This window comes from Ascidiella aspersa, chromosome 6, assembly GCF_963924565.1.
Source record: "Ascidiella aspersa chromosome 6, kaAscAspe10.2, whole genome shotgun sequence".
In the NCBI taxonomy this organism is placed as follows: Eukaryota; Metazoa; Chordata; class Ascidiacea; order Phlebobranchia; family Ascidiidae; genus Ascidiella; species Ascidiella aspersa.
In genome coordinates, this window is record NC_139452.1 from 5,511,064 (window position 1) to 5,764,394 (window position 253,331).

Sequence of the window (253,331 nt, forward strand, 5' to 3'; positions counted from 1 at the left end):
CGAAAATGACGATTATTTTTTTATGTGGAAGGCGTTTAAAGGCTTGTGCTTTAAATTACTTATTATATTTCCTTGTAGCTTTGAGCGACCGAACGCTATAGGATGTTTAATATTTAGGAATGGTTACGTCACACGAAGCACGGCGTTACAAAAGTTAAACTTGACCGAGAACAACGCGAGTTCGTATTTTATGGTTTCAGCGCTTTGGTTTGTTTATTTGTTGGCGCGAACGAACATTTGCGGTGATGCTACTTCGCCAACGCTGTCATTCGTGAAAGCTTTTAACACTGTCAGTGAACCTAAATTGCTCTTTTGTCAGCATATATTGCGCTATATTATTATAGTTTTCTTAGTAGTTGAATTTGCACACCAATTGCGCGTGCAAATTGGTCAAATTCAAGAGCGTTTTGCACACCCACGTTCGGCGCCTATGCACATTGTAGTCAGCAGCACATTTGGACGTGAATAAGTCGGCTACATTCTCTTGCTTAAAACGTCCAAATAATTGTGTTTCGTTCACTTTACCCTTACAAAAAGTTCAGTTTAGGACAGGGGTTCTTAAACTGGGGTCCATGGACCCCTTAGGGGAAGTTTAAGAACCCCTGGTTTAGGAGAATTGAGCCGCCAAAGGTTCGGTGTTATTCTTGAGACTCAATTTGCGTCGGCGAAAAAACGTTTAGAAAGACTACTCTAGAGTGTAGACGTACAAACTTAGCATTGTTAGAAGTTTTTTTTTGGTTACGGTGCGTTATTTAATTGTAAAAGGGCCTTTAACAAATGAACGCCATGTGACTTGAATGTTCGTCAGCAGTAAAAATTTAAGTGAAAATCACAACTAGGTTAATGGTCAAAATAATTTGCGTCACTTACCGTTGTCCACGTAGGTGTACACGAACAGGTGAACCCCCATTACCGCGAACACAGTGACGTAGGCAAACATGATGAGAAGAAATTGAAGAAACTTTGGAGTGACGGCCAGCATCACAAGGCCAGTGCTGCAAAGTCACGAACACGATATTACAAGAGTGAGTTTATTTTTGACCCTAACTTGGTGTGATAAAGTATTAAATACAAAAAAAAGTTGCAGAATTTCGCTTCCTGGACAAGCTGCCAAAAAGTTAATACTGAAAATAAGTTGTTTTGGTCTTCATCTGTTTAATTATTATCCAAAATTTCGGCTACCTATTTAGTATTTAAGCTTCAAAGGATTTTTAGGCTGTAAAGAGCAACATTGCAAAGCTAGACAAAATATTTCGTTTTCGATAAATATTTAATATTATTTGAGTTACGTTAAAATATGATAAAAAATAAGACAGACGCTCAATGGTTTATGAATTCGAAAAATAAACTTTTATATAAAACTGTTTACGCCGCCTTATACCAGTTACATTTCTTCAAACAGTCAACCGGCTAACAAATTATAGAGCACAAACCGTTTTCTGTTCACGTTGTAATTCACCTATTTTACTGGTCTAAGCATATTAATGGTGCCATTTGGTGGATTAGACAGCTGCACTTTTTGCCCAAAATTGTGGGTATTAGTATAAACTACAAAATAAGAATCGGACATCACTTATAGTGATGAATAACCGTGTCCCGATAACACTAGAGTGGCGGGCCGAAAAACAAACGACAAAGAAAAGACAGAAATTGTAGAGACTGAATTTTGACGCTTACTTCCTTAAAGCTTGTATCCGAAAGATAAGGATAAATGACCGGAGTCCTCTGAAGATCATTCTTCCGCAGGAAGCCATGAGGATGTAGTCGGAAGTCACGAGAAAGATGGAAATAGCGTACCTGGGTCAAAACAGACAAAACGTTTATGCTGCTACGTAACACTGGTAAACGGTTTATATCAAATTTTTAGCCCAAAATACATGGATGTAGTGAAAAAGGCGCAGCAAGAAACAACTTTATGCACGTGTGTATGTGTGTGCGTGAGTGTATGTGCGTGTATGCGTGCGTGCAGGTTTTCTAACAATTGGCTTTGCTGAATGGTAAGAACATTTTAAGGGTCCCATAAGACATTTTTATGTTGTATTTACATACGCAGGTTATATTTTGATAAATTGTAAATTTAAGAGACTTTTTCGGTCCTTTAAAACACCCAAAAAAACTGCGTGTGTGCATGTATGCGAGTTACATGAGATTGTTTAACCACAAAATATAACTACATACGTACCTGTTACCATTAATTTAAAAAAAATCATTGAGAACTGTTTTTTTGAAAAAAGATTCAAATTTTGGTGTAAAGACCGACTTAAATGAGAAGTAGAATAAAGATGTGGCAGCAACTGTTATTCAGAAACACCAGAAACTCACAATTTGTTATGGGTGAAAGTGAAGTACAACTTGGGTCTACAATACACGAGACTGAGCAGTACATCGATGATGTAGGTGAAACAGCAGGCGATGCCCCCCCAGAAGGACATATTGTTCATTATGGGGGAGGGGTGCCTCACCATCTGAGAACACAAAATGCGTTTTAAAAACTGACAGTAGTGCAACTAGCTAAATAAATATTGGTATAAAAAAGTTAAATGCAGGCTTTTCGATATTTTAAGAAACCTTTAAACCTTTTTGTGTTGAAGTATTTTAGATTCCTTTAAAGCAGTGGTTCTCAACCGTTTTGGCTTGCGGCGCCCTACAGAAATTATAAATAGTTCGCGGCACCCGTTTTTGCCGAGTGGTTAACTGTAACGTTACAATAAACGCAATGGAAACAGCACATTGCCTGTGCAATAGGTTAAAAAAAACTTTTTAATATTTTGCACTTTTATCGCAAACAAAATTTTTTGTCAAGAAGCTTACCAATAGAGCAAAAATTGAAATCGCAAAGAATGTGAAATATCTCTCGGCACCCTTGAGCGTTAAAAATGGCACCGTAGCGTGCCGCGGCACCCCGGTCGAGAACCACTGGTTTAAAGACTTTAGTGTAAATAAATTCTCAACAAAATTGGGCCATCAGTAACAAAATAAATGACGTCCGCTTTTGAGTAGAAGGATTTTGCGAAAAATGCACGTCAAGTCAACTATGAGGTTTTCGACATATTCGGATATCGGCTACAAAAAGGTATAGTATGGGATAATATCCGATCCTAGAGTGATATTATTCCCGATACGATACCTAGTTTATATCGATATTCCAGTCATGGTTTGTGATCCTACACGGCATTTTTTTCTAGTCGAGTTAATTAGTCACACAAAAACAAGTTGCCAAACGAAGGTAGCAAGGGTAACGGCGAAACACACAATAAGACCTAAAAAGCAACAATACCTAAAGCATAAAAATCTATAAAACTATAGTATTAAAACCAATGACATAATAAAGCCAAATACGCAGTTATATCTAAGGCAGAATAAGATCTAAATCGTCTGAAAAGACATGAAAATGTCGGAATAGGTTCTAAATTGATTATAATAAGGCCTCAACGGTTAAAATAACGCCTGGAACTACACGGAGGGGAAATATGACGATCAGGGGCCGTTTGTCAGGCGTCGGTCGTTTTGATGTCGAAGTTTGGGCGCCCTAGTTTGAACGGCGCCGTTAAAGCACTGGTGTTTCGGCTACAGAAATATTCACTACAAAATAAGACCTTAATCGTTTGAATAATTCCTAAACCAGTCGGAATACGTCCTAAATTCTTCCGATTAAGGCCTAAATAGCCAAAATCAAGTCTAAAACTGCAGGTAGAAGTTATGGGTTCGGCATCGACCGTTTTAAAGACGACGTTTGGACGCCCTAGTTTGACCAGCGCCATTAGGGCGCCGCTGTTTTGGCACCGGATTTTGGTCCTGTTTGGGGCTATTGGTGGGGTTAGAAAATGGGTTAGGTTGAAATTATTAGGGGAGTTGATGATGTACTTAGGGGTTGGGTTTGGGGTTAGGTAAAGTGTTGTTTAGGCCTGTTTCTGACTATATAGGTCTTATTCCGGCGGATTTAAGACTTATACCGATTTAGATGGTACCACGACCACATAAGTGCTAGCTATTTACTCAAGTCAATGAACAACAATACATTCTAGTATATTACGATAAAGAGGCACAAACCTGCACCGGCTCCTGTGAGGACAAAAAGCAGTGAAACCCAACGACCAGAAACAGAAACGTCAAATACATGGGATGCGACGTTAGATGAAGGCACCTGTTTGAACACAATGCATTATTAAGGCTTACGCAACATAACCACATCACACAAAATAAAGATTTGGTTTCATTTGCGTAAGGATCCTAAATGCTGTAAAAGCTTTTGTGCGCTGTCGGTTTCGTTGGAATGCCAATTAAAGGCTTTAACAGCTAAATATTAGTTTAGTTTACATGACAACCTTTCAGCGTGAAAATGTCATGAATATGCCGCACATAATTGCTTTTAAAATGTCATTTTAGTGGCGCTTGTACAAAACTTTACATGGTAAATAAAAAACGCTTTTCGAATTTGTTTATGCAAAAATTGTGGAGTAATTGACTTTTGAATGTGCTTAATATTAAAAAGCGCAGCATTTTGTCCTTACGGTTGGACGAGCAGTCGTACTTTTTATGCTGGTTCTAAAAGTAGCAAACGCTCTGAAGCAGCCGGCTGCATTTTCAACTCAGTTTTGGTTCAGACTGAATATTATTAATGACAGAAGCGTTTAACTTAACGTTCGAAGTTAATGTACTGTATGTAGAGCACACCAGGATATACGATCACAGCTACAAATCCCTAAGTTAAGTGGTGGGAGTCGGTTAGAGATTTTCGGATTTTAAAATTCTTCAAAAAAATCATCATTTATACTGTATTTCTTTTGCATAGCTTAAAAACTTTTTTTTGTGAAGGATTTGAAACGGGCCCCATCTTAAAGTTTCGCATGTATACCCCCCAACCGCATTTTCCCCTCGAAATATTCCTGAAATCGACGAATCACGTCCGAAACAGGCCGAAAATTAAGACACAGGCTTTGACCAGCGTGAAATTCCAGCAAACATCCTGGGATGATTTTAATCTGACTATAAGCTAACTATGCACTTACCAAACGGCCACAGTTCGTCCAGTGGCTAGGTTTTGCGCCAATCCAGAGTTGTAGAGTCTCCCGGCCAACGCGTCTTCCACGTAAGCAGCGCTCAGTTCATAGTTTGTTCTGTTCAACAAAAGCTTTACATTTAGTCGCGAAACGTAAAGTGTTATTAGGGTTGTCCTAAATTATCGGACCGGAAACGATACTAAGTAATAATGTCGAGTATGGAAGCATATTAATAAAAATTAGTTTTTTTATCGTAAACTTTTGACTAAAGATTGGAAATTTTTCACACGTGGCTTTTTCATTAAAAAAAAACGGTCATAAAAATTCCAATGAAATAAATCGATAAATATAACGTCATATCATCCCCCAGTAGTCGTTAAGTGATTGCGAAATAATCGTTAGCCGGCCAGGTCAAGTTTTTGAGAAAATTATATCATCCTAAGAACTAACGACGACCCATGGTTTTAACCTTATAGTTATTCAGACAAAACCTGACCCTATAAATCGTTTGTCATTGGGATCACAGCCGACTAAACCCTACAATGAAAATTTATAAATAACAAAGTCACAGGTGCCAATAAAGGCTCAAAATCCTCTAAATCAGTGGTTCTGAACCGGGCAGCGGTTTCTAACGCTTAAGGGCCCCGAGAGATGTTTGAAACCCTTCTGGATTTAAATTTTTGCTCTATTGGCTAGCTTTCTTGATACTTTTTGTTACATTTTTTCTGTATGCTTGTAGCGTACCAATTATAGAATGTTTTTTTTTGCCGCGTACACAGTTTGTGTGTATAGTTTCAAGTTGGTTTATGTGACATGACAGTTAACCGCTTGGCGAAAATGCTAGAAAGGGTGCCGAAGTTATTATAATTTGCCGTATGACCCTAAAGGTTGGGAACCACTGCTCTAAATATTGGCAGTAACTCTACAAAAAGCGATACCTTCTATAGAAACAGTATAGGCATACAGAGGTAAAAACAATTCTCGCAAGGTACAATCTGCAAATCTATAAACAGTACATACGAAAAGGTCGCTATAAATCGGAGCAATGGATGAATAATTTTGAATAGCATTAGCAGCCCTAATTCATACTTTAAATACGGTGAAAATTTCACCTTTCTAGCTGGCTTCATAATGATATGGTGTCGCAGCCAAAGTGTGGGTTTCAAGATTATAAGCTTGACATTCTCACACATTTCTCCAAAAATAGGATTTTCACGCTGCATTTGTTTATCAAATTCACGCTGCATTTGTTTAGTTAAGCTCTTCTACTTGGTATTTTATTCCGATAGCCAATATTTTTGGTGAAAAACTACTGTGATGTCATTACTATAACGAAACAACTTTTTCCGTATAAGCGACTAAACAAAATGCTGTTTTTTCAGGAAATTCTTTCAATTTCGTTTAGCTTTGTAGTAAAACCAAATCACTTTTATCGTATTGTATGAGTATACATTATCGCTGTGTTTATAGAGTAAAATGATAAGTGGAAAGGTCTAATAAAATAAACACAATATAAAAGAATAAGCAATACACCTCACATGCAATTATATCACATTTTTTCTTTAACAGTCGCTTAAAGTTTTTCATTCGTGCACAGAACTCACATTAGTAAATTTACAACTTCCAGAAGTAAATGTACAAAGCAAAGCACAAACAACACTGGAAATCTCACCTGACGTCACTTTCTGATGACGTAACAGAGGAATCGTTGATTTTCCTTCTCCTTCGCTTGAAGGGAAGCATCAGGGGGCCGAAGGCACGCTTTGGCATTTTCTTGAACGTGCTCATAAATGTTGAAAGAATTCCAAGTTGTAAACCTTTTACCGCCAACTATACAAGAACGTTTGTGTTAAAAGTTTTAATAAAATCAATGAACACATATCGGCCGCTACAATTTGCAGTGTTGTAAGTGCAATTAAGTGAGTTTTTTGAACAATTTATTTGGGAGTTGGACTTCAGTTGTTTCGCAAATGACTTGAATGAAACACTGTCCTGTATAACTGCCAAATGAAAAGTTTAAATTAACTAAAAAAATAAACATGTAAAACATTTTAAAATACGCTAGAGCGCAATACAGAGTTAAACCTTTTTTTTTTTATATATTGTGCCTTTGCCATTCCTAATTTACAGCAAACAACCAAATAAAATGCTGGAAACTAAGTCACTTTGCGCGTATTGAACCAAGTGTTTTGTGGTTTTTGGTAAAAAAAGGTGCAATTTTGAGTGACCTATATTTTTATAATTTAAATTATATTTCCTGATTAGGTATGAACTTACGAATATAATAAAACTGGACATTCGAGCGTAGAATTAGTAGTACTATAATATTACTTGTTATACAAAATACTAACCAAAAGTCGTCGATGGTAAAGTAATAAGTATATATATGCATCTAATACATTTCAGAAAGTTCAATTTAAAAAAGAAAACGCTACCTGAACTGGTCTTATAACTTATTTCGAATTTAATCCATCTTGATTTGTGCCGATCCAGTTTCAAATGCGCAAATTCAAAGCGGAGTAGAAATTCACTGAAAAAGGTCTTCTTCAAAAATGTGCGGCACCTGAGCTAAGACTGCAACTGCAAGTTGTAATGAGCTGCAAAAGTTGAAATGCACTTATATTTCCAACGAATACGACAAAGCACTGCCTCTCCCGAATGAGCGATCACAAGGAAAATTATATTTCGGTCCCACTTGAGAAGCGCGTTGCTAAAGGCGCTAAAAAAAGATGAAAAAAGATAAAAATGGTAAAAAAGTGGGTTGAGCGTACCCGGCGCATATTTACAGACGATAATCGCAATTACCTGGCGATTCACAGAATACATTCGTCAGAAAGCGAAAAATCGATTTTAATTTTCTTGGTAAACACCGGCAAAGCGTTTCGGCACACTAAGCAATGCTCGTAAATTAACAAAAAAGGAGAAAGCGTTCAAATTACGACGATTTGCCGGTTTTCGCTGTTGGGTAGGTCAAGTAAAAAGAGAAAAATATTACAAAGTTAACGATTTTCTGGAGTGATCTACGAAAGATTTGAATTTACTCAAAGGAAGGCTTTTGCATTGGCAAGGCGAGTAAAACTTAGCGTTTTACCAATTCCAACTTAGCTGACAGCAATTTGTTAATGTTTACAGGTAAAAAATGTATTTTTATCACGATGCAAATTATAAATAAACAATAAAACTTAAAGTTTAAAAACCAGAGTGAAATCAGGATCAGACATTAAAAAAAAAGCAATATATATTTCGCCTATACTGGCATTGTCAGTTCCTATAAGTAAAGTAAAATACATATTCATAGCAAAATAATAATAAAATTAATAAAAATTATAAATATTAACGTTTTAAAGGGAATTCATTTCTAATTTTATCGGATTCATTCAATCCCCTTTAAAGTAAAGGCATGATTAAAATCTAGAAACATTTTAAAAAGCTTAACAAAGATTTGTTATGATTTACCTTTCGAATACATTAACTTTAAGGATTGCTGTATTTTCCATCTCTGAATAAAAACCTAAAAAGTAAAAAAAAATTAGGCAGCGTATTATAGTGGTTAAGGGCAATGAATGGAAGTAATTTATTAGAGGTGTTCTGTGCAAATAATGTCGCGCAAATTGAAAATCGATGGAACCATCGTCCCGCAGATGTATTGTATGCTGAAGGAAATCGTCGTTTTTGGAAAAATAAGCAAACGAATTAGAACATTAAAGAAAATATATTGTTTATTTAAAGTGAACTGATAAATGTAATAACCCACCGCCCGTCTTTCAGTTTTATCAGCAATTTTTTGTAAGAACGTAAATGTAAAATTTTAAAAGTTCGTTTTGGTCGAATACACTATAAAATAGCTATGTTAGGCTAATTTAAAAAACAAAACAAAAAAACAATTAATAAAAACGCTATAAAAGAACAAATTTCCCTTTTTTGCATCAAACAAAACTTAACATTACAAAAATAAATCATTATTCAAAAGCCTTTTTATAGCAGATACAAGGTCTTGTTTACCTAAAACGGTTAATTGCAAAACAGAACGTCTTTCTTTACATTGATTTATTTCCAGCTTAGTAAAGGTTAAACGTCATGGCAGCACACGTCATCAAACACATGGTGACGTCACAAAAGGTCTATACAGGCGACGAGAAAACAAAAGGGTGGCCGTGATGTGGTTCGTGAAGAAAAAAACAACCAATTCCTGTACAATTTAAAAAGAAGGAGTAACGAAATCGCTGTAGCGACTTGCGAACGATGATGAAAACTTGGTCAAACCAAGCTTAAGTACAGTTTGAGCATGGCTTGAATAACTGGAGTAGGCGCACATCTGTATTGCGATAAAAGGAACAAAATTTCGCCATCCATTAGTCATATCTCGACAATTAATCTACAATTTTAATCGCTTCGAGTTACTAGTTAAACCTAATACGTTATAGAAGTTGGTCTCAACCGGGGTGCCGTTTCTAATGCTTAATTTTTCTATACTGGTAAGCTTCATGATACGATAGTCTGTGTAGGAATAGCGTGCAATAAAGTACAAAATATTGCCCTACACAGTAAATGTTTCTGTTTAGATTAATGTGATATTACAGTAAACTGAAAAATCTTGAAAGGGTGTCGCAATCTTTTTTTTTTCTGTAGGGCACCTACGGCCAAAAGGGGTTGGAAACCACTGCGTTACAGCTGTGTTCACAATTAGTTTTCGTCTTTTTAAAATAATTCCAGTTTCATTGCGACCAAAATGTTTTCTTTCACACGGCAACGGTCAGTATTATATAGGGATGATTTGACTGGCGACTGAAGCTAGTTATTTGATAACACGGTAAAAGCGAACGCCATAGTTAGGTAAACAGAAAAGTAAAAAAATAAGTGAAAACAAAAGTCGTTTGTACAGTAACCTTTGTACAGCGCGAACCATTTCGATAGCACCAAAAGAAAATGGTAAGATACTATGATGTGAAATAATGGTAATATAAAAGCAACTAAGTGTAAAGCACGTTTGTACAGGCAAAATAATAACGCGAAGCAAGCTGGAGCGAAACGAAATGCAAAATGTTGTCAACGTAACTTGTAAAAACAAACTTTTGACGCCGCCGTTAAAAAATAATATTTACTGTTATCACAAAGGGATCACGATTTTAATCGGATACCAATAGCCGATATTTTAGCCAAAATTATCAGGATCCGACACGACACGAATGACGTTATTATTAAGCTAAAACACACTAAATATATTAAATTAAATTGCTCAAGGATAAATTTCTCAGGTTGTAAGGCCAAATTTCGCTTTAGCGTGAAGAAGTTCAAGTACCACCAGCTGTTAACCTAACATTTCTTGATAAATTTACCTTTAAAGGTAGAAATTGCTGCATTAGGTGGAAAATCATGGCGAAAATACCTATTTTAATCGGTATCGGATCAGCACCGATACCACCCTGGTATCGGACGAATACCGATACTACCAATCAGCATCGGGTATCGGGTATCGGCTCCGATCCATTTTTATCGGACACCCCTATTCATGGTATTAACGTAACGTTAGTAATCGAAAGTATAACGGGCAGAAACACTTGAAATAAAAAAGTAGTCAGCAAAAGTAAAAATAAAAACAAAATCTAGCACCGCGGCGAAATAAAAATAAAACACAATTTGTTACAAGAGAGCACACGATGTCCCAACGAAAATACGAGTCAAGAAACAGCAAAAGAGACAAAAAATGGCGTCAAAACATTTTAGGCGACGACAAAGAGTTTAACCGTTAGTTTTTGTATGCAGTAGAATCATGAACAACTTAAAAGCAAACAGTCAGTTACTTTAATAATAAGATGTTAACAAGGATTTAAATGTTCTGTATATATTTTAAACCCTAGAAGTGTTACTAAGCATCAGTGAGCTAACTATAAGAAATCATGGAAATAGTTTATGGCGGAAAAGTAACTAAAGAAACAAAAAATAGGCAAAACCTAGTAAAACTTAAAAGTAAAAACAAAGGGTTGTTCAAGTACAACAAGAGTAACAAGTAACATACATTTGGCCAGAAATTATCCCGCAAACTTTCCCAGTAAACATTTAGGGGTTATTTTTTGGTGTATTTGCTGCTTGTTTAAACAATTCACAACCAACTCCCCACAAACCGTGGTTGAGAGATTCAAAATACACAATTCAGAAGTTTTGTAAATGTTAGTTCTTAATGCTCGTCGGCTTTTGCTGTCAAGTAATATAAGCCCTTGCGCAGTGGATTTCCGGCGCAACAAAGCGCAGTGTTCGAAACAAACAAAAAACGAAACATAAAAAGCGGCAACCGAGTGGCATGATTGTGACGTTATAATGTATGGCAGCGCGATTTTGTACAGCGAGCGTTCGAGCTACAGAAAAAAGGGGCAACAGAAAGAAAAAGAAAACGAAAAAAAATTTTTTTTTGGCGAGCATTTTCGACAAAAAACGCGGCGAAATAAAATCATGCATAAAACGCAAGAAAAAAAACAACTTAAAATAATCTTTTTGAACTTTACAACCGTATATTTGTACTGTGGGTGGCCGGGTGGATGCAAGACCCCTTCACATTTCGGCCCGCGGCCCAGTGGCGACAATGATGTCACGATCTGGCAATGGGTGACGTCACACGCTGGTGACGATGTCCTCGTCGATGAGCACTTCGATGCCACGCTCGCGGTGCCCGGTGTAATCGCTCATGAATATCTCGCCGTTGGTGTGCGAGATGTCGCCGCCTCCGTTGCCCGAAAGCCGGGAAAGGTGAGGGGTGAAGGCGTTGCGGAATCTCTGTAAAAATAGGAATAAAAAAACTAATTTAAAAACTGGAAAATAGGGGGAAAGTTGTTGCAAAATTACTGTTTAAAATAGAATTTAGAATACAAAAAAATGGGAAAGGCGAGGGGTGAAGGCATTGCGGAATCTCTGTTAAAAATAGGAAAAAAAATAATTTTAAAACTGGAGAAACAAGGGTAAGGTGTTGGAAAATCGCTGTTCAAAATAGGGTCTAGAACACAAAATTGAAATTGTTTAAAAGTTGGGGTGAAGGCATTTCGGAATCTATGTAAAAATTAGGAATAAAAAAGTAAATAAATTTTGAAACTGGGGGAAGGTGTAGGAAAATCGCTGGTCAAAACAGGTTTTAGACTAAAAAAATATAAAACTGTGAAAAAGTGGCGGTGAAGGCGTTGCGGAATCTCTTTAAAAATAGGAATAAAATGCTAAATCACATAAATGTTCACAAGTGGTGGCCTTGCGTGATAAGGCAACAGATAAATACCATTGTAACTCTATAGCATGCTTGTCTGAAAGCCTATTTATAATCCGAATAAAACTACATAAGCATATTTAAGAATCACTGGTGTAGGTGTGCGATATCTATGTTGAAAAACAGTTATGTAAAAAGGGGTAAAAAGGGGCATGTCTGTGGAAAACTATTTAAATCTTGTAGCTGGAAAAAAACCGGAGTGTTGCAAAATCGCTGTTCAAACTGGATTTTGAATAAAACAATATAAAGGTGTGAAAAGGTGGGGGGTGAAGGCGTTGCGGAATCTCTGTAAAAATAGGAATGAAAAACAACTAAAAAACTGGGAAAATGTGCTGCAAAATTAAAGTTAAAAATAGGATTTTAAATAAAAAAATATAAACTGTGAAAAAGGGGGGATAAAAGCTTTGCGAAATCTCTGTTCAAATAAATGAAAATATGAAATCAATTTTGAAACTAAACAATATGTCGGAGGTAAATGCGTTGAGAAGTCTTTCTTAAAAGGATTACAAATGCAAAGAGTGTGTATGTGTATGTGGGCGACGAATTGGGAAATCCCCAAAAGGCGTTGCTCTTAGTAATCCATAAGGTTGGTCGGAACTAAAAACACCACGTAGCTTTGCGGAAAGTTTTGGGAAGGTACGAAGCGCAAAGTTTGCTGAGTTGGGTTTGGCGTGTGTTGGACGCCACTATACTAGAAGCGCGAACATGTTCGTCTGTTAACGTTTGAACGTGGAGAAGAGACGAGACACAACAAACATTTTTCGAATGTTGGGAGTTTCTGAGCGTTTGCGCCTGTATACGTTTCTCACTGATAGACTTAGTTGAGTCAATGTACAGCAATATATTTAGCCATCAAAAATGTTTTCCCTGTATACGTTTCTCACTGATAGACTTATTCGAGTCAATGCACAGCAATATATTACAATTTTGTTTATCCTTTCCATAACAAATTATATTTTGCCTAACGTCATGTGAAACACATGTAGGTAAAACCTTTTAGGTATGCTTTTTACTGACCACTTCAAAACGCACTGGATAATGATAACGGCTCCGTATTGCACTCACCCCGCAAAAACAAAGTCAATAATACAGACTGATACATTCTTAACATAGTGCCGAATCGTACAAACCATAGTTCCCCAGAATTAAGCCATATGTGCGAATCTAATGGTTTTAGCCTAAGGATAGTCCATATGGTTACAGGCCACGGCAAAATATGATAAGCAAACGCAAGTACACAACTAAGTAAAGCCTTAATAGGCGGATAAAAAACAAACACTGTATTTGAACCCTACGGTTGTTTGTGTTGGACGCCTAGCATTTTAAGTCCCAAAGGTCGAGCCAGTAAATCAGACGAGTAGCGCATGAGTAAGCAATGTTAACAAGGCAGTCGATGTGTATTTCGACCGGGCGACAATAATTGGTTTGACATGGCTGGAGGGGACGACTTGTGATGTGATACGGGAACAGACAACCGCTGCCAGTTACGATCAAAACAAAGACCGACATCGATGGCAATCTGGCACATCGAATAAGACACAGTTTCAGTTGTGTGGGAAGTGACCTCCAAAGCAATTTTTTCGTAAAGTGATTTGACCGAAACAGCCAATTAGAAAAAAAATCATTATTGAAATATTACATAAATTTGTTTGGTAGAGGGCGCGCGCCAAGCATTATTTAATTAATCTGCCCTATCTCGATTGTAAGTAAACGAGTAATGCTATGACAAAACATACACGATCCAGACGGTCGAACGGGCATCGTACATTATTTAATTAATCGGCCCTATCTCGCACGAGTATTGCTGTGACATACATCAGTTGTTCTCAACAACCGGTCCGCGTCAAATTTTTTGCCGGTTCGCCAATTATATTACAATTTTGTATCTCAATGGCAAAATGCAGGATGTTAAAGGCTTGTCTATTAAATTTAGATTTTCGCCAGTTCCCCAATTTGCAGCAATGTGAAGTAACATTGAGTTCAGTTAATTGTGTACTTTGGACTTAATCGTACGTCACAATGCTGCAAGTGTTTTGCCCAACTGTTTAAAAATAGGCTACAACTCGTTTAAGTCTTAAACTTTAACACCAGTTGTATATGAAAAACTTCAATAGAGCCACGTATAACACGTATGATATCAAAAAGAGAGCTGCAAATTGCTCATTAATAAAGTTTCCATACTTTGCTTTTAAGTTGCATAGTTTTGTCGTAACTAAATTTTGGGTGGATTTCGATTTTAAAGGTCCACCGGTCCGCAAAATTTGTTTTGAAATTTTACCGGTCCGTAAGCTGAAAAGGTTGAAAACCACTGTAAAGTTTATATCACAGTGTATGGCACGTCCTTTTCGTAATGAAACGTGAGAGGGGCTTTTCTATCGGATCTTTTCCTTAAATACCCCTGACACACGACCTCGAGCTCACCTCTGCACATGTTCCGCTCGACTTGCAGACGCTGATGAGTGCGATGAGTACAAGGGTGAGGAACACCAACCCCACCAGCACAGCCCCACTCAACATCGTCACCCACTGACCCAGTTGGTCCGGGGGCAGGTTGGGTGAAAGGCTGATCGAACCGTCGCGGACGATACCCACTATCGAGTAAACTAGCACGGCCTGTAGGAAAGAAAATAATAAGTTACTTCAATAAACAAAAGATGCCTTCGGAGAGTCTTACCAAAATCAGTCAGCCTAACCAGGATCGTAGTGCAAGCAATTAAAAGGCCAGGCTAGAAAAAACAACTGGCCTGCGGTTGGATTCGAACTTACGACCCCGGCCATACCGTGTACTATATATTATGTGCCATTATCGTTGGCCAGTATGACTCCAGAAGGGATTGATCACAGAATACACATTATATATGTGCGTGTTTAAGTTGAATAAATAAATTAAAGTTTTTATAGTTTGATACAGCACAAAATACTGTAACGGGGCTATTCCATGTCACAGTCAAGAAATTCAACCTCTCTAATGTTTCTTAAATTTTACACAACTTTTCACTGAAAATACGGGCTGTTTGTCCAGGTTGTAAGTACGAACAAGGTGGCAACAGGCGATGGTACTGTGGCTGTTTCTCGACTTGCTCCTTTCTGAGCCTGTGTAGCTCAGTTGGTAGAGCGACGGTCCCGGTATGACTTGACGTCGTTGATTCGAATCTCATGGCTGGCTGGTTGTTTTTAGCCTAGCCTTGCTTGCACTACAATCTTAATCAGTCTGGCGGATTTCGCTGAGCCTTTTCAAATGCATATTGTGTACTATGTCAATATATTGGTGCCGTTATCGTTGGCCGGTAGGACTCCGATTTGATCACAGAATACACATACGTATGTGCATGTTTAAGTTGAGTAAATAAATGTACCTTTTTAAAGTTTCATAACGGCGCAAAATACTAAGGCGACACAATTTATGTGAATTCTTGTTTTTTTTTAAAACTTAGTTCATACAAGCTTAGTAAAGGAATCGGTAAAAAAATAAACGAATATTATCAACGAAATTTTAAGTGTTTTCAAGATGAATAACGGCGCCACAGATTGCATCGCAATTTACAACCACAAAAAAACAGTTAAGATTATTATCACCAACTGGTTTAATTTATTTTTTATTTTTGAAAATAATAGATGTGTATTTGGGTTTAAGGTCCGGGTTACTAATGTTGTATCAAGCAATTTATTCAGAACCTTAGCATGGATACTGCGACAGAAGTGTAGTAAAATAAACTCGTTAAGGCATAAAAGGTGAATTTATATTTAAACGGTTGCCTGGTGGTAAACGAAAAAAGGCGGTTAAGTACTGTTAAACTAAACCCTGGATGTTTTAAAAGTCACATATAAGTAGCCACTATTATATTTAATAAATCGCTGGACCTGGTCTTCACATAGTTCTGGAAACGACCCACACAACAATTTGGTTCGATTTTATAGTGGATGTGTTTTACATTAGTTTTTTTTTTTTTTAAGATAAGCTACTACTCGCATAGAGAAAAGCTACCTATAGCAAAACAAACTCATGTTAAGGCAATATAAAGCTACCATTTACATTTGAATGGTTTTCAAAGGATAAATGGGAATATGAGGGGTTAAGTACCCTTGAATTAAACCCTAAATGTTGTAAAACTCACACATACGTAGCCGTTATTATAATTAATAAATCACTAGACCTGTTTTTTTACACAGTGGTGGAAATAACCCAATCACAAACTCTAATTTGATTGTTTTACTAGCTGTATAGAAAATAGGAAAACTAACTATTTAAAATTTTAGACGGATATTTGGAGGAGCAGGGCACAGCCTTTTGCAGATGTTATCAAAATCTTCACAACCACACCTACTTGATTTTATCGAGTGTCTAGATTCTAGATGCCAACAAAAATGAGTCATCGTGGCAGCTACAGCCAAGTTATAACAAGCCATTAATTCATGAAGAAAGTGGATTTGATTTTAAAATGTCACAACAACGGTGAGATAATTTATGAGATAGTGGATTTCGACAATATCACGTACAGGGTTTTTTTAAGGTTTGGTTTGGGTGACCGCTAAGTAGTTTTAAGATACCGCAAGTGTTTCATTTAAATACAAAAAAAGTTGCAAGTCCAAAATTTGGGAAACCGCTGGAGAAATTTTGGGGACCGTTTCGGTCCCCCAAAACACCTTAAAAAAACACTGATCACGTATATGGGATTTTAGATTCTACCAGCTACGCAAAAATAAAATTGTCCATGTGAAAGCAATACTACTAAAAAACTAACGAAACTAGATATTTAATTAAATTAAAAAAAAAACATTAAAAAACTATGCAAAAAAAAGGCGCAAGGCCCACTTTAAATACAAACCAGTTCCCTAAATAATTGTCAAAAAATGCTGCTAGCATTGAGAGCGCAGACACTCTTTACAAGGTTGCCAGAACACGCGCCAACATCAAGCTAATTAAATTGCTACAAGTCAAGTCCTGCACTCACGAGCACCACAAGTGGACTGACGCCTCCCCACATCACCGACCAGAAGTGGCTCTTTAAACACGAGTTGCTCGTCATCGCTTTCGTGTTGGTGCCAAGCAGGGAGAAGCCTGTTAAATTACAGGTAAATTGTTGTATCACAACTGTCACTACTCTAAAGTCTATAGTTTGCAAATATGTGATTAGAAAAGGAATTTCAGGGTTTCCCAATTACACACTATACAAATTGATTGCCTCTGTGTTGGTGCCAAGCAGAGAAAATCCTGTTAAATTACAGGTAAATTGTTGTATCACAACTGTCACTATCTCACTACTCAGTTATAATTTGCACAATACACATACATGAATTGAATAAAGAATTTCAGGGTTTCTCAATTTCACTTCATACGCATTAATGTTATGACCAAAAGTATTTTTAACCGAAATAATTGTAACCCTTTGGAGCACAATGGTTGGAACTTGTAGGTTGTAGTTAGTCATTGCAAGATTATCAGAACCCATACAAAAGTAGGTTGCATTTTGAACGTTTACAATATCTATTTATTCATTTTTTAAATCATTAGACCGTAAACAGTATTCAACCATAGAGGAGTCTTTTAAAATATGATAGCTAACAAATGACATCCAATAAATAAGACAAGTGAAATATTATGTCAGCGGCCTTATTACAGTAATTTAACAGACTACCTTTTTAAGTCACTTTTTACAATAAATATTCTTATCAACAATAAAATTTGTATTGCAAATCAATACATAAACAGGATACAAACTTTTGGAGCAACAACCAATAGAGGACACACGGATAAGATGGGATAAAAATAAGCGAAACTTACCAAACGAGTAGGAGAGCATGAGAAGTTCAACGAGGGCCAGAATAAAGAAACAGAACGGGAGCGAAAACGAGTCGAAGAAGTCGATGATTTGAAGTCCACTTCCCTGTTAGGATAAATCATAAGAATTAAACATACCACATACAAAGTAGGAATTTTAAAAGTCCTTTTCTTTGAAACTTTCGAATAAATCTTTGTTCACCTTTCAACATTAAAATGTGCACAAAAATTTTACCCACTTCTATTAGGGCTTCCAAATTCTACTAAGTCTCGCTGAAACCTCCAATCATTATGCCCCAAGCCCAAAGTAACACATACAATGAAAACAAATATAATTTTTTTATGTTTATAAATTGGGACTTAATATGTAAACTGTTTCAATTTAGGCCCATGCTAAAATTAGCAAAAAATTAACTAAATTTAATAATTATGCACTTGTTGGTAACAAACAATACATACATGAAATTTAGACTTTAAATTGTAATATACATCAGATATTGTTAAACGTAGAGGGGCTAACAAAGACCAAGTCAAACGGTGAAAATATTTAATTTATGACAAAAATATAAATAAAATAAATTTGATTACTTTGTGTCGCTTTTTTAAAAATTGTGAGACTTTATCTATCCCACAAAAGGTCTTTATCAAGAATCGAATTGATGTCAGAGAACTTTTTAAAGTAACTTTTTAAAAGAAAAAAAGAACTCAACCAACCGGCAATACACACGGAATCCCATAGTAGGCAGCCACCGAGGCAAGAAGGAGAAATACCACTGCAACGTTACGCAGGATCAAACCACGAAATGTGGTCACCGAGTCTGACAGACAAGATAGCACACACTCCAGTCCTGGCAACTGTTGGTGGAAAAGGTTACAGTAAAATTTTTCTAATGTTTAACTTTACTGCAATTTTGTTAGCAAGGATTTAGAAAAAAACAACAGCTTTTGCAGCTTGAAAAAAAATAAATGAAAAAAGGGTTGCCACATATTTTTATGAAATAAATTTAAAAATAGTTTTTCAGAAAATATAGATTTTGAAAGACATAAAATTGGATCACTAGATGTTTTGAGCATAATTTCAAAACAAAACAGAATAAATGCTTTTGTAGACACAATAACAAATAATTTAATTTTAAATAATTAATTTACTAATGCACTTTTAAAACACATAACTTAATCTGGACATGAGTAAATTCAAAGACTTAAAAAAAAAGTTTTTAAAGACTTTAATATGCAAATTTATTCAATCAAAGACATTTAAAGATTTAAAAACTTAATGGCAACCCTGGTAAACTTTTAACATAAACTTAGCTCAATTTTCGCAATCATACTTACGATAGCTGTTGTTGAACTGAAAAAGAGGGTGACAAAAACTACAATACTCCACGGCAGACTGCTCCCCCACATGTGGGACAGCGCTTCCGTGTAAGCCACCAGGGGGGCAAAGGGACCGATTGCCCCCCTCATGGCACTCGCAGGGTCGACGCCGGATGCCGTTGCCAAGTAGCCGACCACGGAAAACATGGAAACAGATGAGAGGATGGAAAGTGTTGGAATCACTGGGATGAGGACGGCTGCGTCGATGTGGTATTTGTTGTAGAAGCGATTGTACGACGACCAAGTGACCAGGCCTCCCCATGATATGAGACAGCTGAAGAAAACTTGGCTAAGGGCGTCCTTCCAAATCTGACAAAAAAACAACAATGGTTTAACACAGTGGTTCTTAAACTTTTTGAGACACGCCCCCTTTTACAATTTTAACAAAACTCGCGCCCACCCCAGGTTAGTTGCATTAATGCGAAGGATTTAACTGTTTTTTTTATACCAAATGTTTAATTTGAGGATTAGTAGCAGGGAAATATCACTTCACCTTAAAGTTTAGTCATAATTCATACAGAGTTTGTCAATTTCTCGCGCCCCCCTTGTGAACCTCACACGCTTCCCAGTTTAAGATCCACTGGTTTAACATAAGCCTAATAGTAGACAAGCATTGGTGTAATGGTTGGTATGATTTTTTTTTAAGTTTTTGTTACATGTTTATACTTGACATCCATAATTTAGGTGTTGTTAAGGCCTAGACAACTGGTTCAAAACCTCTAAATTATATTCTAACAATATTTATGTTGATGGGACCATTGTAACACGTATACAATGCAGTATAAATTTAACATATATCTCATAAGAAAAAAGTATAAAAGACTCATTTGCCGAGTGTTACTACAAACAGCCTACTGTTGAGGCCATGCAATTTACCAGCAAGCCTGCATTCATTTAAAATCTGACGAATAAGTTAAAAAATGTTACTATTATGTCGTTTGCAATTATAAGGCATATGCTTTGCAGACCTGGCGTAGACCATGGTTTAGAAACCCTAATAGGTTGGTTTTATTCAATGCCCTTGAAAAGAAGGTAAAAAAGCTAACTATAAATACATTAAATTACAACAAAATTTAAATTACTGGGAATTACATCCATAGAGATATACTATCTTAGTAGGTATACTGCAGTATAATGCTATCGTTCTAAGCCAAAACTATCCTGGGATCTTTTTTAATAGCAAGTTCTACTAAATATAAACAGTAATATATTTTTGACATAAAGTAATAGGTTTATAAAACGCAAAAAGTCAAACATAATTTATTTGTTTAGAGTTGTCTACTGACCACAGTGGAGAAATCCCAGTGCAACCACATAACACATACGAAGACAAATCAGATGGATTATATGGAAAGCCAGCGCCAAGTTGTGAAGATTAAAAGATTTAATCAGTTGCCTCCAGCTAGCATTTGGATTAGTTCTATCACATAATAGACGGTGGGAGGTATATTCCACATAGTGGTGCAATATAAAGGTGTATGTTGGTGATACAAGATAGGTGTAATAACACATATCAAGCACAAAATTATGGCGAATAATTTTTTAAATGTGGACAAACCATAGTGCGCATTTTTACTTGAGCATTGAAAAGGAAACTCAAAATAAATTATTTTAATATTGAGATAATTAAATAAAAGAGAACAACAATTAGCTACACTATGTATGGATCTGTAATGTAGCTTCAAAATGAATGCCAAGGCCTTTTTTTTGAGCATATTAAAACCCTTTTAGAGAACAATAATGTTTTCTTAAAACTATTATATATATATTATAAGTACATAAAGCAGAAGGAACCTACATAAATTGCCCTAATTGTTTGCATGACGAATTTGAGGACATTGCAAAAGGTCCTTTCTGGGATAAGGGTAGAAAATCCTAATAAGGGGGTGCAGACCACATACTCTACATTGTGTATGTTGTCAGTCATGGTCTATTGCTGCTGCACTATGGAGCTGCGTTGCAAGTGGTAGTCTGGTTGGAAATTGATCCACATACCACTCAGGCAACCACACATCTTGTATGTCTATTGTCGGCTTAATGTGCAAGGTACGGGGAAGAAATTGTGCGTGAAAATTCTACTTGGAACTTCCTCTTAACTGACAAAACGTTAGACGCTTTGTTATCAATATAATCCTTACATACAACTGTACTTTGAAGCATATTTTGCTGAAATGCAGTGTTGTAATGACTTAGGTCAATAACATGGCTTAAGTGCACTTAAGTGACCATTTTCAGATGACTTCACTTAACTTAAGTCATTGAGTCAAATGACTTTAGTTAAAATTAGACAAATTAACAATGTTAAAATTGAGCTTTTTTTGCACGTAAAGGATTAGATTTCTACATGTTTTTTTTGTTTTTTTTAATTAAATTATTATTGCTCATAATCAGACGAATTTACCAATTTTAATAGTATATTATTTTATTTTTAAAATATCATTTGGAGATTACTTGCTCTAACACCGACTTGTCTTGGCCAACTAAATACTTTGGACTGGGACTTGTTAATTTTTGAAAAAAATAGACTTAAACTTTGACTTGAGGGTAACTTAAGACATTTCAAAATCCTCTTAATAAATGTTTATTAAGTGGTTGTTTCTAAAAATTAGTTTTCTGCAAGTACAAGCCTTTTTTCTTGGGTAAATATCAGTTTAAAATTCAATCAAAAGACAGTTCAATTACTGCGTAAAACCGTGTGAATTCAATAGCACTGGGTGACATGATTCACTGGCACAGTATTTTGTGATTTCTTGCGGTGAATTTAATTCTTCCTGAAGACACCTCAAGCGTTCATGGCTCTTAGTGTAGGATGAATAATGCATGTAATAGCTCGCTGGCTTCGCTGTGTGCATTAAGTTACTTGGAAGGTCAAAACACTTGTTTTAGTGGGATAGGTGTTAAGGATTAACGCTTATTATAAAATAAAGACAATTACAATTACATTGGTGCAACTTTTTTTCAGAAATTTGACCATTGACAAAAACCAAAAAATGTGTAGTTTATGCCAAATTGTAAAAGTGTTTAAACTAAAAAGTCCCTAAAGTTAAAATATATATATATGTAAAGACTAATAACAAATCAACTAAAATACACATACATATTACATGCCTATTACTAAGTTAACCCCGTCAATTGTTTAAGTATATATATAATATATACCATCATTAAAAATAGCTTTAAAAAGGTGACCTAATCAGCAAGCCAATTATCAAGGGAGCAAAGCCAATCTAAATTCCCCTCTGCATCTCACATCAGCTGTTAACTGTCCAAGATTCATTTTAAACAAGCTCCCCAGGGGTTAAACATGACTTGATGGAATGTAGCTTTGTGCCACCATGTGTCCTGAACAGTGTAAATAAATTATGTGAATGCTATCTTCTGGGACTTGTGTGTGGCGCCATGTGCTGTGCAGTTGATCAATATCAAGACAGGTGGTTCGGACTCAATTTGATACATTTCGACTTTGCAATAAAGACATGCTTGATCAATATCGTGTCTTGGGTAGGATTTTTATATATACTCAAACTGCTAATTTTTACAAGACATTAAAACATAAACAAGACAGATTTTAACCTATTTGATTTTAAAAGTAAGTAATGGGTAATTTGACTATGCAATAACAGAGCAACTACAGATAACCTAGCACGTATAAAAAGTGCACACAGGGCTTATTGGAGAAAGAAACACATATCAAAACAAAGAAAACTACTTTAGTCATATTACTTATTTTCAAAAATCATACCAATGTGTTTTTGACTTAAAACAGGGAAACATCCATGATTAATTTTATAAAGCCAACCACGTGATTAACTGTACTATAGTTTATACATCACTTTACAATAGAAAAAATCAATGAAATAAAAAATACAGACTCTTTAACAAGCTAAATAGAACAACATTAAATCAACTTTAAGATAAGTTGCACCACTGGCACTATTTTAAAGCATTAAATCAACAGGACCAAACCAAACCAGAAAAATAAAAAAATATGTACATTCATATCTGGACCTTTGCTACAACTAATTGACTAGCCCTGGTAAAAGTGTTTATGGCGACAAAGCAAACCAACATAATGAATAAATTTGACACAACATGCTTGGAAATATAAGAATACAGCAGCTAAATGTAGTAGCTTATTGAGACAAAACAAAGACAATACACTCTACAAAATTTTTTAAACAAGAAGTTTATGATTCCCTTTGTCTCCTTCAACATCCAAAAATAACACCAGACAAAATGAAGAAAAGAAAAAGAAAACAAGCTAACACCATCTCACCCAAACATATGGTAAGTTAAACTTTAGACAAGAAGTTTATAATTTCCTTAGCCTCCTTAAACGTTTCTAAAAATCACACCAAACAAAATGAAGAAAAAATAAAATAAGCTAAAATCAATTCATCCAAACATAATGGAAGATCTATAGACACAGGTAGCCTACCTTAGGTGTGATAAACTGGTTGATGTCACTTGGTACGAAGAGATAAACAAGACCTTTGGTAGACCCAGGAAGGGTGATGGAACGTACCAACATGACGAGGATTTCGGCGAATGGAATTGTGCTGAGCAGGTAAGCGATCTGGAAACAAAAACGCTCATAAGTTTACTAAATATCAAATTGGGTTGGTTTGCGACATTTAGTATCATTTTTACTGGCATTTATTGTTTTAACATGTCAAATAAAAGTAAGTCTCTGTGGAGAACTATTAGAGTCAGGCTTCTATAATGACAGAGCAGTTATATTCAAAAGATGTAATGGATTTTAAATGATTGGTACCGTGATTTATACCAGTGGTTCCCAAACTTATTTGACTTGCGGCACACTAAAAATATCTGAAATATTCGAGGCACACTTTTAACAGAATAACAATAGAGTAATATTACAATCGCCCTTTACACACAACAAACTATATGTTAATGTCTCAATATGAATAATTTGTTAAGGGTAGGTAGTGCGTATTTAAGTCTAAAATGCTTGCCTGTATGTATGTCTATTGGCAATACAAATACTCTTTTTTAGGAAATTACAAAAAGTTTCACGAAGTCTCAGCACACAGTTTGGGAATCACTGATTTATACCAACGCCGCTAAGGTTTAGTTTTTATTGTTTAAGGGTGCAAATAAATTATAATTTTCAAAAAATGTTCATGTACAATTGGAGAGCAATATGTTTACAGTAGAGCTTTTTAAATTGCACTCAATATGACATTAAAGTCAACTACTTAGAAAAGAGACGATAGTAAAGGTCTATTGTCAAAAAAGAAACTCAGGATTAGAAGAAAAAAAATATTAAAATAAAAATACACTTCTCTGCATCAACAGAAACTAAAAATAAAACATGCTTCAAAATAGGGTAAATAAATAGTTGTTCTTACCTTTCCAGTGAAGCGTACATGTTTTGAAAGGGCAATTATAGCGACCAAAAATCGGGCCCCGACAAAGCAAGCCAGGATGATTATGGGGGCAACTAGAATGTTGGCTGTACCGTTGCCGTAAAAAAGTTCATCTAGACTGGAAAACTGGCGACAAACTGCATCGTTTTGCACCAAATTCTGCCTGTAATGTGCATACATGTTTGAGGAATAGATTTTAATGCATCTGTTTGGCAAAAAATAAAACAGGACTTTCTACAATAAAAATATTGTACGAGTAATTGCATGTCACGCTCATAAACAAATTGCCCAAGTCATTTTTTATGATTTTTAGAGTTTTTGCCTAGAAAAATTAATACCATCTCCATCTATAGAAAAAGTGGCCAAGTCAGTTTTTGCACAAGCGTATGGGAAATGACCAAAAAATAACTTAAGCACTTTTTCTATGGATGGGAATGGTAACAAGGAGTGACTGAAGCAAAACCTCTTAAAATCATAAAAAAATGACTCAGGCAATTTGGTTATGAGCGTTATATAAAAATTGTATTACTAATTGCTATGGAATATGCATTATATTAAAATTGACAATAAAATTGTTTAATTTAGAACCGAGTCTTTGACATACGTCCAATACTCCACGCTTGGTGATGTTTGGGAACCGTTTGATGTGTAGTTACAAACTTTCACTTTATCAAATGTCCCGTTATTATCGATACCATATCCAACACCATCACGATATTCCAGACTCTCGGAATCGGAAGCAAAACACATCGTGTCTAAAATAGAAGAAAAACAAACAATGATTTTTCCGTAATTACAAAGCACATACATACTGGTTTAAATGAAATTTAGGTAGTAGTGTTTTAAGTACTTGCAACTCAGTTACATTTAAAACTAAAACCAATAGCTCATTTTTAGGAGACAACTGACTCTGAGCGTATGGTATTTCGCTGTCTCCTAGGACTGTCATTTTGTCAAGTATTGCAAAATATTTTGATTTTGACGATTTTCGATATTTTTTATGTTTCAAATAAAATCATATATCTATATCATTTTCAAAACAAACTGAAATGGGTCTATCTTTTTACTATTTATGATCAATATTCAGTAATTTTTTAATATTTTTTTTTACCGAGATCGGTCTTGCAGTTGTTAGTATTCCAGGGATTGCCGCAGGTTGTCCAAGGTAATGGGTTGGCAAATGAGGAGGAAAGATAAAGGAGGATGTAGTAAGATGCCACTCCAAAGTAGATGATCACGCCACATGATAGGATCAACATACACACTCCGATTCCTTAAAATAAGAAAAAAATGTCACTATTATATTTTATAAAGTTTTGATTCGAAAGGGATATAGGCCTAGACATTTCAATTCCAGGCAACAAACTAAAAAAAATGCAGGAAGTCCAGGATTTAACAAAATCGATGATAAAACCATCAAATAGCTTAGAAACATATTCTATATACAACAAAAATTTAAACATAATTTGTAAAACTTTTTAATTTAAAAGTTTCAAATATAAAAAAGCCAACAAATTAGAAAGTTCAATTTAGTGTAGAGTTTTTTTGAAGATTTACCCTAGAAGGAAGCTGAAAAAATTATTCTAGTGCTGCAATATAATTTGAGTTGGCAAAATTGCGAATTTCTGTTAAACATTTCTGTAAAAGCGGAATTTAACATATCAATTAATAAATCTAAAAAAAACTATAATTGTTTTATTTTTTCTACAAGACCAAATAAATTGGGAAATCGATCATGTCTTATTTGAAAATAGGCTGCCAGACACCAGACCATATAAAAAGAAAATGGGGAAAGCCATAAACAAAATCATTTCCTTTTTAAAGGCCTATTACAGTTGAACTACTTCCTGATAGAGAGAGGCCCACTGACAGACAGTTGGGGCCCTTGCAGAGTGCAAAGTAGGAGATAAGTTGTCAATGATTTATGGCTTAGCTGCAACTTAATATTCTACTCTGCCCTCTGGACATGAACAGAAGTTACCTTCCAGTGCCAATAGACAATAGAGAAATGCTTTTCTGTTAAACAATTTGTGGTAATTTTCATTGAGGCTTAAGATCTCAAACGTTTGAAATTGACTTGACATTAAAAATGAACTATTTACTAATTAACCAATTTAGAATAAAGTTCTAATGTTGGACATCTGTGTTCAAATGAGTCAATCCACAAATTTTGAATATCTGTTTTCCACATAAGTCAAATACAGAAAACAACTTCTTGCCATTTTTGCCAATCAAACTAGTAATTTAAATACTTTTTGTAAATGCAAATAAAATAATTAAGTTAACAACTTTAAAACTGAAAAGAATGTAAAAGTTTTTACTCTTTTTCATACAAAAGATAGAAAGAAAATTGTGACCTAAAAAATAGTTTGATTTTTAACATGTTTTAACTCTTTTAAGCCAATCTATATTAACACTCTTAGGCCTTAGCTATTCTATATAGCAAAAAGTAATGCATGATAAGGTAGAAAATAGAAATGGAAAATAATTTCCCGCAATAAATAGTATTTATACATTTATATATATTATGTAAGTAGGTATGAAATGTATGTCACATTTGTACTATATAAATTGTCGCAATTTAATAACCTTGCATTGCTGGTGTGATCTTGAAAGCCTGCAAAGGTGCTAGGTTGCTGTACTGGCCCCAAGCCATCTCGAGAAAGATAAGGGGGATTCCGACCAAAATGTACAGGAACAGGAAAATATAGACGAACGGGGCTGACAAATAAATCAAAATTTTTAAAATGTACTGCAGAATTGTTTTTGAAATTTTTAATTTTGTTTGTTTATGTACTGTGTAACATACAAGTAGGAAAAAATCTAAGGTAATATTATCACTACTAAAGTTCAATGGAGCATGTACAGTTATGTCATTATTGCAAAAACAAGCACATAAATAAAAATATGACTTAACGAAAAACATGATTTTTCTTACAAAGTCTTTCATTTGACTCTACATGGAACACTTTATGCTGGACAATTACAAAACATTTGAACTTTTTTTAAGATATGTAAATTGTGGCAGGTTGTTTTTTAGTTACAAAATTGTTGCATGGCAACTTCACTTTATAGGCGTTGGCTGAGACAAGACACCATGCCATACAAAACATTATCACAAACCAGCCACAAGAATTTGTGTTTCTTTTCTCCTTCCAAATTCAAGCTATATTATACAACTTGAAAAATCGAAACAATACCACTGTAATTATTATAAAAAATACATATGAAGTGCTGTCAATTTCTATTCAAACATTACCAAAAAGTTGTCAAACAGGTAAACCAGAAATAACCATGTCTAAACGAGGTACTGATTTAATATATTTAACATTTAGAATAACAAGCAATGCTTTATTTCTGGTTTAAAAAGAATGTATTATATAAATAGGCAAAGAAAAAATGACATAAAACCTTTAAATAAAACAAAGTGGGCTTAATGGTTTTGGCACGGCTTCTAGATCGATAGCAAACGTAGTCAAAAATCTACAGGCTTCGTTTAAACTTTGGCTTGAAGCAAGTCGTGGATGGTGATTCATTGGTTTATGGTTGAGCAACTTAATGAGTGAATTATGGTTTGAACAGAGCGAGCAAAAATGTGGTACTACTCTTAAACAGATGAAGCTTTTGACTGCTGACTGAAGTGCTTAAGTGGGCCTCTCTACTCTCACTATACAAACAAAAACGGGATTAATTGGCAGAATGTGCCCCACATTTTGATACAGCCAACTCTGCACTCTAAGAATGGTATCTCATGTAGTTAAGATTAAAAAAAAATCTATTTACTTTGAAAGATAATTTTGCTCTCTTAAATTGGGTAGACAAGTTATTCATGCCATAGCTAGCTTTTAATTCACATCATGTTTTTTTGGTAAACCACAAATATGCAGCGTGTGTAGAATTGCTTCCAACAATGAAAACCTTCAAACTATACCCTAATGTTTTATAGTCTAATATTTCGACAAATAGATGTTACTTTAAAATATGTGAATTGATTTGGAAGACAACAACGTTGTTAACTTTAAAGATGTTTCGTATTGATTGAGTGAAATAAAAGCAAAAGTTTTTACATTTTAAAGAACATACATACCTCCACCATTTTCATAGGCCAAATATGGAAATCTCCAGAAGGTGCATAGGCCAAGAATGTAGCTGACCAGACAGAGCTGGTATTCCATTTTGTTTGGCCAGGTTGACCTTTCCCTTTCATGGGGATCTCCGTATGAAGACATCGTTTATACACTTTACAAATTACTATGTTTTAACACAATGCTGAAAACATTCTAAAAAGGGAACATAATTTATGCATTTCATGCATATTTGTATATGAGTTTTATCATCTGTCTCAAACACTATATTTTTAAATAAAAAAATTATATATATATTTATGTAAAAAGGTAAACTTTTTGATACTGTTAACAAACATATAACATAACAAGCCAAATTAACTTTTATCTTGTTTTTTTGGAAAAACTAATATTATATCCAAAAGTGGATTAATATACAATATAACAATTAAAGTATATATATACTTTTAATCGGTTATAATCCAGTTGGTAATATAAAAAATACAGCAAAGAAACTTATATCAGTATATATAATTTTAGCCTAATATCTAGATATATTAATCGGCGAGAAATTATTTGCTGACTAGCTTTTGGTTATCTGGACCAATGGTTCTCAACCTTTTTGTCATGATGGATACTATTGATGCCTTTAGAGCAGGGCTGTGGAGCTGGAGCCCGGAGCTAAGCATTTTCTCTGGAGCCAGAGCCATTTTTATTATTTTTGTGGAGCCGGAGCCAGAGCCATTTTTATTATTTTTGTGGAGCTTGAGCCGGAGCCATTTTTATTATTTTTGTGGAGCTGGAGCCGGAGCCGGAGCCATTTTTATTGTGGTACTAAAGCTATGAAATTATACTTTGTTTCATCTCCAATGTTAGTTAGCCAAAAGCAACTTTTAAAACTGGCCTTGGTTTGAAAAAAAGCCAGTATACTGTAAACTGATATATAGCCAGGGGCGAAAGCAGCTTCTAAAAAATGTATGCCTATGGATCTGAATCCATTGGGTAACTGCCTGGTGGCTCCGGAGCTGGAGCCGGAGTCATTGGGTGTGTGTTTGATGGCTCTGGAGCTGGAGGATATAAGTTTGACAACTCCGGAGCTGGAGTCATTGGATAAGTGTCTCATTGGCTCGGGAGCTGGAGCCGGAGCCAATGCTATTTTACGGTGGCTCCTCAGCCCTGCTTTAAAGTGAACACACAGAGCACCCCCACAAGCCTTTCACTGTTTTTTGTTTATAAAGTAGGGTAAAAATTCATTGAAACTACCAATATTCGAACTTACTACACAAATAACGCACAAATGTTTTATAATGTTTTTATAGTTTTATAACTGTCTTATTTGAGCAATTATGCTGCAAATTTAAAAACTTTTATAAAATTACAAAATGAAAGAATAAATATAATATTATATTACAAACCCAAAGCCAAATGCTAAGCTGTACCTTAACCCCTGTAACATGCATTGTTTTAGTAATTATGTGAACGCTGCGCTGGACATTAAGTCTTACCTGTCTACCAAAGTAATTTATATTAATGTCCGAAAAATCATTGAAATTATGCAAAACTCACAAAATTCAATGTAAAACTCAAATCAATAAACAATCCTGTATTAATACAAGCTTAAAAGAGCTATCAGGTCAAATAGCAACTTCCTTATAGCATTTCTGACATTATTTGAGTTAGCGTTTGGGGACCGTTGGGTCGGGTAACTAAACCTCTCAACGCTAACCAAATTTTGGCTTAAAAACTAAAAAAAAATATTTAAACGTTTAATTTCATCTAATTGTTTCTTTGCACATAATGACGCCATTTAACATGGAATCGCGATTATCTTTCTCCAAAATATCGGATATAGGATTAAAATGTTATCTGACATAATAAAATTACGAATGAGATATTTTAGTTGTTTGGTTCAAACCAGAGTACTCAGTCATGTATATTTAACTTTGGCATTCGGCAATTGCGCAACAACACTTAACAACAGAGGATTTTATTGTTAATCTAGCTGATTAAGCAACTTTCTGTTTGTACATCGTAAAATACGAAATAGGTAATTAGCAACTTACAAGATAACAAAAAACAATAATACGACAACTTAGTTGGTGCTTTTCTCAAATCTACAAAACACTGCGTTACTCGTATGGGACCGTAGTACATCCCATGAGACTAAAGATACAGTGTTGTCGCATTGAATTTATACCACTTTTTAAAGTTGACTATTTTGAATATAAAACACTATTTACATCATGCATTTCCCGCCAATTAAAATGCCGAACCACGGTTTATTTGTCGAACGCTAGCCTTTATTTCTTGGTTTTTGTAAACGGTTTTTTACCTCGTGTAATCTTAGTAAAAATAGTAAAGAAAGATGCCATTTTAGATAGAGTAAAAAACATGAATTCACTCCATCGAATAATGATTTTCTAGGAATGTAGGGGCACGAATAGTCTGTTTAGTAGTTTTATAGCCCCTTTAAATAGAACATGTTAATCGCACAGTCAATTGGCAACCTTTATATCTTTAAATCTATTAAGAATAACGGCGCTAATTCTGTTTGATAGGTTGTCGTTTGAAATCGCTTCATAACCTGCCTTGGCAACTCTTGTTTTTGTAGTATGGCAGTTATTTAACGTGCATGGCTGAGTTTTTTCCCTAATGAGATTAGGAAAACACTCCGACTAGCTTTAGTTTAACAGCACTTCAGTAATGGCGAATCTGGTCGATGTGAAATGCGTTTGGCTTGTCCAATCCGCATAAACATAGTTGGACCGTGGGCTGCTCCGAAATTGCGAATAAACTTATTTTGCGTGGAATTACCCACTGTTTAAAGGTTCACAAACAAGCACTGAAAGTTATTTCAGGTTGTTCAACAAAATGTTACGTCTGGTTTAGTTACTCGTAATTAGATATCTTGGTTGTTCGTCGTAGAACCGAATTAGTATTGTAGTCTGCTGTTTGACTAACCATCGTTTATCTACAGTTACAACCAAGTTGGCTACAACCGCTCGAAGAAACCTTTCTGAAATATATACATTTTCAATCAAATCATTGTTAACAACTAATTTTATTTAGAAAGTATCTGTTGTGTAGTAAACAAAACAGGTTCGCCTAATTCTCAATTAAACATTTTATCTTAAACCTACTAAGTAGTAGTATGTTATGATAACTCTCATCAGTTTTTAAAACCCCATAGCGCTTATTTTCAGTTTTCGAAAAGCCCATAGCGGTGATCATCTAAGTCAGTGGTCGGCAAACTGTGGGCCGCACAGCCATTTTTAGTGGGCCGCAAGCTACTTTTTAATAGTTTAATTTTATCATGTAGTTGTGGGCCGCGTGAATGCTGAACATATATTATTGTATTTTAAAAGCTGGTAAGAAATTTTATATTGTCTCAGCGTGTGGCCCACGTGCTAAATGTGGCCCTGTGAGCAGGGGTGCCCGCAGAAAATTTTCCAGGGGGGGGCAATCAGGGGCGTAACCAGAAAATCAAAAAGGGGGTCCTGAATTTTCAACTTAAGGAATTCCCCTATATTTCGTCTGACGTTAATGAATAATGACGTCATAAAACAGTGACAGTATGGCGTCATAGAATGGTGATTGCAAGATGTGATAAAAAAACTAATCAGAAACAGACAAATACGTCCACCAAAAGCGAGCACGTGCGTCGTCGACAATCCTGTCAGGCGCCAGCTGCGAAGTCACGGTGTGCAATCGTTAACTTCAGGCAAAAAAACAAACCAAAACCGTGAAATATGTGTGTTTAATTGTGGTAGAATCACACATAATTCGACTATCAGCAGCGCAGTTTTAAAGTTCCATATACGAAACGAGCGTTCAATTACAAGCACGTCTTTCATCACCTGCAATACTAAACGAAGATCGTTTTTTCCGGGTGTTATTATGCCACGATTAGCACAACATCTGCGCCGAGCTGTGTGTGTGCCAAGTCACCTAAATTACAAGCTGCGGTTGAGGGGTAATAAGTTGTGTCCATTGCACACTTAGCCCATGGTCTTAGAGTATACTTAAAGAGCATAATTTTGCGTTAATCATCATTACTTAAAAATGGAGACTTGAAACGCGCACGACAGTCACCATTATACCTTCTTTTACGAAACTGCTTCAGTTAAACAAATGTCGATGTTACACCAACATCGGATATTAGTGTAGAGACCGAACAGCAAGGAACATACTGCGTATAACTCGACGTTTTTTAGCGAGAAAAAAAGAAAGAAGGTTTGGCTTAGCGTTGTCAATTGTCGAATACACACTTGCTAATCAGTCAACCTAAGTCCTAAACAAATAACAAAAGAGAAAAACTTCCAGCGTTTACGGTCGACCAAACAAAAGACCAAAAACGGCGTTATGCACTCGAATTTGGTTTCGCATTAGATTAAGAAGCGTCACCCAATTACTTAAAAAGCACCCCGCTTCGAACAGTTTGTTAAACCATGACAAAAAACGAACAAAAAACGATTATATCCATCACAAAAAGGGGGTAAGAACTCCCGCCCCCTGGATACGCCACTGGGGCAATGGATAATGTATAATATTTTTAACATATTACACTCATAAATAATACTAATAATCGCATTTTTTTAGATTTTAGATTCATATTTGCGCACGAGTTCGTTCGAGGATAACTAAGAACAATTGTTTTATGGCGTACCTTTGTGACGCTAATCTAATGCCTCAAACTCAAAACAAATATTCTGGATCCGGCCTTTTTTTCCTAGTGATTTTACGTATTGGGCCTTCGAAAGCTCTGAAAAGAGTTATTTGGGCCGCGACAAAAAAAGTTTGCCGACCACTGATCTAAGTCAAAAAACACCAAACAAATTTAATGTGTCGTACGAACACAGGAAACATTTGGCTGCTATTATTCGTTACTTGTTTTAAAGCAGCTATTGTAAACAGGCGATTTTACTCGCAAAGCCAAATGCTAAATCACAAATAATTATAGCTACAAATCCATTAACGTTGATAGGCTCGGAAAACCATTAAAATAGCGTTTTTTCTAATAAAGCTGGGTCAGTTCTAGATTTGTACACAAAAACGCCCGTGAATTTCAGCACACCATAATTGCGCATTTTTAACAGTATTGCCTTTATGCTATTGTCAATTAACTACCGACAAATTAAACCAAAACAATATTATAATATAGTGTTTAAAATTAAGAATATCGGTCTTTACCAGTTAAGTTAAACATGCGTCAAACGGGCCGCTTGACTCCTTTTTCACATTGACACGCACAAACACTAAGTCAGTTACTTTGCAAAGTTTTACTACATTGTGGGTTCGTGGCGTTTTGCGGTGCTTGAAAACATTACACTTTATACGGACTCTAATGCCACTGTAGCCTACTGCTTTGAATGTTGCTAAATCGTCTGCATGCATATCTACACTGTCAATTATAATAGGCATTGTGCAGACACGATAAATATATTTGATTAGAACAGTTTTTGTTGTTTAGTTTTGTTTTTGCGGCCCGCTGAAGTACCGGTCCTCAAATTATATCATGCAGCCCTTAGTAAGCCTTGAGTTTGATACTTCTGGTCTAAATTACCTTGGTTTAGGCTTGATTTCATCACAATAACGCGTCGCGTCAGTTCCTAAAAACTGAAAATGTTGTTGCGAGTACAAAAAGGGAAGACGGGGAGCAATGATATCAGGCAATCTAGTAAAAAAGCATTTATAGAAAGCATTTGTGACAAACCGTAAAAACAAAAAGTCTGAGTAAACGATGAAACGATTTTGAATTTCTTTGCCTATAGAGTCGCGGTCTAGTGATTTCCTTACAACTTAGGTTCGTTTAGCGAAAAGTGAAAAGATCGCGCTTACGCTCTACTGGAGTCACTACGCCATGTTTCAGCTCACTTGGTTGTTTGCTATCGCGGCTCCAGACGAGTGGGCGAAACTAAGGTTACACCGATTGTGGGAGTTTCTAAGATTTCCCGTCTTCATGGGCAAGTAGTTAAACATTAGCCACTTTTAAGGACACACCTTGGAAAGCTGCCTCAAGCAACTAGAGTATGTAGATGAGTAGTTCCCAAATCTGTTTTCTGAACACGTGCAGCTGCTAAAGCAACTTAGTTTCAGACAATGACCTTTGTTATGCCAGATATTGATAAATGAAGGATGAAAGCTTTCAGTAGCTTGTCGCAGGTGTATGCTTACAGTTATTTTGGCAAAACAAATCACTGATTGTATAAAAAGACATTGAATTTGAAATAACTCTGTTGCCCTTGAAAATGTCTGGTGGTCTAGATTTTGTGAAACAGTGCTGTAGAATGCTGTGACAAAACTTAGGACAATCAGTTTGCTGTTGCTGTTTTTGTTTCATTAGCGCTTCTGACAGGACGTTTAACGTAAAGCCAAATCACTATAGTCGCTTAATACTTTACTTATAAACATTGAAGCTTATATACCAGGACTGTATGACATGACAGGCTTGCTTCAAGTACAACCACAAAGGCTGTGGAAAGTATGCTTGTTTGTGTTTTAGGAAGTTTGTGTTTTAGGCAGAATACAAAAAGAGCCTCCAAAGCGATTATTCGTCCCGTTTATGACTTTGTCTGATCAAATCTGGACAGATGAGAGGTGGCATATATGATTTTTAACCTAATGCAAAAACCTTTAGAATGCCTTACACAGCGAAAAGTATTGCAATTCAGTTTTAGTGCATTTTCATTTCGGAGGGCTAATCTTGGCCGACTTAGCTTTGAAAAGTTTTGCTATTTTGCTCTTAACAGGTGGTATATATTTCTTAAATGTAAAAAGTAATTTTATGTTTTGTTGAAATCGGAAACTTTAAAAAGCAACGCTTTGATCAATTTAGAAAAACTGTTCAAAAGCGGCGATGATCACGGAAAAGAAAAGGAGAAACTTTGCAAGGCTGATAAATACCCAGGAAACCTTTTGGCTAAACTAAACAAGTAAGGCTTGCCTAATATGATGGTAGTATTTAAGATACTGGTACCAAACGCTGTTGTCGTTGAACTATTGTAAACAGTGACATCGTTTGCTTATAAAGGCGTTTGCTTAAAAAGGTAGTCACCTTAGTTGACATAAATATCAAGGCAGTGTTTGCTTAAATATTTTAAATTAAGGCTCCATTTCAGGTTTTTTAATTGGTTACAGCAGGGCTTTTAAAATTTGTCTTAAAACAATCGCGCGACACGAACAAAAGCGACTTAAAATTAATTCAGCACACCTTAATTTTTGACTTGATAAAGCGCCGTGTAAGCACAACGCCATTTGGCTAAACTGTTTTCGTTTATGCGGATTAAAAAATCAAAACAAGATTTGCTTTTTATCGGAGATACCTAATTTATACAGACATGGCAATGGATCCGCCGCGCCTGAAATAATATTTTTTAGTTTTGACATTTACATACTGAATACCAGAAAAATAAAATTATATATAGATGTCACACATTATGTAAAGTTAATAGATACTAAGTCGCGACCCCACGTTTGAGAAGTCATTGCTTTCAGGAATTTGTTTGTTTGCAGACAAAGATCGGACAATGCGTATTGTGACATCACTTTAAAAGTCAACTATACATTATTTTCCTGCCATCGCTGCGTTCTAGCGTCATCTAGCGAATATTTTAAGACGATGTTCAATTCAGAGGTAAGTTATTCATACCAGGACAGCATCGAATTAATACGTAAGCAACTATTACGATTTACAATGTTCGGCCTCACTATTCTTTAAGTTAATTCATCACATTGGACCATCTTACTTACAATCATACATACCTAAATTTATAAAAGATATTGTTAGCTTCGAGTTTCGCTACCCATTAACAAAGCCCGTAGTCCGCTCGAAAACCCAAATGATGCATAACTCGTTTGTTTGCAAGTCAATTCGACTCTGGAATAGTCTGCCAGCGAAATTGTGGGCTGTATCATCAGTTTAAATATTTAAAAAAAATATTAAACGTCATTTTTTCTATAAATTGACCAAAACACACCACCTTTACGGAAAGAATCCTAAACTTACTGCTGTTCTTTGTATGTTGAGATTAGGTCACAGTCCACTGAATATAACATATACGTTTCGTAGGCCTACTTGTTTTTGTGTAGCTTCTGAAACTCCAATACATTTGTTTTTTGAGTGTCCACTTTTAACCACCGAAAGGTCCGTTTTATTGAGCGCAATTTGTTCTCTGTTTGTCGATAATTCAGTAATGTCAGAGATTACGTTGTATTTTTTGTCTAATGCTACTTTGTTGAATTACATTCTGTTCGGACATCCTGATTTAATTTGCTCTGAATCTCTCATTTTGTTTAACGCTGTATCGCGACAAAAGATTTTCTTCAGTCGTAAGGCGTCCACCTGATTGTCGTTAAATCAATATTAAAAAAAATGTTCGGCCTCATCGGTTCTGAATTTTCTTGAGCAAACGTCAGACGACTTGAGTAGTCTTGAGTATAGTTCCGAGTCCGACTCGAGTTCAATAAACCGACTCCGGCGAGTACCGAGTCCCGCGTCCGACTCATTATGTCATTGGCAAACTAACTTACTCCTAAGTCACGTCATTTTTACCAATAAATAGTCCTCAAGTAAGCACTTACCCAAGTAAAGTTAAAACAAAGTTAGTTGCATTAATCAATATATATTTTATGGTTAAAAAATCAATAATCCTTATACACTGAATCAGCAAAACTGTTTGACCCAAAAAATAGACAAACTCCGTTTTGAAACATTCTGAAATAATTTAGGACAACTTAAGGCATATGACTAAATAAATTACGTCACGTTGTGCACTTAAGTCAATACAGCACTAGCGATATAAAATACCAAAATCACATATGTGAGTATATACGGCGTCTAAGGCGATGTTGTACTGCTTTTTTCGCATGTTGTTTCTCTCCATAGATGAAGGAAAAGTATCAAAAAACTGTTGAACTGTTTTCACTGAGCACCGAAGCCTTCTGCAGATACCTGAACTTCCTCTACACAGCTGAAATTCATTTGTCACCTGCTGTCCTGACTGACGTGTTGGAAGTGGCAAATCTTACTCTGACAAAAGGTTAGCGTCGTTTGTATTATTTTCTAAGGGCGTCTGATTGTTTGGCAAAATTCTGTAGTTCGTTCTGGAACAAATGTGCCAATAATACCTTGATTTTTAGCAGTAGATAATACGTTTATTACTCATGGTGTTGTTATGGAATTACTTCATTTGGCAAACCAATGGAATTTTACGTTACTCCCACCGTTTCAGATCAGGTACTTGCCGACTCGGTTACCCGGTGAGAAAAGGCTTTTAGATAAGGTGTCAAATAGGCAATTTATTGCCTATAACCGAATAAATAACTTCTTTTTATCCATTTTTTCTACCCAATTCCAAGTGGCTCTCTTTGAGAACCACTGGTCTAACCTCTTTAAACTGCATATTGTGCAGACCTGATGGACGTGCTATCGGACTACATGGTCGGAGTGCTGGAATCAAAGAACGCTTTGTGGTTCCGCGATATCAGCCTTAAGTACTCACTGCCTGACGTGGGAAACAAAGTTGATGAATACCTCCGTGAGAACTTCAGCGACATCACCACACTGGACGGCTTCACGTTGCTGGAGGAAAGTTGCTTGGCGCAGATTCTCGCGGGAGATGAGATTAACGTAAGATATATGTTTCGTGTTTTAACTGATGGTGGTGATATTTATTAAAAAAAATTGACCTCGACCTAATTAACATGCGGCGTTACCAATTTTAGGCATTTTTCTAGTGAACGTATTCCACTATTTCTCAACTCATGGGTCGCCGTTTGATTTGGTTGGGTCACAGACTGCAGTAGTTCACATAATGCTTATATGCATTAAATCCCTATTTATTTATTCTTATGTCTTCTTTGTGTTTTGTTTGCCCACAAAACGTGAAATTTGTCTCGCCAAAGTTTATCTGTTAAACTCATGCTTAATATATTTAAAACGGCGAAAACTCGAGTCCGACGAACGCATGCGCAGTTCAAAATTTCCGTAAAACTATCAAATTGTAAAGGTGGAACAGCATAATATGGTTCACATTTTCCCAACCATGTATGGTCGGTGGATGAGTTGTATGACACCTCTATGAGTAGATTGCGAAATATTAATCTTATTTTAGTTACGCAAACTGGTTAAGTAGGATGTTGAGAAATATCGCAGTCGGATTTTGGACCTACATTTTGCCGAAGCCATGGTAGACCCAAAAAATAGATGGTAGAGTAGACCCAAAAAGCCTGCAGCCATGGTATTTATGTTTACCTTTAGCATGTCAGACCTGGTAGAAATCTTGCTTTTAAACCTTTTCTCTAGTTGGGTATTTTGTATTCAGGTCTGTGAGGAAGAAGTCGTTTACGAGGCTTTGATGAAATGGGTTGAGTTTGACGTTTCCACACGAAGAGCCTCGTTCCCAACTCTATTCAAGCACATACGACTGCAGAACATCCCGTACGATTACATTACAGACAACATACGCAAACAGGCAAGTTGTTTGGGTATTGGGTACACTATATGTACGGATCTGTCATGAAGCTTGATAATGAATTATACCAAGGCCGAGTAGCTCGACATCATGATGTGATAAGTAATTTGGTATCGGATTGTAACCGTCGATACTTTTGCCGAAATATCGGCTATCGGTATCGGAATAACATACAAAGTTTCGCACATCCCTACAGTAAGTTATTCATTGCTGCTTTTAGGCTCTTGTGAGGGAAAACGTAGAATGTCGAAATCTGGTTGAGGAAGCAATGGACTCCCACTTTCGACCAAGAAAGCATGAACTACAGCCTTTACGATGGGGTGGATTGTTTTGCCAAGGTTAGACTCATCAATTGTGCAACTAAACCTTCGTGCTTTGGTTTAGATTTCGTAGGTATGTCCAGTACTTTGAATTTTATTTTGGCCTTTTTTTGACACCCGATACTAAGAACAAGAATATCGCGGTTCTATCAAATTAAATTATTACAATTGTACAATAGGCAAAAGTTATCAGAAATAAACTTTAACTTTTATTTGTATTTTTTCGAGGTATAACGTCAAAACTAGCTTTGGCGTTGGAAGCTTATTTCAATTGTTAAATTGGTTATTTCAGATATTAATTTGCTATTTTCTGATAAATAAAACTTTCAAAAAAAAAATTGCTGAATAAAATTGTAACATATGGTCAAAAAGCAGTGTCAGTTTGGTATTGGGTCAGCAGCGATCAACCTAGTGTTGGACGAGTATCACTTGTCATCATCGGGTATCGGCTCCGATCCGACATCCCTAACAATTTCTGCGTATTTTTATTTGCCTTCAATCTCTCTTATTATACGGGCTCTTTTTTCAGAATTCACAGCTTTAGCTCTAATGTACTCCAACGGAAATAATGTATCGATGGTGACCTCGCCCAAAGTCAAAAACAGCAAGTGGGAAAATTTACAGGTCAGTATTTTAAACGGCCAGAGATTAGATAGTGTTACATGCTCATTGTTTTAACTATGCTGTTGACTTTATCTTTTTAACTACAGTATGCTGTTGACTTTACCTATATTACTATACAGTGTTGTAATTTATGTTTCAGTTGGATAATGACCGAGGACTTGCAGGCAGCGTAGTTTTACCGTTAAGTGACGGTTTCTACTTTTGCGGGGGAGTGGACCCACACTACGGAGTAATACACGGCGATGTCGCGAACCTTGTCGACAACAAATGGACTGACATGGCGCCCATGATTGCACCACGCTGTGGAGCCAGTGCTGCCTACTTATTCGGTACAAATTTGCGCCCAAGTTTAGAATTAGAACTTGCTCCACCAGGCAACGTAACAATAGATAGGGATCGCTCTTATAAACCGACGTTTCGGAGGCAGATAGCAGCTGACTCCATCAGGGTTAAACATTAAAACGAGAATGCGTTGGCCGGCTTATATACTGAAAAAGCATAAAATCAAACGACTGTAGATTTACAATAAATATAGAGGTACCTAAAGTTTATATCTTGCAACTTAACTCAAAATGTTTTAACAATATAAAATTCCTTATCCTCTTTACATGTATTGCATATCAAAGTTGTACCAAATAGTATCACGAGTTATGATTGGAATATGTTGGATAGCTACAGTAAAACTATTATTTTTGAATTACGGCATAATTACACACGCTTATGTAGACTATAGGGGTCACTAAACTTGTTTTATAAAATATCGCAAGCCATGACATGCCCAACATGTTTTCAACTTGAAGTGTTGAACATTTTTAGAGCTCTTTTTTTTAAAGACGCTATATATTGCACGGCTCATTGGCCCGCTTAATAAGGCAACGAGGTTTTGCAGAATACCAACTATGTCTATCCACAACAGCCATCAAAAAGAGTTTAACGCAAACTTCATGGGATACAGGCAACATCTTGGTTGTGTTCAGGTAGGATATTTGTCTTCGGCGGTTACCAGTTGTCTTGTGGCCAGCGGCGTAAGAAGCCGGCAGTTGGCGCCGCAAAAAGCTTACAAGACCGGGGTCCGGACTTTGTCGAGATGTACAACTTCTGGTCGGAAAGCTGGACAAACGTTGGTGCGATGACCACACCGAGGTACAACATGTCGCTGGCTACCGACGGAGGTTAGAAACGAGGGGGGCATGACAATTCATAGTTACATCACAACGCGAAGTCCAAGAGTTACGTCATACCGTGACTTAAACGTGACGTCATAAATGGGTAACCCTATACACAACATGTTTGCTTTTACTTATTTATAATAGGCAGAAAAACAGTTTCTGGGGAGCCTGACCAAGACCACTCCCCCTGAATCTGCACCTAGATCTGTCGTAATTTTGCAAAAACTATGGGTCACTATTTTAAATTATAATTATCAACCAGTTAACTTAAATTTGCAGTTTCTAGTTTGACCTCATATAATAGTCAACTCTGTGACGCTACTTGAAACCTTTTTTCTGCAATATTCTTCAACATTTGACAGTTTAACGTCCTTTCAAAGATCTTACAATAAATTATATTTTCCATAGTGGCTAACTTTTCATAGTAGCTAATGTAAGGCTTTGATTGACAGATTTCGCTTACTTGATTGGCGGCGTGAAAGGATCCAAGATCAATACTTCAAACTCAGGAAATGGATGGCAACGTAGCTATTTCGATTCATAATTTGCATTATTTTAAATACAAATTTTAAACTATGATAGCTGGAGAACGAATGTCAAAGCCGAGATGGTCGAGTACATCATCATCTTGATAAAAACGCTTGATGTCGATTTTCTCCACCCTCTTGGCTTTAACAGTCATACTCAAGCTACACATCAACACCAGTGCTTAGAGTACCTATGGATAAATATATTTTAAAAAGGAATTAAACTGTAAGGATTTGAAACAATGGAGTATAGTGGTTGGAGGTTATGGTAAGACGTAGTAGGAATATTAAAGCCAAGAAGTAGGCAGTTTTGAACGTTTCGAATAACTCTTTATTCATTTTCAACACATTTTGCAACATTGAATAAAGAGTTATTTAAAACGTTCAAAATGATACCAACTTCTGCATGGGCTTTGATATTATTAATGCAATTTGAAACAAACAAAGAAATACTGTATTAGACATTCGGTCGATCCATTCAGTTGAATGTATGTTCAGAACCGTTGATACACCTCTATTTATTAATTCGTGTTGTTTTATCAGCAAGGAACGGATATTGTGGTCAGCCGTGCTCCACTGTAGAGCATTTCGATGCAAAGCAGCTCACGTGGACAACTTGCAATGACATGACTACGCCAAGACAGTGCTTCGCGTCTGCATTGCACAACAACGCACTTTTCGTTTTCGGTGAGGTGCCAAGTAGTGCTTATGTAGTGTGTATAGGAACGGAGCCGATACCAAATGCCAAGTGGTAGTATCGGCACTTTCCCAATACTACGGTGGTATAGGTATACCGATCATTTTAAAATGATATAGGAATTTAAGCTATGGTTTGTAATTTGACACAGCGATTCTAGTTTAAAAGTCAAATTTATTAAAAACGTAGGTTAACAACTAGAGTCTACTATGCTTCTTTACTCTATCTAAATCATCTTGCCAAATGCCTTTGAATATTTCAATTTTTGCATGTTTAAGCGAAGCCTTCGGTCCGAAATATCAGGCATTAGTATCGATATAAAACGTCAAGTATCGTACACCCGTAAGTACCTTTACTGTTATGCATGTAAACTTCTGTGTTGAGGTAAACTAAAAAAGGTTACAAACTATAAGCATACTAATCGCCCAATTGTTTCGCAACTTTTTAGGTAACTTAACTATACCATATTTAAACTGTTGCTACCAGGCATAGCAATACTAATCAAAAACAGCTCCTCTGGAAATTGTAATTCTTAACCAACATTTCGGTAACCTCTTTGTGGGTTTTCGGTGTCATTTCACTAACGAAGGCGACTTGCATAGGTTGCCGAAACGTTGGTTAAGAATTACAATTACCAGAAGAGCTGTTTTTGATTAGTTTTACAATAACATGTTTATACAGCGGCCAACAAACTTATTATGTACATGCGTATAGGAGGTCTTGATCCTTACAACTCGCAACCTCAGACCCAGTACCTGGTCGAAATGATGAATATTGTCGACGGAACGTGGACAAATATTAAGACCAAAGTACCCCCTGCCCTAAGACAAGGCGGAACCATCTATGCCTCTGCAGCTACTGTCCAGAAATACATCTGGGTTGCTTTCAGGTAAAAAGTGAAATAAAATCAGGGCGATAGTCAACGCTTGACCTCAGTATCAGTTTACATCGATCGGTGAATCTAATCACAATCCTAGATTTGAGTTCAGTTGTCAAAATATAGCCCTTCAATCATCAGTGACCGACACAATTTTTATATTAACAGAGCAGCAGGTACTCCACGCCCAACTGCTAAATCAATAAAAGGTCTTTTTTAACACGTCAACGATTCTAATAAACACACAAATGTCATCATAATAATTCGATCAAATATACATACCTCTGGAGCATAATAGTTAAATGTTGTAGTAAGACGTCATAAGAGTATCAAAGCTCCTACAGACGTAGGTTTCATGTTTGGAAATACTGTATCATATCATATTGATACCTACTTTTGCATGGGCTTTGATATTCTTATTACGTCTTATACAACCTCGTTGTTAAAAAGCGTTTAGAGGTAGCTCATCCAAGAAAAGTTGGTTTTGTATAAATTACTTAGAAAATTTGTATATTGTGTTACAATAGACGTAGTTGGAGTTACCACAGGAATAGCCTGTTTTTGATCGTAGCAAATCTATTCGCCTGCACGAAAGAAACATTTAACAAAGTGGATTAGGCCTATTTGCATATATATATGTACTGCTGTAGACGACAAGACAGCTTAGCTTTGTAATTGGTTATTTTTCAACAAACTTTACATTACTCTTCGTAAAGTCATTTTTCCATGCGCTATAGTTTTATCTCGTAATCGCAATTTTGTTTAGTAAATGTGTTGAAAAATATTTTATATTCATGTTTCTTATGGGAAAGTGCGCAGTTAAATTTAAACTCGTAAAGCCACCAATGAAACCAAAAAAGGCTAAACTTTATAGAGTTTAAATAGCCCTGTGATTCTCATTAGCAGGAGTTTAAATTATATGGAGACGTTTTCAGACAAATGTTCTATACTGTTTTCAGCAACTGCAATCTCTTATATCTCTTCAACGGAAACACAGGCGAGTGGACAGAAGGCCCGACTCATAATTTCTCAACCAATCAACCACTTTTGCTGCTTCCATGGCGTCTAGAGGACGAAGTTGAATAAACTCAAAATAATCGGACCTTTCACCCTTTAAGTTTCGCGTGTTAGTGTCAGATGATTTGGTTTGCAGAGATTGTAACTTGTGACTGATTGAAGCGTGTGACTGCGAAGATTGTAACTTGAGACTGTTCTAAAACCGCTAAATGTCGAATATTTTGGGACCATGTATATTTTTTTTGCTTTTTGAATTTGATCACTGCCATTGATGTGTTTACAGTCCCAATAGTGACGCATTGTAGCGATAATCACTTAAACTAACTATTCTAAAGCAAATGGCGAATCAAAGTTTTCACCATTTTAGATTCCTTTCTCTGTATGGTGCCTCTTTTATTTTTTCGTTACTTCGCCTTTATAAGCACTTTCTTTTATGTTTTGAAATTAAATTGTTGAAAAGCAAGTTATCCTAATATTTTTGAAACATTTTTTTGTGAAATATTTTTTTTAAATATGCTACTTAAAAATTTTCGGCAAACCTCGTTATTTTTTGCAAGAATATCAACAATACGCAACAACAATTTCTAACCAAAAACGAATACGCCAATACAATACAGCCGGTGAATCTTTCACACACAAAAAAAGTAGAAAATCTAATGTGTACGAAAGGTATACACTTCACAAAGAGGAACGAAAAGCACCCTTGGATTTCGCGACTTGAACACCAGGACCTAACCAACCGAAAACAGCGGATTGGTGTCGCAGTGTAAGTCATCATACAATATTAAAAGATAATTGACTTCCATGTACAAGTGTACACAACAATAGATTAAAATCAAAACAATTGTTAAACTTTTATGTTTGGCTTTTCCAGGTTGGTGAAAAAAAGAGAAAATATATTCGTCACACGATGAAGTAGTTTGTAATCGCCAAACGAACATTAATTCAGATTACCATGCAGCATTATATTTACTTCATCGTATTATATGAATTGTTGTGCACAGCTTTAATTAGCAAAGTTTAAACTTTTTCCCGCAAAAACTCGTATAAAATGTTACAGGCGGGCGTAACGTTTGAAGTCATGTCATGAAAACGACATAAACGAACACACGACAGTGATTTGAAGGAAACGATATTCGTAACTAAGTTACAAATTAAAATGACATTCGCCGTACGTGACTATGCACTACGAGATCTCTTACACTGAATAACGTTGCAGAACTTTTGTGATGTCGGAAAATGTTGCTAAATTGAATGTTTCTAAATATTTTTGGAAGTTTTTTTTTAGCAAGTGGGAAAATTTACAGGTCAGTATTTTAAACGGCCAGAGATTAGATAGTGTTAGATGCTCATTGTTTTAACTATGCTGTTGACTTTATCTTTTTAACTACAGTATGCTGTTGACTTTACCTATATGACTATACAGTGTTGTAATTTATGTTTCAGTTGGATAATGACCGAGGACTTGCAGGCAGCGCAGTTGTAGTGTTGATTAACGGTTTCTACTTTTGCGGGGGCGTGGACCCACAGAACGGAATAATACACGGCGATGTGGCAAACCTGGTCGACAAGAAATGGACTGACATGGCGCCCATGATTGCACCACGCTGTGGAGCCAGTGCTGCCTACTTATTCGGTACAAATTTGCGCTCAAGTTTAGAATTAGAACTTGCTCCACCAGGCAACGTAACAATAGATAGAGATCGCTCTTATAAACCGACGTTTCGGAGGCAGATAGCAGCTGACTCCATCAGGGTTAAACATTAAAACGAGAATGCGTTGGCCGGCTTATATACTGAAAAAGCATAAAATCAAACGACTGTAGATTTACAATAAATATAGAGGTACGTAAAGTTTATATCTTGCAACTTAACTCAAAATGTTTTAACAATATAAAATTCCTTATCCTCTTTACATGTATTGCATATCAAAGTTGTACCAAATAGTATCACGAGTTATGATTGGAATATGTTGGATAGCTACAGTAAAACTATTATTTTTGAATTACGGCATAATTACACACGCTTATGTAGACTATAGGGGTCACTAAACTTGTTTTATAAAATATCGCAAGCCATGACATGCCCAACATGTTTTCAACTTGAAGTCTTGAACATTTTTAGAGCTCTTTTTTTTAAAGACGCTATATATTGCACGGCTCATTGGCCCGCTTAATAAGGCAACGAGGTTTTGCAGAATACAAACTATGTCTATCCACAACAGCCATCAAAAAGAGTTTAACGAAAACTTTATAGGATACAGGCAACATCTTGGTTGTGTTCAGGTAGGATATTTGTCTTCGGCGGTTACCAGTTGTCTTGTGGCCAGCGGCGTAAGAAGCCGGCAGTTGGCGCCGCAAAAAGCTTACAAGACCGGGGTCCGGACTTTGTCGAGATGTACAACTTCTGGTCGAAAAGCTGGACAAACGTTGGCGCGATGACCACACCGAGGTACAACATGTCGCTGGCTACCGACGGAGGTTAGAAACGAGGGGGGCATGACAATTCATAGTTACATCACAACGCGAAGTCCAAGAGTTACGTCATACCGTGACTTAAACGTGACGTCTTAAATGGGTAACCCTATACACAACATGTTTGCTTTTACTTATTTATAATAGGCAGAAAAACAGTTTCTGGGGAGCCTGGCCAAGACCACTCCCCCTGAATCTGCACCTAGATCTGTCGTAATTTTGCAAAAACTATGGGTCACTATTTTAAATTATAATTATCAACTAGTTAACTTAAATTTGCAGTTTCTAGTTTGACCTCATATAATAGTCAACTCTGTGACGCTACTTGAAACCTTTTTTCTGCAATATTCTTCAACATTTGACAGTTTAACGTCCTTTCAAAGATCTTACAATAAATTATATTTGCCATAGTGGCCAACTTTTCATAGTAGCTAATGTAAGGCTTTGATTGATAGATTTCGCTTACTTGATTGGCGGCGTGAAAGGATCCAAGATCAATACTTCAAACTCAGGAAATGGATGGCAACGTAAAAGCTATTTCGATTCATAATTTGCATTATTTTAAATACAAATTTTAAACTATGATAGCTGGAGATTGAATGTCAAAGCCAAGATGGTCGAGTACATCATCATCTTGATAAAGACGCTTGATGTCGATTTTCTCCACCCTCTTGGCTTTAACAGTCATACTCAAGCTACACATCAACACCAGTGCTTAGAGTACCTATGGATAAATATATTTTAAAAAGGAATTAAACTGTAAGGATTTGAAACAATGGAGTATAGTGGTTGGAGGTTATGGTAAGACGTAGTAGGAATATTAAAGCCAAGAAGTAGACAGTTTTGAACGTTTCGAATAACTCTTTATTCATTTTCAACACATTTTTCAACATTGAATAAAGAGTTATTTAAAACGTTCAAAATGATACCTACTTCTGCATGGGCTTTGATATTATTAATGCAACTTGAAACAAACAAAGAAATACTGTATTAGACATTCGGTCGATCCATTCAGTTGAATGGATGTTCAGAACCGTTGATACACCTCTATTTATTAATTCGTGTTGTTTTATCAGCAAGGAACGGATATTGTGGTCAGCCGTGCTCCACTGTAGAGTATTTCGATGCGAAGCAGCTCACGTGGACAACTTGCAATGACATGAACACCCCAAGACATTGCTTCGCCTCTGCATTGCACAACAACGCACTTTTCGTTTTCGGTGAGGTGCCAAGTAGTGCTTATGTAGTGTGTATAGGAACGGAGCCGACACCAAATGCCAAGTGGTAGTATCGGCACTTTCCCAATACTACGGTGGTATAGGTATACCGATCATTTTAAAATGATATAGAAATTTAAGCTATGGTTTGTAATTTGACGCAGCGATTCTAGTTTAAAAGTCAAATTTATTAAAAACGTAGGTTAACAACTAAAGTCTACTATGCTTCTTTACTCTATCTAAATCATCTTGCCAAATGCCTTTGAATATTTCAATTTTTGCATGTTTAAGCAAAGCCTTCGGTCCGAAATATCAGGCATTAGTAGCGATATAAAACGTCAAGTATAGTACACCCTTAAGTACCTTTACTGTTATGCATGTAAACTTCTGTGTTGAGGTAAACTAAAAAAGGTTACAAACTATAAGCATACTAATCGCCCAATTGTTTCGCAACTTTTTAGGTAACTTTACTATACTATATATAAACTGTTGCTACCAGGCATAGCAATACTAATCAAAAACAGCTCCTCTGGAAATTGTAATTCTTGACCAACATTTCGGTAACCTCTTTGTGGGCTTTCGGTGTCATTCACCCTAACGAAGGCAACTTGCATAGGTTGCCGAAACGTTGGTTAAGAATTACAATTACCAGAAGAGCTGTTTTTGATTAGTTTTACAATAACATGTTTATACAGCGGCCAACAAACTTCTTATATGCATGCGTATAGGAGGTCTAGCTCCTTACAACTCACAACCTCAGACCCAGTACCTGGTCGAAATGATGAATATTGTCGACGGAACGTGGACCAATATTAAGACCAAGGTGCCCCCTGCCCTAAGACAAGGCGGAACCATCTATGCCTCTGCAGCTACTGTCCAGAAATACATCTGGGTTGCTTTCAGGTAAAAAGTGAAATAAAATCAGGGCGATAGTCAACGCTTGACCTCAGTATCAGTTTACATCGATCGGTGAATCTAATCACAATCCTAGATTTGAATTCAGTTGTCAAAATATAGCCCATTGGGTAACTGCTCCGGAGCTGGAGCCGGAGTCATTGGTGTGTGTTTGATGGCTCTGGAGCTGGAGGATATAAGTTTGACAACTCCGGAGCCGGAGCCATTGGATAAGTGTCTCATTGGCTCGGGAGCTGGAGCCGGAGCCAATGCTATTTTACGGTGGCTCCTCAGCCCTGCTTTAAAGTGAACACACAGAGCAACCCCACAAGCCTTTCACTGTTTTTTGTTTTTTATAAAGTAGTGTAAAAATTCATTGAAACTACCAATATTCGAACTTACTACACAAATAACGCACAAATGTTTTATAACTGTCTTATTTGAGCAATTATGCTGCAAATTTAAAAACTTTTATAAAATTACAAAATGAAAGAGTAAATATAATATTATATTACAAACCCAAAGCCAAATGCTAAGCTGTACCTTAACCCCTGTAACATGCATTGTTTTAGTAATTATTTGAACGCTGCGCTGGACATTAAGTCTTACCTGTCTACCAAAGTAATTTATATTGATGTCCGAAAAATCATTGAAATTATGCAAAACTCACAAAATTAAATGTAAAACTCAAATCAATAAACAATCCTGTATTAATACAAGCTTAAAAGAGCTATCAGGTCAAATAGCAACTTCCTTATAGCATTTCTGACATTATTTGAGTTAGCGTTTGGGGACCGTTGGGTCGGGTAACTAAACCTCTCAACGCTAACCAAATTTTGGCTTAAAAACTAAAAAAAAATATTTAAACGTTTAATTTCATCTAATTGTTTCTTTGCACATAATGACGCCATTTAACATGGAATCGCGATTATCTTTCTCCAAAATATCGGATATAGGATTAAAATGTTATCTGACATAATAAAATTACGAATGAGATATTTTAGTTGTTTGGTTCAAACCAGAGTACTCAGTCATGTATATTTAACTTTGGCATTCGGCAATTGCGCAACAACACTTAACAACAGAGGATTTTATGGCGCTGGTCTAGAATCCTACCACAGTTCTAAAATCAACGCAAAAAATTTGAGTTAGGATGCGGGTTAGCGTTTGGGTGTTGGTGGGTCAAGTATTATTATATTCTTTATTTAATAATAATACTTGACCCACCTTAACCCAAACGCTAACCTGTACCCTAACCCAAATGGTGTTTCGTTGTGGTAGGATTCTAGACCAGCGCCGATTTTATTGTTAATCTAGCTGATTAAGCAACTTTCTGTTTGTAAATCGTAAAATACGAAATAGGTAATTAGCAAGTTACAAGATAACAAAAAACATTAATACGACAACTTAGTTGGTGCTTTTCTCAAATCTACAAAACACTGCGTTACTCGTATGGGACCGTAGTACATCCCATGAGACAAAAGATACAGTGTTGTCGCATTGAATTTATACCACTTTTTAAAGTTGACTATTTTGAATATAAAACACTATTTACATCATGCATTTCCCGCCAATTAAAATGCCGAACCACGGTTTATTTGTCGAACGCTAGCCTTTATTTCTTGGTTTTTGTAAACGGTTATGTAATCTTAGTAAAAATAGTAAAGAAAGATGCCATTTTAGATAGAGTAAAAAACATGAATTCACTCCATCGAATAATGATTTTCTAGGAATGTAGGGGCACGAATAGTCTGTTTAGTAGTTTTATAGCCCCTTTAAATAGAACATGTAATCGCACAGTCAATTGGCAACCTTTATATCTTTAAATCTATTAAGAATAACGGCGCTAATTCTGTTTGATAGGTTGTCGTTTGAAATCGCTTCATAACCTGCCTTGGCAACTCTTGTTTTTGTAGTATGGCAGTTATTTAACGTGCATGGCTGAGTTTTTTCCCTAATGAGAATAGGAAAACACTCCCTCACACCTGGAGAAGGGACTAGCTTTAGTTTAACAGCACTTCAGTAATGGCGAATCTGGTCGATGTGAAATGCGTTTGGCTTGTCCAATCCGCATAAACATAGTTGGACCGTGGGCTGCTCCGAAATTGCGAATAAAATTATTTTGCGTGGAATTACCCACTGTTTAAAGGTTCACAAACAAGCACTGAAAGTTATTTCAGGTTGTTCAACAAAATGTTACGTCTGGTTCAGTTACTCGTAATTAGATATCTTGGTTGTTCGTCGTAGAACCGAATTAGTATTGTAGTCTGCTGTTTGACTAACCATCGTTTATCTACAGTTACAACCAAGTTGGCTACACCCGCTCGAAGAAACCTTTCTGAAATATATACATTTTCTAATTTTATTTAGAAAGTATCTGTTGTGTAGTAAACAAAACAGGTTCGCCTAATTCTCAATTAAACATTTTATCTTAAACCTACTAAGTAGTAGCATATTATGATAACTCTCATCAGTTTTTAAAACCCCATAGCGCTGATTTTCAGTTTTCGAAAAGCCCATAGCGGTGATCATCTAAGTCAGTGGTCGGCAAACTGTGGGCCGCACAGCCATTTTTAGTGGGCCGCAAGCTACTTTTTAATAGTTTAATTTTATCATGTAGTTGTGGGCCGCGTGAATGCTGAACATATATTATTGTATTTTAAAAGCTAGTAAGAAATTTTATATTGTCTCAGCGTGTGGCCCACGTGCTAAATGTGGCCCTGTGAGCAGGGGTGCCCGCAGAAAATTTTCCAGGGGGGGGCAATCAGGGGCGTAACCAGAAAATCAAAAAGGGGGTCCTGAATTTTCAACTTAAGGAATTCCCCTATATTTCGTCTGACGTTAATGAATAATGACGTCATAAAACAGTGACAGTATGGCGTCATAGAATGGTGATTGCAAGATGTGATAAAAAAACTAATCAGAAACAGACAAATACGTCCACCAAAAGCGAGCACGTGCGTCGTCGACAATCCTGTCAGGCGCCAGCTGCGAAGTCACGGTGTGCAATCGTTAACTTCAGGCAAAAAAACAAACCAAAACCGTGAAATATGTGTGTTTAATTATGGTAGAATCACACATAATTCGACTATCAGCAGCGCAGTTTTCAAGTTCCATATACGAAACGAGCGCTAAATTACAAGCACGTCTTTCATCACCTGCAATACTAAACGAAGATCGTTTTTTCCGGGTGTTATTATGCCACGATTAGCACAACATCTGCGCCGAGCTGTGTGTGTGCCAAGTCACCTAAATTACAAGCTGCGGTTGAGGGTTAATAAGTTGTGTCCATTGCACACTTAGCCCATGGTCTTAGAGTATACTTAAAGAGCATAATTTTGCGTTAATCATCATTACTTAAAAATGGAGACTTGAAACGCGCACGACAGTCACCATTATACCTCCTTTTAAGAAACTGCTTCAGTTAAACAAATGTCGATGTTACACCAACATCGGATATTAGTGTAGAGACCGAACAGCAAGGAACATACTGCGTATAACTCGACGTTTTTTAGCGAGAAAAAAAGAAAGAAGGTTTGGCTTAGCGTTGTCAATTGTCGAATACACACTTGCTAATCAGTCAACCTAAGTCCTAAACAAATAACAAAAGAGAAAAACTTCCAGCGTTTACGGTCGACCAAACAAAAGACCAAAAACGGCGTTATGCACTCGAATTTGGTTTCGCATTAGATTAAGAAGCGTGACCCAATTACTTAAAAAGCACCCCGCTTCGAACAGTTTGTTAAACCATGACAAAAAACGAACAAAAAACGATTATATCCATCACAAAAAGGGGGTAAGAACTCCCGCCCCCTGGATACGCCACTGGGGCAATGGATAATGTATAATATTTTTAACATATTACACTCATAAATAATACTAATAATCGCATTTTTTTAGATTTTAGATTCATATTTGCGCACGAGTTCGTTCGAGGATAACTAAGAACAATTGTTTTATGGCGTACCTTTGTGACGCCAATCTAATGCCTCAAACTCAAAACAAATATCCTGGATCCGGCCTTTTTTTCGTAGTGATTTTACGTATGGGCCTTCGAAAGCTCTGAAAAGAGTTATTTGGGCCGCGACAAAAAAAGTTTGCCGACCACTGATCTAAGTCAAAAAACACCAAACAAATTTAACGTGTCGTACGAACACAGGAAACATTTGGCTGTTATTATTCGTTACTTGTTTTAAAGCAGCTATTGTAAACAGGCGATTTTACTCGCAAAGCCAAATGCTAAATCACAAATAATTATAGCTACAAATCCATTAACGTTGATAGGCTCGGAAAACCATTAAAATAGCGTTTTTTCTAATAAAGCTGGGTCAGTTCTAGATTTGTACACAAAAACGCCCGTGAATTTCAGCACACCATAATTGCGCATTTTTAACAGTATTGCCTTTATGCTATTGTCAATTAACTACCGACAAATTAAACCAAAACAATATTATAATATAGTGTTTAAAATTAAGAATATCGGTCTTTACCAGTTAAGTTAAACATGCGTCAAACGGGCCGCTTGCCTCCTTTTTCACATTGACACGCACAAACACTAAGTCAGTTACTTTGCAAAGTTTTACTACATTGTGGGTTCGTGGCGTTTTGCGGTGCTTGAAAACATTACACTTTATACGGACTCTAATGCCACTGTAGCCTGCTGCTTTGAATGTTGCTAAATCGTCTGCATGCATATCTACACTGTCAATTATAATAGGCATTGTGCAGACACGATAAATATATTTGATTAGAACAGTTTTTGTTGTTTAGTTTTGTTTTTGCGGCCCGCTGAAGTACCGGTCCTCAAATTATGTCATGCAGCCCTTAGTAAGCCTTAAGTTTGATACTTCTGGTCTAAATTACCTTGGTTTAGGCTTGATTTCACCACAATAACGCGTCGCGTCAGTTCCTAAAAACTGAAAATGTTGTTGCGAGTACAAAAAGGGAAGACGGGAAGCAATGATATCAGGCAATCCAGTAAAAAAGCATTTATAGAAAGCATTTGTGACAAACCGTAAAAACAAAAAGTCTGAGTAAACGATGAAACGATTTTGAATTTCTTTGCCTATAGAGTCGCGGTCTAGTGATTTCCTTACAACTTAGGTTCGTTTAGCGAAAAGTGAAAAGATCGCGCTTACGCTCTACTGGAGTCACTACGCCATGTTTCAGCTCACTTGGTTGTTTGCTATCGCGGCTCCAGACGAGTGGGCGAAACTAAGGTTACACCGATTGTGGGAGTTTCTAAGATTTCCCGTCTTCATGGGCAAGTAGTTAAACATTAGCCACTTTTAAGGACACACCTTGGAAAGCTGCCTCAAGCAACTAGAGTATGTAGATGAGTAGTTCCCAAATCTGTTTTCTGAACACGTGCAGCTGCTAAAGCAACTTAGTTTCAGACAATGACCTTTGTTATGCCAGATATTGATAAATGAAGGATGAAAGCTTTCAGTAGCTTGTCGCAGGTGTATGCTTACAGTTATTTTGGCAAAACAAATCACTGATTGTATAAAAAGACATTGAATTTGAAATAACTCTGTTGCCCTTGAAAATGTCTGGTGGTCTAGATTTTGTGAAACAGTGCTGTAGAATGCTGTGACAAAACTTAGGACAATCAGTTTGCTGTTGCTGTTTTTGTTTCATTAGCGCTTCTGACAGGACGTTTAACGTAAAGCCAAATCACTATAGTCGCTTAATACTTTACTTATAAACATTGAAGCTTATATACCAGGACTGTATGACATGACAGGCTTGCTTCAAGTACAACCACAAAGGCTGTGGAAAGTATGCTTGTTTGTGTTTTAGGAAGTTTGTGTTTTAGGCAGAATACAAGAAGAGCCTCCAAAGCGATTATTCGTCCCGTTTATGACTTTGTCTGATCAAATCTGGACAGATGAGAGGTGGCATATATGATTTTTAACCTAATGCAAAAACCTTTAGAATGCCTTACACAGCGAAAAGTATTGCAATTCAGTTTTAGTGCATTTTCATTTCGGAGGGCTAATCTTGGCCGACTTAGCTTTGAAAAGTTTTGCTATTTTGCTCTTAACAGGTGGTATATATTTCTTAAATGTAAAAAGTAATTTTATGTTTTGTTGAAATCGGAAACTTTAAAAAGCAACGCTATGATCAATTTAGAAAAACTGTTCAAAAGCGGCGATGATCACGGAAAAGAAAAGGAGAAACTTTGCAAGGCTGATAAATACCCAGGAAACCTTTTGGCTAAACTAAACAAGTAAGGCTTGCCTAATATGATGGTAGTATTTAAGATACTGGTACCAAACGCTGTTGTCGTTGAACTATTGTAAACAGTGACATCGTTTGCTTATAAAGGCGTTTGCTTAAAAAGGTAGTCACCTTAGTTGACATAAATATCAAGGCAGTGTTTGCTTAAATATTTTAAATTAAGGCTCCATTTCAGGTTTTTTAATTGGTTACAGCAGGGCTTTTAAAATTTGTCTTAAAACAATCGCGCGACACGAACAAAAGCGACTTAAAATTAATTCAGCACACCTTAATTTTTGACTTGATAAAGCGCCGTGTAAGCACAACGCCATTTGGCTAAACTGTTTTCGTTTATGCGGATTAAAAAATCAAAACAAGATTTGCTTTTTATCGGAGATACCTAATTTATACAGACATGGCAATGGATCCGCCGCGCCTGAAATAATATTTTTTAGTTTTGACATTTACATACTGAATACCAGAAAAATAAAATTATATATAGATGTCACACATTATGTAAAGTTAATAGATACTAAGTCGCGACCCCACGTTTGAGAAGTCATTGCTTTCAGGAATTTGTTTGTTTGCAGACAAAGATCGGACAATGCATATTGTGACATCACTTTAAAAGTCAACTATACATTATTTTCCTGCCATCGCTGCGTTCTAGCGTCATCTAGCGAATATTTTAAGACGATGTTCAATTCAGAGGTAAGTTATTCATACCAGGACAGCATCGAATTAATACGTAAGCAACTATTACGATTTACAATGTTCGGCCTCACTATTCTTTAAGTTAATTCATCACATTGGACCATCTTACTTACAATCATACATACCTAAATTTATAAAAGATATTGTTAGCTTCGAGTTTCGCTACCCATTAACAAAGCCCGTAGTCCGCTCGAAAACCCAAATGATACATAACTCGTTTGTTTGCAAGTCAATTCGACTCTGGAATAGTCTGCCAGCGAAATTGTGGGCTGTATCATCAGTTTAAATATTTAAAAAAAATATTAAACGTCATTTTTTCTATAAATTGACCAAAACACACCACCTTTACGGAAAGAATCCTAAACTTACTGCTGTTCTTTGTATGTTGAGATTAGGTCACAGTCCACTGAATATAACATATACGTTTCGTACTTGTTTTTGTGTAGCTTCTGAAACTCCAATACATTTGTTTTTTGAGTGTCCACTTTTAACCACCGAAAGGTCCGTTTTATTGAGCGCAATTTGTTCTCTGTTTGTCGATAATTCAGTAATGTCAGAGATTACGTTGTATTTTTTGTCTAATGCTACTTTGTTGAATTACATTCTGTTCGGACATCCTGATTTAATTTGCTCTGAATCTCTCATTTTGTTTAACGCTGTATCGCGACAAAAGATTTTCTTCAGTCGTAAGGCGTCCACCTGATTGTCGTTAAATCAATATTAAAAAAAAATGTTCGGCCTCATCGGTTCTGAATTTTCTTGAGCAAACGTCAGACGACTTGAGTAGTCTTGAGTATAGTTCCGAGTCCGACTCCAGTTTAATAAACCGACTCCGGCGAGTACCGAGTCCCGCGTCCGACTCATTATGTCATTGGCAAACTAACTTACTCCTAAGTCACGTCATTTTTACCAATAAATAGTCCTCAAGTAAACACTTACCCAAGTAAAGTTAAAACAAAGTTAGTTGCATTAATCAATATATATTTTATGGTTAAAAAATCAATAATCCTTATACACTGAATCAGCAAAACTGTTTGACCCAAAAAATAGACAAACTCCGTTTTGAAACATTCTGAAATAATTTAGGACAACTTAAGGCATATGACTAAATAAATTACGTCACGTTGTGCACTTAAGTCAATGCAGCACTAGCGATATAAAATACCAAAATCACATATGTGAGTATATACGGCGTCTAAGGCGATGTTGTACTTCTTTTTTCGCATGTTTTTTCTCTCCATAGATGAAGGAAAAGTATCAAAAAACCGTTGAACTGTTTTCACTGAGCACCGAAGCCTTCTGCAGATACCTGAACTTCCTCTACACAGCTGAAATTCATTTGTCACCTGCTGTCCTGACTGATATTCTGGAAGTGGCAAATCTTACTCTGACAAAAGGTTAGCGTCGTTTGTATTATTTTCTAAGGGCGTCTGATTGTTTGGCAAAAATTCTGTAGTTCGTTCTGGAACAAATGTGCTAATAATACCTTGATTTTTAGCAGTAGATAATACGTTTATTACTCATGGTGTTGTTATGGAATTACTTCATTTGGCAAACCAATGGAATTTTACGTCACTCCCACAGTTTCAGATCAGGTACTTGCCGACTCGGTTACCCGGTGAGAAAAGGCTTTTAGATAAGGCGTTAAATAAGCAATTTATTGCCTATAACCGAATAAATAACTTCTTTTTTATCCATTTTTTCTACCCAATTCCAAGTGGCTCTCTTTGAGAACCACTGGTCTAACCTCTTTGAACTGCATATTGTGCAGACCTGATGGACGTGCTATCGGACTACATGGTCGGAGTGCTGGAACCAAAGAACGCTTTGTGGTTCCGCGATATCAGCCTTAAGTACTCACTGCCTGACGTGGGAAACAAAGTTGATGAATGCCTCCGTGGGAACTTCAGCGACATCACAATACTGGACGGCTTCACGTTGCTGGAGGAAAGTTACTTGGCGCAGTTGCTCGCGGGAGATGAGATTAACGTAAGATATATGTTTCCTGTTTTAACTGATGGTGGTGATATTTATTAAAAAAAATTGACCTCGACCTAATTAACATGCGGCGTTACCAATTTTAGGCATTTTTCTAGTGAACGTATTCCACTATTTCTCAACTCATGGGTCGCCGTTTGATTTGGTTGGGTCGCCGACTGCAGTAGTTCGTATAATGCTTATATTCATTAAATCCCTATTTATTTATTCTTATGTCTTCTTTGTGTTTTGTTTGCCCACAAAACGTGAAATTTGTCTCGCCAAAGTTTATCTGTTAAACTCATGCTTAATATATTTAAAACGGCGAAAACTCGAGTCCGACGAACGCATGCGCAGTTCAAAATTTCCGTAAAACTATCAAATTGTAAAGGTGGAACAGCATAATATGGTTCACATTTTCCCAACCATGTATGGTCGGTGGATGAGTTGTATGACACCTCTATGAGTAGATTGCGAAATATTAATCTTATTTTAGTTACGCAAACTGGTTAAGTAGGATGTTGAGAAATATCGCAGTCGGATTTTGGACCTACATTTTGCCGAAGCCATGGTAGACCCAAAAAATAGATGGTAGAGTAGACCCAAAAAGCCTGCAGCCATGGTATTTATGTTTACCTTTAGCATGTCAGACCTGGTAGAAATCTTGCTTTTAAACCTTTTCTCTAGTTGGGTATTTTGTATTCAGGTCTGTGAGGAAGAAGTCGTTTACGAGGCTTTGCTGAAATGGGTTGAGTTTGACATTTCCACCCGAAGAGCCTCGTTCCCAACTCTATTCAAGCACATACGGCTTCAGAACATCCCGTACGATTACATTACAGACAACATACGCAAACAGGTAAGTTGTTTGGTTACACTATGCGCGGATCTGTCATGAACCTTGATAATGAATTATACCAGGCCAAAAAGGCCGAGTAGCTCGACATCATGATGTGATAAGTAATTTGATATTGGATCGTAATCGTCGATACTTTTGCCGAAATATCGGCTATCGGTATCGGAATAACATACAAAGTTTTGCACATCCCTACTCCAAGTTATATATTGTCGCTTTTTTTCATTATAATTTCACCAATTTAAAATTAAATATAAAGCTACATTTCTCCAATTATTCTAACTTGCTATTTCACTACTCCAGTAATATTTGTTTTTTGGCGTTATTATTTGATATAGTTGATTTCCTGGTATATATGCATTTGTTGTTTTCGACTGCTTCATTTATTGGTGTCGGGATGATCTTTTCAGAGTCTTACTAATAAATAATTTAAAAACTTATAATAATTTAAATAATTAGTATTAATACGTTTAAATAATTCTTGTGTTTGCTAATATATATTGTGAAAGGGGAACCTTGACTGGTAAACCTGTTGGTTGTATCGGTGCCTCCTGGCATATTAAATATTCGTATTGCTTTTGTTGTTGTATCAACGTTATGTGCCAAAATAATAAAATTGAATTGAATTGAATTTTAGGCTCTTGTGAGGGAAAACGTAGAATGTCGAAATCTGGTTGAGGAGGCAATGGACTCCCACTTTCGACCAAGAAAGCATGAACTACAGCCTTTACGATGGGGTGGATTGTTTTACGAAGGTTAGACTCATCAATTGTGCAACTAAACCTTCGTGTTTTGGTTTAGATTTCGTAGGTATGTCCAGTACTTTGAATTTTATTTTGGCCTTTTTTTGACACCCGATACTAAGAACAAGAATACCGCGGTTCTATCAAATTAAATTATTACAATTGTACAATAGGCAAAAGTTATCAGAAATAAACTTTAACTTTTATTTGTATATTTTCGAGGTATAACGTCAAAACTAGCTTTGGCGTTGGAAGCTTAGTTCAATTGTTAAATTGGTTATTTCAGATATTAATTTGCTATTTTCTGATAAATAAAACTTTCAAAAAAAAAAAAATTGCTGAATAAGATTGTAACATATGGCCAAAAAGCAGTGTCAGTTTGGTATTGGGTCAGCAGCGATCAACCTAGTGTTGGACGAGTATCACTTGTCATCATCGGGTGTCGGCTCCGATCCGACATCCCTAACAATTTATGTGTATTTTGTTAGCTTACAATCTCTCTTATTACGGGCCCTTTTTTCAGAATTCACTGCCTTAGCGCTAATGTACTCCAACGGAAATAATGTATCGATGGTGACCTCGCCCAAAGTCAAAAACAACAAGTGGGAAAATTTACAGGTCAGTATTTTAAACGGCCAGAGATTAGATAGTGTTTCAGGGGTGGGCAATTATTTTTAACCGCGGGCCGCATGAGAAACCTAAAATGTTGTGGCGGGCCAAATCAAAAATAGGATCTCAAATTCACGCAATATGACGTCATAAAACAAATAGGTTAGCAAATTTGTTATTACGTTTGGAGTTGTAAGAAAATGTGCTATTTAAGTGGAATTTGGGGAAGGCCACAGGACGTCGCGCGAAGCGCGAAAAAATTACGACTATGTTTGTTTTAAAATGCAAACTTTATTTGAGATTTTGAGGGGGGAGCATTGAGCACAGACAAAAAATGTAAATTGCTTGATGTATTGGCGTTTATCAAGTTGTGGGGCGCGCTGAACCAAAAGTTAAGATTAAAATATGTAAAAATTTCGTACAAAAAACATTTTTTAGGCTTCAAGTTACCGATGTGTTACTTGCGGCACAGCGGCCATATTACAAAGACGATAAAAATCGGGAAAAACACACAACATGGAATTAACTAAATTACGTTTACAGGATGTGAATCGGTATATTTCAGAGTTTAGAAAAGGGTAGAGATTCCGTTTATATTTTAAAGACAGATTACTTTCGACGCGCAAAAAATCTTTAAATATTAGGCTAAGTTTGTTAAACTTTCTTTGAAGAGAGTGCCACAGTGCATTGGACGCTATTTGTCTGTAAAGTTTCCCAAAAATTGCACGGAAGATACGAGAAAGACAAAATAGATTCGCGTGAAGCGCGAAAACAATTTCCGTTTTTGTATTTCAAACAAGCTAAAAATCGAATTTGGCGGGGTCATGACTAGATCCGTCCCTGAAAAGAGTGTTTACGATACAACCAAACATGTAGAAACTCACTCTGGTTTTCGCTTAGTATGTACTTTAAGGAAAACAAACCGCGGGCCGGATTAAACTGCTTGGCGGGCCGCGGGCCGTATGTTGCCCAGGTCTGTGTTAGATGCTAATTGTTTTAACTATGCTGTTGACTTTATCTTTTTAACTACAGTATGCTGTTGACTTTACCTATATATGACTATACAGTGTTGTAATTTATGTTTCAGTTGGATAATGACCGAGGACTTGCAGGCAGCGCAGTTGTAGTGTTGATTAACGGTTTCTGCTTTTGCGGGGGCGTGGACCCACAGAACGGAATAATACACGGCGATGTGGCAAACCTGGTCGACAAGAAATGGACTGACATGGCGCCCATGATTGCACCACGCTGTGGAGCCAGTGCTGCCTACTTATTCGGTACAAATTTGCGCTCAAGTTTAGAATAAGAACTTGCTCCACCAGGCAACGTAACAATAGATAGAGATCGCTCTTAAAAACCGACGTTTCGGAGGCAGATGACTCGATCAGGGTTAAAAATTAAAACGAGAATGCGTTGGCCGGCTTATTCACTGAAAAAGTATAAAGTAAAAAGACTATAGATAAACAATAAATATGGAGGTACCTAAAGTTTAGGCTTATGTTGTTGCTAGCAAGAGTTTCACTGCGGAGTTACAGATTTTTGTTTAACTTTACTTGGTTTCACAATATAAGGAGAAAGTGGTAAACTTTCTTATCTTCTTTACATGTGTTGCATATCAAAGCTGTACCAAAATTATATCACGAGTTATTATTGAAATATGTTAGATAACTTCAGAATAACTTTATTATCTTTGAATTAAGGCATAATTATACACGCTTATGTAGACTATAAGGGTCACTAAACTTGTTTCATAAAATATCGCAAGCCATGGGATGCCCGGGCTGTTTTCAACTTAGACATTTTTTTAGGCTCTTTTGTAAAGACGCTATATTATACACGGCTTAATAGTTCGCCTTATAAAGCAACGTGATCTTGTAGAATACAAACTATGTCTATCTACAACAGCCATCAAAATTTTTCAAGCTAAAAAGGTTATTCTGAGTTTAACAAAAACTTCATAGGAAGCAGGCAACATCTTGGTTATGTCAAGGTCGGATATTTGTCTTCGGCGGTTACCAGTTATCTTGTGGCCAGCGGCGTAAGAAGCCGGCAGTTGGCGCCGCAAAAAGCTTACAAGACCGGGGTCCGGACTTTGTCGAAATGTATAACTTCTGGTCGGAAAGCTGGACAAACGTTGGCGAGATGACCACACCGAGGTACAACATGTCGCTGGCTACCGACGGAGGTTAGAAACGAGGGAGGCATGACAATTTATAATTACCTCACAACGTGAAGTCCCATAGTTACGTCATCCGTGACGTCACAAAGTTATATTTGACGTCATAAATGGGTAACCTTATACACAACATGTTTGCTTTTACTTATTTATAATAGGCAAAAAAAAAACAGTTTTGGGGGAGCATGGCCAAGACCCCTCTGAATCTGCACCTAGATCTGTCGTAATTTTGCAAAAACTATGGGTCACTATTTAAAATGATCAACCGCAGTTTAACTTAAATTTGTAGTTTCTAGTTTGACCTCATATAATAGTCAACTCTTTGGCGCTACTTGAAATCTTTTTTTTTGTACAATATTCTTCATCATTCGAAAGTTTAACGTCCTTTTAAAGATCTTACAATAAAATATGTTTTCCATATTGGCTAACTTTTAATAGTAGCTGATTTAAGGCTTTGATTGACAGATATCGCTTACTTGATTGGCGGCGTGAAAGGATCCAAGATCAATACTTCAAACTCAGGAAATGGATGGCAACGTAAAAGCTATTTCGATTCATAATTTGCATTATTTTAAATACAAATTTTAAACTATGATAGCTGGAGAACGAATGTCAAAACCAAGATGGTCGAGTACATCATCATCTTGATAAAGACGCTTGATGTCGATTTTCTCCACCCTCTTGGCTTTAACAGTCATACTCAAGCTACACATCAACACCAGTGCTTAGAGTACCTATGGATAAATATATTTTAAAAAGGAATTAAACTGTAAGGATTTGAAACAATGGAGTATAGTGGTTGGAGGTTATGGTAAGACGTAGTAGGAATATTAAAGCCAAGAAGTAGGCAGTTTTGAACGTTTCGAATAACTCTTTATTCATTTTCAACACATTTTGCAACATTGAATAAAGAGTTATTTAAAACGTTCAAAATGATACCTACTTCTGCATGGGCTTTGATATTATTAATGCAACTTGAAACAAACAAAGAAATACTGTGTTAGACATTCGGTCGATCCATTCAGTTGAATGGATGTTCAGAACCGTTGATATACCTCTATTTATTAATTCGTGTTGTTTTATCAGCAAGGAACGGATATTCTGGTCAGCCGTGCTCCACTGTAGAGTATTTCGATGCAAAGCAGCTCACGTGGACAACTTGCAATGACATGAACACCCCAAGACAGTGCTTCGCCTCTGCATTGCACAACAACGCACTTTTCGTTTTCGGTGAGGTGCCAAGTAGTGGTTATGTAGTGTGTATAGGAACGGAGCCGATACCAAATGCCAAGTGGTAGTATCGGTACTTTCCCAATACTACGGTGGTATTGGTACCGATCATTTTAAAATGATATAGAAATTTAAGCTATGGTTTGTAATTTGACGCAGCGATTCTAGTTTAAAAGTCAAATTTATTAAAAACGTAGGTTAACAACTAGAGTCTACTATGCTTCTTTACTCTATCTAAATCATCTTGCCAAATGCCTTTGAATATTTCAATTTTTGCATGTTTAAGCGAAGCCATCGGTCCGAAATATCAGGCATTAGTAGCGATATAAAACGTCAAGTATAGTACACCCGTAAGTACCTTTACTGTTATGCATGTAAACTTCTGTGTTGAGGTAAACTAAAAAATGTTACAAACTATAAGCATACTAATCGCCCAATTGTTTCGCAACTTTTTAGGTAACTTTACTATACCATATATAAACTGTTGCTACCAGGCATAGCAATACTAATCAAAAACAGCTCCTCTGGAAATTGTAATTCTTGACCAACATTTCGGCAACCTCTTTGTGGGCTTTCGGTGTCATTCACCCTAACGAAGGCAACTTGCATAGGTTGCCGAAACGTTGGTTAAGAATTACAATTACCAGAAGAGCTGTTTTTGATTAGTTTTACAATAACATGTTTATACAGCGGCCAACAAACTTCTTATGTACATGCGTATAGGAGGTCTTGATCCTTACAACTCGCAACCTCAGACCCAGTACCTGGTCGAAATGATGAATATTGTCGACGGAACGTGGACCAATATTAAGACCAAAGTACCCCCTGCCCTAAGACAAGGCGGAACCATCTATGCCTCTGCAGCTACTGTCCAGAAATACATCTGGGTTGCTTTCAGGTAAAAAGTGAAATAAAATCAGGGCGATAGTCAACGCTTGACCTCAGTATCAGTTTACATCGATCGGTGAATCTAATCACAATCCTAGATTTGAGTTCAGTTGTCAAAATATAGCCCGTCAATCATCAGTGACCGACACAATTTTTATATTAACAGAGCATGCAGCAGGTACTCGACGCCCAACTGCTAAATCAATAAAAGGTCTTTTTTAACACGTGAACGATTCTGAGAAACACACAAATGTTATCATAATAATTCGATCAAATATACATACCTCTGGATCATAATAGTTAAATGTTGTAGTAAGACATCATAAGAGTATCAAAGCTCCTACAGACGTAGGTTTCATGTTTGGAAATACTGTATCATATCATATTGATACCTACTTTTGCATGGGCTTTGATATTCTTATTACGTCTTATACAACCTCGTTGTTAAAAAACGTTTCGAGGTAGCTTATCCAATCATCAGTGTAAAATGATTTAATGAAGAAAAGTTGGTTTTGCATAAATTACTTAGAAAATTTGTATATTGTGTTACAATACACGTATTTAGAGTTACCACAGCAATAGCCTGTTTTTGATCGTAGCAAATCTATTCGTCTGCACGAAAGAAACATTTAACAAAGTGGATTAAGCCTATTTGCATATATATATGTACTGCTGTAGACGACAAGACAGCTTAGCTTTGTAATTGGTTATTTTTTAATATTTGAATTATAGCTGGTATTATTCCGCTGAAACCAATATACATTACTCTTCGTAAAGTCATTTTTCCATGCGTAATAGTTTTATCTCGTAATCGCAATTTTGTTTAAGAAATGTGTTGAAAAAGATTTTATATTCATGTTTCTTATGGGAAAGTGCGCAGTTAAATTTAAACTCCTAAAGCCACCAATGAAACCCAAATAAGGCTAAACTTTATAGAGTTTAAATAGCCCTGTGATTCTCATTAGCAGGAGTTTAAATTATATCAAGACGTTTTCAGACAAATGATCTATACTGTTTTCAGCAACTGCAATCTCTTATATCTCTTCAACGGAAACACAGGCGAGTGGACAGAAGGCCCGACTCATAACTTCTCAACCAATCAACCACTTTTGCTGCTTCCATGGCGTCTAGAGGACGGAGTTGAATAAACTCAAAATAATCGGACCTTTCACCTTTCAAGTTTCGCGTGTTGGTGTCAGATGATTTGGTTTGCAGAGATTGTAACTTGTGACTGATTGAAGCGTGTGACTGCGAAGATTGTAACTTGAGACTGTTCTAAAACCGCTAAATGTCGAATATTTTTGAACCATGTATATTATTTTTGCTTTTTGAATTTGATCACTGCCATTGATGTGTTTACAGTCCCAATAGTGACGCATAGTAGCGATAATCACTTAAACTAACTATTGTAAAGCAAATGGCGAATCAAAGTTTTCACCATTTTAGATTCCTTTCTCCGTATGGTGCCTCTTTTATTTTTTCGTTACTTCGCCTTTAGAAGCACTTTCTTTTATGTTTTGAAATTAAATTGTTGAAAAGCAAGTTATCCTAAAATGTTTGAAACATTTTTTTGTGAAATATTTTTTTTTAAATATGCTACTTAAAACTTTTCGGCAGACCTCGTTATTTTTTGCAAGAATATCAACAATACGCAACAACAATTTCCAACCAAAAACGAATACGTCGCAGTATAAGTCATCATACAATATTAAAAGATAATTGACTTTCATGTACAAGTGTACACAACAATAGATTAAAATCAAAACAATTGTTAAACTTTTATGTTTGGCTTTTCCGGGTTGGTGAAAAAAAGAGAAAATATATTCGTCACACGATGAAGTAGTTTGTAATAGCCAAACGAACATTAATTCAGATTACCATGCAGCATTATATTTACTTCATGGCATTATATGAATTGTTGTGCACAGATTTAATTAGCAAAGTTTAAACTTTTTGCCGCAAAAACTCGTATAAAATGTTACAGGCGGGCGTAACGTTTAAAGACATGTCATGAGAACGACATAAACGAACACGCGACAGTGATATGACGGAAACGATATTCGTAACAAAGTTACAAATTAAAATGACATTCGCCGTACGTGACTATACACTACGAGATCTCTTACACTGAATAACGTTGCAGAACTTTTGTGAAGCCGGAAACTGTGGCTAAATTGAATGTTTCTAAATATTTTTGGAAGTTTTTTTTGTGAAAAAAATAGTCCAGAATCACAAAACGCGATTTTTGTGTCCAATTTGCTTTTTTTGTAACATTTACTAACGCTAATGGCCAGACCCTACTTAAAGCAAATAACCAGAACAGTTACTTCATTTGCCAGTATCACGCCATGGAGTTTGCACACGGAATTGTAATATTCAAAGTATTGTCTTTCGATAATTAATGAAGTCAAAGAGGTGGGTCGATGAATATGTTGATAAATGATAATTAATGCAAGTTATCGCATAAACACACGGCTTCGATAGATGAATTATGAAGTAATTTGTAGTTTGCAGTGCAGCGCAGCTTGCGAACAACTTAAATTTTATATTTTCACCATCTTTACCAAGCATATCTAAATTGTTTAGGTGCCTTCGGCGGAAATTCAAGTCAGTTTATTTGCGAAGTTTTCCTACATCGTGGTGTTTTCGGTGATTGAAAACATTAAACTTTATGCGGGCTACAATGCCACTATACTACTTTGAACTTTGCTAAAACGTATGTATGCATATCTACACTGTCAATTATATAAGGAATTGTACAGATACAATAAATATATTTGATAACAACAGTTTTTGTTGTGACTCTGGTTTAGGCTCGATTCCCCCACAATTACGCGTCGCGTCAGTTCGTGATTTCATGATTTCAGGCAATCCAACAGAAAAAGCATTTGTGGCAAACCGTGAAAAAACGAAATACCAGAGTAAACGACAAAACGATTTTGAATTTGTTTGCCTTATGAGCCGCGGTCTAGTACTTGCCCGTTTGACCAAAAAACGCGACGCTTGACGCGAAACGCAGTATGTGTGCAGAGCCCTGCACAACTTCAGGTTCGTTTAGTGAAAAAGTAAAAAGATTGCGCTTAAAAACATTTTATCACGATTTTCAAGTAATTCTGTTGTAAAAAATGTTCTGTTTATATATTAATTCAGTCTAATTTTTCTGATCAGATGAAATTTTACATGGTATTAAAAAGTTTTTCAAAATATCTGTGATTTTTTTTCATATTTATAAAAAATCAATCTGATTGTTTAAAACCATAATGACACGTTTTAAAAGTAATCGCTCTTTTTTTTCTTTTTCTCTCAACTGGAGTCCATGCCATGTTTTAACTCAATTGTTTGCTGTTGACGTTTCGAGGCTCCAGACGCGTGGGCGAAACTAACGTTTTTTGGGAGTTTCCAAGATTTCCCGCCTTCACTGACAAGTAGTTAAACATTAGCCAAATTTAAGAACACACCTTGGGAAGGAAGGCTGTCTCACGCAATTAGAGTTAGTAGAAGAGTAGTTCCCAAATCTGTTTTCTGAACACGTGCAGCTGCTAACACCGCTTTAATTTGACCCGAAAATTTTGTTCTGAACAGGTGTGATATATTTCCTAAATGTAAAAGGTAGTTTTATATTTTGTTGAAATCAGAAACTTCAAAAAAGCAACGCTATGATCAATTTGGAAAAACTGTTCAAAAGCGGCGATAATCAGGGACAAGAAATGGAGGAACTCTGCAAGACTGATAAATACCCAGGAAACCTTTTGGCTGAACTAAACAAGTAAGGCTTTCCAATTATGATGTTGTAGTATTAATATATAGGCAGAACCCTCTGGTTCCGTTTAACGTCCTATTCTGACATGTGTGTTTGTGAATCAATTGCACACATGCTCATAGTTTGCTTGAAAAGGCGGGACTGAATCTTATAGTTGCTACAGTTGATATAAATGTCAAGGAAGTGTTTGTTTGAATATTTATATATAGGCTACATTACAGGTTTTTGAATCGGTTACATCAGGGCTTTTGATTTTTTTATGTCTGCGACCACATTTCATTTATTAATTTAAATAAAAATATTATACCCTTTCGATGACAGATAAAACCTTTCGCTATGTCTGTTTCTAAACGCATTTGCTAGATTGGGTAAGGCCACGATAATATTCGGAGATTACGTCGCAAAATACGCCGTAACGTGCCGTCATAAAACAAGGAACCTTACACCTACTGTGCCCGATAAACCTCGTGCCCAAATGATTTTGTGCACATTCTATATACAAGTAGATGAAGTTCACAAAAAATGTTTATCTGGTAGAATACGGCAATGTTTTTATTTGCTTAAAAGGAAACGTGATGCATGGAATACAAAAATGAATGGCATTTAGCAAAATTGTTTTGGAAAAACGGAAGATGGCCTTTGACCCCACAGGTAGGCCTATATGGCTGCATGGTAGTCGCACAGTTTATTTTGTTAGGCCAGATAACTTTTAAAGTTCTAGAGGTATTACTTAAAAACAATGACTATGTTGTAAAGAAGGTAAAAGTTTGCGAAGAGCGCAAAGAAAACGTTTTAACTAGATTAAGTTTGCAGAGTTTAAATTACGGGATAAGTCGAAGTCAACATGCCATTAGTTATCTTTTGACCACATGGAAAAAGTGCAACAAATATATATTACTGGAAAACGGGATTAATTTTATCGTTCATCTAGTGTAGCGTACTACGGCGAAAAATATAACTTTATTTGGTTGTTATACCCCTAATGTTCTGTTCGTATTTTAAAGACGAAAAACAACTGCGTTTTAAAAAAAGGCATTTTTAGACTAGGTTGGCTTACCTTACATTTTAGACCAGGGGTTCTTAACCTTTTTTCTATGTTTTACCCTTTTAACAAAGATGAAAATCATATTTACCCCCAATATAAAAAATGGAGCTCATTTATTAAAAAACGAAAGTCAAAGATCCATCTGTTGTATTCAGTGCGACGGCTACCCTGGTAAAGTAGTAGATAAAGCATAACGAATATCAGATGCAACATGTTAAGTCGGTTTCGTGCTTTATATTTGATATGCAGAGAATAGGTTAGTTGAAAATAACGGAACCAGAATATTCAGAGCTTGAATACATAATCTTGGATTTACCCCCTAAAACGAGGTAAATTTACCCCAGGTTAAGAAAGGCTGTTTAGACGGAAAGCGCCGTGTAAGCACAATGGCATTTGACTGAACTGTTTTCGTTCATGTGGACTTAAAAAAATCAAAATGAGGTTTGCTTGAAGAAATTATGTTTTTACGTAAGACGTTCGAAAATATATATAGTTTAGTTAGGAATGTCCGGTACTTGACATTTTATTCCGATTTGTGATAAAAACTATTGCGATCTAATCCGATACCAAGAGACATCTATCTATGCTCAAACAAGCCACAAAGATGGAAGTAAAACATTTAAAAGTACTTTTCTAGATTATTATACCCAATTTTGCTTCAGCGTTGAGATGTTTAGTTACTTTAAGTCAGTGGTTCTTAACCAGGGTGCCGCGGCGCCCTGGTGTGCCATTTCTAATGCTCAAGGGTGCCGATAGGTGTTTGAGACTCTTTAAGAATCTGATTTTTCTCAATTGGTAAACTTCTTGATACAACTATTTGTGTACGATTTTTGTGTGATTGGGGACCATTATATTAAATTCTATTTTCCCACATATTTTAGTTTGATTGTCTCACTTCCATTTATAGTGACATTTCTGTAAAATACTCAACGAAAATCCCCCAAATTTATAAATATTTTACTTTTAATAATTCAGCATTGTTATTTGTGTTCATTAAGTTAATACAATGGCAAAAACTAAACAAAAAAGTTAAAACTTTTTGCCCCCCCCCCAAAATTTTCGGCGGGCTACGCCACTGGAGTCGCGACCCTGGGGAAACCATTACTTACAGGAATTTGTTTGTTTGCAGACAAAGATCGGACTCTGCTTATTGTGACGTCACTTTAAAAGTCAACTACACATTATTTTCCTGCCATCGCTGCGTTCTAGCGTCATCTAGCGAATATTTCAAGACAATGTTTAATTCAGAGGTAAGTTATTCATACCAGGACAGCATCGAAAAAATGCGTAAGCAACTATTACGATTTATAATGTTTGGCATCATCGGTAAATTTTTTTGACAAAACGTCGGACCTACGACTTAAGTAGTCTTGAGTATATTCTTACTCGAGTCCTGAGTCCAACTCCAGTTCAATAAACCGACTCCGCCGAGTACCGGGTCCCGAGTCCGACTCATCAGCCCATGTCATTGGCAAACTAACTTACTCCCAAGTCAAGTCATTTTTTACCAATAACTATTCAAGTATCAGTCCTTAAGTAAACACTTACCCAATTAAAAGTTAAAATAAAGTTAATTGCATTAATAAATGAATATTTTATGGTTAAAAATTAATAATCTTATTACATTGAATCAACGATCTGTTTGACGCAAAAGGATAGACAAACTTTTTTATTTTTTTTTAATAACATAGGACAACTTAAACCAATAAACCACGTCACGTCAAGTAATTTGAAAACAAAGATTTAAGTGCACTTAAGTCAATACAGCATTAGCGATATAACTTACCAAAATCGCATATGTGAGTATATACGGCGTCTAACGGACAATGTTCTAAATTTTTCGCATGTTTTTTATTTTGGTAGATGAAGGAGAAGTATCAAAAAACTGTTGAACTGTTTTCACTGAGCACCGAAGACTTTCGCAGATACCTGAACTTCCTCTACACAGCTGAAATATATTTGTCACCTGCTGTCCTGACTGACGTGTTGGAAGTGGCAAATCTTACTCTGACAAAAGGTTAGCGTCGTTTGTATTATTTTCTAAGGGCGTCTGATTGTTTGGCAAAATTCTGTTCTTCGTTCTGGAACAAATGTGCAAATATTAACTTGAGTTTTAGCAGTAGATGACGCGTTTATTGCTCATGGTGTTGTTATGGAATTACTTCATTTGGCAAACCAATGGAATTTTACGTAACCCCGACCGTTTCAAATCGGCTACCCGCCGACTCGGTGTCCCTGGGAGATAAGGGATTTAGATAAGGCGTCAAATAAGCAATTTATTGCCTATAACCGAATAAATAACTTCTTTTTATCCATTTTTCCTACCCAATTCCTCCTTTGAACAAATTTCCTTCCCATATTTTAAAATGCCTCCCTAATAGAGCCAAGTGGCTGCCTTTGAGAACCACTGGTCTAACCTCTTTAAACTGCATATTGTGCAGACCTGATGGACGTGCTATCGGATTACATGGTCGGAGTGCTGGAACCAAAGAACGCTTTGCGGTTCCGCGATATCAGCCTTAAGTACTCACTGCCTGACTTGGGCAACAAAGTTGACGAATGCATCAGGTCGAACTTCAGCGACATCACAACACTGGACGGCTTCTCTTTGCTGGAGGAAAGTTACTTGGCGCAGATGCTCGCGGGATATGAGATTAACGTAAGATATATGTTTCCTGTTTTAAGAGATGGATAGTGATATTTATTTAAAAAAATCGACCTCGACCTAATTAACATGCGGCGTTACCAATTTTAGGCATTTTCCAGTGTACGTATTCCACTATTTCTCAACTCATGGGTCGCCGTTTGATTTGGTTGGGTCGCCGACTGCAGTAGTTCGTATAATGCTTATATTCATTAAATCCCTATTTATTTATTCTTATGTCTTCTTTGTGTTTTGTTTACCCACAAAACGTGAAATTTGTCTCGCCAAAGTTTATCTGTTAAACTCATGCTTAATATATTTAAAACGGCGAAAACTCGAGTCCGACGAACGCATGCGCAGTTCAAGAATTCCGCAAAACTGTCAAATTGTAAAGGTGGAACAGCATAATATGGTTCACATTTTCCTAACCATGTATGGTCGGTGGATGACTTGTATGACACCTCTATGAGTAGATTGCGAAATATTAATCTTATTTTAGTTACGCAAACTGGTTAAGTAGGATGTTGAGAAATATCGCAGTCGGATTTTGGACCTACATTTTGCCGAAGCCATGGTAGACCCAAAAAATAGATGGTAGAGTAGACACAAAAAGCCTGCAGCCATGGTATTTATGTTTACCTTTAGCATGTCAGACCTGGTAGAAATCTTGCTTTTAAACCTTTTCTCTAGTTGGGTATTTTGTATTCAGGTCTGTGAGGAAGAAGTCGTTTACGAGGCTTTGCTGAAATGGGTTGAGTTTGACGTTTCCACCCGAAGAGCCTCGTTCCCAACTCTATTCAAGCACATACGACTTCAGAACATCCCGTACGATTACATCACAGACAACATACGCAAACAGGTAAGTTGTTTGGGTACACTATATGTACGGATCTGTAATGTAGCTTGATAATGAATTATACCAGGCCAAAAAGGTCGAGTAGCTCGACATCATGATGTGATAAGTAATTTGATATCGGATCGTAATCGTCGATACTTTTGCCGAAATATCGTATATCGGTATCGGAATAACATACAAAGTTTCGCACATCCCTACTCCAAGTTATTCATTGCTGGTTTAAGGCTCTTGTGAGGGAAAACGTAGAATGTCGAAATCTGGTTGAGGAGGCAATGGACTCCCACTTTCGACCAAGAAAGCATGAACTACAGCCTTTACGATGGGGTGGATTGTTTTATGAAGGTTAGACTCATCAATTGTGCAACTAAACCTTCGTGCTTTGGTTTAGATTTCGTAGGTATGTCCAGTACTTTGAATTTTATTTTGGCCTTTTTTTGACACCCGATACTAAGAACAAGAATACCGCGGTTCTATCAAATTAAATTATTACAATTTTACAATAGGCAAAAGTTATCAGAAATAAACTTTAACTTTTATTTGTATTTTTTCGAGGTATAACGTCAAAACTAGCTTTGGCGTTGGAAGCTTAGTTCAATTGTTAAATTGGTTATTTCAGATGTTAATTTGCTATTTTCTAATAAATAAAACTTTCAAAAAAAAAATTGCTGAATAAGATGGCCAAAAAGCAGTGTCAGTTTGGTATTGGGTCAGCAGCGATCAACCTAGTATTGGACGAGTATCACTTGTCATCATCGGGTGTCGGCTCCGATCCGACATCCCTAACAATTTATGTGTAATTTGTTAGCTTACAATCTCTCTTATTACAGGCTCTTTTTTCAGAATTCACCGCTCTAGCGCTAATGTACTCAAACGGAAATAATGTATCGATGGTGACCTCGCCCAAAGTCAAAAACAGCAAGTGGGAAAATTTACAGGTCAGTATTTTAAACGGCCAGAGATTAGATAGTGTTAGATGCTCATTGTTTTAACTATGCTGTTGACTTTATCTTTTTAACTACAGTATGCTGTTGACTTTACCTATATATGACTATTCAGTGTTGTAATTTATGTTTCAGTTGGATAATGACCGAGGACTTGCAGGCAGCGCAGTTGTAGTGTTGAGTAACGGTTTCTACTTTTGCGGGGGAGTGGACCCACACTACGGAGTAATACACGGCGATGTGGCAAACCTGGTCGACAAGAAATGGACTGACATGGCGCCCATGATTGCACCACGCTGTGGAGCCAGTGCTGCCTACTTATTCGGTACAAATTTGCGCTCAAGTTTAGAATTAGAACTTGCTCCACCAGGCAACGTAACAAAAGATAGAGATCGCTCTTAAAAACCGACGTTTCGGAGGCAGATGACTCGATCAGGGTTAAAAATTCAAACGAGAATGCGTTGGCCGGCTTATTCACTGAAAAAGTATAAAGTAAAAAGACTATAGATAAACAATAAATATGGAGGTACTTAAAGTTTAGGCTTATGTTGTTGCTAGCAAGAGTTTCACTGGGGAGTTACAGAGTTTTGTTTAACTTTACTTGGTTTCACAATATAAGGAGAAAGTGGTAAACTTTCTTATCTTCTTTACATGTGTTGCATATCAAAGCTGTACCAAAATTATATCACGAGTTATTATTGAAATATGTTAGATAACTTCAGAATAACTTTATTATCTTTGAATTAAGGCATAATTATACACGCTTATGTAGACTATAAGGGTCACTAAACTTGTTTCATAAAATATCGCAAGCCATGACATGCCCGACATGTTTTCAACTTGAAGTCTTGAACATTTTTAGAGCTCTTTTTTTTAAAGACGCTATATATTGCACGGCTCATTGGCCCGCTTAATAAGGCAACGAGGTTTTGCAGAATACCAACTATGTCTATCCACAACAGCCATCAAAAAGAGTTTAACGAAAACTTCATAGGATACAGGCAACATCTTGGTTATGTCAAGGTCGGATATTTGTCTTCGGCGGTTACCAGTTGTCTTGTGGCCAGCGGCGTAAGAAGCCGGCAGTTGGCGCCGCAAAAAGCTTACAAGACCGGGGTCCGGACTTTGTCGAGATGTACAACTTCTGGTTGGAAAGCTGGACAAACGTTGGTGCGATGACCACACCGAGGTACAACATGTCGCTGGCTACCGACGGAGGTTAGAAACGAGGGGGGCATGACAATTCATAGTTACATCACAACGCGAAGTCCAAGAGTTACGTCATACCGTGACTTAAACGTGACGTCATAAATGGGTAACCCTATACACAACATGTTTGCTTTTACTTATTTATAATAGGCAGAAAAACAGTTTCTGGGTAGCCTGACCAAGACCACTCCCCCTGAATCTGCACCTAGATCTGTCGTAATTTTGCAAAAACTATGGGTCACTATTTTAAATTATAATTATCAACCAGTTAACTTAAATTTGCAGTTTCTAGTTTGACCTCATATAATAGTCAACTCTGTGACTCTACTTGAAACCTTTTTTTCTGCAATATTCTTCATCATTCGAAAGTTTAACGTCCTTTCAAAGATCTTACAATAAATTATATTTTCCATAGTGGCCAACTTTTCATAGTAGCTAATGTAAGGCTTTGATTGACAAATTTCGCTTACTTGATTGGCGGCGTGAAAGGATCCAAGATCAATACTTCAAACTCAGGGAATGGATGGCAACGTAGCTATTTCGATTCATAATTTGCATTATTTTAAATACAAATTTTAAACTATGATAGCTTGAGATTGAATGTCAAAGCCAAGATGGTCGAGTACATCATCATCTTGATAAAGACGCTTGATGTCGATTTACTCCACCCTCTTGGCTTTAACAGTCATACTCAAGCTACACATCAACACCAGTGCTTAGAGTACCTATGGATAAATATATTTTAAAAAGGAATTAAACTGTAAGGATTTGAAACAATGGAGTATAGTGGTTGGAGGTTATGGTAAGACGTAGTAGGAATATTAAAGCCAAGAAGTAGGCAGTTTTGAACGTTTCGAATAACTCTTTATTCATTTTCAACACATTTTTCAACATTGGATAAAGAGTTATTTAAAACGTTCAAAATGATACCTGCTTCTGCATGGGCTTTGATATTATTAATGCAATTTGAAACAAACAAAGAAATACTGTATTAGACATTCGGTCGATCCATTCAGTTGAATGGATGTTCAGAACCGTTGATATACCTCTATTTATTAATTCGTGTTGTTTTATCAGCAAGGAACGGATATTGATATCGGTACTTTTCCAATACTACGGTGGTATAGGTACCGATCATTTTAAAATGATATAGAAATTTAAGCTATGGTTTGTAATTTGACACAGCGATTCTAGTTTAAAAGTCAAATTTATTAAAAACGTAGGTTAACAACTAGAGTCTACTATGCTTCTTTACTCTATCTAAATCATCTTGCTAAATGCCTTTGAATATTTCAATTTTTGCATGTTTAAGCGAAGCCTTCGGTCCGAAATATCAGGCATTAGTATCGATATAAAACGTCAAGTATAGTACACCCGTAAGTACCTTTACTGTTATGCATGTAAACTTCTGTGTTGAGGTAAACTAAAAAAGGTTACAAACTATAAGCATACTAATCGCCCAATTGTTTCGCAACTTTTTAGGTAACTTTACTATACTATATATAAACTGTTGCTACCAGGCATAGCAATACTAATCAAAAACAGCTCCTCTGGAAATTGTAATTCATAACCAACAATTCGGTAACCTCTTTGTGGGCTTTCGGTGTCATTCACCCTAACGAAGGCAACTTGCATAGGTTGCCGAAACGTTGGTTAAGAATTACAATTAACAGAAGAGCTGTTTTTGATTAGTTTTACAATAACATGTTTATACAGCAGCCAATAAACTTCTTATGTACATGCGTATAGGAGGTCTAGCTCCTTACAACTCGCAACCTCAGACCCAGTACCTGGTCGAAATGATGAATATTGTCGACGGAACGTGGACCAATATTAAGACCAAAGTACCCCCTGCCCTAAGACAAGGCGGAACCATCTATGCCTCTGCAGCTACTGTCCAGAAATACATCTGGGTTGCTTTCAGGTAAAAAGTGAAATAAAATCAGGGCGATAGTCAACGCTTGACCTCAGTATCAGTTTACATCGATCGGTGAATCTAATCACAATCCTAGATTTGAATTCAGTTGTCAAAATATAGCCCATTGGGTAACTGCTCCGGAGCTGGAGCCGGAGTCATTGGTGTGTGTTTGATGGCTCTGGAGCTGGAGGATATAAGTTTGACAACTCCGGAGCTGGAGCCATTGGATAAGTGTCTCATTGGCTCGGGAGCTGGAGCCGGAGCCAATGCTATTTTACGGTGCCCCTCAGCCCTGCTTTAAAGTGAACACACAGAGCAACCCCACAAGCCTTTCACTGTTTTTTGTTTTTTATAAAGTAGTGTAAAAATTCATTGAAACTACCAATATTCGAACTTACTACACAAATAACGCACAAATGTTTTATAACTGTCTTATTTGAGCAATTATGCTGCAAATTTAAAAACTTTTATAAAATTACAAAATGAAAGAGTAAATATAATATTATATTACAAACCCAAAGCCAAATGCTAAGCTGTACCTTAACCCCTGTAACATGCATTGTTTTAGTAATTATTTGAACGCTGCGCTGGACATTAAGTCTTACCTGTCTACCAAAGTAATTTATATTGATGTCCGAAAAATCATTGAAATTATGCAAAACTCACAAAATTAAATGTAAAACTCAAATCAATAAACAATCCTGTATTAATACAAGCTTAAAAGAGCTATCAGGTCAAATAGCAACTTCCTTATAGCATTTCTGACATTATTTGAGTTAGCGTTTGGGGACCGTTGGGTCGGGTAACTAAACCTCTCAACGCTAACCAAATTTTGGCTTAAAAACTAAAAAAAAATATTTAAACGTTTAATTTCATCTAATTGTTTCTTTGCACATAATGACGCCATTTAACATGGAATCGCGATTATCTTTCTCCAAAATATCGGATATAGGATTAAAATGTTATCTGACATAATAAAATTACGAATGAGATATTTTAGTTGTTTGGTTCAAACCAGAGTACTCAGTCATGTATATTTAACTTTGGCATTCGGCAATTGCGCAACAACACTTAACAACAGAGGATTTTATGGCGCTGGTCTAGAATCCTACCACAGTTCTAAAATCAACGCAAAAAATTTGAGTTAGGATGCGGGTTAGCGTTTGGGTGTTGGTGGGTCAAGTATTATTATATTCTTTATTTAATAATAATACTTGACCCACCTTAACCCAAACGCTAACCTGTACCCTAACCCAAATGGTGTTTCGTTGTGGTAGGATTCTAGACCAGCGCCGATTTTATTGTTAATCTAGCTGATTAAGCAACTTTCTGTTTGTAAATCGTAAAATACGAAATAAGTAATTAGCAAGTTACAAGATAACAAAAAACAATAATACGACAACTTAGTTGGTGCTTTTCTCAAATCTACAAAACACTGCGTTACTCGTATGGGACCGTAGTACATCCCATGAGACAAAAGATACAGTGTTGTCGCATTGAATTTATACCACTTTTTAAAGTTGATTATTTTGAATATAAAACACTATTTACATCATGCATTTCCCGCCAATTAAAATGCCGAACCATGGTTTATTTGTCGAACGGTAGCCTTTATTTCTTGGTTTTTGTAAACGGTTATGTAATCTTAGTAAAAATAGTAAAGAAAGATGCCATTTTAGATAGAGTAAAAAACATGAATTCACTCCATCGAATAATGATTTTCTAGGAATGTAGGGGCACGAATAGTCTGTTTAGTAGTTTTATAGCCCCTTTAAATAGAACATGTTAATCGCACAGTCAATTGGCAACCTTTATATCTTTAAATCTATTAAGAATAACGGCGCTAATTCTGTTTGATAGGTTGTCGTTTGAAATCGCTTCATAACCTGCCTTGCCAAGTCTTGTTTTTGTAGTATGGCAGTTATTTAACGTGCATGGCTGAGTTTTTTCCCTAATGAGAATAGGAAAACACTCCCTCACACCTGGAGAAGGGACTAGCTTTAGTTTAACAGCACTTCAGTAATGGCGAATCTGGTCGATGTGAAATGCGTTTGGCTTGCCCAATCCGCATAAACATAGTTGGACCGTGGGCTGCTCCGAAATTACGAATAAAATTATTTTGCGTGGAATTACCCACTGTTTAAAGGTTCACAAACAAGCACTGAAAGTTATTTCAGGTTGTTCAACAAAATGTTACGTCTGGTTTAGTTACTCGTAATTAGATATCTTGGTTGTTCGTCGTAGAACCGAATTAGTATTGAAGTCTGCTGTTTGACTAACCATCGTTTATCTACAGTTACAACCAAGTTGGCTACACCCGCTCGAATAAACCTTTCTGAAATATATACATTTTCTAATTTTATTTAGAAAGTATCTGTTGTGTAGTAAACAAAACAGGTTCGCCTAATTCTCAATTAAACATTTTATCTTAAACCTACTAAGTAGTAGCATATTATGATAACTCTCATCAGTTTTTAAAACCCCATAGCGCTGATTTTCAGTTTTCGAAAAGCCCATAGCGGTGATCATCTAAGTCAGTGGTAGGCAAACTGTGGGCCGCACAGCCATTTTTAGTGGGCCGCAAGCTACTTTTTAATAGTTTAATTTTATCATGTAGTTGTGGGCCGCGTGAATGCTGAACATATATTATTGTATTTTAAAAGCTGGTAAGAAATTTTATATTGTCTCAGCGTGTGGCCCACGTGCTAAATGTGGCCCTGTGAGCAGGGGTGCCCGCAGAAAATTTTCCAGGGGGGGGCAATCAGGGGCGTAACCAGAAAATCAAAAAGGGGGTCCTGAATTTTCAACTTAAGGAATTCCCCTATATTTCGTCTGACGTTAATGAATAATGACGTCATAAAACAGTGACAGTATGGCGTCATAGAATGGTGATTGCAAGATGTGATAAAAAAACTAATCAGAAACAGACAAATACGTCCACCAAAAGCGAGCACGTGCGTCGTCGACAATCCTGTCAGGCGCCAGCTGCGAAGTCACGGTGTGCAATCGTTAACTTCAGGCAAAAAAACAAACCAAAACCGTGAAATATGTGTGTTTATTGTGGTAGAATCACACATAATTCGACTATCAGCAGCGCAGTTTTAAAGTTCCATATACGAAACGAGCGCTAAATTACAAGCACGTCTTTCATCACCTGCAATACTAAACGAAGATCGTTTTTTCCGGGTGGTATTATGCCACGATTAGCACAACATCTGCGTCGAGCTGTGTATGTGCCAAGTCACCTAAATTACAAGCTGAGGTTGAGGGGAAATAAGTTGTGTCCATTGCACACTTAGCCCATGGTCTTAGAGTATACTTAAAGAGCATAATTTTGCGTTAATCATCATTATTTAAAAATGGAGACTTTGAAACGCGCACGACAGTCACCATTATACCTCCTTTTAAGAAACTGCTTCAGTTAAACAAATGTCGATGTTACACCAACATCGGATATTAGTGTAGAGACCGAACAGCAAGGAACATACTGCGTATAACTCGACGTTTTTTAGCGAGAAAAAAAGAAAGAAGGTTTGGCTTAGCGTTGTCAATTGTCGAATACACACTTGATAATCAGTCAACCTAAGTCCTAAACAAATAACAAAAGAGAAAAACTTCCAGCGTTTACGGTCGACCAAACAAAAGACCAAAAACGGCGTTATGCACTCGAATTTGGTTTCGCATTAGATTAAGAAGCGTGACCCAATTACTTAAAAAGCACCCCGCTTCGAACAGTTTGTTAAACCATGACAAAAAACGAACAAAAAACGATTATATCCATCACAAAAGAGGGTAAGAACTCCCGCCCCCTGGATACGCCACTGGGGCAATGGATAATGTATAATATTTTTAACATATTACACTCATAAATAATACTAATAATCGCATTTTTTTAGATTTTAGATTCATATTTGCGCACGAGTTCGTTCGAGGATAACTAAGAACAATTGTTTTTTGGCGTACCTTTGTGACGCTAATCTAATGCCTCAAACTCAAAACAAATATCCTGGTCCGGCCTTTTTTTCGTAGTGATTTTACGTATGGGCCTTCGAAAGCTCTGAAAAGAGTTATTTGGGCCGGGACAAAAAAAGTTTGCCGACCACTGATCTAAGTCAAAAAACACCAAACAAATTTAATGTGTCGTACGAACACAGGAAACATTTGGCTGTTATTATTCGTTACTTCAGTTTTAAAGCAGCTATTGTAAACAGGCGATTTTACTCGCAAAGCCAAATGCTAAATCACAAATAATTATAGCTACAAATCCATTACCGTTGATAAACCATTAAAATAGCGTTTTTCTAATAAAGCTGGGTCAGTTCTAGATTTGTACACAAAAACGCCCGTGAATTTTCAGCACACCATAATTGCGTATTTTTAACAGTATTGCCTTTATGCTATTGTCAATTAACTACCGACAAATTAAACCAAAACAATATTATTATATAGTGTTTAAAATTAAGAATATCGGTCTTTACCAGTTAAGTTAAACATGCGTCAAACGGGCCGCTTGCCTCCTTTTTCACATTGACACGCACAAACACTAAGTCAGTTACTTTGCAAAGTTTTACTACATTGTGGGTTCGTGGCGTTTTGCGGTGCTTGAAAAAATTACACTTTATACGGACTCTAATGCCAATGTAGCCTACTGCTTTGAATGTTGCTAAATCGTCCGTATGCATATCTACACTGTGAATTATAATAGGCATTGTGCAGACACGATAAATATATTTGATTAGAACAGTTTTGGTTGTTTAGTTTTGTTTTTGCGGCCCGCTGAAGTACCGGTCCTCAAATTATGTCATGCAGCCCTTAATAAGCCTTGAGTTTGATACTTCTGGTCTAAATTACCTTGGTTTAGGCTTGATTTCACCACAATAACGCGTCGCGTTAGTTCCTAAAAACTGAAAATGTTGTTGCGAGTACAAAAAGGGAAGGCGGGAAGCAATGATATCAGGCAATCTAGTAAAAAAGCATTTATAGAAAGCATTAACGATTTTGAATTTCTTTGCCTATAGAGTCGCGGTCTAGTGATTTCCTTACAACTTCAGGTTCGTTTAGCGAAAAGTAAAAAGATCGCGCTTACGCTCGACTGGAGTCACTACGCCATGTTTCAGCTCACTTGGTTGTTTGCTATCGTGGCTCCAGACGAGTGGATAACACCGATTGTGGGAGTTTCCAAGATTTCCCGTCTTCATGGGCAAGTAGTTAAACATTAGCCAATTTTAAGGACACACCTTGGAAAGGCTGCCTCAAGCAACTAGAGTTTGTAGATGAGTAGTTCCCAAATCTGTTTTCTGAACACGTGCAGCTGCTAAAGCAACTTAGTTTCAGACAATGACCTTTGTTATGCCAGATATTGATAAATGAAGGTTGAAAGCTTTCAGTAGTTTGTCGCAGGTGTATGCTTACAGTTATTTTGGCAAAACAAATCACTGATTGTATAAAAAGACATTGAATTTGAAATAACTCTGTTGCCCTTGAAAATGTCTGGTGGACTAGATTTTGTGAAACAGTGCTGTAGAATGCTGTGACAAAACTTAGGACAATCAGTTTGCTGTTGCTGTTTTTGTTTCATTAGCGCTTCTGACAGGACGTTTAACGTAAAGCCAAATCACTATAGTCGCTTAATACTTTACTTATAAACATTGAAGCTTATATACCAGCACTGTATGATATGACAGGCTTGCTTCAAGTACAACCACAAAGGCTGTGGGAAGTATGCTTGTTTGTGGTTTAGAAAGTTTGTGTTTTAGGCAGAATACAAGAAGAACCTCCAAAGCGATTATTCGTCCCGTTTATGACTTTGTCTGGTCAAATCTGGACAGTAGAGAGGTGGCAAATATGATTTTTAACCTAATGCAAAAACCTTTAGATTGCCTTACACAGCAAAAAGTATTGCAATGCAGTTTTAGTGCATTTTCATTTCGGAGGGCTAATCTTGGCCGACTTAGCATTGAAACGTATTGCTATTTTGCTCTTAACAGGTGGTATATATTTCTTAAATGTAAAAAGTAATTTTATGTTTTGTTGAAATCGGAAACTTCAAAAAGCAACGCTATGATCAATTTAGAAAAACTGTGCAAAAGCGGCGATAATCAGGGAGAAGAAATGGAGGAACTCTGCAAGACTGATAAATACCCAGGAAACCTATTGGCTGAACTAAACAAGTAAGGCTTGCCTAATATGGTGGTAGTATTTAAGATACTGGTACCAAACGCTGTTGTCGTTGAACTATTGTAAACAGTGACATTGTTGCTTATAAGGGCGTTTGCTTAAAAAGGCAGTCACCTTAGTTGACATAAATATCAAGGCAGTGTTTGCTTAAATATTTTAAATTAAGGCTCCATTTCAGGTTTTTTAATTGGTTACAGCAGGGCTTTTAAAATTTGTCTTAAAACAATCGCGCGACACGAACAAAGCGACTTAAAATTAATTCAGCATACCTTAATTTTTGACTTGATAAAGCGCCGTGTAAGCACAGCGCCATTTGGCTAAACTGTTTTCGTTTATGCGGATTAAAAAATCAAAATAAGATTTGTTTTTTATCGGAGATCCCTAATTTCAAAGACATGGCAATGGATCCGCCGTGGCTGAAATAACATTTTTTTAGTTTTAACATTTACATACTGACAGTCAGAAAAAGAAATTATATATAGATGTCACACATTATGTAAGTTAATAGAGACTTAGTCGCGACCCCCCGTTTGAGAAGTCATTGCTTTCAGGAATTTGTTTGTTTGCAGACAAAGATCGGACTCTGCTTATTGTGACGTCACTTTAAAAGTCAACTATACATTATTTTCCTGCCATCGCTGCGTTCTAGCGTCATCTAGCGAATATTTTAAGACGATGTTCAATAGAGAGGTAAGTTATTCATACTAGGACAGCATCGAATTAATACGTAAGCAACTATTACGATTTACAATGTTCGGCCTCACTATTTAATTCATCACATTGGACCATCTTACTTTCAATCATACATACCTAAATTTATAAAAGATATTGTTAGCTTCGAGTTTCGCTACCCATTAACAAAGCCCGTAGTCCGCTCGAAAACCCAAATGATGCATAACTCGTTTGCTTGCAAGTCAATTCGACTCTGGAATAGTCTCCCGGCGAAATTGTGGGCTGTATCATCAGTTTAAATATTAAAAAAAAATATTAAACGTAATTTTTTCTATAAATTGACCAATTCACACCACCTTTACGGAAAGAATCCTAAACTTACTGCTGTTCTTTGTATGTTGAGATTAGGTCACAGTCCACTGAATATAACATATACGTTTCGTACTTGTTTTTGTGTAGCTTCTGAAACTCCAATACATTTGTTTTTTGAGTGTCCACTTTTAACCACCGAAAGGTCCGTTTTATTGAGCGCAATTTGTTCTCTGTTTGTCGATAATTCAGTAATGTCAGAGATTACGTTGTATTTTTTGTCTAATGGTACTTTGTTGAATTACATTCTGTTCGGACATCCTGATTTAATTTGCTCTGAATCTCTCATTTTGTTTAACGCTGTATCGCGACAAAAGATTTTCTTCAGTCGTAAGGCGTCCACCTGATTGTCGTTAAATCAATATTAAAAAAATATATTCGGCCTCATCGGTTCTGAATTTTCTTGAGCAAACGTCAGACGACTTGAGTAGTCTTGAGTATAGTTCCGAGTCCGACTCGAGTTCAATAAACCGACTCCGGCGAGTACCGAGTCCCGCGTCCGACTCATTATGTCATTGGCAAACTAACTTACTCCTAAGTCACGTCATTTTTACCAATAAATAGTCCTCAAGTAAACACTTACCCAAGTAAAGTTAAAACAAAGTTAGTTGCATTAATCAATATATATTTTATGGTTAAAAAATCAATAATCCTTATACACTGAATCAGCAAAACTGTTTGACCCAAAAAATAGACAAACTCCGTTTTGAAACATTCTGAAATAATTTAGGACAAATTAAGGCATATGACTAAATAAATTACGTCACGTTGTGCACTTAAGTCAATGCAGCACTAGCGATATAAAATACCAAAATCGCATATGTGAGTATATACGGCGTCTAAGGCGATGTTGTACTTCTTTTTTCGCATGTTTTTTCTCTCCATAGATGAAGGAAAAGTATCAAAAAACTGTTGAACTGTTTTCACTGAGCACCGAAGCCTTTCGCAGATACCTGAACTTCCTCTACACAGCTGAAATTCATTTGTCACCTGCTGTCCTGACTGATGTTCTGGAAGTGGCAAATCTTACTCTGACAAAAGGTTAGCGTCGTTTGTATTATTTTCTAAGGGCGTCTGATTGTTTGGCAAAAATTCTGTAGTTCGTTCTGGAACAAATGTGCCAATAATACCTTGATTTTTAGCAGTAGATAATACGTTTATTACTCATGGTGTTGTTATGGAATTACTTCATTTGGCAAACCAATGGAATTTTACGTCACTCCCACCGTTTCAGATCAGGTACTTGCCGACTCGGTTACCCGGTGAAAAAAGGCTTTTAGATAAGGTGTCAAATAGGCAATTTATTGCCTATAACCGAATAAATAACTTCTTTTTTATCCATTTTTTCTACCCAATTCCAAGTGGCTCTCTTTGAGAACCACTGGTCTAACCTCTTTAAACTGCATAATGTGCAGACCTGATGGACGTGCTATCGGACTACATGGTCGGAGTGCTGGAACCAAAGAACGCTTTGTGGTTGCGCGATATCAGCCTTAAGTACTCACTGCCTGACGTGGGCAACAAAGTTGATGAATGCCTCCGTGAGAACTTCAGCGACATCACAATACTGGACGGCTTCTCTTTGCTGGAGGAAAGTTACTTGGCGCAGTTGCTCGCGGGAGATGAGATTAACGTAAGATATATGTTTCCTGTTTTAACTGATGGTGGTGATATTTATTAAAAAAAATTGACCTCGACCTAATTAACATGCGGCGTTACCAATTTTAGGCATTTTTCTAGTGAACGTATTCCACTATTTCTCAACTCATGGGTCGCCGTTTGATTTGGTTGGGTCACAGACTGCAGTAGTTCACATAATGCTTATATGCATTAAATCCCTATTTATTTATTCTTATGTCTTCTTTGTGTTTTGTTTGCCCACAAAACGTGAAATTTGTCTCGCCAAAGTTTATCTGTTAAACTCATGCTTAATATATTTAAAACGGCGAAAACTCGAGTCCGACGAACGCATGCGCAGTTCAAAATTTCCGTAAAACTATCAAATTGTAAAGGTGGAACAGCATAATATGGTTCACATTTTCCCAACCATGTATGGTCGGTGGATGAGTTGTATGACACCTCTATGAGTAGATTGCGAAATATTAATCTTATTTTAGTTACGCAAACTGGTTAAGTAGGATGTTGAGAAATATCGCAGTCGGATTTTGGACCTACATTTTGCCGAAGCCATGGTAGACCCAAAAAATAGATGGTAGAGTAGACCCAAAAAGCCTGCAGCCATGGTATTTATGTTTATCTTTAGCATGTCAGACCTGGTAGAAATCTTGCTTTTAAACCTTTTCTCTAGTTGGGTATTTTGTATTCAGGTCTGTGAGGAAGAAGTCGTTTACGAGGCTTTGCTGAAATGGGTTGAGTTTAACATTTCCACCCGAAGAGCCTCGTTCCCAACTCTATTCAAGCACATACGGCTTCAGAACATCCCGTACGATTACATTACAGACAACATACGCAAACAGGTAAGTTGTTTGGTTACACTATGCGCGGATCTGTCATGAACCTTGATAATGAATTATACCAGGCCAAAAAGGCCGAGTAGCTCGACATCATGATGTGATAAGTAATTTGATATCGGATCGTAATCGTCGATACTTTTGCCGAAATATCGGCTATCGGTATCGGAATAACATACAAAGTTTTGCACATCCCTACTCCAAGTTATATATTGTCGCTTTTTTTCATTATAATTTCACCAATTTAAAATTAAATACAAAGCTACATTGCTCCAATTATTCTAACTTGCTATTTCACTACTCCAGTAATATTTGTTTTTCTTTAGCATTATTATTTGATATAGTTTATTTCCTGGTATATATGCATTTGTTGTTTTCGACTGCTTCATTTATTGGTGTCGGGATGATCTTTTCAGAGTTTTACTGGTAAATAATTTAAAAACTTATAATGATTTAAATAATTAGTATTAATACGTTTAAATAATTCTTGTGTTTGCTAATATATATTGTGAAAGGGGAACCTTGACTTGTAAACCTGTTGGTTGTATCGGTGCCTCCTGGCATATTAAATATTCGTATTGCTTTTGTTGTTGTATCAACGTTATGTGCCAAAATAATAAAAATTGAATTGAATTGAATTTTAGGCTTTTGTGAGGGAAAACGTAGAATGTCGAAATCTGGTTGAGGAAGCAATGGACTTTCACTTCCGACCAAGAAAGCATGAACTACAGCCTTTACGATTGGGTGAAATGTTTTGCCAAGGTTAGACTCATCAATTGTGCAACTAAACCTTCGTGTTTTGGTTTACGTTTTTTTACACTAGTAGCTTCTACAAATATGGGAATTCATAGGGATGTCTGATCTTTTGAAGCGTGTTCTGATTTTGACACTCGATACTAAGAACACAAATACCTCGGTTTATCAAATTACCATTACGATTGTTTAATAGGCAAAATAACTAAACTTTCAATTGAATTTTTTTGAGGTATGAGGTCAAAATTCACTTTGGCGTTGGAAGCTTAGTTCAATTGTTTAATTGGTTGTTATTTTCAGTTGTTAATTTGTTAAAAAAATTAAACTTTCCCAGAAAAAAATCGCTAAATTAAATTATACCATATGGCCAAAAATACAGTGTCAGTTTGGTATCGGGTCAGTCGCGATTAAGCTAGTATCGGACGAGTTTCAATCGGCTTCGGGTATCGGCTCTGATGCAACAACCCTAATAACTTGTGTGCATTTTTGTTAGCTTTCAATCTCTCTTATTCTACGGGCCCTTTTTTCAGATTTCACTGCTCTAGCGCTAATGTACTCCAACGGGAATAATGTATTGATGGTGACCTCGCCTGAAGTCAAAAACAGCAAGTGGGAAAATATACAGGTCAGTATTTTAAACGGCCAGATATTAGATAGTGTTACATGCTCATTGTTTTCACGATGGTGGGTTTATGTTTTTATAGTGCGCAAAACAAGGCGGTTTTAAATGACTTAATTCAAAAAAAGTATTTTGAAAAACTTGGGGCAAACTCGAGCAATTTTCAACAAGTCCTAGTTTTGGTCATTTTAATAATAATTTGACTTAAAAACTCAATTTTACTGAAAAATTCCAACAAAACATTCAAATATAAGTCAAGTCATGTGCGTATTATAATCCAAGTCAAGCCATTTATTGAAAGTCACGTCACCGACTTAAGTCATTACAACATTGATTTGTTGTGTGGAAAGAGTGAAAAAATAGGCAGCACGTGTCATCAAAGTAAAACTATTTTTTTTACTTTTTTCGGTGTTTCAGTTGGAAAGAGAGCGAGGACTTGCCGGCAGCGCAGTTTTAGTGTTGAGTAACGGTTTTTACTTTGGCGGGGGCGTGGACCCACAGAACGGAATAATACACGGCGATGTGGCAAACCTGGTCGACAACAAATGGACTGACATGGCGCCCATGATTGCACCACGCTGTGGAGCCAGTGCTGCCTACTTATTCGGTACAAAGTTATGGGACGAGTTACCTTAATAACTGAGGTGTACACCAAGGTTCTGAGTACAACTTATTAGCGTTATAATGTCACTGACTTGATTATGACAGTGTTTCAAAATAACTAGACCAGTGGTTCTCAAGCTTTTTTCTTTCGTGGCCCACTTACGTTGCAAAAAATTCTGTGGCCCAATAATTTTTTATGAAAGAAAAAAATGTAAAATAGGTTTAGAACAAAACAGAGCAGAACATATTTCAAAACAGGCTATTTATTCAATCGTGCATTAGTGAGATGCTTGCGGCTGAACAAGAAATGTACATTCCTTTTTATTTCCTCTCCAAGCCATTATTCCTGTAAAATGGAATATAGTGACACAAATAAAACTAAATCTAGCTGTGGCCCACCTCAAATGTTTTTATGGCCCACCAGTGAGCCATGGCCCACTGGTTGAGAACCGCTAAACTAGACTTTTACTTTTTTTAATCTTTTGAACAAATGACTTGACTTTGACTGAGATCATTGAGTCAAATGACTTGAGTTGAAATTAAGTGTTCCGTTTGTCATTTGTTTTATAAAATGGGTTTATTAATCTCAATTTTGTCGCGTAAAACAATAATCTTACTATATTTTAGGTTTTTGTTATTTCCTGATAAAAGTATTGCTCATTTTCGGACAGGTTTACCTTCTTGAATAGGGCTTGACTGGGACCCGACTTAGGCAACTGTTGACTTGAAATGGGGCTTGACTTGTTATTTTACAAATGAGTTGTATGAGGCTAAAGCCATTTCAAAATGACTTGTTTACAATACTAAAACTTGATGAGTATATTTGTTAACAGGGATTGACCACTTCGGATGCCTTACTTGCAATCTTATCCTTATCGTACGACTGATTTCGGTTAGCCAACGAAACTATACGTTATAACGTTTTTGCGGTGTCCTATTGCAAACTAAACCCTAAAGCTTCAATTTCACTTCCTATTTTGAAAGGTTTTGTGTTTTGCGTTTTTAAAACAAACATTTTCTGATATGTTAAAGTCTAGGATTGTCCGATTAGGAGTCGGTACCGGTAGGTGGTAATATTAGTACTCATACGATACTAGGGTGGTATTGCGTAGGCCGTAGATGCGATACTAAATTCATTTGTGTAGTTTAACCTTGATAAATTTCTCAAAATCCCTAAACAAAAATCAAAGGTAACTACACTTTCAACGCTAAACCAAATTTAATTTTATAACTTGAAAAACTTTCTTAACTTGGGCCATGGCAATGACGTCATTTGGTATTGTATCGGAAGGGTGCGGTTCAGGGCTAAAATATGTGGTATCTGTATCGGAACAAAATTACATCTCTACTAAGGTCGGATATTTGTCTTCGGCGGTTACCAGCTGTTATGCAGCCGGGGGCGAAAGAGGCCAGTTGGCGCCGCGGAAAACTTACAAGACGGGGGTCCGGACTTTGTCGAAATGTACAAATTCTCGTCGGAAAGCTGGACAAACGTTGGCGAGATGACCACACCGAGGTACAACATGTCGCTCGCAACCAATGGAGGTTAGCAAACGATGGCGTGTATATCTGGGGCAGGGTTTCTCAACCTCACTTAGGGATCACGGGGCCTTCTTTAGGGGGCCACAAGCCGAAAACTTTACGAAGTAGTTCTGTTGTGACATTGCATAACTTAACTTTCAAGTTATAAGTTAAATTCCTATGCAAATCGCCTTCTGCAGTTTGCAAGGTGAATTCACCCTATTATTATGTCTGGTAGAAACAGTTTATATATTGCAGTTTTTCTTTTGACCTCATAAAATAGACAATGTTGTGTCCTTGCTAATTACATATTTTTATCATAACATCCTTAACATTCGACAGTTTAACGTGCTTGCAATTTACTGATTACGCCGACTAAAGGCAAATGGACTGTGAATTTTTTGTTCTTCGAATGTGATTGCATTTATTCTTTATCATTCGTGTTTTTACTTTAACCAATGGCGAAATGAATTTTTCTTTGTAGTGGACACCATAGGTTTATGAAAGCCGATTGACTGGTGCCAAAAAACATACAAGGCAGAAAACAACTAGCATGTGAGCTTTATGGGGGTTGTTATTAATTGAATGATTTGCAGGTGCAGCAATATAAAATATCAGTATTATGTTGCTTACCGTATGTTACCTTAGGATTACGCTACGGTAGGTGATTTGCGTTGCTTCGCTTGAGACGGGTAAACTTAACTGCCGATTAGTAATATGTGGTAAGATTTGGACAGTAGTTAACGTAATACTTTGATTGGCAGACTTCGCCTATCTTCTTGGTGGCGTAAAAGGATCCCGAATGGATACTTCAAACTCCGGTGGCTATGATTGGCACGGTAACAGCTGTTTTAATACATCATTATAGCAATATGTAAAGTCTACAATACATAGCAGCTTGAATCTCCTTCAAAACTAGTTTACCAGTCGTCCGCTTTAAGAAAGAAATAATATTTTGGTCTTCTTCGAAGTCTCTTTATTTCTATACGCATAAGTCCTAACCTCTTAACGTATAAGTTGAAATATATCTTTGATTGTCTCAACGTGAACTTAGATTGTTATTACTGTAAAACGTTCAAATGTTGGAAAATCTTAAAAGTTTCCAACGTTTAACTTGAAAGATCGCGAAAGTTTCCAAAGTTAAAGTTGGAATATCGTGAAGGTTTTTAACGTTTAAGTTACAATATTGTTGAAATATCCAAAGTTTAAGGTGGAATTTCGTAAAAGTTTTCAACGTTTAAATGTGATATCGTAAAAGTTGTTAACGTTTAAGTTGAAATACCATAAAATGTTTTAAGGTTAAAGTTAAAATATCATAAAATTTACCAACGTTTAAGTTGATATCAAATAAAAGTTTTCAACCTTTAAATGGATGAAAAGTAACAGTTCCAGACGTTCAATTTGAAATATTTTTGAAGTTTCGAACGTTAAAATTGGAATATCGTTAAAATATTGAAAGGTGGTTAAGGCGGAATGTCGTTGCAACGGTAAAGTTGTTTGTTGGCTATGCAAAACCGCTCAGCACTTAGCTCTGACAATGGTGTGCCTTAGTTCGGCGTATTTTCGCATAAGGGAAACAACGTCGGGTCTATATAGACCTTTGTCATCAATAAATATGCTGTTGCTACCAGGCATAGTATATTTAAAATAGGTTCTTCTAACATATATTTCTATATGCCAAAATATATGCCAGAAGAACCTACTTAATATACTATGCCTGGTAGAAACAGCATATTTACTTAGCATTGACGCTTGTTTTTTGTCATTTATCAGCAAGGTACGCATACCACGGTCAGCCGTGTACCACTGTTGAGTGTTTCAATGCAAAGAAGCTCTCGTGGAGATCCTGCAACGACATGAATTCGCCAAGACAGTACTTCGCTTCTAAAGCGTACAAGAACAAACTTTTTGTTTTCGGTGAGGGATAAGTATTGTTTTTGTATTTCCAACGATAAATCAATTAACGTCTTCCTCTCTTTCACTTCACATTCAAGCGTTTGGTATAATTAAGTATATCATTTTAAACCGGATTCGTTACATATTGAATGAATCTCATTATTTCTGTGTTTGCATTATTAGATTAATAATGTTTTCCTGCCAAACCAGAAAAGGCCCCTCGGGTAACTTTACTGTTATATCTGTAACCAGTGTTGTAATAATGAATTGACTTGCCCTAAGTGAACTCAAGTTTCTGTTTACAAGTGACTTAACCTAAAGCATTTTAAGCGAAATGACTTAACTCTCGGGATTAAGGTATTTAGGCAATTACGTTTTTTTATTTTTTTTTAAGTTACGTGTATAAAATAAAAAAACACTTTTCGTAGTTATTTATCTTAATTTTTGACGTAAAAAAGTTCGCTTTTTGTTTCGTTTGTGGTGTTTTCTCTGCAAAACATTCCTTGGAATGGAATAAATTTACTAATTTTAATAGTTTAACATTTATTTGTGATGCCAATGACATGACTTATTCTTTACTAAAAAATGAATTGACTTGAACTTAGGCATTTGCAGATGACTTGACTGGGAGTTGTCATTTTAAAATGGCTAGTTCACAACACTGTCTGCAACATTATTTGTTAACTAAAAATTATACAAACTATTCGGCCGCCGAAGGAATCGTTCAAATGTTTCGCCACTCTTTCAGAGATTAATTACTTTATTATATTGACTTTATTATACCGCAGCCAACAAACTGCCCATTTGCATGCGTAGGAGGTCTAGCTCCTTACAACTCGCAACCTCAGACCCAGTACCTGGTCGAAATGATGAATATTGTCGACGGAACGTGGACCAATATTAAGACCAATGTACCCCCTGCCATAAGACAAGGCGGAACCATCTATGCCTCTGCAGCTACTGTCAAGAAAAATATCTGCGTCGCTTTCAGGTGAAAAGTGAAATAAAATGTACTTAACTGTTACCCTTTTTAAATCTGTGGTTCTAAACGTGATTTTATTTTTACTGCTTAAAAATCTACCTGAGCAAGTTTAGCTTTTGAAGCATTAGTGCAAGTTTAACAAGCAACTATTTGTTATTAATAAAGTAGTGTTTAAAGCTCCAAAAAAGTCCTTCACCTACAAATGATAAACGGTTAAATCAATAAAGATCGTTGTGCAAACCTAAACAAAACTAGCTTTTTAGAATTATCACGAAATCTTTATAGAATTATCACTCTTTTATTGCTTCTGGCGAAATTATTTGTCTCTTGAATATAGAAATTTCAATCTACTAAGGTAGATTAACCTAATGCAAATATTTGTTGCTTTAAACACTCAAGTTTTAAGTGTAGAGTTGATAGGATTGCAATAAATTTTGTTCTTTAGCTATTTCAATGCAATATAGCTGATACAATTTTACTTAACATCAAACGGTATAACTCCTTTGCAATGTTTACGCTTTTGAATAATAGTACCTTTGCAAATAGGTTAGTTAAAGAAGGCTTTCTCAACAGCCGCCCCCGCCTTTTCCCAAACGTCATTCGTTTTTAGGTCTGGAGAATTTCTTTGGGACACTTTAAAAACAAACCGAAATACTTCGGTTTGTTTTTAAAGTTGATAACGAGAAGAACAAACTGTTAAGACCAAATAAAAGGTGGGGGACTAACAAAGAAATTAAACCACTAGACTTTTGAAATAGCCTGCTGACGTTTTACTGACTACTATCAGCTGTTTGATCACCACAAATACGTTCTTCAATTTAAAGCCCACATTGTATTTCAGCAACAGCAAACGCTTATATTTCTTCGACCGGCATACCCATGCATGGATAGAAGGTCACGCTCACAATATCATCACTGGGCAGCAAATAAAGCTACTTCCATGGCGCCAAGATAAGGGAGCTGGAGTAAACTAAAAATGAGTAGCAGTCAGCAGAGTTTCAATTGCGGTATATGCTCAGGATTGTTGTTGCACGGAAATGGACACCTATAATTGCTCTTTTACCAAACTTCTAAATGTGCTTAATTTGTTGACACCGACGTCCCAGTCTGCGTAATAAGCGGTGCCCTTTTTTTAGGTTTTGTGTTTGCCTTTCGTGGAAGGGTGGCAGGCAAATCGTGACACTTCATCGAGTTTCATGCGGCTCTTATGTTCATGTCATATTTGTGTTTTTTCCCTATATACTGTGTATTTCGTTCGCTTGAAGAACGAATTATTAACAGTTCCGACTTGGACCGTATCGCTTTTTCAGAGTTTATGTCAATACATATAATTAGCGTCAAAAACATAATGACTTTTATATATCTAATTCCTCATTATAATTAGCGTTACTGCATCCTACTAAATGCTGTTCATGTTCAACATTGATTTTTTTAGCTGAAAAAAGGTATCTGAGTAAGTAAGTAAGGAATAAACGGCTGATGTTTTTTCTGGGGTTGATAAAAAAATCGCACATTCATCAATATGATGGTATAGTATTCAAAATAGTTTGAAAAACGATTTTTGAGGGTCATTTTTAAAAAACGTAACTCTTTTTAAAATAATAAATCTTTTTCAAGTTTATAGATGTTTTTTTTATTTTAACTGAACTTACCAGAGCTGTGGAGTCGATTAAAAAACAGCAGAGTCCGACTCCAGGCAACAAAATTAATTAAGTCAAGTCCCGAATCCGACTCGGGCAAGTGTGCCGATTCCGTTCAGTCCGGCTCCCATTCTAACGCCTGTGTATATTTCAACAGGGGGGAATAACCAACGTGCTATCTGACTCCACTAAAACATACTGTCGTTGCATTTCAAAGTGCATGGTGTCAGGTCGCTTATAGATTTGTAGTCAAAGCATTCAGTATAGCTCTCTATTAATAAAATAGCTTACAGCGCAGTAAAAACTCGTCTCGCCAGTAAGGCGTACATTTGTTGGTTGGTTTGCAGTACACTTCGGTAACGACTAACGTTACGAAAAGCGAATGCGTTAGGGGTTAACTGGTCAGTTAATGAGCAAGAAGCCCGAGAAAGGAAATATGCCAGAACGTTTTCACACGAAAAACGAACTTTCAGCACACGCAAAACAAACGCGTTAAACAGCAAAAACAGATACATTTACGTAGTAACAATAGGTTGAATATGCAGCAATTCACTCGTATGTGTTATCTAAGTATACCATCTGCCTTATCAGCTTCTAAGTCTTAGTGTTTCTCGAGTCCGACAGCTTCCCATATAACAACGATTTTATTGCTTATAAAAATCAATCTCCAAAGCAGTCTTAAATGACCAATGTATCATTTACATTACAGTTGGACATTTATAACTTCGTCACACATGTCAAAAGAAAGTGGCTCTTTTAATCCTGATTATGTTTCGATACGTTTTTATACATGCGTTACCGAGTTTTCGGAGTCTACAAATGTGCCAGATGGTAAAAAGGTTAAGAAACACTGGTCTAAAAACTATGCCAACATTTAGAATATCAGGAAATCATGCTCAACAGGAATACAAAATTTGTGTAACGTTTGTAGAAATTAATTACCTTTTTTGATTAGTCGCTTTTAATTACTCAAGGACAGACTAAGTTGAATGGCAATTTTTTTAAATAAATTTAAAACATTTCTTATGAGATAATTTTTTAAATTTTTACCTTAACTTTCTGGGAGACCCTTTTGTATTTTTTGCAACAATATCAACAATTCACAACAACAAATGCCAACGTAAAACGAATAGAATCTCGACACAAAAACATATTAATCCCAACAAGAAAGAAAACCAAACACGGAAGGCAAAAGATCGATATACTTGCTCTCTACGAAGACTAATCACAAATAACACCGTGTGAATGCCACGATTTTAGCTATTTACAGCACATATTCACCCACTCTAGTAATCTGAACTGCAAGTAAACCGTAATAAGCCATCTCCCAGTTTTTTTAGGCATATGCTTGTATAAGTAATGTTTTTTTCTGGAATCCGGTTGGGAAGCTATTTTTTTAGAAAGTGATTGGGTAAACACCCCTTGGTAGTTTGTTCATTTAGATGGGTCGGTTTTGGGATAGTATTAGAATGGGACGCTCTTTTGAAAGCCTAAAACCCTAATTTTGTCTCCAATTGTTTACAATGAAATTGCTTATATAAATATACAAGTTATAGGCGAATATTGTCTCGTTGCTGCATTCACACATGTTGCATGTGTCATCTAACGACGATCAAAAAAGAAAAACATTTGTTCACGGAACCCCTGGAGGTAAATCATTTTTACACGAGGTTTGAATTTCGCGACTGGAAAATCAGGACCTTAAAAACTCAAAACGGAGGACTGGTGTTGCATTGTACGTCATGATACAATTTTGTGGGATAATATACAATATTCGACCAAAAAGTGTTTTTAAAGTGTTGTGTTTGTCAAACGCCCTAACAGTTTTATAAAAATAAAGAAAACATTCACCAGCCGGTGATGTAGTTTGTAATCGCCAATCGAACGCAAACTCAGATTTACATCCATCATATCACAGAAATCATATTCACTTAAAGTTTTTATAGGAATTAATGTGCAGAAGTTATACCAGCAATTTTGTTTTTTAATAATTTCAAAAATCATTGGACATTTTGCGGCGAAACTCGTATAGAATGCTAATTGCGTGCGCAAATGAAGACATATCAAGGAAACAACTATAACGAACACACGACAGTGATTTAAAAATGAAGTACGCCGTGAATATATGAGATCTCTTACATCTAATAACGTAGAACTATTGTGATGTCGGAGAATGTCGCTAAATCGAATTATATTTTTCCGAACGTTTTGTTTTGTTAAAAAAATAATAGCCCAGAATTACAAAACGCGTTATTTGTACCCAATAAGCTTGTACCCAAATAAGTCATGAAGTATACACACGGAATTGGAAATATTAAAAATATTGTCTTTCGATGATAAATAAAGTCAAAGAGGGGTCGATGAATATGTTGATCAATGATAATTAATGAAAGTTATCGCATAACCTCACGGCTTTAATAGACGAATTATAAAGTAATTTGTACAGATTAGGGATGTCCGATGCTTGACATTTTACTCCGATACCCGATATTTTAGGAAAAAAGTATCGCGGCCAGATGCGATACAAAATGACGTCATACACATACTTGAAAAACTAAAATAAACAAAGTAAAACGTTCAGAGGAAATTTTTCAGGTTATTTCGCCTAAGTTTGCTTCAGCATTAAGTATAGATTGGTTACCTCGAAGTTTTTAAACTTTTATTATTTATTAAATTTAAGTTGCAAGAAAGAAACTGTTTGTGTAGGGTTGCAAATCATGCATGAATTTCTAGAAGATAGGTTCCGAAACAGCCCTAATATCGGACGAGTAACGATACTAACACTTAGCATCAGGTAGATATAATGTTATCAGACATCCCTATTAAAAACAAACTTGTTTTGTGATTTATCACAGCAATCAACATTTTTGCGAATTATTACACCACGGTCGGTGAACAAAGTAGCACAAAATTCAGGAATTATAGGCAAAAGCTGACTGCTTTTTACTATTTGTCGTGGTCGCTTTTTCTACAAAACCTTTGCGTTGAATTAGAGGTATTTGCAAGTACGATTGTTGTCAATGTTTGGATGTCGGGGTCAGAGGAAAATGAAGTTGTTTGGTTGTCTTCACAAATGTTTTATTTCGTGCGAAAAATTCCTTGCGGTTAGGCAACTGCGTGACCAATAAAACGGGGCTTGAAGCAATTGAAATACATTCGACAGATCATGCATTTCACTGAAATAAACAACATGGTGGTTAGAACAAAGACAATGAACCAGTTAGAATAAAGAAAATAATAAAGACAATAACCATATGTTGCTTCTATATTTAAAAAAAATATGCTTCGGTTCAAATTATTTTAAATTTTCGATAGGACAACTCAAAAAATGATTTTTTGGCAAACTTTAGGACAACTACTTTTACGAGCTACATTCTTGTTTTAAGGAAAACAACTATTTTTATAGGTTTTACAGGATTATTTAGTGGTGACCTCGAACTTTGCTCCGTCGCCAAATAAGTTATAAACGTTTTTGGAGATTTGTTCAGAAAATCAGTTCATACGTGAAGTGGAAGGTGTATACTGCATCTTTGTAAAACGATAATTATTTAATTAATTTTATGGGAATTACAATTTTCTTGTATAAAATAAATCAACTTTTACGCAAATTGTTAGATTTTGGATGTGGTTTATCTCAGATTTCAGCGCTCGAGACTGAGCAAGATATAACTGCGCTTAATTAACAGCCATTCTTATTATCTTCTGGTGAATTTTCCGAGTTAAAACTAGTTTAAAAATGAATGTCAAAGAATGTCACGCCAAAAAAGGCCATTGTCAATTTACTCGGCCTAAAGCTGGTTTATTTGCCACAGTGTTAAATTTCTACAAAGAACAACGAGCAGGTTTTAAGTAGGCCTAAATAGTTTGGCCCAAAATTGATTATTTTTGCGAATACCCAGAACGATTGATTAAACCGTAAATGTCAGCTATTTTTTAAAGCCAACTTACTTATTTGTTTGTTTTGATCGCACGGTAAATCCCTCTCCGATCCGAAACAGGTCACATAGCAACTTGCCCGCCTCCGCCTCTGCAATTCCAAAACAGTTTTGCCAAAATTTTGTCAACAAACAGTATTGTCAGTCAGTGTTGTACTTAAGTCATTTCGAATTGACTTAAGTCCCATTCAAGTCGTTTACAAAACCCTTTAGGTCAGGGATGTCCAACCTGCGGCCCGCCTGATATTTACGTGCGGCCCACCACTTATTCTTAGTAGCATTTATTAAAAACAATTGTTCCGACTATCATCCAAAACGTATAAAATGCGTAGTATTTGATATAGGCCTAATCTTGTATTTTTCTGAGACTATAATCGAGTCCAATGTTGCATTTTAACATCCATCGAACACTTTATGCACCCATCATTGCTAAGCAAGATGTGTTTTTCTAAATGTGTGTGTTTTGCGGACCGTTTTAAGGAAATGTATCAGCCCAAACATGTAAACTCAATTTTTCGCACTTCGCCATAATAAAAAAAAAATAAGGCGAGATTACTTTCATATTTGCGCACGAGTTTACTCTAGAGGAGCGGGTGTTTATAAGTTAAGTTGTTGTATGACGTCATGATATGACGTAAATTATGACGTCACCCCTTTAATTTAAGAGGTTTTGCAGCATCGAAATTTTTAAAGTTGCAATGCGGCCCATTCTGCTAAAAGGTTGGACATCCCTGCTTTTGGTAATTTACAAAAGATAGAATGACAAGTTTAAGTTCAAGTTAGATTGGGATAGGCCTACTTGTTATCTAAAATATCGGTTATCGGTGTCTGAACAAAATGTCAAGTATCGGTCATCCTTTAATGTACACATCAAAGCGGAGCCCAATATCCTCATACAAGTATATGGTATGATCTAGGTGTGTCCGATACTTTACATTGTATTGCGATACCCCAATATTATCTTCAAAACAACGTATCGCAATTCGATTCAATAACAAATGGCTTCATTTTTCTTAGTCGGAAAGAAAGTGCTTGAAAAAAAACATTTAAAACAGTCAATGTTTAGCTCCAGCAAAAATCGGTTGTCCAACTGACGTCAGCCATCAATAGCGGGTCCAGGATTTTGTTTGGCGTGGAGGGCTTGAAGAAATTTTCTGTGACGCCATAAGTTAGGTCAAAACGTGACGTCACAAGGTAGTTTAAAACGTGACGTCACAAGGTAGGTTAAAACGTGACGTCACAAGGTAGGTTAAACGTGACGTCAAAAGTTAGGTCAAAACGTGACGTCACAAGGTAGGTTAAAACGTAATGTCACAAGTTAGGTCAAAACGTAAGAACAAAAAGCACAAAAGATAAAATTGAACTCTTCAAGGTATATTTTCCAGTTAATTTGGCTATAATTTGCTTTAAAGTTAAGAAGTATACCGCTCTCCATTTGTTAACCTACTATATTGCAAACCTGCCCGAATTTCTATATCACTCTGTTATCGGATCGGCACCGATACTACCGTATCGGCTCCGATCAAAGAGTATCGGAATTGCTAGGATTTACAATGGTACATACGTAAGTAGAAGCAATACGTATACATATAATAGATTAACAATTCTCTTAACTTGTTTACCCGCTGAAGTATTTTCCATTGGTCAATTGTCATAGTTGTCGTTGGTTTTGTTGTATTTGTCTTAGTCGTTGGTGCTTTTGATGCTTTGGCCGAAACGTTTATTGTGGTCTTATTAGCTGCGTCTAAATTAAACAATTAAAATTAATATATTTGCAAAGTAAAATTTTGTTTTACAAAACTGCACGTTTCTCAGTGTTATAATGACTTAAGTCAATGACTTGACATAATGTACTTAAGTCACTGTTTTTAAATAACTTGACTTGACTTAAGTCTGTTGGGCACTGAAGTTTCCGAAAGTCTTTTAGACGATTGACTTGGGTAAAAATAAAGTGTTTTTTATTAAGCAATTTTTATTCAATTGGGTTTTTATCTTATTTATTGCACACAAAACAATTTGCTTGCTATATGTTGCGTTTATGTTATTTTTTAGACGAGGTATTGCTCATAAATCGGACGAGTTTACCAGTTAGTACACTGAAAGCCATTGCAGACTCACCGAATCTGTCGATTGATCGACTAATAATATGTAAGCCGTAATCGTTGGTCAAAAAGCACTTGGGCAACCAATGACTCGGACTGGAACTTGTTATTTATTCGAAAAGACTTGACTTGGACTTAAGTTGTTTCACGAATGACTTGACTTGACTAGACTTATCTGGTTTGATTGCAACACTGAAGTTTCCAGCCTCATTTTGTGCTAATACGAAAACATTTGGTGCTAATACGAATCATTTTGTGCTAATATGAAAACATTTGGTGCTAATACGAAAACATTTTGTGCTAATACGAAAACAATTTGTGCTATTTCGAAAGTCGTGTGCAATGAAGAGTTTCGATCTTGGAAATTCTCTCTAAGAAGTCGCGTGGGTAGTTTGAGTTTCTACACCGGTACTGAACTTTCGTACGTGGAAATAGAAGGTTTCTGTCGCCCAAAACATGAATGCAAATGACCTATGGGTTCGCCATCAGAAAAGTCACGTATTTTAACGTGACGGAGAAATGCCACGACCGCTAGTACGTGGTATTAACGGCCGACTTATTTTCATACACTTCCTCTTTCAACTTCCTCTTTCAAGAGTAATTTAACTTTATATAATATCTTAACCAATTATTATGGAATATTTATTTGCAGTGGATTGAAATGAGGTTCAAACCTGATTGAAAATGTTCAAATCGGATTTAAAATAACCTGAGTCCTACTCCGGCTAAATGAGCTACTCTACAGCCAGCATTTCACCCACTTACGTTAATAAAATAACGTGGATATAAAGCAATCCACTCATAGGGGTGTCATATAATTGATCCACCCACAATAAATGGTGAAAAAAATAATCCAACAATTTTTCAGGGAGTGCATATAAGGTGGTCGTAAGATTTTAACCGACCAAATCATGCTTACAGCAAGGGCAGCGTTGCAATTACTTAAGTCAATGACTTGACTCAAGTGCACTTTAGTCAGTGTTTTCAAATCAATTTACTGATGTATTTTAGGCAAAATGACTTGACTTGAGTTGAAGTCTTTTGGATAGATGACTCAACTTCACCTATAGGTGTTTTGAACAAATGACTTGTGCTGAATGTTTTCATTAAGCATTTTTTAATAAAATTGCGTTATTGCATTTTTTAAGGCCTTGACTAGGAATTGACTTGTTATTTATTCAAAAAAACTTCAGTTGGATTTGAGTTTTTTTACAAATGACTTAACAGAGACTTTAGTCATTTTAAAATGACTTGTTAAAAATGACTTTACAACACTTTCAAGTGGAATGGCCCACATCATAGTTTGAACGCAGATTTTAGCAAATCCTCTTAAAGTGGCGGATCATAGCTTTGATTTGGGGTCGGCCCAAAAGAACGTGTCGAATTTTTACTTGACTTCCTTGTGCTCGTAATTGCCTCTTCGCTGAACCTCGATTGCGATTGTTATCGTTAAAGTGTAAAGCTCATGACCAAAAAGGCGGCAATGCCAGTCCAGAGAATTTCTTTAAAGTTACGGTTTTGATACGCAAAATAGCTTTAGCTAAATTTCACGTTACAAAATAGGGAACGTTAAGCATTTAACACAGGGGTTCTTCAACTTTTTTTTACCGCGGACGCCTAATTTTTTTTTTGCTTTGCATGGACCCCGGTAGACAGAAAATGCTCCAAAATGACGTCATAAATTGACGTCACAAAACAAATAGACTTCATGGCTCTGTTATTTCGATCCGAAAAATGTAAAAGTAAAATGGAGTCTAACTATACATTCATTCCAAAACCGTTTAATTTTAAATTAAATTGCTTTAAATATACACTAGTTTTTTAACTAGGCCTTCATGGACCCCCTAAAACTAGTTCACGGACCCCCAGGGGGTCCATGGACCCCAGTTTAAGAACCCCTGATTTAACACAATTGAGCGTAAACCCTTCCTTTGCACATATCCTTGGTGTCTCTTTTGTGTATAATTTTACCAAAGCAAAGTTTTTCTTGATTTGAGAAATAGTTTCCAATTCTTAAGTGCCATATCAGCGAACGCAAAACTATCATTGAAGTCGAAACTTAAGGTATGATTCGAAACTTATTTAAATCCTAATACCGTGGTTGATGCAAAGGAAATAAAACGTTTTCGTGAAGAAGTCGCATGAAACAATCTGAAAAAACGAGAAACGTGCAGTCTGGATTATAATAATGGTAAGGAATGGTGGAGCACGTGCACTGAGTTAAACTTGCGGTGGTTTTTAAACGTGCATTTTTTGAAATTCGTTCGAAAAATTGCAAATTGTTATGTCACATGCACGTTTCAGACTTTGCCAAATTCGAATCAAGTTTGCTTCGCTTTTGCGGAAAATTAATTGCACGTAACCGGCAGCGTTTTTGTGAAAGATTTGTCATAAGTCGTGTATCGTGATCTTTTAAAGTAACTTCAACATGACTTTTTGTTTCAGGAGCTTTTCAAAAAATAATCACAAGAAAGCCCTTAACAGCTTTTTGTGTTTTGTTTTCGTGTTTTTTGTAATCGGAAAGCTTATACTTAACGCTAGCAATAAACTAGGTAAAGATATAAAACATTCATACTATCATAGTCTTCATTATTTTATTATGTCTAAAAGGGTACGCAACCTTTTTCTAGTCGCGAGCCAAAACCAAACTAGATTTTTTTTTTGGAGTATACCGGCATTTCTTTTCAAAATGTTTTGCACTTGCGTAGTAAAAATAGTCAAAAAGTATGCGAAATGGACTCGTGTCTAATTTGTCAAAGAGGCGGCGGGCCGGATGAATTACATCGGCGGATCAGGCCCGCGGGCCGTAGGTTGCCGACCCCTGTTCTAAATTCAAGACGTTTCACTACTTTTAGCAACACATAAATTAAGTAGAAAATAAAATAAAAAATAAGACTTTTTGCCTGACTTTATAAGTATTTTTATCTGTTTTTCACGAATTATAATTACACATAGGTTGAATTCGAAACGTCGCGAAGGTAAAGCTTTCGGAGTGTTTAAGGCAGTAAACTCTCAACTGAGATTTCACATTCGTAAAATTGCACCCACAGCTGTGCACAGCATAAGTGTCTAATTTTATCCAATGTTTGAGCTATGTTATTCGATTTTTATTATCTAAATAATATTGTCAGAACGATGTCGGCGACAATGTATAGGCCTACCAATTTTAATGAAATTAACAGAAGAATCTTTTAACAACTTAATTTCACCAAAGGGAAATACGCAACTCGAAAATTCATCGTGTAATATTTCCGAAAGCAAATCTCCCAGAAACTTTTACACATTACTCAAAGCAATCTAACTTAGCCAGCAGTCAGACATTTATCAAAAGAACTATAAAACGAAGACTTTCAGTCAAATTTCTTGACTGGTGAACGCAAAATACCGTTGTCAACCGTAAGGATAGTCAAAATATAGGCAATTCCTTTAAAATTGACCAATGCCGCACTATACATTTTTGTTGTAATAGTTTAAATTCGTCAGTAAGTTTAAAACGAACTCCAAAATACCTGCTGCAAAACTGGCACTTGCAAAAACAGCAATCAAAACGAGAGCTACCGCAAGAATAAATTCCGTCTTCATGTTGACACGGATTCCGTGAAAAAAATCAAAAACAATTTCAACCAGCTGCTACTGCGTCGGGAATTCAATGAACACTAAATACAGACGTCGACCATATGTGGGAGATATTGGCGGGCCAAACCTTCTTCTACAAACGTGCCACACAAGGCCTATTTACATGGCTAGTTGGAACGGCCCAGGCCTTCTTTATTTAACGTGTTCTAATGACTATTTGTCCATGTTTGTTTTAACAGGGCCGTTGCTCGATTTGGCCAGCTTACTTGGCTGCATTCTTAAATGCACCAGGCACCTCTGTTCCAAGGAATTGAAAATGAGTCAATTGTTTAAAGTGGCAACGGCCAAAAAATGCTCGAACCGCGCTTGCCCAAGAAACGTGTCCAAGTTAAAGGTAGCCTACTAGCCTTTGTGTTGAATGAAAGAAAACTGAAGTGTTCCGCATTATTTAAAGTGGCACACTTGCGTTGCGGGCATTTTTTGCATAAGTAGTGCGTTTGACCGTTGAAACCAGGCCATTACAAGATTGAAAAGGAAGATAAATACTCATCTCTTTAATGGTATAAGTTTGATTGGCAAAGCGAGCTTTTGTATTTCAACTGTGCTGTTAAAAATGAGCTTACAGAGGTATTTATAAATGCTTGAAATCACACGAAAAAAACATTGTCAATTCTAAAAACTAAATGCGCGTTAAACTATTGCGGGGAAGTTATTTTATGTTTGTTTTTCTGATGTTTAAAAGGTTTGCTGTGACTTACAGTTAAGGGGAATGACGTCGCGTAAATGCTGTGTATCCTTATCATCCACTGTATCGCACATGCCTTACTTAATATAGCCGAAAGCGTTGATTGGTCAGACAGATAACGTATATATATTTCGCGCTTTTCGATTATATGCAAATGAGCTCTTATTTGCCGTCCAAAGTAAGTCTCGCCATACCATTGTCAAAATTACCTTTTCAGTTACAAAAAACCCATATTTTTTGATAAAATCGATGTTTTAGACGTTTTGGCAATAGCTCATGCCAGCAATGTAAAAACAAAGTGAACAAACACCCATAAAAAACACAAAAAGGAAAAAGGTTCATTCGAATTAAGATATACTGACGATGCCTTGTAGGCGAAATATAGCCTATATATATATGTCTTTTAAGGTCTGTTAATTGTGTCTGACCTGAATTGCTGGCTTTGAGTATTTTGCTGTTACTGATCAGGAATTAAGGTCGACATTTATCCTGCAAGGGTCAAGGTGATTGCTTTTATCACATATTCAGTGGAACAAGGAAAATGTGATAGCAATTAACATAAAACGTCCCATCAAAATAGGCTATTTAAAATAACCTATTAAGGAATAGTTATAAAAAAGAATTAGAACCACTGATGTAAACAAACAATACCGATAGTTTCCCAAAGCACATGAAGAGGCGGGACCTTACACTACAAACTTTAAACCTCAAATGAATACATGTTTCGCCAAGAGGCATCCTCAGTCCCTGTAAAATTGAAAACATCAAGGGCTAGGCCATCGGCAAACATTATGTACGAGGTTGAGGTACATGCTGTGACTAGACCAACTTCATGTATCACACGGAATGTTTAGTAAACCCGGCTAACCTTTTGAGGCGTGACGTATACTTTACAGGTTTCAAAACACAATTTGCAGCAAATTCTCAGGCATAGAAATATCACAGCCCGTACAAGTAGGTAGCATATTTTGAATGTTTTGAGTATAACTTTATTCATTTTTAACATCTTTTGTATGGGCTTCGACATTTGTTTCACGTCTAACTACAACCTCCAGCCATTAAATTTATGCTTCCAACATTCTAAGGGTTTAACTAAATTCCAAAACAAACGCTTATGAAGGTTTAAACTGGATGAAACAATTTTTTTGTATTTTGTAAAAAAAACTCTCAATAATTTTTGGCTTAAAACAAACAAAAAAAAAATATTTACTTCAACCACATTTGAAATTCGCATTGCCTAGTTCACCTTATGTGGCCTAAATGTTTTTGAAAATAGCAGTTTTGGACAGTATACTGCTTTGTAAAAGTATGTTTTTTGTCAAATCAGAGTACTCCCGTCAGACGTCCATGGAAAATAAACTAAAACGATTTGAATTTAAGTCACAGATAAGTAGGCTAAAGAACTTAATTTGTCTCTTCCACGAATGGACACGAAGCTGATTACAGCGAAACGAAACTAAAGACAGCTAAATGTATCGCATCGACAACAGGAAGTAATACCTTGATATGAGCACCTGTAATACATGCTTTGAGTTCGACACTTGTGTACATGTTTGGGAAACCAGGAGATTTACAAGTTAAAATATTCCTTTTGGCCGTGGCATACACTGACAAGTATAGGTCCTGACTCGAAACAAAATGTCATATAGGAGCTATTTTAGCATAAAACCCCTCTCATGTTATCATTGTTGCGGCCAGGAGTTGTACGGTAACTAATTTCAATAAGCTTTGAATAAATTGCAGCGGCAAAGCAGTATTTAACACAGCTCTGGAAATTATTTTAATAAAAATTGGTTTAACAAAGTTTTGTGTATTAAGCATTGCACGAAAATATCTGCAGACCGTATGGAAGTTGAAATCTGCTTAACACAATAAAATTTTGTCAAAACAAAGAGCGTTTAATTATTTCCAGTAGTATTTCAACTAAAAAAAACGCTTCCTTATTGAAATCACAACTATATGAACAATAATTAAGTCTACTAGCCCCAAAACATAAAATCTATGGCAGTCAAGGAGTTTATGCACAATTTTACGTACACCAAGCAAACAGTTCATTATAATGACCAATTCGAAACACAGCTCGATCCGTTTCAATGAGGGGAAGGCCCGAATACGAAGTAGGAAAAATATGGAGCCGGCTACATTAAGAACGGGCCATATTAATCTGCCCAAAATAACCTCATTAGCGTTTATCCGAGCTGCAGCGGGGAATGGTCTGCACGAATTCCGGGGAGATAACCGAATTCCTAGTAGTGTCGTGGCGCTATGCGATTAGGAAAGGCGCAAAAAATAAACTGGAAAAGTCTCGTTTAAGAGCTTGAAAGGCTTGTATGCAGTCTTGTTGAAACAAGTGAATTTGTAGTGTGCCAATTTGTTGCATCGGGCGGGGTACACAGCAAAGTATTTTTAATCAACCAGGCAATTACACCCATAAATGCTAACCACAAAACATGTTATTTGTACATGCAATTTCTATGGTATATTCTTAGTTAATAAGTAAAGAGGTTTTGGTCTTGATGTTGCAACCATGCAGGCTTGGATTATTCTACTACACAATTATTTAAAAGAACCTATTTCCAGACATATAAACAACGTAGGCCTACCTGGAAAAATCATTTAATAGGGTTTCAAAGGAAGAAGTTATCTGCGAGACTGAATTTCCTGACACACCTCAAATAGTTTAATATCGGATTAGCAACTAACAACTAGTCGAAAAACGTACAGGCGCTGTCTACGAAAAAGCGGGCGTTTGCTTTTTTAATTGCTCAACGCTGAGGTATTTACAACTCCTTCAGAAGCAAAGGCCTGAAGCTACCCGTTTTCAAAAACTGTTACGTCACTGCTATGAAAGTAGAGTGGTACCAGATCACCGCGCCCGCAATTAATCCTAATTAAAATAACTCCCAACGGTCGCCTTCTAGCTACCACGATAGGAAATTTATCGCACCATGTGACGAAATATTAACTTACTTTTTTAACTTTACGGACTGAGCTGCAAATATTTAACAAATTACAACATTAATTTCCATAATTTTGCCAAAGACGCTTGGCGAAACGATATGTGCTATCAAGAATATCCGAGTTTTCCGGTCTGTTATAGTTTCACGATATAATTAGCCCCAATTTTGCTTTGGCACCTTTATACAGTTTACAATTTTCGATCTTTACATGAATCGGTTTCACACCTCTGTTGTATCTTCGGCAATCCAAGATCGACTTGTTATGGATTTTGCAATTGATTAGTGCTGTGGTTCTCAACCGGGGTGCCGCGTACCCCTGGTGAGCCATTTCTAATGCTCAAGATGTCGATAGGTATTGGAGGATTTTTAAGAATCTGATTTTTGCTTAATTGGTAAGCTCCTTTGATACAACTACTCATGTACGATTATAGACGATTAAATCAAATGACGTTTCCTACACGTTTAAAGTTGATTGTATTGTTACAGTTCCATTTTAGTAAAATAATCAACGAAAATTCCAGTTGTGGTGCCGAAAATATATTTATTATTTTTGAGAGGTGCCGTAAGCCCTAAAAGGTTAAGAATCTAAGGCTATTTACCAGTTTACCAGGGAAGGGTCTAATTTTGCAAACGAAGCTACAAAAAAATAAGAAAAACTGAAATTATTTACTGCAAAGTAACACAAACATAATATAAAACATGTAATAAATGTATAATTAAGTGTCTTAGACTCATAGTGTAGGGAAGATGTTAATCACAAAGATAAAAAAAAAAAAAAAAAAAACCCACAAAGATCCAAAGAATAACTAACAATCTCTATAAATTGACGTAGTAAGCAAGTAGTGGGGGATTGTGGCAGAATGTGGCCGCGGGCCACATTATCATGTAACACCAGAAACTGTTTGCGGGCCGCTCAAAGTCTCGTCTGCTTTAGAATGAATCGTTACTGCACTAGTGTACTATAGTAGTTTTGGAAACCTCTGTTCCAGAGATATCACCACGGAGTAATCAGACCGAGTTAAGAGCAATATCAACGTTAGAATGGAAAACAGTTAAGACCAAAATAAGATTAATACCTAACAGTCGTATATAAGTCCGAAATCCGTCAGAATAAGACCTATAAACAACACTTTATCAACCCCAAACCCCAACCCTAAGTACATCACTAACTCCCCTAATAATCCTAAACTATTTTATAATCCCCAAAATTCAAACCAAAACGGCGTCCAAACCAAAACGGCCCATGCCTGACCGACGGCCACAGGTCGCCCCCTACCCTCTACCTACAGTTCCGGGAACTATTTTAGACATTTAGGCCTTATTCGGATTAATTTAGGGCGTATTCCGATAGATTTATGCTTATTCAGACGATTTTGATCTTATTCTTTACTGTATATTACTGCTTATTTGACTTGCAGTAGAAAAATGACTTTCAGTAAGGCGACAAATTTCCTTCAGGGTCTAATACTTTTGTTCAGACAATGGAGTTGCGATATCACGAACTTGATGAAAGAGGTACAATTTTAAGTGGCTGTCATCACTGAAAAAATTTTACGAAATAACCTTGCTTTAGTATTATCCAGATGATCTGGAAATCACTGCCTGGAAAGTTGATTAATTTTGATGCACTGCAAAAATAACGCCATTTTAACGACGAAAGTAGCAAAGGAGCTCTAATGTTTAAAATTATTAATGGAAATAAGTTCATGTTTGCGTTTTCTAACGTATCTGTTGTATTAAGGATGCATCTTTGCCTGATGATTACTTCTAATTGTCCAGGCGAACGCTCAATGTCAGTCTTCAAAAGAGTACTGAGCCAAATGCGTTTCATCTATGGACCAAAATAGGTTGCATTCCTTAGCGTTACTCTAGATTTTAGAAAAAAATAGACAGCTAGAAAGTTTTCAACAGCTTTGCTTTATCTAAACTAAAGCTAGAACACATGTTAAATGAATCTGTTTGTTAAGTGAATCAAGAATCTTGTTTTATATTAATTCTGGTTGGCACAATAAACATAATAAAAACGACCAATAGGCCTCTATATGCCCTGCAGCCCCAGGTCCATGAAAACCTTAATCCGGTCCAGAGCTTACGCATAGGGTGGTTCACACTACACGCGTTTTGCTTTTAGCGTTCTGGTGCAAAACGCTAGAGTCGTCCAGTTCACATATAACGCATTGCCAGCGTTAACGGCAAATTTCCTCGCTCCTAACCGAAAGCGTCGAAGTTGAACTGTTTCAACTTCCGCAACAGAAATTTAAAAAAACGTTTTATGTTAACGCCCAACGCGTCTAGCGTTAACCTTACGAATAATGTCATCGACATTCAAACCTCTAACAACATCGTCACTATCTTTGCTCTAAAGGGACTTCTGCCATAAGACGGAAATAAGAACAACATCAACGTCGCAATAAAACACACTTCTGAATTAGACCAAATTAGGACCAATACCTAATAGCGGTATAGGCTACCGTATAAATTGAAATAAGTCTAAAACCCGTCAGAATAAGACCTATATAGCCAGAATCAGGCATAAGCAACACTTTACCTAGCCTCAAACCTCAACCATAAGTACATCACTAACTCCCTTAATAATTTTAATCCTAACCCATTTTCTAACCCCGCCCATTACCCACCAATAACCCCAAACAGGGCCAAAAACCCAATGCAAAAACAGCGGCGCCAGTCAAACTAAGGCGTCTAAACGTCGACACCAAAACGGCCCAGGCCAGACCTAACAGAGCTCCTGACCTATCCATACCCTCTCTATACAGTTTCAGGCGTTAATGAATTTCGGATTTTGGCAGATTTAGGTCTTATTCAGAGGATTTTGATCTTATTCTTTACTGGGCAGTAGTAATCTGCGTATTTGGCATTATTTTTATGGGTTTATCGATTTTACTGCTTTAGGTATTCGTTTCCTCGTTTCCAGTATAAATGAAGCGGTTCATTTATCTACTCACACACAAGGGACATATTGACTCGACTCAGTCATTCGTTTTTAAGCAAAAACTGAAGGCCCACTGGTACTGGATCTGCTTCACTACCAGCCTTACGAAAGTTTAACCTTCAAAAATTAAGGGGCGAATTTTTTCAGGGCCTAAGGCTATAGCCTTATTAGCCTATTGGTTAATCCGGTCCCGTGTGTATAATAGGTATAGATGGGCGTTAGCTTTCAGTTTAAAATAATATGGAAGTTTCGTTAGTTCAAATATTGTGTTTTTCCGTCACTTACTTTAAATTATGCTGTACAGCTAGTTGGTGCCACACTGAAACGTTTTATATCTTGGGTAGGTATAAATTTTGTGAACTGGTAGAATCAGGGCTGCGGAATCGGACTAGGGACTCGAAGGAGTCGGTTTGTTTTGCCGGAGTCGGACTCGAGTAAGACCACCTAAAACTACCAGAGTCTGACGTGCGAATGTGCCGTTTTAAATTTTAATCGGATATGGCCGCGAACTAAAAATTTTGAAGGCGGAATAGCATATGGTGGATATTTTCCAACCGTGTATTGTGAGTAAATTAATTATATGACACCCCTATAAGTGAATTGCTGAATATCAACCTTATTTCGTTACATAAGTTGGGGGAATACAGGCTGTAGAGTCTGAGCCGGACTTGGGACTCGACGAAATCATACATTTTGCCGGAGTCGGATTCGGGAGTCGGAATCGGGTTATTTTTAACCGACTCCGCAGTCCTGGGTAAAAATCATACCCAACTTTTTAACATAGCGTTATAAAACCGTGTTACGCCTTGTCATAATTTATTACGAATATCTCACGAAAAGAGTTTCAATTGATGTCGAAACTTTGACACATTTTACCAAGACACAACTTCTTAATATATACACATCACGATCGTGGCGTAACGATGACGTCACAGGATAATTATGACGTAGTTTTAACATGTTAGCGTCACTGTAAACTAATGACGTAGCAATAATAAAAAAAGAATTGTTCGTAATATCATTGGGGGTTCATTTTCAATAGTACTTTTTTTCCATAATTTAGCGAAAAGTTACGTCACATCCGGGCGATGACGTCAAACACCTGTGACGATACAGCAAATCCCGACAAATGACGTCATAATAAACCTCGCTGAGAATTCAGTGGTATAGCACGATGCGTTGTTCAGCAACGTAGAGTCAAACGCAACGATGCAAAAGGGGGAGTGGGTTGCAGGAGGTGGAACGGCAGCGGCTGCGGCGAGCGGCTGTTCCGCTTCACTCCTTCCTGCGTTTGCTTTTGTCGTGATCCGACTTGGATTTGCTGCTGGAATCGCTTGGACGCTTGTGCGGCTACAGAGGCATGTGGGTCGGTTATTTGTGAGGAACGAGACAAATAGGTTGTGTATTTCGAACAATTACTGTAGTAGTGGAGTCACAGCGTTATAACACAAATCCAGTATTGTACAAGCAAGATTTTCTTTTGCAAGCCTTAAAATTATGTTTTTACTGAAATACACGAAAACGTCCATGAGAGGCGTGGTAAACGATCAACAGTAGAAACAGATGCGGTTGTGAAATCGGTAAAAGCGCTGTATAATGAAAATACAGTTTCATTTTTGTTTTTTATTGATATTTATTGATTTCGCCCTAAAGATGCTATTTTCATGTTTGTTTTTTCTCAAAACATCGGGTAGCGAATATAAAACGAAGTAACGGAAAACCATCGACCTGAACCGACCTGTTTGGATGGCATGAGCTTATGCCTAATTACAGTTGGAAATGTTTTTTTTTTAACATTTTAACAAAAAGTAATTTAATCATTTTTTTAACCAAGTTATAGTTTGGCTTTATAGTAACGACTAGGGTTCCAATAATATGAGATTTGAACCGATAATAATAATCGACACGCACCAAGTGTCAGTGTCGGTAGTCGCCCGATACTAAAGGTCGTATCGGTGCTGATTTGATCCCAATTATTAAATATTTAGCTGTGATTTGACATAATATGCAGCAATTCATACCTTGAAAGATAAATTTATTAAAAACTAATACGGTAACGACTGGAGGTAACTAAACTGGTTGCCGGTAAAGCAAATTTTGCCTAATAACCTAAAAATACCCATAAACCAGCGGTTCTCAACATCAACTTTCCTGCCGGTCCGCCAAATATATTACAATTTTATATCTCAATTGCAAAATGCAAGATGTTGAAGGCTTCTCTATAAAACAGTTTCGTAATTTGCAGAATGGTGACATAACATAGAGTTGATGGTCTACTTTAGACTTTATCAAACGTCACAATGCTGCACGTGTAGTGCCCAACTGTTTAAAAGTGGGTTGCAGCTCATTGAAGTCTAAAATTGAAAACCAGTTGTATGTAAAAACTGAAAATCTTTTAGTTAAATACTTATGCCGTTAATATATTTTGGTCCACCGGTCCGCAAAATTTGTTTTGAAATTTTACCGGTCCGTAAGCTAAAAATGTTGAAAACCACTGCTATAAACGTTTTAATTTTTACTTTTTTTCTATTTTTTTTTTATTGTTTTCAAATTTTTTTATTTGACCACAGTAAGACGTCATTTTGAATTCGATAGGATCGCAAAAATTTTTGTCCAAAATATCGGCTATCGAAATGGGAATAAAATGTCAAGTATCGGACATCTTTATAGTTACGACGTAGCACAATCGAAGACAATTCGAATGGCCTCCACGTTAAACTGACGTTTATCGTTAAAAAGGAGTTTGAGTGTTTCTCTAAGATTCGGGTGAAGGAAGTAAATAACGAAGTACTTCAAGTGCGGTGACAGTTAAACCGACCTGTTTCGATTGCTTGGCTTGTTCCATGAACTTGTTGAGTCCGAACAGATCTTCGTCCTTCTCGAATTGAACGGGACCCTCACGCTGACGACCCGGGTCTGCCCCCTTGAACCCTTTGTCGGGAACGAACCTGACAAATTTTGGGGGTGAAATTAGGGGGCGAGTTGGTTATCCACCACAAACTTTAATTTTTTTTATCAGAGGACTTTCTAATTTTTAAAGCGGCGCGATTCTGTAATATTGTGGGGACTGCAAGCTGCTTATAACAAAACCAAATATTTTGTGGTAGTGGTACTGCGAAGCAGGGTATAACATACCAAAACTTTTCACTGTAAATAACAACATATATATATATATTTGCGGGCATAAAGTTCTATCGCAGATTTTTTTTATTGCAGACTTTGCGTTCGTTTTGTGACTACGTAGGTGTATAGCACATTCTAGCGGCTGAACGCTTTTCCACAATAATAAGTGTCCTGGTGGCCATGTGTGTCCCTGATGAAGGCTTGCCGTATAGTAAGCCGAAACGTTGTTTTTTGACAAATACATACCAGAAGAACTTATTTTTATTATGTAATCATCTTATTCGCGGCAATTTTTTTAAACTGTAGCTTTCAATATGGAAAACTCCCTCGTTCAGAGCCGAGTTAGCCCAAAAAAGCGCCTTAATTGATTACTTTTCATAATCATTGCACAATGCTGTGATCATCTGAACCATGATTCGTGTGCTATTTTCTAAACCATATATAATATGTTTTTCCGAACGACTTTAACATTTTTTTTATCTTAAATAACGCTTAAAAAATTGTAAAGGTTCCGGACTTGTATTTGCATATTTGGCAAGAGTTTAGCTAGTCCTGACTGTCAGTGAGTAAGGTAAATAATAACGGTTCAAATATTATTGGATAAAAAATCAAATAGACCTGGTGTTTAAATTTGCGAAGGAAATCTGAAGACCAGCCAACTAAAGTTCGCGTCTAGAATTTCGTCTTTTTAGGGTTTTTTTGCAATCGTCTTCTGGTGATCCATCAGAAACCATCCATAAAGTTTGAACCATCCACAGTAAGTAGTGTCTCACCTGTTGCTTTTAATAAGCTTATCGATGTCGTCGTCTCCGTACATTTCCTTGTCCTTATCCTTGGTGGGTCTGTAGATGCTGCTTCCCACTTGGGTTTCAGAGCGCCAAGGCTTGTCGTAAACGTTGTAACCGTCGTCGTTGCCCCCGTCGAACCCGCTGTCCATGCCCTGGGTAATTTAAGGGGTTAACACACAGGTTCTTAAACTGTGCGTGTATTTAGTTTGGCAAGGGCGTGTTACAATAATTCCGTTGCGTATAGAAACTCCATCGCGATATGGATTTGCTTACAGATATTGTTATCTCCTGACATATTGTAAAGTTGAACTTAATGTTACGAAAAAATAAAGCAATTGGTTTTTTAATCTTTCGAAAATGAATGAATTAATATTGGTATAAAATTTATAAAAAATTGTGAAATCCCTATGGCTTGGTGCGTCTCAAGTGCAAGCAAAAAATACCTCTGGATTTGATCTTTGATGATTTGTGCGAAAATAGCGTCTTTACTTTAATTGTTCGCGGTAAAGAAAAAGAGGCCAACCGGCCCGTTGGAATCGGTTAGATTCTTGTATAATAAATTGCGGTAAGTTTCTAAAACTGGGATATTTTCTCGCAAAAAGTGGACGTTTATATTGCCCGCTGGAAACGTTAGAATCTTTATTTTTTTGCGCGAAAAGTTTTGTCAGTCGGCGCCATTTTTGCTGTTTTTAGTTGTGGCTGACAGCCGGCTGATTTAGCTGTGTAATCTGGCTTGGTGAGAAGAGTTTGAATTAGCTTTTCCATGACCCTTTTAAAATCACTCTAATAAACTTTATTTTCGTGAGCCTTGTCCAACAGATAAATAGTAGTAGGTCGTGTTTTAGAGTTCTCATTCAGTAAAATATAACTATCTGCTGCTAATAGAATGGCAAGTAGTTTTGTTTACACACAAAAACTACATCTCAGCTGCGATTTTCACAGCTTTTTTACCCTGCTTCTGTTGAACAAGCGTTGGTCGAACTGTGTTTCTTGTGCTGTCCTTGTATTGGGAAGACCGAGGGCAATCTTTTCACTGATGTCTCGCTCTTCACGAAGGCGACTCCTGTGCAAAACAAAAAGTTCAACATTTAGAAATCACAAACACTACTTTTTAACTTTTTAACGTTTTAACTGTCACCTTGCGCCGTGTCTCGCGACATGACAACATTATGCTGCATAATTGACAAATTTTTATTTTTGGGAATCGCAACAGCTAGAGCGCAGTACAAAGTTTACAAAGAAATTCATAGTTTTTTGTTCCAGGATGCAGGAAAAGACCGTAAGGTACAACGAGTCAACTGCACCCTAAAAAGATTAGTATAATTTATAAACGATTTCTGCGTTAAGTATAAAGTTAATTAATAACGAAATTACAAACACCGCATTCAAGCAAAGTCCACTAACAGGTTTTGGAAACGCATTCTCCGTTTGTTTCGTTTCACATCAGCTGTTTTTTATTCAGGTTTAAATATAAGATCGTAAAGCAGCAAAACGTATTCACCGTTTTTCACTTGCAATACCGTAACCGTATAGTTGTAGTTACACTACTGATTGACTGTATAGTTGCAATAAAATTTACACTGAAAAATGTCACCCGAATAGGTGGTCGGAACGTTGGTACTACTTTACAATTGAAACAATGCCTGGCAGCAACAGTATTATTTATTCACCGTTTTTCAGGGGCAGCCCTCGCGATGTTCCTCTCCCTGGCACGATCACGATGCCGTTCTTGTCGGATCTCATCACGCTCTTTAACCTCCTTGTCGTCTAATCAGGAAAAAATTATTAAAATCTTTGTTTTAAATTTATGTTTTTTAAAAATATTTTTAAGTTGACGGTTCGGCAAAAATTCGTAGGATACGCAAACAAATAAAAATCCAATTCTGCATAAAATATTTGAATCAACATTTAAGATAGAAAATTCTATAGCCTACAGTAATGTTGGAACTCAGTCCATATTTGGATGGTCCCTCTACAGATCGAGCTATGCAGGCTCTAAGGAGATCAAGTGTCAAGCAAGTCATAGTTTTGTATATTATCACATTTTACTTGGGAGAAAAGATACTCGTGTTTAAATATCGTGTAGAGGTGTTTGAGTTAATAGTCAATCCGGTTTATTTAGAGCTGTAAAAGTATATAATCTTATCATAGTTGAGAAAATACCAGGTTATACTTATGAACAACATACGCATTCTTACCACTATTTGGTCAAAAACGGGAGTTATAGTTAAAGTAAAGATAACAACTGGGAAAGCAACTGGAGTTTGAGGACTAAAACAGCCCAAACCTTTATCATCCTTCTTGATACCAGCCCTCTTGTTTCGAGCTTCTTCAGCGAGTTGTCGAAGTTGTCGTTCCTTGGCTTCCTTTTCCTTGGAAGCGACCTTCCTTTCCACTTGAGCGCGCATCTCAACCGCTTCACGAGCCTAAGGAGGAAAATAAATCAGTTAGGAGTGCACTAAACACTTTTATCTGTAGGTATATATTTGTTTTTTTAGCTTATTTAAAGTTGTTCATTGAGGGTTAGGTCTAATTTTAATGTTTCAAAATAAACTTGGGTATTTGCATAAACTGTTATCTTCTTCCACTTAAAAAGGCATTAGAAAACTGTTTTTAATTAATTACTAGTTAATTGCCTGGTCATTTAATGCGTTCTTAACTTCTGTAAATAAAAAGGGACCAAAAATACAAAACGCATTTTTATTTGTTAAATTTTGATGCGCCAGTTACTTGAGATATACTAAAGATTTGTTTCAACCCAACAATATTGTATTACCTTTCTGTCAGCAATGTAGAGCGCTTCGGCCAGTTTTGCAAAGTTTTCGTTGATGTGAACACTCTGTAAACCTCGTCCATCTGCAGCAAGACGTTTGTCCAATGGAATGGTGTGACCCTTGGTTGCAAATAATAGACATTAAGAGTAAATTCAATAGACTTAATCTTTAAACTACATTAATGTAATTGGTGTGCTTCAAATGAGACCTAATAATTGTAAATCTTAATATTGAAACACTTAATTGCAAAATACTAAAAAAATATAGAAGATCAAGAATGCTTTGTGGTATATTGCGTTTTTTGAGGGAATTTAACGATTTTATTTTATTCCTTTTGCCAAGCGGTAAAATTAACTGTCGGATGGGCAAACAATATGCTGATTTTTTTATTGTACTAATGTGCCTTTTTACCATTAAAAAACTAGCTTTAAATGTTGCGTTTTTGAAAGGAATTTAATATTTTCAAGACAATTAAAAACAACCAGCTGTCCAACTGAAAACCCTGTAAATCCGCTCTGTAAAGTAACGTTACCTTTGCATTCTTCCAGTTCGATATACAGGGGGGGACTTTCCAATCCTGCTGCTCTTTCACCGACAACTTTCGGTTTGGTGAATGCATAACTGGGGCTGGTGGGCTCGGGGGACCCTGGGGTAACTTTTTGTTTGTTCTGCGCAAAACAACAACAATTTTCCATATATTTGTAACCAGGCTTGGGGAGCTAAAGTTAAACAGCATAAGCCCTGAAGTCTGAATCTAGGTGAGGAGCCATCAAAACCTATTTAATGGCTCCAGAGCCACTAAACACATATCCAAGGCTCAGCAAAATGGCTTGAGCTCTGGCTCCAGCAAAAATGCTTGAGTTCAGAGCTATGGAATCCAGCTTCTCAGCCCTGTTTGTAACTAGTGGTAAGTAGAAGTATATTGAAAGGGCTTGCATTGTGGTCATTTTAATAGGAAAAAATATGTTAAAAAATTAATTCTTCAGATTAATGTGCATTGTTAATTTTTATTTTTTGTATATATTTTAAACATAAATATTTTTTATACATATATAATAAACTAATGGTTTTAATTCAATAAATTTTTTAGTTTTCTTGTTTTCTTCGTTAATAAATGTCAACTTGCCAAATAAAAATACATTACTCACTTGAACTTAGGAGGCTCCATTGGATCTTTCTGCATTTCAACCATACGGATCACTCGCTGTTTGGCTCCAGAGTTAAAAGCAACTCCTTGTTGTGAAGGAGTATATCTGACAAAAAAAGATCAAAAAGTTAAAAAATGTAATTATAAGTTATAAATGCATCCTTGATATGAGTAAAACAGGGCTTGGGATGCTTTTTTAAACAGATTTCATTTAATGTACATTCTTGTATGCTGCTTGTAGTACAATTAGGTCCCATTCAACAAGCATTTGCACATTTTTTGTTTGTAATAGTAGTTATTGAAGGTATATCTGCACTATACACATATAAAGAAAAGCCTTTAAACAAAATGAAAGTAATTTCTGCAAATCTATACCTGATATATTGAGCAGGTGCACGCTGTTCTGCCCTCTTGACTGGCATTGCTGCTGACACTTTGTCATTCGTTAATTTCTCCAGTGCCAATCTGGTTGATTCTGTTTGCTGTTAAGGTAAAGCATAACAATTACATCAAAATTTGCTTTTTCAGGTTGCAAGCACTTTATTTCTATCTAGTAGTTTTTAAACCAACAAAGGTGATCATTTCAATCAGACTATTTTGCGACAGTTATTACTAAGCTTTTCGAAATGCCAATGAGCTTAACATTTTGCCTAGCACTGTAAGGCCTTACTTCAGTACAGGGCAGTAAATTGATTATGTAACGATATCTTCTTTTAAGTACTTTTACGTTTTACCAAAGCTCTAGTTTAGTGATGGCAAAAAAAATCCTCCTAATAAGTAATATTTGCAAGGATGTTAGGAATGAAATTTGTATAATTACTAAACAAAATTGCCCATAATTGTACAAACATATGTATAAAAGTTGCCTAATTTCTACCAATTGTTTAAAATGATCATTTTGCTTTTATGAAGACCATATGAAATTGCAACATTTGTGAATCCTTACCTCTCTAATTGCATCCTCATCAGGTCTTTGTAGATCTGGGTCATCTTCGTCAAGAATTTCTTTCGGAACAAGTTGTGAGAATTTGCTGTGCACGACTCTGTCCTTGCTGTGGCCTTGGCGGGCGATCATGTCATAACGAATCTTTCCTTCAGAGTCGAGTTGTACTGCTAGGGCCTCTTTTTTCTTCTTACTTTTTCCCATGCCCTACAAATTTAAGATAAAATCAAACTGCTGTCTTTAAATTGTCATTGATAATTACTGGCTCTGTTTGGTCTTAGTGTGATGCATATTTCAATGTGATTTATCACAAAAAGATGATATCATCCCAATTTACTCATAAAAATTCCAGTTTGTTGGTTTTGTGGTAGCTCTGTAATAATAACGCTTGATCAGCCCCTTTTCTCTAGCAGGAAGCAATTAGTTTAAAAAAGTTTTTTTTAGTGGAGAATGACAGTATGTTTTGAAATAAAATTACTTATGGGGTTTTTGTTATATTACAATATGGTAACATTTTATTAAAATAAGTAAGACACTTGACCTGTATGAAATGAAAAATTTGTTATTTATATTTTATTTATGGAAGAGGCTATTTAACCGAATCGCTTTTTACATTTGTACTATTACAGAATTATTTATTGATTTGGGTTAGGGTTAGCGTTTGGGTGGTTGTAGTATTACTTATATTAAAGTTTTTTTTTGTTTTGCATAATTTCAATGATTTTTTTTTTTTGGTGGGAAACCGATTTAAATTACTTGTTAGCCTGGTAATAGTGCAAAAAATTGCCTATAGGCTATTTGACCGGAATGCTCTTTAAACCGGGCATCCATTAGTAATTAAATGTCTATTTGAACTAGTTTAATGTCCGGGTGCAGAACTTTAGCATATAATTTTAGGCAAAAAAATGCCTACTGGTCTGGAATCCTACCACACTTTCATCCGGGTTTTGATTGCTAACATTTTTTGGGTTAGGATACTAGTTAGCGTTTGGGTTAGGTTGAGGCAAGTATTACTATGATATTTATTCTTCCATATTTCTTCCTGGCAATTTTATTTTAACAACTCATTTTGCTGCTGTAAAAAAAGTGGTAGGATTCTAGATTAGAACAGAACCAAAAAATGTACTCATTATTTTTGTCGACTAAGTTATAAAATGCAGACACCAGATAGCCAGACTGCATTCAATAATTTGTGGCCACCAAAGATTCATGCCAAATTGTTTTTGGGCTGAAATCCCATGCCAAAATAAGATGACATATATACGCCAAAAACGACAATCGTTTTTGGTAAATTTACTAGGTTGGCAATATTTACACTTGACGCCACTGACATGAGTTTGGGCAAGCATTCAATGTCAAGAATCTCTGATGGCCAGGTTGGAAATAAGGCTTGGGCAGGGGATTTAATCTCAACCGCGGTCAGAGCCGCGCATTTCATGTAAATACAACATAAAAGGAGTTAGCCACGAAAAAACAAATGCGCAAAACTTTTGTTGCGCTTACATTTTAGTATAACTTACTACATTTTCAGCCATATGAAAATTTTACAAATCATGTTATTACAGCTGCGCAAATTTGGCTGGAAATGTTACTATAGCCGCGCAATTTCCAGCTGCAAAATGATCTTCCCCGTGCAAAATCCAAAGTTTCCAATCTGGATTGAGGGGAAGACACTAAAATGCAATTGGGCCAGACAGGTCGGAGATCCACTTTACAAATTACTAACCAGAGGAAACTGAACAACAGGAATCTCTGGGAATGCTCCTCCATCTCCGAAATCACGATCCGCTCTCGGAATAAAACCTTTGCGGTGGCCATACGGCGGTGGTTCATATCTCATAGATATTACAGCTTTCGATGTGGTTTGTAGTGGTTCCAACTGGTCGTAAGTGACCTGCGTTGGCTCAGGCAACAAGCTAAAACAGCAAAGAGTACATGTAAATTTGCTTACGGTAATAGATTTCTTGGCGCTGGTCCAGAATCTCTCCACATTTTTGACCGTGGATTCATATAGCTAACAATATTTGGGACAGGGAGAGAGTTAACGTTTGAGTTTATCAAAACTTAAAGTATTATAATTATATTTATTTGTACATATTTATACCTTCTATGCAATTTCAACTTTTGACAACTCGTTTTGTTAGTGTTAAAATAAATGTGGTAAGGTTCTAGACCAGCGCCGATTTCTTTAAACTTTTTCCTTGTAATGTATCATGTAAAGTTTCAAAACAACAAAATTGATTCAAAAAAGTAGCGAGAATAAACGTTTTTCAAAAATGAGAAACCTTGTACGTTATTTTAAGTCTTACCTCGAAAGTGTGGCCATGATTTTCTCACTGTTTCATGAAAGTAATCGCTGTAACACAAAATTGAACCGCAAAACTAAAACACAAAAAGCAAGCGCGAATAAAATCCCTTCACACTTTTCTTGACTTCTTACGCTGGATGAGCGAAGCGTGCTCTTTTTAATAAAAAGTATTGCATCAAAATATTAATGCGCTCGTCTATTTCGATTAAATGTTGTTTCATAAATTCATACAACAGAGTTAACTTAACCTAGACTTTGTTGTTTATAACCTTCGTTGCTAAATTTCCAAATATTCGCATTTATCTAGCTCACTCAAGTTTGTATCTTCCTATTGACGATTTTTTCTTTTTTCTTTTTGTTATTCTGCTTTTTTTTCTTTTTCATAAATTTCCCTTCATTCCGATTTTGCAACTGTGCTGCGCGTTACACGTGTACTGTGTATGGCAAATCGTATTTTTTGTTATTGCCGGTTGCGTGCAATTTAGAACAATGGGAAAACGATATTACTGCGAATATTGTGAACGGGCATTCCAGGATAACCTCACAGCTCGCAAAAAACACTTAATTAGTGGTGCACATTTACGAAACAAGCAGTCTTGGTACGCTAAATTCAGAGGTATGTTTCTATGTTATGTTGTGCAAACTTGTTTAAAATTAATAGTTGTTTCGTGGTTACCAGACAAAAAACAAATATTGGAGGACAACATTAACAAGAAACCGTGTCATAAATTTATGTCCACCGGCGAATGCCCGTTTGGAAACAATTGCAAATACCGTCATCTCACTGATACAGAAATTCAGCAAATTCAAGGTAAAAATGATATAACCTAGCTGGTTAACTATATACTAGTTAAAAAAGTCTGGTATTAAAAAGTAAGTATTTATCAACTGTTTTTTTTTTAATCTAATGTTTTGTAGCTTTCATGGAAAAACTAATAGTTTTATCTTATAGGGTAAAATAAATTTTAGTTAACATAAATGAAATAGATCTCTGCCTAATTAATATCTTTGATTCAATGGAGAATGAAGACAAATCCATTCTTGTGATTGAGCCTTTTTATGGTGGATCCCACAAGCAGTTGGTAGATTTAATAGTTGATTTCGTCAACACAAAAAGTAGTTGCACTGCACTTGATTTGTTTCACTTGCCCGCCAAGAAATGGCAATGGAAAGCACGCACCTCTGCCCTGTATTTTGCTCAGAAAATTGACTTGTCAAAAAACTACAAAGTCCTATTCTGTAGCTCTGTATTAAACCTTTGTGAATTGCTGGGGCTTTGTCCAAGCCTTGCATCGGCCAAAAAGATTGTGTACTTTCATGAAAACCAGTTAGTTTACCCGGTCAGAAACCGCCAAGATGGTGATTTCCAGTACGGATACAACCAGATTCTCACGGCAATGTCAGCGGACTGTGTTTACTTTAATTCTCATTTCAACATGGAATCCTTTCTTTCTAATATAAATGGGTTCCTAAAGTTGATTCCTGACCACCGGCCTTCAGATTTGGCAGGGTGTTTGAAACACAAATGTCAAGTCCTCTATTTTCCAATTGCAAATGTGCCAAAATTGGTACTTGAAAGTGAAAAGTTTGAAGATCTGCAAATTGTTTGGGCTCACAGGTGGGAACATGATAAGGATCCGGAAACATTTTTCAAAGTGTTACTTGAACTAAAAGAAAACGGATTCAAATTCAAAGTTTCCATTTTGGGAGAACAGTTTGCGCAAGTCCCAGACATTTTTACACATGCAAAATCGAATCTAGGTGAATCATATATATGGCATTGGGGCTATTTGAACAACAAAGATGATTACTTTAGAATTTTGCAAACAAGTGACGTTTCAGTTTCAACTGCAAAGCATGAGTTTTTTGGTGTATCAATGATGGAATCAGTGATGTGTGGATGCTTTCCGCTATGTCCAAATCGCCTTTCCTATCCAGGACTGTTCCCAAAGTGCTGTTTGTACAACACAGAACGGCAACTGTACAAAAAGCTGAGGGACTACTGCAAAAATAAATCACTGTGCAAGACGCACTATAAGGATGCTAACTTTGACTTGGATAAATTTTCTTGGTCAAAATTGGAGTCACAATATAAAAGCGCACTTATATTTTAGAATCAAACGTTTAAATAAAATTTCTGCTATTTGAAGGCCATATTTTATTAATAAATTTTACAATGTTGTTTACAATAGATTTCTGTGTTGTTGTTTTTTTTGTTTTTTTTTTACATAATTTGCAATCTACCTTCTATAACTTATGTTTTTGTAACTGTTTTTTTTTTTTTTTTTTTTTTTTATCATAAATAAAACATAAAATCAAATATTGACAAACAAATGATAAAAATATTGTGACTGGCAAATTATCTGCATCTGTGTTACATAGAAATGAATGTAATTTTCTCAGAAGATGTATTTACCGTTAAAATCTTCAGGGAAGTGTTTACTTTAATATATTTTGCAATATTGATATTCCAATTGTTTTTATTTGCAGAAGAAAACTCGAGCGGTGCCCTTCCACCCACCGACACACTTTTAAAGAGCTGGTCCGCCAAAGTGCAAAAACGGCATACAAAAGCTAAAGAAGACAACAAAGCTTCTTCTGCAGAATCCTCATCAGAAGAAGAACCTGAGGTGGAATACAATCTTCCTCCAGGAGTAGATCTTCCTCCATCACTCAAGCCTCCACCTCCCCAAGGATGGAGAATCAAGTGTGAAGAGCTAGAAGAGTGGGGTTGAGTTTGCTTGTCAAGTGGAGGGATGAAGTTATCTTCCTATTTGTTAAGCTAGTCCAGGGTTTATCATGGGGCGCTCAGTTCCTATGAGGGGATCATGTAGCAGTCATAAGAAGTCCATGAGCTTATAATATTTCAGTTATATTCAAAATTGTGGTTTAGATTATGACTTGAGAAACACCTTGCAACGTATTTTTCTGAAGGCTGAGAAGGAAAGAGGCCTCCGTGGAAGAAGGGAAAGTTTGGATTCGCTCGTCTGGTCTTACAGCCTTGAAATAATTCCAGGATGTGCATTGGTCTGTGTGTGGCTCAAAATGTAGTTTGGAAGAAGCTTGTAATTAGTTCTGTTGTAAATTAGCAAAATCTTTGCTTGTGTACGAATGACGTTTTTATTAAAACTTTTTAATTTTATGTTGCTCGTATGCCTACTGATACGAAATAAAATAAAAACTAGTGGACCCAATACGTTCCAATGTTCGTCAGGAGTTTATACCTAATTAATGTAAACATGATTGTTTTCACCTACCTACAACTACGTGGACACAACATGAAACTGGTCGGTATTAAGTTCTAATTTTATTTTGGCTCCACTGTGTTTAATGTTCTGATATATTAACTGCCTGAAGGTCCAATACCATTATGTAATTGGTTGGTGTAAATTAGCTAAATGTAGAGACCATTGTCACGTTAAACCAGGTATTCAATCATAAAAATACAAGGAGCTATCCGTAGTGGTTTCTCTTCATGTTACCCTCTAAATATGTGTAGCCCAATTGGTAGAGCGACGGCCCCCGTATGACGTGAGTTCGAACCTCTCTGTAGGCTAGTTGTTGTTTTCCAAGGCTGGCTTAATTGAACATCCTTAATTGATCTACTGGTTTGGTTGATCTGCAGAAGACTTACGGCGTAAGAAATAAATTATAATTTTTCTTTTAAAGAAAAGTTCATTAAAAAAAAAAAAACTGATTTACTCCCCAGCAAAAATAAATTTCTGTGAAACCACGAATTTGTCTGCACGTGAAAATAAAACAGGGAAATCCCCCAAATGTATCTCGCTAAATAAAAAGCAACAATTAAAGTTGCAACGAGTTTAGAACTTTAAAGTTTAAATAAATATGCCGTTTGGTTCGTCACAAAACACCGTAGGCTACGCGATATTTCCGTAGTCGAACGTCAATACCTTCGAGTTCGCGTGACGCACTACACAGCACAGCAGACAGGGCGACGAACACGGCGGCTCGATGAAAAATGTCAATGCCTGGAAGTGGCGACATTTCCGAAACCGGGCAAACATGACGTGAGCCAGCAGCCTGATGAATTGACCCGACATTAGCGCGACTCTTCCTACACACAGAGAGCGCTGACGTTGGTCCTGCTTTTTTAATTGCAACCGACGGTCACGGCACTTGAAGACCGTGGCCAGGTGACATCTTTGGGGGCACGCCAAACCCCGGGAAGCTTGGTAACTTCGTTTCGCTTTGAATCAAGTAAAAGTCTTCGATTGAATTCGTTTTCCTGTGGATGTGACGTCGGCGGGAACATGCGCTTTTTCAGCCGGAGTAAAAAGGAATGACTGAGTCTACAAATTTTAGTAGAGAGGCAACTCTAGCGCCCCGACCGCATATGTATGTATTTTTGTCTATGAACGACTTGATTGATCACCCAACTGCAAACTGTGCTTTAAAGAGAAAGTTCTAAATAAACCTATCTAGTGTTTGTCGCACTTGCATTGGTTTGTTTTAGTGGTTGTGAACTGTACAGCATTGTTTATTATTGAATGCTGAAAATGAAACTCACTGTTTTAGTTTATTCATTTCTACTTTTTTACTTTGGTAAGTCAATTTACTGAACAGAAAGTGTATTTAGGCAAGTCAGTTTGAGTATAGCATGATTGTGTAATGTGCCACGTATGCTTTTAATGTTAACTAGCTAATTTTAGCACAACATGTTTTAAACACACACATATCTGAGTTTTTATTCTGAATTCCGGTAAAAACATAGCAGTTTATCAGGTAAAGAGCTTGGTTTTTGCCAAAGTAACCAGTTTATATTTATTTGTAGTTGAATCAACGCCAGAGAGATCCCGAATATCAGTAAGAGGCTTCGGTGCCCCAGGCAGTTTAGCTGGGGATGAAGACACGATACAAGGAGAAACTAAGGTCCGAATGGATTAATTACTTTTATTTAATAAAATTCCGCTGATTTGTGCAGTTTCTTTTGTATCAAATTTTTAACATTTCTTTAAATTCCTCACTATAAAAGTGTAAGCAAATTTTCATCCATACGGTACATTTTTTTTATTTGTTTTTATACAGTCTTCATATGATAGTATTTAATCTTGTTAGCTTTTATTTTGTTATACGCTTAACACACTCATTCATCTCACAACTGGTTATAGTATTTACTTCTGTCATATTTTGATTGCAGGGCAACGTAACATGTGCAATGTACAGCGAGTTTGCTTGCGCCAATCGTGAGACCTGCATCTCGGCTTTGGAGGAGTGCGACAAAGTTAAAGACTGCACAGACGGCAGTGACGAACACAAAAACTGCGAGTACTTTGACTGTAAGGACGGGACCTACATTAAAACAGAGTAGGTTTTGAAATACTTTGAAATATAACAATTTGGTCTAGGACTTCGATTTTATTATTTTTAAATACTTTACATGGTGTGCTACTTTTGCTAAAATTCCAGTTTATCGTCTGTACTGATTAATTTTGTTAAGCAGCATAATAAATACAACATAATACTTTACCAAATATTAAATAAGCAAAACTTCCTTAACTGTATAATACACAGCCGCTTTAAAAATGACATACTTGAACAGTTAACAACAATCAGGCTTTTGTTGTTTAAGATTTGTATGTGACGAGTTTGAGGATTGTTCCAATGCGTACGACGAGGATAGGGAACATGGCAATTGCTCCGTGGTTCACTGCACAGGATCCACTATTGCCTATGTGAGTAAATCTTCCAGTAATCAGCTAATGTGATTTGTTTATCGAAAGCGATTTTTGGCGACTTAAAACATTTGAATTGCCCTAAGGTAACTATAACAGTAAAGTCCAACATGTAAATGTTGCTTGAGAAGTGTATAACAACGAGGAAAATAACGCAACAAATAGTTTCGTAGCAATAATCCTTTTCTGAAAGAACGTTAATACAAATAATATTCAGAAAGAATTAATGTAGATATTTTGACTATAGAGTGTAAGTTATTTTAATCTATTATTTTTGTATGTTTAGGTTCGCGGTGACAATATTTGCGATGGATTCAGCGATTGTCAGGACGAGTTCAACTCGGACGAATGCAATTGCAGTTTTACCTTTGTGTGTGACAACAAAAAGTAGGCTCAGGCTTTTGACAGTCTGCCATTTTCTAATGGTCATGTTCGTAGCTCAGTATAGTTTGGGTTTAACCTGGACTGTAGATCGAAAAACTAAAGAACGGAAACTAAACATTGCTGACTACTATACTCACCTTCTATTCTTTTAGCCCTGTTAGTATAGTTGCCAGTTTTATAATGACTTAAGTCAATCACTTGATTTAAGTCCACACTATATGTTTTTAAATGACTTGACTTGACTTAAGAGGTTTTGCCAAAATGACTTGACTTGGACTTGAGGAATTTTGTCAAATTCCTCGGCTTTTGTACATAAAACAATTGGCTTGCAATAAATTGCTCTATTGTTAACATAATCGGACGAGTTTACAAATTAATTTTGTATTTTTGTATGTTTATGATCAGAAGTTTACTTGCTCTTGAAATGATTTGACTGGGACTTGAATTGGGCAACTGGTAACTTGGACTAGGACTTGACCTAAGCAACTGACGTTTATAGACAAGGACTTGACTTGTTATTTTTCGCAAAAGTCTTACATTTGTCTTTAGTTCTTCTTTAATTTTTTGTAGGAACTTTAATTATTTTAAAAATGACTTGAACACAACACTGGTTATTGAACCCATGATGTGAGACTCCCGTGTTCCTTGACGGCATTTTTTTGTCCCAGGTGCGTGGCGAGCGTATTTGACAAATGACTTAACCTGGACTTGAGTCACTTTGTCAAATAACTTGGGATTTAATAAAATAAAAAAATTTAAATTTTTTGGTCGTAAAATGATCTGCTTGCTGTATATGGCGTTTCAATTTTATTAGTTAAACGTTTTAAGTTGACTTGATTTTATAATGACTTGACTGGGACTTTGGTCATCCATAAATAATTTAGTCATCCATAACTCCTGTGTTCCTTGACGCCATTTGTTGTCGCAGGTGTTTATTAAATATTTTTATTTAATATACTATTTTTTTTAATTTTGACACGTAAAACAATGTGCTTTGATAATGCGTTTCTTTTTATAATGACTTGACTGAGATTTGACATTGGGACTTGAATTGACTTTATTTTTGTGACTTGGAATGGAGCTTAAGGCTTTTCCAAAATGACTTGGTTACAACAGTTGCTATTCAGCCCAGAACTTCCGTGTTCCTTGACGCCATTTTTGCTTGTCCAGGTGCATCCACGGCGAGCGAAAATGCGATGGCGACGATAATTGCGGGGACGGAAGTGACGAGCGCCAGTGTCAGATGTTCAATTGCGGGAACGGAAATCGCATCCTGAGCTCGCGACTTTGCGACGGGTTCGACGACTGCGCCGATTCGACCGATGAATGCGGCTGCATCGACACATTTAACTGCACAAACGGAAGGTGAGAGTATTTAGATAACATATCCGACCGAAATCTGTGTGCCAGGATTGACATGAAGATGACGTCATAAAACAAGTCGACTTAGGAAATCTGCTGTTTTCAGGCCAACAAATGTAAAACTTGAATAAAGTCTAAATAACATTTAAGTGGAAGACGGCAAAGCATTTATGTCAATTAAACTATACTTTTTGTTGAACAATGTATTCCATTTTTCAAATTATATACCAGTCCAATAGATTGGATATCAGCTGCATATTTACGCACGCGGTAACAACAACATGTGTTTTAAAGATCAACAGTTTTCTGACATTCTGACGTACATACGCCATATCTGAAATTTCCCAGGCACCTCTCAAGCAACGAACCTGCATCCGCCTTTGTGAATAAATCTGCTTAAGGCTGTTTGAAAAGCTTAAACGCAAGCCTTTTCTTACCTTTTATTTCAGATGCATACTGGAGCACCTTGTATGCGATGGAGTGGATGCTTGTGGTGATTCGAGTGACGAATGTCCTTGCCAGAACTCCTTCCATTGTCGCAACGGGAAATGCATACAGGCCATTTACGTCGGTATGTTGTGCTCGGGCGGTTTGCTTGTTAATTAGATAGTTTAAACATAATCTGGGTCTTTTCGACTAGTACAGTAACCTATAATGCCGAAAGAAAACTTTTTTTCGGTACAACTACATTTTTCAGAAAACGAGTTTAAATTTTATATACAAAGGTAATGGTTGGCATTTAACTATTGGTATATTTTCCACGTTTCTCTCACGTTTGAATTTTTAGTGATACTGTTTTACTCAAAATAATTTTAAGTCTAAATGAAGAAATCAAAAGTAAAACAACATTTGTATAAAATAAAACTTGCCCCATACTTTTTGCTAACTATTACGTCATTAAACTTAATGTACGTTTAGACATTTTAAAGCCGTGTCGTGTACGTGTGTAAAGGCGTAAAAAAACGAAACCTAATCAAAAAAAAACGAAATCCATCGCAGACTTAACGAATCTAGCAATAAATAATGCAAGCAAGTCAGGCTAGAGAAACAACTAGAAAAGCTAAACAACAGAAAAACAACTTAGTTTTAAAACCTGCAAATCTTTGCCCATTATAGGGGACGGCATCGACCACTGCGGCGACGATAGTGACGAAATAATCCCGACCACGTTGCCCACACCTGACGTCACTAGTGCGCCTGCGCAGTTCAAGTGTCAGCACGGCATGGACATCGACTTGACCTTGAAGTGCAACGGATTCGACGACTGCAAGGACGGAAAAGCGAGCGACGAGTGCGACTGCGCCTGGACCACGAAATGCGACGCCATTGATGGTCAGTTCTTCCTTTTTCTCATTGATTGTTTAATGGTTTAAGAGGCCATTGATAGTCAGCTTACGATTAAACAACGTCATTGTTAATCAGTTAGTAAGTAGCTTACGACGCCATCTGTTATTATTTTTTAGTTATTTCACCTGTGGTGAAATAGGTGGTGAAATCAGTTGCAGTCCATTTTTGGTCATTTCTTGCTTGTTTCATATGCAGGTTGTAGGCTTGCGACTCCATTTATGGTCACTTTTTAATTCGTTTGTTGCTTAGTAGTTAACAACTCACATCATTTGGTAAGTAGCTTACACCTGTGGGTTAGTCAGTTGCAACTCCATTATTGGTCAGTTGTTGGTTGTCTCGCCTTTCGGCAAGTATAACTTGTGACGCCATTATTGGTCGGTTTTTGGTTGTCTCACATGCAGGTTATAGGCTTGCGACGCCATTAATGGCAGCTCTCGAATCGCCAGTTGTTTAGTAGCTAACAGCGTCACTGTTGGACAGGCGGCAGGTAGCTTGCGACTCCATTAGTTTTCGTTTAGTCGGTTGCTAAGCCATTATTGGCCAGTTTTAATTGTCCCGCCAGTTGATTTTTTAGAAGCCATTAATTGTCTGTTCTTGGTTATCTTGCTTGTTTTTAAGAGCTTATGACTGATAAACGACCTGTGTAAATTCCTTATACAGTGTTAAAAATATTCTAAAGCTGGCCGCTTTTGCGGCCTTTTTTAATGTTGTTTTCTTGCTTAAAAATTGAAGCGAGCTGTAAGTGTGTAACGCTAATTGAATATAAACATTTGCGGTAAAGCAAATTTTTTTGTTATAAATTTGAAGTTATTTAATTGTTAATTTTTAAAACAAAATTTAAATGTTAACTTTTTTTTATCTCACTGTTTGGTATGTTTTGTGAAGCTCTGCTTCCTACAAAAACTAACTTAACCTTGTGGAAATCATTCCCTTAACCACCAAACGGTTTTTCGCAGGCAAGTGTGTTAACAATAGTGTGTGCGATGAATGGACGGAACTGAAGACGAGCGAATGCAACAAGAGTGGTGGCCACCTCTGCTCACATCTCTGTATCGCTAAGAACGACCTCTGCAACGGATTGCTCGACTGTCCAGACGGTTCGGACGAGGTTTGTCAACTGGACAAATAAAAACTCTGGGACAGTGGTCGGCAATTTTTTTGTCGGGGCTTAAATTACTCTTTTAAGAACTATTGAAGGCCTACAAAATAACTAGTTTATGCATAATTGATACAAGACACTGAAAAACAGTTGACATAACTACCATTCCCTAAACTTCAAAATTACTCAGAAATAATTTGGAAATTTACTGCGATTCAGAGAACCATTGGTTTAGAGCTCGCTTTAAGAAATGTAGATAAATTCAAAAAAACAAAAATCCAAGCAAATTAGAAAAATAAAGAGAAAAAAAATGAATATATTTCAAGTCATATTAGGATTTATATTCTTAATTTCCTTTATGTGAATCATCTCTTTTGTTTTTTAACATTTTTAATACAATAAGTTTTGACACGCGACACTATTTTTGAATAAAATATTCGTTTGACCGTTTTTGTTTGCCACTGATTTAGCGTAAAAACGGCTTCACCTTCGATCACCTGTATTGTAGGATTGCTTGAAATGCGACGGCAACAAACTGGAGCATCACAGCAAGCTTTGTGACGGAACAATCGACTGCTACGACAAGTCGGATGAGTGCGAGTGCAACAATCAAACGTTCAGGTTTAAGTTTTCAAGTTTTTCGTTTTTGGAAAAAGCTCTCCTATGCTAAGGTCCCCAGTGTAGTGATTTTTACACTGTGAGTCTTTACCGCCATATGGCATAATTTTAGGCATTTAAAATTGGTTTGGCAATTACGAAAGTTGTGAAAACAATAAAGTGGTTTTAATACAATAATATAGAAGAATAGCAAACATTGTTGTATACAGGTTTTTTTAATGGTTTGGTTGACCGCTAAGTAGTTTTAAGAGACCGCAAGTGTTTCATTTAAATACCAAAAAGTTGCAAGTCCAAAATTTGGGAAACCGCTCGAGAAATTTGGGGGACCGTTTCGGTCCCCCAAAACACCTTAAAAAACACTGGTTATATACATTTCTAATATTGTTTATTTATTTAATTTTAAAATGGTTTATACCTACTTCTATATAGGAATTACATATTAATACTAACCCGACTGATACATTTTTGTAAAACCTTCTAACATTATGCTTCAAAGCTCTTGTAGTGTATTGTACATAGAGAACCGCCAGTTTATTCCCCAGCCGTGTGATTTCAGATGCGCAAACGGCAAGTGCATCGACAGGAGCGACATGTGCACTGGTGAGGACGTCTGCGGCGACTGCAGCGCTGAAGAAAACTGCCCTGTACCGGGAACAAAGTAAGTATAAGAAGATGGACCAGACCCGAGTAAACGTACTTACGGGGGTCGGTTCCGGCTTGCCAAGAATTTTAATCCAGCCAGCGGCTAATTTTTTTGTTTTTTAACTTGATTTTAGAATATTCAAATAATAAATTACACTTAGAAGGAAAACTTGCCATACTAAAAAAGAACAAATGTGAAAAAAAATCCAGTCATTAAAGGTCATCAGTTATCATTCATCAGCAATTCAAATCCTGTACTATCTGTTCCGCCTAATATTAATGGCTTGAAAGTTTTTCTTTTGCGAAACCGGACTCAAAATCGGCTCAATAATCACCGCTTTATAAAAATAAATAAATAAATACAAGTATATTAAAAAACTTTACCTACAGTAAACCTTTGCATACCAATGACTTTCTAAAATTACAAACCTTATTACTATCACAGGCCCACTCAATTGCACGAGGTATTTCGTTGTGATGACGGCCACTGCTTTCGGGCGGATGAGCGCTGCGTCGGAGAGGCGAAATGCGCGGGAAAAGAGGATTTGGTCGGCTGCAAAAATTCCACCGAAGATGACAAACCGCAGGTTGACGACTCGAATAATGAACTCTCTACAAAAGCTCACATGAATGCCACGAAACACATAACTAGCACTACTACCACTACGACGACCAGTGCCTCTATATCGCTGAGGATAAGTCATTTACTGGCACTTTTTTATCCGATTTTATCTGTCCTTGCTGTGACATTCTAGACGCAACTATTTTAACCAGTTAAATGGCAATTGCACATAAAGAGGCATGTCGAGAGAATTTTTGAGAGAAAACAATATTTTTTTCTATGCGGCTGGTTTCTGGAAGTGAATTTGTTACAAGTCATATCGCATATTGGTAATACTTTATGATTGTTTTTTTTAGCCTGTTTTGTTTATTCTATTTTGCTTCTCGCAAACATAAAGTAGTTACACCCTAAGAAAAATACCATTTGAAGGGTTTTCTTTTGTTGGCACATTTTGTTTGGATAACTAGGCTACTTGTTTTTTAATAACTACTTTTTCCACTTTTCTTTACTTCAGCTTCAACGTTAATACATCCAGCACTGTATGTGTAAAGTTCCAGCGTAACACAAAGTTGATGTAGTACTGGATTCTTGTTAAACTGTTTTGTTATAGCTAATTTATCGTGTTCGCAAACGTAATATATTAACAATTATGCAAAGTGTGTATTTGGTTTACATTTTCTAAGTGGTCATGGCTAATCAGATGAGAATTGATAGAGGTTAACATCCATTTGGAAGATTAGTTGGTCAGTCAATGAATTTAAAAAAAAACAATGAAAATTGAAAACTAATGCACGGACCCCTGAAAACTACTCGCGGAGAGTTTTAGGACCACAATTTCTACATCGTCCCTGATGTTTGATCTGATTCTAATTTAGTTTCTGTCCAATACTGACGGCTAGCTGATAATAAAAAGTGTTTTATGTCGAACGAAAGTCGTATTAACGGTTTGTAAAGCAAGTAGGTGTAGGTTTGATTTCAAATTTGTATATACACGGATCGTATAGATAAAAAAAACGCACGTTTATTTCTTGGTCCAGCTTACAAAACGTCAAAATCCTAAGCTGGTCAATAAAAACTTCCAGATCGTATCTAAAGCTATATTAGCTATTTACGGAAATAAATATGAAACTATTTTAAAAAAACATTAAAAATTTTGTATGTTCGTCTATAAATAGCAATATTATTGTAGCAAATTTAAGAAGTATCACACATGACACTATGGAATACCTCAATATTTACTTGACGTATCATGCTTTACCGGTTTCGAAAGGTGAAAAAACGTGTTTTTGTTGCATCATTATTTTGTAATCGCGCGAAAGTTTTGTTGTTATTTGTTTATTATAATTATAGCTAAAAATGGCTTCGTCTATTACCCGGGGCTTCAGCAGATGTATGAGAGCATCACTTACAAAATCAAGTTATCCAAGGTTTGTCATATTTTAAAAAGACCGTTACTACCGGGTAACACTAATTTACGGAATGATGAATGGTCGGAACGCTCACAGTATTATTATTAAATATAATAACACTTGACCCACCTTCACCCAAACGCTAACCCCCACCCTAACCCAAATATTGTGCGTTGGTTTAATAATTGTTTTAACGGGTTAACACTTAACTTAGTGAGCGTTCCGACCATTCATCATTCCGTAAATTAGTAGTACCCTTCCTACCAACATTGCTTCAGTTTGTAAATAGAAAAAACACAAATCCTCTTGATAAATTTAAAAGTTTAGAAGGTTGGTCGTTATTTATGCAGTCTTATTGGGTTGCATGTTTATAATTAAAAGTTCCAATATTTATAAAATGCACCGAAGCTTTGAAAATCGTACTGCTGTAAAAAATGTTTAATAACATTCTGCATTCTTTTCTGTGTCAGGTGCACACCTGGTATTTTTTAGGAAATTTGTGTGCACACCTTTATTAGTCAATTGCACACCCAAACTTTGGAAAATAAGTTGTTGCGGTAAGATTTAACCTCCGTGCATAAAACCCTGGTTGTACAAGTCTGCAACTTAGATTGGAAGAGGCTATTCACCCAGACAATCAAGTAGTGCAAATCAACATATAATCACTAATGGGTACAAACCTAAAAGAGTTATACGGTCAAATAGCCTATAAGCTCTTCTACAGGCCATTCACCCGGCTACCAAAGTGATTCATAACAATTTCCGAAAAATCATTGAATTTATAGAAAACTCGGAAAAATAAACTAATACTACCAGTACCACCACCCAAAAGTTAACTCAAATCTATGAAATTATCATGTATTGTTACAATTGTAAAAGAATGATCAGATCAACTGGGTACTTTTTTTCTTCAAAAAAAAAAATACATCAGAGCTTTTGGTGAAAAAGTGCATGAAATGCAGTGTGCGATATTGGTAGGTTTTTGTTTTACTTCCAGCTACTTGTATTGTACATGTATTACAGAAAGGAATACAATTCCAATCTTTTCGCCAATCTATCTGGCATCGCGGCTAACCACCAACCGAGTGGATCGTGGCTGGGGCACAGTTCGCAGCGATCTCTCTGGTATCTTGCCCCTTCATCTTCGAGGGGTTTTAACGGAATTCCGTCGCTGTCGTCGTTCACGTGCAGCTGTGGTGGATTGCACACAGAAGGTTTAAAATGTACATTTATCACCAAGTTGGTGATTTTTATTGTACTTTTTCAAAACAAAGTTTTTTTCACATTGAACAATGCATTTGCAGCTAAAAAAATGTAAAATCTATGTATTAATAGCTTAAAACATTTATGTGCAGTAATTTTTTTAATTTAGATTTAATAAACTTTCAAGCTTTGAAATCAACATAACTTAGTTCACACTTTGATTAACTTATGAGTTACAAGACACAGTGTTTTAATGAAATTTATTATGCTTTATCTAAATTTCATTATTGTGGTAATTTTTAGTAGGATTATTGACGCTTTCATCCGAACCCAAATACTGTTAACAATATAAACCACCAGATGTAATTTGTTAAGGATTCTAGACCAGCGTCGAATTGTTAAAATTTCTCTCAAAATGCGGTTTATCTGGTGCTGGTCTGCAATCCTACCCTTTTTTAGGTACGGTACCGAAACCAGTCTTAAGTGTAAATTGCGAACACGGAAAATCAATATAATAATACTGACCCACACTAACCCAAATAATGTGCTTTAATTTAATAATTATTCAAGTGGTGCGCTGGGGATTATGGCCAAACTCGGTTGGGCATAAAATAAATTGTCTTGGAAGGGGTTTCTAGCATTGCTACCAATATTTGTGTTAGCATTTGGGTTTGGTTGGGTCAAGTATTATTTTCTTTAATATTATTTATTTCTTCCTTGCAATTTGAATTTTAAACACGTTGTTTCGCTACTGTATTTATTGTTACTGAAAAAAATGTGGTAGGATTGTAGACCAGGGCCGTTTATCCTTTCTTTCTATTCAGGTGACCATGAGTTTGTCAATTTACTGAAAAGGGAAGTAGCCGAGGAAAAAGAAAGAATGCTTGAATTACCAGAAATGTCCGATGGCTGGAAAGTAGAAATGAAAGGAAGTGAATGCAACTTATCGAAAAAAATCGAAGGGGACACGTAAGTTGCCTTTAAATTTCTTTAATTGATTTCCTTATTACTTTGTGTGCTTTCATTTGTGAAACAAATCTTTTATTTAAAAAGAGTTTTTTCATATATGTTCGGTTTGTTTTTACCAACCTATAATAATAAAATGTAGTAACCATTGCGGGGGCTTGCACAATGCACATAATGTATTATAAACATACAAGTATATTGCCGTTATAAAAACTATGTACGATATTATTTTGTAATATTTGGTTCTGTGTAAAAATTGATAGATATAATTTTATCCGGAACATCAAATCAACAAATCCAGTTCGACTCGACAGCAAAATCGCCTAAAAAAAAATTATAAAGTGAAATTACATTCAGGAATTTTGTTTTTGCCTCCAATTTGTTGTTGTTTTCTTGTGTAAACAACAAAGAGATTTCGGTTCTAGCGTTCTGATTTTATTTTTCAATTAAAAAAATGTTTGTGTTTTTAGGCTTAAGGTTTCGTTTAACGTGAATGCATCGGTCCCTCCGACAGACGACCCAGATCCCGAAGCTGAAGAGGTAAAAGATTTGTAAAACATAGACTTTAGCCTCCGTCATCTGAGTATTTTTATTTTTACTTAAATGTAAAAAAAAACATGCAAAAAATATCTATATATATTGAATTAAGTTGTCACCATAGTTTTCTTATTTAAAAGTAGCAGTTTGTTTTATGTTTTTTTCCTCTTTTTTACTGAAGTGCTTAGTGCATTTTTTTAATTCCAACGAACCTTCTGCAGGAAATTGTATCGAAACCAGACTTTACCGTTGAGATCACAAAACCGTCCACGCAGGACATTGTTACATTCGATTGTTTTTTTGCTGACATGGAAGAGGAAATGCAGGAAGAAGGTTTGTTGATAAAGCGATTTAAAAATTGGGTTTACAAGATTCTATAGGTCAGTGCTTATCAACCCGTGGGATGGCACGCACTTGTGCGGATGAAAGTGCTGCATATTATTATCTTTTATTATGTGTAATACAGTAATCAAATAAGCTAGTGCACCAACTTATGCATTACAGGTACAGTAATATAATCTCGTATAGTGGTTCATTGCAGCTAAAGCTATTAATTTTATATCGGTCAAGGCTTAGGTACAGGGTTTTAATACACAAACCCTTTCATTGGTATTTTACAAATAAAACTAAAGGTTGCAAACTTACTGTGCTTGTTTTGTGCGGATGGAAATTTTAAAGGTTGAAAAGCACTGCTATAGGTTAAGGCTTCCATCAGAAGGGAAATGTATGTAAGTGACAATCTGAATCTATCTAGTTTAAACCAACAATAGAATAATTTTTCCATTCCACCTTAATATAACTTTGATATGAGAATAATATTAGTAACTGTTTATAGTTGCTGATTGTTTTGGCTTATTATGGTTTACTTTTTCATGTCAAATTAACGAATGAATGACACGGCCCACTAAAACATCTTTTTATTGTATTTTACATCATTAATATTCTTGCTACAAAAGGTTTACGTAGGACATTTTAAAGGGGCAAATAAATACTACTAAATTATATTTCATTATTAATACAATTTGTCCACAGTGCCACTTGTTTTCATTTTTTTTAATAAGACAAATAACGCTATTAACCAAGATTTATTTTTCCAGTACCAAGCAACAACTTCAGTGTTCGCTCTGTTTTCGTACACAAAGGTGAAATCAATGCGTCAACTTACACAATTGAAACTGAAAACTTGGACCCTGTGAGTATTAAACTACTGAAATAACTAAGCGAAACTTTAACGACTGTATTTTTGTAAATAACCATGCAGAGATTTTGTTTTTTGCGTTTAGTAATTGTATATTCGCCCCTCCTATTTGTCGGGTATTAACTGCCGCTGCATATTTTCTTATACCTGGTTAAACGTGGCAACCCAATAACTTGATTTTTTCCATTTTATTATCTCAAAACTTGACATTAAACTAATCGCCAACTAAGCACTAATTCCAAGTTGATGAAATAATTCATTTATGTGCTATAATGTTGTTTATATTTTAATATAACTTTCTCATAATCTCATAAAAAGATAAGCAGAGAAACAACACAAACGAAAAACTTAACATTTTCCTGCTTTAGGCACCAAACAATATTGACCCTAACAATTCATCAAATATATCAAAACAATGTAGGCTACGTAGACTAGTCAATATAGCTAAAAGTTCGACACTGTATAATTAAAATACCGTTTCGTTGTTGATATCAGCCGACCAAACTTGTGTACCACGACAATCGTTTACACTTCAACCGTTTCCGTATAAAGCGTTAGCATCAAAAAGCCGTGTTTTATTCCAGAACGTCTACAAGCACCTACTTCAGTTCCTGGCGGACCGCGGCCTTTCCAATGACTTTGGCGAGGAAATAATTGACCTTGCCACTTCCCTGGAGAACCAGGAGTACGTCAAGTCGCTCGTAAAACTGCAGAACTTCGTCAGTTGCAAGTGAGAGCTCCACGCGCCAAGCTTAACAATGGCAGAAGCGCCTTTTGCTGATCTCTGGTCTGGCCCTAATCGCGAACTTTTCGATTCCTGCGTTCAGGCCATGCGATTGGGCCTACACTCTCTGCACGCTAACTCAATGTGCATCGCGTGTTAATTGCTGACTGACTCGCAGCAGTTTTGCCGTTTTTTCGTCGACTTGTGTCGTTAGTAAACTTTTCTCTGTTAACGTTTGGGTTTTGTCAGATGTCTTTTTTGGATCCGTACCAGTAAGTTCAGAAATGCGCTCACATCTCTTTGAGTCTTGTCAATGCTATGTTAGGTCGTCTTTCACGTTAAAAATTTATCCATACATTTCAAATCCTAAAAAAGCAATGTAATCGCTTGTAAAGCTAGGCTAGAGTAACGGTTACTGAATACAGTTTTTGAGGCTCCGCGATTGAAGAGTTTGTGTCCTAAACCTTACTCAAAATAAGTAAATGGAAGAAAGTAACCCCATCTCAATATAATTTGAAATTTATTAGTTGGACTTGGACCGCAAATGGTTTCAAATAAATGTTGTCCGCCACTAGCGAGAATAGAAGTGCACCGTTGGCTTGTTCAGAAGTTTTTTTAAAGCTTAGCGCGACTAACAAGAAGGCTAGAAATTCTAGGAGAATAATAAAACTTATAATGACATATAATGACAAAGATGATACACGTTCTTACAAAAATGTCTTTTTACTGCTGAAAAACTATATTTTGTATCCCCTACTCGACCTTTTTGGCATTGCAATTCATTATTTAGTTATAATGACTGGCTATGTAAAAGATTACTGTCCTCAGTTTTGGTAAAAAAGGGGGAATATTTCTAGCATACCGATTCTAATTCGTCGACCAAATATTTTTTTACTATGTTTTATTTAAGTTTATTGCATTAACAAGTTCGTAGACATACAGTAAAGTTTTAATTAGACAAACAAACAAATGGGCCCGTCTTTGGACACATTTAACTGCACAAACGGAAGGTGAGAGTATTTAGATAACATATCCGACCGAAATCTGTGTGCCAGGATTGACATGAAGATGACGTCATAAAACAAGTCGACTTAGGAAATCTGCTGTTTTCAGGCCAACAAATGTAAAACTTGAATAAAGTCTAAATAACATTTAAGTGGAAGACGGCAAAGCATTTATGTCAATTAAACTATACTTTTTGTTGAACAATGTATTCCATTTTTCAAATTATATACCAGTCCAATAGATTGGATATCAGCTGCATATTTACGCACGCGGTAACAACAACATGTGTTTTAAAGATCAACAGTTTTCTGACATTCTGACGTACATACGCCATATCTGAAATTTCCCAGGCACCTCTCAAGCAACGAACCTGCATCCGCCTTTGTGAATAAATCTGCTTAAGGCTGTTTGAAAAGCTTAAACGCAAGCCTTTTCTTACCTTTTATTTCAGATGCATACTGGAGCACCTTGTATGCGATGGAGTGGATGCTTGTGGTGATTCGAGTGACGAATGTCCTTGCCAGAACTCCTTCCATTGCCGCAACGGGAAATGCATACAGGCCATTTACGTCGGTATGTTGTGCTCGGGCGGTTTGCTTGTTAATTAGATAGTTTAAACATAATCTGGGTCTTTTCGACTAGTACAGTAACCTATAATGCCGAAAGAAAACTTTTTTTCGGTACAACTACATTTTTCAGAAAACGAGTTTAAATTTTATATACAAAGGTAATGGTTGGCATTTAACTATTGGTATATTTTCCACGTTTCTCTCACGTTTGAATTTTTAGTGATACTGTTTTACTCAAAATAATTTTAAGTCTAAATGAAGAAATCAAAAGTAAAACAACATTTGTATAAAATAAAACTTGCCCCATACTTTTTGCTAACTATTACGTCATTAAACTTAATGTACGTTTAGACATTTTAAAGCCGTGTCGTGTACGTGTGTAAAGGCGTAAAAAAACGAAACCTAATCAAAAAAAAACGAAATCCATCGCAGACTTAACGAATCTAGCAATAAATAATGCAAGCAAGTCAGGCTAGAGAAACAACTAGAAAAGCTAAACAACAGAAAAACAACTTAGTTTTAAAACCTGCAAATCTTTGCCCATTATAGGGGACGGCATCGACCACTGCGGCGACGATAGTGACGAAATAATCCCGACCACGTTGCCCACACCTGACGTCACTAGTGCGCCTGCGCAGTTCAAGTGTCAGCACGGCATGGACATCGACTTGACCTTGAAGTGCAACGGATTCGACGACTGCAAGGACGGAAAAGCGAGCGACGAGTGCGACTGCGCCTGGACCACGAAATGCGACGCCATTGATGGTCAGTTCTTCCTTTTTCTCATTGATTGTTTAATGGTTTAAGAGGCCATTGATAGTCAGCTTACGATTAAACAACGTCATTGTTAATCAGTTAGTAAGTAGCTTACGACGCCATCTGTTATTATTTTTTAGTTATTTCACCTGTGGTGAAATAGGTGGTGAAATCAGTTGCAGTCCATTTTTGGTCATTTCTTGCTTGTTTCATATGCAGGTTGTAGGCTTGCGACTCCATTTATGGTCACTTTTTAATTCGTTTGTTGCTTAGTAGTTAACAACTCACATCATTTGGTAAGTAGCTTACACCTGTGGGTTAGTCAGTTGCAACTCCATTATTGGTCAGTTGTTGGTTGTCTCGCCTTTCGGCAAGTATAACTTGTGACGCCATTATTGGTCGGTTTTTGGTTGTCTCACATGCAGGTTATAGGCTTGCGACGCCATTAATGGCAGCTCTCGAATCGCCAGTTGTTTAGTAGCTAACAGCGTCACTGTTGGACAGGCGGCAGGTAGCTTGCGACTCCATTAGTTTTCGTTTAGTCGGTTGCTAAGCCATTATTGGCCAGTTTTAATTGTCCCGCCAGTTGATTTTTTAGAAGCCATTAATTGTCTGTTCTTGGTTATCTTGCTTGTTTTTAAGAGCTTATGACTGATAAACGACCTGTGTAAATTCCTTATACAGTGTTAAAAATATTCTAAAGCTGGCCGCTTTTGCGGCCTTTTTTAATGTTGTTTTCTTGCTTAAAAATTGAAGCGAGCTGTAAGTGTGTAACGCTAATTGAATATAAACATTTGCGGTAAAGCAAATTTTTTTGTTATAAATTTGAAGTTATTTAATTGTTAATTTTTAAAACAAAATTTAAATGTTAACTTTTTTTTATCTCACTGTTTGGTATGTTTTGTGAAGCTCTGCTTCCTACAAAAACTAACTTAACCTTGTGGAAATCATTCCCTTAACCACCAAACGGTTTTTCGCAGGCAAGTGTGTTAACAATAGTGTGTGCGATGAATGGACGGAACTGAAGACGAGCGAATGCAACAAGAGTGGTGGCCACCTCTGCTCACATCTCTGTATCGCTAAGAACGACCTCTGCAACGGATTGCTCGACTGTCCAGACGGTTCGGACGAGGTTTGTCAACTGGACAAATAAAAACTCTGGGACAGTGGTCGGCAATTTTTTTGTCGGGGCTTAAATTACTCTTTTAAGAACTATTGAAGGCCTACAAAATAACTAGTTTATGCATAATTGATACAAGACACTGAAAAACAGTTGACATAACTACCATTCCCTAAACTTCAAAATTACTCAGAAATAATTTGGAAATTTACTGCGATTCAGAGAACCATTGGTTTAGAGCTCGCTTTAAGAAATGTAGATAAATTCAAAAAAACAAAAATCCAAGCAAATTAGAAAAATAAAGAGAAAAAAAATGAATATATTTCAAGTCATATTAGGATTTATATTCTTAATTTCCTTTATGTGAATCATCTCTTTTGTTTTTTAACATTTTTAATACAATAAGTTTTGACACGCGACACTATTTTTGAATAAAATATTCGTTTGACCGTTTTTGTTTGCCACTGATTTAGCGTAAAAACGGCTTCACCTTCGATCACCTGTATTGTAGGATTGCTTGAAATGCGACGGCAACAAACTGGAGCATCACAGCAAGCTTTGTGACGGAACAATCGACTGCTACGACAAGTCGGATGAGTGCGAGTGCAACAATCAAACGTTCAGGTTTAAGTTTTCAAGTTTTTCGTTTTTGGAAAAAGCTCTCCTATGCTAAGGTCCCCAGTGTAGTGATTTTTACACTGTGAGTCTTTACCGCCATATGGCATAATTTTAGGCATTTAAAATTGGTTTGGCAATTACGAAAGTTGTGAAAACAATAAAGTGGTTTTAATACAATAATATAGAAGAATAGCAAACATTGTTGTATACAGGTTTTTTTAATGGTTTGGTTGACCGCTAAGTAGTTTTAAGAGACCGCAAGTGTTTCATTTAAATACCAAAAAGTTGCAAGTCCAAAATTTGGGAAACCGCTCGAGAAATTTGGGGGACCGTTTCGGTCCCCCAAAACACCTTAAAAAACACTGGTTGTATACATTTCTAATATTGTTTATTTATTTAATTTTAAAATGGTTTATACCTACTTCTATATAGGAATTACATATTAATACTAACCCGACTGATACATTTTTGTAAAACCTTCTAACATTATGCTTCAAAGCTCTTGTAGTGTATTGTACATAGAGAACCGCCAGTTTATTCCCCAGCCGTGTGATTTCAGATGCGCAAACGGCAAGTGCATCGACAGGAGCGACATGTGCACTGGTGAGGACGTCTGCGGCGACTGCAGCGCTGAAGAAAACTGCCCTGTACCGGGAACAAAGTAAGTATAAGAAGATGGACCAGACCCGAGTAAACGTACTTACGGGGGTCGGTTCCGGCTTGCCAAGAATTTTAATCCAGCCAGCGGCTAATTTTTTTGTTTTTTAACTTGATTTTAGAATATTCAAATAATAAATTACACTTAGAAGGAAAACTTGCCATACTAAAAAAGAACAAATGTGAAAAAAAATCCAGTCATTAAAGGTCATCAGTTATCATTCATCAGCAATTCAAATCCTGTATTATCTGTTCCGCCTAATATTAATGGCTTGAAAGTTTTTCTTTTGCGAAACCGGACTCAAAATCGGCTCAATAATCACCGCTTTATAAAAATAAATAAATAAATACAAGTATATTAAAAAACTTTACCTACAGTAAACCTTTGCATACCAATGACTTTCTAAAATTACAAACCTTATTACTATCACAGGCCCACTCAATTGCACGAGGTATTTCGTTGTGATGACGGCCACTGCTTTCGGGCGGATGAGCGCTGCGTCGGAGAGGCGAAATGCGCGGGAAAAGAGGATTTGGTCGGCTGCAAAAATTCCACCGAAGATGACAAACCGCAGCTTGACGACTCGAATAATGAACTCTCTACAAAAGCTCACATGAATGCCACGAAACACATAACTAGCACTACTACCACTACGACGACCAGTGCCTCTATATCGCTGAGGATAAGTCATTTACTGGCACTTTTTTATCCGATTTTATCTGTCCTTGCTGTGACATTCTAGACGCAACTATTTTAACCAGTTAAATGGCAATTGCACATAAAGAGGCATGTCGAGAGAATTTTTGAGAGAAAACAATATTTTTTTCTATGCGGCTGGTTTCTGGAAGTGAATTTGTTACAAGTCATATCGCATATTGGTAATACTTTATGATTGTTTTTTTTAGCCTGTTTTGTTTATTCTATTTTGCTTCTCGCAAACATAAAGTAGTTACACCCTAAGAAAAATACCATTTGAAGGGTTTTCTTTTGTTGGCACATTTTGTTTGGATAACTAGGCTACTTGTTTTTTAATAACTACTTTTTCCACTTTTCTTTACTTCAGCTTCAGCGCGAAAGTTTTGTTGTTATTTGTTTATTATAATTATAGCTAAAAATGGCTTCGTCTATTACCCGGGGCTTCAGCAGATGTATGAGAGCATCACTTACAAAATCAAGTTATCCAAGGTTTGTCATATTTTAAAAAGACCGTTACTACCGGGTAACACTAATTTACGGAATGATGAATGGTCGGAACGCTCACAGTATTATTATTAAATATAATAACACTTGACCCACCTTCACCCAAACGCTAACCCCCACCCTAACCCAAATATTGTGCGTTGGTTTAATAATTGTTTTAACGGGTTAACACTTAACTTAGTGAGCGTTCCGACCATTCATCATTCCGTAAATTAGTAGTACCCTTCCTACCAACATTGCTTCAGTTTGTAAATAGAAAAAACACAAATCCTCTTGATAAATTTAAAAGTTTAGAAGGTTGGTCGTTATTTATGCAGTCTTATTGGGTTGCATGTTTATAATTAAAAGTTCCAATATTTATAAAATGCACCGAAGCTTTGAAAATCGTACTGCTGTAAAAAATGTTTAATAACATTCTGCATTCTTTTCTGTGTCAGGTGCACACCTGGTATTTTTTAGGAAATTTGTGTGCACACCTTTATTAGTCAATTGCACACCCAAACTTTGGAAAATAAGTTGTTGCGGTAAGATTTAACCTCCGTGCATAAAACCCTGGTTGTACAAGTCTGCAACTTAGATTGGAAGAGGCTATTCACCCAGACAATCAAGTAGTGCAAATCAACATATAATCACTAATGGGTACAAACCTAAAAGAGTTATACGGTCAAATAGCCTATAAGCTCTTCTACAGGCCATTCACCCGGCTACCAAAGTGATTCATAACAATTTCCGAAAAATCATTGAATTTATAGAAAACTCGGAAAAATAAACTAATACTACCAGTACCACCACCCAAAAGTTAACTCAAATCTATGAAATTATCATGTATTGTTACAATTGTAAAAGAATGATCAGATCAACTGGGTACTTTTTTTCTTCAAAAAAAAAAATACATCAGAGCTTTTGGTGAAAAAGTGCATGAAATGCAGTGTGCGATATTGGTAGGTTTTTGTTTTACTTCCAGCTACTTGTATTGTACATGTATTACAGAAAGGAATACAATTCCAATCTTTTCGCCAATCTATCTGGCATCGCGGCTAACCACCAACCGAGTGGATCGTGGCTGGGGCACAGTTCGCAGCGATCTCTCTGGTATCTTGCCCCTTCATCTTCGAGGGGTTTTAACGGAATTCCGTCGCTGTCGTCGTTCACGTGCAGCTGTGGTGGATTGCACACAGAAGGTTTAAAATGTACATTTATCACCAAGTTGGTGATTTTTATTGTACTTTTTCAAAACAAAGTTTTTTTCACATTGAACAATGCATTTGCAGCTAAAAAAATGTAAAATCTATGTATTAATAGCTTAAAACATTTATGTGCAGTAATTTTTTTAATTTAGATTTAATAAACTTTCAAGCTTTGAAATCAACATAACTTAGTTCACACTTTGATTAACTTATGAGTTACAAGACACAGTGTTTTAATGAAATTTATTATGCTTTATCTAAATTTCATTATTGTGGTAATTTTTAGTAGGATTATTGACGCTTTCATCCGAACCCAAATACTGTTAACAATATAAACCACCAGATGTAATTTGTTAAGGATTCTAGACCAGCGTCGAATTGTTAAAATTTCTCTCAAAATGCGGTTTATCTGGTGCTGGTCTGCAATCCTACCCTTTTTTAGGTACGGTACCGAAACCAGTCTTAAGTGTAAATTGCGAACACGGAAAATCAATATAATAATACTGACCCACACTAACCCAAATAATGTGCTTTAATTTAATAATTATTCAAGTGGTGCGCTGGGGATTATGGCCAAACTCGGTTGGGCATAAAATAAATTGTCTTGGAAGGGGTTTCTAGCATTGCTACCAATATTTGTGTTAGCATTTGGGTTTGGTTGGGTCAAGTATTATTTTCTTTAATATTATTTATTTCTTCCTTGCAATTTGAATTTTAAACACGTTGTTTCGCTACTGTATTTATTGTTACTGAAAAAAATGTGGTAGGATTGTAGACCAGGGCCGTTTATCCTTTCTTTCTATTCAGGTGACCATGAGTTTGTCAATTTACTGAAAAGGGAAGTAGCCGAGGAAAAAGAAAGAATGCTTGAATTACCAGAAATGTCCGATGGCTGGAAAGTAGAAATGAAAGGAAGTGAATGCAACTTATCGAAAAAAATCGAAGGGGACACGTAAGTTGCCTTTAAATTTCTTTAATTGATTTCCTTATTACTTTGTGTGCTTTCATTTGTGAAACAAATCTTTTATTTAAAAAGAGTTTTTTCATATATGTTCGGTTTGTTTTTACCAACCTATAATAATAAAATGTAGTAACCATTGCGGGGGCTTGCACAATGCACATAATGTATTATAAACATACAAGTATATTGCCGTTATAAAAACTATGTACGATATTATTTTGTAATATTTGGTTCTGTGTAAAAATTGATAGATATAATTTTATCCGGAACATCAAATCAACAAATCCAGTTCGACTCGACAGCAAAATCGCCTAAAAAAAAATTATAAAGTGAAATTACATTCAGGAATTTTGTTTTTGCCTCCAATTTGTTGTTGTTTTCTTGTGTATGTAAACAACAAAGAGATTTCGGTTCTAGCGTTCTGATTTTATTTTTCAATTAAAAAAATGTTTGTGTTTTTAGGCTTAAGGTTTCGTTTAACGTGAATGCATCGGTCCCTCCGACAGACGACCCAGATCCCGAAGCTGAAGAGGTAAAAGATTTGTAAAACATAGACTTTAGCCTCCGTCATCTGAGTATTTTTATTTTTACTTAAATGTAAAAAAAAACATGCAAAAAATATCTATATATATTGAATTAAGTTGTCACCATAGTTTTCTTATTTAAAAGTAGCAGTTTGTTTTATGTTTTTTTCCTCTTTTTTACTGAAGTGCTTAGTGCATTTTTTTAATTCCAACGAACCTTCTGCAGGAAATTGTATCGAAACCAGACTTTACCGTTGAGATCACAAAACCGTCCACGCAGGACATTGTTACATTCGATTGTTTTTTTGCTGACATGGAAGAGGAAATGCAGGAAGAAGGTTTGTTGATAAAGCGATTTAAAAATTGGGTTTACAAGATTCTATAGGTCAGTGCTTATCAACCCGTGGGATGGCACGCACTTGTGCGGATGAAAGTGCTGCATATTATTATCTTTTATTATGTGTAATACAGTAATCAAATAAGCTAGTGCACCAACTTATGCATTACAGGTACAGTAATATAATCTCGTATAGTGGTTCATTGCAGCTAAAGCTATTAATTTTATATCGGTCAAGGCTTAGGTACAGGGTTTTAATACACAAACCCTTTCATTGGTATTTTACAAATAAAACTAAAGGTTGCAAACTTACTGTGCTTGTTTTGTGCGGATGGAAATTTTAAAGGTTGAAAAGCACTGCTATAGGTTAAGGCTTCCATCAGAAGGGAAATGTATGTAAGTGACAATCTGAATCTATCTAGTTTAAACCAACAATAGAATAATTTTTCCATTCCACCTTAATATAACTTTGATATGAGAATAATATTAGTAACTGTTTATAGTTGCTGATTGTTTTGGCTTATTATGGTTTACTTCACACTAATAACCTTGCATGGTATTAAAGTTAATACCCAAAACTGATGGAAAAAAGTTTTCATGTCAAATTAACGAATGAATGACACGGCCCACTAAAACATCTTTTTATTGTATTTTACATCATTAATATTCTTGCTACAAAAGGTTTACGTAGGACATTTTAAAGGGGCAAATAAATACTACTAAATTATATTTCATTATTAATACAATTTGTCCACAGTGCCACTTGTTTTCATTTTTTTTAATAAGACAAATAACGCTATTAACCAAGATTTATTTTTCCAGTACCAAGCAACAACTTCAGTGTTCGCTCTGTTTTCGTACACAAAGGTGAAATCAATGCGTCAACTTACACAATTGAAACTGAAAACTTGGACCCTGTGAGTATTAAACTACTGAAATAACTAAGCGAAACTTTAACGACTGTATTTTTGTAAATAACCATGCAGAGATTTTGTTTTTTGCGTTTAGTAATTGTATATTCGCCCCTCCTATTTGTCGGGTATTAACTGCCGCTGCATATTTTCTTATACCTGGTTAAACGTGGCAACCCAATAACTTGATTTTTTCCATTTTATTATCTCAAAACTTGACATTAAACTAATCGCCAACTAAGCACTAATTCCAAGTTGATGAAATAATTCATTTATGTGCTATAATGTTGTTTATATTTTAATATAACTTTCTCATAATCTCATAAAAAGATAAGCAGAGAAACAACACAAACGAAAAACTTAACATTTTCCTGCTTTAGGCACCAAACAATATTGACCCTAACAATTCATCAAATATATCAAAACAATGTAGGCTACGTAGACTAGTCAATATAGCTAAAAGTTCGACACTGTATAATTAAAATACCGTTTCGTTGTTGATATCAGCCGACCAAACTTGTGTACCACGACAATCGTTTACACTTCAACCGTTTCCGTATAAAGCGTTAGCATCAAAAAGCCGTGTTTTATTCCAGAACGTCTACAAGCACCTACTTCAGTTCCTGGCGGACCGCGGCCTTTCCAATGACTTTTGCGAGGAAATAATTGACCTTGCCACTTCCCTGGAGAACCAGGAGTACGTCAAGTCGCTCGTAAAACTGCAGAACTTCGTCAGTTGCAAGTGAGAGCTCCACGCGCCAAGCTTAACAATGACAGAAGCGCCTTTTGCTGATCTCTGGTCTGGCCCTAATCGCGAACTTTTCGATTCCTGCGTTCAGGCCATGCGATTGGGCCTACACTCTCTGCACGCTAACTCAATGTGCATCGCGTGTTAATTGCTGACTGACTCGCAGCAGTTTTGCCGTTTTTTCGTCGACTTGTGTCGTTAGTAAACTTTTCTCTGTTAACGTTTGGGTTTTGTCAGATGTCTTTTTTGGATCCGTACCAGTAAGTTCAGAAATGCGCTCACATCTCTTTGAGTCTTGTCAATGCTATGTTAGGTCGTCTTTCACGTTAAAAATTTATCCATACATTTCAAATCCTAAAAAAGCAATGTAATCGCTTGTAAAGCTAGGCTAGAGTAACGGTTACTGAATACAGTTTTTGAGGCTCCGCGATTGAAGAGTTTGTGTCCTAAACCTTACTCAAAATAAGTAAATGGAAGAAAGTAACCCCATCTCAATATAATTTGAAATTTATTAGTTGGACTTGGACCGCAAATGGTTTCAAATAAATGTTGTCCGCCACTAGCGAGAATAGAAGTGCACCGTTGGCTTGTTCAGAAGTTTTTTTAAAGCTTAGCGCGACTAACAAGAAGGCTAGAAATTCTAGGAGAATAATAAAACTTATAATGACAAAGATGATACACGTTCTTACAAAAATGTCTTTTTACTGCTGAAAAACTATATTTTGTATCCCCTACTCGACCTTTTTGGCATTGCAATTCATTATTTAGTTATAATGACTGGCTATGTAAAAGATTACTGTCCTCAGTTTTGGTTAAAAAGGGGGAATATTTCTAGCATACCGATTCTAATTCGTCGACCAAATATTTTTTTACTATGTTTTATTTAAGTTTATTGCATTAACAAGTTCGTAGACATACAGTAAAGTTTTAATTAGACAAACAAACAAATGGGCCCGTTCTTGGACGGAAATCTTTCCCAAGAACATTTCGGCAAAACGCAGATAACGTTGCACTTAACCATTTAGCAAAAATACCAGCAAGGTTGCCGAGAAATATTTATAATTTCTGTAGGGTGCCGCAATCCAAAACAGGTTGCGGAACACTGGTCTAGCGTCTCAACACGCTTCGAGCGCTAATTTAATCTCGCGGAGAGTTTTATTTCTTCCGATTCTGTCCTCCGGACTTTTTCCTCCTCCTTGCCGACTTTTGTTCCTCGCGCTCCTTGAGTCCTGCCATCAGGGAGTGGAAGCTGTGCTTACTCTTCCTCCCGAATCCCCTGCCTCCGGATGTAGGAATAAGCTCCTCATGTTCGTAATTTGGATCCAGCCAAAACCCGGGCTGCTTTTTGCGACTGTAAGGAACACATACTTTGAAATTCACAAAACTATGAGGTTTGACTTAAAAAAACTTGGATTTAAAGTAACCCGAAAGTGTTAGAAATTTATTTACTGCAAAATTAATAGGTTTGAGAAGAAAAAATATTAATCAGTTTAAGAAGAAAAAAAAAATGAATAATAATTTAAAGAAAAATCTAAAAGAAAGTTGAAGAAAAAAAGTAAAAAATAAGTTTAATCAAAAAAAAAAATTTATTGCAGAAAAAAAAATTAATAAGTTTGGCTAAACTACCACCCTAACCGTCAGAAGTTTGTGAGCACAAACGTCAACGACAATTAGTGCATCCAACGAATCTAAAAGTCTGACTTTTAGACTCTGAGGTCTTGGACAATGTACTAATTTGACTTCACAAATCTGCTTTAGAAGATTAAATTTAATAATACTTGACCCTTCTTGCGACTGGGGGGAACACGCTTTGACAGCGAATATTTTTTCGGGTTGTTAAATTACATTAGAATAAAGATTTGAGTTATATTGTTTTTAAGGTTTAAAATCAATCTAGTCGATTCTACAAATATCAAAAGGGGGGTGCAAGTCAAATAGACTCTTCACATCCTTAAATCTCCTACAGGCCAACCGACCCATAGATGAAATAGTAAACACAATTAGGAATATAATTAAATCTAGAAAAGGTAGGTAAAAACAAAATGTAGTAGGCAAATGATGTAAATCATGACTTCTAATTTTCGAATCTAATTTTTATTTTCCCCTGAATATAATATTCGTGTAGTTGGTAAACACACCTGAGACGCACACAAGAGGTTGCTAGAGAGTGAACCTTGCTTTGTCTCCTTGCCCTAAATATAATGCTCTTAAGGAATTTTTCACCATTTTTGTTGAACATTGGTCTTTGCGTGCTTATTTAGGCGACTGAGATTCAAATAGGCTTGAAGACACTTAGTCTTACTTGATTTCTCCCTTAATTGCTTTGCTGATCAGCTCAGCACATTCCAGGTTGCCATAAAGAAGCGCATAGCTCATCGGCGTATCACCATATCTGGAAAATTAATAACTAAAAAGCTGAAAACACGCTAGTTTTATACAATATGTTTTACTGATCGGGTCATAAAATCATTAGATCAACAATTGCACTAAAAAAACAAAAAATCGTGTTGTAATTACCTACAAGATGCATCAGCTTTCAATCTATGATATGTTAAATTTAAGTTTAGCGCTTCACTTTTTTTACAATAACATCAATCAGTTTTATTGTCATGTTTTTTTCTTGCAAATTTCAATAAACTGTTGAAAAACTATATTTTTTATTTCGGAATGACTTGTGTTCAACACTGTTGATAACCATTCGTAATTGTTGACTGTATATAACGTGGATTGTTATCTGCTTAGTCGCTGCTTACGCACTTGTCAGAAGCAGTGACGTCACAGCCGTATTCGATGAGCAACTTCAACATTTCATACTGGCCACTTTCGGCAGCATAGTGCGCGGCCGTCTTGTCTTCGTCATTTTGAATGGTCGGGTTGGCACCCGCCTGTAGCCCATAGGACAAAATTGTAAAAAGTTTATTTTCAAAACGAATTTAAGCTTACCATTAGTGGTTTGTTGCTTCAATTTTAGGTAAAAAGCAATACAAGTAAAATTAAAACATTTTTATCCTCGTCTAGAGGTCACCAATCTATGCCCGCGGGCCTGATCCGGCCCTCAGAGTTAATTCTACCGGCTCGCAGCATATTTGCTTAATGAAGATTAAGTACAGTCAAAGGTTGTCGAAAGCAATTTAAAACTAAATGTTAAACAGTACGATAATTTATTAAGGCCCACTACAGTTTTTATTGCATATTGATTTATTTTTATTTCGTTTAATGATAATGTTGATATCCGGCCACGAACGACAGGCCTTACAGTTATCCGGCTCATTTATTGACCCCTGCCAGTTTAATAGAAAGCTTATCTGAAGATTGTTACAAGTTTGCTGTAATTACTGATCAGGAATTAAGGTCGACATTTATCTTGCAAGGGTCAAGGTGATTTCTATTATCACATATTAAGTGCAACAAGTTTGCTGTAATTACTTTTTTGGCTGTTTTGATAAGATAAACTGATTCTGAGTTTTATTACGTCACCCGAACAAGCGCTTTGACGCATCTGAGGTGTCCGGCAATGACCGCCCAGAAGAGCGGAGTCCTTCCTTCCCAGTCTTCGTCTTTTTCGTCCTTGTCCTGCTTCGGCTGCTCCAACAAATCCAGAAGCCGCTCGATGTCGCCACACGCAGCCACCTCGTGCAGCAAAGACATTTATTTCAACGATATCCAGCAGTGGTAAACGGTTAACCCTTGGGTAAATGGAATGTGTACAAGGATCAACTAATATAAATGGGTGGATAGGTATTTTTTTATGTTGCTGTGTTTGTACGCGTTACTAAAACGGCACCAGTCGAACATAATGATTTCTTTATCTTGAAAAGTAGACTTATGGGTATAGTAATAAGAGCCACATTTACTGTAATTTGTTGATCCGGCACAGACCGAAAGTAATATACATTGGCGATAAATAATAAACATGCAATAAAAGTTTTGCGTACTAAACATGGATGTCTGAGCCCAACACGTTGAGAATGAGTTTCAAGAAATTCTCATCAATGGAGCTGCCCTAGTTGATTTGTCAGCATACGATACCGTAAACCGTCGACTGATCTGCTCAACGTAACTAAAATCAAAGGCCTCATCGCGTTTACATAAATCGTGTTAAGAAACAGACGCTTTTATTATGACTTCAAAGGCAAGGGAAATAACTATTCCAATACCGCTACCTAAAGATTTAGGCAAAAAATATCGCGATGCGATAGTATACCTAACTACGTCATGACTATTCAAAAATATAAGCAAAATTGGTAAAATAGAAGTTATAAGGCGACAATTTGCTTTAGCATTGAGAAGTGTGGTTACCAAGAGTTTCAGAATCGTTGTTTTGGATCGCAAATCATGACTGCCATAACTATTTCAATTCAGTTTATTTTACTTTTGGTATGTATACCACCCTAGTATCGAAGAAGTATCCATACTTTGTATCGGGTATCGGCTCCGATCAGGTTGCGCACGAGTATACAACAACATGTGTTTTTAAGATTAACAGTTTTCTGACATTCTGACGTACATACTTGACGCCATATCTGAAACTTCCCAGGCACCTCTCAAACAACGAACCTGCATCCGCCTTTGTGACGAAATCTGCTTAAGGCTGTTTGAAAAGCTTAAACGCAAGCCTTTTCTTACCTTTTATTTCAGATGCATACTGGAGCACCTTGTATGCGATGGAGTGGATGCTTGTGGTGATTCGAGTGACGAATGTCCTTGCCAGAACTCCTTCCATTGTCGCAACGGGAAATGCATACAGGCCATTTACGTCGGTATGTTGTGCTCGGGCGGTTTGCTTGTTAATTAGATAGTTTAAACATAATCTGGGTCTTTTCGACTAGTACAGTAACCTATAATGCCGAAAGAAAACTTTTTTTCGGTACAACTACATTTTTTTAGAGAACGAGTTTAAATTTTTTATACAAAGGTAATGGTTGGCATTTAACTATTGGTATATTTTCCACGTTTCTCTCACGTTTGAATTTTTAGTGATACTGTTTTACTCAAAATAATTTTAAGTCTAAATGAAGAAATCAAAAGTAAAACAACATTTGTATAAAATAAAACTTGCCCCATACTTTTTGCTAACTATTACGTCATTAAACGTAATGTACGTTTAGACATTTTAAAGCCGTGTCGTACGTGTGTAAAGGCGTAAAAAAAACGAAACCTAATAAAAAAAACGAAATCCATCGCAGACTCAACGAATCTAGCAACTAGAAAAGCTAAACAACAGAAAAACAACTTAGTTTTAAAACCTGCAAATCTTTTCCCATTATAGGGGACGGCTTCGACCACTGCGGCGACGATAGTGACGAAATAATCCCGACCACGTTGCCCACACCTGACGTCACTAGTGCGCCTGCGCAGTTCAAGTGTCAGCACGGCATGGACATCGACTTGACCTTGAAGTGCAACGGATTCGACGACTGCAAGGACGGAAAAGCGAGCGACGAGTGCGACTGCGCCTGGACCACGAAATGCGACGCCATTGATGGTCAGTTCTTCCTTTTTCTCATTGATTGTTTAATGGTTTAAGAGGCCATTGATAGTCAGCTTACGATTAAACAACGTCATTGTTAATCAGTTAGTAAGTAGCTTACGACGCCATCTGTTATTATTTTTTAGTTATTTCACCTGTGGTGAAATAGGTGGTGAAATCAGTTGCAGTCCATTTTTTTTTCGCCATTATTGGTCGTTTTTTGGTTGTCTCACATGCAGGTTATAGGCTTGCGACGCCATTAATGGCAGCTCTCGAATCGCCAGTTGTTTAGTAGCTAACAGCGTCACTGTTGGACAGGCGGCAGGTAGCTTGCGACTCCATTAGTTTTCGTTTAGTCGTTGGTTAGTCGGTTGCTAAGCCATTATTGGCCAGTTTTAATTGTCCCGCCAGTTGATTTTTTAGAAGCCATTAATTGTCTGTTCTTGGTTATCTTGCTTGTTTTTAAGAGCTTATGACTGATAAACGACCTGTGTAAATTCCTTATACAGTGTTAAAAATATTCTAAAGCTGGTATTCTAAAGCTTTGCGGCCTTTTTTAATGTTGTTTTCTTGCTTAAAAATTGAAGCGAGCTGTAAGTGTGTAACGCTAATTGAATATAAACATTTGCGGTAAAGCAAATTTTTTTGTTATAAATTTGAAGTTATTTAATTGTTAATTTTTAAAACAAAATTTAAATGTTAACTTTTTTTTATCTCACTGTTTGGTATGTTTTGTGAAGCTCTGCTTCCTACAAAAACTAACTTAACCTTGTGGAAATCATTCCCTTAACCACCAAACGGTTTTTCGCAGGCAAGTGTGTTAACAATAGTGTGTGCGATGAATGGACGGAACTGAAGACGAGCGAATGCAACAAGAGTGGTGGCCACCTCTGCTCACATCTCTGTATCGCTAAGAACGACCTCTGCAACGGATTGCTCGACTGTCCAGACGGTTCGGACGAGGTTTGTCAACTGGACAAATAAAAACTCTGGGACAGTGGTCGGCAATTTTTTTGTCGGGGCTTAAATTACTCTTTTAAGAACTATTGAAGGCCTACAAAATAACTAGTTTATGCATAATTGATACAAGACACTGAAAAACAGTTGACATAACTACCATTCCCTAAACTTCAAAATTACTCAGAAATAATTTGGAAATTTACTGCGATTCAGAGAACCATTGGTTTAGAGCTCGCTTTAAGAAATGTAGATAAATTCAAAAAAACAAAAATCCAAGCAAATTAGAAAAATAAAGAGAAAAAAAATGAATATATTTCAAGTCATATTAGGATTTATATTCTTAATTTCCTTTATGTGAATCATCTCTTTTGTTTTTTAACATTTTTAATACAATAAGTTTTGACACGCGACACTATTTTTGAATAAAATATTCGTTTGACCGTTTTTGTTTGCCACTGATTTAGCGTAAAAACGGCTTCACCTTCAATCACTTGTATTGTAGGATTGCTTGAAATGCGACGGCAACAAACTGGAGCATCACAGCAAGCTTTGTGACGGAACAATCGACTGCTACGACAAGTCGGATGAGTGCGAGTGCAACAATCAAACGTTCAGGTTTAAGTTTTCAAGTTTTTCGTTTTTGGAAAAAGCTCTCCTATGCTAAGGTCCCCAGTGTAGTGATTTTTACACTGTGAGTCTTTACCGCCATATGGCATAATTTTAGGCATTTAAAATTGGTTTGGCAATTACGAAAGTTGTGAAAACAATAAAGTGGTTTTAATACAATAATATAGAAGAATAGCAAACATTGTTGTATACAGGTTTTTTTAATGGTTTGGTTGACCGCTAAGTAGTTTTAAGAGACCGCAAGTGTTTCATTTAAATACCAAAAAGTTGCAAGTCCAAAATTTGGGAAACCGCTCGAGAAATTTGGGGGACCGTTTCGGTCCCCCAAAACACCTTAAAAAACACTGGTTGTATACATTTCTAATATTGTTTATTTATTTAATTTTAAAATGGTTTATACCTACTTCTATATAGGAATTACATATTAATACTAACCCGACTGATACATTTTTGTAAAACCTTCTAACATTATGCTTCAAAGCTCTTGTAGTGTATTGTACATAGAGAACCGCCAGTTTATTCCCCAGCCGTGTGATTTCAGATGCGCAAACGGCAAGTGCATCGACAGGAGCGACATGTGCACTGGTGAGGACGTCTGCGGCGACTGCAGCGCTGAAGAAAACTGCCCTGTACCGGGAACAAAGTAAGTATAAGAAGATGGACCAGACCCGAGTAAACGTACTTACGGGGGTCGGTTCCGGCTTGCCAAGAATTTTAATCCAGCCAGCGGCTAATTTTTTTGTTTTTTAACTTGATTTTAGAATATTCAAATAATAAATTACACTTAGAAGGAAAACTTGCCATACTAAAAAAGAACAAATGTGAAAAAAAATCCAGTCATTAAAGGTCATCAGTTATCATTCATCAGCAATTCAAATCCTGTATTATCTGTTCCGCCTAATATTAATGGCTTGAAAGTTTTTCTTTTGCGAAACCGGACTCAAAATCGGCTCAATAATCACCGCTTTATAAAAATAAATAAATAAATACAAGTATATTAAAAAACTTTACCTACAGTAAACCTTTGCATACCAATGACTTTCTAAAATTACAAACCTTATTACTATCACAGGCCCACTCAATTGCACGAGGTATTTCGTTGTGATGACGGCCACTGCTTTCGGGCGGATGAGCGCTGCGTCGGAGAGGCGAAATGCGCGGGAAAAGAGGATTTGGTCGGCTGCAAAAATTCCACCGAAGATGACAAACCGCAGGTTGACGACTCGAATAATGAACTCTCTACAAAAGCTCACATGAATGCCACGAAACACATAACTAGCACTACTACCACTACGACGACCAGTGCCTCTATATCGCTGAGGATAAGTCATTTACTGGCACTTTTTTATCCGATTTTATCTGTCCTTGCTGTGACATTCTAGACGCAACTATTTTAACCAGTTAAATGGCAATTGCACATAAAGAGGCATGTCGAGAGAATTTTTGAGAGAAAACAATATTTTTTTCTATGCGGCTGGTTTCTGGAAGTGAATTTGTTACAAGTCATATCGCATATTGGTAATACTTTATGATTGTTTTTTTTAGCCTGTTTTGTTTATTCTATTTTGCTTCTCGCAAACATAAAGTAGTTACACCCTAAGAAAAATACCATTTGAAGGGTTTTCTTTTGTTGGCACATTTTGTTTGGATAACTAGGCTACTTGTTTTTTAATAACTACTTTTTCCACTTTTCTTTACTTCAGCTTCAACGTTAATACATCCAGCACTGTATGTGTAAAGTTCCAGCGTAACACAAAGTTGATGTAGTACTGGATTCTTGTTAAACTGTTTTGTTATAGCTAATTTATCGTGTTCGCAAACGTAATATATTAACAATTATGCAAAGTGTGTATTTGGTTTACATTTTCTAAGTGGTCATGGCTAATCAGATGAGAATTGATAGAGGTTAACATCCATTTGGAAGATTAGTTGGTCAGTCAATGAATTTAAAAAAAAACAATGAAAATTGAAAACTAATGCACGGACCCCTGAAAACTACTCGCGGAGAGTTTTAGGACCACAATTTCTACATCGTCCCTGATGTTTGATCTGATTCTAATTTAGTTTCTGTCCAATACTGACGGCTAGCTGATAATAAAAAGTGTTTTATGTCGAACGAAAGTCGTATTAACGGTTTGTAAAGCAAGTAGGTGTAGGTTTGATTTCAAATTTGTATATACACGGATCGTATAGATAAAAAAAACGCACGTTTATTTCTTGGTCCAGCTTACAAAACGTCAAAATCCTAAGCTGGTCAATAAAAACTTCCAGATCGTATCTAAAGCTATATTAGCTATTTACGGAAATAAATATGAAACTATTTTAAAAAAACATTAAAAATTTTGTATGTTCGTCTATAAATAGCAATATTATTGTAGCAAATTTAAGAAGTATCACACATGACACTATGGAATACCTCAATATTTACTTGACGTATCATGCTTTACCGGTTTCGAAAGGTGAAAAAACGTGTTTTTGTTGCATCATTATTTTGTAATCGCGCGAAAGTTTTGTTGTTATTTGTTTATTATAATTATAGCTAAAAATGGCTTCGTCTATTACCCGGGGCTTCAGCAGATGTATGAGAGCATCACTTACAAAATCAAGTTATCCAAGGTTTGTCATATTTTAAAAAGACCGTTACTACCGGGTAACACTAATTTACGGAATGATGAATGGTCGGAACGCTCACAGTATTATTATTAAATATAATAACACTTGACCCACCTTCACCCAAACGCTAACCCCCACCCTAACCCAAATATTGTGCGTTGGTTTAATAATTGTTTTAACGGGTTAACACTTAACTTAGTGAGCGTTCCGACCATTCATCATTCCGTAAATTAGTAGTACCCTTCCTACCAACATTGCTTCAGTTTGTAAATAGAAAAAACACAAATCCTCTTGATAAATTTAAAAGTTTAGAAGGTTGGTCGTTATTTATGCAGTCTTATTGGGTTGCATGTTTATAATTAAAAGTTCCAATATTTATAAAATGCACCGAAGCTTTGAAAATCGTACTGCTGTAAAAAATGTTTAATAACATTCTGCATTCTTTTCTGTGTCAGGTGCACACCTGGTATTTTTTAGGAAATTTGTGTGCACACCTTTATTAGTCAATTGCACACCCAAACTTTGGAAAATAAGTTGTTGCGGTAAGATTTAACCTCCGTGCATAAAACCCTGGTTGTACAAGTCTGCAACTTAGATTGGAAGAGGCTATTCACCCAGACAATCAAGTAGTGCAAATCAACATATAATCACTAATGGGTACAAACCTAAAAGAGTTATACGGTCAAATAGCCTATAAGCTCTTCTACAGGCCATTCACCCGGCTACCAAAGTGATTCATAACAATTTCCGAAAAATCATTGAATTTATAGAAAACTCGGAAAAATAAACTAATACTACCAGTACCACCACCCAAAAGTTAACTCAAATCTATGAAATTATCATGTATTGTTACAATTGTAAAAGAATGATCAGATCAACTGGGTACTTTTTTTCTTCAAAAAAAAAAATACATCAGAGCTTTTGGTGAAAAAGTGCATGAAATGCAGTGTGCGATATTGGTAGGTTTTTGTTTTACTTCCAGCTACTTGTATTGTACATGTATTACAGAAAGGAATACAATTCCAATCTTTTCGCCAATCTATCTGGCATCGCGGCTAACCACCAACCGAGTGGATCGTGGCTGGGGCACAGTTCGCAGCGATCTCTCTGGTATCTTGCCCCTTCATCTTCGAGGGGTTTTAACGGAATTCCGTCGCTGTCGTCGTTCACGTGCAGCTGTGGTGGATTGCACACAGAAGGTTTAAAATGTACATTTATCACCAAGTTGGTGATTTTTATTGTACTTTTTCAAAACAAAGTTTTTTTCACATTGAACAATGCATTTGCAGCTAAAAAAATGTAAAATCTATGTATTAATAGCTTAAAACATTTATGTGCAGTAATTTTTTTAATTTAGATTTAATAAACTTTCAAGCTTTGAAATCAACATAACTTAGTTCACACTTTGATTAACTTATGAGTTACAAGACACAGTGTTTTAATGAAATTTATTATGCTTTATCTAAATTTCATTATTGTGGTAATTTTTAGTAGGATTATTGACGCTTTCATCCGAACCCAAATACTGTTAACAATATAAACCACCAGATGTAATTTGTTAAGGATTCTAGACCAGCGTCGAATTGTTAAAATTTCTCTCAAAATGCGGTTTATCTGGTGCTGGTCTGCAATCCTACCCTTTTTTAGGTACGGTACCGAAACCAGTCTTAAGTGTAAATTGCGAACACGGAAAATCAATATAATAATACTGACCCACACTAACCCAAATAATGTGCTTTAATTTAATAATTATTCAAGTGGTGCGCTGGGGATTATGGCCAAACTCGGTTGGGCATAAAATAAATTGTCTTGGAAGGGGTTTCTAGCATTGCTACCAATATTTGTGTTAGCATTTGGGTTTGGTTGGGTCAAGTATTATTTTCTTTAATATTATTTATTTCTTCCTTGCAATTTGAATTTTAAACACGTTGTTTCGCTACTGTATTTATTGTTACTGAAAAAAATGTGGTAGGATTGTAGACCAGGGCCGTTTATCCTTTCTTTCTATTCAGGTGACCATGAGTTTGTCAATTTACTGAAAAGGGAAGTAGCCGAGGAAAAAGAAAGAATGCTTGAATTACCAGAAATGTCCGATGGCTGGAAAGTAGAAATGAAAGGAAGTGAATGCAACTTATCGAAAAAAATCGAAGGGGACACGTAAGTTGCCTTTAAATTTCTTTAATTGATTTCCTTATTACTTTGTGTGCTTTCATTTGTGAAACAAATCTTTTATTTAAAAAGAGTTTTTTCATATATGTTCGGTTTGTTTTTACCAACCTATAATAATAAAATGTAGTAACCATTGCGGGGGCTTGCACAATGCACATAATGTATTATAAACATACAAGTATATTGCCGTTATAAAAACTATGTACGATATTATTTTGTAATATTTGGTTCTGTGTAAAAATTGATAGATATAATTTTATCCGGAACATCAAATCAACAAATCCAGTTCGACTCGACAGCAAAATCGCCTAAAAAAAAATTATAAAGTGAAATTACATTCAGGAATTTTGTTTTTGCCTCCAATTTGTTGTTGTTTTCTTGTGTAAACAACAAAGAGATTTCGGTTCTAGCGTTCTGATTTTATTTTTCAATTAAAAAAATGTTTGTGTTTTTAGGCTTAAGGTTTCGTTTAACGTGAATGCATCGGTCCCTCCGACAGACGACCCAGATCCCGAAGCTGAAGAGGTAAAAGATTTGTAAAACATAGACTTTAGCCTCCGTCATCTTGAGTATTTTTATTTTTACTTAAATGTAAAAAAAAACATGCAAAAAATATCTATATATATTGAATTAAGTTGTCACCATAGTTTTCTTATTTAAAAGTAGCAGTTTGTTTTATGTTTTTTCCTCTTTTTTACTGAAGTGCTTAGTGCATTTTTTTAATTCCAACGAACCTTCTGCAGGAAATTGTATCGAAACCAGACTTTACCGTTGAGATCACAAAACCGTCCACGCAGGACATTGTTACATTCGATTGTTTTTTTGCTGACATGGAAGAGGAAATGCAGGAAGAAGGTTTGTTGATAAAGCGATTTAAAAATTGGGTTTACAAGATTCTATAGGTCAGTGCTTATCAACCCGTGGGATGGCACGCACTTGTGCGGATGAAAGTGCTGCATATTATTATCTTTTATTATGTGTAATACAGTAATCAAATAAGCTAGTGCACCAACTTATGCATTACAGGTACAGTAATATAATCTCGTATAGTGGTTCATTGCAGCTAAAGCTATTAATTTTATATCGGTCAAGGCTTAGGTACAGGGTTTTAATACACAAACCCTTTCATTGGTATTTTACAAATAAAACTAAAGGTTGCAAACTTACTGTGCTTGTTTTGTGCGGATGGAAATTTTAAAGGTTGAAAAGCACTGCTATAGGTTAAGGCTTCCATCAGAAGGGAAATGTATGTAAGTGACAATCTGAATCTATCTAGTTTAAACCAACAATAGAATAATTTTTCCATTCCACCTTAATATAACTTTGATATGAGAATAATATTAGTAACTGTTTATAGTTGCTGATTGTTTTGGCTTATTATGGTTTACTTCACACTAATAACCTTGCATGGTATTAAAGTTAATACCCAAAACTGATGGAAAAAAGTTTTCATGTCAAATTAACGAATGAATGACACGGCCCACTAAAACATCTTTTTATTGTATTTTACATCATTAATATTCTTGCTACAAAAGGTTTACGTAGGACATTTTAAAGGGGCAAATAAATACTACTAAATTATATTTCATTATTAATACAATTTGTCCACAGTGCCACTTGTTTTCATTTTTTTTAATAAGACAAATAACGCTATTAACCAAGATTTATTTTTCCAGTACCAAGCAACAACTTCAGTGTTCGCTCTGTTTTCGTACACAAAGGTGAAATCAATGCGTCAACTTACACAATTGAAACTGAAAACTTGGACCCTGTGAGTATTAAACTACTGAAATAACTAAGCGAAACTTTAACGACTGTATTTTTGTAAATAACCATGCAGAGATTTTGTTTTTTGCGTTTAGTAATTGTATATTCGCCCCTCCTATTTGTCGGGTATTAACTGCCGCTGCATATTTTCTTATACCTGGTTAAACGTGGCAACCCAATAACTTGATTTTTTCCATTTTATTATCTCAAAACTTGACATTAAACTAATCGCCAACTAAGCACTAATTCCAAGTTGATGAAATAATTCATTTATGTGCTATAATGTTGTTTATATTTTAATATAACTTTCTCATAATCTCATAAAAAGATAAGCAGAGAAACAACACAAACGAAAAACTTAACATTTTCCTGCTTTAGGCACCAAACAATATTGACCCTAACAATTCATCAAATATATCAAAACAATGTAGGCTACGTAGACTAGTCAATATAGCTAAAAGTTCGACACTGTATAATTAAAATACCGTTTCGTTGTTGATATCAGCCGACCAAACTTGTGTACCACGACAATCGTTTACACTTCAACCGTTTCCGTATAAAGCGTTAGCATCAAAAAGCCGTGTTTTATTCCAGAACGTCTACAAGCACCTACTTCAGTTCCTGGCGGACCGCGGCCTTTCCAATGACTTTTGCGAGGAAATAATTGACCTTGCCACTTCCCTGGAGAACCAGGAGTACGTCAAGTCGCTCGTAAAACTGCAGAACTTCGTCAGTTGCAAGTGAGAGCTCCACGCGCCAAGCTTAACAATGACAGAAGCGCCTTTTGCTGATCTCTGGTCTGGCCCTAATCGCGAACTTTTCGATTCCTGCGTTCAGGCCATGCGATTGGGCCTACACTCTCTGCACGCTAACTCAATGTGCATCGCGTGTTAATTGCTGACTGACTCGCAGCAGTTTTGCCGTTTTTTCGTCGACTTGTGTCGTTAGTAAACTTTTCTCTGTTAACGTTTGGGTTTTGTCAGATGTCTTTTTTGGATCCGTACCAGTAAGTTCAGAAATGCGCTCACATCTCTTTGAGTCTTGTCAATGCTATGTTAGGTCGTCTTTCACGTTAAAAATTTATCCATACATTTCAAATCCTAAAAAAGCAATGTAATCGCTTGTAAAGCTAGGCTAGAGTAACGGTTACTGAATACAGTTTTTGAGGCTCCGCGATTGAAGAGTTTGTGTCCTAAACCTTACTCAAAATAAGTAAATGGAAGAAAGTAACCCCATCTCAATATAATTTGAAATTTATTAGTTGGACTTGGACCGCAAATGGTTTCAAATAAATGTTGTCCGCCACTAGCGAGAATAGAAGTGCACCGTTGGCTTGTTCAGAAGTTTTTTTAAAGCTTAGCGCGACTAACAAGAAGGCTAGAAATTCTAGGAGAATAATAAAACTTATAATGACAAAGATGATACACGTTCTTACAAAAATGTCTTTTTACTGCTGAAAAACTATATTTTGTATCCCCTACTCGACCTTTTTGGCATTGCAATTCATTATTTAGTTATAATGACTGGCTATGTAAAAGATTACTGTCCTCAGTTTTGGTTAAAAAGGGGGAATATTTCTAGCATACCGATTCTAATTCGTCGACCAAATATTTTTTTACTATGTTTTATTTAAGTTTATTGCATTAACAAGTTCGTAGACATACAGTAAAGTTTTAATTAGACAAACAAACAAATGGGCCCGTTCTTGGACGGAAATCTTTCCCAAGAACATTTCGGCAAAACGCAGATAACGTTGCACTTAACCATTTAGCAAAAATACCAGCAAGGTTGCCGAGAAATATTTATAATTTCTGTAGGGTGCCGCAATCCAAAACAGGTTGCGGAACACTGGTCTAGCGTCTCAACACGCTTCGAGCGCTAATTTAATCTCGCGGAGAGTTTTATTTCTTCCGATTCTGTCCTCCGGACTTTTTCCTCCTCCTTGCCGACTTTTGTTCCTCGCGCTCCTTGAGTCCTGCCATCAGGGAGTGGAAGCTGTGCTTACTCTTCCTCCCGAATCCCCTGCCTCCGGATGTAGGAATAAGCTCCTCATGTTCGTAATTTGGATCCAGCCAAAACCCGGGCTGCTTTTTGCGACTGTAAGGAACACATACTTTGAAATTCACAAAACTATGAGGTTTGACTTAAAAAAACTTGGATTTAAAGTAACCCGAAAGTGTTAGAAATTTATTTACTGCAAAATTAATAGGTTTGAGAAGAAAAAATATTAATCAGTTTAAGAAGAAAAAAAAAATGAATAATAATTTAAAGAAAAATCTAAAAGAAAGTTGAAGAAAAAAAGTAAAAAATAAGTTTAATCAAAAAAAAAAATTTATTGCAGAAAAAAAAATTAATAAGTTTGGCTAAACTACCACCCTAACCGTCAGAAGTTTGTGAGCACAAACGTCAACGACAATTAGTGCATCCAACGAATCTAAAAGTCTGACTTTTAGACTCTGAGGTCTTGGACAATGTACTAATTTGACTTCACAAATCTGCTTTAGAAGATTAAATTTAATAATACTTGACCCTTCTTGCGACTGGGGGGAACACGCTTTGACAGCGAATATTTTTTCGGGTTGTTAAATTACATTAGAATAAAGATTTGAGTTATATTGTTTTTAAGGTTTAAAATCAATCTAGTCGATTCTACAAATATCAAAAGGGGGGTGCAAGTCAAATAGACTCTTCACATCCTTAAATCTCCTACAGGCCAACCGACCCATAGATGAAATAGTAAACACAATTAGGAATATAATTAAATCTAGAAAAGGTAGGTAAAAACAAAATGTAGTAGGCAAATGATGTAAATCATGACTTCTAATTTTCGAATCTAATTTTTATTTTCCCCTGAATATAATATTCGTGTAGTTGGTAAACACACCTGAGACGCACACAAGAGGTTGCTAGAGAGTGAACCTTGCTTTGTCTCCTTGCCCTAAATATAATGCTCTTAAGGAATTTTTCACCATTTTTGTTGAACATTGGTCTTTGCGTGCTTATTTAGGCGACTGAGATTCAAATAGGCTTGAAGACACTTAGTCTTACTTGATTTCTCCCTTAATTGCTTTGCTGATCAGCTCAGCACATTCCAGGTTGCCATAAAGAAGCGCATAGCTCATCGGCGTATCACCATATCTGGAAAATTAATAACTAAAAAGCTGAAAACACGCTAGTTTTATACAATATGTTTTACTGATCGGGTCATAAAATCATTAGATCAACAATTGCACTAAAAAAACAAAAAATCGTGTTGTAATTACCTACAAGATGCATCAGCTTTCAATCTATGATATGTTAAATTTAAGTTTAGCGCTTCACTTTTTTTACAATAACATCAATCAGTTTTATTGTCATGTTTTTTTCTTGCAAATTTCAATAAACTGTTGAAAAACTGTATTTTTTATTTCGGAATGACTTGTGTTCAACACTGTTGATAACCATTCGTAATTGTTGACTGTATATAACGTGGATTGTTATCTGCTTAGTCGCTGCTTACGCACTTGTCAGAAGCAGTGACGTCACAGCCGTATTCGATGAGCAACTTCAACATTTCATACTGGCCACTTTCGGCAGCATAGTGCGCGGCCGTCTTGTCTTCGTCATTTTGAATGGTCGGGTTGGCACCAGCCTGTAGCCCATAGGACAAAATTGTAAAAAGTTTAATTTCAAAACGAATTTAAGCTTACCATTAGTGGTTTGTTGCTTCAATTTTAGGTAAAAAGCAATACAAGTAAAATTAAAACATTTTTATCCTCGTCTAGAGGTCACCAATCTATGCCCGCGGGCCTGATCCGGCCCTCAGAGTTAATTCTACCGGCTCGCAGCATATTTGCTTAATGAAGATTAAGTACAGTCAAAGGTTGTCGAAAGCAATTTAAAACTAAATGTTAAACAGTACGATAATTTATTAAGGCCCACTACAGTTTTTATTGCATATTGATTTATTTTTTCGTTTAATGATAATGTTGATATCCGGCCACGAACGACAGGCCTTACAGTTATCCGGCTCATTTATTGACCCCTGCCAGTTTAATAGAAAGCTTATCTGAAGATTGTTACAAGTTTGCTGTAATTACTGATCAGGAATTAAGGTCGACATTTATCTTGCAAGGGTCAAGGTGATTTCTATTATCACATATTAAGTGCAACAAGTTTGCTGTAATTACTTTTTTGGCTGTTTTGATAAGATAAACTGATTCTGAGTTTTATTACGTCACCCGAACAAGCGCTTTGACGCATCTGAGGTGTCCGGCAATGACCGCCCAGAAGAGCGGAGTCCTTCCTTCCCAGTCTTCGTCTTTTTCGTCCTTGTCCTGCTTCGGCTGCTCCAACAAATCCAGAAGCCGCTCGATGTCGCCACACGCAGCCACCTCGTGCAGCAAAGACATTTATTTCAACGATATCCAGCAGTGGTAAACGGTTAACCCTTGGGTAAATGGAATGTGTACAAGGATCAACTAATATAAATGGGTGGATAGGTATTTTTTTATGTTGCTGTGTTTGTACGCGTTACTAAAACGGCACCAGTCGAACATAATGATTTCTTTATCTTGAAAAGTAGACTTATGGGTATAGTAATAAGAGCCACATTTACTGTAATTTGTTGATCCGGCACAGACCGAAAGTAATATACATTGGCGATAAATAATAAACATGCAATAAAAGTTTTGCGTACTAAACATGGATGTCTGAGCCCAACACGTTGAGAATGAGTTTCAAGAAATTCTCATCAATGGAGCTGCCCTAGTTGATTTGTCAGCATACGATACCGTAAACCGTCGACTGATCTGCTCAACGTAACTAAAATCAAAGGCCTCATCGCGTTTACATAAATCGTGTTAAGAAACAGACGCTTTTATTATGACTTCAAAGGCAAGGGAAATAACTATTCCAATACCGCTACCTAAAGATTTAGGCAAAAAATATCGCGATGCGATAGTATACCTAACTACGTCATGACTATTCAAAAATATAAGCAAAATTGGTAAAATAGAAGTTATAAGGCGACAATTTGCTTTAGCATTGAGAAGTGTGGTTACCAAGAGTTTCAGAATCGTTGTTTTGGATCGCAAATCATGACTGCCATAACTATTTCAATTCAGTTTATTTTACTTTTGGTATGTATACCACCCTAGTATCGAAGAAGTATCCATACTTTGTATCGGGTATCGGCTCCGATCAGGTATTATCGAAAGTGTTACACAATAGAATTAAATCAGAATTAAATCAATAATAAGATTTTTATCGGCGCAAATTAGCCTTTGATGTTTTTCGCTGACGCCCATGTTTACCAGGACCCAACGTAATTTAAATGTTTGTTTTATGTTTTTGTGGCCAAACAGAGGGTTGTTTTATTAAAGAAGAAACACCTAACCAATGCAAAATGTATTAGTTAAAAAAAAACATTACAAAAGTTTGGAGCATAAGGTTTTAGGAATACTACTGCCCTTATACAGAAGTAGATGACACTCGTATGTACGTTTCAAATAACTCTTCATTCATTAAAAAAAGCAATTTTAGGTCGCTGCTCGGACTTAATTTACATAAAAAAAGTTGAAGCTCTCCCCTAAGCTTTCAATAGTTGCCAATAGGCAACAAAGCTATTACCGCAGACTGTTCTTCAATAGTCGAATGTCAAGATTTGTTCTTTCACATGACTGTGGCCTATGTTTGACTTGGAGGGTTAGGCAAACCACCGCCCATTCTAGGGGTTATATAGAGCTTTTGTAATCCTGTTACAGCCTCGTAGTGAATATTTAACCGTACAATAATGCGTTACCACTAGCACCGGATCTAGCACCAGTCATAGCAATACAGCCTCTGATAGGTAACACTATAACTGCTGGGCATCGATAACCTGGTGACCTTTTGAGCAAACAACTGACTTACTATAACATAATCCAAAAGTACAGGTGGCGCACTGCATGTCACCAATCACTGACTAACCAACCAACACTACTGCACACGGCAACCTCGCGTTAATTTGTAACTGACGCTGTACAAATCTGATCTCGGAGACGCTAGTCGTAAGCTTTGCCTCTCAGCAAACAGTACACTCTCTTGTTACGTCGTGCCGACGAAACAATTACCTCCCGATATTTTTGCGCGGGGCACATTCAAACAATAGTAAGCCATATCGAATAGGTGCCGTGTTGAGTTACACGACCTCAGGCCGCCTAGAAAGTTTGCCATTGAGGGTTATGCCATCACTGTGAACCGCCACAACACCATGGATCGTAAAGCGTCGGAGGCCGAAGAAATCCTGCTGCAAAATAAAACAGGTTGGTGTATGAACAGTAAATTAAAGAGTGCATGAACGTAAAGTTTTGAGAAATGTATACCCTTTATTTAACCCGGCCTTTTTGCCTTTCTATGTCGTGTTCAATAACTTTAGGGCTTGAGCCAAGCATTTTCGCCGCCTGAGAAAATTTAATTGTTAATTGTCCAGAATGAGGATTGTAGAATGAAATTAGCCTCTTTTCAGTTCGAAAGAATGCTCAACATTTTTTTGTGATTTTGTTATATTGTAACGATTTTACCTCTCTGGAAAAACGAAATGATATGAAAAAATAAAAGTTATTCTTTTAAGGTTGATAAGGGTGGTAGGCTACAATATTGGTCAGATTTGATTTGTTTTACGGTCTCGGCTTGACCGGAGGTCGTGAGTTCGAACCTCACTGCAGGCTAGTTGTTTTTCTAGCCTGTCCTGCTTGCATCATAGATCAACAGATTTGGTGAGTCTGCAATGGCTTTCGGTGTATTGATTTGTTTTACTTATAAAAAAGGTTTAACATTTTTTGTGTTGTTATTCTGTAACATTTTATCAACCTTATTTATAAAAAGGGTATATTTCTTCTTTTAAGGTTGATCTTATTATAGTCCATGAATTTGTGGTAATTACCATTACGAGAGAGTGTTCCAGGTGTCTACAGAAAAAAGATTTTCCAAATAGTGTGGGCCGCCACTTAGGGTAGATACTTGTGCATTTTTAACACCAATTTGCAATTGGATGAACAAATTTGTGGCAAGGTTTTCAACAAACTAGTGGATGTGTTGGGCCGTGAAACGCAAAGATGAAGTTTGGCAAAAAAAAATCATTAATCTCTTCGAAAAATTTGCAAACAACCAATCTGGTTTGCTCGAAAGGCGTGTCTACTTTGTTTTTAGTCTTTCTACTTGAATTGGGGCTGGCGGCAGCGAATACCCACCCCTGTTTTCTTTCTGCTTTTACTTTTGCCAAATAGAGCCTATTCTTGACCTTTAAACACAGAACTTCACATTTCCTTTCGAAACAAAGGGATTGTCACCACTGTTTATTAATCAAAGTTTGCGCTTTGTTGGGATTGTCAGCAGCCGAGTAGCAACGTCCAAAGTTCGCTTTACGCACGCCATTGCTCTTGTAATAGGAGGCCGACCCCCGTTTTAGGTTTCATAACAAGCAACAATGGTCATTCGACATTTGATTCTATGCAGACAACAAAAAACCTGCTGGCAAAGTGTCAGTCAGACAGAGAAACTGTATCACGAGTCAATTTAGGGCCTTTTTCAATATTATGCTTTTGCTCACAGGTTAAACAAAGTATATCAAAAGGCTGTTTTTAGAGAGACGGTAAATTCGAATTGATTGTGAATGCTAAAACCAACTTGCCAATTATATTATATGCTACGTATTACACTTAGGCCCACTTGGATTAGGCCAACCATAAAAAACGACTGTGTCAGGCAGCCAGTCGATGAGTCAACATTTAAATTTTACTGCATTTCCAAATTTTCGCGCCATTTTTTATGACATAGGGTAAACGAAGTTTCACTTATCATTAACTGATATCATAAAAATTATAGGCTAACATTGGCTTTCCAAAGCCTTGGCTGGCATATTGTAAGAACTTGCGGCTCATAGGCTATACTCCCCGACACAATTTATTTACCGCAAAGAGAGACTGACGGTACGCATGACTGACCAACTGACCGCGAGTAACCCCGGAATTTTTAGGGCATGGCTGATTTGCGACGTGAAACGTAGTAGTCGATTAAATGACCTTGCCATGACGTGATGCCGGTACCATGTTTGAAATTAGATTAGCGCAACGAACTGTTGGTGATAATATAATCAAGTCATCGTCAGCTGACGCCAGCTTATTGGATAGCAAGACGCTTTGAAGTAGATTGTCCGTTGAAGGTCAGTTTAAGTCGCACTACTCGTTGCTATAGCTTATGGAACGAAACAGCCAACGCGTATTGGGCGATTGGAGTCGTAAAAGTCAGTATTTACTGTCTTTTCTGGTTAAGTCAATAGCGAGGCATGGTAAGGTTTATACTACCAGGTGTTCTGAAAATTGTCAGTCATGTGCTTTCGTTAGGGACACGTGAAAGTCTAGGGTAGGAATTTTTTATTGGGGTCTGGCGTCTGGGGGTTAATACAGTTCATATTACTCGTAAAGCGAAACTAAGTCCCATTTGTCTTTATAAATCGAATATAAGGTTAGGTTAAATCTTCAAACATATTAGATTTGACAGCTCAGGTCTAGAATCGTACCACATTTTCGTCCGGGGGTTTAAATTGCTAACATTATGTCGTTTAGGGTACTAGTTTGGGTTCTAGTGGGTCAAGTGTTATTACTATATATATTTTGAATATTTATTTTTTCCTTGCAATTTTCATATTTGACAACTCGTTTTGTTACTGTAGGAAAGAAAGAGGATTCTAGACCAGCTCCTATTTGCCTTTACCTTTCATTATATATACTTGGCTTATGTACTACGTAGAACAAACAACAATGTTTCAGATAGTACAGTTAACTGAAATTTACATTTATTTTGACTGGTTTGTCTTACATTGGCTGTATTTACCACTTATAGATTAACTTACCAACCAGAATGAGAAGATATTCTGTAGAAAGTTTGGAGCTAACAGAGATGACAAGTTTAGGCAGCCAAGAAGGTGATTTTGTTTAGTGTGGTCAGGAGTTTTATTAATTTAGTTTGTTCTGAGTATTCTTTTTGGGAAAATAGCAATTGCAAAGGGATTTAATGGCGTATTTTTCTTCTTTGGCAGTCTCCCATATCTCTCAAAGGTTCATATTACATAAAATTTAAATTCGGTTGAAAATATTTAAATCAAAGAAAACCGGCAAAGCATTTGGAAGAATATATTTGGAGATAAAATCCTTGAGAACTTGGACTTATATTCCCACTTTCGGTATGCAAACAAATCAAGATACGTTGTTTCCGAATGCAGTCATGCGCAATAATGATGACAGTAATAGCGACGAAGGAAGCAATGGTGGGGTAGATGGAAGCCAACAAGGTGGGGTTTGTTGTAGAGATAGACCAATATTATCCGCTGATATTTTTCTTCTACAAATATATTGGTTCATTACATTTTGGTTGATATTTCAGCCGATATTTTCCTACGAAATTATGATTTACTTTTTACTTAAAGTCAAATAAATTGCTTTTTTACTTAAAGTCAAATAAAAAATTTGCATTTTTAGGGGGCAATATTTTTTGGCAAACATTTTTGGTTTAGCATCATGCAAAGCTAATATGCAAAATGTAGGTAGAAAAATTGAAATGTTATTTTGATATCCTTTTAATTAATGTAAACTTTGACTCTACTAAAGGTTTATAAAAAAATCTGTATCGATATCTATGTTCGGTTGGTAAAAATATAAAAAATCTTTTATCAGTAGCTGTCTGAAAAAGTGATATCAGTCGATCTCTAGTTTGTTGTATACAGTATTTTTTTCCTAATATATTGGTTTTGGTAGACCTTTATTTGCTATTCACCCGAAATTTCTATAATTGAGTTAAACCACCTAACAGCCCCGCATGGAAACTATGGCGGATCTCAACGAGACTTGTGAAAAAATCTGTGTGAGGGGATACACCAAACATCAAAAGTGCAACCCGCTAGTGTAACATATAGTAAATCAGGCTGCATATTTAATTTTTTTTGGCTTTAGGCTGAGTTTCCTTATTACCTGTCCAGTTTAGTGTACTTTCTAATAATGATTAGGTTCGTACTAATGCTAATTGTCACCAAACAATAGGGAATTGTAATTTTAATTGGTTCATGTGCACACCTTATTACCTCAATGGCAAAAACTAATGTTATGCCATAAAACACCACATGGAAAACACTTATTTGTTGATTTAGTTGTTCTTGCTTCATGGACCATTTTGGGCATGCTATTAGTGAAATTATAACAAGTGCCTTGTTTTTGTTAGTTTTTTAGTTTGGGGACAATACTATTGCCAATATTACTCTCATAACGATATATTATGATTTATAAATTTAGACCAATATTTTTGCAAAAAAATTACTATATAATTACTAATTGGTAATATATATATATATTTTTTTGTAAAAACAAACACATGTTTTTGATTTTTGAAGTACTGAGCTTGTCATTTTTTCTTCATTTCATGACTGACTGGTTTAACATAAGTTTTTCTTGTGTGTTCTGCATCTTGTAAGTTCATATGCAAAAAAAGAGAACTCTAACTTTGTATAATTAAATAGCCTGATAAAATACTCCGAAATTGCATTTTATGTTCATAAATATGTAGTTATTACTGTAATGTGTGTATATAAAATTGGGTATAGATTTTGGATATTGGTTGAAAATAGCATAAAAAATCGATTATCGCTATCTGTCCAAAAAGTGATATCAGTCGACATTAGTTTTTAGTCTCACCAATAAGCATTAAATGACTAACAGTGGATTTAGTTGTGGTCTAAGTATTGTTTTAAAGACTTGTCATTGTGTTGGCTTTGGCCAATATGTTTTTGGCCATGCTGGTTCCACTATGAATAGTTTACTGATTTACTCCCACATAAAGACATTCATTATATTTTTATTGATAGTCCTAACTACTATTTCTTAATAATATAGCTAAATGTTTTGATTTTGGAATACAAATTGCCCTGTGTTTCAAATTCAGAACATCGTGCTTGAAGTTTTACAAAAATGTGTGTGTTTTGGTCAACTGAATAATGTATTTGTTTGTTGGTGTTTGATTGTCAAGTATTAGGGTTTACCTATGTTAGTACCAGACCCTTCCGGTAATAACTTAAGTAAATATACAGCAAAATATTTAATTACTAAAAAGGTAAATCCCCAATTTAAGGTCCTGGCTGAATGCTTACATTTGTGGATTTTATGAAGTGTAAATTTTGTCTCGGTAGATCAGAAGACATCCATATAAGATTTATATTTCGTAGGCATTTTGATTTTCTTTTGGGAAGAATGTTTTGTTCAGTGTAAAACTACAGTTGATATATAGATCAAATGCCTTTTAGAAGTGTTTGCACATTTTTTTTAATTTGTCACTCAAAAATGTTTAAAAAACCCATGGAGACAACAAATAACATGCATTCTGTATAGCAGGTTTCAATCATACCGTATTTTAGGTCAGTTTTGGATTCTGAAATTAAAACTAAATATTCAATTTTATAAAATGGTTTTATTATCATTTTATATAGGTGATTTAAAAAAAAAAATTTAAGTTATTTTTTGTTCTTTGGTAAATTATAACCTTGAGGCATAAAATGTTATGACAGCTGATTTGAACTTGACTTTAACAAACCCCTTAGTTGGTATTGTAACTTCTGACTAATAATATTGAAAAGAATTTAGTTAAATTTGTTATCAAATGCTCGAGTGTAATGCTGCTATTTTGGCGTTTTAAAATTTAAAACTTTGCAAAAAATCGGTAATCCGGTATCCTTTGTTTGGATGCAGCGCTTGTTGTTTGCTACAGCTGCAATGTAAAAAAAGGACCTCGTAGCTCCCACCTATGCCCCATAGATTGGCCCTTAAAGCACAAGAGGCAAATAGCAAGGTTGCATTGCAACAGAGCCGGCCAAAGTTCACCTAGATTCGCAGCTTGGCAGCAACAACACGCTCTAAATCACGCGCCCGCCGCCGAGATTTGGCCACTTTTCCTGGCCGCTTTCCAAACCAGGCCGGCTCCTGTTTTTCGGCCTTCTTTTTGCTCTAATTTTGGCATCCGTGTCGCTTATTGCGGAGCTAAAACGTCGACTGTGGTTACTTCTAAAAAAGCCCAAATGTAAATTGGCCTCGGGGGTTAAAACTACGGCGAAAAAACACGGCCCAAAACGAGGGCCTGGGCCCATTTAAGTGGCCAAACGCAGCTCTTCTTTTGACGCCTGAAAGGCTAGCCTTGCCACACTGCATCCAGGCCGGTGACGAAACAAGGTGACAGCGGTTCGTTCAGCGGTTCGTTCAGCGGTTAATTTCAAGTTAGCCAAGTCGCGTTTTTTCGTTCATACCTGTCGATACTCGTGTTGGCGAAAGTTCCTTCGCAATTGAGCTAAGAGTTGTTCTCGCTCAGATTTAGAATATCCGTCGAGTTCTGCAGCCTTACCTGGTTATTTGCTGTCGGTACAACTAGCAGTTGGACTCTTCAACCAAGGTTAGCATTACTAGCGCGACTGTGCTGGTTTTGGAATTTGTGTGTTTTTGCGGTAAGGAAATAAACCTTTTCAAGCGCGAAAGTTTTGTCTCGCTTATTGCTCGCAGTTGACGCGACCAGTACAGCAGCCAGACAGTTGTTGTTGCTTCGCCAAGCCTTAAAACTGCCTTTTGCTAGAAAATGCCTCGTCTCAGCGATTTCTCAGGAGTCTGTTGTTGTCCAGGTTGTTACCTCCCGGTTTTAAAGCAGTATTTATTGTTTTTAAAACATAGTATACATCGGCTGATTTTCGTGTGGCAGGTTAATATAAAATTTAAATTTAATTTTCTATCTTAGTATTGAGATTAGGATTGTTTCGAGTTCGATCTAATAAGTGCTGCTTCCTGAAGAAGTCCTCCTTGCCTCGTTAAGTGCGAATTATAGTGACAAACCCTTTTTTGTCGTGTGCTTAATTTGAAAACCAACAGCTTTGTATAATCTTGACGTTATTGGTGAATCCGATCCAAATATTACCTAATGTTTTACCGTTAAATCGCGATTATCGACAAACCAAGCGAACTGTTTAAATACAATTATGCGCGATCAACTATTTCGAAAGCACTCTGAGGTCCCGGAACCTACCAGCGATATGCCTTAGCGCTCGGCAATTGCAGGCTTAGGTGCTTCAACGTTGCCTAATCACCGCATACCGATCTAATCTGGCTGCGGTCGTGGTTTGCAGGCAACAGACCTCCGCTTATTCCGTCGCTGCCGGCGTGCCGAGCCTTAACCGAATCGCTCCATCTACGTTTTTACCGGCTTTTAGCCATTCTTTGCTCTTTGTTCTTTGGTCTATGTTTAGCGTGGGTGCTGAGTCGCTGTATTGTAACTTGCGGATTGCAACTGGACTGGCAGCTACTACTAGTGCATATTTGAAGGCTTTTGCGTGCTTTTCTAAGGTATTTTTAGACATTTTTGTCCGAAAAAATAGTATTTGACGCCATTTCTGTTACAAGTTGCGTTTTTTAATTGACTTTATATATTCTTCTTGAATATCTTGCTTATATCTGAACAATCTGTTTTAATTGTTGCCTAATCCCAACGAATTTTTGACAACAGAATGTTTGCAATACAAATGATCTTGCTTTAGTTAGAAAACTTTAATTTTCTAGTGTTAGCAGTTAACACATCAGCGCCACACAAGTAATTTGCACATTCAGTCGAATTTACTGAGGAAATAGCAATATACGAATAATCCGAGTGCTAATTTTGTCGTTGATTCTCGCTTCCCTAATGTTTTTAATGTTCTCAGCGGGTGTTTCTATCAAAACCTTTTAGTATTTTATCGGTTCAAATTTTCAGCTATCTCGGGAACTTCCAAGCGAACCTAAATGTGTCGTCGTGGTAAAATTAGAACGCTCAGGGCAATCGGATAACCACGATAAAACACAATTCTCACCTAAAAGCTTCCTTATATTTGTTCATCCTGTAGTTTGAGATCAACAGTCAAACTTGAAAGCAAACCTCATTGCACTTGCACGAAAGGAAATCACGGAACTTTATTGATTGTTTAGTTTTTGATTTTCGGTCGGGTAGAATGTCCAAAGCCCCATTAAAGGAACGTTTCGCAATGTTTTTAACAGTTCTCAAAACATTTTTGTCGGAAAAAGGTGTTTTGTTGGCTTGAAATGTGTTAACTTCGTATCACTATTTACATAAAGGTCCGTATTTTATGATTTAAAATAAAGGTGAATATTTTCCGTTGCATGAAATTCCCAGCTGGTCACTATAGGTTCGTAATATTAAGGTAACGCATTTATTGCACGACTTGGCCGGTTGTGGTCCTGTAGGAAACACTGCCTTCAACGTTTGGAATTCAGTTATATGACCGCGCTTCTGGTTTCGGTACTTTCTTGAAATATAGTTTTAATGCAGTAGCCCCAGTTTCCAGGAAATGCACAATATTCCGATACATTCGCTTTCTTTTATCCTAGCAGTGCACCATCGTTACGAATTTCCTAAAGAAAAAAGTGGACCTGCTTCCAAAGTGGCCATGTTTACTTGTCAGCTACAATGTGGGTCACTGTACTCAAGAGACTGGGTCACCAATTTTGGGTCGTTTCTAAGAGGCCAGGAATAACTGCTCTAGCACAAAACGCTTTTGGAATGTTAGGACCGTGGTTACGGATTGTGAACCTGTTTACGTTACAATTCGTCTAGCTAGCGTGTTTTATTTTTAAAGCACAGTACTATCCCTGCTCAAGTACCAGAAAATTTGCCTGCGTAAAGGTTGGCTGTGCTCTGGTACAGGAGTTAAAAGGTCTTGCGAGCCAACAGAAACATCTCGAGGAGAGCTTTTTCTTTTTTTGATACAAGCAAGTTCATGTTTCCGATAGTGATGTTCGATAATATCGGATCGGAACCAATACCCGATGCCAAGTGCTACTGTACTAGTATCGTTGCCGAACCAGTGAAACACAAATCTGCCGATTAATAATGATAAATTAGTTAAAAATGTAGTTTTGTTTGTGGCTCTCTAGAATTTTCGCAGTAATTTGAAACCACTTGGTAAAAAACTTCGGTAAAAGTTCGCTGCTTAACAAAAAGATTAATAAAAATGCGAGTAAAAAAATGTAAAAAAGGACCTAACTGTTTAAAAATTGTAAAATTTGTTAAAAATGGTATAAATTTTGTTTGTGGCCCACAAAAATTTTTTTCGTAAGCGTGGGTCGGTCGGTAAAACAGGTTGATAACAGTGGGCTGCCAAAAAAAAGAATTGATGCGAGATGTAAAAAAAGGTTGAGAAGCACCAAACTAAAATGATCGCGGCTCTTAGCATGGACCCCCCCCCTACACGAATTTCCAGTGCCTTTAACGCCGGTGTTCCGCCGCTACTGTCAACGACATTTCGACGCTATATTTTGTCGCACTCGTGACGCAATATTTTGTTGACAGCCAGAAGGACACGCCTCCCTTAGCGCGCCTCCTCTCGACCAATCAGAACAGGGCGTCGCGTTTAGACAATCAACTATGCTTCCTGATACGGTCGCTAGTAAGGTGACGACGTGTCATTAATTGCTTTAGCAAGCGACCTATTCTGCTGAATATTATCGCCTGTAAAGTGCGTTCAGTGACACTCATATCACTTTTACTTTTAGTACAACATTTGTCTTGAGCCATTTTGTGTCAATTCATTTAATGAAAGATGTCCGATACTTGGCATATTTATCCGATGCCGATGCTCGATATATTAAACCAGGGGTCTTAAACTGGGGTCCATGGACCCCTTGGAGGTCCGTGAACTAGTTTTAGGGCAACACCTAATTGAAATATTAGTGTATATTTTAGAAGTAAATCAATTTATCAAAGAGAACAATTTAATTAAAAATAGGACGGTTTTACACTGACTATAATAAGACTCCATTTCACTTTTACGTTTTTGGACCGAAATCAGTAGATTTAAGTCTAAATGTATTCTGACATAAATTTATGACGTCATTTTTACAATTTTTTGGCCTAGCGTGGTCCGCGCGAGCTCCAAAAAAATGTTGGGGGTCCGTTGTAAAAAAAGTTTAAGAACCCCTCTATTAAACACTAAGTATCTCGATCCAATACAAATGACATCACAACTATGCTGAAAAAATAAAACAGATTAGTTTAATATAAAAAGGATCATTTTTCTCAGTCTATTAGGTCAAAATGTTGGGTAGGTATATGAAATTTAATTACCGTCAGTTGTTAATCTAGTATTTTTTTGATAAATATACCTTTTAAGGTAGCAATTGCTGCATTGGATGACAAATCATGGTAAAAATCTCTATATTAAATCATGGCAAAAATCTCTATATTAAATCATGGCAAAAATCTCTATATTAAATCATGGCAAAAATCTCTATATTAAAGCATGGCAAAAATCTCTATATTAAAGCATGGCAAAAATCCCTATATTAAAGCATGGCAAAAATCCCTATATATATTACGGACGAGTGCCGATACTTACACTTGGCATCGGGTATCAATAATCCGATATTATCGGACATCATTAGCCTTAGTTGTTACCTGGATGATTGTTCACACAAAGCCCCAATGCCGGTTTGCAAAGCAACCTGGTGCGACTATATACGTTTCGCGTTGCACACACATCTCCTTCCGTATATTTCTCCAAATGTTTTATTGTGCCTCATTGACACGCTTCGTCGGCAAATCACAACACGTCCGGTAAAGTAACGTTACCGCAAAGTAACGTTTCACGGCGTTTTCCTGAACCAATACAAGCACAGCTGGCAACAATGTTAACTGTAGCGGAAGTCCACCATAGCTTCTTTGCACGCGCCACATTGCTTTTGTTTTGTGTACATTTTACGCGCGACGGAATAGAACAGTATCGGACGCCCGATATTTCTCGGATACTTATAGTGGTGGGATCGGTCCTCATCCGATACCAAATTGATTTGGGAATTTCTTTCATGTTTTTGTGGGCAAACCGAAGCATTTAATCGCAAAATGTAAATTTTCTAAAACATTTTAAATTTGCAATCCTAGGCAACTAAGCTTCTTAACGCCGAAACAATTTTTTTGATTTAAAAAAGTTGTCAACGTAATCTATGCGTCTTTCAATTTTCTTTATTTGATCACATGAGTGACGTCATTCGTTATCGGAACAATATGTCTAAAACATTACCAATATGGCAAGCAAATTGTTTTATAAAATAATACGATAAAAATTAAGTTAAATAACCAAATTTTACGACAAAATGCTTAATGAAAACACCTTATTTTTAGTCAGTTGTTTAAAAGACTTGAGTCAAGTCAAGTCAATTTGCCCAAAAGACTTAAGTCAAGTCATTGAAAAACAGTGACCCAAGTGCGCTTAAGTCAAGTCATTACAACACTGGTATTTACCAGCGACGAGGAAATCTCTTATTTTGATATCGCAGTGCCACAACATGTCTTAGTAGGTCAGCCGTTGGGAACAATGGCTTTTCCACCGATCAGCCAATCTGTCGTTTTATAAGCTTGAATGCGTGGCAGCTTTATTGGTTCAATGCATGGCGGATGGATTTAATGTGCTAAAATGCTGGCGTTGTTGTTATTTTAAATAGAACGAACTGTGTTCTGGTGATATTTTTGCAAATCCTGAAGTGGCCCATTCCATTACAAATGTGTACGTGTACATATAGCTCCGGTTGTATTTGTTTTAAATAGGAAGCATGCTTAATAGCGAAACTGCCTTTTAAATTTCCTTTCCAAAGTTTAAATATATAACGTTTTGAGATAATTGTTTGTCGAATGGTGTACAATGGTATGCCAGCCTTGCCGTTTTGTAAGGATAAGCAGAGATTTTTTGAATCAACTTTTGTGGAAAGTGCGCCGTTATTTTTTCAAGTATGCCACGAATTAAGTTTGAGAACCACTGCCTTGACTTGGCATTAGGGATTAAGGCACTTTTCATACTCCTTGTGTACATTTTCTTCGCGTGTTCGTTTTTCTGGAATAGACACGCGCCACCAACCACAACACATTTCACAATGAAACAATTAATCGTAACAAAACCGCAAAAATATCATGCTCTATTGTTTCCGCCTTCGCGGTCCGACACACACACACACACACACACACACACACACACACACACACACACACACACACACACACATATAGTCACGTGACTTCCACATTTCGACACGTGGTTTTACGCAAGGCGCAGCCAATGAAAAACGATCGTCATTTCACGGCAAGGAAATAGCCAAAGCGAAAGCGAAGCATTTTCCGCGTACCTCGGATTCTAACGTAATGGAGGCTTTGTGGGTGATCTGTACTTATGGTAGGCGGTTTCCAAAAGATCCAGTGGGCGTTTTGTTTCTTCTACTTTACCGAGTAACCTTGTTTGTCATCTAAAATAAATGTTATACATACAAATTTAAAACCCGATTCATTCTGAGCATTTATTTCGTATAACAAACACCAAAACATAGCGTTAGGAGTTTTGCAAATCTTAATAATCGATAAAAATAACCTAACTTAACTGAACAGCATTCTTTAAAAGCACTTAAATTTCAGTCAAGTTTTTCTCGTAAATTCTATTAAAGCACTTGAATTTCAGTCAAGTTTTTCTCATATGAAAAGATATTTGTTTAATCGAATGAAGTCGTTTTACCCGAAAAACTTAAGTCAAATCTTTCACAAACTAGTGAATTAAAAGTCAAGTCATTGACTTTATTTCCGCACTGTGAAATCCACCGACAGCGTTGTTCGTAATTCTATGACCGCCAAGCCAGTGAAAAGTAATCCCAGGTTGTGAAGGGAAGGGCTCAAGCCGCGAATCTTTACAAAATTAAAATCGTTGCCAAACGGAATCCCGACGCTTTATCAGCGCTTTCAATGAACGCGAATTGTCTCCGCTCAATAGTTTTTAACGATCGGAATCTGCGGGCGTTTTTCTCCTACGCTGATTCAGCCAAGCGACTCGAAGCGCTCGCGCCACCACCGACCTGAGGTAACCCCGCCCGCTCGCGACCGCTAGTAACCCCGCCGCTGCTCCATTCATCGCTTTTCGCGCCCGCGTTCAAATCGTCCAAACGAACGACTTTGTGTTATGAAGGACGTTTGCTACTCGCCCGAGTGTTTGCTGTTGTGCACTTGACAGTGTTTTTTTTTAAGCGTCACTTAAAGTTACTATTTCGACCAGGTTGATCAAGCAAGCAATTTACAAAACCTGGTATCGATCTATTTAATTCCTCATGTTGTAATGCCCCTTTTTTGGATTTTATTCAGCTAATTATTTATTACCAATACACGAAATATCTTTTTTAGACTGGAAATTGGAATCGAATGAGATTACTTACCTAACCTATATTCGACGATTTTAACCAGTTTGCTGTATTAATACGGAGAAGGGTTGTAAAATCGTTTAATAAGACCAGATAGATTTTATATTATCCCGTTAAATGTAATGTCAAGACGTTTTAAGGCCCGAATTATGTATTTTGTTTAAATTGCTGTTGTTGTACGCATTTTTTGTCCCGAAAACTTTTTCCACACTTCACTTAGTTGTTTTTGGCTGCAAATTGTCGTTGAATGGCTTGAGGTTGAATGGGGTCACGTGCGTTGTGAACCCGTGACCCTGGGTTAAATCAGGTGACTTGACCTTCTGGCTAAGCTGCCTTCAGAATGAGATAACAAAACCTGCGGTTTAAGCTTGTGATTAAAGTTGTTATGTTACCTGATGAATTTGTGTAGATGCCTAGTAGTGTGCTTTGCAATAGCATTTTTAGAATTCTTAAATCGTATGTATTTGCACAAGCTACCCTAGATAAAATTAGCCAATGCTGTTTTCCTTATGCATGTACGGCACAAATGTATTTTTCTGTATCTTTCGAAAATAGATCGATTAAAACGCTGACATAGTGGCCTTGCTTACGTGGCTGTTTATTTTGTTGAGTCGCTGCAACAAATCGAGCTGTACGTTACAATTTCCTATTACGCAAAAAAACAGTAAATTGCTTTGTTTTACGATTTAATTGCAACCAATTTCATCTGCAAATCTGTAATAAAAACGCAAAGGTTTTCCTTACATTTTTTGTTAAAAAACAATTTCCACTCTGTATATTGCTTCGAAAGAGCTCTTGTTGTTTTGAATATAATTACCACCCGCTAAAGGTGTCACCGCCGGCGAACGTAATTATTGGCTACCTGTGTGCAAATTAATGTCTCACGGCGTTTCTATCTACTTGTGACAGTGCCATTAAGTGCGACTAATAAAAGTCAAACTCGGCGGATGAAATCAAGTTGTTATGTAATAGATCACGGTGGTCCACGACTGTCAACATCTGGGGCCAAAAATAAGCTATACCTGTAAACTAACATGGTAAAATGTGTTTAAAAAATTCGTTGAGTTTGTTGAGATTTACATCCCAGCTTTAACCTTCATATGACACGCAAATAAAAAAATGATTATTTAAAAAATAAGAAAAGTATTTTGGGTCACAGAAATTGAAATTACTGACAATAGCTGTATTAAGTATTCGCGCTATAGATTCTTAAACACTATGTTGCTTTGTATGATTTTTAATGAAAATAGATTTCTATGAGGCGAATAGGTAATATTCGATAAAATCAACATTTCGCAATTTACAGACGTTTTAGCGATACCTCATGCCATAAACGGTAAGTTATTTTTGGTGTCTTGTCACGTGATTTGAGTCTCTAAATAGAAAAATATGCAAAAGTTGAACGATTTCGTCACGCAGTGGTGTGATTATGACACAGGGTTAACTCTATCGTCGACTTCCCCGTTAATTTCAACTAAGCGACGCCGGTAGCCCAAGCAAAAGCCGTCAATTCGCCAAAAGAGCATTGTTTTGTGTGCAATCAATAACCAGGTGGGGGAGGGGCTTGTATAACGCACACAAAAACGAAACACCTCTCATTCGGTTCGTGGAACCTTGCTTACTGACATAGTTTTTTTTGAGCGAGCTAGTTTTATCGTAGTATTGTTTCCAAAGTGTTCATCAGCTGTTTTTGAATATCGCCCGAGGATATTGGATATAACCTTTGGGAATACTTTCAGTAATTGTTCAGTCGTCAATCAAGGTTTGTTTTTAAGCGCACAGCTCGAAGTTCAACTGAGTGCTTTCTCCGCCCGCTCATTTCAAAATATATACGTGGATTGATAAACGCCTTGTCCGCTACGATAACGCGTACAACTTTTAATCTCACATTGAGATTGCCTGATCGATTTTAAAGCACAATAGGGCACCATATGACGGCTTTGACCGATGAGGAATTGTTGTTGGTGTTAGTTTATTGTGAAAATTTCACACTATGTAAAACTTAACCGAGATTTTTGTTTAATCCAATACTTTATACAAGTTAACTGATTCAAAATGTAGGAAGCTTTTTTTAAGGCACATGGTGGAAACTGATATGTCCCAAGTTAAAATTTAACGTTAATAGCAGAGAATATTTTACCCACGTGATGGTTAGGTATAAGTCACCAAAACGTAAAAAGGTGTTTTAAAGAAATGAAACGGCCTCTCAAATTTCTCCATCGTTCTTATAAAATATGACTTACTTCGGTGACTGCAAAAAAATATTTAGCAGTTACATACTTAAATGTAAGACCTAAAATTTTCGCATAAAAAGCAACGTTCGCCAAAAAATCCGCAAATTTTCGTTGACCACCGCTTGACACGTGTTCTTCCTACCCGAACAATGCCCAATAAACCTCAACGGATGTTGGAAGATTGATAGTTTCCTTGAATATTACGTGCTTCTTTATATTACCTGGCGAATGATTCTTAGACAGTACCCTATTACGCGCCTAAGGGGAGACGATTTTCTTATTTCTGAAAGATTCGCACAACTGAACCACCTTGGTCAGTGCTTTGCTTTCTATTGGATTCGTGGTTTACAAAAATAAACCTAACAGTGGCATAATTTGTAAGCGCGATAATCCTGACGATATTATTACTAAAAATCGAGGCACTATCCATGAAAGTTGCATTAACCAGGTGCTGACTTTGGCATTGTTGGCCCAAGCCCTTGACTCAAGTACTTATATTGTGCAATATTGTGCATTGTGCTTGTGTCAACTCTCAGTCCTTGACTAAAATATTGGAGTCCGCCGGTCTTGACCTGTAGGTTGAGCAAAATCCGACGTTAAAGTCTTTGACTCCTGTATATAAAAAAAAAACGGTGCAAATCCTCGATTGTCACAAATTGTTTACTCAAGTTTTTGAAACTGATGCTGGTTTAAAGTGTTTAATCTATTTCCTCGTCTTGGTTGAATGAAAACATTGCAATCTTACTCTCAGACAACCAAAAGTGTTTTTTAAGTTAAAAACTTACTCAAACACAATCATATTGGAAATGTGATGTGTAGGGCCGACAGTCTATAAAAATATGGCTTAATTTCGTACCTAAAAAAAAAACGAAAAAAGATGTAGCCGTTGAGTCATCAAAGCCAAACTATAAGAAGCTTTGCATGCATGTCTCCATTTCTATAATGTTTTTTTTTATTTTCTACAACGGCTTTATTAACTAGGCTAAACTACACTTCAAAACAGCTTACATGACAGCATAATAACGTATGTTAAATTACCAACGCCTAACTATCATTTTCCAACGAAAACAGAAAAACGAGATCACTTTTTATCCTCCTCCTCTTGCTCTTTCATCCAGCACTCCTCCGGAACCACTCGGAGCACGTTAAGAAGCGGATCGCGAGCGGCGAGAGGACAGAGGCGATGAAGAAGATCAACAACATCATCAAGGAGCCGGAGCAGCTGGACGACGGAATCTCGAATGCGAGGAAGTACGCCGCCGTTGGAGTCCTTTTCCTCATTAACCTCCTCAACTACATGGATCGCTTCACGATCGCAGGTCAGTGATGGATGTTTTTATTCCGGGGTCTCTGGATTTGTTTATCGAAAATATAGGACTTCTTTAACGTATTTTTTGTGCGAGGCCTGCTTGAGAATTGAGCTCAATTTAATACCAATCACTACCTTATGTTGATGTCATAATCAAAATCTGATGTGTACAAAGTGGTTTGCTTAAGTTTTTATTCGACAAATGTATTGGGTACCTTCACAAAACCGCGTTTTTTTATAGCTATTTTCACTCCCTGCATATTTTGCAAAGCTGTTTTTGTAACGTTTCTACAGCTTCTTTGAAAATGTATGGACGCGATTTGGTTCGTCTATAGTTGTGTCACCTCTTTGGTATTTTGGGAATGTAACAATTTTAACCCTCTTTGAAAATGTTTTCTAACTTGTGGGTCCGACAAGGTTTTCAACCCTTGCTAAAAATTTATGGCGGTTTCGACGATCCGTGACGATTATAAGTTGTTTTCTATCAATCTTAGCGTAACCCTTTAAGTTCACAAAAATAATTTTTGACTAAAACAAAACAACCTGCTCGGCTGAAAACAAAACCATTACAATTACTTGTAGCCCTTTTCGACTTGATATCGATTAAAGAATATCCTTTGATTTATAAACCATGGTTGGATCCATATAAACAATTAAATAGCTGAATTTTTAATACTATATACTTTGGAGCATAATGGTTGATAGGTTGTAGTAAGATTTAGTAAGAGTATCAAAGCCCAAACAGAAGTAGGTGGAATTTTGAATATTTTAAATTATTCTTTATGTTGAAAATAAAAACAAAATATACGAAACGTTAAAAATAATACCTACTTCTATCTCGGCTTTGCTATTTATGTGTAATTACTATATAATGTAAATAACTGTCCATAGCGTCAGTGTCTTTATTCACTATGAGAAAAGCGAACAAGATTCTTCTCTAAGTGTCCAAACCATTTGTTGCCTATTCTTGTATGGACTGATATTTTATCCTATTACGTCAAACCGTGATTACCTGTAGAGAAAAAGTAAATTCGTTGCTATTTTCGGCTTGAAAAACCCCTTGGTCTGTGCGCCACTCGAAAATATAGACCAAGCGTGCCGTGTATGAAAAATCCAATATTTCCTGTTTTCTGTTTGAAAACCTCCGAGTCAAAAGCCCCCATTCTTGATATGTTTAGCCGTATTTCGCCTGTTCACCTGATAAGAACGGCCGGCCGTCTTTTATAACTTGTTTTAGATTTAATCAATCGCCGTTCTTCGTAACTTAACGATAAGCCGTTCAAACTTGACCATGACCTTGTTATGTTGACTGACCATGTGGCAATACTGGTTATGGATCTGTTGCTAGTGACATGTATTAACTCACCATACTTGGCTGGACAATTATAAACTGATAGGGTAAACTGGCTATTGGGTATCTAGGTGTCGCTACAGGAGAAGTTTGGATTAAAAAACATTGTACTTATTGCGCTGGTTGAATCCTTTAAAAACAGTCGTGAAGGAGTCCATTATAATAATACTAAGATGTATTCCGAACCCTAACGTTTGCCGGGGAGCACAACTAGCCGGGACAACTAGCCGGGCCCTTAACTTAAAAAAGTGCTCTACTTTACCCTGCAAATACATAACACCGTTTGCATGAGTCCCATTCTAGACTAGGCTTAACTCGTGCTTGTCGTTGGCCGTTGGTCAAGGTTATCAGGCCATATTTAAATCGACCTGCTTATGAATCAGCAAAAGCAGTTGCTTAGCGATATGTGGTGTGTGGTGTATGTGCTCAGTGCGTAACACAACCTACTGGCTACCGGCAAACCCGGATGTCGAACGCTTAACTTAGCGACCCGGTCATTCATAAGCTCTACTCTTCTGGTGTGCTTTTGCCAGAGTGACCCAGAGTAACCCGCCTCGCGTGCCCGGGTTACTCTGTGTCGTCGTCCGATCGTCTATTTCCTTGTACTATATCTGCGACGTGGAATTTGCAGTCGATAAAGAGGCCAATGCTAGCTATGTGGTTAAATACCCTTTTTAACGTTCAATCGTGCTTTTACAATAAGCGAAACAAACTAGAATAGAGTTGCGCTTTACAGGTCAGGGACTAACAAGCCGTTCAAATCAGGTCTTACCAGTTGTAAGTTTTTCCCATGTGCCTGTTTTTTCCGTATTCCTATATGATATGATACGCTTTTATTTAAAACATCAAAAAAATGCGAAAATCGATTTACATTTCTTTAAACAAATATAATCCTAAATTATATCCTATTTATCTTATCATGTTTCTTGTATGCAAACCGACCCCCTTTAATTCCCCCTATTTCAAAAATATTGTCCTACAGTAAATATATTCCCTATGACCCCTATGTATACCCATTATCCGAAAAATATCCCCCCATGTCTCCAAAATACACTTCTTTCAGCAAAATGTAATTTTCATTACACCGTTCCCACTTATCCCAATAAACGAAACCAAGAGTCGTTGACCAATGCATTTAAAGCGAAAATCACAAACACGCCCCATCTGCAATGATTTACGTCGGAGTGACACGCCTCCAGCACAGGACACCGCCCCCACAAATTACAGACCCGCTTCCCTTTTCGCTGTTTAAGCACTGGTTTACATTTACCGTCTGTTGGCGGTTCGCCATCAGGACCGGAACCTGTAAAACAGTAAACGTACCCAGGATGTAGCCATTCTGTTGCACATATAGGTCCATAATTTAGGCTCGTAAACTGTGTGTTCGATCCAGTTCGATTTTTTGGGCTCGTGAGGCCTTTTAGGTATAGCCCAGCTTTTGTTTAAGTTTAAGTCCACATAAAGACGACAAATTGCGTTTCTTTGGGCCTTCGAGGGATTTCTTAGTTATGAAGTTTCAAATGGATTTGTAGATGGATTCAGAGGACTTCAGGCTTACTATGCGACATTGGACGATTAGTAAAAACTTGACAGTGGTGACATTTTTTACCTGCAATGGACCAACCCAACGCTTACCTATAAAGTTTAACGCTTTTAATTAATTAGTCGCTCTGTCAAATGAAGAAAATTAATCCTAAAACATCTGCAAATGTATAATCACAAAATAATCTGCAAAATATAATTTTACTTTTTTGTAATGTTCACTGAAACGATTTTTAATGGTAATAGTTGTGTTTTTTGACTAAATTTAAATATTACGAAATGTAATTTGTATTCTTTTTTTCCACTTTTTGGTTTTGATTAAACTAAGCACAATCTAAGGTATAAATTTGCCAGCTGAAAAAAAATTTAATATTATGAAGTAAAAATGATATCCTTTTGTTTTATTTATTTTTTTTATATTTCTTACAATTTACCTGCCTTGACGCATTTTTTGCGTGATCTTTAGACTGAGTTAAATGTAACATTTTTGCTGTCGCTGGATGTATTTTTTGTGGCTCTTTAAGCAGAGCCGGGATGATTCACCGTTTCAAAATTCAACCGCCACATTGGCTGCGGCTTTTTGCGTCGGTTCAATTCGGTATTGTTTTGAAAAATTTGTTGAACTCGTAGTAGAAGTTTGACACGAAAATATTTCCTGCGAACAAGTTGCCATGTGTCATTGGAAAGCCTTTCAACGTTATACCGCAATACCAATATATTTAACCGTTATGTTGATGGTTAATCAGCTTAATTTTGCATATACCTGTGTTAAATTGCACCCGAAACAAAAATGTTTTAGAAGGAAGCCATATGATGCCCTTTTATCAAGACCAGCATGGCGTTTTTGACTTACCTAAAAAGTAAGGCCAAAAATGAAAAAAAGGAAATCAAGTGAAAGTGAAATTAACCAGACAATACTTCGCCTAACATACTAGAATCGCTATATCTACTGTTTGTAAGTTTCGTTTTGTCCACAATATGTGTACTTTTTATTTTAAAGAAAGTCCTCGAATGCGCAAAAAGGTTAATGTTGTTGGTATGGCTGTAGGAAAAGGTGAATTAAATTAAAAAGGGTGCACTTTTGGGGCGCCTGTTCGTATTCAAAGAAAAGGTTTTTAAATATGACCTTTCTTACCACTTTGCTACGCCATTTTCTATTTTATATATGTGTATTCAGTAAAAGGCATGTTAAGTTTGTTAGGGTTGTCGTACTTTAGCGTAGCGAAAATTCCTATGCCTGTACAAAAGCTGGTGACATTTCGTGAACGTGGGAAAACCTAATTAAATTTTAACAAACCGAAAGCGAATGAAGATTTACAAGCTTCGAACTATTCCCTACACTTTTTAATGTTCACTTTGCAGTTCATTCCAAAATTTTATTGCGCCAGTCTTTTCGCGCTTGTCTCGTAAATCTCGCTGATACGATCGTCGAAAACCTGCCGCGAAAAACATGCGACCGCTTCTAAGAAAGTTTCCTTTCCGCTTTTGTCCGAAAATTTCGCGCGCCGAGCCTCCAGGCGTTTTGCGGTGACGGCGAAAAGCGCGCGATGCCATCTTTCCAAGAAGAAAACTTGCTTTTTAGGCTTCCACGCGTTTGCGGTGACGAACGCTTGACGCCGTTGTACTTTGGTCGCATGGCTTATGTTTTTATGGCGGAGGGGAATTTCAAGTCCGCTGGCCATACAGCTTATAACCTTGGATAAAAGGCTCTTTGTTTTTCACTTCATCTACCTGCTCATTTGCTGATATTTAGCTGGGGTTTTATATCTAGGAAATGTGGAGTCCTTATACCCTCTCTAGACAATAACCTTGGACAGAAGGTTCTTTGTTTTTCACTCTAGCTATCTGCTTTTTGCTGAAACTAACCTGACGTTGTATATCTTGGGAATTAAGAGTCCCTAGTTCCAATACCGTCCTAGCCGATTATACCTTTGATAGATGTATCTTTGTTTTCAGTCCAGCTATCTGCTTATTTGCTGAAATTAAGGTGGCTTTCTTGTATATCTTCGAAATCTGGTGTACATGGTTCGAATCCTATCCTAGACGATAATTTTGGAAAATAATCTTTGATTATTTGTTAAACGCTTCGACGAATTCGCTGTAATAAATCTGGCTTAGTTAAACATCCTGGAAACCCGTAGTTCCTTGGTCGAATTCCGCCCAAGTCAAAACTTGAGTGAAAAAAAGGTTGGTTTTCTGTTAAGTGACCTGCTTCGTTCGCTTAAATAAACCTGACTTTTTTTCTTGTTCATCCTGAAAATCTTAGAGTTAGTTGTTCAAACCCCGCCCCAGACAGTGTATATTTTCTATATGCATTGACGTTGTGTTGAAATACTGAGTCTCCGTAAACTACCTCGTTGCTAAATTTCTAAGTTTATGTGAATATTTAAAAGACCACAAGGCCAATAAATCTACCTCGTTTTATCAAAATCTTCGTACATAATCGGAATCACGCTGGACAGAATTTCTTTTTACTTTTAATAGTGATATCATTCGCTTTAAAACGTCTTGATTAAACAAATTTCGTCTAAGTAAAGCAATTAAACTTTGATATTTTCAATCCCTAATTTAAAAAACATAACGTTTAATTTATAGAATTTGTTGAAAACAACAATGATTCAAATTGTTAAAGTCTTTGGCGCATCTCAAAAACCTAAATCGATGTTAAGCTTTTTATATACTTTACTTGAAACGTCGTGATTTCAATTGTGTTTAAATTGATTTTTGTGTTAGTACTAAACTGCCAAAAGCGAACATTGTTTTCGTTGTCTGTCACAAAACCAGTAAGGGCAGTGGTTCTCGTGGATCCGAGACACATTTGGCTCCTTGCATTTTTTGGGGGCGGCAAAACAAAAGTTTTTGTCCAAAAAAATCATTCCTAAAGTAGATTACGCTTGTTTGAATAACACGGGTCTTTTCAGCTCATTAAATTTCTTTATAGTTGGGAACACTCAATAAGACCTAAAAACAACAATACCTAGTCCTAAATCATGAAAAACATATAAAACCATACTTAGTATTAAGACCAACGACTTAACAGAATAAGACATAAATTCATCGGAATATGGCTTAAATATTGCCTGAAACTGTTGAAAAAGGGTGTGGCCGTTTTGGTGTCGACGTTTTTTTAGCCCTGTTTTGTTTTGGTGTCGACAATTTTATCCCTGTTTGGGGTTATTTCTGGGTTATGGTTGGTGGTTACAAAGTGAGTTAGTGTTGAAATTATTAGGTGATTTAGTGATAAACTTAGGGGTGGGATTTAGGGTTAGTTAAAAGGTTGTATAAGATTCTGGTCATTTAGGTCTTTTTCCGACGGGTTTAGGACTTGTTCCTATTTAGACTATATTAGGTAGTAGTCCTAGTTTGGTCTCATCCGAAATATGTTTTATTCCGACTTTGATGTTGTTCTTATTTCAGTCTTATGGTTGGAGTCCTTGTAATTGTGTTTCATATTGCAATATGGACTAATGAATCACTAAAACCGTGCCCTCGCAAAGTCTTACAATGAGGTATAGAGAGCCACTGAGTTATAAGGGTGCGCCGGCCACATGTGTGTCTGGTTGTCATCTATTCTTTATCTTCAGCTCTACATATCTGTGGCTCCGAAGCACCTTAAACCACTTCCAGTCTATTAATAGGCCGCAACTGACTCGAAACGTCAAGCTAATGTCGTAGTCGTGACTTTTCTCACTTCGTCAAAATCAGACGTTTATTTTGCAGCCAGTGGCCCTCGGCTGACACCAAGCGTTGGTTGTATATTTAACGTTTAGCCACATGGTGTCGCTACAGACCACATTGAAATGTCGGAGTCGCAACAGGATTTTTTTGCACTTGACACAGCGTTTAGCAAAGCTATATGGCCTGGTCAAATATTTTTTAAGAACTACTAGTGAAAACTAGCATTATTTCCTTTAAACCTCTGAATTTGATATTTGGAGTGTAAATTACTGTTAAAAGTGTATCGAAAAAAACTACTTGTCGATAAACTTTAATTAAAGTTGCGTATTTTTCTGCGTATTTTTCTGAAACGTTTTATTGAACAAAACTCAGCTCTTTAAAAATGTAGATGTCACTGATCGCTGTAAAATATTGCTATTTTTATTTTGGCATAATCGAATAGACTCAATTGCTCTCTGTATTGCACTACTTCAGTCGTCATTCTAGTTGGTAATGCGATATAATCTAAAAACAGTAATACTTTGGAAAATATTTACCTTAAAAAATAGAAATTAACCAAACAACCCCTGTGCGTGCTAAAATGGCTCCACAAACAATTTTGTTTTCCATTTTATGCTCTATCACTTCTAACCCGTAAAATGATAGATTCAGTCCTGCTTTTTGACTTGCGATGACCTTCGCGTGTTCCCAAGGTGACCTCAGTGACCTTGAGATTCATTCAACGCCATTTGTCCTTCTTGCGACCTTCGTTTATTGTCAGAGGCGCCTATGCAAAGCACATGTTCAGTTGAGGCTTTAATGTGAGAGCTGGTCGATAATTTTGTTCACACGTGACCAGCACTTCCCTGATTGGTCGGTTCCCGTCCAATGAGGAAGTGCGTGGCGGTTTTGTAGCGAGCGACTGACTTTGTCGATCTAAGTTTTGAACTTGGAGGTTGTAATCAAAGGAGATTGCTTGCACAGGGCTTGTCATATTGGTTGTTTCGGGTAAAGTTGACATTAAGTTTTTTATTAAAGTTTGGTATTTTTGGTAACCATAAACTTAGAAACTGATGCAGACTAAAATTTTTCTCAAATTTACATTTTTAAAAGCCAATGGTCGCCATTCACCAAACATTCCACATACAGTCCAGACATAAAGTGCATCAAAACTTGATTGTGTCATAAACGGTGGCGATAATAGCACGAGGGCTACTTTCCAATTTGTTATTTACAAACCTACTATTGACAGCGTTAAGTGGACAAGACTACTAATCTACCATGTGGTCAAAAATATAATTTCTTAATCAGGAAGTCCGTGTGGATCTAAACTCAGTTTAGGCGCTTTTAACGAAATTGTCACCTCTCAATTCCAAACCCTCCAATCCTCCATGTAAAGGCGCCGTTTTTTCCTCGCGCGAATTTACAGCAGCAGCCGTTAAGGTAGCGATGCCTGGCCGAGGCCTGTTCGCCTCCAGAACCGCTTGTTTTGTCAGCGTCTTCCTCACTCCCCCACTCATTCCCACGGCTTTCATATCGGACAAGGCATTGTTGGTTGCTGGGCGAAGGGAGTCGAACCTCACACAAGCTCGCGGCTTTTTGCTAACAAGCCAATCCGCTGCCTTTTCCGTCGCCTGGCTGTTGAAATATTTTGTCTAGCCGGGGAGCGTGATGCACACAACGGTACACTGGCGCCATTTCCTTGTTCGAACCCGAACCGAATGGACTGAAGGGTGCAATACCAAGGTGCTACTGAAACAGGCTGCTCAGCTAAAAAAACAACCGAGCTTTTGGCGTGCAGGCAGGTTTTGAAAAAGGGTGGACGTTTGCACATTTCGTATAAAAAAACTTCTTGAATGTTGTTTTGCGATTTCGTGTCCAGTATCTTACTCTTCTCTTCTTATTGTAAAACGACGGTTAAATCGTTTTTCTAGCTTAACAGCGCCACCAGAGGAGTACATTGGTTGAAAATCTTACAAATTAACCTGTTAGCATGCCTCTACGACAATATCACTTTTCGGATTATTAAAGCACGCGGAGATTTGTTTTTAAGGAAAATATTCCAATCAAAAACTGTGTTTTTCTCGCGTCGCTGGCTTGTTAGATGTTAAAACTCCTATATCACATATTCACTATATTCAGTTGTAGTATATTCAGGGGGTCACCATCATAAGTCTACAAGTTTGCAAGAATTTAATCTAAAACCTAACCCAAAGTTTGCCGGGGCTATACGACTACTACCAATCCACACTTGACCAAAAATATGCGATGCTGTATGTACCCCTCCTTACTACTTATAAAAAGCCAGCTCTTGTTCGCTTATTTGGCCACCAGCACTAGCAGTCCACGGCGGCCTGTGTTATGTCATAATCCGAATTCCACGTGCCACGTCGCCTTTGTTCTGGCCAAGCGATCAGCAGTGACCCGCTAAGAAAACAAATCGGCCTTAGAAGGACTTTTAATAATTCGACGACGCTCTACGCCGGCGTCGAGGGAAAAAAGGGTAAAATTAAATACAAGGGCGGTTTAAAATACAAGGGCGGTTTAAAATGCGGTTTCTTTAATATTTCAGAACACGCTCTTTATGAAATACGTTCATTTTACTTTTATCTTCCTTTTTAGATCTTTCCGAAATAGTTTTTTCTGAAAATGAATACATTTAAGGTTCATTTTCAAACAGTTTACTTGTGTTTAACTATTGGTTCGAAAAGCTCTGCCATTTAAACTGGATTTTGTTATTTTTTCAACCTTCGTCCTGGTTTACCAGATAACAATTTCGATATAACTTGCCTCTTTTACAAAACATTTACCAGCATTAACCAGCCTTGGAGAACGCGCTGTCATTTCTTTTTTTAAAGGCCAGCTTACTCCATGTTTTTATATCCTTGACAGGTTTTTTTATGGCCAATTCAAAAAACTTCAGGCTCTCGTTTCAACTTATTTTTTTAATATATTAAACCTGTAACAAATTTATATGGGCTACGCCCCGTTTTACACGAATAATTTTAAAAAAATTTGGCTTTTTTTAAACCAGTCCGTTCAATTTTTTCACCTTATCATGAGAAAATAGTCGAAATATGCCTAAGGACCATTTAAGGCTGTTCATCCATGTCTGTATTTTGTGAGCCGTTCTACATTAATCCGCCGCACTTCGGTACTTTTAATCCAGTGCGTTTAGGTCGTATAAGGAAGTAATTCGCCGCATAAATCTCGCGACAAGAGTGACTAGCACTTTAGATACCTTAACTTACATGCGATATATCGGCGTTAAACCCTTTGACAGCACCACTTTAAAGGCGCTTAGTGACTGGTTCAACTTCCGTAATTCATAACATATGCTGATTTTTGTTTCGATACAATCCTTTTCCTCACGCCTACAATTTTTGTAAGTTTTAAGAGGCCACCCTTTGTTGTATATACAACAGCTCATGTTTTTGGCCTAAAGAAACACTGCACATACAAGTATTTACGACCAACTCGAAACCATTCCTAATAGCTAACGGTGATTTAATATGAAAAGAACGGTTTTTACAAGTAAATATATTCTTTAACGTCACTCTTTGCTAATGAAGTTAAAAACTCTAATTGTTTTAACAATTTTCTTAAGGACCCGAAATAGAAGTGAGCATGGCATAAGAAAAATAACAAAACCCTCTTGCTAAATGTGATTTTTTTGCTCTTGAAGTGTATGACTTACAAAAGCGCAAAGTTATAAACTGTTCTAAATGTCACATTTTTTGTTATCCCAAAGAGAGTTGTTTTTACCAACATTCGTCCACTTTGTAAAAACTGGAGTGTTCTTAAACGCAAAAGAACATTAACTCATGTATATATGAACTGTTGTTGTTACCACGCATAACCTTAATCAAATACAGCTATTCTGGCAATTGTTATTGTTAACCAACGTTTCGGCAACCTATTCAAGCCGCCCTCTTCAGGGTGAATGCCAAAGGACCAGGAATAGTAGTGATTATAACATAAAAGACCTCTTTTAGTAACAAAAGTGTTGCTACCAGGCATTATATAAACCAATGTCTTCACCCGAAACGTTATAAACCAATTACAACTATCAGAGAAGCTGTTTTGATTGAATATCATACTCAATATGTAAACTGTTGCTACCAGTCAAAATATTAATCAAAATCAGCTCATTTGGTAATTGTTATTGTTAACCAACGTTTCGGCAACCTATTCAAGCCGCCCTCTTCAGGGTGAATGCCAAAGGACCAGGAATAGTAGTGATTATAACATAAAAGATCTCTTTTAGTAACAAAAGTGTTGCTACCAGGCATAATATTAACCAATGTCTTCACCCGAAACGTTGTAAATCAATTACAACTACCAGAGGAGCTGTATTTTATTATCATCATCTTTCCTGCTGTCAAACTCTCTATCCTCTTGAAAAATTTTTGCTAAAATTAAATCTGTTTTATGAAAAAAAAATTGACTTCCAATCCAAGTATAACAATAAGCCCACCCTGAAGAAGGCGATTTGAATAGGTTGCCGAAACGTTGGTTAACAATTACAATGGCCACAAAGCTGTTTTTCATTGAAGATTATCCTCGATATATAACTTGTTGATACCATTCATAATATTAGTCAAAACCAGCTGCTTTAGTAATTGTAATTCTAACCCAACGTTACGCCAACCTATTCAAACCGCTACTACAGGGTGAATATCATTAAACAATTACAATTACCAGAGGAGCTATTTTGCATTGAAGATCGTTTTCTTTCCTCCTACCAAACTCTCTCCTCTTGCTCCCAGGCGTCCTCCTCCAGATCCAGAACTTCTTCGGGATCAGCAACGGATCGGCCGGCTTCATCCAGACCGTCTTCATCATCAGCTACATGGTGGTGGCTCCCTTGTTCGGTTACCTGGGCGACCGTTTCAACCGCAAGCTTGTGATGTTGTTTGGGATGTTGATCTGGTCGGGATGCACACTAGCAGCATCCTTCATCACCAATAAGGACGTGAGTGATTCTTATTACATAAAAAAATTACAAAATATCACGTCAGATAAATGGGAACACACTTTTTAAGGAAAGGCATTTTTATTCAACTTTTTTTTTAATTTTTTTTAAAGGAAACATTGGGGAACATAAAATTGCCATGGAATGCAGACTGGCTTTCTGGCATATATTTTTTTAAGGAAAGGTATTTTTAAAGTGACGCTTGAATTACTTCTCAGTAACATTAACTGAAGATGATACAAGCTCGTAACGAAACGTCTTAATCAAGATGATGACTCGACTTTTTGGCTTTGCAATTTATTATCAACCTACATTACAGATCCATGAATGAATAGTGTATACACAAAGCATTTTTTATATGAAATACCACGATAGAAAAAAAGAAACGCAAAATTGTTCCGAAATGCAGACCGGCTTTCTGGCATATATTGCAATTGGCCCAAATTCCCTATGTAAATTCTCCTAATCGTCATCCAAGCCTATGTATTGTTCTTAGTCGTCTATCCTCATGAAATCAAAGTGCTGTTTACCTGCACTACATTACACATCGATAAAAAGTCGTACAGGGTTTAATTTACCTCCCAAAAGACTGCAGACAACAGATAGAGCTTAACCACTTCGGAAGTCGAACTTGGCATGTTTCTTTATCATTTCGCTCGGCCAAGACCAACTGTAGCTATGTAGCATTGTTAAGAGACCCTGTCTTTCGCAGCTTATCGTCTGCGCTCGAATTCCGACACAATCGCGTATCGGCCGATTAAAAGCATCCAGATAAGCAACGAGTCGCCGTCTGCGCGCGCCGCATTTTTCGCCGCTAATCGGCAAGCTGCATTACCGCAGCCGACTGGATTTTGTGCGAAAAACCGTCGCTGCGGTCCCCGGGCGCCGCTGGAATTTCTGCGGTCGAATGGTGCCCGAATTCCCGCGGCGCCGTTCGCGTATTTCCGCTTAACGCGGCCCCGGTTAATAGCGAGAGAGCCGAACCCACGAAAAATGGAATTGCTGAAAAAATCGGTTAAATTATGTAAGTGAAAGGTCGCATTTTTCCCGGGAGTAGTGATTTTGATACTTCACAGTTTACTTCGATACCGATTCCCTATATCTTGGACAAAATGTATCGCGACCGGATCCGATGCAAAATGCTGTCAGTTTTCATTTATTTATTTGGCGGAAATCGTCTGAACCAAGCATTCTATTCTATCGCTGAAGAAAATAAAAGCGTTGGCTGTAAAACCTTTAAAGGTATTTTTTCGCGGTTACTCGGGTTTGCTTCAGAGTTGAAATATTTGGTTCATCAGTTTTTATCCTACATCAGTTTAGCATCGAGTCGGCACCTATACCAACCAGGGATCGGACGAGTAGCGACACTACCACTTTAAATCGGGTATAAGCTCCGATTCGATAACCCTTCGCGTAAAGCTGTTTTCAAGCCAGAAATAAAGCTTCCAAATTGTACCTCTACCATGTGTGGTTTCAAATATATTCACGGCCTGTGTCGAAAACGCTTTATTTAACTTTTTTTACATAAACAGTCTGCCCTAAGTTGTTAAAGTTGAATTACAAAGCGACATTGCGAAACAGTGGGCACAAAAATAGATCGAAAAAAAATGCCCAGTCCCAAAGGAGCAACTGGTTAAATCTGAATCTAATTGAAGCTTTCCTAGAAACCCATGGGAAAAGATATAAGGAGCACATTTATACGGTTATCAACAACAAACAGTTTGCACGTTTTCGCGTGGCCCAAAGAAGCTTTAAAGATTAGTTTCCGTCAACAAAGTATCTTATTGTTTTTGTGCTCTGATGCCTTCGTTACGCCTCAGTGCCCACGAGGTTTGTTCAGTCAGCGCGCCTACTCTTGCGTGACGAAGCTGTTGGCAGTCGGCGTTGCGTTTTCCAAGAAACCAACGTATTGTTGAACTGTTTGAACTTTGTACCGTGCCACCGCATATTATGATGTTGCTTTATCTAGCTGGTATACCTGGGCGCCTTCAACGGGAATAATATTTTTTTTGCCAAGTTTTGTTCAGTGGTTTTAATCTGTTAACACTTTTTAGCCTTTTGCTATACGCTAAATCTTTATTCGCCTAGTTTACGTTTTTAACAATATCAGTTGTCGAACATTTCCCGGAAACACACGTTGACAATTAGCGTGTTTTTTTTCATTGGACAGCGAACTAGAAAAGGGCTTATTCCTTAAAAGAACCGTTCTAACTTGGTATTGTCCATTAAAATATCTCCTTTCCAATTAGAAAGTAAGGTGCTTCACTTTAGCCTAATGTTTTTTGTCCCGGATTAAGAATTTTCTGCCTAGATTTTTTTAGGTATCAAAAGTGAAATAAACATTTTTAAAAGCTGCTAGAGCAATACGTTCGAAGATTTTTGAAATGAGTTAGCTTCTAGTCCCAGTTAAAGGCTCCTGAAGAATGGGCGCCATAATGTGTCGCGTTGCTGTCTTTTCTCATTACCTCACTCTGTTGCAAGTCCAACAACCATGGCGCATCGTCAAAGTAGACCAACGCTCATCTTCAGCCCTACACTTTATTCGCTACTGTCACCCGCTGTGCATCACGTCGAGTATAATATTAAAGCCCCCCCCCCCACCCGAACGTACCCTTCGTTCCCCGACCCCCGTTGCGACGGTTGGAAGTCGTTCCTATCTTCGCCAATCCATCCGTCATTTTCAAATCCATTTTTTTCCCGTTTGCTGCGGTTTGTAGCGATATTTATGCATCACCGTATATTTAGAAACTTGAAAAAATAACACCACTTAGATTGCTTTTTTTTTCCATAAACGAATAAAGGATAAACAATCAAAAGGGTAAACAGTTATGACATTCTTGTCAATGGTGATCTTTTTGCAACTCTGTTTTGGAGCGATCTTTTGTACTAATTTTTTTTTTTGAGTCACACTTTGGTCAGATTTTCGCTTTAGGTTTAAAATTGCTGCTTTTGATTTACAGAAAATTAAATTATTACGATTATGCCATCTCGACGATTGAAATTCCATAACTAGTAAAAGCAAATAATAATCAAAACACGTACAGAAGTCGGTTAAGTTTTGTTACCATTGCAAAAAATCTTTTTCAAAAAACCAAACTAAGCTAAGCCACTGGTAAAGTTTAGACTGCAATTGACTGAGAGAGAAATAAAGTAACCACGAAAAAGCCAGGGCCAGGGGTCGAATTCGAATAATGTAAAATCTCAGCGGGTTACCGACAGCGTTTGAAGGAAGTTGGTTTGGAAAATTGTCCACGCTTGCACTTTACTTTGAATGAAACCAACTTTGCCGACGAAATGAACGTGTGAATTTTTTACTGCCCTTTGACTTTAGAGAGCAAGAAATGTTTTTTTAGTGTAAACTGTTATTTTTAACATGCGTTATTGGATAAACCACATTGGCTCAAAACTACCAAAATTTTTTGTATTTCGTTCAGAACATGCCATAAAGCGAAATTTGAAAGAACCTTTGGTGATAGAAAATCTTCCTGTCACCATTTTTAAGTGACGTTTAGAGATCAAAAAATGGGAAATATAAATTGTCGAGAAACGATGCAGTAAAATAAACCCTCTTATAAGATGAGTGTTCGTAAAAATCCTTATTCTAACAGACTCGCAGTTTATCGGCCAGCTATCTGGCGCTTAGTTATTTTACTGAAACTTTTTGCCCTTTCAAGCGTTGTAATGCAAACGGCAGGGGCTCGTTTTAATCAGCCTTGCTTGTTCATCGCACTTAGCTTCTAATTAAAACAGGCCATCCATCCGTGAAAATTGCGCAATGCGGTAATCAGTTCAAACCAAGTTGGAAATACTAAATTCTCTCAAAACACAAACAGCAAAGATAAAAAGCGAGAGCCAATTAAGCAATCTTATACCTACTTTAACATTTATCTAACTACATTCTCATATGTTGAGCTTCAAACATGGTGACTTTACATTTTCCTAATCCGCTCGGCAAAAGTAGCCCCTTATTTATAAAAAGTACATCGTAAACTGCTAACACAATAGGTTATGCTTGTACGAAGCACATTCTAATTAATGAGTAAGCTCGCCACAAAAGCTTGCCAATGGACAAAAATCTATATCTAACCCAGGGATGTCCAACCTGCGGCCCGCGGGCCACATTGCGGCCCGTCTGAAATTTTTGTGCGGCCCACTAGTCATTTTCACTCCCAAGTAGTATTTTAACCTTCAATATTAGCATAATTAAAATGTACCAGTTAGCTTTTAGGGGCGCACTAATAGTATAGGATGGGTAACTATCTATATATATAATTCTAAAGGCCCGTTATAACTCTAAAGAGCAATACTTAATCTTGAAACGTAATAGGTTCTGCGGCCCATTAAATTATTTCAAGTGTCAATGCGGCCCACTATAATAAAATGTTGGACATCCCTGATCTAACCTTTGACAAAATTGTAAACCAACTTTTGGAAAAGTGTAAACCAACTCACATTTGCCCAAAATACTTAAATCAAGTCAAGTTATTTGGAAATAGAGACTTTGCACTTAAGTGAAGTCATTACAACACTGCTTGCCACTAAACTTGTCAATGGATAAGAATCACGCCGCCCTTTGAACTAAATTGTAAACCAACATTTGTGCTGCAAATACCAGCTGAACCCATCACGTCGATTACACAATTAGATTTGAATTCAGTCAAAGCGTCAGTTTATAGTTTTGTTTTATGACCAAAAGCAACTCTTAGAATGACCCATAGTAACCCCGGTTTTCCCTATTCAATGAGTCTGTACTGCAAAAATAGTCCCGCATAGTTCGACGTTAGGTCTTTGCGTTCATTCGTAAAAAAGTCGACTCTGCGAAACCATCATAGGTCCGTACTTGTGTTTCTACACAAAGAGCGATCTTGCATTGTTCATTATCCTCATCTTTCTTTTTCCAGCAATTCTGGTTGTTCCTGACTCTCCGTGGTCTCGTTGGGATCGGTGAAGCCTCCTACTCCACAGTGGCTCCCACCATCATTGCCGATCTCTTCGTAAAGTCCAAGAGGACTCGGATGTTGTCGGTCTTCTTCTTCGCAATCCCTATCGGAAGGTGAGTCGAGTGTAAGATTCCAAGGGTAGCCGGTTGGAATCCTAAACATTATTTTTTGTTTGATTTCAAATAGATGATTCATTTCGTTTTTAGAAAAAAACATTTGCCGTAAAACCTTTTTTTTATTAATAAAAAGTTTATTGCTTGATAAGAAAACTTTAGAATATCTTTCCAGGAATTCATTTATCTTTGAAACGTTTTTTTACATTTAAATTGTTTAAAAAAAGATATGTGCGTGTTCTTTAAAGGATGATTTTTTCTGCGTTAGTTTACTTGTTTCTTGGAATTCAAAATGTAGTAAAAGTATTCACGTTGTAAAAGATTTTTTTACAGTATATTTGTTTATATTCTTGATAAACTTTTTATAGTTTCTTTGATTTGCGTTGGAAATATAGGTTTCCATCAACAAAATTCCGTCTTCACAGCAGTTAGCTTTGTCTTGCTTCCATTGCGAAAAAAATGCTGTTTTGTCAATTTTTGCGTCCCGATTATTTATGTGAACCGCATTTTCATGAAGGCTTTGCACAACTGGCGCCCCACACGCATATAGGCCCCGATTTACTGCTTTTTTACATTTCTCTGGCGTATATATATACGATTTCGCGTGCGCGAAGTACGCGTTTTAATACAGCTAGAGCTCTAGCTAGCTTAAAATCTAGAAATGGGAGAGAATTCAGCTGATTGCGCATTCCAGAGTCTGGCTATAGTTCTACATGTTGGCGGTTGGCTTTATTCCGTGTTTTGAGTTGATATACACTCTACTGCGGCGAAGGCGGTAATGTTATTTCCCGTGGAGTTGAAAACTGCCAAGGTCGCCCGCTGTGCACTAAGACTTTTACGCCGTATCAAACTCGGCATTACTGGGTCGTAGGAAGCCTTTTACGCCGTGTCAAAGTCATATTTGCTTATTCATATGTCTGGTCGCCCATGGGGCTTGTCTTTTTAGGCATTTTATAATCGTGTGAATGACTATATTGTAACAAGAATTGCGACGCTTTACTTTGGAATTTTCGTTTCCTTAAAAGTGTCGAGTTTTTTTACCTTAATTTAGGAATACCTTGCAAGAAAAAAAACAAGGCTGAAATACATATTATTACATTGAACTATTATCAAATTCGCGCTTTTCGTATGGGTTTATTTATTTTTTATCCTTTATTGTTGTTTTTTTATTGAATTTTTAAACAACATTACATTGTGTCGGTCAAATCTAAAAAAATCGTAAAATATCTCGATAAAGAGCACTTCAAATGTAGTTTAAATTACCTCAGCATATAGTATTTAACCGAATCAAAAGGGAAATGGCTTCAGTTTTATGCGCTCAGACCCTACTACCCCCTGTAGATTGCATAACGAGCCTTTGCGTCGCATGTTTAAAATCGTCGATGCCGCGTATTTGGGATTTCTTCCTTATTGCCTCGATATAGTACGAAGTCTCGAATGGAGAATAGCGAACAGATTGGACTTTGCTTTCTGTTAATACCCAGCAACTGCCTAGTCATCATATAATCAAAGGGAGCAATAAATGGACCTGTGTCCAGTTGCCTTCTTTTTGTCTACACTTTTAATTAACCTTCTTACATTTATTCGTCGAAGAAGTCTTTTTAATAAAGAAAATGTAAGCATAAGTAATGAAAAGACGCACACAAACATATGTGTTTAATAACATCTGTGATCTAGCCCCTCGGAAGTTGCTTTATGACCAACGATTACGGCTTTCGTATCAATAGTACAAAAGCGTAAGTAAGTTAGAATTTTTTTTAAATTATAAAAAAGCAACATAAAAGCACATGCAGAAGTCAGCAATTTGAAAATAAATAACAGTTATTCAAAACGGTTTTGATATTCTACTTGGTTAAACTGCAACTTCCAACCATTCTGCATTAAAATTAAAAAAAGCAAAAAAAATATATATGCGTTGTGCGTTAGGCAAACATTCGAACAAATTATTATAATGGTAAAGACAGGACACATCAAAAATACTTCGGCAACACACGTTGCAAACACATTACAAGACCATATAGAAGAAGATGTAATAATTGTGTTAAGGTTTCGAAAAAGATTGTTTTTTTTTTATAATTGTTGTTATTTACACGATTTTTTCGAAAACGTCCATACAATGTTTTTTTATATGGATTGCATATTATTTTTTGGTATTACATTTAAGTGCAACGAACCAATATGCTCCCAAACTTGGATACATCAATACAGAAGCATTATAATGCCAAATGCGAGAGATCTCTTCCTTTATGATCTCACGTTCGCAAACCCGAAGCCTCTTCGCTCGGCGTTCCGCGAATACTTCACGCATGACTGCGCTCGCCGGTCACGTGACGCGAAGTGCGGGCGTGGTTAAAAAATCCGACAAAATCCCGATTCTCCGGCGTATAAATAGCAGCAGGGACGCTGGGCATTGCTGTTAAGGACCGTGTCCAGTCTTAAGGCTTGCTTGTACATTAAGTGGGCTTCTGATGTTTAAAATGAATATTGAGTTTTTGAAACGTTCACAAAATGCTACCTACTTCAGTATGGGCTTTGATATGTGTTCTACGTCTAACTGGGATTCTCATTTTGAAGTTTTGTTGAGTTTTATCTGACGACCTTTGTGCTGTGCGGTCGGTTTGGGTGAGTTTTGATTTTAATTTACTTTTCAGAAATAGAATAGAGCGTAGCTTTTTCAATACAGATTTTGAAGCCAGAATATTGAATAAGATCGAAATTGTTCTGTGTTTAAACGTTGGGGCAGTCCATAGTGTTCATGTAAAATAAAGATTTGTGACAGTAGAGCGATTTTCGGCGCTCCTTCAGTTATGCACGTAGAAATTAACCAAAGAAAACGGTCTACAAATACCGCATACTACAACGCACATTATTTGGGTTAGCGTTTGGTTGAGGGTGGGCCAAGTGTTATTAATAAATATAATAACACTTGACCCACCCTCACCCAAACGCTGACCCGCACCCTAACCCAAGTAATGTGTCCTGTGGTATGCGGTATTTTTTTGTTTTGTTTTTTTGCATATCTTTCTACGTGCAAAAGCGAAGGAGCGCCCGATTTTCTACCAGTTGGCTAAAAACATTGGCTAAGTGACTTAAATGGCCTTTTATTGCTTGTGTACGTGTATACCGGTAATACCCTTCTAAAAATCGAGACTTTTATGTGTTTCACGCGTTTGCCTATGATTGTAAAAAGCTTCCAGTTTTCGCGGCCATTTCACATTAAGGCCGCGCAAAAAAGTGCCGCCCGCCCTTCTCAAAAGCCCGTGTAATGCGTACCGGAGGCGAGTTTGCACGATTCGCTAAGACCCTGGCGGGGCGCGTGTTTATTGCTATTTACACGAGGCCAATCTCTCCATCGCCTCATCGCCGGTTTGCTGCTCGCCTTGCCTGCTTTATCCCCGCCCCGAATTCTTCGAAAGTAACGAGAACAGACGACGTGACTGTTTAAGGCATCGGCGGAGAAGGTGTGCACCACTGCACGTGCACAATGCACATGCAACAAACAATAATACCGCTTTAGAAACAAACACTTCAGTGCTTAGATCGGCGGCCTTTTCTAGTACCGGCAGCTGTAAGAAGAACTTTATTATTTAAATTAGTTTTTCCTATTTTTTTTTTTAATTTACTTCCATTGTATCAAGTTGTCACCGGCAGTTAATTAAAGACTAAACAAACTAACCATGATGTTATTATATAAAGTTAAAATTTCACTAAAATTTTATGAATGAAACACGTTTATGGTATTAGGCGTTTAAAGACAGCACCTTGTAACAATGTAACGTTTTCAATATTTCTTTCTAAAATGGTCAAAATTTTGCATGTTGGAAAAAAATCTTTCCAAAGCAAGGACTGACTTGGGTTATTACCCAAAACAGGGTGAGAAATTGTATAGCACATACCTTGGGTGATCCTAACCACTTTTTTCAAGCAAGAGTCGAAGGTCTTGTGAGCAACTCTGTAACGATCTCGTGATGCTAAGTTTGCGAAAAAACGTCGCGAATTGATTTAAGAGACTCGTGCCGCCTAAGAAAGAAAGACAATAGACAAAAAGCGCATGACGCGACATCGCGCTGCATTTTTGCGCAAAACGACGCGTCAGCATTTCAAGGGAAATCCCAGAAATCCGACAGAGAAGCATCACTTCTGTCCAGTCATCATCGTTTCACCACTTTAAGTCTTTAAACGCGCCGCCCTATGATCATCAGCACTTTTATAACGCTCGTTGCTGTCGGGGTGGCTTTTGTGCCCACGCGACTAATAATTAATCGAGAGGAGCGCGCGCGATCGCGCCTGTGACGTCACATTTTGGATAAAGTCCATTGTGACGTGGGTTTCCCGGAAGAGAGTCGGCAATCGAGCGTTGCCCTGCTTGCCTCCCCCTCCGAAGTTTCTTCGTACGAGCGAGCGATTGCCCGGTATCGAGCAGGAGCAATCGAGTTTGCATAAGTGCCTTGTTTTTTTGGCCAGGTTTAAGTGCCCGCTTTATTTACTACAAGCTGTTTTTTTTGGGCGCCATTTTTTGACCGGTTTTGCAAAAGATTCCTAGGGTGGCGTCAAAGATACAACTCGGAGACAATACTAAAAAAGAGAGTTTGAAAGTCCCCGATATTCCAAGGTTGATAGGTATCGAAATACCTTTAAAGGGAAAAACGTATAAGCTAAGCTTATTAACGTAACTACTTAGAAAAAATCGCAGTCTCTGCTTTTATAATTACACGAAAACAGATTTACAAATAATATGTCCGGTTCGTTAAGTGTTTCTCAATCTTTTTATATCGGGGCGCACATCAATTACTTTGTTTTAAGGTATTATACATGCAAATATGCCAAAATGCGCCGAAAAGTTGGGCGCGAACTTGGCCAAAAAAGTGCCCAGGCCTTTCCATAAGGTGCCGCACAAATCGGCCAAGTGTGTTTCGAAAACCGCAGCGTTTTTTGTTCCTCGACTGGCAATTGGGCGACGCGAGTACTTTCTCTGCACTTGGCAAAATGACTGGCTGCGCGCTCGTTTCTTTGCACAACTACTGTAAGGCTAGGTCGCCTAAAGCAGCCGGTCAACTTGCGTTTTAGTTGTTTTCGCCGTTATTGGTGATATTAAACGCGCATAACCACTGTTAACGCGCGTTTTTAATTAAGATAATTCTGAGAATTGTGATATTTTCTAAAGTTTATTACCGTGAACAAGTAAGCTACTATATAATAGTCTTGGAAAATTATAATAGTGTATAGTTGAGTAAAGGCACAAGTTAGCCAAAATAAGACTTTCAGCTGAGGTTAATGTGTATTGAATAAAGCAATTAAACAAATACCCTGTTTTTAACAGCGTAGTTTTTTATATACTTCCACCATGATAGACGCGGTAAATTGCAACGATATATAACCGAGTTAAGGCATGTGTTGGCCTAAATTTGTTCGGTTTTGAAATCTTTCGGGCTTCCAGTTGAGGTTTACGAAATTTCAAGTTATAAAATCGAAAAAATGCCCAGTTTTCGACAGCGTACTGTCTGTGTAAGCACCTACATTCAGGATCGCAATCCAAGGCCTCATAATGCAGTTTGCAGACCAATCAACAAGGCGCCAATTGCGTACGAAGCGCGCACTATTTGCAGACCCGCTTATTCCAGGCAGTACCGGGCCGCCCTATCGCGCCGCTGCACAAATATTGACCCACTGTGCACCGGCGTCTACGCGTGCCCTGTATGTCCAGGGGGTTCCTGAATTGTTCCTGGCCAATTGGCGCCCAGAAATGCACCCCAAGCTTTCGGCCAGAGATTGTCTCGCGTTTTTTTGACTGGAGATGTCACGGTTTGCTTTCACGAGTAGCCCGAAATGTGCGACACAATGCCTATCGTATGACGTCATAATGAACCGACTGTCTGGACGACGGAAAGGACCTAGTTTTTTTTTGCAATGTGATATTTCCCCCCATGTAAATTACTTTCTACGTTCCATAAATAAAGTCGACCAATTTTGAGTTCTAAAATTGACCAAAAAGTTGGCCCATTTTTTAGACCATTTAGAACCAAGTTTTGTTTCGTTAGTGAGAATATTTTTTTTAATTTGTCGCTAGTGTCATTAGATAATTATTTTAAGGTATTTTTTTTGCTTTGAAGTTAATTGAACTTTGTACCCATATATGTACTTACGTAAGTTCTCTGAATTTTGATGACCTAAGGCCTTGTGAGTAAAATTTGTCAGCGGATTAATTACAATGGCCACTGGAGACCACTTTTGTTCAAGCCAATTAAACCTAAATGTAGGTCGAACGACTTGTCCGGTTTGGCGATAACCGATTGCGATAAGAGACAACTGAAGTTGTCCAGGGCTTGCCTCGGCCCAGCAGCACCGAAAAGGCCGCGCAGGAATTTCAACTTTGACTCGACGGAGTCTTGGCGAATACTTTAACCTAGTTTTTCCGCCACTTGAACCGACATTTCCATTCGCTGGTGTAGAATTGCAGACGCCAAGCGAAAAACGAGAGAGAAAGAGAGAGACGGGCGTCGAAGTTTTGCCTTTTTCTCTTCCTTTTCTCGGTTCTTCCTTCATTAGCTGGTTTTGCGCCACGAGATTTCTGCTGGAGACCCAACCGGCGTACTTTAAGTCAAAAAACTGTTGTCACTTTTGTTTTAAACTTTATGATTTAACTTTTGCTGGTTAGATTAAGGTAGCTAGTATAAAGTTTATTCCAGAAAATATATGGCACTATCAGCAGTTGTGTGTTACCCACCTCGTTTATTATGTTAAAGGAAACAGGGTTTGAGTTCGCATGATATCATAGCTTTGCGCTATTGATAGCACTGTAGGAGGTATATTAAACCTGAATATTCGCAATGGAATTCGTTCATACGGGAGAAGTATACGTCATTCTAACTGTATGATCTAATTTGCCTGTTTTAAACGGTGCTCATTTTGCTTGCAGTTGTGTGGTAATGGTCTTATACCCGAGCTGTTACATGTTAGTATAAAAGTCCAAAGTAGTTCTGTTGAACCTGATTAAAGAGTCTTCGGCGGAAGTGTATACCAAATCACAGGTGATATTTTCATTTTTTTATTTGCGAATGGCTGAGAATTGACAACGATGTTCCTTAACTATATTAGCCTAACGACTAGTAAGAAAGTTATAGTTTAAATTACTTAACACAGCGTGTTTTTGACCCAGTTTTGATACATGGTGCTTTGTAAATAATGTAGTTTGAAGAGGTTTTAATTAAACACTGTTTTTTTTTAAGTAAATTGGTACTAGTCAGCTTTACTTCAATTTCAAAGTCAATAAAAATGGCTTTTCAGTTCCAAAAGCTACATCTATGCTTGCCAACATAATTCGCGCAATAAATGTTTTAAGATTTTTTTTAGTCATACCGGATTATTGCGAATCCTTAATAAAGATTTATCAAAGCTTATATTACAGTAGGTTTTAGCATTGCCATGTTAAAACTAAATAAAGATATATTCGAAACCTTCAAAATGATTCCTACTTCCGTATGGGCGTTGATATTCTTACTACGTCCAACTAAAACCCCAACCATTATGCTCTGAAGTTAATAAAGATTATTTTTACCAAAACCTAATTTAAAAATAAACAGCCCATGTAAACCCCATGCCAAATGACTTTTACGTCTAGCTAGTTTGCTTTAAGGACGATAGTCGTTGTAGCACTGGGTGAGGCTGACATTCGAAGCACTGTCAGCATACGAACGCGTTTACCTCAAAAATACGCTACTCTTAACGTGCGTAGAGCGAGCCAAGCGATCTCTGCAATGAATATACGTGTGGGCTCTTACAAATTGCCAACTTATCGCCACCGATATGGGTCAATGGCATCCACGAGTAAAGATACGATTATAATTCCACGGCTCGGCACCGGCTTAAGGCCTAAGAGTCCGGCATTGGCGGCCGACTTGTGTTTTGCTAAAGCCACGATCAAAGGCGAATAGCCAGGAAGTGGCAATTACGCTCAATGCTCGGAATTTGCGGCCCGTCGAAGTGCGTAAGTCATAACAATTGCCCTCTTGAGAGTTCGATCTCGTTTTGAAGAATCGAGTGGACTTGGCGAAAACAGATTTTTTTTTAAATTAGGCTGGGTCGAAAGTTTGTAAATTTACCAATGTGTTTGTCTTTTTTACAAGTGCCAACTTATTAGATATACCTTGTCTGCTGTGAGTAGTAGTTATATCAGCATCGTAAGCCGTTTAGTTTCTTCGTTTTTCTATTGGCTTAATTGTGAAGAATTTCAAAAAACCCGCCACTTTTTTCAATGCGTCGTACTGGTGAATAACTGGTTTAACAAGTGCTGCTCTGGTCATTAACAAATGTATTTATAAGGCTTAGTATCGTATAAGGGAAGGAAATAATCAAACAAACATTCCAACATTATTCGTTCCATAATTGGGTTCGTTTTTAACTTCACTCAGCCGGCAATATTTTACGCTAAATGACGTCACTGGCATGATTTTGGGCAAGTATTTTACACCAAAAATGTCTAGCGGGAAGACACTAGAATGCAATCGGGCTGCTGGCCCGTTCCTAAGTAAAGAGCCCCTACATTTTTCTATTGAAACAGCATTACACGCTTTTCCGCTTTGTTTGAATGTGCTTAGTATAAAGTCGCCTGCTACGTTTATTGTCCCTAGGGTCGCATATCGGCTCAAATCAATCCCTCCTTATCATGACTTCTTAGATTCTTCGCCAGTTGGAATTTTGCCTTCAGGCCAACTGAGCCGCGTTGCCTTAAACAATGCTCAGGGATAATCGCCAAGTTTATTTATAGGCGCCGCTATATTTAGCCTTGTCGGGCTAAACCCGGTCTCTGAAACGGCTGAATAACGTAGATTAGCTCCTGGCGACATCCGAACTAAGGCAGGCCGACATAGTATGGCTTAAACTTCCGCTATTGGCGTTTTGCCGGCTGGGAAGGCTACCGGTTAAGCCGTGGCGTGTTCAAAATGTGGTTTACTTGGCTCTGCCTAAGTAAAGTCTTTGAACTCTTTCGGTTTTGGCCTTGTGGCGTTAAAATGAGTTAATTTCAACTTTTAGACGATTGAATTTAGGAATAAAAAAGTCCCTAACTTTACCTTTAAAAATAGTTTTTTAAATATAATACAACCCTAATCTTTTGGTTCGCTTATATCTTCCGATTAGCAAAAATTATTTGGTCGTTTTAATATAAAACACTTTGTTCCGTGTCAGTCGCGTATGATGAAGTCCCCCTATTAGCGACCCCGCCGATGCTCTCGTTATAAAAGTGTTTGCTCTGTTTGGCCAAGCACTCAAGGCGAAGGTCATACAAGGTTTGCTATTCTGCTAATTGGCACAGTACGTAGAAAGGGTGGCGTTCTTGAGCCGAGGTGGCAATGCACTGTTCGACTTGGCAGCTTGATGTTAACTGGCCGATGACGCGCTCCCGTTTGACTGTTTTACTGCGTTAGTTTGATGAAACGGTAGCTGGCTGTATAAGTACAGCTGCTGTGCGGTTCTGTATTGTAACACGGAGAGGTGCTTGCCTATGCGAAGCGCAACTGTATTACTTAACGTTTAGTTGCGGTTAGGTGTTTAGTATGTGGTATATGTGAAGTGTCCGCAAAAGAGTTTTTTTATGCTGAGAAAAAAGTGGTGACTTCGTTAAGGTTAAAGCAATGTTTTATTTGTTTATTTTTTTCGCAGTTTCTCGGGCCTTAAGCCATTTTAGGCCTAAATATGCCCAGTCGGCGATTTCGACTGCGTTTTAATTTTACTTCCAATCATAACAAGTAAATTAATGACACTGCATCGTCCACTACCAATGGGGCCGTATTCAGGATTCTGTTTAGTAAAATAACCAAATAAGACTTAGTACAGGGGTATAAACTTACAAAATTAATCGTCCCAAATAAAAATAGCCTCACCCGAGATTCATTCAACGCAAGCGCGTGGTTCCATTTCACCGGTAGCCTTACTAAAACAGAGAGAGGCCGCTTTCTAGAAGGCAACTCGACACCCTGGCGTATTGTGCGCTGGTTCGGGACTCCACAGAGCCGCAACTTCCTACAAGAGGCAAGGGCTCCAATCCGAAGGGAGCGCTCTCAAGTCGAGCCCAGTGTAAGCCGAGCCGCCTGTAATTGCTGTTTCCCGAGCTCGGTCGCCCTTCTACTGCGCGCCGTTTTTTTCCTACTGGGAATTGGCGAGGCCTAGCTAGTCAGCTAGCAGCAGCAGCAGCTCTGGTAGTCGCCCAACAGCCCCGGTGCGATAAAGGCGGGAAAATCGAGCCTGGCCATGTGCTCCAGTGATGTGGCGCAGTCGATGCGTGCGCTCGCCAACGACAGGCTGTTATTTCAGCAGTTAATCGCCCCGTTTTCGAGCGGGAAACGAGTTTTTACTAGATGACTTTGCGTTAACTTTGTCGCAATGTCTGCATATCTAAGTGTGACGCATTGGAGGTTTTGCTTGGTTTATGACGGTAAGTCGTATAGCACAACGCTGTGATATGTGTGGCCTTTGTGGAGAGGTTTTCGCTTTACGCGATATTCAGTTGGTACAAGATAAGCTAAGTTTCATTTTTGTTGCGCATAGACAACAAGTGCTTTCGTTTCTGAGAGCGATTCCCTTCTATTTAAACAGAAAGCGAACGTAAGCCAAAAGTTCAAGGTTTTTCTGTCTGAATATTGTTAAAATGCGACGAAATTAGGTTTAAAAATTTTAGCGCAAATCGCCGTATTTAGTGTTTCGTGGAACTCAGGTGCAAAAAACCTACCAACATCTGGCCAAGTTTTTGTGCTGGACACTCCACGCGCGAGCCGAAAGAGAAAGAGACCTTGATAAAAAAAGGCCGGCGCCAAGCTCCTATCGCAAGCTTAATCTGTAATCTTTGCAGTACAAGCCGGCGCCCGCCGCTATACTGCCGCGAACCGGGGGCCGCATTGCAGGCAGGTCTGTGCCAAGCGCGCCACCTGCTTAATGATTGATACAGTGAGCTAATAGCGCGCTCGCCCGCCGAACCAAGCTCAGTCAGTTTGCGCAGCGCAGCGCCGGTTCAGTTCTTTGCCTTCTCGAGTTTTCCTGGCTCCAAATTACGTCATCGTTTCCGCTTTTCGTGGCGAGTCGGCGCCGGAATCGGCCGATCCTTGTGTGACGCAACAATCGGGCTGCTGGTAGCATTGGTGTGGCTGCTTTTCGATTTGTTCAGGCGAGGACGAGTTTTGCGCGCCTCTCAGGTTTATTAGTGTTGTAGAAATGGATGATTTGTCGCTGGTGGAGATTCCTACATGTTACCTGTAATCACAGTCCCATAAACCCTATTTTTGCCCTATTTGTCTATAGTCATTGTCATTTGCCTATTGTTCGAAAGTTCTCGAATATTTCGATTGTCGTGCATTGTTCAAGCCATTGTTCGGCCATTGTCTTTTAAACATCATTTTTCAAGTAGTACGTCCGCTTTCTCTCAGCCAGGCGCCTTGTGCAAAGCCCAATCATGTCTACGCCGTTGGCGCGCAATTGCCTTCCACGCTTTGCTCTGTAGTTAGACAGATTGGCTTCTTGCACATAGCGCTTGATTCCAACCGGGCCCCTGCATCAAACCGGGCCACGGAGCTGACTTTCATCGCGACTTAAAAAGGATTTTTTCTCAGTTTTAGATCAGGAATGGACGGAACTTTTGCAGGTATAGTAAGCTTGCTAGGAAAAAAATTAGTAAAAAAATAGATTAAAATCTGTTTTTTCCAGAATTTTACGGCTGTAGACGTGGTATGCTAGACTATTTTCATTTCAGAAAAATAGAGTTTTAGTAAAATTGTGGTAAGTCCCTATTATTTTAGGCCGCTGTAGACACACGTAGATCGCTCGTATCTCTAGGTGTAAAAGGCAACCTAGTTAAAGAAAAGAAATTCGTTTGAAATCGAAATCAAAGAAAAATGTCCCGATTTTTCGACGTTTGCGAATTTAACCCTAATCCTTGTCGCATCGTGACTTTGGCAGGTGTCTTGATGCTCGAGCAAGATGATACATGGCCTAGTTATGTCCGCACATGTTTAATTCGCTGCCATGTTTGAGGGCGCTTGTACCAGGAAATGTTCGAACCGGCAGCTGCTGATCGTAAAACCTTGTTGCGCCTATTTCGGGGCCTATATACGACAGACTTTGGACCGGGAACATGCGAAGAAATATTTCTAAATTTGCCTTTTTTTACTTCGGTAAAATTAGTTTACCACGAAACTTGTTACAAATACCGACTTAAATCTTTTTAATTCGCACTACAAACAAAAGAGAGGAATTTTCGCAAATTTGTTCATAATAACCGTGTTTTTTCGTATAAATTTTTCCAACACAAGCAAGGTATTTTGCCAAACATGTCAAATGCTAAGAAAATTTGTTTTTTGTAATTTTTTTTGTTTTAATTAGCTTCTCTTGTTCGTTATACCGGCGTTTTCTTGTAAATTATGCAATTTTTCACCGTTAAAGCGTTAAAATCTATCAGATACGATTCGTAAAATCTGTCAAACCCAGTTTTATAACCGTAAACGTTCCAGGACTTGCATTAATTTGAAACTCGGTCTTTAGCATTCTTATCTGGCGTTAAGGCAAAGTTAATGAACTACCGAGTACGCCGGTCGAGCTGTCACCGTTGTGCAGCAGCAAACGATCGGTGCCAGTCGCAAAGGGCTCTGTAAACTCGCTACTTTTCTTTCTACCACCTAAGCGGCGCGTGCCTGCAAGTCTTACTGGTTGAGTACAGGCAAAAAAACCAAACTTTTATTATAAGGACGCGGAGGTCTGTAATTAGCTGTTCATTTTGTTATTAACGCTTTCAGTAGCTTTTATTACCCCAATTTTGCCCTGCTTTTTTTTAAGTTCACATTCTATGTTGATTATACGTCTGCTGTATCCTAAGAGAGTAGCTTCGCTGTTTGAAATTCACTTGTATTTTTTTCATAATTAAGAGCAAAAACGCACACATTTTATTCTGATAGCCTCATCAGAACAGCTCCTATTTCCAAAACGACCACCCGAACACTTAACAGAAGTTTAACCGGCCAGTGCATTTCTTTTTACCAGTTTACAAATGGCCGGCTCATTTTAGCAACACCCTTTGTTTTTGCACCAATAAACGAAAATGCAAGAAAGTTGATAAAAGCAAGTCTGTTTTTTTTTTTTTATAAGAACAATGGTCTGGAATTAAAAAAAATGTGACAACTCGCCTCCGGAAAGCAATCTTCCCGAAAACAGAAAAAATTGAGAACAGAAAAAATAACGGCCTTTAAAAACCTGGGAACAAAACGGTCTAAAAAACGGAGGGAAATTTTGTTTTGAATTATTTCAAACGAAAAACTATTCCATCTAATTCAATCTACCATAACACCCACAAAAAACACGAAACGTGGCCCAAAAGTGAAAAGTAAAAGAGAAACGTACAAAGTAATAAACAAGAAAAAAACACTGCTTTTAAAAAGAAAATGCCTGGGAACAAAACCGTTTAAAAAAGGGATAGACAAGTTTTTTTTAACTTTGCAAAGAAAAATATCCAATCCACCATAAACCACCAAGATCATGAAACATGACCCAAAAGTGAAATCGGAAAGTGTACAAATTAGAAAACCCAGCATCCCTTCAGCGAACGGAAAGCCTTCGCCTCCTATACTCTGCCCAAGATTAGCTCGCCGTTGGCTGTTCGCCGCTCAGCAACGGGTTACGTTATCGCGCAGGAATTCGCAGCTCCCCGCTTTGTTTGCTTTATCGTCCTGGGCGCGGGCGTTTTCGGCGAGGCCTGTGCAACGTACCAGTGCTACTCCTCCTTCTGCTACGAGTGGTTCCGGCATCTTAATTCACATGCCACCACCGGTTTGTAGTGCCGCTATGGCAACGCACGGCCTGTTTTCGCGGCACCATTCTTCGGTTTGGTTTCAGGGAGATGTTTGTCGAAAGTTTGGCGTAGCAATTGTTGGGGTTGTCTTAAAAAGCCGAGTTTCCTTATCAATTTAAAAAAAATCACGATTTTTCACACTTTTTTTGGTGTCTAGATTTAACGGGGCCACTGCTTTGCTTATATCAAGTGTAAAATTGATTTGCTGTAAAAAATGTTTACTTATACATGTGACACGGCGCACCGAGCATTCTTTTTGTATATATTACTAAACGAAAGCTTTCCATGTTGACTGCTGGGCATGTGCCTCAGGCCAAGTTACAGGGATCGAAATATTTGGCGTGTACGCGTTTAAAATTGTGGCTGCAAAATTTCGAGCGCTGCGTTTGGCAAATAGCTCGAGTACATGATTTACCTCACAAAACTTTTTATATGTTTTGTGATTTTTGTACTCACGCTGTGTTAGAGCGTAGAGCAGGGGCATGCTTAGACAAAATTTTATGTACGGTTCGTAGCTTCGGTGTAGTGCTATACAAGGCACCAAATGAGCTACTTTGTTGAGCAACTGGCCCAAATCTCAAGGCGTGGCTTCAGCAGGAAGCTTTGTTTGACAGAACCGCCACCTTTATTTGGCCGAACCGCGCAAACTTCGAGGCCCTTTGTTGATAAACAATCGCTGCGACCGATTTTCAACAAGGCGGCTCAGATTTGGGTCGCCCCACTGAAGTTTGCTGGTCGCTTGGGAGTTTGTGTAGACTTTCGAGCGCTGTGAGTGGCGGGCCGTAATTGCCGCGTCCAAAATACTGAGCTAAGCCATATGCTCAAATGTAAACTACAGGAAGCGCGAACTTGGCCCAGTTTAATGGCCAATCCGAATAGAGACGGCCCTGTATTTTAATCAAGCTTTTGTGTTATAACCCTGTTTGTTTTCAAGGCACCAAATTAGTTGCTTTAACGCGCACATGGCCCTGTTTAAGGGCCTCTCCGAAGATAGACGACCCTGTTTTAAGCAATACTTATGTGCTTTAATATACCATTATTTTGGCCATTATGAAGCAGATGTATCGATTTTTATTATAGTGTGCCGTTTTCCTGAAATAAAGCAAGCTTCTTTTTAAAGTAGTCTTATAATGTTGCCAATAGGGATAGAAAGGCAAAAAACCTGGCCTGGCGCCTTATAAAACGGCCTCGTTACCAGACCAACTCACTCCCTTTTGGGCAACAAGTTGACAAGCGTGTTTTATTACTCCGTTCCATTGTTGTTGTTATTTATCAGCAAAAATGTATCAATTCTCAGTAAACAACAAAAGTCTACCATTCGTTAATTCAAAGCTCAGCCAAAACGCAAAGCCAAGCCTCACAGACCAGTAACCAGTTTCACTTGCTTGCTAGTTGTGCGCTCGTCACAATCCAACGTATGGTTTCCTTCGTTTCAGCTTGTTTCGGCTTCGCGCCAGCCCGGCTATATCCTCAAAGGGAGTCTTCGAGGTCGCTTTATCTGTCGGTTTGTCCCGTAACTTGTAAAGCAGCTTGCGAAATTTCGATAAAGGGCGATCGCGAACTCTCGTTGTACACAGGGCCCAGCAACTTGCACGCGATAATTGATTCGGGTTCTAATTTCCTCCTCGTAAAATCTTAGACGAGGAAGTACTGTCGTATGGGGCGTATTTGCTTGTACAATTTTGACCACAGTCCTATAACCAGCAAGCAACGCTTTAACTGTTTTTGTTGAATTTTCGGTTTTTGGCGGTTTCTTTGTTGTACAAGTCGTTTACGATCGTTGTAATTTGACCAGTGTGTGTCTCAATTAACGACGGTAATCAGGTGGCACTATCTTATAAAGACAAATTATATTGAATTCTTGAGAACTTTCGCACAACCGTGCTGCATCAGGTTAAAGTAAAAAATACTAAAAATCTAAAGCTATTTTTCTACTTTGACCTGATGAAGTACGGTTGTCCGAAAGCGTCAAGATTTAAATACAATTTGTCTTTATATAGTGTCATTCAATTACCCTCTTTATTCTAATACGGTCATTTACAAAGGCCAATTAACTATTGAAGTTCTATCAGTGGATCATCAAAACTCCCTTACCTTGTACCACACGCGCTCAACCTTGTGCATATCACGGCCCATTGTTCTAATGAGATAGACCTCACAACTCAAGCATCTGTGTTTCTTTTGCAGTGGCTTAGGATACATTGTTGGTTCGGGAGCAGCACAAGGCTTTGGATCATGGCACTGGGCACTCAGGGTAAGTCGACTAAAATCAACCTAGAATTTAAAACTGGTGTGTGGATGATAAGCGTTTGTTTTAGTATCTGAGGAACTTGTTTTGATGTGCTGTTATGAGTGTTTATTTTTATTTTTTTCTTAAGAAGTAAAAACGATTACAATTTTATTCAAATTTTTATAGCAATCTGCCTGGGCCTTTTTTCGTTCATCGGTCAAGATACTTTGCGGAGCCGAAACGACTTGTGTTATTCAAGTTGTGTTCCTATTTAAAAAAAAATATGTAAAATTGTTCTTTATCTTTATTTATGCATGAATATTGGTTTACGGAAAGTAAAGGAATTACAAACCTTAAAAATTTAATTTATAAACTTCTGAAATTCAACAAGAAACAGTTTTAAAGTTTTTTTTTTATTGTCTAAAACAAATTTGGAAATACTCCATTTAATTATAGTAAGAAAATCAACATCACGTCATGTTGGAAATTAATAAAGAGGTGTTCGAAACGTTCAAAATGACACCTTCTGTATGGGCTTTGATATTCTTACTACGTCTTACTACAACTCTAACCAATATGCTCCAAAGTTTTAAATCACTTTCTCCTAAACCGCTCCACTCAATCAAATAACCGGAGGTTCTGTTGCCCAGGTAACGCCTGGTCTCGGCGTGATCACCATGATCCTTATGATGGTGATCATCCCGAATCCGAGAAGAGGCGCTTCCGAGATCAAAGAGCGACCGGTCGTCCTTGAAGTGGCTGAACCCAAGGTCACTTACCTCAATGACCTCGTGTACATCATCAAGAAGTAAGTTTGATTGACTAAAGGAGTAAGTTTGATTGACTCCCACTTTGATTGACTAAAGGCTTGTTTGCAAGTTTGCTTAATTTACCTCCGTTGTTTCCTTAAAGGCCTTCTAGCTGTACAGCCCCTATGTGTTTGGCAAAATAAGATATAATAGGTTTGCATTCGGCTCTGGTTGATTTTTTTATATTTTTGTTGAAGTGGGCTTGAAGTGTGGTTTACAGGGTTTGACCACGAAAACGAGAAAACCATAACATGATAATGGCATTTAAAATGTTTCCCACTGTATTTTGTTTTCTTTTATTCAAACTAATATAGATCGACGTTAAAAATAGAAATTCACGCAACCAGAAGATTTAACAACGTTTATTTTACTATATTTGAAAGAAAAATATCACTTTTCCTAATGCTTCTATGTTAACTTAAACTTGCTGCTTTTTAAATTTAACAACAGGCCTTTAATTCGTAGACCAAACCTCGAAAAAAACGTTCTTAATTTGAAACACAACCACAGAACTCTGCTCGTTGTGATGTAACAAGCGCCCAAATAACTCTTGTTGTTTTTTAAACCTCGCAGCAAGAGCTTCATCCTGGTTACGATCGCATTCACCTGCATGGCTTTCGTGGTTGGATCGCTGACCATCTGGGGCCCGATATACGTGGCCTACTCACAAGTGGCCACCGGCGCCCTGGCCCCTTGTACCGACGACGCCTGCGAATATGGAAAGTAAGTTACTCGGTTTCAATAAAGCAGCTGAAATTTAATTGTTTTTTTTTTAAACTGAAACGGTTTAGTAAGTTTTTAGTGTACGGTTTGTGTGATCATAATGTAAGAGGCCATCATTTATAGAAGCGTTATTACAAGCACTTGTCAGCGAAAATGTCCCTTTTCACAAACTTTTTACCCTTTTTTCTCCAGGCGTTTTTACGAATAGATAACATGGCAACTCTTAGGTCTTTAATTGGCGTTTTTGGGTCAAATATACTGATAATAGCGTATTATTTTTGTTATTTGTCACGGGAATAAATTCTCTATAGTTTTACCACTTACGGTCCTAATTTTAAAGCCTCGCAAGGCGACGTATTTTAAAACTAATCTTTAGTTTTCCTGACCAACGCGACCTCGCCCCGACTTATTCGCTCACTCCGCCACCTAGCGAGTTTTGCACAGTCCAAAGTAGCACTTGCCAAAATCCAAAGAGTATAAGGGCTTCCCTATAGGAGCTTACTGTTGGGCCCTACTCTATATAACTGACCCTTTAACTTGTCGTTTTGCTTCGACAGCGTTTCCTTCATCTTCGGCCTGGTCACTTGCCTTGCTGGTTTCTTGGGCGTCGTGATTGGGGCGGAGAGCGCAAAGTACTGGAAGGATAAGGGGAGAAAGGACGCCGATGCCCTGGTGTGCGCAATAGGTGAGTTTTGATGGAGAGCTTTTCTTGCAACTTCGAAACCTCAAGTTCGATATAACAGTAGAAGCTTGTATATATTGATGAAAGTTTCTTACTACAAAATAAATAAAAAATACAAATAAATACAGTAACCAGGCATGTAGAAAATTAGTTGTAACCAGGCATGTAGAGAAATAAGCTCATATATAAAAAGGGCTTTGGCTAATATTTAGAACTTAAATTTATTATATTTTCGCCGTTAATGTTGCCCAACATAAGCGACTTCTTTTATTACGAAAAATGTTTAAATATGCTTTTGCTATTTATATTTTTCGCCCAATTGCAATATCATTGCCCTTATAAAGATTCCCTGTATAGGTTGATCGAAACGTCGATATATTGCAAGCAGAACATTTTACAAATGATGTCCCTATATTTGAGTGAAACAAATTTCTGGATAGTTTCTTAAAGATAGGTATACTACTCAGCTTAGCACACGGGTTTGCACGGGAATTGTCATGAAAGTACCCTTTTTCAATACTCATTGATTTTTGATGGTTTGTTTCTTCACAGGTTTGATTCTTGCCGCACCCCTTCTGCTCATGGGATTTCAATTCGCTGAAGTTAATCTTCCCTTATCGTGGGTAAGTTCGGCTGCAATATGTGACATTACAATAAACTGCATACCTGTATAATAAACTGTATATAATTCAACCTGTTTGCTAAATTTGTAATTTTGTATTAAGATTTCGCTTGTTATGCTTTGAATTTTAAAACGCTTAATATTCAATTTTTTTCTATTTTTCTGCAGTCGTGTATTTTCTTCGCGGACACCGCCATGTGCTTAACTTGGACACTAGTGGGCGACATGACCATGGTAAGATATTGAGTAAATCCCTGAAAATTTATTTGTATCAATATAAGTAAGAAGAGCTTCTCATTGCAGAAAATCTTAAGCAGTTAGCCATGCTTCTTATAATTTGTTTTTTCACCATTGTGTTCAACAACGAGTTCATTTTTTAAAGCAATGTTTTAGGGGGCGTTTTTTACCCTTTTCACGTGTTTGTTTTACCCACGATTAAATTATTTGCCCTAATAAAGGCACAATAGCTGGCTGCAAAAATCCTCTACACGAAACCTAGTTTTAAAAATCCAACCTTTAAATGAGTAGCTCGTAAATATAACAGAACACGGTAAAAATAATTTAACTGTTTAAATGATGCCGACGTGCGTGACAACACAATACCCATTGTCATTTAGTACGTAACGATGCCGAGCCGACGGTCGACCGCCAATGCAGTCCAGATCCTCACAATGCACTTGTTCGGCGACGCTGGAAGTCCCTACTTGCTTGGAGTGGTGAGTTTGAACTAGTTTTGCATTCATAAAATTGTTGGCTGTCTTACTGGGTCAATTTGCAGGCTCAACCATGTGCAAGCGTTGGCTCGAATCTCATTTTTGAACACACGGTGTTCTGTGTCCTGTTAATATTGCCAAGTCAGACGGGTGAAGAAATAACTTACGCTTTAAATGCATAGATTTTTGGATATTTTACTCTGAAAGTTATAGTTTCTCACCCAAATTTTATGAACGAAATCTGATGCCGCTGCATGAGTGCTTAATTTTAAAGCTCTAAATACTGTTGCTTTTTAAAATATTTAAAGAACAATTTCAGTTAAATGCGATTCATTTTCTGTAGCCTTACAATATTCAAGCATTATAAAAAATATGCAAAAAGCATAACGTAACGCTCGGTTTAAGCGCCAAACTATCCTTTTCCTGTCGTTTATTCTTTACTTTTTTCCGCCTAGCTCTCGCGACAATTAAAGTTAAAGAAGCTGTGGCAATACCTTTATATCGAGACCTCATTCGGTAGGAATATCAAAGCTCACATACAAGTATGTGCAAATTTTTGCACTGATTTATGGCGTTCTCACCATGTTGAAAATGAATAAAGCGTTAAAAAACGTACCCAAAATGTCTCCTACTTATGGGCTTAGATATTCCTACCCTGGGCTTAGATATTCCTACCAAGTCCCAACTAAACCTCCAACCATTATCCTCGAAAACCTTCTACTACGTTGGCAAAATTTTACCACTTTGTTATTCTCCCAACTAAAACCTCCAACCATTACGTTCAAAAACCTTCATATCCTTGAATTGTTTTAACCTTTTTTCTCTCCTCACAGCTTTCCGATTCTCTGATCGCCAACATGGACAACAGCTTCTACAGCAAGTACATCGGTCTGCAGCGAGCAATGTACGTAACGCTCTTCGCCGCCATCCTGGGAGGCGGTTTCTTCCTCATGGCTGCCCTCTACATCGTCTCCGACAAGAAGAAGGTCGACGACCAGCTGGCAGGTGCGTGACGTCACTGCTCGTGACCTAATCGTATTTTTGTTCTAGAAATTTCGATAGTCCAAATGTGCCCCGATTCGAAGTTAGGGGTGTTATTGTTGTCTAAGAAAAGTGATGGTTTGAAGTTTTAAAAGAATGTTTTTATTGCCTTACTATAGCATGAAAAAACAAAAAAAAAATACATAAAATAATAGAACAAAATAAAACTTTGGTCTTAGGCGGTAAACAGGCTTAGAGAGTGCCGCAGTAAAACTGAATTTCAGGCCGTTATTTGGTCTTTTTTGCTATGCACCTTCAAATCGGTTGGATTTCTTACCTCTAACTAATGAAATTGAGGACTGTTTCTTAAGCGGTCATGCACTCTAGTCTAAAAAATAAGAAAGTCATTAAAGCATTTTGTGTGAAGTGAGTTAGTGTAACGTCTTTTGAAGTACCCTTGGTAGATTCTTAGTGTATGCTTGTTTCACACGACGCCACCCCTTTTTTTCCACCATTCTTTTCCCAATTGACACGAGTAAAAAAAAATCGGGCCGTGTACATTAAAAGAGGCCATGTACAAAAAAACCAATGGGTGCAGAGGTCTTGCGTTTTTAAGTCACAAACCTGTGGCAAGCGTACATTCTTATTCGTCAGGCGTCGTCCCATCTCGTCGTAAAGCCTCCTTTGATCGGGACGGGGTTGAGTTTGTTCTCATCAGCATGGAATCCGTCGTATGACGTCATCTTTCTTTCTTCTCTTCTACTTCTCCCTTCCGCTTCCAGAACTTTCTCGCAAAACTGTTTTTTTTTGCCACGAATCCTTAAAAGGATGTTTCTTCGCTTTTAAGTAAAAAAAATGCAGTAGAACTGTAAATCACTGTGATTTTTCTTTTTCTTTTTAACTTTTTCTTATTTCGCTTTACTTTTTTCTTGAAATGCAAAATAAACTTTACTCTTGTTGTGACGTCATCGCTGTGTTGAGTGAGGCCAGGCGGCGCCGTGACGTCATTGTGACGTCATCCAAGGTAATCTTTGTGGTCTTGCCGAGAAGTGTTTTGTGCAGTTTAAAGTGTGAATGATTCTTCTGCAACGTCCAAAAAATCATCTGACTTTGATTTTTTTTCGGGTATTTGATCAAATTTAATGCTTGATTCTTGCTTTGTAGAGTCTGATTAAATGACACTGTTCGTAAAAAATACACGCATTGCTTCCTCATTTCACTGGCCAGCTTGCGCAAGTTTTCGCAGCACACGATTGTAGCAAAACAATTCAATAAAAAAATAAGGCCAACATCTTTAATGAAAACCTTTGAAATTCCTTACTACGTCACAATCTGTATCATAAAGTGACGTCATATTCTTGAATACAAGGCTGGTACTTTGTTGTTTTGCATTGCTTTTGTAGTGTTGTTAAACGGAATGTGTTCTACTGCGGAATATTGAAGTGCTTGAACATTGGGAATTTATGCGTTTGTTTGCTCCTTTCTAAGACTATTTGCAACTAATGGATTGCAGTTGGTGTTATTTTTACATTGTGACTAAAAAACCTAAACACACAGCTTTGAAAAGTCTTTGAATCTTTTTTATACAATTGTGCGGCAACTCTGCATCAAAGCATGTCGCGAACATTTTATTAGCAGATTGCAAAGCAAAGAAGCTCTTTTAAGACGGCGTCTTTACAAAGTTTGATCCGGCTGGCTGTTTGTGTTTAAACAGTTTAAAAACTAAAATTATTAAAGCGTTCAAATTATGCTATCCTCACTTCAAACTGAGATTTAATATCGACCTGCTTCTTACTTTTTAAATTGTTTACTTAATACTTAACTTAAAGAAAAGCTTTTAATATTACAGCATTGATATTCACGCTTAAATAAATTGGCCACTTTCCGTGCCACGGCCAATCCACTTTTGAAAATTAACGCTCACCGCTCACCTTTGCTTTTCAGGCAAGTCGCCGACTGAGAGCACGTCTTCCGACACAAACAGCACACCGCTGAGCACCGACGCCGAATGCTACAGCCGCGCCGAGCTGGACACCTGCCCCTACCCCACAATCAACGGCGCCGAGGGGGACACCTTTCTGCGGCGCGACAGTCGCGCAGAATCCGAGGACTACGACAACTACCTGTCGGTGTCGCCCCTCGAGAAGGAGCAGGCGGCTCAGCGGCAAAACGAGGCTCGAATCCCCGCGGAAAAGCCGATCGTCGTCGTTGTGCAAGAACAGCGGGAAACGAAGTCGAAGCGGCTTACGGTCGAAGTTGGCTGCACCGGGGAACCGGGTTCGGGTCCCAATTCGAGCCATAGCAGCATTTCGAACGGTTCCGATATTGCGCTGCTGGTCGACGGGAGCGAAAGCGTTGTGTGACGTCATTGATCACGTGTTTTCCGTTTTGTTTTCGCACCTCAGACACAAAAAATTTATTCTGACGGAATGATCGAATATTTGCTCGCTCCTTTGGAAAAATTCGGATCACTGTAAAATCTCGACGCGATTAAAGGCCGGTCTCGCTGTTTTGCGATCGATCGACGGTCGGCAAATTATTTTCAAAATCTTTTTTGCGTGCTTTTGTACTCATGTTTAAGCCGTGCGATTTCTGTTCTACCAAATTTTCTTTGAAAAAACGCTAAAGCGTTAATTTCTGCTAAAATGCCTGAATTATAAAAACGCATACAAATGCAAAAGACTGGTTAAAAGTTTTTTTTTTAACATTTTTAAAGGCCGTCTTGTTACACCGTGGTGGGTTTGAGGCGGCATAAGCTTTTTCGTCGATTTTCTTAAAAGTTCATTAAAAGCTGTTAATTGTGATTTTTATTTCTGCCGAAGCCATTCAGTTATTTGACATTTGTGCTCCATCCGTATCGAAACTAAAATATATTCTATTTATTCTTTTTCCCTTTTCATTCGAAAATTCTTTTTTGCTACCTTATAGCCTCTAAGGCTGCTGTTTTTTGACCAACACGCGTACGAATGTGCTTGAACTTTCTGATATGTGCTTACATACGCCGAACAGAATATTGCAAACTTTTTAATTTATCGTGCTGTGAAGCTTTTTTTTTTGGGGGGGGGGTAATTTTTGGGCTCCTATGGCTGTCGTATCTCGATTTTTCGTGTGTCTGACGTAGTAGCTGTAAGTGTCGTTTAAACAAGGTGTCTGATTGGTGCAGCAACCGCAGTACGTTGTAGACGCACAATGCCATTTCATGGTGCCACAAATAGTTAAAACCGAATGTTTATCAGTTAACTTTTAACAGCAAGGCTTTTAGGCAACTTTTTTGCGTGGTTTGCAGCGCATTTTTTCCACCTTCTTGATTTCCTAGTTACATTACATTGCTCAGTGCTAACAAGTAAGCTGTGGCTTTCAAAAATCACTCAATGCAATTTTTCACATCGTATTGTTTCGCCACTGTTTTTGTGCCCGGAGCTAATCAAAATCAACCCGCGTTTCTCCAACTTATTCACTCGCTCTTTGACAAATGAGTTAAGCGATTATATCAGTCGTTATAGCACAGGGTTCTTAAAACTGGGGTCCACGGACCCCTCGGGGGTACGTAAACTAGTTTTAGGGGGTCAATAAAGACCTAATTGAAATATTAGGGTATACTTGTGAAGTAACAAGGTTTTTCAAAGTTTTTTTCCAAATAAAAATAAAACGGATATGCACTGAATGTATTTAGACTCCATTTCACTTTCACATTTTTTCACCGTAATCAGCAGGTTTACGAAGTGTATTTGTATTGTGACGTCAATTTATGACGTCATTTTTGAATTTTTTGTGGACAAGCGAAGTCGAAAAAAATTTAGAGGTTGGCGTTAAAAAAAGTTTAAGAACCCCTGTTATAGCACAATACTAGTGCTTGTTCCACTTCGCATTATATCCGTACGGTATGTTACCTGGTAAGACCTATGCACCACCAGTCCACCACCGCCGTGTTATAGTCTTTTCTGCGCAAAATTTCCGATGCAAAATCGATATCGACGCCCATTGTACGGCGTTTTTTTTTCTCCAAAATTACTTCTTTCTTTTTCGTAGGATTCCTGTAAGCCGTCATTTTAATGTTGTTTGTGTGCCAATAATGGTTAGGGGGGCTTGCGTTAAAACTTGAATGAGCTAATCTATTTTCTGGGATTTTTTTTTCAAGTGTATCATCTCTGGGTCAAGGTCAAATCTTCGGGCTTCAAGGTCACTCGCCTCAAACCGTTGTCAAATTGCTGTGCTTGTCGTATCACTCGCCCCTTTTTGGCTTTTTTCTCTTTTTGGTTGTAGTGCGTCTCGTAAATTATTATAATCGTAGAGAAAACACGTTTTCTATGTCTGAATCAGAAAGCAGTAGTTAATAACTTATGTGGTGAATGCCAGTTAGCTTTTGTATAATAAAACTTGAAAAGATTTCAAAAAAAAAACAAAAAAAACAAACATAAGTATTTGAAAGATTTCAATTAAGAAGAATGGCAGTAAACCAAGTTATTTTAACATAAACATAACATTTTTAGAAAACGTAGTTGTTTTAACTTAAACCTTTTTTAGGCAAGAGCCAAGAAGGCAGGGTTAATCATAATCGAAATAAAGCGTTGTTCGTATCCTGGGAGTAAGTTAATAACCCCAAAGAGGTAATTTGCCATTTTTTGTGCATATCTTTAAAAAGATTCATATGCTATCTCTGAAATCAAAATAAAAAAAAAGTTCAGTCTTCTGATTTGTTTGTATCAGGTAATCCAATATTCAGATAATTTCAGTGTTGTTTATTCGCTAATTGACAGCACGTATAACTTTAAATCTTTTAAAAACCTTCAATATTTTTGCGGAGAGAATAAATACAAAGTATAAAAGCAAACACAAGAGAAAGGCAATTAATACAGTACAACAGGAATCCGGTTCGGAAAAAAAAGATGCCGCTAGGTAGAAGTAGAGAAAGATAGTCATTACAAGATACACCAGAAAATATGTGTAGGCTGAAATTATCCTAAACAAAAGGGTAATTAAGTTGCTCGCAAATATTCGTTTACCTGCCATACAAACGAAAAGTGCTTAATCAGTACAACAGACCTCCAAGAGTCTACTCCGTCACCAATTGACTATTTAAAAAGTGGAAATAAAATAAAAGTATCTTTTCCGGGTGTTGCAATCTTGTCTCTTTAGTATCAAATAACTTAAAATGATTTTCAACAAATCTTGCATTGCACAAAAAAAGTTTACTATGTAATCTAGAGAAAAACAGTGCAGCACATAAATGAAACTTGGCCCACTTTAAACAAACCGCTTGCTGTTTTGAATTTGAACCACATTTGCTTTAATTAAAAATGATGTTTTATTAAGTAAAAAAAAATCGCCTGTGACGTCACAATTAGAAGCTTCTGGAATCTAGACAACAATTTAACTTTTACTGTATTTGACAAGTCAACCACTCTTAAAAGGAATTCAACGTGCAAAGATTCTGAGAGACTCGTTTTCCGTCTAAATTGTTAATTAGGCATCTGGTCAAAAGAGGTCTAGGCAATCAGGTGAATTGCTTTAGGTGCAGGCAATCATGAAGTCATGCATTCGTGTGAAAAATACTTCTGCATGTCAGACAGGTTCACAAGTAGAAGCAACTGCAAGCAGGGAAATAAGAAGAATAGTCCAGAAAAAAATGTGAGTAAAGATATGGAATGCACGTTTTAATAATTTGCTTTTCATTAACTGCTGTGAACTATCAATTATAAAATTGTTCATTACATTAAAAATGTAGGCTACTTACAACATACAATAAATTTCATACCAACTTACTTTGTTTTTTTATGTAATAAAGACGCAACTATTCCAGAATACGACGATTCCAACAATGCTAGAACATGGTTAGAAGATGAAATTGAAATCCGAGGAAGATTGCCAATTAAAAAATTCAGTAAGAGTTAGTTATTATATATTTCTTTATATTGGGCGCTGGTCAAGAATCTTAGCCTACTACATTTTTTACAGTTACGAATGGTAAAGTAACGAAACAAGTTGTCAAAATTGCAATGGCAAGGGAGAAATAAAATGAGAAACTAACTATAATAATAATAACAATACTTGACCCATCCAACCCAAAACGCTTCCCCACATCCGAACCCAATTTTGCAATGCTGTAAACGAAAAAAACATGTTATTCTCGCCCGTGTTTGGGATATCTTAAAATATCTCCTTAATTAAGTGGCTTTATCATATATGCAAAAACATTTACGATAGAAGCGATTTTACGAATGCCGCTTCTTCTTTTTTTCTTTTTGTGATTGTTTAATCGCACAAGACATGCCTGTAATGACTTCCAATAAATTTGTATAAAGTGCACTTACGTCACTATTTACAAATGACTTGGATTGAAATAAAGTGATTTTTATTTTTATTTTTGAGTTATTGATCATAATTCCCCAGCCAGGGCAGCGTTCACATATTTATTAAATCAACGCACATTATTTGGTTTAGGGTGTGGATTAGCGTTTGGGGCTGGGTGGGTCCAGTATTATTGTATTTATTCTCCCAGTTTGTAATTTCAATTTTGAGGCTGGTTTCGTTACTGTACTTATTAAGGGGCATAACGGTACATTGTAAACATGTGACAGAATTCTTGGCTAGGATTTGAGCAGTATCTGTGGAACTTGAATCGATACCTACCCGGCATTTGTAAAAGAATATTCAGTTTTTTTCCAATTTTTCTTTTCCGCCGTCAGATCTGTGAAATTTTGCAAGACTGTGTGGTCATAAACGATTTTTGCCTTTGAAATGTAAAACAGTAACATAAAAATGTCTGCTGACAATTTATTTTTGAACGAGATTGACGGTTTTGCCTCGAAATTGAGAGAAGCTATTTCTTCGACTTTTTTTACACGGTGGCTTTTTTTCTTTAATGAACAAAGTTGCTTCCACCTGACTACGCCACTCATTAATGCGTATAAACCATACCATTACCCGTTATCTAAAAGATAATGCGCAATATGAATAAGTTAATTACCTAAATTAATAAACACCCCATTGCACACTAAGAAATATATGAAAGTGTGCTGACAGCTTAAAAAGCACGGCTTTATGAAGTAAATTTACCATTGTAAATAACTACTTGGGTGGAATAAAATATGTTGTGTACAAACCCATATATTTTAAAACGACTGCATATAACAACAGACATGGCTATCTCTTCAACTTTACTCTTGGCTACAAGCTTATTCATCTGTCGAGCTAAAATACACATCACAAATGAGTTTTTCTTCAGTTTCATAAACGTAGAAAAGCACGTATTTATCACAAAATTTAAACTGTAGACGTTGATCGTGAGACATAAAAAAAACGTGCACTCATAGGAAGAATAAAAAATGCAATAACGGGAGTGCAAACAAGGCAACACAATAATACTAAGTGAAACATAAAAACGCGCTCTTTTATTCTAGACCAATCGTTCCCAACCTGGCTGCTATGTAATGCTTAAAAGTAAACGTTTATTTTGTTAAGCTTGTCCATACTGTAGCTATGTGTTCGACTGGGGTGCAATTAGTCAAAAATATTTTACTATTAAGGTTGGGAACCATTGTTCTGCAGAGTAGACGCACAGTTACTGTATTTATTGATTAAGTGCATTTGAACATTTTGTACGCAAGATTAATTATATTTTGGCGATAATTGGAACTAGTTGTGTTTGGTACAAACTTTGCACCATTTAACATCACATGTGTTCCAAACTTACACTAATAGTTGAATGCCGACATCAATATAACACACAAATTGCATATTATACAAATGTACAAAAAGGTTAATAACTACTGCGTAAAAGTAACAGGGTAGTAACACGAACTTGACAGCATTGCTGGCCATTATTCCATTATTTTTTTGCACATTGTTTGCGGGCGACATACAGAAGGCTACCATGAGTGCCAGGGGCGAATGAACATTTTTTGTTTGGTCAGGACTAAAAAATGTTAAAATATGACGCCGCAAAGAGATTTTTTGCTGAGCACGAAAAATGCGTGAATTTGGCAAATTTAGAAGGGTCAAAATTATTTCTTTTAATTTGAAAGGGTCAAATTAGCCACACAAAAATCCCCACATTGGTCAATACAAGGATGATATTTATCAAACTGGTAAATTGAATTCACATGTGTCCCACAGGCCTGGGTTTGGGCCACGGTCATTTAGAGATGGACATGTGCATGGTTAAAGCTTTTAATAAGACGAAACTGAATCTGCTCGTAACAATTGAGGTCAGAACTAAAAAAAGTCTTTAAAACCGTACAATCTCAAATGCTATACGAGGTAAGGCTTATAGCAGCATTTTTGGAATAAATTTTCAACTCTTTGATAATAGGATGTCAAGCTGCTTTCGATGCCGCTTTATGGCACTGTTGTTTTACGTTTTTGCTTAAGACAATGAACTGTTATAACTACCACTTACATTTTTATATATAGGTCTAGCATTGGGTCGGAGTCTATACCCGATTCCAGGTGGTAGCATCGGTATTAGCCTGATATTTGGCAGCGAGATCATAGAGCTATTTCGTTTTGAAAAGATATTGTTACATCACGTTAATTTGAATTAAAGTTAACCCGTTCCTTACGAATAAATTAAGTTCTGACATCTGTCATGACAGAGTTATTGTTAACGTGCTGTTCCCAAAAACTGGTGCGTTACTTGATGCTGTAAATGTGCCACGACAAAAGGTGTTTTTCAGTCTTAAGACTACCACCTGCTTGTCGTTAAATCAATATTAAAAAAATAAAAAAATGTTTTGACAACTTGAAAGTCAATCCGCATTTTTTTACTGTAGAAATCAATTCATTGGTGTTTGACTTTTATAGAAAGCATTGATTTTTGACATGTCGAAAGTGTATTTAAAACGTAAGGTTCATGAGCACTTGGTCTTCGTATTTGACTTGCCGTTTTTGTTTTTTGTGTCCGGCGTTGTTTCTGTTGGCTGCCAGCAGTTCTTTGCCTATTGGTAAGTTGTCAACAATCTGTGCGCACTTTTTCATTCGCATTTTGTGGAACGTGTCGGAGACGGTTCCCATGTTGAACTTGGTTCTTCCCAACTTTCTCAATTCGTTGAAAGCGAGATGCAGCTTTGCCTCCATGGGTCCTAAAGGAAATACACCAAGACTTTTCGAGTCTAGTAATGTTGTTTATGCCGGGTTGCCAGTCGAATTTGTTGAATGTCTTTTTGAATTGATTTGCTATTAAAAAGTATTTGAAATGCCTTTTATTTGAAAAGTCTATGAAATGTTTTTATGGGCAGCTTAAGTTATGTGTTTTTGCCTTCCTTTCGTAAAACACTTTTTTAACTATTTGTTTTTGTGTTGACCATAGAATATATACAAACCTTTTTTCCGTTTTCGAACTGTTTTCGAATTGTTTTTCAAACACAGCATGTGACCCGAATTACGGCTTTGAATACCTCAATTTTTTTATAAGAAATGTTTATATGTTTGTGAATTTATTTCATAAAAATATGTGACAGCCCTGTTAGGCTGTTATGCTGGTTTACAAGGCAGGGGTGCTACCGTGTTTTAAACTAATCGAGTTTACATGGTATAAAAAAACATGGCGGTAACTTTTGTATTTATACATTTTCGATTCCGAAAACAGCATGGGGTCAATTTATTTTTCACAAAAGACCCAAGTGAAATCATTTCATTTATAAAAACTGTGACTTAAGTACACTCAAGCCAAGTTTTGGATCACAGATTTGATTATCTCTGGGTTAAGTGCAACTTACCATTTCTAAGGCTGTCTTTTATAAACCATTCGTCTTCCTTGCAGAGGCGAAAGAACTGAAGTAGGTCGTCTCCATTCAGGTTGTTGCGTAGTGCCCTTGTGGTTATTTTCACTGCAATAGTAAATTTCATTTGTGCCATGTTGAACATTTTAATAAAATATGACAAGAAAAACTTACAAAGCTTGTCGTGGATTTCCAAAACAAACCATGGCGTCGGCAATTCCACTGCTAATGATGTTTCCTTTAAAAAAATTAGAAATCGATTTCTTGTTTTACTCCATTTCTAATTAGATTGACAAATATTGCATTGAAAAGAAACACCACCAAATATTTTGTTCCTATTTGCAAATAACATTCCTAAAAAAATCTACCTTTTCAATATTTGAAATTATCTCGCAGTAAATTAGCAACTCTTCTTCTTTGAAGTAAAGTTTCAAATTCGAAGGATTGTTCATTCGTGTTATACACTTCTTGAATGATTGTGCAAATAAATCACCTTAAATAAACAGATTTTTATTATCACCATTATTGTTATGCCGTGCTTTATTAAAATTAATGGAGTTTGCTGAAATTTAAAAGATGAATGTTAGCGTCTATATAGAAAGATGACCTAAATTTTTCATGTATGACTACAAAAGTATTAACCTTAGCAGTCCTACCAAAAAGAACCCCAGCAAAAACAGATTAATATTTCGCTTAGAGTAGGCCATACCATTAGTGTTCACATTAAGTATATTCGGAATATAAGAAATATCTTACAAAACAGAACAGGGTTACGTTAGGTGAACTATCCCAAAAAGAATTTATTCGTTATTATGAACAATATGCAAACGCTCAATGCAGTACCCCATATTTTGAACAAAATGTAGATGCCAAATGACGTCATTCTTAAGCCCAAACCTTAGTATTCTAAAAAAATAGAGGAAATAGAAACGTATAAAGGTAATTTTTGAAGTACCTAGGTCAAATTTTGCTGGGACAAAGAAGTATAGTTAACTACAATTGTTTGCCCTATTTTGTGATAAATTTACTTTTTCAGTTAGTGATTACTACTGTGTATTATAAATCATGGCCGAAATCCCTTTTTTTATTTGGTATTGGATTGGCACCGATATAACCCTAACGGACAAACACCTACACTACCACTTGGCATCGGGTATCGGTTCAGATCCGATATTATCGGACATCCTTAGTCTTAAGTCTAACAGTTTAGAAGTTTAAAATGTTTTGAGATACTGACCGTTTGGAATATTCTGAGTTTCACAGCCGAAATACGCCACCAAGTTTATCTTCTCCCTTCGCGATAGAAGGTGAGTTAAGACCTTTTCAACTCGTTTCACTGTTAAGTAAAGTATAACATGAGTTATAAATCTAGTCGCTTTTATTTACAAGCATGTACTGACTTGTTCCCAAGTTTTGTCGCGCAATCTTTGTTGGTTTGCTTGTAATCTGAGTAGCATTAGCTAAACGGACAGCGAGCGAAGCATTTTGCACAGCTCTGGTCAAACTTTGTCTCTTCGTGAGATAGGCCCCATACCTCATGCTTGCATGTAGTCTGCTTTTAAAAAAACTGCCATGAAAACAATTTAGGCATTGGGGTAAGGGTAAGCGTTTTTTTGAACTTTGATTTCTTTCTCCAAAGCAATTCAAAGAGGCCAGATGAGCCCAAATTAGGAGAAATCGATAAATCGAACTGAAAAACATTCATGTATCTCTATCCGATATTTACACAAACGTTTCGAAAAGCGGGGACAATTTAATTTGTTCTTTCGATAAAATAATTAAACATATCCAAAGAAAGCGTGTGCTAATTGACCTTTGACCTTAAGCCATAGAAAACTTACACAATCAAATTATACATAACGCACTTACACTGTAATACTCTGAAATGCATAAGGTTGACATAGACCATATTCATGCAAGTGAAATGTTACCTGCAAATGCGACTACAAGTTTGTAAAAAACTGGAATATCTTGCAAAAGTCCCAGTGTGAAAGCATAGCGCTGGGTTATAACCTGCAGCGTAGACTTCGCGGTGAAGACGAATTGTTGCGCTGTAAACACAAGAAAACAAAACATGACTGTCCGTTGTCCCTCATAATAATGCCAGGCTGAGAGATTCCACTTAAAAACGATATCTCCCGACATGTTACCAATGCGAAAGCGAAACTAAAATATTGCATTTCGGTCGTTGTACTCGTAGCGTCTCCTTCGCAGTAAGAACCATTTTACTTGATGCCTGGTCAGTTAAGGGAAATGTGGCACGAGTGCATACTGAAAACAGAGACGACAAAACCGAAACGCATTCTACTGACGTGTAGGAACCAACCATTTTATCTCGTACGTTCTTACAATACGAAATCCCATTAACTCACTTTTTTAGGTGTTAAAAATGGCAAATAAGGCACAAAAAACAGTTGTTCCCAACTGGCCGTTAATGTACTGGTTCTTCATGTTACCTATATTTAACGAAATGTTTAATTGAATTGCCTAAGCTTTTTTGACAAAATAATATAAAGGGTTTTACGTTATTGGTATGGAAGGCCAGTTATCTACATTATATATTACAACAAACATTAAGTTGTTTTGGAAAGTTTAGAACTTTATTCTTTCTTACCTTCCACAAGGCTCTGCATTTTCCTCTCTCTTTAAAGCCTTTGCTTTTTTCACGGACAATTGCTTGGTGAAGATTTTTCGTAGTACCTGTTTAATGTGGGAGTGTTATGTTGCATAAGATTTGTAAACCAAACACACAGCCACGAGTAGCTCGTTTGTCTACCCAGAGTAGCCTAAGGCTTTTATAACAAAATTTCAATTGAGTCCAACATATTGCGTAAACAAGCAAATTAATGATTTGTGAGGACAGCTGGTTTGTGTTTTACGGCCCTGGCTCTCTGTAAAATATTTTCTTATAGTAACCAGTCACAATGCTAACTACAACCAACATGTACGTGCGGCAATGGCTACTTTTACCAAAATATGAAAGTATGATAGTATTTTTGCTGGAACGCATGGAAATTTTTATTGATGACTTTACAACACAAAGTTACGTCACAACGGAACGTCTAAAACAAGTAACCTTGAAAAACATAAGGTTATCGTTCAAAATCGTGCACAAATATGCAATTTGAATCTAAGTTTAAATACAAGGAGATGGCGGAATCACCTGGTAAATACATTATTTTACGGTACAGCGTGTCTGCAATTTTTTCCCTCAACGCCGTTCTGTACCGTTTCGGCTTACTGTCACCACTGCTTATGACTGTGGATTAGCTTCTTATTAAAGCCTTAAACCTTATAGGACACAATTACCTTTGCTTTGAGTTGGGCCAAGCGGAAAAACGGCATCGCGAATCCCAAATGAACTGCGAAAACTTGGCTGCTGGTCACTGTACAGCTTTCAAATTCGGAGGGGTTGTTTGTAAATCCTGCCCACTGGTGTAAACACCAGGCAGCGGGCCAAAACCTTTGCAGTAAGGTCTTGATTTACTAGGCAGCCACAGGTAGAAGCCCTATGTACTACAAGAAAGCCTTATGTCCTTAAAAAAAGTCAATTGATTAGGATAAGTGAAGGCACGCCTGAAAACGCTAAACAAGACCTCTTTACAAGTAAATCAGTCAGTTAGCAAGATTTCTCTGTTAGTGAATCTCGTGCAGCAAGCTAAACCAGTGGTTTATTTGTAACTTTTCGGAACCTTTATCTCAACCAAAATTGACACAACTGACACCACTGTTGTTAAGCGTCTATTTCCATTTATCCTAGTTCTGCTGTGCAGCGCCTGTACGGTACACTCGTCAGCCCTTCCATGCGCCTGACACGCGGCCTGAGAATGACTCTAGCTTTTGTTACGCCTCTGCGTTTGTCCAATCGTATTTGTTCAACTGGGATTTTCACAAAAGCCCTGCACCACCCATTCGAGCAGGACAAATCAACAGTTCGAAAACCCTGTAGTAAGATCAGAATCCAATACAAAGAGATACGATATATGTCCAATTTTACTGACAATACAGTGTAGCCTACGCTGTATTAACAATATTGCGCCTGCTATTAACTGTTTAAGATTTAAAAATAAACCTCGAACCTTTTATGGAAACCAAAAAGGTGTTTTTTGGCATAGGTTTTGCAAATGACTTCTTTTGTGGGACTTTTTTTATTAATCCATATTTCCTGTCAACATTCCCGTGTTTGTGGTCCCTCCGTTATGGCGTAACCCTGTACAGTTGCCATACGCGTGCGTATTGACCATGGTAGCATCGAAAAAAACAGGAACTACAGTTTTCGCAACCAAACTTCGATTCAATTGACATAATTTTATGTTACTTTTGTTTAGGTTTTAGGCGTATTGCGAAGTCTTTTGGTGTGACCTAGGTCCTAGGTGATGTGGAAAGTGTATATAGGACAAAAGGTGCACGTTAGCATATAAATTTAGGTGGAAAAAGGCGCTTCACATTGCTATGAAAACTTAAAAATAGCCTATCGAAACTCTACCATCATGTTTGTGTTTTAAACCAATTAGGTTTTTCACAATACATTTCTACATTCAAATTGGGCGCTTTTGATTTGCTTTATTACCAACTTGCTTGATGTATCAGGTTTTGCCTGACTAGACACTATTCGTGAGTTTTAAAACGGTTTGTATCATTCAATGCCAAATTTGTTCGGCGTAACGAACCAAATATGACATTCCATAAATTGCACAGCCTTAAATTAGATTTTTTCTGCTATATATTAAGTGTTTTTCCGCGCAGTACCACAGGTCATTCATGCCATCAGCATTTGGCTTATGAAGGGCTACAAACTTTGCCACGCCCCCTTTTTCGTCCAATCGTTGACAAATGACATTGAAATAAAAAAATGTTTCTGTTCCAAGAAAATCTTTTTGAATTTTTATAAACGTTTTGGTTGTTGAACCTATTTACGTCATACCTAGTGACTTGAAGGCACCCTTATGATGTCACAGAGACATAGACCACCTGATTCAGTCGCTAGCAACGTGCGCGTTGCCCTGGGCAACATCGAAAAAAGAGGAACTTATAATTAGACTTTCGCAACAACAGATTACATTGCGCTTTAACATGCATACTTTGTGTTTGTGTTACGCTTGCTTTTCGTAGGCGGCAGTATTGCGATGTCATACCGTGTTGCGTAACTAATTGGCATGTATAAATAGTTTACTGGAAGAGGGCGGTACATTTTTGTTCGGTTAAAATTTTAACTAGCCAAGGGTGGCGAAACGCGAAGAAAACTGCTAAAAAGGCACACTGTGTTTTTCTTATATGTTATGCAGTAAAATCGAAAAAAAAATAAGAACTATACGACATTCGCAACCTTTTGAACAACGTTGTGCGGTAATTTATTTTCCATTTTTTAACGATCCTATTTTATATGAAAGTTGATATTTGACTTTTTTATGCCTTGCCTTGTGACGTAAAGTGGCCATGTGACTATAGTAGGAAAAACAACACGCCTGCTTTCTTTTCCCTCGTTTTGGTGTCGTAAACCCTGGAACTCTTTATGACACCCTCCAAATCGTCTAGTCTAGGCACCTGTTGCGCTTGTAAAATACTTTAATGCGTAAGGTCGTAGTAGTAACGAACAATAGGCAGGCACGCTTTTTGAAACATGACTTTTGTTATCAATGTTATGTTGTTGTTTGGGATTCGGTGTTTGGCAACCATTTTGGCGTTAACCACTGCTGTTCCCGTAACAACAACTAATCTTAGGTGATTTTTTTTTGAAGCACGGTTGTGCAAAAGCTCGTCAACAGCGAAATGCGACTTGTCAAACGTGTCACATGTTTTTAGCTTACAAATAATTAAATTGGCTTGAATGAATTGATCCACCCCTCGTGACACACCCCTAAATAAACCGACCAACCACAAGTCAGAAACTATTTACAACTGGTGTAACTTAAATATTATACTTCTCCGAGTACCCTGTGGTCCTGGACTTGCGCCGCCATCCAACTGCTAAAAATACACAGTAGTGACTGTTGCACATTTGTTTTCACAATAGTAAAAACCGTTCAGATATCGCCATGTTTAATGACGTCATTCCTGACGTTGTGCACACGTTGGGTGATGTCACACACCACGCAGTGTGCAGTCGCGAACAGCGTGCGTCACGGACCTTGCAAATGTAGGATTAATAACAGCAACTATAGGTATTTCGCAATAACATCTATATTTGATACTGTGGTATTTTTGTAGATGTTTTACGTAAGACGGCCACAACATTTTTGTGGTGGGCCTTACACAAAACAAATGCTAACCAACACACCTTGTTTAATTATAAACCTTACTTCATACGTGTTCTAAATTGTTAAAACAAAATTAATGTTTTTCTGCAAAAAACATGAGGAATCTATTATAGGAAGATAATTGATTGACATGCTGCGTAAAAATGTTCCAAATGCATAGTAACCAATTGCACTTATGTTTTAAAGGACACATGTCTTGCTTGACATTTAATGAGCTTGGTAAACTGTTTTTAGGCACACAAACCCACCCAGTTATGTACAATTAGGTTTAACTTGTTTTAAATGAATATAAATAAACTTGTGCCAAGAATTCATAAACCCTGGAAACACCGCCACACGAATTTTACCGTTTGTTTATTTATTTATTATTGTTAGATTTTTTTGGTTGTTGCGCCATATTTCAACTTACAGCCCCAGCATTAAAAGCGGCACGGGCGTCACAAAACACGCTTGAATGACTTAGAGAACAGCCCCCGACACGCCAAAACAACCGACAAATCAGAGCAAGGTACTAGAGTTTGCCATCTTCTAATTGGTTGAGCTTCGAGAGCGACTAGGTCTTGTGATAGCCTCGCTTCGGTGTAGCGCACGTGTTGATCAGAAATCACAATGGAGATGTCTGGTATTTCTTTTACCAAGAAACCTGCGCACTTAACCTTGTTAAATTGACAAATAAGATGATGAAAATGAATTAAAAGATACCCGAACCGTTCAAAATGCTACCTACTTCTGTGTGGGCTTTTTGGCCATTCTACGTCTAACTTCAACCTCCAGCAATTATCTTAAGATTTATCCGAAACGTTCAAAATGGTACCTACCTCTGCTGTGTGGGTTCGATATTCTTACAAACCTCCAACCATTTTGCTTTTAAATCTAAATTAAAACGGGAATCAGGAATCAGGACTAATACCAACCTGATTTTTTGCCCAGTATATTGTTGTTTATAACATTACGTAAAAAATTGTTCAGGCCAGTGATTTCAAATTTTGTTTGCAGGAAAGACCTCTTAAAAATCGATGGGTGGATTACAGGCCTATGCTATTGTAAAAAACACAATATTGTAACGGAGTTTAATGGAATGGGTGCACTTGATTTGCCTTTGATCAATCAACCTAGTGTGGGTTTGAGTATTTAACGAGAAGTAACTTTCTTTTGTACCCAAACTCGAAGCAACGCCACAGCCACACTTTGGAACCACAGGTTAAGGAGAAAAGACTACTGCACTGTCATGCAGGAAAATCTCAGTTGTACTTTTCCAGAAGACCTTAACTTTTTTTTATTTTGTAAAGTCTAGCTTTATGCATGTTGCCCAGGACAAGTATTTTCTATTGGATCTTCCTTGTTCAACCAATTAGATATTGGTAAAATACACTTATAGGGACACGTGCCTTACGTGGCCATTTTATTAACTTAATTTTTATTACAAGTTTAACGCAACCTTTTTTTGAACCACAAACGCTTACCTCGAAATACTTAAAGCTTAGTTTAAACGTCTATAAAAAGAGATATTTTACGCTTGTACAAAGCAACATTCTCTTTTGATATTTTGCCGCTTGTAGACGGCTATAGTCAGACGGTAGACGGCTATAGTCAGACATTTGTGTTGCTTTTTTTAGTTGCTGTTCGTAATTCGGTGTTCCAGTGGAAAGCAACCGTTTGTAATCTGTAAAAAAACAAAACGACATCACAAATCATTCAATATGCTTGGATGAATTGGGCCGCCCCTCTTGACACGCCCCTAAACAAACCGACCAACCACAAGTCAGAAACTATTTACAACCAGTTGTATTGGTTTGGTACGCTCAAGAGTCATTTGGACTTCGCCATATTTCCCACAGTCACCAAAACCATCTGCTAAACATAAATAGTAGTGACTTGCCAATTTGCTCACACAATAGTGGTTTAGATTTCGCCATGTTTTATGACGTCGTTCCTTACGCTGTGCACACGCTGGGTGATGTCACACACCACTTACTGTTCAGTCGCGAACAGCGTGTGCCTTGGACCTATGGAATATCAAGTTAAAACAGGAACTATAGCTGTTTCGCAATAGCTGAAATTTGCCTGCACGGTCATTTTTGTAGACCTGTATGGATGTTTTTTTAATGTCGGCCACATAATTATGTGGTGGGTGTTTTTTTCCTTACGAAAACGTTTTGCTGGTTAATACATCTTACTTAATGCTCTGTGTAACCATTTCCTTGAGAATATAAAGTAAATTCAATTGCGACACGGACAAAGCGTTTTCCTCGTTGTTGAAAACTTGCTTTAAGTACAACACCGTCGGCGAATCAATTATTTGAAATATGTTTGATTGGCATGTTGAGCAAAAAATTACGAAACACACATTACCCAACTATATATTTACGTTTTGTAGAACATTTACTGGGCTTTCCAGTTAACTTGATAAACCGTTTTCACGCTTAAAAAACGATACAGCTTGGCCAAATTAAATTGTTCTTTTTACCTGAATTTAAATAAAATCATGCGAAGGTTTCATGACACCTAGAAACGTTCACATTTGATGTTGTCGGTTTTGGGGGAGAAATTTGATGTTTCGCTATACTTGAAATTAGAGTCGCAACCCTAAAATCTTCCATGACGTCATATAACACGCTCGAATGACGTTCATACCCATACTTGCTGTAACACACCTCCAACACACCCAACTAACCAACCAACCACATTTGTCAGCTGCTTCTTGATGGTTAGGCCTTAACAACCATTGTTGTCACATTGGGAACACCCCTTGCCACACATTACCTAACCGACCAATCCGCATGGAGTATGGTTTGGACTTTAGTCGGCGCCGAACAGGGAATTAGTTTAAATTTATCGCTGGAACGTGGAAAGTTTTATCGTTTGAATTATTTTGTTTATTAAAAATGCGAAGTCATGCGTCCTATAGACCCGGGATGGGGAATCTGTGGCCCACTTGCTTTTCAGGGTGGCCCGTGCTAAAGTATTATTTTAAGGTTTCCAGGACAGTAACAATTATTATATGTGTGTGAACAAATATTACTTGAGTTTATGCAATTTTGACGAATGAATTCAACCTTCCGTATTTAATATTATAATGACGTCAAAGCCATAAAAATTGCTTAACATTAAACACTTGCTATATTTTTGACATCAAACACTTTTCTAAAGTATCCAACGCAGCAACAATTAATAAATTTGCATGAACAAATATTGCTTTGAGTTGACTTACGCTTTTGATGAATTTTCTTAAGCCTTCTCATTAAACATTATAATGACTTGAAAGTTATTGCCAAACACTTACTATATTTTCGAATTCCTGTAGCTGGCTATAGTCATATTGCCCAATTCATTATATGCACATAGTACCAAGTGTCCTAGCTAGACCAATGCGTTGTAACTTGTAACACGTAATGTGTTAGAACCTGCCATAAACATTACTTTGAAGCACTGTTTGCTTGTTTAAAAAGTTAGAAACATTGTTATGCCATGCGGACAGTGTTACATCGCAACTGAACCGTTGGACATTTTGCGTTTCGAAACAGATGACTACCTAAATGTACTCAGCACATAAAAAAAAAACTTTCAATCTGTTAGATAATGACAACGCCACTAAATTTCACAAGCACAGGCTTATGGTGTTTATTTTTTAAAAGAGCAAACACTTAACAGTACAAATAAAGTGTAATAAGCAGAAGCATCGGAATAAATAAAAAAGCTTAAATATAATGCTCCAATAAAGGAAAGGACAATATCAAGTATTGTGTCGGAAGAGCATTCGTCAAACTGGTTTCACCATTTGTCGCCTTTTACATAACCAAATAAGTGAGCTGTAAGTGATACGATGCCAGTGAATTGTTGTGATAACGCCCCTTTTCGCAACGCCCCTTTTTGCCACCAATAACAAGCAGCGAGGCACTTTGGACTTTGGCAATAGGAAGTGAGTCACGGGTTGTTGCGTAAGAAAAAAGCGCCGAAAGTGTGGGGTAGTGTCGCAAAGTTTAATCTATCTAAACAAACCCCGTGAAACTATATGATAGCAAAACGTTATAAGAATATCAAACCCCATACAGAAGTAGGTATCATTTTGAACGTTTCGAATACCTCTCCTTTATTCATTGTCAACATAGTGAGAAGGCACTGATTGAAAGTGTATATATACTGCTGAGACAGACGTCAGAAAGAAGGAAACAAACAAAGAGTTATTCACAACGTTCAAAATGACACCTACTTCAGTATGGGCTTTGATATTCTTATTACGTCTTACTGCAACCTTTAAACAATATGCTCCAAAGTATATGAAAGCAAAAAGTAGCAACATAATAAATACGCGAGCAATGTGTGTTATCGAAGCTGTCGATTCGGAATGCACGATACAGGGTTGGCACCGCGACGAAGAGGCCTTTGTGGTTAAACAGTAATCCTCTTTCAGTAGAACTGTATTATTCAACTAGGCACGTATAGTATAGTTATATTGAAATTCATTCGCCCGGCCTTTTGGTGTCACATTCGTCCACTATGTTAATTGCGTATCTGGCTTGCCAACCCGGGACCTTTGTCACTAGTGCCAAGTCCAGTTCCTGTGCTACCAACAAATGGTTTTCGTTTAAGTATTCGAAGATTTCGTCCAGTGCAGACGGCCCCTTTCTTCCCCTGATGATTTGATACACGTCGAAGAGAAATCGTGCAGTGTTGTCTAAAAGTAAAACAAAATTGTCCGATAAAAAATAAATCGATTGCCGCTTTTTCAAATAATGCTTTTCAAATTCGCAGCAGCGCTGCCAAGTCGAACTCGGGACTCGACTAAGACGACGTAAGAATATCCGAGTCTCGTTTCGATGTGCGCACGCGCAGTACCAGTTCACAAATGCTAAAGCCGAAAGGTGAAACAGCATAGGGTTAAATATTTCCTTATCTCTATTTTTGGTAAATAGCTGGAATACAGGCTGGCTGTAGAGTCGAAGTCGAACTCTGCACTGTTTTATCATTATCCCGTGTCTTTGCGTTATGTATTTAATTCAACCACACGTGATAAATCTGTAGCAGTACAAAACTGACCCTTTTTATAGGTTTGTTGAGAAAAAGCACCACGCAGATGCCTAAAGCCACAATTTAATGGGTTTAAAAAATTAAAGGAGAAATTTGGATAAAAAACAACAAATTGTTTGCTTAAGTTACCTTAATGATTCGCTCGATGTAAAAGTTTTAGTTTTGTTTTCGTCTATAAATGTAAATAAATTAATAGGAAAAAACAATTACGTTGGTGCTTCTTCTCCAAGTCTTCAAGGCGTGTTTGCGAAATGAGAAAGTTCACTGCTAGAGTGTGGACTTGTCCTGTCGTGAGTTGGACGCTTGGGTACTTTTCGATGTTTCTGAAAAATACTCCCGCTTCGTCCACTGCAAAAAGTTAGATAGCCCCATATTGGATTTTGCTAATGCGAGCGTGAGGCAAAATACCATATTACTAAGACCACCGACATAATAACACCAAATTCGCATCAATGACCACGACAGAATAAGATCTAAAATATTCTAGATAAGACCTATAAACATGACGAATTAAGCTCCAAATTAATCAGAATAAGACAAAATTACATCCAGGACTGTAGCGAAAGGGTATGGGATGATTGGGGGACACATGTTTGGCATTGGCTGTTTTTTTGCCTCTGTTTAGGCTCATAGGCGGTAGTTGGTGGTGTTAGCAATTGGGCATCGGGGAGTTGGTGTTAGTTATGGGTGGTGTTTGGGGTTACATAAAAGGTTGTATTGGCCTTTTTTTGGCCATTAAGTTATGATTCCGATTTCGTCATTTTTTCGCCTTATTCCTAAGTGTCTTTTATTCCGAAGTTGACGTTGTTCTTAGTTTGGTCTCAAGGCTGGAGTCTCTTTAAAGATATGCAACTATAAACCTATATAATAAAAAATTGCAAGTAATTTAAGAGAAATAGAGGTACAACTCAAAAATATGGGGCTCGCTTCGCTCGAAATGTGGCAACGTTTCAAAATATTTCTAGGTGCGCCCCCAAGTCAAAAAGGTTAAGAAACACTGTTCTAATTGGTTGAGCTTCGAGAGCGACTAGGTCTTGTGATAGCCTCGCTTCGTGTAGCGCACGTGTTGATCAGAAATCACAATGGGGATGTCTGATATAGGTTATTGCATGGTGTTTTTAATATTTTTCCGAATTTCGGTATTTCCTTCACCAAATGCTAAAAACCCGCGCACTTAATTTTGTTATATTAACAAATAAGATGTTGAAAATGAATAAGGGATTTCAGAAACGTTCAAAATGCTACCTATACCTTCGTGTAGGCTTTTATATCCTTACTACGTCTTACTACAACCTCCAACTATTTTGCTCCTAAATCTAAATTAAAACGGGAATCAGGAATTGGGACCAACCTTATTTGTTTGCCCAGCATGTTGTTGTTTATAACATTACTTAAAAAATTGTTCAGGCCAGTGACTCCAAACTTTTCTTTGCAGGCAAGACCTTTTAAAAATTGATTGGCATTTCACAGGCTTATGCTATTATGAAAAACACAATATTGTAACGGAGTTTAATGGAATGGGTGCACTTGCGCTTTGCCTTTAATTAATTCACCTAGTGTGGGTTTGAGTATTTTACGAGAAGTAACTTTCTTTTGTACCCAAACTCGAAGCAACGCCACAGCCACAATTTGGAATCACTGTTTTAGGCGGAAATAATGCTGCACTGTCATGCTGGGAATACTCAGTTGTAGTTTTTCGAACATTATTTTTACGTTTTAAAGCCTAGCTTCATGCATACTGCCCAGGACAAGTATTTTCTTTTGGACCTTACTTGTTCAACCCACTGGATATTGATAAAATACCCTATCAGGGACACGTGCGTAATGTGGCTATTTTATTAATTTGATGACCATTTCAATGTTTAACTCAACCTTTTTGGAACCAAGAACGCTTTCCTCGAAATACTTAAACAAAGAGTTATTTGACGGTTGTACAAAAACATGTTCTCTTGATATTTTGTCACTTGTAGCCGGCTGTAGTCATGTTGCCAAAATACAGTATTTGTACTACTTCTTTTTTTAGTTGATGTTTGTAAATCGGTGTTCCAGTGGACATTGTTATCTGTAAAAATCAAAACGACAAATCAACCATTCAATATGCTTGAATGAATTGTACCGCCCCTCTTGACACGCCTTTTGTACCGCCCCTCTTGACACAATGATGTCACTCACCACGCACTGTTCAGTCGCGAACAGCGTGAGCCTTGGACCTTGCGAATGTCGAGTTAATAACCGGAACTATAAGTCTTTCGCAACCAAAGTTCGATTCAATGGACATAATTTTATGTTACTTTTGTTTGTTTAGGTTTTAGGCGTATTGCGAAGTCTTTTGGTGTGACCTAGGTCCAAGGTAGGTGATGTGGAAAGTGTATATTAGGACAAAAGGTGCACGTTACCATATAAATTTAGGTGGAAAAAGGTTGTTGCCCATTGCTATACAAACTTAAAAAAACCAACAACATATAACTGTACCATCATGTGTCTGTTTTAAACCAATTCGATTTTTGACAATACACTCGTACATTAAAATCGGGCCCTTTTGCTTTTGTTTTATTACTAAGTTGCTTAATGTGTCAGGGTTTACCTGACCACCGATCCGGCACTGTTCGTGATTTTTGTTATAAATTTGTTTCAATGCCCAATTTTCTCTGTCGTAACGAACTAAATATGACATTCCATAAAATGTGCAGTTGTGAACTTCGCTCGATTTGTTCTGCTATTCGTCAAGCGTTTTGTACAGAGCGTAGTGCGTAGTACCTTTATGCGATCAGCATGTGGCTTATGAATGCCTACAACCTTTACCACGCCCCCTTTTTCGTCCAATGGTTGACAAGCAAGAACATTCCTGTTCATGTATTTTTGATTACTTGATACTTTTCCAAGCTATTCTTCTTTCGATTTTAATAAACATTTCGGTTGTTAAGCTCATCTACGTCATAACTGGTGACCTAGAGGCGTTCCATGATGTCACAGAGACACAGACCATCTGATTCCGGCGCTACCAATGTGAGCGTTGCCCTTGGCAACATCGAAAAAGAGGAACTCTAATGTGTTGACTTTCGCAACGACAGATTACATCGCGCTTTATTATTCATACTTTGCATTTGTGTTACGTTTGTTTTGTAGGCGGTATTATTGCTATGTCATGCCGATGCCATGTTGCGTAACTGCTTGGCATGTATAAATAGTTTACTGGACAAAAGGGCGTTACACTTTTGTTCGGTTAAAATTTTGACTGGTCAAATGTGGCGAAACTTGGAAGAAAACTGCTAAAAAAGGCGCACTGTCTTTTTTAATTGATGGTATGCAGTAAAATCGAAAAAAAAGTGTCGAACTATACGACATTTTGTTTTGAACGACATTGCGCGGCAATTTATTTTGCATTTTTTAACGATGCTATTTTATATGAAAGTTGTTTTTTGCCTCTTTTATTCCTTTTCCTGTGCCGTAAAGTTGCCCATGTGAGTATAGTACGGAAAACAACACGCTTGCTTTATTTTACCTCGTTTTGGTGTCGTAAACCCTTGAACTCTTTATGACACACCTCCAAACCGCCTATAGGTGTACTAGTCGTGTGTTGTTTTCGTCTGGTCTAGGCACGTGTTGCTCTTGTACTTTGATGCGTATCGTTAAGGTTGTAGTAGCGACATAACAAACGGCAGACACGCTCTTTAAAACATGACTTTTGTTATCAGTGTTATGTTGTTGTTGGGAATCGGTGTTTAGCAACCATTTCGGCGTTACATTTGTAAACCACTGTTGTTCCCATAACAATAAATAATCCTAGTTGCCTTTCTGTTACTCTTAACTGATGAAGCACGGTTGGCGAAAGCTGGTCAACAGTGAAATACAATTTGTTGATAGTGCCACATGTTTTTAGTTTACAAGTAATTAAATTTGCTTGAACAAAATGAGCCACCCGAGCACACCCCTAAATAAACCGACCAACCACAAGTGACGAACTAGTTACAACATGGCTTAATAGTATGATTGTCCAGAGTGTCCAGAACTTGCGACACCATCCAACTGTCAAAAATAAACAGCAGTGACTTGCACATTTGCTCTCACGAAAGTGGAGACATTTCAGATTTCGCCATGTTTAATGACGTCGTTCCTGACGTTGTGTACACGCTGGATGATGTCACACACAACGTACGGTTCACTCGCGAACAGCGTGCGCCTTGGACCTTCGAAATTATAACAGGAACTATAGGTCTTTCGCAATAACAGCTGAATTTGCTTAACCGGTCATTTTTGTAGATGTTGTATGGATGTTTCTTTGTTAAGTCGTCCCACACACTTATGTGCTGGACCTTACGAAAACGTTTTGCTGGTTCATACTTTTCACTTAAATAAAAGCAGCCTTCCACTGTATAACCACTATCTTAAGCATATACAATAATTTCAATTGCGGCACAGACATTGGTTTTCCTCGTTGTTGAAACCTCGCTGTAAGTACAACACCGTCGGCGAATTAATTATTTGGAATATGTTTGATTGACATCTTGAGCACTAAAGTACTAAACACACATTACCCAACTATATATTTACGTTTTGTAGGACATGTGTCTTGGCTGTTCAGTTAACTTGATAAACTGTTTAAACGCATAAAAATCGATACAGTTCTGCAAAATTAAATTTACTTTTGAACTTAAACAAACTCATGCCAAGGTTTTCTCAAACCTGGAAAGGTTCGTATGTGATGTTGTCGGTTTTAGAGAAAAATTTGATGTTTCGCCATACTTTGAATTTCGAGTAGCAACCCAAAAATCTTCCATGACGTCATATAACACGCTTGAATGATTTTTGTACCCGTCGTCGTAGTGACACACCTCAAACCCACCCGACTAACCTACTAATCACGAACGGTCATGGAACGCCCTTGCCACACACCACCTAACCGACCAATCAGCATCGGCCATCGGGATATGGTTTGGACTTTAGTCGCACCGAATGGGGAACTAGTTTAAATCCACTGTTGGAATCCTTTTGTTTAGTAAAAATTGCGAAATGATGCCGCCCAGACTAGGGTTTGGAATATGTGTAAAGGTGAGCCGTTTCAACGAATTTCTAAGTATCTAACACTGCAACAATTAATTATTAAATGTGTGTGAAGAAATATCACTTTGACGTAACTTTCGTATTTTTAGCGAATGGTCTTCAGCGTTATTCATTGAACATTGTAATGACGTAAAACTCCATAAAAATGCCCAACATCAAACACTTGCTACATTTTCAAACTCATCTCGTCAGCTATTGTCATGCTGTCCGATTAATGTGACGCAGAGTGCCAATCATTTTGTCCCACCTCTGTCCTAGACATATGCGTTGTAATACGTAATGTAAGAATTTGCCCAAAAGCTATTTTTTGAACCACTGTTTGCCTGTGTGCAATTTGAAACCTTCATCCGAACAGTGATGCACGGCAACTGTATCAATGAACATCTCGCGTTTCGTTACAGACCACTGACCAAAACTACTGAGCAATCCACAAAAATAAAAAAAGTGTTGGTTACATTCGAATGGACAAATTAAATTTTTATTTAGTGAAGAACTGCCTGCATGACTACATTTTTTCAGCCATGTTTTTCATTTTAAAATAGTAACAACGCCACTAAATTCTCCCAAGCACAGACTTCTTTTGTTTATTTTTTAAATAGGTCAAATACGAACAAGTAGAAATAAAGTGTAAGCGGAATAGGTAGAAGCATGGGAATAAATATAAAAGCTTAAACAAAAAGCTGTAATAAAGAAAAGGACAATATCAAGTATCATCTCGAAGGAGCATTCGTCAAATTTCTTTCACCATTTGTCGCCTTTGGCGTAGCTGTAAGTGTTACGATGCCATGAAAATGCTTTTGAAAACGCCCCTTTTGGCAACGCCCCTTTGTTCACCAATGACAACCAGCGAGGCGGTTTTGGACTTTGGCTATAGGAAGTGAGTCACCGGTTGTAAAGTAAGAAAAAACTTAAAGCCAAAGTGAAGGAAGCATACAACGTTGTGCGGTAATTTATTTTCCATTTTTTAACGATCCTATTTTATATGAAAGTTGATATTTGACTTTTTTATGCCTTGCCTTGTGTCGTAAAGTGGCCATGTGACTATAGTAGGAAAAACAACACGCCTGCTTTCTTTTCCCTCGTTTTGGTGTCGTAAACCCTGGAACTCTTTATGACACCCTCCAAATCGTCTAGTCTAGGCACGTGTTGCGCTTGTAAAATACTTTAATGCGTAAGGTCGTAGTAGTAACGAACAATAGGCAGGCACGCTTTTTGAAACATGACTTTTGTTATCAATGTTATGTTGTTGTTTGGGAATCGGTGTTTGGCAACCATTTTGGCGTTACAATATGTAAACCACTGCTGTTCCCGTAACAACAACTAATCTTAGGTGATTTTTTTTTGAAGCACGGTTGTGCAAAAGCTCGTCAACAGCGAAATGCGACTTGTCAAACGTGTCACATGTTTTTAGCTTACAAATAATTAAATTGGCTTGAATGAATTGATCCACCCCTCGTGACACACCCCTAAATAAACCGACCAACCACAAGTCAGAAACTATTTACAACTGGTGTAACTTTAATATTATACTTCTCCGAGTACCCTGGAGTCCTGGACTTGCGCCGCCATCCAACTGCTAAAAATACACAGTAGTGACTGTTGCACATTTGTTTTCACAATAGTAAAAACCGTTCAGATATCGCCATGTTTAATGACGTCATTCCTGACGTTGTGCACACGTTGGGTGATGTCACACACCACGCAGTGTGCAGTCGCGAACAGCGTGCGCCACGGACCTTGCAAATGTAGGATTAATAACAGGAACTATAGGTATTTCGCAATAACATCCATATTTGATACTGTGGTATTTTTGTAGATGTTTTACGTAAGACGGCCACAACATTTTTGTGGTGGGCCTTACACAAAACAAATGCTAACCAACACACCTTGTTTAATTATAAACCTTACTTCATAGGTGTTCTAAATTGTTAAAACAAAATTAATGTTTTTCTGCAAAAAACATGAGGAATCTATTATAGGAAGATAATTGATTGACATGCTGCGTAAAAATGTTCCAAATGCATAGTAACCAATTGCACTTATGTTTTAAAGGACATATGTCTTGCTTGACATTTAATGAGCTTAGTAAACTGTTTTTAGGCACACAAACCCACCCAGTTATGTACAATTAGGTTTAACTTGTTTTAAATGAATATAAATAAACTTGTGCCAAGAATTCATAAACCCTGGAAACACCGCCACACGAATCTTTCCGTTTGTTTATTTATTTATTATTGTTAGATTTTTTTGGTTGTTGCGCCATATTTCAACTTACAGCCCCAGCATTAAAAGCGGCACGGGCGTCACAAAACACGCTTGAATGACTTAGAGAACAGCCCCCGACACGCCAAAACAACCGACCAATCAGAGCAAGGTACTAGAGTTTGCCATCTTCTAATTGGTTGAGCTTCGAGAGCGACTAGGTCTTGTGATAGCCTCGCTTCGGTGTAGCGCACGTCTTGATCAGAAATCACAATGGAGATGTCTGGTATTTCTTTTACCAAGAAACCTGCGCACTTAACCTTGTTAAATTGACAAATAAGATGATGAAAATGAATTAAAAGATACCCGAACCGTTCAAAATGCTACCTACTTCTGTGTGGGCTTTTTGGCCTGTCTACGTCTAACTTCAACCTCCAGCAATTATCTTAAGATTTATCCGAAACGTTCAAAATGGTACCTACTTCTGCTGTGTGGGTTCGATATTCTTACAAACCTCCAACCATTTTGCTTTTAAATCTAAATTAAAACGGGAATCAGGAATCAGGACTAATACCAACCTGATTTTTTGCCCAGTATATTGTTGTTTATAACATTACGTAAAAAATTGTTCAGGCCAGTGATTTCAAACTTTTGTTTGCAGGAAAGACCTCTTAAAAATTGATGGGTGGATTACAGGCCTATGCTATTGTAAAAAATACAATATTGTAACGGAGTTTAATGGAATGGGTGCACTTGATTTGCCTTTGATCAATCAACCTAGTGTGGGTTTGAGTATTTAACGAGAAGTAACTTTCTTTTGCACCCAAACTCAAAGCAACGCCACAGCCACACTTTGGAACCACAGGTTTAGGAGAAAAGACTACTGCACTGTCATGCAGGAAAATCTCAGTTGTACTTTTCCAGAAGACCTTAACTTTTTTTTATTTTGTAAAGTCTAGCTTTATGCATGTTGCCCAGGACAAGTATTTTCTTTGGGATCTTCCTTGTTCAACCAATTAGATATTGGTAAAATACACTTTTAGGGACACGTGCCTTACGTGGCCATTTTATTAACTTAATTTTTGTTACAGGTTTAACGCAACCTTTTTTTGAACCACAAACGCTTACCTCGAAATACTTAAAGCTTAGTTTAAACGTCTATAAAAAAGAGATATTTTA

The 253,331-nt window shown here is 37.0% G+C and overlaps 17 protein-coding genes and 2 long non-coding RNA genes across 28 annotated transcripts in view; 12 read left to right on the forward strand and 7 right to left on the reverse strand.

The window, feature by feature from the left end:
- The window catches only part of LOC146139324 (uncharacterized), a 51,752-nt gene extending 44,982 nt beyond the window's left edge, over window positions 1-6,770 (reverse strand). The window contains exons 1-6 of the mRNA XM_083392402.1: window positions 6,673-6,770; window positions 5,010-5,117; window positions 4,051-4,144; window positions 2,323-2,465; window positions 1,678-1,797; window positions 871-995 (exon numbers count right to left, since the gene is read on the reverse strand). Of these exons, the coding sequence (XP_083248528.1) occupies window positions 871-995; window positions 1,678-1,797; window positions 2,323-2,465; window positions 4,051-4,144; window positions 5,010-5,117; window positions 6,673-6,770 (688 nt within the window). The remainder of the gene's footprint in view (window positions 1-870; window positions 996-1,677; window positions 1,798-2,322; window positions 2,466-4,050; window positions 4,145-5,009; window positions 5,118-6,672) is intronic.
- Window positions 6,771-10,511: 3,741 nt separating this feature from the next.
- On the reverse strand, window positions 10,512-29,067 carry LOC146139325 (sodium- and chloride-dependent glycine transporter 2-like). The gene is made up of 12 exons (XM_083391352.1): window positions 28,880-29,067; window positions 27,382-27,513; window positions 25,904-26,065; window positions 25,397-25,547; window positions 24,775-24,955; window positions 23,841-23,978; window positions 19,361-19,711; window positions 18,740-18,880; window positions 18,029-18,131; window positions 17,199-17,305; window positions 14,668-14,859; window positions 10,512-11,768 (listed from the first exon to the last, which is right to left on the reverse strand). Exons 1-12 carry the CDS (start codon window positions 29,019-29,021, stop codon window positions 11,607-11,609), a joined length of 1,962 nt encoding a protein of 653 aa, XP_083247478.1. The 5' UTR covers window positions 29,022-29,067; the 3' UTR covers window positions 10,512-11,606.
- Window positions 29,068-34,716: 5,649 nt separating this feature from the next.
- On the forward strand, window positions 34,717-49,156 carry LOC146139326 (kelch-like protein 26). The gene is made up of 18 exons (XM_083392403.1): window positions 34,717-34,819; window positions 35,692-35,788; window positions 36,369-36,489; window positions 37,741-37,894; window positions 38,267-38,484; window positions 39,179-39,328; window positions 39,549-39,666; window positions 40,178-40,272; window positions 40,412-40,601; window positions 41,250-41,444; window positions 41,894-41,965; window positions 42,512-42,655; window positions 43,380-43,554; window positions 44,502-44,619; window positions 46,006-46,195; window positions 46,844-47,038; window positions 48,109-48,252; window positions 48,978-49,156. Exons 1-18 carry the CDS (start codon window positions 34,717-34,719, stop codon window positions 49,154-49,156), a joined length of 2,658 nt encoding a protein of 885 aa, XP_083248529.1.
- Window positions 49,157-55,202: 6,046 nt separating this feature from the next.
- On the forward strand, window positions 55,203-94,187 carry LOC146139327 (kelch-like protein 12). Its single transcript, XM_083392404.1, has 13 exons — window positions 55,203-55,375; window positions 55,956-56,076; window positions 85,034-85,187; window positions 85,562-85,779; window positions 86,474-86,623; window positions 87,262-87,379; window positions 87,901-87,995; window positions 88,407-88,596; window positions 89,946-90,137; window positions 90,878-90,952; window positions 91,887-92,030; window positions 92,826-93,000; window positions 93,833-94,187. The coding sequence occupies exons 1-13, from the start codon at window positions 55,266-55,268 to the stop codon at window positions 93,963-93,965; spliced, it is 1,875 nt and encodes a 624-aa protein (XP_083248530.1). The 5' UTR covers window positions 55,203-55,265; the 3' UTR covers window positions 93,966-94,187.
- Window positions 64,418-65,802, forward strand: LOC146139328 (uncharacterized). Its single transcript, XR_014501280.1, has 2 exons — window positions 64,418-64,565; window positions 65,577-65,802. It is a non-coding gene; the product is annotated as an uncharacterized LOC146139328 (long non-coding RNA).
- A 3,284-nt stretch (window positions 94,188-97,471) lies between the features above and the next one.
- LOC146139329 (uncharacterized) lies at window positions 97,472-100,312 on the reverse strand. The gene is made up of 3 exons (XR_014501319.1): window positions 100,189-100,312; window positions 98,580-98,658; window positions 97,472-97,807 (listed from the first exon to the last, which is right to left on the reverse strand). It is a non-coding gene; the product is annotated as an uncharacterized LOC146139329 (long non-coding RNA).
- An 11,764-nt stretch (window positions 100,313-112,076) lies between these two features.
- Window positions 112,077-122,112, reverse strand: LOC146139330 (SNW domain-containing protein 1-like). 2 transcript variants are annotated; one of them, XM_083391266.1, is made up of 13 exons: window positions 121,984-122,112; window positions 121,401-121,590; window positions 119,678-119,881; window positions 119,107-119,213; window positions 118,733-118,837; window positions 118,117-118,252; window positions 117,587-117,703; window positions 117,098-117,236; window positions 116,481-116,577; window positions 115,762-115,873; window positions 114,796-114,962; window positions 113,718-113,847; window positions 112,077-112,240 (listed from the first exon to the last, which is right to left on the reverse strand). In XM_083391266.1, exons 1-13 carry the CDS (start codon window positions 121,998-122,000, stop codon window positions 112,175-112,177), a joined length of 1,587 nt encoding a protein of 528 aa, XP_083247392.1. In that variant the 5' UTR covers window positions 122,001-122,112; the 3' UTR covers window positions 112,077-112,174. The 2 variants fall into 2 exon arrangements, with proteins under 2 accessions (XP_083247392.1, XP_083247391.1); XM_083391265.1 differs by having other exon boundaries at window positions 112,077-112,249.
- Window positions 122,113-122,400: 288 nt separating this feature from the next.
- Window positions 122,401-125,086, forward strand: LOC146139331 (zinc finger matrin-type protein 5-like). Its single transcript, XM_083391503.1, has 3 exons — window positions 122,401-122,598; window positions 122,662-122,793; window positions 124,473-125,086. The coding sequence occupies exons 1-3, from the start codon at window positions 122,472-122,474 to the stop codon at window positions 124,715-124,717; spliced, it is 504 nt and encodes a 167-aa protein (XP_083247629.1). The 5' UTR covers window positions 122,401-122,471; the 3' UTR covers window positions 124,718-125,086.
- On the forward strand, window positions 122,966-124,096 carry LOC146139332 (tRNA-queuosine alpha-mannosyltransferase-like). Its single transcript, XM_083391514.1, has one exon. It carries the CDS (start codon window positions 122,999-123,001, stop codon window positions 124,094-124,096), a length of 1,098 nt encoding a protein of 365 aa, XP_083247640.1. The 5' UTR covers window positions 122,966-122,998.
- Window positions 125,087-126,317: 1,231 nt separating the features above from the next.
- Window positions 126,318-134,314, forward strand: LOC146139333 (uncharacterized). The gene is made up of 12 exons (XM_083392188.1): window positions 126,318-126,545; window positions 126,775-126,872; window positions 127,141-127,307; window positions 127,573-127,675; window positions 127,962-128,062; window positions 129,230-129,424; window positions 129,871-129,992; window positions 130,538-130,753; window positions 131,725-131,876; window positions 132,376-132,488; window positions 133,042-133,143; window positions 133,573-134,314. Exons 1-12 carry the CDS (start codon window positions 126,491-126,493, stop codon window positions 133,880-133,882), a joined length of 1,734 nt encoding a protein of 577 aa, XP_083248314.1. The 5' UTR covers window positions 126,318-126,490; the 3' UTR covers window positions 133,883-134,314.
- Window positions 134,315-134,965: 651 nt separating this feature from the next.
- On the forward strand, window positions 134,966-139,962 carry LOC146139334 (complement component 1 Q subcomponent-binding protein, mitochondrial-like). 2 transcript variants are annotated; one of them, XM_083392119.1, is made up of 7 exons: window positions 134,966-135,116; window positions 136,122-136,321; window positions 137,126-137,270; window positions 137,738-137,807; window positions 138,026-138,137; window positions 138,902-138,996; window positions 139,587-139,962. In XM_083392119.1, exons 1-7 carry the CDS (start codon window positions 135,046-135,048, stop codon window positions 139,734-139,736), a joined length of 843 nt encoding a protein of 280 aa, XP_083248245.1. In that variant the 5' UTR covers window positions 134,966-135,045; the 3' UTR covers window positions 139,737-139,962. The 2 variants fall into 2 exon arrangements, with proteins under 2 accessions (XP_083248245.1, XP_083248247.1); XM_083392121.1 differs by having other exon boundaries at window positions 136,122-136,312.
- A 733-nt stretch (window positions 139,963-140,695) lies between these two features.
- Window positions 140,696-145,509, forward strand: LOC146139335 (uncharacterized). The gene is made up of 7 exons (XM_083392406.1): window positions 140,696-140,736; window positions 141,183-141,304; window positions 141,850-142,065; window positions 143,037-143,188; window positions 143,688-143,800; window positions 144,354-144,455; window positions 144,885-145,509. The coding sequence occupies exons 1-7, from the start codon at window positions 140,696-140,698 to the stop codon at window positions 145,192-145,194; spliced, it is 1,056 nt and encodes a 351-aa protein (XP_083248532.1). The 3' UTR covers window positions 145,195-145,509.
- A 9-nt stretch (window positions 145,510-145,518) lies between these two features.
- Window positions 145,519-150,548, forward strand: LOC146139336 (complement component 1 Q subcomponent-binding protein, mitochondrial-like). 2 transcript variants are annotated; one of them, XM_083392009.1, is made up of 7 exons: window positions 145,519-145,637; window positions 146,643-146,842; window positions 147,647-147,791; window positions 148,263-148,332; window positions 148,551-148,662; window positions 149,484-149,578; window positions 150,169-150,548. In XM_083392009.1, the coding sequence occupies exons 1-7, from the start codon at window positions 145,567-145,569 to the stop codon at window positions 150,316-150,318; spliced, it is 843 nt and encodes a 280-aa protein (XP_083248135.1). In that variant the 5' UTR covers window positions 145,519-145,566; the 3' UTR covers window positions 150,319-150,548. The 2 variants fall into 2 exon arrangements, with proteins under 2 accessions (XP_083248135.1, XP_083248136.1); XM_083392010.1 differs by having other exon boundaries at window positions 146,643-146,833.
- Window positions 150,549-151,218: 670 nt separating this feature from the next.
- LOC146139337 (uncharacterized) lies at window positions 151,219-154,001 on the reverse strand. Its single transcript, XM_083392308.1, has 4 exons — window positions 153,798-154,001; window positions 153,078-153,205; window positions 152,623-152,712; window positions 151,219-151,671 (listed from the first exon to the last, which is right to left on the reverse strand). The coding sequence occupies exons 1-4, from the start codon at window positions 153,966-153,968 to the stop codon at window positions 151,476-151,478; spliced, it is 585 nt and encodes a 194-aa protein (XP_083248434.1). The 5' UTR covers window positions 153,969-154,001; the 3' UTR covers window positions 151,219-151,475.
- Window positions 154,002-155,626: 1,625 nt separating this feature from the next.
- Window positions 155,627-159,191, forward strand: LOC146139338 (uncharacterized). Its single transcript, XM_083392347.1, has 5 exons — window positions 155,627-155,805; window positions 156,602-156,753; window positions 157,253-157,365; window positions 157,919-158,020; window positions 158,450-159,191. Exons 1-5 carry the CDS (start codon window positions 155,697-155,699, stop codon window positions 158,757-158,759), a joined length of 786 nt encoding a protein of 261 aa, XP_083248473.1. The 5' UTR covers window positions 155,627-155,696; the 3' UTR covers window positions 158,760-159,191.
- A 651-nt stretch (window positions 159,192-159,842) lies between these two features.
- Window positions 159,843-164,900, forward strand: LOC146139339 (complement component 1 Q subcomponent-binding protein, mitochondrial-like). 2 transcript variants are annotated; one of them, XM_083392222.1, is made up of 7 exons: window positions 159,843-159,993; window positions 160,999-161,198; window positions 162,003-162,147; window positions 162,615-162,684; window positions 162,903-163,014; window positions 163,836-163,930; window positions 164,521-164,900. In XM_083392222.1, exons 1-7 carry the CDS (start codon window positions 159,923-159,925, stop codon window positions 164,668-164,670), a joined length of 843 nt encoding a protein of 280 aa, XP_083248348.1. In that variant the 5' UTR covers window positions 159,843-159,922; the 3' UTR covers window positions 164,671-164,900. The 2 variants fall into 2 exon arrangements, with proteins under 2 accessions (XP_083248348.1, XP_083248350.1); XM_083392224.1 differs by having other exon boundaries at window positions 160,999-161,189.
- A 670-nt stretch (window positions 164,901-165,570) lies between these two features.
- On the reverse strand, window positions 165,571-170,066 carry LOC146139340 (uncharacterized). 2 transcript variants are annotated; one of them, XM_083392291.1, is made up of 5 exons: window positions 170,019-170,066; window positions 168,147-168,299; window positions 167,430-167,557; window positions 166,975-167,064; window positions 165,571-166,023 (listed from the first exon to the last, which is right to left on the reverse strand). In XM_083392291.1, exons 1-5 carry the CDS (start codon window positions 170,043-170,045, stop codon window positions 165,828-165,830), a joined length of 594 nt encoding a protein of 197 aa, XP_083248417.1. In that variant the 5' UTR covers window positions 170,046-170,066; the 3' UTR covers window positions 165,571-165,827. The 2 variants fall into 2 exon arrangements, with proteins under 2 accessions (XP_083248417.1, XP_083248418.1); XM_083392292.1 differs by lacking the exon at window positions 170,019-170,066 and having other exon boundaries at window positions 168,147-168,355.
- An 87-nt stretch (window positions 170,067-170,153) lies between these two features.
- Window positions 170,154-227,859, forward strand: LOC146139341 (protein spinster homolog 1-like). Of its 4 annotated transcripts, none has more exons than XM_083391129.1 (13): window positions 170,154-170,210; window positions 186,532-186,732; window positions 198,042-198,247; window positions 203,149-203,300; window positions 219,313-219,379; window positions 220,006-220,163; window positions 220,738-220,887; window positions 221,445-221,572; window positions 222,122-222,192; window positions 222,360-222,425; window positions 222,809-222,907; window positions 223,738-223,909; window positions 225,830-227,859. In XM_083391129.1, exons 1-13 carry the CDS (start codon window positions 170,159-170,161, stop codon window positions 226,246-226,248), a joined length of 1,941 nt encoding a protein of 646 aa, XP_083247255.1. In that variant the 5' UTR covers window positions 170,154-170,158; the 3' UTR covers window positions 226,249-227,859. The 4 variants fall into 4 exon arrangements, with proteins under 4 accessions (XP_083247255.1, XP_083247254.1, XP_083247258.1 ...); XM_083391128.1 differs by lacking the exon at window positions 170,154-170,210 and adding an exon at window positions 172,992-173,236; XM_083391132.1 differs by lacking the exons at window positions 170,154-170,210; window positions 225,830-227,859 and adding exons at window positions 172,992-173,236; window positions 224,540-225,167.
- Window positions 227,860-232,303: 4,444 nt separating this feature from the next.
- On the reverse strand, window positions 232,304-237,296 carry LOC146139342 (uncharacterized). 2 transcript variants are annotated; one of them, XM_083391729.1, is made up of 9 exons: window positions 236,914-237,296; window positions 236,219-236,304; window positions 235,536-235,655; window positions 235,005-235,156; window positions 234,842-234,940; window positions 233,973-234,097; window positions 233,779-233,842; window positions 233,602-233,712; window positions 232,304-232,965 (listed from the first exon to the last, which is right to left on the reverse strand). In XM_083391729.1, the coding sequence occupies exons 1-9, from the start codon at window positions 236,947-236,949 to the stop codon at window positions 232,721-232,723; spliced, it is 1,038 nt and encodes a 345-aa protein (XP_083247855.1). In that variant the 5' UTR covers window positions 236,950-237,296; the 3' UTR covers window positions 232,304-232,720. The 2 variants fall into 2 exon arrangements, with proteins under 2 accessions (XP_083247855.1, XP_083247854.1); XM_083391728.1 differs by having other exon boundaries at window positions 235,005-235,159.
- Between the last annotated feature and the right edge of the window lie 16,035 nt (window positions 237,297-253,331).

What these genes read in the sequence shown, in the direction of transcription:
- LOC146139325 (XM_083391352.1), bottom strand. Translation starts at nt 29,021, where the DNA reads ATGTCTTCATACGGAGATCCCCATGAAAGGGAAAGGTCAACCTGGCCA. An exon ending in CAACTGCAAGACCGATCTCG is followed by an intron (nt 25,548 to 25,903) that starts GTAAAAAAAAAT and finishes CTTCTATTTTAG; the next exon opens with ACACGATGTGTTTTGCTTCC. An exon ending in CGAGCGGAACATGTGCAGAG is followed by an intron (nt 11,769 to 14,667) that starts GTGAGCTCGAGG and finishes CTATTTTTACAG; the next exon opens with AGATTCCGCAACGCCTTCAC.
- LOC146139326 (XM_083392403.1), top strand. Translation starts at nt 34,717, where the DNA reads ATGTTTCAGCTCACTTGGTTGTTTGCTATCGCGGCTCCAGACGAGTGG. An exon ending in GCAAGTGGGAAAATTTACAG is followed by an intron (nt 40,273 to 40,411) that starts GTCAGTATTTTA and finishes TTTATGTTTCAG; the next exon opens with TTGGATAATGACCGAGGACT. An exon ending in CAACGCACTTTTCGTTTTCG is followed by an intron (nt 48,253 to 48,977) that starts GTGAGGTGCCAA and finishes GCATGCGTATAG; the next exon opens with GAGGTCTAGCTCCTTACAAC.
- LOC146139327 (XM_083392404.1), top strand. Translation starts at nt 55,266, where the DNA reads ATGATCAATTTAGAAAAACTGTTCAAAAGCGGCGATGATCACGGAAAA. An exon ending in CTTTTGGCTAAACTAAACAA is followed by an intron (nt 55,376 to 55,955) that starts GTAAGGCTTGCC and finishes GTTTGTTTGCAG; the next exon opens with ACAAAGATCGGACAATGCAT. An exon ending in AAATCTTACTCTGACAAAAG is followed by an intron (nt 85,188 to 85,561) that starts GTTAGCGTCGTT and finishes CATAATGTGCAG; the next exon opens with ACCTGATGGACGTGCTATCG.
- LOC146139330 (XM_083391265.1), bottom strand. An exon ending in CTGTTGTTCAGTTTCCTCTG is followed by an intron (nt 119,882 to 121,400) that starts GTTAGTAATTTG and finishes TTAAATTTGTAG; the next exon opens with GGCATGGGAAAAAGTAAGAA. An exon ending in GCACCTGCTCAATATATCAG is followed by an intron (nt 118,838 to 119,106) that starts GTATAGATTTGC and finishes TTTTTTTGTCAG; the next exon opens with ATATACTCCTTCACAACAAG.
- LOC146139331 (XM_083391503.1), top strand. Translation starts at nt 122,472, where the DNA reads ATGGGAAAACGATATTACTGCGAATATTGTGAACGGGCATTCCAGGAT. An exon ending in TTGGTACGCTAAATTCAGAG is followed by an intron (nt 122,599 to 122,661) that starts GTATGTTTCTAT and finishes CGTGGTTACCAG; the next exon opens with ACAAAAAACAAATATTGGAG. An exon ending in AGAAATTCAGCAAATTCAAG is followed by an intron (nt 122,794 to 124,472) that starts GTAAAAATGATA and finishes TTTTATTTGCAG; the next exon opens with AAGAAAACTCGAGCGGTGCC.
- LOC146139332 (XM_083391514.1), top strand. Translation starts at nt 122,999, where the DNA reads ATGGAGAATGAAGACAAATCCATTCTTGTGATTGAGCCTTTTTATGGT.
- LOC146139333 (XM_083392188.1), top strand. Translation starts at nt 126,491, where the DNA reads ATGCTGAAAATGAAACTCACTGTTTTAGTTTATTCATTTCTACTTTTT. An exon ending in CAGGATCCACTATTGCCTAT is followed by an intron (nt 127,676 to 127,961) that starts GTGAGTAAATCT and finishes TTGTATGTTTAG; the next exon opens with GTTCGCGGTGACAATATTTG. An exon ending in TGCAACAATCAAACGTTCAG is followed by an intron (nt 132,489 to 133,041) that starts GTTTAAGTTTTC and finishes GTGTGATTTCAG; the next exon opens with ATGCGCAAACGGCAAGTGCA.
- LOC146139334 (XM_083392119.1), top strand. Translation starts at nt 135,046, where the DNA reads ATGGCTTCGTCTATTACCCGGGGCTTCAGCAGATGTATGAGAGCATCA. An exon ending in ACAAAATCAAGTTATCCAAG is followed by an intron (nt 135,117 to 136,121) that starts GTTTGTCATATT and finishes CATGTATTACAG; the next exon opens with AAAGGAATACAATTCCAATC. An exon ending in CAGATCCCGAAGCTGAAGAG is followed by an intron (nt 137,808 to 138,025) that starts GTAAAAGATTTG and finishes AACCTTCTGCAG; the next exon opens with GAAATTGTATCGAAACCAGA.
- LOC146139335 (XM_083392406.1), top strand. Translation starts at nt 140,696, where the DNA reads ATGGGCCCGTCTTTGGACACATTTAACTGCACAAACGGAAG. An exon ending in GTCCAGACGGTTCGGACGAG is followed by an intron (nt 143,189 to 143,687) that starts GTTTGTCAACTG and finishes CCTGTATTGTAG; the next exon opens with GATTGCTTGAAATGCGACGG. An exon ending in TGCCCTGTACCGGGAACAAA is followed by an intron (nt 144,456 to 144,884) that starts GTAAGTATAAGA and finishes TTACTATCACAG; the next exon opens with GCCCACTCAATTGCACGAGG.
- LOC146139336 (XM_083392009.1), top strand. Translation starts at nt 145,567, where the DNA reads ATGGCTTCGTCTATTACCCGGGGCTTCAGCAGATGTATGAGAGCATCA. An exon ending in ACAAAATCAAGTTATCCAAG is followed by an intron (nt 145,638 to 146,642) that starts GTTTGTCATATT and finishes CATGTATTACAG; the next exon opens with AAAGGAATACAATTCCAATC. An exon ending in CAGATCCCGAAGCTGAAGAG is followed by an intron (nt 148,333 to 148,550) that starts GTAAAAGATTTG and finishes AACCTTCTGCAG; the next exon opens with GAAATTGTATCGAAACCAGA.
- LOC146139337 (XM_083392308.1), bottom strand. Translation starts at nt 153,968, where the DNA reads ATGTCTTTGCTGCACGAGGTGGCTGCGTGTGGCGACATCGAGCGGCTT. An exon ending in GCGTCAAAGCGCTTGTTCGG is followed by an intron (nt 153,206 to 153,797) that starts GTGACGTAATAA and finishes TATGGGCTACAG; the next exon opens with GCGGGTGCCAACCCGACCAT. An exon ending in GCAATTAAGGGAGAAATCAA is followed by an intron (nt 151,672 to 152,622) that starts GTAAGACTAAGT and finishes TGTTCCTTACAG; the next exon opens with TCGCAAAAAGCAGCCCGGGT.
- LOC146139338 (XM_083392347.1), top strand. Translation starts at nt 155,697, where the DNA reads ATGGACATCGACTTGACCTTGAAGTGCAACGGATTCGACGACTGCAAG. An exon ending in GTCCAGACGGTTCGGACGAG is followed by an intron (nt 156,754 to 157,252) that starts GTTTGTCAACTG and finishes CTTGTATTGTAG; the next exon opens with GATTGCTTGAAATGCGACGG. An exon ending in TGCAACAATCAAACGTTCAG is followed by an intron (nt 157,366 to 157,918) that starts GTTTAAGTTTTC and finishes GTGTGATTTCAG; the next exon opens with ATGCGCAAACGGCAAGTGCA.
- LOC146139339 (XM_083392222.1), top strand. Translation starts at nt 159,923, where the DNA reads ATGGCTTCGTCTATTACCCGGGGCTTCAGCAGATGTATGAGAGCATCA. An exon ending in ACAAAATCAAGTTATCCAAG is followed by an intron (nt 159,994 to 160,998) that starts GTTTGTCATATT and finishes CATGTATTACAG; the next exon opens with AAAGGAATACAATTCCAATC. An exon ending in AAAAAAATCGAAGGGGACAC is followed by an intron (nt 162,148 to 162,614) that starts GTAAGTTGCCTT and finishes TTGTGTTTTTAG; the next exon opens with GCTTAAGGTTTCGTTTAACG.
- LOC146139340 (XM_083392291.1), bottom strand. Translation starts at nt 170,045, where the DNA reads ATGTGCCCCGCGCAAAAATATCGGGAG. An exon ending in CCGCGCAAAAATATCGGGAG is followed by an intron (nt 168,300 to 170,018) that starts GTAATTGTTTCG and finishes TTGCTGCACGAG; the next exon opens with GTGGCTGCGTGTGGCGACAT. An exon ending in GCAATTAAGGGAGAAATCAA is followed by an intron (nt 166,024 to 166,974) that starts GTAAGACTAAGT and finishes TGTTCCTTACAG; the next exon opens with TCGCAAAAAGCAGCCCGGGT.
- LOC146139341 (XM_083391128.1), top strand. Translation starts at nt 173,131, where the DNA reads ATGCAAACAAATCAAGATACGTTGTTTCCGAATGCAGTCATGCGCAAT. An exon ending in GTCCCTACTTGCTTGGAGTG is followed by an intron (nt 222,908 to 223,737) that starts GTGAGTTTGAAC and finishes CTCTCCTCACAG; the next exon opens with CTTTCCGATTCTCTGATCGC. An exon ending in GGTCGACGACCAGCTGGCAG is followed by an intron (nt 223,910 to 225,829) that starts GTGCGTGACGTC and finishes TTTGCTTTTCAG; the next exon opens with GCAAGTCGCCGACTGAGAGC.
- LOC146139342 (XM_083391728.1), bottom strand. Translation starts at nt 236,949, where the DNA reads ATGCCGTTTTTCCGCTTGGCCCAACTCAAAGCAAAG. An exon ending in ACTTGTAGTCGCATTTGCAG is followed by an intron (nt 235,160 to 235,535) that starts GTAACATTTCAC and finishes TTTTTTTAAAAG; the next exon opens with CAGACTACATGCAAGCATGA. An exon ending in AAAAGACAGCCTTAGAAATG is followed by an intron (nt 232,966 to 233,601) that starts GTAAGTTGCACT and finishes TATTTCCTTTAG; the next exon opens with GACCCATGGAGGCAAAGCTG.